We start from the raw sequence: 237899 nt of genomic DNA on the forward strand, positions 1-237899 counted from the left end.
ACGAAAAGCCCACAGCAAATATCATTCTCAATAGGGAAGCACTGGGAGCCTTTCCCCTAAGATCATGCACACGACAGGGATGTTTACTCTCACCACTGCTATTCACCATAGTACTAGAAATCCTAGCCTCAGCAATCAGACAACAAAAAGAAATAAAAGGCATTCAAATTGGCAAAGAAGAAGTCAAACTCTCCCTCTTCGCAGATGACATGATACTGTACATAGAAAACCCAAAGGACTCCACCCCAAGACTGCTAGAACTCATATAGCAATTTGGCAGTGTGGCAGGGTACAAAGTCAATGCCCAGAAATCAGTGGCATTTATACACTAACAATGAGACTGAAGAAAGAGAAATTAAAGAATCAATACCATTTACAATTGCACCCATAATCTTAAGATACCTAGGAATAAACCTAACCAAAGAGGTAAAGAATCTATACCCTAAAAACTACAGAACACTTCTGAAAGAAATTGAGGAAGACACAAAGAGATGGAAAAATATTCCATGCTCATGGGTTGGAAGAATTAATATTATGAAAATGTCTATACTGCAATTTACACGTTCAATGCAATCCCTATCAAAATACCATGAGCTTTCTCCAGAGAATTGGAACAAATAATCTTAAGATTTGTGTGGAATCAGAAAAGACCCCAAATAGCCAGGGGAATTTTGAAAAAGAAAACCAGAACCAGGGGCATCACAGTGCCAAATTTCAAGCTGTCCTACAAAGATGTAATCATCAAGACAGTGTGGTACTGGCCCAAAAACAGACACATAGATCAATGGAACAGAATAGAGAACCCAGAAATTGCCCTCAACTCTACAGTCAATTAATGTTCAACAAAGAAGGAAAGACTATCCACTGGAAAAAGGACAGTCTCTTCAATAAATGGTGCTGGGGAAACTGGACAGCCACAAGCAGAAGAATGAAATTAGACCATTCTCTTACATCATACACAAAGATAAACTTAAAATGGATGAAACATCTAAATGTGAGACAAGAATCCATCAAAATCCTGGAGGAGAACACAGGCAAGACCCTTTTTGAACTTGGCCACAGTAATTTCTTGCAAGATACATCTATGAAGGCAAAGGAAACAAAAGCAAAAATGAATTACTGGGACTTAATCAGGATAAAAAGCTTCTGCATAGCAAAGGAAACAATCAACAAAACTAAAGAGCAACTAAAGAATGGGAGAAGTTATTTTCAAATGACATAGCAGATAAAGGGCTAGTATCCAAGATTTATAAAGAACTTATTAAACTCAACACCCAAGGGAAAAAAATCCAATCATGAAATGGGCAAAAGGCATGAACAGAAATTTCACCAAAGAAGACATAGACACAGCCAACAAATACATGAGAAAATGCTCCATATCACTTGCCATCAGGCAAAAACAAATCAAACATAATGAGATATTCTCATTTCACCAGTGAGAATGGTGAAAATTAACAAGACAGGAAACAACAAATTTTGGAGAGGATGTGGAGAAGGGGGAACACTCTTGCACTGTCGGTGGGAATGTGAACTGGTGCAGCCACTCTGGAAAACTCTGTGGAAGTTCCTCAAAGAGTTAAAAATAGATCTGCCCTATGACCCAGGAATTGCACTGCTGGGGATTTACCCCAAAGATATAGATTCAGTGAAAGGCTGGAACACCCGCACCTCAATGTTTATAGCAGCAATGTCCACAATAGCCAAACTGTAGAGGGAGCCCCAATGTCCTTTGACAGATGAATAGATAAAGAAGATATAGTCTATATATACAATGGAATATTACTCAGCCATCAGAAAGGATGGACCCCCACCATTTACGTCTACCTAGATGGAACCAGAGGGTATCATGCTGAGTGAAGCAGGTCAATTGGAGGACAATCGTCATATGCTTTCACTCATACATGGAATATAAGAAATAGTGAAAGGGACTATCAGGGAAAGGAGGGAAAATGAGTGGGAAAAATTAGAGAGGAAGACAGAATATGAGAGTCCCCTAACTCTGGGAAATGAATAAAGGTAGTGGAAAAGGAGGTGGGCGGTGGGATGGGGTGACTAGCTGACATGCACTGAGGAGGGCACCTGATGGGATGAGCATGGAGTGTTATAGTATTGTTGGCAAATAGAAATTCAATAAAAATAAATAAATAAATAAGTAAAAAAAATTAATTTTAAACTAATCAATCAATCAATAAGAATAAAAGGGCTGTCTGGTATACAGGAAACATGTGAAGAGAAAGAGTACATCCTACGAGTTCTCATCAAAAGGAGAACAATTTTTCTTCTTTTTATTGTATCTGTATGAAATTACGGATGTTAGCTGAAACTATTGTAGTAAACATTTCACCATACATGTAAATCAAACCATCAGGCTGCATGTCTTAAATTTATACAGTGATGTGTCAATTATTTCTCAATAAATTTGAAGGGAAAAAATGAGTTAACAAATTTTGAACAAACATGGATGAACCTTAAATGGATATTGCTAAGTGAAAGGAGCCAATCTGAAAAGTATTCTAAATATATGATAAAACAACACTGCATATATAGTAAACATATCAATGGTTGCAGGGGTCTGAGATGAGGAAAGAGTGTGAAATAAGTAAAGCACAGAGGATTTTGAGGGTGGTAAGATCATTATGTATGATACTAGTGAATACAGTGAATGTATAACATTACACATTTGTCAAAACTCACAGAACATGTTTTTATGGTAACAGATGGTAGCTACTTGTGGTGAGCATGACATAAGATATAACAGACTTGTCAAACCACTCTGTTGTGCATCTAAAACTAATATAACATGGTGTGTCTGCTAAACTGCAATCTTAAAAAAAAAAAAACACAGAAGCGTGCCTCTATGGATCAGTTGATTAAACAGCTGCCTTCGGATCAGGTCATGATCTCGGGGTCCTGTGACGCACCTTGGCTCCCTGCTCAGCAAGGAGTCTGCTTCTCCCTCTCGCTCTGCACCCTCCCCAACCACTCCTACTCGCTCGCTCTCTCTCAAATAAGCAAAATCTTTAAAACAAAAAAATAAAAATAAAACATAGAACATCAAATTTTAAAAATCACTTAGGAAATTAATTGGGAGAGTCCCAAGATGAAATACAGAAATGACAAAACAATTAACTATATATAAAACAACCTCAGGGGACTGGTACAAGATACTGACCTATGTAACTTTGAAATGAGTGAAATCTGTAAGACTAAAGGCAAAAGAAACTCTATATAAGCCTTGGGATCCAGGTGATAGAGTTCCCCATGCGAGTGAGTACTGGTTAACAATCCTGACGCTGTTTACACACATATACCAGAAGTGAACAATTTAGTAAATGGTAAATTGTCGGAATGAGAAGTTATAGATATGCAAGGTCAAGAGGCTAGAGGCTAGTACCATGTGGTACTGACTCAGAGCTGCAGACATCAGTATGAACTCACGTTTACCTAAATATAAACACAGATGGCTACATACAGAAATAGTGATAGATATGTGTATATACACATTAATATATTATTTTCTTGGTCTGTCTGCTGAGAAAGAGAACCTAGAAATAATAGCATCAAACAGCAATGAGCACATATAGTATGCCAATCTCAATTGAGTTTTTTTTAAGATTTTATTTATTTATTCATGAGAGACACAGAGAGAGAGAAAGAGAGAGAGGCACAGACACAGGCAGAGGGAGAAGCAGGCTCCATGTAGGGAGCCCAATGTGGGACTCGATCCCAGGACTCCAGGATCACACCCTGGGCCAAAGGCAGGCGCCAAACCGCTGTGCCACCCACGGATCCCTTCTCAGTTGAGTTTTTAATATCATTCTCCATTAATACCATTGAAAGGAACCACTGTTCTTTGGAGAAATATATTATTCTAGGTTGGAAGCAGGAAAAATATAAAATGAGCCTTGATCATCCTGTAGTACCAGAAAGTAAAGAAGAACTTAAAAAAAAAAAAAAGTGGGACTAGAGGGTATCATGCTAAGTGAAGTAAGTCAGAGAAAGACAAATACCATATGGTATCACTCATAAGTGGAATTTAAGAAACAAAATAGAGCAAGGGAAAGAAAAATAAAATAAGATAAAAACAGAGAGGGAGGCAAATCATAAGATACTCTCTCTTAACCATAGGAAATAAACTGAGGGTTGCTGGAGGGGAACTGGGTGGGGGGATAGGGTGATTGGGTGATGGGCCTTAAGGAGGACATGTGATGTAATGAGCCCTGGGTATTATACACAACTAATGAATCACTAAATTCTACCCCTAAAACTAATAATTTTTAAAAAGGTATACAATGATGGAGGGACAGAAGATCAAAGGGACAGAAGAGCAAATGAAAGAGCTCCCAGTATCCAAAGCTGAAAAAAATTTGAGCAACAAAATGTAGTACTGGATTATAAACCAAAGTTTAAGATAAATATATTTAAGTCCATACTTAAATAAATAAATGATTAAATTGATAAATAGATGTGACAAGAGACAAATCTCCTGTTCAGTAAAATTCCAAATAATACATATAGATACCTCCTCACCCTCAAGAAAGAGGAAGCATAGACACCCATTCCTTACGTCAGGGTTACAGATAGCAATTTCATTCCAAAGAGTGCAGTATGGAAGGAGAAAGAGAATAACTTATAGTAATGAAACTTGGCACACACTACACACACTACCTCAGCCAGGTGGTCAAAGTCAACATGAACTGTGATAAGTATATTAATTGTAGGTACACTTGATAAGATATGATGAACATGGCAATTTACTTCTGTTGTCTTCCTTTCAAAATACATAACCCCAAACGAACCATGTGTAAAACATCAGAAAAATTCCAACTGTGGAATCAACTTCCACAAATCATCAAAATTATCAAAGTCATTAAAAACAACGTAAGTCTGAGAAACTGTTACAGGCAATAGTAGTTAAGGAGACATGACTTCTAAATGTACTGTGATATCCCTAATCGGATCCTGCAACAGAAAGAAGATATTAGGTAAAACTAATCTGAATGAAGTACAGACTTCAGTTAAAAATAACAGTCAGATTTGTTTTGTTAATTATGACTAATGTAAGATGTTAATAATAGCAGACACCAGATGCGTGGTAAAAGGGAACTTTTTGTACTATCTGCTATATTTCTATAAATACAAAACTGTTCTAAAACAGAACATTTATTTTTCAAAATACAATAAAATTTACAATAGCATCAAAACCATAAAATTCTTTGAAATAAGTTCAACAAAAGAGGTGCTAAGACTTCTACTCAAAAACCTAAAACTAATTTCTCACAAAAACTGACTCATAAAATCAATATAATACCAACAAAAATCTTAGAAGCCTTTCAACAAATGAAATTATCAAGTTGATTCTAAAATTTAAAGAACCTAGGATTCCAGAAAATTTTGAAAATGCAGAACAAAATTAGAGGACTTCTATTATCACATTTAAAGATAAATTATAAAGCTATAATAATTAGGAAAATAATGAGACTGGTGTACAGATAGACTGTACATCAGTGGGACCAAGTAGTAATCCAGAAAAAGACCCACATATATACAATACATTGCTCTTTTTTTGACACACGGGCCAAGGCAATTCAATATTTAAAGGACAGCCTTTTTATAAAGAGACAGGGAGCAATTAAACATTCATATAAAAATTGAATTTCACTCCCCACCTTGCACCATTCACAAAAACTAAATCAAAATGAATCATACACTTAACCTTAGAAACTAAAACCATAAAGCATCTACAAGAAAATAAAGGGAAAATATCCACAACCCTAGGGCAGTCCAAATACTTTATACAGGATACACAACATTAATAAAAGGACAAACAAGTCAATAAAATATGGATAGGTGACTTGAAGAGGATACAACAAGAAAGTGGACACACACATGGAGGAGGCACACATGAAATGATATTAAATATGGAAACAAGCAAACTACAATCACGATAATCTACAACCCCGCACCCACAGAAATTATTGCAATTAAGATGGTAGCAGTACTGGCGAAGTGAGAGCAACAACAACTTTTGTATGTTGCCAGTGGAAACATAAAATGAAATAATCACCTCAGGCAATTATTTCTCCAGTTCTTAGAAAGTTAAATACATACAAACCCGGTGACCCAGCAAATTTACTCCTAGATGTTTTACCTAAGAAGTATGAAAATATATATCCACAAGAAGACTTGTATGACAATATTGGTAGAAATTTTATTCATAATGGCTTCAAACTGGAAACAATGCAAATGTCTATCAACAGATGAACAGATTAACAAACTACAGCATATTCACACAATGTAATGCTACTTAGCAACAAAAAGGAACAAAGTACTAACTCACATACCCCAGGTGAATCACACAATGCCAATTCTGGAAAGACACAAAAGGATATATACTGTATGATTCCATTTACATGAAGTTTTAGTACTGGCAAGAGTACTCCTATATACACAACAGATCAGTGTTAGACCAATAAGATGAGTAACGAGTTGGCTGCAAAGGGATCTAAGAAAACTTTCAGAGTGATTAAAATGTTCTGTATCTTAACTGGAGTGGTGAGTTACATGGTTGCATATGCTTATCAAAACACATAGACTAAAGATACATACATTTGATTATATGTATGTAAATCAATCTAAAATGTTGACAACTGAGTGTCTAAAGATCCTTGTGGTGTGAGGAGAGGGACTGCAATGATCAACCAGCAGGCGGTGGGAAATGTGTAGAGACAGCAGCACGTAACCTCTTGCTATGTCCCATGTATTCTGCTGATGTCTGAGAATCCTGCGACAGGGAATCAAACACAGTTGCCACCTTCATCAACAGCACTGAGTAGTAAAGTAAGCAAACAAATACCATGAGAAAAACATTCTGATAGGACTTGTCTAGGTGTTCTGGGAACACTGGAGGGGATGACTGATTGGCAGGAAGAGGGTTTCTCGGGGGAGGCAACAAAATTTTAAGGGAAAACACTCAGATATGCTCAGGGAACGAGAAAGGTATGGTGGTGTTGAGAAAGAAAATTACTAGCAGAGGCAAAGGAGCAGAACACATAGCTTGCTTGGGGGCCAGAGGAGAGATCAAGAGAGACGAAGGAAGAGGGAGATAGAGAAGGAGAAAGTAGACGAGGACCATGTGGGGTCAGGCCCCATACGAGGGATTCCGATTTTACTCTGCAGATGACTAGGAGGCATTCACCTGGGAAGAATGTGGTCAGGTTTCGTGCATGCTAGCATGGATTAGGGAGGGATGAGGGAGAGGAACCATGGGCCAGAGGAGACTGGAACAGTAAGTGAGACAAGGGATAAGAATTGGAAACATGGTTGGCAAGGAGGAGGTGCATGAAAGAGAGGCAGAGTGCATCACCTGCTAAAATGCCCGAAGCGGGTCACAACTTCAAGTCCATTATGCCTCCAGGAGGAAATCTGTCCTAACATCTCACCTATGATAAGATCTTTCAGCTACTGGAACTAATTCAGTGCACCAAGTCATAGAGCCATAAGCAGAGACAGAGGCTCACCATGGCTGGAAAGGAAGGGATATGGCTCTGAGCATTGGCTCATTCAAATTCCCCTCTACTGCCAATATGCCTGGCAGGGGTTTCAAAGTGATCATTCCCATGTTCTTGGGAGTGATAGCCTTTCTACAACATACTGGATTATTTTTCACCATGCTGCTTGGTCTTGGTCGATTGCAATTCCTATGCACTTAATCTTGCCATTTACCTGTCTCCCACATCCCTGGGACCAGACCAGCCCTCTTACTGCTAATAAGATCTGACTGCAGAATGAGCCACTCTATTTCATGTCTGGTTGCAGTTTGGACAAGAGGCTATCCCCTCATGTCATGGCATGATTACTGACCCAGAGGAAAACAGGAACAACTCACTGTCTGAACATGAAGTGGGGATGGAAATGTTCCAAATCACTCTTCTACTGAGTGTTGGGAGAATGAAGACATAATCCAGAGTTATTTTTGAGGAGGAGTGTGGTAATGAAAAATCACTTCCAAAATTTAGTATTTATGCATTCAATAAATAATTATGAAGCCCTGCAATGTGCTAGGCCCTGGACTGTGTACTGGGGAGGTCAGCAGAAGGCAGTTGACATGCTCCCCTCACAGCTCTGTGATAGCATATGAATGCTCCCTAGCTTTCCTGGAATGTGATACCTGAAACTGTGGGGAGAAGCATGCCTTTTCCCTCACCTAGGCTTCTTCACCTGCAGGGGCACCCCTCTTTCTTCCTAGAAAGCTTTCTCTCTCTTCTCTGCTTCTTAATCCACGCACACTCAACTCATACGCTACCTCCTCCATAAAGCCTTTCCGAATGAGCTAAGGCAAAGTTGGGTGATTTGTCCTCTGTATTCACACAATTTCACTAAGTCATGGAGATGAGAGCACCATAGATGGGCAGGATTATGGGAAAATTATGTCTACAAAGTATAATACAGAGGCCAATCACAGTGTGACGTGTCGGAGGACTGAATGCAGTCACTCACTCACTCATCCATCCACTTGCTATCTATTAAGTGAACTCTGACTAGGTGCCAGGCTCAAAGCTCAGTCCTGAGAATTCAGTCAGAGGCCTGAGAGATGTGGCTGTGACCCACACAGATAGGCGGGCTAGTGAACAAGTACTGGTAGTTCTCCCATGAACAAACCTGCTTTCAGAAAACAATGATCTGCAGGGTTGACAACTGCTTCACCTGTGTCATCCTGACCTGCAGATTCAACGTCAGGAAAAGTTGAGATTTTGGAAATGAACAGAAAAAGGCATACTGCAGAGACAATCACAGTGTCTTCCCCCCTCCCCCACGATCTCTATTTTGATATACAAATATGATTTTTTTCTCTTCTGTTCTTACTCTAGACTAGAAAAGAATCTCCTTAGAAATTTTCTATCTATCTCTGGATTGAATAGCATGATGTATTTTTCTGAATTTTCTTCCATGTACTTATCCCATAGAAAGATATGTTTGTTTCTAAAAAAAAAAAAAAAAAAAGCATCTCCTGATAAGTTATGCATCCCCTAGAAATACTGATAAGCTGACCTACTCTGATAGAGTCTAACACTATGATATTTATCACAGTCAAAGAAAAGATTGTTTGGATGCAGTTTTTCTTCAAGAACTAGTTAGAAGACTCAGAAAAAGGATTTTCAGAGATTCACGTCATTTCTGAGGGCTGTGGAATCCCAATCCCAATGCATCTGACCTCGGTGGGATTTTCTTAAAGCTGTTTCCAGCCTCCTGCTCAATGAGTTTTCTGGCTTATTAATAATCTGCAATAACGTAGTTTTCTTTGGGAGGAAAGTATAGTGTTTTCTTGAATAATGGGGTGGCGGGGGTTCCCCTAGAAAGACAGAGAATGGTCAGAGGCTGTGGGTACATGAACCCCGAAGGGCCTTACCACGAACACTGTGGGAGGCAGGAGTAGGCCCGGAGGAGGGCGGGAGGTGAGAGCTCACCAGAGCCAGGCTCAGGTTGAAGGGGAACCACCAGGAGACTCTCACCCTTTACTCACCCAACAATACATTACAAGAGGTCCTGGAGGTCCCTGGCCCACTGGGAGCAACCAAGCAGCCCACCTCATGCAGGAGATCTCCCCCTGTCAGGCCCATGAGAGGAACATGCTCCAGGGATGGGAGAAAGGCCGTGAACGAGGGGAGGAAGGGATGAACTCTGAACCACCCTCAAAGAGCAAGTGGCGCGAGCAGGCAAGCAGGGCTCCGGACACTTGAGGCAGGGGAGGTAGCACCTGTAAAGCCACAGACATGAAGGGATGGTCCCTCCGCCTGCCAGAGTGCAGCAGCCTGAAGCCCTGTACTGACCAGAGGCCTGACGCTGCTGCTGCCTGTTAAACACAGTTTTAAAAATGAGTGGGAAATATCAGTAAGGGAGACAGCACATGAGAGACTCCTAACTCTGGGAAACGAGCAAGGGGTAGTGGGAAGGGAGGGGGGCAGGGGGTTGGGGTGACTGGGTGACGGGCAGTGAAGGGAGCACTTGACGGGATGAGCACTGGGTGTTATGCTATATGTTGGCAAGTCGAACTCCAATAAAAAAACATACAAAAAATAATCCTTTTCGTGGAGAAACCAGCAGTCCATTCTAGAGTCCTTCTCAGTGAGCTTGGGCAAGAGACTTCCCCTCCCTGAGCCTCGGCTCCCTCCTCTGTAAAGGGAGGGTAACAGTAGGACCTGCCTCACAGAGGTACATGGAGCCAGTCCTCATGGTTGTCCCTGTAGACTTTCCATCCTGGGAAGGAACTCGTTCAGCACCCTAGACCCAACCACTGGCACAGCGAAGTCCTTAAAATATGCTATCTGCCCTCTCTCTTTTTTCAAAAGAACCTTTTGTCACTATCGTTATTGTTACCCTCAGGCTTTTCTCAAGAGAGAATGTTCTTTCTACCAATCTGCATTTTCTGGGGGCTCAAAAAATAAATAATCCTGTGTAAAAGCCAATCCAATTTTTCTAGCTTTCCTAATTTGTGCTTCAATGTGAAGGTACTACCTTACATGCCTATTCAGTGATAATTAGAAAACACATTTATTTCCCTTTTAATTGGTAGACTAAAGACATCCCATGGGGAGAGACATGAACAATACAAAGAGTAAAACTATTTATACAAGGAAGTCAACCCCTATAAATTAACAAGGAAATTAAATGAACTAGAAGGAACTTCCTATGTTCCTCTGAGTTTTAAGGAAATAGTCTGTCCATCTGATGCTAACCAAAATCATAAATAAAATATTAGCAAATTGAATCCGCATTAAGTTTAAAGAATGAGAACGGATGTGAGTGCCAGAATGTTTCCATATTAGGAAATGCAGTAATATAATTAATGACATCAATATATGGAGAGGTAAGGGGAAATGACGGTTCTGGTAACGCAGGGGGCAGTCCCCCAAAGCAGTGGAGCCAAGAGTTGGGACTGAGCGGCTCCACCAGGGAGTCAGAAGAAGAAGAGAAGATAGTAACTGTAGGGAGTCTTTCCAGGATCCCTTTGAACGTGCACAGGGAAGAGGGATGGGATGATAACTAGAGACAAGGGCATTGTGGCACAAGCATTTTGTACCTAAAAGGTAGTGTGTGTGTGTGTGTGTGTGTGTGTGTGTGTGTGTGTGTGTGTGTCTTTTAGGGCAGCAAATATTAGAACACATTGATAGCGTGCAAGAAAGGAGCTGCTGTAGAGGGAATATGTATGTAAATATGATGAAAAGAAAAGGAAAAGAGGTGAACTCTATCAATGCAGAGCAGAGGTGATAAGTGGTTGGCTACATAAGTGGTTAAGAGTAGACTCTGAAGCCAGACTGATGGGTTTTGATCCTGTCTCCATCATTTATTATGTGTGACCTACAGCAGCCTGCCTAAACTTTCTACACCTTATATCCTCACCCATATAATGAAAACAATAGAGATGCCCACCTCCTTAAGGTGAAATGAATTAATATTTCTAAAATGCTTAGAATAGTTCTTGGTAGGGTGTTAAATAGGCCAAAGTCAGTGTCTTCAACCAAATACAGACCGCTTAGTAGGACCTCAGATAATACTTGATCCTACCAAGTACAGAACAGATATTACATATCTATATTATATTACACACTACACATTATTTCTTTCTGACTGGGTACACAGAAGCGTGGGATCAATTAACTGAGAGGCTGTCAGACAATGAAAAGAAGAACGGAGATGAGAGCTGCTGATGTCACTTACCATCACAAGCAAAGAGCGGGTTCCATAGAATTCTGAGGCTGTCAGACCAGCCAGAAATCCCAAAGTTCCATTTTGCCCCAGAATGACCCTGGCCAATGTAACAAGAAAGAAGGGAAGAAGAATGGAGGAAGGAGGCACAGCCCATTAGAGTTGGACCCAGATGAGGAGACAGTCCACGAGAACAAGGTTCAAAATAGACCTTCATGCTTTGTTCTATATATTTCGATATTATCTGAACCTATTATGATGAAAATGTATTAATAAAGTATTTAGTTTCTTAAAAATAATAATAAACCATAAAATGTTGCCCTCAGGGGGAAATGATTAAAGGGTATGTGGGATATCCCTGCATTATTTCTTATAACTGCATGTGAATCTACACATACCTCAAAAGAAATTTCAATTAAATAAAAAATAATAACAAAGAAGAGTGTGCATGAAAGAAGACCCTACATTGTCTTCCTCACTCTGATTCTAGCCACCACTGCAGAGATGACCAGATGACCATATATTTTAGGGAGAAATTAAAATCACAACAGAAGGCACATTTCTCTCTGTATGTACAATGATGCACAGGGGAAAAGGCTGGCAGACTGTCCCTCACGGGTCTGTCAGAATAGCCTTTCTTTGTTGTGGTCTCTTTGCCATGGTCCATGGTCTTTCTTCAGTTCAGCAGCTCAGAACCCTGGTGTTATAGAGGTCAGAGGTAAACACACAGGAGCCAAATTCACAACATTTGCCAAAGATCCCACAATGCCAGGACAGTCAGGTAGCCAAGAACACAGGTTTTGTTAAAAAGCAATGTTGGGTTCAAATCTCTCTGCTGTCACTTACTGTGTGCCTTTGGGCAATCTTCTTAACCTCTTCGGCCTCTGTTTCCTCATGTGGAATAATGAGATTCTCACAGCTCCACTGTATTTGGAAGATGAACTGTCATAGCCTCTTCAAGGTAAACATAAAGGATGGAATAAATACATCAAGGTCTGAAACATTACTAAACTTACTGAAATAATAGTTAAGGAATAAACAAAAATACAGTATGCAAGAACAAAGAGAACAGAGAGTAGACAAAAAAGGGAAGATAAATTCTAATATTTTAATATATAGAACCTTATAGAAGGAAATTTAACAAATCAGATTGAGCAGAAGGAAGTGGAAGCCTAAAAGCATCTAGCTGGCCTTCCTTGCAAAACCAAAGTATAAAAGAATGAGAAGGGATTTGAAGAATTCAAAGTTCTCTTTTAAAATGTGTAACTAAAACCTAAAGGAGGACAGCAACTTATCCAAAGAGACACAGCAATTACTGTCAGATTTGGGACTAGACTTGCTTCCTGACTTGAATCCTAGTGCTTTGACATCAGGCACTTCTCCCTTCCTTGACTTGATATCTAAGCGGCAATTCCCAGTATGCTCACCCAAGACAAGACTTTCCGTTTTCCTGAGTGTGTGGCTTTAGGGACCTGAAGGAGGAAATGAGGGCCACTGAGACGGGAAGGAAGGAGAGTTTGGGAACCAGGAGGGACACTGGGGTACCTTCGACAGCCAAACAGAATTCTGCATTCTATTGATTTACTATTTGATTTTTCCAGAAAGCATCTGCACAAGCAGAGAAACAGTACAAATTACAGCCACATGAAGGAGGTTGCTCTTGATGTTTTGAAACTAGTGGAGGCTCAGAATTAATTTGCTGCTTCTCTGGTCCCAGGTGACAGCGCTGCTGGAAGCCTGAATGAAGTTCAGCAAATTAATCTTGCATATTTTATGGGTCCTGAATGCTGTATACACAGTATTCCTGATGTTGATTACTGTCTCAGTCAGTGCAGGGGGATTTGTTTTATAATGATTTCAATTACAGATAACTGTTATACCCAGAATCACATATCAGCTGCTTGTACACTGGAACGTGATAGGAACACTGGCTGCCAAAAGCCAAGAGCTGCTCAGGACACACTTTTAACTTAAGGCTCACGATTAAATTACTGTGTTTCTAGAGAAAAAAGTTTTGTACCTTCCAGGTTTGTGTTCTTTCCCATTGGTCCTGTCCGTGCTTGGGATTTGGAATCATGCAGAAATGGCAGCACTGCTGCTTTATGCTCCTTTCTGCTTTTCTATTGGGAATAACCAGCATTTGAAAATTGCCATTTTGGGGATCCCTGGGTGGCGCAGCGGTTTGGCGCCTGCCTTTGGCTCAGGGTGCGATCCTGGAGACCCGGGATCGAATCCCACATCAGGCTCCTGGTGCATGGAGCCTGCTTCTCCCTCTGCCTGTGTCTCTGCCTCTCTCTCTCTCTCTGTGACTATCATAAATAAATAAATTTAAAAAAAATAAAAATAAATAAAAATAAAAAAAATGTTTGAAAATTGCCATTTTGGATGCAAAGTTGGGCTAAGGGAAATGACCCAGCAATCCTTACAGCCTCAAGATGAATTCCCAGCATTACATAATAGGTTCTTGGCTTCTTGCAAGTGAGCTGGATGCCTCAATATGACGCCCAGAAACACCAGGGGGCACTGCAGGGAGACAAGGGACCATCAGGCATCCAGGCTGCCCCAGTCACAGGCCTTTTCAGTTTGTCACACTCAGGCACTTGTAAGCCAGCCTTCCTCTACTTAAGCCATCATCAGATTGTGTTAGTCTAGGGCAGCACTCAAAGCCTCTCATTTTGAGAAAGACCAGGCATCCAGAAAGTGATAGCCCCATTGTAGAGGCTATCACAGCTGGAAAGGAATGGGCACTAGCTAAGATTCACATCTCATTCCACTGGAGGGAAACTGAGGTCCAGAGTGAGGCAAGGCACTCCTCCAAGTCACAGAGAATTGGAGTCTCTCCTCAAACTAGAATCACACAACAATGCTCTAAGTTCAGTGGTAAGTTTAGAAACCCATTATTTCTATTCTCTTACTGGCTTCTCACATCAGAGTCTCTGGAAAGGCAAGTTTGTGAACTTGTTTCTATAATGATTTTTAAATTTTTTTATTTATGATAGTCACAGAGAGAGAGAGAGAGAGAGAGAGGCAGAGACACAGGCAGAGGGAGAAGCAGGCTCCATGCACTGGGAGCCCGATGTGGGATTCGATCCTGGGTCTCCAGGATCACGCCCTGGGCCAAGGCAGGCACCAAACCGCTGCACCACCCAGGGATCCCTTGTTTCTATAATGACACCTCCTTCCAGCTCTTATATTTTCCACAAATGTTGCATTCTCTATTCTCTTTTTAAAACTCGGAGGCCAGCACTGTAACTATCCCACTCCACGAATCCTGGTTTGCAGGAAAGCAGTGAAGCAAAGAAGCAGGCAGCCAGCCCTACATCCTCCAGAATGAGTAATTTTACAGAAAAAATTTGTTTACCCTCATCTACACTCGCATAGGTGTGACCATGTGCCCATTTGTCCTAACCCCTTGGCCTCTGTCTTTCTGGTTCTGCCTACTCCCTGTGTTCTCCACTCTTGAGCCTTGGCATGAATCCCACATGCCTATATAAAATTAATTTTGAGTTTAAAAAGAGAAACAACATTTTGTTGACATTTGTGGGGATCCCCATAGAAAGGACCAAGTTTACATTACCACCAGTCTATGACTACAAAACAAAGTTACCATTTTTTTACACTCAAATTATTGTGGCATAAGCCCCACTTATATAAATTCCTCTGTCAAATCCCCAGCAACTTATCTAAGCACTTCCTCGGGAACCTGCTATTCTGACCAGACACAGATGCCTTCTCCTGCTCTCTGCTGGTGATCAACACAGCTTCTAAACTTCTGGGAAAGGGCCCTGGGCTTCCTAACTCCCCACAGTGTACTGTGACGGAAACAAGATAGCACAGGTTCAGATGAGCCTAACTTGTTTCTAAAAAAGTAACTACACAGACCTGGAACTGTGCTAAAGGCCCTTGGGCTCTACCCCACTCAGCAGCTGGCTCCAGTCTATCTCTTAGCCTGTACCAGATGGTGGGGCCCAACTCACTGCTTTCAGTAGTATGCTCCCAGCACCTTCATGCCTCTGACCTCCGCCACACCCCCTTCCCTCTTGGCTCCAAATTAAGGAAGAGGTCTTTCCACAACTCTATTCATGAACACTGTGCCCTTCTGACTCTAGGATTAACTTCTCAGATTGACCATGGAAACCCCAGTTGCTTCAGGAAAAACCCACAACCACACTCTGGAAAAGACAGTCATAATGGTCAGTCATAAGAAAATTTAGCAACACTGGCCTCTTCCTAGATGAAGTGACAGCATGAGATATACCAGGGGTCCCACCTGCATTCTCCAAGCCTAGTCCCAGCCCCCTTCATCATCTCACTTCACTGGGAAGAGATGAGTTGAGGCCTGTGCCCCACCCTCCCCCACCCTCTCTTGTCTTCCTTGAGCTACCTTGTACCATGAGCAGATGCTGGGGTGAGAAGACTCATGGGTCTTCTAAGAATAGGCATGGGCAGGCAAAATCCAGAGGCAGCAGCAAAACAAAAGAAAACAGGTCCATATCTCTGCAGGGACAAGACACACTGTCAGCCCTGCCAGCCACCTTTTCACATGAAAACACTGAAAATCTCAGCCTGCAGCATTTTCATTTTGTCCTTTGGTACACATGGGGGCTTTCCCAAGACATGAGGGGGTTGTTAATTGCTCCAGTCTATGACTAAAGGGCCCCTCCAGGAGATGGTCCTCCAAGAATTTGAGGAGGTTCCATTCCAAAGACAAATGGCAGCGTTCATCCAGAAATGTTGAAACTGTCTTCAACTCCACAAATGGCAGGATTTCTAGCTTCTAAAAAAAGTTTCATGTCTGTCAGACTTCCTGCTGCATTCAGATGACACTCTCAGTGCTGTCACACAGAGATCCCAACATGGATGGTTTCTAGGCTCTTTAATCCACAAGAGACTGCTGGAGATACAGCTATGTGTTAGGGAAAAAAATTAAACCCAAAACTTAAAAATGAGGTCACAAGATGGCAGAAACACAGCAGGACCAAGTATGAAAGTGCAGTTTTGGTAAATTGGAGCTTTTAAGAACCAGCAGTATAATAAACTTGATGGCCCAATTTGGCAAATAAGTTCCTTGAAAATGTGTCTTTTTTTTTTCCAAATAAAAAAGTAGATTTCCAAAGCTAAATTAGGAGGCAATAAGGACCAAGTATTCTACATTTATGTGGACAGCGAAAAAAGAGAGAGCAGGATTCACCGATGTTACAAATGTTAGGAAGACACAGTGGGCCCCACTTCCTCACCCAGACCCTGCTACCATTTCTCAGTGGATGCTGCCTTTGATGTGGTCCCTGGGGTACTCAAAATGGCACAGGGGTTATAAAGTCACCAAGGTTTCAGTTGCTCTCAGAGGGATCCAGAAATAATGGTCTTAGTCACCTCCTTTTAGAACCTTCTCCAGCCCCCCGCTCACCACAGGACTTAGTCATACATCAAACAGAGACCTAAGCCAAGAAACAAAGGAGAAAACCTTTTGGGCCTACCCTGTTTTACTGCACTTTACTTCACTACACTTCACAGATATTGTGTTTTTTTTAGAAATTGAAGGTTTGTGGCAACCCTGCATCAAGCAAGTCTATCAGTGCCACTTTTCCAATGAGCAAATGCTTTTCCAATAGCATCTGCTCACTTCATGGCTCTATTTCACCTTTTGGTAATTCTTGCAGTACTTCAAACTTCTTTATTATTATTATTGTATTTGTTATGGTGAGTTGTGATCAGTGATTTTTGATGTAACTACTATAATTGTCTGAGGGCACCAAGAACCACACTCACCACATTCACAACCCTGAATTTAACTGTTAAACATATGTGTTCTGACTGCTCCATCCACTGGTTCCTCCCCCATCTCTCTCCTTCTAGAGTCTTCCTATTCCCTGAGGTACAACAATATTAAAATTAGGCCAATTAATAACCCTACAATGGCCTTGAATTGTTCAAGGGAAAGGAAGAGTCGCACATTTCACTTTAAATCAGAAGCTAAACATGATTAAGCTTAGTGAGGAAGGGATGTCAAAAGTCAGGCAAGGCTGAAAGCTAAGCCTCCTGCACCAAACAGCAAGTTGTGAATGCAAAAGAAAAGTTTCTGAAGGAAATTAAAAGTGCTACTCTGGTGAACACACAAATGATAAGAAGAAAAACAGCCTTACTGCTGATGTGAAATAAGTTTTCATGGTCTGGATAGAAGAGCAAACCGGCCACAACATTCCCTTAAGCCAAAGTAGATTCCAGAGCAAGGCCCTCATTCTCTTCAATTCTAAAAAGGCTGGGAGGGGTGAGGAAGCTGCAGAAGAGAAGTTTCAAGCTAGCAGAGGTTGGTTCATGAGGTTTAAGGAAAGAATCCATCTCCATAACATAAAAGTACAAGTTGAAGCAGCAAGTGCTGATGGAGAAGCTTCAGCAAGTCATCCAAGGGTTAGCTAAGATCATTCATGAAGATGGTACACCAAACAACAGATTTTCAAAGTAGACAAAATAGCCTTCTGTTGGAAAAAAGATGCCATTTAATTTACAATTAAAGAGGACTAAGGACATGACATATGCTAGCTAAATGGGTTATTGTTTAAGGAAAAAGTTCAGAGCTGAATACCCAGGACAGCTAAAAGAGGGATTGCTGGCTCCTGAGATGTCCCTTCTGCCAGCAATGGAGATGGCCTTCCTCAGGATCCTTCAGAGATGGGGGCTGGGGGAAGAGATCACTCTTTCCTTCCTCTTTCCTCCGATTCTTTATGGGTCACCGCTTACACCAGTGGCTGGCTGCCCTAGGAAGAGATGAGTGAGAGACTCTATATAGACCTAACTCAGCATGATGAGCTCATAACAAGCTCAAACCCTAACTGGCCCATGTTCCAACATGTCCATTCATCCGGAGCTCTCTGGCATTTCTTAAGCCCCACTGGGACCACATCATATATACTCCCAGCCCCACGGAAATGAGAATACAAAGACTATCACAGACAAAACTTCACAAACACATATATATATATACACATCAGAAAGACAACTCCAAGGCAAGCAATATCCAATGCTGCCAGAATGTTTTCTTTCTAGGACTAGCCACTTACCTGGGCATGTAGTTCTAGGCCAACCTTCAACCAACTCCCTGGTGAATTTAACTTTGACCCTTTCATTTATGGATCTAAGTGCCATCAGCTTCTGTCTGGATTGACAAGGAAGTGACTTGTGGGGGGCAGTATTCCAATAAAAAGCTCATCAGGGAACATATGTTAGCTCTATAAATCAACAATCTCCAGCATGACCATTAAATGATTATTTCCTTTTCTTTTCCTCAAATAGTCAATGAGGAAGTTACAAACAGAGGTGACAGAGAGTGAGGGTGGAAATGAGATGCTGAGGCAAAGCAAACACTTGCTTCCTTTGCCTCTCTTGCCAATGTCACTAAATTTATTGATGGCATAATTGGAAAGGCTGGCTTTGAGCCAAGTATTGCCTTCTGAATGAGAGGCAGGGAGTGGAGGAGCCATAAAATGTTAACTGCTCCACGTGCAAGCTCAGGGCCACCTGCCCCATGCTTCTATGTACCATCAATCATTGCAGCCTCTAGTCCAAACAAGAGATGAGGCTTCTCTAGTAGATTCCTAGAAGACGAATAACACACACTCACCTCCCCTGGTGCCTACAGCTCTTGACTGTATAATCAATATTTACAATATGGACCTGAAGGTAGTTCCAAGGCTCCAGAAACTCCATTTCTCAGATTGAGACACTTGAGTACAGAATGAAGCAGTAGCCAGGACCACTAAGCCACTAGTTCTGAAAGGACAGAGACCCCATTTGTCATTCCTAGCTCCCTGCTCAGTCCCTGGCCCAGAGTAAAAACACTAAAAATTCCTGGTGTCTCCTCTCTGACTATTGTCTTCACTTCTCTCCCTCCTGCACCCACAGATACATGCAGGGAAACACGGATCCACAGAAAGTCTCAGACACTGCACAGTACATACACACAAATAGATGGGAGGCACATACTAGTGTGCACAGACACACATATAAGCATCTTTAACTTAGTAACAAGCTTTGGGGCTAAAATGACCATTACTTCTATCATGAGTTTGACACTACTTTGCTGGTGAAAATAGAGCAATTTATACCAATGGAGTCCTGTCTTATTTTATTAGCTTCTCAGTTGTAATGGAAGAGTCATGAGTTTTTCTAAGCCAATCTCATCTTAAAGGTGGAAAAACTAAGGCCCAGATGGGGAAGGGAACTGCTTTAAGTGAATCAGTAATGGTCAAGGATGAATCTAGCCCTTGTTTCCTAAGCTAAATGGTCCTTGGTTCCTTTAGGTGATGGTTTTCAGCCACGGCCCCCACCAGGGTTAACCTGATAATGAAAGGAGCTGCCAGTTATTGAGTGTCCCCTACGTGCCAGGCATGGAACCAGACCTTTGACACACATTACTTCTAATCTCAGTATCAGTTCTTCAGGGTACATATTATCATCTGCATCTGAGAGCTGAAGACATCAAAGTTCAGGGAGGCAAAATATTCAATTGAACCACAAGATTGATTATATTCAATCATTTCTGTCTAATAAAAATGGCAAATTAATAATTTTCCCCAGGCCTCAGAATGGGTGAGTGGTCAAGCCGGGTTGTGCCTCCAGGGCCCTTTCTCAACCTTTGTAGGCCGCTGTATGTTCGGCCCAGACCCAGGCTCATCTGACCCTCACACTGGCCCTGGGGCTGTGTCTGCTCCCTCTATCACCTCACCTTAGCTGATTCTGCTGGTCTCCTTTTATGCTTAGACTACTAACCTCAGAGTTGCTGCCCTCCACCTTCTGCAATGAATCTCCATCACAGCTAGCCTCTGTCTTTTCTGATCTCAGCTCTTCTTGTTTGGGAACTTTTGCCCACACTAAGCCTCTCTGGTCCACACTGGTCTGGACAGCTTCTCACCTCTCTTGCCTGTCCTCCTCATCTGGAGCCTCCTAAGCATTTATTCCTAATGTTTTCTCAGGCTAAGCATGGACACTGATTTAGCCTTAAAAATAGTCCACAAAAGTATTGGTGTTCCTGCTTTCGAAAGGTGAAGCTTACCTCCCCTCTTCCAGAGCTCAGCCTCAACTTAGTAGCTGGCTTCCAACAAAGAGAAAACCACAAAAGTGATGGTTTGCCATCATAGATAAGGTTATAAAAAGACTGCAGCTTTCAATCATATTCCATGCTCCCATCCCCTGCCTTGTCACTGTACTAGTGGAAGCCATGTCATACACAGCCCTATAGACAGGTCCAAGGGGCAAGTCCTCCAATAGCCACATGAATTAGCTTGGGAGAGGAACCTCCAGCCCCAATCAAGTCTCAAAGACTGCAGCCTTGGCCAAAAGCTTAACCTGAAAGATCCCAAGCCAGAACCACCCAGCTAGGTTGCTCCTGGGTTCCTGATACACAAAAGCTATGAGATATTTACTGTTTGTTGCTTTAAGCTGCTAAGTTTGGGATAACTGAATAACTAATACCAATACCTTTGGCTTTAAAGGGCAAAAGAAGGCCACCCCCATATCAACAATGACATAGCACAAATGGGCTTCTTTATTCATTTTCCCTAATTATTACCCACACTGCTTCCTCAACTGACAAGTGGACTAGACTTGCTCCCTTCCCAGTAACCTTCTCTGCCTTGGCACCCTTTGCTTCCAAGACCTAAGCAAATGGGTATTTTCAGACTAACCTTTGTTTTTAGTTCTTCTTGGCTAAAAAGAAAACTAATGAAGAGTAAAACAACAACTTAATCTCCAAAGAGATGATGTACTTGTCTGACATGAGTATATGCTACTGCAAAACGACTTACACAGATAGAGCAGCACTCAAAACCTTTCATTGCTTTGTTCCTGGTCCCTGACCTTTGAACTACAGGATGAGAATTTTCCATTAAACCATGTCAGAGTGGTGACCGAGACAAAAGACATAAATATCTGAAAATTGAGTCCAATTCTCAGGAGTGTGCACCTTGCCCTGTGTAGGCAAAATATTTGTAACATTTACACAGAGATAAAATCCCAACTATGAACACAAAAGGTCCCTCTGGGTTATTCGGTGGTCATGGGATTCTATTGAATAAAAGTTGACTTAATGTACATAAAATCAGAAGTCTTCATGGGAACTCAGAGGTTTTCACCACAGGAGTGCTACTGTGATAAGACAGTGTGTGCCTTCTTCAGGTCATGTACGCCTATGTATGCATTATCTTCTCTCTCATTCCCTTTATTCCTCTTGTGCCCATCTTTGTTTCACACTCTTTGCATTTGGTTGTTAAGCCACTCCAGTCTTTCCAAAAGAGTTAGGGATAGGCTTCATTACTTGTAAGAAGCCTATTACATGGAACCAAAGTTATGCTCTCCTTTCTTGCGGCATGCTTACCAGGTCTCTCAATTGATTTGGAACTGTATCATTTCTAACCTTTGGGTAACAGACAAGAAAACCTGAACTTTCTAGCTATTTCATGAATAGTCTATAGCAAATAGCTTTGGAGGTGGGTACCATCATTCCTCATTCCTGCTCCATTTCGTTCTCCAGCTCTGCCTGCCCCTAATGTACATCTTCAGGAGTACAAGACACTGGGTTGGAGCTGACATTAAAGATCTGCCCATCCTCAGAACCCCCAGGCCTAACCTCTTGTAATAGGGGTGCACTGAGAATACTGCCCAGCTCTCAAGTTAAGCCTCTCCAGTTTGACAGACACCAGGTCCTTGGCTACCAAAGTAGAAAGCTGTTCTATAAAAGAGGTGACATCACCTGAGGTAAGACATGGCTTAGAGGAGGTCATGTGAAGTGGATAAAAGCAAACCTTAGTAAAGACAAAAATAAGTCTGTTGGATTTGCTTTTGAAATTATAGATAAGGGAATTGCAAAATACAGCCTGTCAAGCCTTCCTCCCCTCACCAATTCCACTGACAGAACAGATTTCTGAAGCAGCCAACTAGAAATGTAATCAGTATTTCAAGAAAGCAAAATCAGCTATCATCACTCATATATGGCAATTTATTGTTTCCACACATGCTAAAGCATGAAAAAGAATAAAACAAAGATCAAAACCTGAAAACACAAACATAGCTGAAAAGAAAAGCAACTGAGCCTATATCAGGGATATCTATGGTTCCAAGTGTCAACTCTAGGATCTAGCTGTGGAACTTCAGTTTTGTTGTATAACCTCTCTGTGCTTCAGTCTCATTAAGTCTTACTGCTTGTAAAATGTAGATATTAATAGAATCTTCTTAATTAAGAAGATTCAATCAAATCATATACTAGAACAATTAAATTAATTAAATCAAATCATATTATTTGATTAAATAAAATCATCTACTAGAACAATTCTTGGCAGATAGGAATCACTCCATAAGATTAATTATTATTGTTGGTATTACTTTTCTTACCATCCCATTCTGTCTTTGTAAGCAGATACACATGGCAAAGTGACATCATAAGCACAGTGTTGCTTGGGAAGCAAGGGGTCCGCACATTAGGATGAATCTAATGTCTACTGGCATCATCCAAGAAATATGGCACTCCCGTCTCTATTATATACGGAAGGTTTTATCAGTGGAGTCAAAATTTTTGAAATCTGTTGCTTAAAGTTTCCTCTTTTCTGGTCAGATGAACACTGCTTAGGCACCATTTTATAGCTCTCCTCTGCCTTTCTCTTATTTGATAAGGTGAATGCTAGACAGTCTTTCTGAATGGAGGACCAGTTTCTCCTTTAGGTCTCTTAATGTAGGTCTGTTCTGACCAGTATGCATTAATTGTAACTTTTATTCTCAAAGGGTTATCCTATTTCCTTTCCCTCCCTTCCCACTTTGTGGTGGGCACTATTGCCCCCAGGAATTTAATATATTTTTTTTCTGACAAATCTTTTGTCCACAAAAAAAAAATTGTAAATCTGTAAAATTATCCAAAGAATTCAGTTCAGATACTCCATTAGCTCCCAAGAGTCTGATAAAATATTCTCTTTTCTGAGTTTGATGAAGGCAATTTGCCCTGACATTTAATATTGTTGTTTATTTCTATTTAAAATGCAAAGAGGAAGATATCAGCCACAAGTATAAGGTGACTTGAAATTACAATCATTATTATACATAATCTTGCTAGAGTTTGAATTTACCTAGGCTGGTCATGGGACATTACAGCGTAACTGTCCAAGGGTCTACATTTAAGACTAGCAAAAGCAAATGAATAACATTAGTAATAGTAGTTTTTATTATTTTTTCTACAGATGTTTTTCATTAACTTTTAAAACTGTCCTTATAAACAAATAGATGACCCTACTTAATTATATCAAAGGGATACTTCAAACAGATGAGATTTCCATATCAATTATAGGCAATGAATCCACTTTCTCTGAAATGTTATTTTAACATAAACATAATTGGTTAGGTCATAGTTTCCTGGCTAATACGGAAAGAAAGCTCTTTATGTACAAGAGCTGCTTTATATTCTGCACCATTAGATTTTCACAACAAACTTTTGAGGTTGGTATTATGCTGATGAGGCATAGATAGGTTATTAACTTACCAAAGGACCAGAACTGGTAAGAGCTAGAACTAGGATTTTTTTTTCCATAACTCAAAAGCAGAAGCCACTCTAGATACTTGAGATAAAGAGGAATTGAATACAGGGTAACCATCTACAGAAGAATTAATACTACTGTAACATTTTTACCAATAAAAGGCACAGATATCTTTATATCATATTATAGTTGATATATTTCAAGAATTTATCCCTACCTCAAAATCAGTGGCTATTAGATCCCTTACTAGATCCCATTATTTACAGCATTAATAAAGAAGCATATATATTATTTTATGTGTTTTCATAGCCAATATAATTGATTTTCTATAAAATCCTACATTTTTTATTTTAGTCACTTAAAATAATTATTTGAAAAGGGGTTCATGAACTTCACCAGATACTGAAAGGTCTGGGACCCAGAAACATGAATTTCCCTTGGCCTAGAAGGAAAGGGCTGATTCCTAGAATCCACATGCAAAATCTGGAATCTGAACTCTTTTCTATCAGACTCCATTATCTTTGCTTTAATCAGCACACTCTACTGGGCTTTGAGAGTGAGAGCAATCCTTTTAGCTGTTTTGAATGCCATCAAAAACCTGAGTGATCCCAGCTTGCTTGAAGTGAACACTGGAGGAATGTATGTTTGTTTGTTTTCATCCAAAAGATCAGTCCTTTTCAGGTGGAGGTGGGTATCATTTATTATGATCTTTGAAGAATTTCACTCTATGTCCCCATGTACTGCCTTCACATTTGCAAGGTACTTCCTCCAGTGACTTCACTAAGCCTTCTCAGAATGACATGGCTGATTCCTGTTTTCCTCAGGCAGAGTAATGACATGTGCAAAGACCAAATGTTGGGGTGCTCAGAGGAAGAATTGAAGGTGTTATCCTAAGACTTTTTCCATGAACCATTCAATTCAAAATGCATGTGTGTGTTATCTTCTTTTCTGACAGCTTCCATCTGTTAGTATGGCTAAAAATGTACATGACCTGCTTATCCTCACACAGCTAAGAATGATAGAATTAGAAGAGACATCATTTAACAGGTAAAGAGACCAAGAAGAATACTCTTTCATGGTTAAGAGCTCAGTCGTAGAGTCAAATGGATTTGGGTTTGAACCCCAACTTCTCATAGTACTTGAGTGACAGTGGCTATAAACTCTGGTTAGAGAGTTACCCAATGACAGGATCATCATCTATGAAGTGGGGGAAATTTACTTCTCAAGATATTTTCTTTTTTATAATAAGTGATATGAAACATATGAGATGACTAGCACACACAATGTATATTATTAGCACAAAAAAAGACAAGACTATTCAAGGTCATAATATGGGATGGACAGAGCCAGGTCGGAGACACAGGCTTCTGGCTCTTTCTGCAGTACTCTTTTCTGCATGAAGACTTTCTTGGTGGCCAGTTTTCTTTCCCTAAGACTTGGTTAGGCAGCTGGAGAACTGCCTGGCCACTTTCTATCTTGTGCCTAGAGAAGGAAACGTGTAAAAACATGTTTGTGTAACAGAGACTCCGTAAACAAGAATTGCTTCTTCCATTACCACAAAATGAAAGAATAACAGCCAAAGAGCTGCCAGGGAGCTTCTCATCTTATATCTGCTAGTAATCAGATTTCTGGCTCTAAGTTCCTTCTGACAAATTATCTGTTCTCTTTTCACATTTCTGTAATCCATTTGTAGCACATGTTCAGCCAAGGCTTCTGTTCAAGTCATAATCATCTTTGGCAAACTCATTTCCAGGTGATCCAACAGATTTCTGAGAGATGACATGTTCCAAAGTCATCCTGTCACACACAGGGGACTCCCTTTTCCACCCACTTGGCTAAGGAGACTCAAAGGAGAGTACCTCCAACATAGCCCAGTCCTCAGGGACTCACAGTATAGGAGAGAACACATAGGTCATGCATATAGGTCATGACCCCATAAAGGATTCTGGCAGGAGGTCTTATCTTCATGGAAGAGGTAGGGAGAGCTGCCTAGAGGAAGTCACTTAAGTTGAGGAGCAGCTGAGCAGGTGAAGAAAAAGATAAATGTCAGGCAAATAAAACAGCATATTCCAAGGCCCAGGGGGAGGAAGCAGACTGGACTGGAGACACTAAAAAGTATACACTCCATGAGATTCTGGGATTGGTGGGCATTCAATAAAATCTTGCATCTTGGATTAAGAAAATTTATTTTTCCCCAATACCTTGATACACAAAAGTTGTTTATGCTATAGTGGGATGGAGTCAGTTTTTTTTCAGAATGAGAAAAGATCATGCTTTCTCGAAACTGGGGAAGCAGTGATGAGCACCTAACAGCTGCTGGGGTTTGTGGGAAAGAGAGACCCACTAGGCTGGGCCTGGCAGCCAGGCCGGCATCACTGTACATTTACCACCCAATGAGAATGACTCATGCGGGAAAAAGACAGCACTTCCACTGAGACGGCCACCAAGAGACTCCATGCTGGATGGTCTGAGTAGAGGTGCAACTGAATTTCTACTGAACATTTACTTAGTCTCTCAAGTTAATTACAGCTAAAGGCACAGGAGCAAGTCACTATTAGCATTCAGTTTTTGTTGATTCAGCCTAGGGTGGTAGTTTGCCTGGGACTCAGGTCTTCTTGAACATCAGGCTTCCCATGCTAAATCCAGGAAAGTGCCAGAAGAACCAATACAAACCAATCACACTAGTTTGTCCCACTGCAAGTCCAGTGACTCTGTGCTGGGCTCCAGGCTAGGTGCTAAGGATATGGAGAGGGTAAGACACAGTGTCTCAAGAACTTCACAACACAGTTAATGGAAAAAACAAACATGTGACCAAAATAAGTCCTGGGACCCCCACATACCTCAGTCTTGATTAAATGATGAGTTCAATGAAATAAGTACCACAACTAAAAGTAATTAAAATGCACTTCTAAGTTCTATCTCTCAAAGGATATCAAAGGTGATCCAGTTTCATCACCCCCATTCTTCTGGTCTTCAATCCCCCCTTCTCCCATCTTATCTCCTAATCTCTCTGAAGGTCCACGTGCCTGAGCCTCTGAGGCCATCCTTGCATCTGGCTCCTTCTCAAGGCTTCCCTGGCGCCCTAATTACAAGGGCCCTTCCTTCTCTCTTCCCTCAACATGAAACAGTACTTCCCTGCTGGAAGTGGCTGCTATGACAAAGCCTCCTCCAGGCTGTCCCAGGAAAGCTGGGGACCCAGTGACTCCTATGGAGACTGGAGCCCCAGTCTTCTCTACTCAGAAAGGAGCAGAGCAGTTGTTTTCTCATGTAGTTGCTATTTTTGCAAGAAATTCTCTACCTCATTTCACTCACATAAGCATATCACTTCAAACTGCTGGGAAGGACTGTGATGAAGATAGTGTGTGTACAGGGAGCTGTGTAGCCACAGAGATGGGTGCTTAGCTCAAGAACAAAGCAGATACCTGGTTGATGGAACCAAAGCAGACTTTGTCCCACGGATTTGGGGTTCCCCATTATTCTAGACCTAGAGAAACTCTCATTATGGAGGAAGGGGAACCCTTTAAGTCTTTATCTATCCAACCCACAGGCAAATCAGCTTGAACACAAAGTGAAACGTATAAACCAAGCCCATGGTGTTCTATTTACTGAACTACTTAAGAAAAATAGCTTCTTTTTTAAAAAATTTTTGTTTTTAAGAGAGGGGGACAGGGGTAGAGGGAGAAGGAGAAACTCTTAAGCAGGTCTCACACTCAGAGTGGAGTCCAACACTGGGCTCCATCTCACCACCCTGAGATCATGACCTGAGCCAAAGTCAAGAGTTGGATGCTCAACCAATTGAGCCACCCAGGTGCCTCAAGAAAAATAGCTTCTTAAAGGGGAAACAGAATAGAGATAGCTAGGTCTTCAGGAAATCATCTATTTGGTCACTAGAAGTATGGATTCATTTTGTCCCTCAAGAATTGCAGAACCTCATTACGCTTAAGTGCTAGCAACATATTGGTTGGAGTGGGGGAATCCTCTGCATTCTAGTCCATATTTACACCTTCATGCCCCTTTGCCTTCATCCTCTGTGGAACATCATTATAATAATCAGGCTGTACAGACTGACACAGAGTCAGACTGCCTTGGTCAGAGTCCAGTGACTAGCTGTACAACCTTGAACAAGTTTTTTTCACCTCTCCATGCCTCAGTCTCTACCTCTGGAAAACAAAGAGAAGCAATTATCTACACCTCAGAAGTTTGCTAAGAATAATAAACAAAATGATATCTCCAAAGTATTTAGAATAGTGCCTGATACATAAAAAGAGTCACATGAGTATTTCTAAAATGCCTTTATCATTTTCAGTAGCATTTAATTTGCACTTAATTTGTGCCAAGCACTATTCTCACAATTCCAAAAGGCAGGCAGTTTTAAATTACCACTGGTATTTACCAGGGAAACTGAGGCTCCAGAAGCAACTCATCCACTCAGCATCAGGGAAATAGAAATCAAAACCACAATGAGACACCACCTTACACTGGTCAGAACAGCTAAAATTAACAAGTCAGGAAATAATAGATTATGGCAATGATACAGAGAAAGGGGAAATTTTCTTTATTGTTGGTGGGAATGGAAGCTGGTGCAGCCACTCTGGAAAACAGTGTGAAGGTTCCTCAGAAAATTAAAAATAGAGCTGCCCTATAACAGTCATTGCACTATGAGGTATTTATCCAAAAGACACAAACATAGGGATTTGAAAGAGCCCATGCACCCTAACGTTTGTAGCAGCAATGTCCACAATTGCCAAAAAATGGAAAAAGTCCAGATGTCCATTGACAGATGAATGGATAAAGAAGATGTGACATATATATTCAATGGAATATCACTCAGCCATTGAAAAGAATGAAATCTTGCCATTTGCAACAACATGGATAGAACTAAAGGATATTATGCTAAGTGAAATAAGTCAATCAGAGAAAGACAATTATCATATGATCTTGCTCATATGTGGAGTTTAAGAAACAAAACAAAGGAACATAGGGGAAGGGAAGGAAAAATAAAATAAAAGGAAACAGAGGGAGACAAATCATAAAAAACTCTTAACTATAGGAAACAAAGTTGCCGGAGGGGAGGTGGTAGGGGGATGGGGTAACTGCATGATGGGCATTAAGGAGGACAGTTGAGGGATCCCTGGGTGGCGCAGCGGTTTGGCACCTGCCTTTGACCCAGGGCGCGATCCTGGAGACCCAGGATCAAATCCCACGTTGGGCTCCTGGTGCATGGAGCCTGCTTCTCCCTCTGCCTGTGTCTCTGCCTCTCTCTCTCTCTCTCTCTCTCTGTGTGTGACTATCATAAATAAATAAAAATTTAAAAAAAAAAAGGAGGACAGTTGATGTAATGAGCACTAGGGGTTATATGCAACTAATGAATCACTGAATTCTACCTCCAAAACTAGTAATACAGCATATGTTAATTAAATTAAATCACATGGTTGATAAATAGCAAAATCAGAAGCTAAATCCAAGTGTGTCTGGAATCAAAACCCATGCTCTGGGCTCTTTTGTCATCTTGACTCCCCAAACCAAGTTTTGGAGAACCTTCCATCCAAAGTTTGTCAAAAACCTCCCTCCTCACCCAATTCCCTCAGAAATTCAGGACCAGTCTTGGGAGAACAAATGGGAGCTGCAGTTTTTCCAAGGAGAGCCACAGCCATGGCGCCAGCCAGCCTCCACTTCGTCTCCAGCAGATGGAGTCTCAGGCCCAACTTCATTGTGTGCGGATCAGCATAGGAGCCAACACTATCATTTCTACCTAAACAACCTGCTCCTTTCCAGCCTCTCTGTTAAGTTACACTCAGGAGAGAGCCTCCTTGGGACTGCACTCCCATCTTCATTGCCAAGGGACCCAAAGGAAACCTGGGTTTCCGGAGCCGGTTCCTCCTTCCCCGGGAGATGTGTGCCACTTTGAACTCTGAGGGAAACTTGGAGGAGACCCTCCGGCAGGACAAAAGCCAGGTGATTACCTCTCACCTAATGCCACAGCTGTGCCTGCAGATTCACAGTAAGAAAGTAAATATGACAATGACAACTGTGGAATTGGAGCTAATATGAACAGGAGTTGCTGTGCACAAGGACCTCTTCTGAGCCACTCACACGCATCCTCTCCTATTCACCCCATAACAACCTAAGGCAGTATTAACGACCCCATGTGCAAATGTAAGATGGGATCCAAAAATGTAAAGTTATTTGTCCTAATACCCCACAGATAGTGAGCGGCAGAGCAGGGGAGAGGGCGCAGGTCACCTGATTTCAGAGACTGCAAATCTCTTGCCCTGCTCAAGGAGACATGGGCTGAGGTCTCCACAAGGCCATTTCCCTCTTGGCTGTGAGGATCCATCTTCCAAGAAATAGGGTTGTCTCTCTGCTCCACCCATGCACCTGTCCCATGCCTTACTGGCCAAGCTGAAACCGTCCAAGAATTCTCCAAAGTGGATTTGACCAAACCAAATAATGTTTTGGAGATAATTTACATAAATAACTAAGTCTGTTCCAAGGTGAGAGACTATATCAAAGCTTTCCCTAGGGAACATTAGACTGGCTTTGCAAGCTCAGCAATCAAGTAGGATCCTGCTGTTCTGTACAATGCCTGCCTCTCTTGCTAAGTGATTTTGGCTATCACCCAAATGGGCCTCATCAGGGCATCTGTACCTTTCTGAGAACCTGGGCTGAGAGGCACATCCCTAGGATAGAGTGCAGCCTCTGCTCTCTCACACACTATGCTGTAGAATCCCCTACTCTTCTGTAAGCTTCTCTACACTGAGAGGTTTTTGTCCAGGGCTTTCCTGGAGGTACTGAGGCAGGGTACAGCATGAACATTTGTGACAACTGCCCGCCTCTGCCTGGTATGTTCAGAATTAGATGGTCCAGCTCAGTCCCAAAATCCATCTGCTTGGTGATGGCCATGAGCAGCTGCTATGATAGGCCAGATCACCCCTCCAAAACAAGGAGTCCACTTGGGCATGGGAACAACCCTTGACAAATAGCTTCTAAGCTGACAGACCCATGGTTGGGCTGAAGCTTAGCCTGTTCTTCTCCCCTGGAGCTGACAGCCCAACTCCTTGCCCGCCTGGAATGTCCCCCAATTGAGTGAAGTTTATGGTTAAGAGCAAGTTCTGATTCCAGCAAGGCTAGGTGCTGGTTGTATGACCTCAAGCAACTTCCTTAGCTTCTCTGAACTTTAGTTTCTTCACCTGTAACCCAAATGACAGTAACACCCATCTCACAGAGTTGCTATACTGGCTACATGATTTCATGCACACAAAGAAATGAGCACAAGGCAGAACAGAATTAGCATTCAAAAGCTGGTAACTGCCCATCCCATGTTGGCTGGTGACAGCTCAGGGTACCCATCTCCTCACTTCAGCTGAGGACATGGGAGTCTGTATTTCCATTGTTCACTGCCTCCTGGGCCTCTACATGTGGGGTGTACAGATACTTCTGTTTCAGTACAGTCACAAGAGAGCCTTCCTCTTCTCCCCAAATGAGCATTAACACCTAAGACCTTCACAACCTAGTCCACTCCCTTTCCTGACATACATTGCTTTAACTCTCACTCCACAGTTACACATTTCTGAAGAGAAAATGGTGTGTTTCATGCCTCTGTATCTTTGCATGGCTTTTTCCTTCGCCTAGGATTCCCTTGTCTGCTTCCTTCTAGCCTGCTTCTATTTCTTTCCATCCAAGCATCACCTTCTCTGAAAGCCTTCCCTGACATCCCCTCCCACCCAAGCTGGGTCAGGTGACCTCTTAGGAATTTTCATAGGACCTTGTCCTTCTCCTATCAATGCCAATATCACACAGAATCAGAATGGTTAGTGTTGCAGATAAGCATCTCAGCCCACAATCTGAATTGTGCATAACCCTTAAGGAACCTCCACACAGTTTTCCAGAGTGGTTGTACCAGTTCACATTCCCACCAACAGTGCAAGAGGGTTCCCTTTTCTCCACATCCTCTCCAACATTTGTTGTTTCCTGTGTTGTTAATTTTCACCATTCTCATTGGTGTGAGGGGGTATCTCATTGTGGTTTTGATATGTATTTCCCTGATGGCAAGTGATGCGGAGCATTTTCTCATGTGCTTGTTGCCCATGTCTATGTCTTCCTCTGTGAAATTTCTGTTCATGTCTTTTGCCCATTTCATGATTGGATTGTTTGTTTCTTTGCTGTTGAGTTTAATAAGTTCTTTATAAATCTTGGATACTAGCCCTTTATCTGATATGCCATTTGCAAATATCTTCTCCCATTCTGTAGGTTGTCTTTTAGTTTTGTTGACTGTTTCTTTTGTTGTGCAGAAGCTTTTTATCTTAAGTCCCAATAATTCAACACGGATGGAACTGGAGGGTATTATGCTGAGTGAAGTAAGTCAATCAGAGAAGGACAAATATTATATGGTCTCATTCATTTGGGGAATATAAAAAATAGTGAAAGGGAATAAAGGGGAAAGGAGAGAAAATGAGTGGGAAATATCAGTGAGGGTGACAAACATGAGAGACACCTAACTCTTGGAAACAAACAAGGGGTGGTGGAAAGATAGGTGGGCAGGGGGTTGGGGTGACTGGGTGATGGGCACTGGGCGTTATGCTATATGTTGGCAAACTGAACTCCATTAAAAAAAATATACCAAAAAAATTGTGCATAAAGAATACCTTTCCTTCATTGCTCAAAAACTGACCTTCATTTCCATTTGAGCTCCCAAATCATAATCTCAGTCACTTCCAGTAATATTAATGACCTTAAGATATTCTCAGCCAATTTGGCCATACCCTTAACAAGCCACATCTTTCCCAGTTTGCTCTGGGCTCTCAGGGTCTCATACAGTATTGAGATTTGGGCGGGGTGAGGAGAGAGATGGATGAGGCATTGTTCCTCGGATGTTGTCATTAACACATGTTGGCATCTGCTGAGATGCAGCCCATTCCCCTCAGATCCTCTGTTATCAACCTACAGAGGACTTAGTTAGCTCTGCTCCATGATCTGCCTCTCCAAGTCCAGCACTATGTGCTTACTTCTGCATCTTTCTGGGCATGTGCAAATCTTGTTCCTGTTCTTTATGCAATGCTGAGCTCTAAGAAGCCCTCCTGAGGCCACTGGCCCTACACACTACACATATTCCTCCTTACTGCCCTTAGGTGTCAGGATAAATGAAGAACAACTCAAGAATTCTTGCCATCCTTCCAGGCTCCCCCAAGAAAATTAAGTGTAGATATCCTCCCTCCAAGTTATCCCCAAAACTCCATGGATATATTGTCAATGGTCTCACCCAGCCTCCCCAGAACTCACCCCGAGAGTCATGGGACCCTTTTAAGGGAACAGCACCAATGTATATTTCTTTTTTTTTTTTCAATGTATAGTTCTGTTGCATTCCCTCCAATTCTCCTCCTTTAGCCTAGATAAGTTTTATCTTTTATGGAGTAATAGGGAAAAAATTTCAAACTCTGATTGATGAGTCTTATATTCTGTAGACCCTGAGTCTCTTCAAGGCAAAGGTTTTTGAAACCTCAGATCTCTAAGCTTTTAGAAGTTACAAGTCTTTCCTTTCAAACTATTATCTGTGCCCTGAGTTTTCAAACATATATTGAAACTCCATCCCAAGACTTAATTCCTTGAGACTCATACCTTTCTGTGTTTTGCTGTAAAAATTCTTTCAAAGGCAAAGAATGCCTTGAGGTATAGTTTAAATAAGGAATGTGACACAGGACTCTCCCCAAAATTCTAATAACCAAATACAGTACTAAATACATCAAAATAGTACCTTACTACCTCTTAGTTATCTGATTCTCCACCAGACTGAGCTCTCTGAAAGCAATTATTCAATTTCTTTGACTAATACCATGTGCTCAATAAATTTTAGTTGAATAAGTAACTAAAACATTGATTTCTGTTCATGGTATTTGAGATTTCAAGCAATAAACAATATAAGCAATAATATAATACACAATATAATAAACTATTAAACAGAGTGTAGATAAGCACTACAAAGAAAATAAAGTTCCCTGTATTTGAATGGTAGAGCCAACAGAATGGCTAATCTTGATTCTTCTGCTCAGCATTTACTAAGCTGTAACTATGAGTCAGACACTATTACATACATGATCTCCTTTAATTTCATCTTAGAAATGAGAACATGCAATCTTTTAGGGAATAAGACTCTGAGTGCTTGAAGCCCAGTTTTTTCACAGAAAATGGGAAGGCTCTCTTTCCCCCACAAAATAGCCACCGAGACTAGGTAGAGTGAGATGGAGAACATGGGAAGTTACAGAGAACAAGCATCTTTCTTAGCACTTGTGGCTCTGACCTCATTAGATCTGCAAGTGAAAAACCAGGGAAAATATTTATCATTTCACTTTATGTTTTGTATTATCAGTTCTTGCACAGAGATAAATTCATAGAAGTTAATATGGGAAAACTGGTAATAAGCTCAGGAAGGCGCTTGGAAACCTCATATTGCATTTGCCCTGAGGCTCATAATTTGACTTTCAATCAACACAGCTGAAATACGTGACATGAAAATTTTATCGTAAAAGGATATTGCGAGTGCCAGAAGGTAACCTCCTTTCTGAGTTAATTATTTACTTTTAATGGGAAAAATATTATAATAAAAATCACAGGTGCATTGTTCCTTGGACTCTGGCTAGAGAATGAAGACGACTATGCTCTCTAAAATCAGATGGAGTCACTGATTCAGGTTCATCCTAAAGTCACTGCTGTTCAGCTGTATTACTAAATTGGAAACCTGGAAGGAAACTTAGACAAAAGACTTGAACTCAAGCCTTCCTCACTTGTTAAGTCACCCTGACCCTGTTTTCTCATCTCTCTCCCAGGAAAAATAATATGGACATTATGGATAGTGCACGGTTGTTGTGAGGACCCAATCGGTTGCTACATGTGAAAGAGTTTTGCGCACTGTAAAACATCATGCCTTCTCAAAGGAGAGATGGCTACCCAGCTAACAGGCTGATGCTTCCTGTCCCTCTTGTAGGAATTCAACAATAACAGCTCACATTCCCAAGGTTCTCACTTCTTACAATGTTCAGTGATCACAAATATTAACTCATTCAATCCTCAAACAACCCAGTGTGGTAGGTTCTATTATTATTTCCATTTAGACATAAGGAAATGGAGTCAAGGAGAGGCTAAGTCACTTGCCATGTGGCTCCAGAATCCCTGCTCTTCATACCTTGGGTAAGGATGTCTTCCTGTCTCCTAGTGTCCCCTCAGTCATTTTTACCTTTGATCCTACTGTAGAGCCCTACTTCTTTGGGCCACAAAATAGCTAAAAGAATGTAAATACAACTCTCCAGAACAGAGTCTGCCTTGGGATCTGGTGTTCCTTCCCCCCTCAGTACTATTATTTATGTATCCTATAGAATTGCAACTACTGCTTGCTGATCCACCCTCTGCCCTCTGAGGTCAAGCAGAGCAATGAGCCATTTTTTAAAACTAAACATCTCAGCCTCTTCAACTCTTCATCCCATCAGACATTCCTAGGACTTTTCTAGATGCTCACTATCCACTTCAGTGTTCCTCTGATTTTGTCACCTAGAAATGGTCTGTCCATACTAGACATATAACCACAAGGGTGGTCTGTCCCGGACACAGGCCAGGACTACACAACAACACACTAAACACAACTAAAAATCATGCTCAATTGTCCCACATTGCCATATTCATCTGTGCTCAGTTTCCCTCCCAGCCTGGTGTCTAAAGTCCCTAAGGTATAGAGGCTCTTTCTGGTAGAGAATAATCTTCCTGACTGAGAAAGACTCAGCCAATTCTGTCACCCAGAAACTGATCATAACGTGGTTTTTTTTTCATAATGTGTTTAGATTATCCTGCCCCCCACCTCCCACAACGTCCTGGATTATTCTTCTCATTCTCCTTCCTTTAAGCCCCTTTTATCAGCTTCTCCAATCATTTATTATTTCATTGATTCAACAAATACATACAGAGACTCCACCAATTAATTGGTATCCAGAACCTGGCATCAGAAAATATTAGAACTGTTATGAAGAGACTGGAGATTTTACATAATTTTTGAAGTCTTTTGGGAATTTTCATAGATCTTTTTCAAACACTCTTGCTTATCCAGGTATGATTCTACCTTTACTTATAGTAGGTGTTCAATAAGTGCTTGCTGGATTTAATTACAAGTACCTATATGCATGATGTGCATACGTGTAATGATCTATGATGTGTCCAAATGCCTGTTGCAAAAAAGGGAACCAAGAGGTGTAGCCACCTTCCTCTGCGGGTTCTAACATCTTTACTTTCATCTTGCCACTGCATTAAAAGTAACAAATCAGGGAATTTTCAAAGAAAGGTCCAAATAAAGAAAATCATTTGCTGATCTTGTCAAGGGCATCCTTTATTCTGGCTCAGCTATTCACTTTGGGGAGATGTTGGGTATCAAATGGTATGTTTTAATAGTAATTTCCTTAGATGAAGAGTTTTCTTTGACTTCCTTTGTATTTATGACATTTCTCTGTATAGCATATTGTTTAACTCTCAGCCAAGAACAAAGAGCAGAGGTGTTGTTAAGTCCATCTATACTGATAGAATTAACAATTATGAACCATTTTTTTAGGCCTTGACTTTTAAGAGAATTTTCCTCTCCTTTATATACTGCTTCACTCACCTATTGCTGCATCCCAAACCACTCTAAGACTCAATGGCTTAAAATAACAGCCATTTTATTGCTCACAATGTGGGTTGGCCAGGCTCAGTGTGGATGGCTTTTGTTTGCTCCATAGGGGGTAAGCTGAGATGACTGACCTTGCAACAGAGATCCAAAAAAGCCTCATGCACATGTCTGGGAACTCGGTGCTGCCAGTGAGCTGGGGGCCTCAGTTCTCCTCTAAATGACCTTCCTCTCCAAGTGGCCTCCCTTGAGCAAGATGGCTTGGCTTTCTTTACATGGTGGTCAAATTCTGAGAGCAAAAGCAGAAGCTACAGAGACTCTTAACATCTGGGCTGCCAAATGCTAGAACATTACTTCTAACATCATACTGTCTTAGTCAAAGCAAGTCATGGGGTCAGTCCAGATTCAGAAGGAAGGAAGAAAGACTGTACATTTCTATTAGTTAAACAGCAAAGTCTACAGACACAAGAAGGCTACAGATACAAGAAGGCCCAATTCATTGGATGCTATTTTGAAGAGTCTACATGTAGACTCTCCAAATGGATGGAATGATGTTATTCAGAAGAGTAGAGTTTCTCCCTGCCAAATCTTGGTGAGAAGTGACCTGCAGTGTTTTATCACACCCAAGTATGCTCACCAGAATCAAAGCAGCCCACAAGGAGGACATATATAACTAAAGGAGGACCTCCTTGGGGTACACTTTGAGTCTAGTGGGCAAGAAGATTTAATGGAAATGGAGATTATCCAAATCCCACTCCATGGCTTGTAGCCCAAGAGACATGGGTTCAAATCTCAGTTTGCCACTTACCAGTCCTGGGAAAGTTCTCAACCTCTATGAGCCTTTTTTTCCAAGAAAAAAATGGGCATAACATTAGTAGAGGCCTCACAAAGGTGCCTTTGTAAAAATTAAATGAAGTGTTTCAAGTAAAGTGCTCAGCACGGGACATGATAAAGAGTGAATGTTTAGTAAATAATAGCTCCCATTTCACCTGGACCAGAAGCTTTTCCTCTACTGAACATGTTCCTCCTCTCTCCACAAGCATGGTGTTAGAAGGTAGCCTGGGCTTTCCATGGCTGGAAGCAAGAGTGAAATTCAAAATATTGAACAATCTGTGTTGCCTGGGACTAGTCAGTGAGATCTGAAGCTGAAACCATAACCCCATCTAGAATAAGAAGTACCAAGGTCCCTCTTCTGCAGGTGATCTAATTAGTGCAGCCAGACTGGAAGAGAAGAACCAAAATCTTGTTCCTCTTATCTGAAGGAGTCAGGTTGAAAAAGCAACTGATACTCAGCAATGATTCAAATGAGGGATCAAAAGTACAATCTTATAATTTTGTCAGAACCCTGCAGCATCCAATAGCCTGGCAGCCAGAAACAATAGATAAATAGCAGGGAAGATGAACATCAGGGGCAGCAGGTGAGTTAGTATCCAAAGGCCCTGATATGGACGAAACTAGTAAGGCAGGAACACCAAGTGTGTAATGATGAGTGCCTGGAAGTGAGGTAAGTCGATGAGGTCAAGATCTTTTATTTTTTTAATGTTGTATTTATTTATTTGTGAGAGAAAGGAAGAGAGAGAAGCGAGTATGAGAGGAAGGGGGGAGGAGGGAAGGCAGAGGGAGAGGAAAAACAGTCTCCTCACCATGGACCCCTGGACCCAGGGCTTGATCCCAGTATCCTGGGAGAGGGAGGAGAAGGGAGGAGAGCAGAGGAAGAGGAAGAAGCAGGCTCCCCATCCTGGACCCCTGGACCCAAGACTTGATCCCAGGATCCCAGGATCATGATCTGAGCCCAAGGCAGACACTTAACTCGCTGAACCACAAAGGCACCCAAGGTCAAGCTCTTTAAGCTGGAGTAATTTTAAACTGAGTAAATGGAAATTCTGAGGAAGGGGAGTTTCTTGGGAAATGTCCACACAGCTGCTGCTAAATCCAAAGGGCTGCAGTTAGTGCTGTGAGGGCCCAGTGAGACTGCCTTTGCCTTTGAGAGGCTCCTGTGCACAAAGACCAGAGAGCTCTCTGCTCCAGCCTTAAGGGGGAGTGTCCAGCCAGACCAGTGACTTCACTGAAGCAGGAAGTGGAGGGACAGGATGGAGCAGGCATGTGGCAAGTGTGTGAGAGAGCCTCCCCTGGCTGAGCCTTAGGCCTTGGCAAACGGCCTTTGCCAAAGATTCGCCTGTGACTGGGGTAAGTCTCCTAAGCCCACAGAATAAGATCCTATTTCCCAAGCCTATAGTCAAGACATTCCATAATTTCGTTTCAGCTTACTTTACCAGCACCATCCCCCCAAAGCAGAATTGTACGGAGTGGGGAAATGAATAGCACAGTCTTCATGGAGCAGTTATGAGGAGTAAGAAAACACCCGTGTGACACACAAGTTAAAATACATGAGGCAAACATAATGACTATTTCTCCCACCATGTCCAGTTCAGCAGCTGTGCACTGCACAAAGTTGTTGAGTCACTCCAAGCCACATTCCCATGAGGTATGTCTGCCCAAGGGGTACTACCTTCTCACTTCCCAGGCTAGTAGAATCCTGATTGCTTTGTATGATTTTATGAGAATTAACTTAGATTATGATTATTATGTGTTCAGCTGTGTATATGACAAGAATTACATGTTCAATAAATGTTCAGTGTCGTTGCTCTATTGTCATTGTTCAGGTTTGATCTCCAATCAAAAAGATTTTTTTTTCCTTCTGCCCAGTTTGCCCACAGCCTGCCAAATAGAGAGTGTGCATTGCCCTCCAAATTTCTTCTCCACCGGGGGAGTATACCCTCTGATGCCTAAAGCCTCTCCATGCCCCAAGTGCCTCTTCAGTTTCCGCATCCTCCGTAAATCATTCTTTGACAATTCCTGCCTTCCTCTTTTGCTCCCAGAGCATCAACTGTCGGCATAATTCACTTGGCAATTAATCATTCTGTGCCATGTCACAGCTCCCTATTGTAGTTAAACCAATTATGCTGAACTGTCTTTGTACCTTCCTTGATGCCTGTGTCCTCACCCCACCCTCTCAACTCCTGGATGTCCTTAAAGCACCCAGCTCAGTATCTGCACCTAGGAGGGGCTGGGTGTATTCACATATTCACGTGCAGAATCTCATGAGACATGGTAGTGACTTGAAGAGGTAAGAGCAAAGTACGTGTTAAAGGTTCTGAAATGATTATAAAGAAAGTCACAAAAAAGAAAATCAATCAGCACACCAATTGATCAAAATGTCCACTTTGGGGTGCCTGCATGGACAGAGTCTATGCAGGTGGGTTGGTTCACACCTATGTACCACCCATTTTCCAGGCTGCTCCCAAAGGAAACAGAGTCCCTATGAACTCCATGAATTAACAGTGAAGTTCTGACAAACTTTATTAGCCAGGGGAACATGGCAGCCTCAGGCATGACCTAATGAGCCTTTTGAAATTGGGAGGATATAAACTCTTGCTTCATACTTTGTACTCCTGTCCATCCCCTGGGACCCTACTCAGTGAATAAGCAGGTCGTGAGCATTTAGCAAAGTACAGAAAAGGACATAGGACCAAGATAATTTACTTGGACCCGCATCCCATCCTGATCCCTTTCACCAACAATCCCTTCTCACTCCAATCCTAACTCCTTTTGGAGCTTTTCCTGGATTCTGCAGCCACGGGAATCACTCTCCTGTTATATCCATCAAACCTGCAGCTCCAAACTATGTCACCAAACATTCCACCTCGCACTGTCCCACCAAGGTTTGCTTCTAGTTTCATAAGAGGCGGACACGACTGTGAGCCCAGGTGTACCACCATGATGTCCAGTTTCAAATATTTATGCCATCAGACCAGAGACATTGGCTGACTATAGAAATGAATAATAAAACACAACATCAACCTGTATCAATAAAAAGCCTTATCTGTTTTAAAATGTGTGAAATCTTTGAAAACAAGTCCCATGCTGCCAACAAAACAAAACAAGAGCTCAAAAAGACCGCTTCCCATAATGCATATGGTAATTAATCCTTAATATCCTAAAGAATCTCTGGCATTGTTATCTTATATTTGCAGTACTTAAAGACCGCGTATTAATTATTAATTGTAGTGAACTTTTTAAATGTCCTGTAAACTGGGTTGTTCTAGCAGGGGGCTAAAGCTGGGGGTTGCATCATTCTGACAGAGAAGTTCTGGCTCATCTTGTCTGTCTCCAATTTGAGGAACCAGACCTGTTCACTTTAGAGTGTGCAGAGAAGACAGGGAAGGTGCCGACATCATTTTCTTTTCTTTTCTTTGTTTTTTTTTTTTTTTTGATAATTTAAGCTCTTTTATTATTTTTTTAATTTCTTTTTTTATGAATTTATTTTTTATTGGTGTTCAATTTGCCAACATATAGAATAACACCCAGTGCTCATCCCATCAAGTGCCCCCCTCAGTGCCCATCACCCAGTCACCCCCACCCCCCTTCACCTCCCCTTCCACCACCCCTAGTTAGTTTTCGAAGCTTTTACAGAGAGAGTGCCATCTGCTGTGCTCCCTTAATCTATCCTAACAGTGATAACATCAGTAATCCCAAAGGGGTCACTGATGTTTCACCTCCCCTGGCTGAGTTAATTCTTCTTAATCAAACTGGTGTTCCAGACCTCCTCCTTCTCCTAAAGAGCCTACAGTCCGTTGCTGGGTTCCCAGAGTCACTGCAGACTGTTGGGGGTCGTGGGCCATCCAGGGTTCTTTCTGTAGCAGAGATCAAGCACTACAGGATGCTATGATCTCTAACAAAGTATGCTTTAAATCACTTTCCACCAGAAATATGCTAAATAGGAGTTAAAATACTAGAAGGCAATTCAGCATGACAATAAGCACATCCTAGAATTAGGCTGATTTCTACTCTTGGTTTCTCCACTCACTGGGGCTGCATGACCTTGGGAATGACTCTAACCTCTTTGAGCTTGGGTTCCCTTATTTTTAAAGAAAATAATATTAAGACCTGCCTCTTACACATTTTGAGGATTAAACAGAACAATACACATAAAATGCTCAGAGAGTGTCTGACACTCAACAACTGTTAGCTGTTCTTTTTAATGAGTAAAGCATATAAATTATTTGCTTTTATAAATTAAATTCACAAGGTATCACTTTCATTGACCCACATTCTGATATGATTTCTCGAATGACAGGGAAAGGCTGGAGTACGTGTAGTTAGGCTGTGGGAAATTGCTCACTGTCTCAGGAATACCAAATAGAGTGCCTTGTACACATAAAAACGTCATTTGTCATGTATTGAGGTAGGAGAGAGGTTCAGATATGCTCCTTGGGGCACAGCCAGAAGCCTTGCTTTAGAAGTGGAATTCTCAAGGTTCAGAGGTAATTTTCTTTCTTTTTAATGTGTAAGGACTCCGAGATCATGTCTAGTGCCCAAAGACATCAAGATGCTCAGCAGTAAAAAGACAGAGCTTTGGAGGGAACAGAGACACAAGTTGGACCATGGACAAGCTATTTAAATTCTATCAGTCTCATTTTTCCTTTTTGTAAAATGGAACAGGTATAACATATCTTTGTGAATTGTCATAAAGATTAAGTCAACATACATAAAACGCATAAGCTGGATTTTTTTTCCTGTGTGCCATTAAGCAAGATAACCTCCAAACATCAATCTCTTCACAGATATGAGGATAAAAATAATTTTTCAGGGTTGTTTGTTTTACACTATTATTGCATCATAACTGACATGATAAACTATATCTATTTCAAGTGTACAATCTCATCAATTTTGACATATGTGTACACCACCCACAAAGCCACTACCACAATCAAGATAATGAACATATATTCATCAGTGGCAAATGCTGCCTCATAAGCCTTTGCAATCCTTCTTTCCTGCCCTTTCCCATTATGTCCCAACCTATGAATTCAGACAAGCAACAGTTGCACATAGTATGTGCATGTGCTCTTTTCCTATGTAATATTTTTCATTCAGCATAATTATTTTTGAGTCTTAAGAGTATATCTGTGGACTGTTTTCTTATTTTGAGTTTTGTATATTCTGATACAAGCCCTTTTTCAGATACAGGTTTTACAAATACATGTTTTCAAATTCTGGGTTTTCCTTTCATTCTACAGAGCAGAAGTTTTCATTTTGATGAAGTCCAACTTATCAATTTTTTTCTTTTATGGATCATGCTTTTGGTGTCATATATGATATGTTGGCTTAATCCAAGTTTAAAAATGTTTCCTTCCATATTCTCTCCAAGAAGCTTTATAGATTTAGATTTTACATTTCAGTTCATGGTCCTTTTTGAATATATGTGAGGTAAGATCAAAGCCCTTTTGTTTGATTGGTATGTTTACTCTTGCATATGGATGTCCAATTGTTCCAGGATCATTTTTTTTTTAAAGACTACTATTTCTCCACTTGATAGTGATTTTGTCAAAGATCAGTTCTCCATGTACATCTGAGTCTACTTCTGGATACTTTATTACATTCCATTTTTCTATTTGTCTTTTTTTGCAGTGTTATCATATGATATTAATTGCAGTAGTTTTATAGTAAGTCTTAAAATTAGTAGTTCACCAATTTTGTTCTTTTTCAGAGTTTTCTTGTTATTTCATGTCCTTTGAATTTCCAATAGGATTTTAAATTCAGTTTGTCAATATCTTTACGAAGAAAAGAAAGCCTTCCAGGAATTTTATTGGGATTGAATCTATGAAGTAATTTGGGAGACCTTGATTTTGTGATTCATCAACAATATCTGATGACCAGTAGTATTATCTTAACAGTGTTGAGTTGTCTAACCCGTAAATAAAGTCTCTCCACTTTCTTAAGTCTTCTTTAATTTCTCTTGATGTACAGATCTTCTACTACTTTTGTCACACTAAGTATTTTACATTTTTCAGTACCATTATAAGTAGTATTTTTTTCAATTTCCAATTGTTTTCTGCCAATACGGAAATATAATTGATTTTTATACTGACCTTTTTTCATATTTTCCAATGCATGTTCTATAAAGACATTAATGCTATCTGTGAATAAAGACAGTTTTACATCTTTGCTTCCACATGGATGCCTTTTATTTCTTTTTCTTGCCTGTTTGCACTGGCTAGAATACCTACTACAAGATTGAAAAGAACTGATAACAGAGACATTCTTGTCTTGTTCCTATTATGAAGGAGAAAGTTTGCAGTCTGTTGCCATTAAGTATTTGTCTTTCACAGCATTTTGTATATATCTTTTCAGTTGAGGAGGTTGTATTCTGTTGCTGCTTTGATGAAAGTTATTATCAGGATGGGACTTTGGGGACACCTGAGTAGCTCAGTGGTTGAATGTCTGCCTTTGGGCAAGATCCCTGGGTCTGGGGATCGAGTCCCGCATCAGGCTCCCTGCATGGAGCCTGCTTCTCTCTCTATGTCTCTGCCTGTGTGTATGTGTCTCTTATGAATAAATAAAATCTTTAAAAAAAAAAAAAAGGATGGTTTTTAAATTGCAATTGTTTATTACTGGGGTTGATCTCCATTTATATGCTTATTGGTCACTTCAGTTTTTTCTTCTGTGACAGACTAGCTTATCTTTTGTCCATTTTTCTATTGAGTTTTTGAGAAGATATCTATATATTCTAAATATTAATTCTTGTTAAGTACAAGTGTTGTAAACATCATCTCTCATTTTGGGGGCATTTTTCACTTTATTCATGGCAGTTCCTGATGAACAAAAATTTTATCATTACTGTACTTAAATGTAATTATCTTTCCTTTGTAGTTTAGAATTTTTGCCACTATTTTAAAACATTTCCTACCTCTAAGTCATAATATATCCTCCAATATTGTTTCCTAAAGTTATATGATTTCAATTTCACTCCAATTTTTTGTTGTATTCTAGGAAGGAATCCAATTATATATTTAATATGTAAATGAACACAGTACCATTTATTATTGAAAGGCTCATCCCTTCCCCCACTAATTTGCAATTCCAATTTTGTCTGAAATCAAGTTTCCATGTATGTGAAGTCTATTTTTGGATTTTCTATATAGATTCATTGGCCTGTTTTTCTAACCATATACTAATTACTCACTGAATTACCTTTATAGCTTTAAAGTCAATCTTGATATCAGCTAGACCAATCTCCTCCATCACATCTTTCTCCTTTGTGTAGTTTTGGCTATCACTACCTTTTTGAAGTTCTCTATAAATTTTTGGATTAATTGAATTCCCAAAAACAAGTAAAACATCCAATGCACATACACACATACATACAAACCTTTTTTACATTTTTAAAAGTTTAGTAGGAGGGGCAAGATGGCGGAAGAGTAGGGTCCCCAAATCGCCTGTCCCCACCAAATTACCTAGATTACCTTCAAACCATCCTGAAAATCTACGAATTCGGCCTGAGATGTAAAGAGAGACCAGCTGGAATGCTACAGTGAGAAGAGTTCGCGCCTCTATCCAGGTAGGAAGACGGGGAAAAGAAAGAAAAGAAAAGAAAAGAAAAGAAAAGAAAAGAAAAGAAAAGAAAAGAAAAGAAAAGAAAAGAAAAGAAAAGAAAAGAAAAGAAAAGAAAAGAAAAGAAAAGAAAAGAAAAGAGAAAGAAAGAAAGAAAGAAAGAAAGAAAGAAAGAAAGAAAGAAAGAAAGAAAGAAAGAAAGAGAGAAAAGGCCTCCGAGGGGGAGGGGCCCCACGAGGAGCCGGGCTGAGGCCGGGGCGAGTGTCCCCAGGACAGGAGAGCCCGTCCCGGAGGAGCAGGAGCTGCACCAACCTTCCCGGGCGGGCGGAAAGGGGCTCGCAGGGAGTTAGAGCAGGACCCAGGAGGGCGGGGATGCCCTCGGGCTCCCGGGGACACTAACAGACACCTGCGCCCCGGGAGAGTGCAACGAGCTCCCTAAGGGCTGCAGCGCGCACAGAGGGACCGACCGGAGCAGCTCGGAGGGGCTCGGGAGCGGCTCCGCGGAGGGGGCTGCGGGGCGGGAGCGCGAATCCACCAGCGCAGGCCCCGGAGCACAGGGCGCCGGGACACAGCCCAGAATCCGGCCTCCCCCGGGACAGGCAGAGGCCGGGAGGGCCCAGGACAGCAAGGACGCTCCTGCCCCGAGCTGAGCAGATCAGCGGCCCCGCCCCGGAGCCTCCAGGCCCTGCAGACGGAGAGCCGAGACCCCCAGCCCCGTAGTTCCTGCGGAGGCTGAATCCAGGGCTCCAGAGCTGCCCTAGCCACTGGGGCTGTTCCACCTGGGGCCTCACGGGGGAAACAACCCCCGCTGAGCCCGGCAGCAGGCAGGGGCAGAGCAGCTCCCCGAAGTGCTAACACCTGAAAATCAGCACAACAGGCCCCTCCCCCAGAAGACCAGCTAGAGGGACCAGTTCCAGGGGAAGTCAAGGGACTTAAAGTCTACAGAATCAGAAGATACTCCCCTGTGGTTTTTGTTTTTTTCTTTTTTTTCTTTTTGATTTCTGATTGCTTCCCCCACCCCCACCCCTTTTTTTTTCTTCACCGTTCTTTCTTTTTCTTTCTCTTTTTCTTCTCTTTTTTTTTCTTCTTTTTCTTTTTCTCTTTTCTTTCCTTCTCTCTCTTTCTCTCCTTTTCCCAATACAACTTGTTTTTGGCCACTCTGCACTGAGCAAAATGCCTAGAAGGAACACCTCACCTCAAAAGAAAGAATCAGAAACAGCCCTCTCTCCCACAGAGTTACAAAATCTGGATTACAATTCAATGTCAGAAAGCCAATTCAGAAGCACTATTATACAGCTACTGCTGGCTCTAGAAAAAAGTATAAAGGACTCACGAGACTTCATGACTGCAGAATTTAGATCCAATCAGGCAGAAATTAAAAATCAATTGAATGAGATGCAATCCAAACTAGAAGTCCTAACGACGAGGGTTAACGAGGTGGAAGAACCAGTGAGTGACATAGAAGACAAGTTGATGGCAAAGAGGGAAACTGAGGAAAAAAGACACAGACAATTAAAAGACCATGAAGACAGATTAAGGGAAATAAATGACAGCCTAAGGAAGAAAAACCTACATTTAATTGGGGTTCCCGAGGGCGCCGAAAGGAACAGAGGGCCAGAATATGTATTTGAACAAATCCTAGCTGAAAACTTTCCCAATCTGGGAAGGGAAACAGGCATTCAGATCCAGGAAATAGAGAGATCCCCCCCTAAAATCAATAAAAACCGTTCAACACCTCGACATTTAATAGTGAAGCTTGCAAATTCCAAAGATAAAGAGAAGATCCTTAAAGCAGCAAGAGACAAGAAGTCCCTGACTTTTATGGGGAGGAGTATTAGGGTAACAGCAGATCTCTCCACAGAGACCTTTCAGGCCAGAAAGGGCTGGGAGGATATATTAAGGGTCCTAAATGAGAAGAACATGGAACCAAGAATATTCTATCCAACAAGGCTCTCATTCAGAATGGAAGGAGAGATAAAGAGCTTCCAAGACAGGCAGGAAGTGAAAGAATATGTGACCTCCAAACCAGCTCTGCAAGAAATTTTAAGGGGACTCTTAAAATTCCCCTTTAAGAAGAAGTTCAGTGGAACAATCCACAAAACAAGGACTGAATAGATATCATGATGACACTAAGCTCCTATCTGTCAATAGTAACTCTGAACGTGAACGGGCTTAATGACCCCATCAAAAGGCGCAGGGTGTCAGACTGGATAAAAAAGCAGGACCCATCTATTTGCTGTCTACAAGAGACTCGTTTTAGACAGAAGGACACCTACAACCTGAAAATAAAAGGTTGGAGAACCATTTACCATCCAAATGATTCTCAAAAGAAAGCAGGGGTAGCCATCCTTATATCAGATAAACTAAAATTTACACCGAAGACTGTAGTGAGAGACGAAGAGGGACACTATATCATACTTAAAGGATCTATCCAACAAGAGGACTTAACAATCCTCAATATATACGCCCCGAATGTGGGAGCTGCCAAATACTTAAACCAATTATTAACCAAAGTGAAGAAATACTTAGATAATAATACACTTATACTTGGTGACTTCAATCTAGCTCTTTCTACCCTCGATAGGTCTTCTAAGCACAACATCTCCAAAGAAACGAGAGCTTTAAATGATACACTGGACCAGATGGATTTCACAGATATCTACAGAACTTTACATCCAAACTCAACTGAATACACATTCTTCTCAAGTGCACATGGAAACTTCTCCAGAATAGACCACATACTGGGTCACAAATCGGGTCTGAACAAATACCAAAAGATTGGGATCGTCCCCTGCATATTCTCAGACCATAACACCTTGAAATTAGAACTAAATCACAACAAGAAGTTTGGAAGGACATCAAACACGTGGAGGTTAAGGACCATTCTGCTAAAAGATGAAAGGGAAAAGGGAACACTCTTACACTGTTGGTGGGAATGTGAACTGGTGCAGCCACTCTGGAAAACTGTGTGGAGGTTCCTCAAAGAATTAAAAATAGACCTGCCCTACGACCCAGCAATTGCACTGTTAGGGATTTACCCCAAAGATTCAGATGCAATGAAACGCCGGGACACCTGCACCCCGATGTTTATAGCAGCAATGTCCACAATAGCCAAACTGTGGAAGGAGCCTCAGTGTCCATCGAAAGATGAATGGATAAAAAAAAGATGTGGTTTATGTATACAATGGAATATTACTCAGCCATTAGAAACGACAAATACCCACCATTTACTTCAACGTGGATGGAACTGGAGGGTATTATGCTGAGTGAAGTAAGTCAATCGGAGAAGGACAAACAGTGTATGTTCTCATTCATTTGGGGAATATGAATAATAGTGAAAGGGAATATAAGAGAAGGGAGAAGAAATGTGTGGGAAATATCAGAAAGGGAGACAGAACATAAAGACTTCTAACTCTGGGAAATGAACTAGGGGTGGTGGAGGGGGAGGAGGGCGGGGGGTGGGGGTGAATGGGTGACGGGCACTGAGGGGGACACTTGACGGGATGAGCACTGGGTGTTATTCTGTATGTTGGTAAATTGAACACCAATAAAAATTAATTTATAAAAAAATAAATATTTGTGGCTAATTATATGTCAATTATACTTCAATAAGGAAAAAATTAGTAGGAGAAAAAAGTAAAGTACATTTTGGGTATGTATTGTTTGTGTTTTTCTAATGTGTTGCTTGCACCCTTCATTATACTTTTTCTTATGAACCTTTACTGCACATTCAATCCAATTCCTCTTGAATTGTTAGGTAAATCCCTAACAGTGCAATTGCTGGGTCGTAGGGCAGATCTATTTTTAACTCTCTGAGGAACCTCCGCACAGTTTTCCAGAGTGGCTGCACCAGTTCACATTCCCACCAACAGTGTAAGAGGGTTCCCTTTTCTCCACATCCTCTCCAACATTTGTTGTTTCCTGCCTTGTTAATTTTCGCCATTCTCACTGGTGTGAGGTGGTATCTCATTGTGGTTTTGATCTGTATTTCCCTGATGGCAAGTGATGCAGAGCATGTTCTCATGTGCATGTTGGCCATTTCTGTGTCTTCCTCTGTGAGATTTATCTTCATGTCTTTTGCCCATTTCATGATTGGATTGTTTGTTTCTTTGCTGTTGAGTTTAATAAGTTCTTTATAGATTTTGGAAACTAGCCCTTTATCTGATATGGTATTTGCAAGACAGTGTGGTACTGGCACAAAAACAGACACATAGATCAATGGAACAGGATAGAGAACCCAGAAGTGGACCCTGAACTTTATGGTCAACTAATATTCGATAAAGGAGGAAAGACGATCCACTGGAAGAAAGACAGTCTCTTCAATAAATGGTGCTGGGAAAATTGGACATCCACATGCAGAAGAATGAAACCACTCTCTTGCACCGTACACAAAGATAAACTCAAAATGGATGAAAGATCTAAATGTGAGACAAGATTCCATCAAAATCCTAGAGGAGAACTCAGGCAACACCCTTTTTGAACTTGGCCACAGTAACTTCTTGCAAGATACATCCACAAAAGCAAAAGAAACAAAAGCAAAAATGAACTATTGGGACTTCATCAAGATAAGAAGCTTTTACACAGCAAAGGATACAGTTAACAAAACTCAAAGACAACCTACAGAATGGGAGAAGCCACAAATATTTAAACTTAACTATTGGGATGCCTGAGAGGCTCAGCAGTTGAGCATCTGTCTTCGACTCAGGGCGCAATCCCAGGATCCGGGATCGAGTCCCACATCAGGCTCCTTGCAGGAAGCCTGCTTCTCCCTTTGCCTGTGTCTCTGCCTCTCTCTGTGTCTCTCATGAATAAATAAAAATAAATAAAGAATAAATAAACTGAACTATTATGACAACTCTGACATGGACATCCCCTTTTAACCATCTGTAAAACAAACATCATGAATATCTCAATCACTCCCAAAAGTTTCCTCCTTGCGCCTCTTTAACAGGCTCTGAAATGGCTGTCTGTGCATAGGTTTGGCCGGAGTGCTGTCAGGACCTCCACCAGTGCAGGAGCTGGGCTGGATGCAGTAGGACTGGAGGCAGAAAGGGCTGGGGTTGAATTGTGATGTAGAGATGACAGAGGCTCAGCCTGGCTGAACCCACATGGAGACAAATCATCCCAAGGGACAAGGGACTCCATCCTGGGTATCCCACTTCAACCAGTCACTAGATATGACTAGTGACTAGATATAACTCATGGCTTCATCATGAGGTGAAGCCTAACCTTGGAAGGTCCCTTTGGCCCAAGGCGACTCCTGGGGAGGGACTCAGCTGCCAGATTAGCGGACAACATTCCCAGCACGTGCAGGAATCCAGAACCCACATCCTGAAGTGGGATCTGTGTGAGGCAACATACACTTTCAGTGGGGCAGGTAAGGGATAAAAGGGTGGAAAGCTCTGGTCCCTACCCTCCTAGAGTGAGGAAATCAATGTTTTATTTTCTTTTTTTTTTTAAGATTTTATTTATTTATTTATTCATGAGAGACACTGAGAGAGGCAGAGACACAGGCAGAGGGAGAAGCAGGCTTCCCCCTGAGCAGGGAATCTGATGTGGGACTCAATCCCAGGACCCCAGGATCATGACCCAAGCCAAAGGCAGACACTCAACCACTGAGCCACCCAGGTGCCCCATTGTTTTCTATTTTATATGAAAGAATCTAGTTTAATGAAATCAAAGCTTCTGCCTGCATTGTGCCACACACAGCTCCAAGCTCTGCATTTTCATTACTGCATTACCACAACCACCCCACTCTGACCTGGTACAGTCCATGAGGCGACTGAAGCACAGAAAGGCCAAGTAATCACCCAGCATCAATCATATGATTAGTAAGCTCAGAGCTAACAGTCAAAACTCCAGGCTGTCTGGGCCAATTCTACATTTCTAACTACTACAATTGGCTGCCTCTCTGAAATTTTACTCAGATCTTTTCATTATATTTTATACTGCATATCTTATCTTGCAAAAGGTACTCCTGTTGCATGTTATCTTCAAAATGTGAAAATTGGCAGTTTGGCACACACCAATTGTGTAAATCATTCAATGACTGGATTAGAAGCTACCAAAGTCACATCTGCAAAGTTCTGCGATATTTTGTCACCACATTTGGAAAGGCTATCATTATAACTTGTAATCTTTGATGGAGTAAAAACTCTACCCTAGAATTAGTCTTATTCAAAAGAATTAGAAATGGGAAATACATACACGTGCATGTGTGCTCACGCTTGTGTTCGTTCTCTCTCTCTCTCTCTCTCTCTCTCTCTCTCTCTCTCTCTCTCTCTCTCTCCCTTCACAGGAGAGAACTTGAAGGCCCAGGCACAGAGCCTCCTTTCTTATTCCTGAGGAAACAGTCATTTTTTACTGAAATTATCCTACTAACTAAGATATATCAAGCTTGAGCGATGCAGTTCTCTGATGAAACTCATTATGTATTGTATCTGACAGGGCTCACTCAGAGAAACAAAATCACTATGACAAATCAGATATAACAAAAGATGAATCACTTGGAGTTGGCTTTACACAACCAGTGGAGCAGGCTAAGTAGTCCATGTGAAGCTATTCCACCTGCTTATGGTATTGGAGCCTGAATCTGCAGACAAGGGCATCAGGAAGAGCAGACAGATAGGCAGTGGAGGAAGCAAGGAGAAATTGGAAACTATCAGAATGCATAGAAAAAACTAGTACCCACTGCAGGCTCTTGCTGCCTCCAAGCTCCTACTGTGATGATGGTGGTATCCTGCAGGGGAAGCTGGCACCCTCCGTCACAGAGCGAAGCATAGGTGTGATCCCAGAATCAAAGAAGCCTGGAGGCAGAAATGCAACAGGAGCTGGAGGTAAGCCAGGAGATCATCTAAAACATGTGACAACATGCAGGGGGTACAGCAACACCCCGTGCCCTTTGCTGACCTCCTGGGCATAAAGAATATGGCTGTTGTTTCAATTCCACCTGCCATATCTCCTGCAAAATGCCTCTATGGTCCAACCTATTTGGAATTATTCGGGGAAAGGAATTCTGGGAAATGCAGTTTTAGCTAGGTTGACCAACATAACTTACCACACCCATTTTTGAGGCTAGATCTAATGCAAAAAGGAAGTACTCAGATGGGCATTAAGGAGAGCATGTGATGTGATGAGTATTGGGTATTATACACAACTAATAAATCACTGAACACATCTGAAATTAATCATGTACTGTAAGTTGGCTAACTGAATTTAAATTTAAAAAAAGGAAGTACTCAAATCCTCTACCTGAGAAAATATTACCTTAGATCTTCTCAAAGCAGCTCTTGACATTATGTAGGGCAAAACTTTGTGTTTGTTTTCCCCCACAAAGAAACAGTAATTAGTTACTAAATACTTGACACCATGAATTTACAGCCATTACCTTAACACTCATGGTTAGTACTGTATTTGTTACTCCTATTTTGCAAACAAATGCATTGAAGTATAAAGAAGTTAATAGGTTTTTTCAAAGCTATGCAGCAAACTGCAAATCTGGCACCCACATCTCTCTGATTCTGTAATTCCTGCCCATCACCAATTCACTCTGCTACTCCTGTGGTACTAGAGAAAATCTTTCCAGTCATCACCTTTTATGAAGATCTAAGAAGAGTCAGTACCAGAAGGGATGGAACAGATGGTCTATCCCTAGAAACAAAGAACAAAGAGGACTAGAAGTTCAGGAAAAAAGTGAGAGTGGGGAATCGTGGGTCTATAAGGAGAATACTCAGCAGAACTAAGGTGAGAAGAAGAAAGGTGTGCAACAGAGAACAGAAAGTACTCCTCTTTTCAAAAGAAAAAGAAGGATTTGTCTGGAGTCCTGAGCAGATTAAGATCAAGTCAGGAGTGAGGGCTGCAGAGGGACACCTAAGCTGCTCATCTGTAAACCTACAAATTCATGACCAAAATGGCTCAACCCCACCCTCCTCCAGTTTGACTAAATGTTAAACAGGTTTCCCTTTTCTCAGAGTATTTATTTTAGAAAACTGTCATTGTAAATCCTTTCTCTCAGCTTCTCTGAGATGTAAATCTGTTAAAAAGCTTCTTACCAGTTTTATAATCCTGTAAAGTCTTTCTTGAGGAGAAAGACATCCTTTGAAATGTAGATAGCACCCCATCTCCTTGTTTCCGTGGGAGGATAGGAGACTAATGTCCCATGGACACACTACTTCAAGTTATGACAACCATCTCCTGTCACAAAGAGACAGGAAGTTTACCTTTCCTTTGGGGAAGGCCAATTAGCAAACAACCTAGGATCCTCCCCACCTGCAGTCCCAATGTTCTGGCCCCATACATTGCTAGAGCAGAAGTCAGATCAGGTTCTAGCCTCTGCTCTTGCTGGAGTAGCCTTGAATAAAGTCTTTGTTACCTGTTGAATTTCATTAGGTTTGGCCATCAGAAGCCCAATTAGGAATGGGCAGAATTTAACTCTAGTCTACCTGTGGAGAAAACATGTATTATGCAGAGGAAGATAAAACTACTAACCAAAAAAAAAAAAAAAAAAAAAAATGAGGAACTCAAGCACCTGGGGAGCTAGGGAGCTAATCTGTGAGAAAGACAGAATAGAGGTTTAGAACACATGTGGAATTGGTCACTCAAGTCTGAGTGCTCTTACCTCCTACTGCTCTTACTAGTCTTGCAACACCAGCAACATTATTAATCTTTTTTTTCCTCTGGCCCAGCAAAAGAGTGATGGTAACAATAGTGCTGGCTGTACTATGAACTAAATCAATGTGCCTAATGCTTACCTGATTCCTAGAGTCTAACTAGTAATCAAGAAAATTAGCCTAATTATTTACCAAGAGGGAGGGGTTTTTTCCTCCAAATTTGCTATTTTGAGACATTCCAAACCTAAAGAAACATTAAAGAATGGTACAATAACCCCATTCCCTTTACCTAGATTCACCAATTTTTCACACTTTGCACCTCTCCCCCTCTCTCTCACTCTCTGCCATTTGAAAATAAGTTGCAGATCTCATGCCTAATACTTCATCACTAAATACTTCAGCATCCATTTCCAGAAAATAAAGACATTCTCTTACATAAGTAAAATGCATTAACCATACCCAAAAAGATTCAATAAAATGAGGTTATTCAGTTCATATTTACATTTGATGTCCCCAACCTTTTATTGTTTTTTGTTTTTCCCTTCCTGATCCAAGATCTATTCAAGGTTCATAAGCTTCTCTGTATTGTTTCTGCCCCTTTAGGTTTTTTTTTTAATCTAGACAACTTTATAACTCTGAATTCTTATGTTAGAAAATAAGAAACAGTCTTCAATCAGTGACCTAAGGTACAAGTCAAATCCAGAGTAAATTGAAAGGGAGGAATAAATAACGTAGATAGAAATTAATAAAACTGAACCAGACAAGAGAGAAAATTCCCTTAAAAATAATTAAATTAATAAGTGCCATGAATGATCAAGAAAAAAAAAGTGAAGGCACAAATTACCAATATTATGAATGAAAGACATGACATTGCTAAAAACAGAAAAACTACTCATCTTAGAAGGATAATGAGGGGATATTATAAAGAGTTTTACACCAACAAATTTGACCACTTTGATGAAATGGATAAATTCCTCAAAAAACAAAACTTACCAAAATGACCTAGATTTACATTAAATATTTTTAGCAAATATACCACCTAGATGACATTTTGTACTTCCTACTGCATTCCTTCAGGAGGCACATAATATTAGATTACCCCACTCTAAGATATCCCAGGTTTGATTACTTGGTTAAGGTGTAAAACATCAGATATGTCCACTATAAAAACACATTTTCCTTTTACCTCAACTAATCTCTGGGGTGATGATTTGAGACCATATAAATATCCTGTTCCCCAACAATCTTTCACTCAATAGCTTCAGTAGTCATTGATCATTCTAGTTGAAAAAATTGGTAATTAATAATTAATTGATACTTGGGGCACCTGGGTGGTTCAGTCAGTTAAGCAGCTGACTCTGCATTTCGGGTCAGGTCATGATCCCAGGATCCTGGGATGAAGCCCCACATCTAGCTCCCTGCTCAGCAGGGAGACTGAGGATTCTCTCTCTCTCTCTCTCTCTCTCTCTCTCTCTGTCTGCTCCTCCCTCAACCTGGAAACGCTTTCTCTTTCTTTCAAGTTAATAAATAACTCTTTTTAAAAAAATTGACACTTAATAACTGATTACATGAGGTAAAATGCAGATTTTCTAATTGTGTTACTATGTCTACATTTTTTGGCTACCATTCTTTTATAAAAAGAGCTTTTCTTCTCTCCCTTGATCTCTCTTGATGGCTCCCCCACCCCCAATCTCATCACTATGAACTCATGAATTCAGTTTTTATTCAGCATGTTATAATCAATTATCATCATTCTTTTTAATGTGTCACTTGTACCAAGCCAGTTTCTATGCTTTTCTTTTTAATGAACCCATTAGTCTTTTTGCACTTACTTGCTTTTTGACATGAGATTTTTCAGGCTTACCTTGTAAATTCCCTGCTCTGGGCCTAGAAATAGCCATTTCTCTAAGAAACATTTTAGTGGTGATCAATGTTTAGAAATCCAGATCTAGGCGTCAAGTGTAGTCAATGCTACTGAAGTAGATTCGCTTAAAGCTCTTTCAGGGAACAGAGGTAGGAAATGTGTATGTGTGCTCATGCTCTCTGTCAATATATATATATACATATACCATGAGCTCATATTGATGTCTCTCATTGAAATCCAACCCTGTATCCTTTGTACTCACCTGGAATGTAAAAACTCTACTTCCCAAAAACATCAACATATTTCCTCATATGCTGTATCCTATTATACACATGAAAGAGTTTAATAACTCTATCACCCACATCACCACCAAGAACAAAGTTGCTAAGCAATTGTTAATAGTCCTTTGCAGCTCTTTTCGACCTTGTAATATATTCCATTTAGGGTGTATCATCGAAGTCCTATGCTCTAAGTTACTTGAATTTTTTCTCTGATTATTATCAATTTGACATGCAGTTGGGTTATTTTTTTCTGTTTGTATTCAAACTTAATATTTGTCTTTTTGTTTTTGCTATATTTTTAACATTTAAGATATTTACATGGTTCAAAATCAAAACTATGTAAAAGTGGTCTACTTAAAAAAAAATTTCACATTCATCCCTATATACTCCACACTATCCCTACTTACATTGTAAGTATATATTTTCATTAATTTCTGATATATCTTGTTTCCTTTTGCAAAAATAAGCAATTTCCTCTTCTTTCTTACATGATACGTAGATATGCACACCATATCCTGGACTTACAGAGAGCTTCTTGATTCTTCCTCTTTGACTACATTGTACACCATTGTACAGAGCACTACATTTAAGCCAATCACTCTCCTTTGAGCCATCATTTAGAATGACTACAGTCTTTTGTTATTGTAACTTATTCCTGAATGAAAACCTTGCACACATGCTGTTTCATATTTGTGGAGGGATGTCTTAGGGCAAATTTCTAGAAGTGGAGTTTCCATTTCAAAAGGTAAATGCATACATAATTTTGTTAAATATAATAAAAACCCCTTCAGAGGGGTTATTATCATTTTGCATTTCAAGCAGAAGTATATAAAAATATGTTAATTTCCACAGCCTTGACAAAAGTGTTATCTAGATTTTAGACTTCCTACCAATCTGATAGATGAGAAATGGTCTCTCAAGTTCTCACTGACATTTTTTTATAAGTAAAGTTGAATATCTTTTCTTGTATTTAAAGGCCATTTTCATATTGTTTTTGTGAACTATGTAAGGGGTTTTGTTCACTATATATATTTTCTGATTTTTCTTAATTTTTAAGAATTATTTATTATAGAAATTAGGCCTTTGACCATCATATAAATCTCCTGATTTTTTACTGGTCCTTTGACTTTGCCTACAGTGTTCTTCCATATAAAAAATATTTTCTTTATTTTTATATGATTGATATTATCAATCTTTTGTTGTTTCTGGGTTTGGGGTTTAAAGCTTCTAAGTTTATTCACACTCTGGTCAAGACATAAATCAGCCATGTTCATTTTTTACATTTAGATCTCCGATTCACTTGGAATCTAATCTGGCAATTGGTATGACATATGAAACTAGTTTTGTTTTTCAAATGACTATCCAGTTGTCCCAAAACCATTTATTTTAAGACTGCCTATTTTCCAAAGCAGAGGGAATGTGAGGCACAGATTTTGTCTTGTGAATGATGGATAGCTGAGAAGTCAAACAAGCTCAGAGACTAGCAACCACAAGAAACCACCATCAGCCCTGGGATGAAGTATCAAATAGAGAAGGAGATGTTCCTGAAACCCAGGGTTTAGGGGCACCAAGCCAATGCAGCAATCATGGCCATTGGTCCAATAAGATCTGAAGCCCTCCGAGAATTGCACTTACTGCCTAAGTACAGAAATAGGTAAAGAAATGCTTCCTTTCTTCCCATCCTCCAATCTCCCACCAGTGGTTCCTATTGGCCAAATCCAGATGGAAATCAGTTAATGAGGAGCCTGGGACATGCATCCTACAGAGTGTAACTGTCTTGCAAAATAGAAGAGAGATGGAAGAGGGGCAAGAGATGCTCTGAAAATAGGGGCGCCTAGGTGGCTCAGTCATCTGAGCATCCAAATCTTGATTTCCACTCAGGTCATGTTCTAAGGGTTGTGAGATCAAGCCCTGTTTAAGACTCCATGCTAAGCCCAGTCTGCTTGTCCCTCTCCTTCTGTTCCTCCCCCTGTGCTCTCTCTCAAATATATAAATAAATAATTAAAAAAAAAAGAATTGCTCTGAGGACAAAGGGGCAGCACAATACTCTGGAAAAAATAAGAATTTTTTTTATCTTTTCATTACAACAAATTGTAATGTATTAACTAATTAACACTTAGTAACTTATAACTTATTAACACTCCAGGAGCCAAATTCCTCTAAGTAAATTTTTAAAGGTATATGTGGATTTAAGGACAGACTGTAATACAATCTTCTTATAGTTCAATCATCTCTCGGAAAATAATCTGGATCAGTGAACTATTTATTGTGTATACATTTGGCATGAAGCAGAATTGAGGAAATTAAGAATACAGGGATAGGACTAGAAAGATTTCAAAAATAGAATTAGCCCTGCAGAAATTAAAAACATCCAAGAGACTGAAATTGAGATCAAACATAACTGAAAACAACTGAACAAAATAAATATAAATTTTATTTTAAAATACTAAAACTGAATTTTTTAAAAAAGAAACTTATAAGCCATATACAATAAATGCAGGAGTTTATAGATACTTAGGAGAAGCAAAAATTTCTTTTTATCCTTTATAATTTCCCTAAGTGCTGCATTTTTTAAGAAAGTGATTTACTTTATTTTTAAAAGTTATTAAGCCTTATTAAATATCGATTTAAAAACACTTTTTATACGTCTTAGAATTTGGGATATACATGTACCTATCAATCATAACATAAAATCTAGACTGTATGACACACTCAAAACAACAAATAATGCTTTGCAATTCAAACGTTTGGATCAGAGGCATAAAATTTATATTCAATAATCTTTTCATCTCTAGGTGCTACATTTTAATGCAATGTTTTTAGAAATATGAGCTTTAATAAATATAACATTCCATTTTATACCTTAAGAAATCCATTAATTATTTATATATCCTAATTTAGCAAAATTCAAATATAACCCCAGTTTTGAAGGTTTGATAATTCCCATAAAACAAATATTTTTATTTTTGGGAGGAATGATTTATTTTCAGAATTAGTCTAATGAAACAAGATCACTTTCTCATAAGGAAACCAATAATGTATCTCTCTTCAATTTCCTAGAAAATCAAGGGCTCAAAATTAGACACCTTGCTGACCCATGCTTCAGGTACTCAAAAAAGAATTCTCTAGGCCCTTCCTTTTCACTTTTCCTTCTAGACTTCTCCTACTTGCCAGTGTCCTCTTCTGCACTTGATAACATCACCGTTTAGGGGGAAGGACCATAAGGAGAAATGAATCAACTCAAGCAAACATCCTGGTGCACAGGAGGATGAAATAAACAATAATAGTGTGTGGAGCACCATTAGTCATTGCGGTTCTGCATACTCCAACTCCAATTAAACCATCTTACCCAAACACCCTTGGATAATTGGTTCCAATGACTAATACATGCCTACTGATCCAGAGCCTGTGACTTGTGGATGCAAACAATAAACCTGCTTAGGATAATGTGATTGATTGTAATTCCATTTGAAATAAATGTAACAAATGGCAATGTGCCATCCAGTTAACCATGCAGCACAACTGTAATTGTTAAGGTTGTTCATTTCATTATACAGGGTCCTTTCTCAGAAAAAAATTCCTCTGCTCTTAGGATGAGGAACTTTTGTCCTTTCCCTGAACACATGCTTTCCAGTAGTTACTTGGCTTCTTTTTATTTCATTCTGGCTTCTAGAAAATCTGGAGCCTATCTATATCCTGTGGATAGAACTCAAAAGAAGTATCTACATATTAGCTTAAATATGACAGTTTATGTCCCTATCATCATTATCCTATTCTTTTTTTGCCTATCTCTAATTTGTTTTGCATTTTATATATTCCTGTAAGTCATCTTCTCCAGAAACAGATCAAACAAAGACAGAGTTTGAGCAGTGCAAGATACTCACAGATAATCAACACTTTTACAGGAGAGGAAGTAGGACTGGAGACAGAAAAAAAATGCAGACCTGATCAAACTCCCGCCAACCTGGCAGGGTGCTCTGAAGTGAGCATGGTCCTGTGGCAAGCCATACTGGTAGGTATAATCCCCTCCTCAATTAGTCACCAGACACAGGCTTCCCTAACAAGGATGTGAGATCAGGCAAGGTGGGTCTCTAGAAGTGAGGTAGCCTCTGAAGAAGTTGAAATATGTCTGCTGATGGGAATACCCTCAGTAACAACAAGTCCTTCCTTGACATGAAGCTGAGTGGCCCTTCCACCTCTTTTTCTACTTCAGTTTCCTTCTCCATCAAGAATGAAGAGAAGCAAAATTCGGAGGGGCAAGATGGCGGAAGAGCAGGGTCCCCAAGTCACCTGTCCCCACCAAATTACCTAGATAACCTTCAAACCATCCTGAAAATCTACGAATTCGGCCTGAGATGTAAAGAGAGACCAGCTGGAACGCTACAGTGAGAAGAGTCCGCGCTTCTATCAAGGTAGGAAGACGGGGAAAAAGAAATAAAGGAACAAAAGGCCTCCGAGGGGGAGGGGCCCTGCGAGGAGCCGGGCTGAGGCCGGGGCGAGTGTCCCCAGGACAGGAGAGCCCCGTCCCGGAGGAGCAGGAGCTGCACCAACCTTCCCGGGCGGGCGGAAAGGGGCTCGCAGGGAGTTGGAGCAGGACCCAGGAGGGCGGGGATGCCCTCGGGCTCCCGGGGACACTAACAGACACCTGCGCCCCGGGAGAGTGCGCCGAGCTCCCTAAGGGCTGCAGCGCGCACGGCGGGGACCGACCGGAGCAGCTCGGAGGGGCTCGGGCGGCGGCTCCGCGGAGGGGGCTGCGGGGCGGCAGCGCGAATCCCACAGCGCAGGCCCCGGAGCACAGGGCGCCGGGACACAGCCCAGGATCCGGCCTCCCCCGGGACAGGCAGAGGCCGGGAGGGCCCAGGACAGCGAGGACGCTCCTGCCCCGAGCTGAGCAGATCAGCGGCCCCGCCCCGGAGCCTCCAGGCCCTGCAGACGGAGAACCGAGAGCCCCGAGCCCCGTAGTCACTGCGGGGGCTGAATCCAGGCTTCCAGAGTTGCCATAGCAACTGCGGCTGATCCTCCTGGGGCCCCACGGGGTGAACAACCCCCGCTGAGCCCGGCAGCAGGCAGGGGCAGAGCAGCTCCCCCAAGTGCTAACACCTGAAAATCAGCACAGCAGGCCCCTCCCCCAGAAGACCAGCTAGAGGGACCAGTGATACTCCCCCGTGTTCCAATACAACTTGTTTTTGGCCACTCTGCACTGAGCAAAATGACTAGAAGGAAAACCTCACCTCAAAAGTAAGAATCAGAAACAGCCCTCGCTCCCACAGAGTTACAAAATCTGGATTACAATTCAATGTCAGAAAGCCAATTCAGAAGCACCATTATACAGCTACTGGTGGCTCTAGAAAAAAGCATTAAGGCCTCACGAGACTTCATGACTGCAGAATTTAGATCCAATCAGGCAGAAATTAAAAATCAATTGAATGAGATGCAATCCAAACTAGAAGTCCTAACGACGAGGGTTAACGAGGTGGAAGAACGAGTGAGTGACATAGAAGACAAGTTAATGGCAAAGAGGGAAACTGAGGAAAAAAGAGACAATCAATTAAGGGACCATGAAGACAGATTAAGGCAAATAAATGACACTCTAAGGAAGAAAAACCTACGTTTAATTGGGGTTCCCGAGGGCGCCGAAAGGGACAGAGGGCCAGAATATGTATTTGAACAAATCCTAGCTGAAAACTTTCCCAATCTGGGAAGGGAAACAGGCATTCAGATCCAGGAAATAGAGAGATCCCCCCCTAAAATCAATAAAAACCGTTCAACACCTCGACATTTAATAGTGAAGCTTGCAAATTCCAAAGATAAAGAGAAGATCCTTAAAGCAGCAAGAGACAAGAAGTCCCTGACTTTCATGGGGAGGAATATTAGGGTAACAGCAGACCTCTCCACAGAGACGTGGCAGGCCAGAAAGGGCTGGCAGGATATATTCAGGGTCCTAAATGAGAAGAACATGCAACCAAGAATACTTTATCCAGCAAGGCTCTCATTCAAAATGGAAGGAGAGATAAAGAGCTTCCGAGACAGGCAGGAACTGAAAGAATATGTGACCTCCAAACCAGCTCTGCAAGAAATTTTAAGGGGGACTCTTAAAACTCCCCTTTAAGAAGAAGTTCAAGTAACTCTGAACGCGAATGGGCTTAATGACCCCATCAAAAGGCGCAGGGTTTCAGACTGGATAAAAAAGCAGGACCCATCTATTTGCTGTCTACAAGAGACTCATTTTAGACAGAAGGACACCTACAACCTGAAAATAAAAGGTTGGAGAACCATTTACCATTCAAATGGTTCTCAAAATATACCCTAAAAACTACAGAACACTTCTGAAAGAAATTGAGGAAGACACAAAGAGATGGAAAAATATTCCATGCTCATGGATTGGCAGAATTAATATTGTGAAAATGTCAATGTTACCCAGGGCAATTTACACGTATAATGCAATCCCTATCAAAATACCATGGACTTTCTTCAGAGACTTAGAACAAATTATTTTAAGATTTGTGTGGAATCAGAAAAGACCCCAAACAGCCAGGGGAATTTTAAAAAAGAAAACCATAGCTGGGGGCATCACAATGCCAGATTTCAGGTTGTACTACAAAGCTGTGTTCATCAAGACAGTGTGGTACTGGCACAAAAACAGACACATAGATCAATGGAACAGAACAGAGAACCCAGAAGTGGACCCTGAACTTTATGGTCAACTAATATTCGATAAAGGAGGAAAGACTATCCATTGGAAGAAAGACAGTCTCTTCAATAAATGGTGCTGGGAAAATTGGACATCCACATGCAGAAGAATGAAACTGGACCACTCTCTTGCACCATACACAAAGATAAACTCAAAATAGATGAAAGATCTAAATGTGAGACAAGATCCCATCAAAATCCCAGAGGAGAACTCAGGCAACACCCTTTTTGAACTTGGCCACAGTAACCGGAGAAGGACAAACAGTGTATGTTCTCATTCATTTGGGGAATATGAATAATAGTGAAAGGGAATATAAGGGAAGGGAGAAGAAACGTGTGGGAGATATCAGAAAGGGACACAGAACATAAAGACTTCTAACTCTGGGAAATGAACTAGGGGTGGTGGAGGGGGAGGAGGGCGGGGGGTGGGGGTGAATGGGTGACGGGCACTGAGGGGTACACTTGACAGGATGAGCACTGGGTGTTATTCTGTATGTTGGTAAATTGAACACCAATAAAAATTAATTTATAAAAAAAAATTCTTCACTTACTGCTGATTACTTTGGAGTAATATGAATTTAGCAAAATAAATATTTCCTTCTGAACAATCAAAGTACTGATTTTTCATAATTTGAATAAAGATTCAGTTTTATCTATTAAAAAAAAAAAAAAAAAAGAATGAAGAGAAGCTCTTCCCAGTATCTGGTGTACCTCCTTCATAAAAGATGCTTGGAAGAGAGATGTTAGTAAGATAACTACAGTGCCTAACTAAAGCAGAGGTGGGTCTCAGAGTCCCAACTAATTATCTTCTTCTTCCATCATCCTTTTTAGATTCTGTTAACCATTAGCTACCACTACTCCTGGTCTGGCTACTTACTTGCTAGTGTTCAGATCCTTCAGCCCTAAGGATCTGAGCCTTGGGTTATCATGCCCTTTGGCTGGGGTCACTAGACTAGCCCACTTATAGTCACAATTGGACAAGGGAATATTAAGATAGGCTCAAGCAAATCAGTGGAGTTCTACTACATTCCTTCCTGCCTCCAATGTGTAATAGCAGCCCTATCTTCTCTAAATAATCAATTACCTTGCCGATAGAGTGACTCATCTTATTTTTGATCCCCAAACAAGGAGGTTAACAAGTAAAAAGTGACAACTAAAGCTTATAATTCAATGGGACTTTTCTGTGTTCACTTGAGAGTGTACCCCCCCACCTTGGGGAACAGGACCTATAACCCAACAGAACCCATAATTATGGGGAAAGGAAACAAATGATGTTCAGTGGGTCACTGAGAGTGATAGTAACTAGAGTCATTACTATCTCCACCCCTTGATCCCTGTGTCCACATATTCTTACTGAAGACACACCAGGTAAAAGTCATTAAGTCAATGCATATAGAATATTCTAGAAGATGGCATCCCATCTGTGTAGACCACTGTCTCTGAGCTTCCAACAATCTGTCAGGCCAGCAGTTTCTAAGTGGAGTAGAATGTGATACGGCCAGTGAATTTCATGGTCATACACTCACTCATGAACCTCTTTTGCTATAAAGTGGCATTTATGTGGCATTTATAGTATTTCCCTACTAATGAGACCATATGGACAAGAAAGGCAAATTCACCCAGAATATACATCCACTCCGTAAGACATATAAAAATAAACAACTAACCCTTCCAGGAGCAAATGAGCCCAATGTAGTCAACCTGCAATCTACAGGCTATTTGGTCTTCTTGAATAATGGTGTCATATTAATATTGTTCTCTGTTGCTGGCATATTCGATATTCGGAAAGACAAGCCTTCATAAACAGGAGTCCAGGCTCCTGGGGTCTTGCATATCCTTAATCTTTGCCAACATCTTTCATGTGCCCTCTGTGCCAGCACTGCAGCAGGTGATGGCAGAGACTGGCTGCTATCAGCTAGACAGGTAATTTTGTTTACTTGGTGCGACATTAAGTATCAGTTTCACAGCAGATACTACCTTGTGGACATTACCATGTCCAATGTACATGTACAATGATCTTCACAATTCATATCACTCCATATGTCCATCCACATGTCTCTAACCCAGACTTTATCAATAATATTCCATTCTTTCTTCTTCCAGGCTCTTAATCAGCTGGCCAAATCATTTATCATTGTCCATGAGTTTGTATATACTTAACCTCAGGTTAGTTTTCTTTCCATGCAAAAGGGATAACTTCTGTTTTAGGCTTCTGAGTATTGAGAGGATTTACTTTATCTTTCAAGGCCATCTTTAGTAAGACTGTAGTGTAGCTACCATCCATTTTTGACACATATACAAATACTGAGCTAACTCATCTATATACTGAATTCAAACTTTTTCTCCTCTTTACATTAAAATCTCCATATGACCATAGATATAAGCTGAGTAAAGGACACTGGTGCCAGTATGGTGAGTGCCATAGGGATCTAGCTACCTGTTAAAGCTCATGCAGTTTTCATGTGTCCGCTGACCCTGCCACCATTCATTCCTAGATATACCACTTCCATTTTTCTATGAATTGTTCCCGGACCCATCTGACCTTATGAATTTTGGATCTGATAGAAGCTAGCTCATGATGGACCACTCTAGACATATGGTCACTTAGTTTCTCATGGTTGAATGGTTCATCTCTGCCAAAACCCAGTAACATGACAGAAGTTGTTTTTCAAAAGGTATGTAATTCTCCACTGCACCTCATGCTCCAGAATGCTGAAAGTTCACATTATGATGCTTTCATTGTGACTTAACACAAACTATACATGACATATTTTCCCACCAGTGATAACCCCTAATATTATTTAGTCTGCCAGACTGTATGGCCCAAGAGCAGTGCCCCTTGCACTACAATGTGATCCTATTACAGATTCTTTTCCTGCTCAGTCTCCAGTCAAAGCTGGCAAATTTCCATGCTTCCTGCAATATAGGCTGAGCAGAATCCTTAGCTGTAGTATATGCTGATGCCAGATCCATAATACCTTCTGCTTTGTTATTGTTGTTTTTGGGGTTTTTTTGGGGTTTTCTTTTCCATTTAAAATGTTTTATTTTCCTTTTTAAACTAGATTATGAAGTGCCACTGAAATAGGCAATGTTGGCATAACAATGTCTGTTACAATAAAATACATTAGACATTATAATAAATAACCATAAAAACTATGTGGGGGAACATGAATGTAGTCGACTGAATCTGGAAAAATGTTTTCTGCACAAGTGAGAACAGTCATACCTCTTGTTAAGACTGATATAAACAGAACCATAGGAACCTTACAGGAAAAGTAGCCAGCCTAGGGCTCAGGGTGGAGGTGGAGGTGAATGGGGGCCAAGAGGGTGAGGGGAACGGCAAACTAAAAAATACTGACTGAGGTAGCAGTACTCTGCTCAGTGCAAAAAAAAAAAAAAAAAACAGACTTATGCCTAAAAATTAGACTATGATCTCAGATCAAATTCAGATCATCATGCAAAAGACACAATACATGCTGTTCAGTTTTAGAAAAAACTGCACACATTTTTGGGTAGGAGATTGTAAGACACAACTGGTCTTTTAACTTTGGAGGTGATGTATGAGTATGTTCCTAATTCCTGGATGCCCAAAAACTTTTTATAGATGTAGAAAAACCAAAAATCTTCACAGGTTTCATCTCCTATCTTCTAGAGTGCATTTGTCTTACCAAGATCTCCAATATGCTGACCACCTCTTACTCATCAGGTCCAGTCAATATAATATCATCATTATCAACTTAATAAATTAATATGGTGTTCTACAGCATGCTCAGGCAGTTCAGATCTCTTTATTCTATAATATGACAATGAGTAGGACAGTTAACATAAGTCCTCAAGCAAAATTGTCTGTTTCATGTGAATATCTGATCCTCATTGATAATTTGGGATAGAAAATAACATATTTTCCAAAATAATTACAACACACCTGAGGCCTATTAATCTATTCCAAAAAGACACTACATATAGTACAGTGGCTGTGACTGGGGCTACTATTTGCTTCAACTTGCAGCAGTCTACACTTACTACCCTGGGGACACTGGCTTCTGGAAGCATAGACTGACCAATTAAATAGAGATACCATGGTACTATCAACTCTGTACCCTTTAAATCTTAAAGGATACCACTAATCTTCACTGTTTTCCTTCTTTGGGATGTTTTTTACTTTACTATCTTGGCTTTGTAGGGAGTGTGGGGGATAGTTTCAAAAGCCTTCCACTTTGCTTAGCTTGCTGTGATAGTTCTTATCCCACATGACTAAGACCCAAAGTGGAGGCTATACCAATTGTCAAGTATGCCAAAGTCACTTAATATCCTGGGACCAAGGAAATGGCCATCAGGTAGGTTCATAGACCCAGTAGACCTCCTGTAAGCTCAATGTTGGCCAGCACTCCATTTATTACCTGGCCATCCTATACCACCACTCTAACAAGAGGACCATGATGAGGCACTGAGTCCTTGAATATTAATGTGAACTCAGACCCTGTGTCCAAGAAATGTCAAAATACCTGGCCATTCCCTTTTCTCTTTTCCTAGTGAAAAGCTATTCTAGTAAATGACTGTAGGACCCTTTGGAGAAGGGCTGGGGAAGCATTAACGTGTAAAGAAAATACGTATTCTTTTCCTAGGAATTTGCCCACCACTTCAATAATGGTTTCCAGAACTGAAAAATGGATCAGATCCAGAAACTGGACAAGGAACGTGACTTGTTTAATGAAGGCTATATTTTTAAAAGGAGTTTTAGATTCACAGAAAAACTGAGCAGAAGTACAGCCAGTTCCCATATATTCTCTGCCCGTACATATGCACAGCCCTCCCCATTATCACCATGCCCCACCAGAATGGCATATTTGTCACAAAAGATGAACCTACATTGACACATCATTATCACTCAAAGTCCACAGCTTATATTAGGGTTCACTCTTGGTGTAGTACACTCTATAGATTTATAGATTTTGACAAATGTAAAATAGCATATATCCACCATTATAATATAATTAAGAAGAGTTTCACTGCCCTAAAAATCTTCTGTGCTCTGTCTATTCATTTCCCTCTCTCTCTCTCTCTCTCTCTCTCTCTCTCTCTCTCTCTCTCTCTGCAAGCCCTTGGCAATCATTGATCTAAATGTCTTATAGATAGAATCATACAGTATACAGTCTTTTCACAAAGGCTTCTTCACTAAGTACCCCTTTCTTGATTTTTCTATAGCTACAAACTTAGTTACCTTAGTCAGTTACCCATCCTTTTTCTCCTTAGAGGTGCTATCTTCTAATAACCATTTCCATTACTCTGTAGGCTCTTGACTGCCCCTCCATTCTCACTGGTAATGACAGCAATGAAACAGTCTGGTTTAGGACGTTTAAGTGCCACTATCTGGCCTCCATTGTTTCAGGGTTCTATTATGCCCACTGCAGTCAGTGAACCAAGCCCTGTAAGAGATCGTGCTACTTGTCAGCCCTGGCCTACAAAGAAGAACTACATTGAAAACTGTGTAATACTGGTGCTCTTCCAATGAGTGCATTTCTTATGCCTTTGGTAAAAGATGTGTCCTCTAGGCTCCATGAATATAATTGGCTCATGCACCTTCCAGGCAAAGATACTCATTTCAATATCCTCACGTCTATAAGCTCTTTATTTTTAATGTTTTTATTTAAATTCAATTTAATTAATATATATTATTAGTTACAGAAGTAGAATTCAGTGATTTCCCAGTTGCATATAACATCTAGCACTCATTACTCAAGTGCTTTCCTTAATGTCCATCACCCCAGTTACCCCAGCTCCCAACCCACCTCCCCTCCAGAAACCCTCAATTTGTTTCCTAGAGTTCAATATCTCTGATGATTTGCCTCTGCTTTCATCTTATTTTATTTTTCCTTCCCTTCCCTATGTTCATGTTTTCTTTCTTAAATGCCACATGAGTGAAATCAAATGGTATTTGTCCTCCTCTGACTGGCTTATTTCATTTAGCATAATACCCTCTAGATCCATCCATATCATTGCAAATGGCAGTATTTCATTCTTTTTGAAGGCTGAGTAATATTCCTGTGTGTGTGTGCATGTGTGTGTGCGTGTGCATGTGCCATATCTTCTTTATCCATTCGTCAATGGGATCTTTCCATATTTTAACTATTATTGACTTTGCTGCTGCTTTGAACACTGGGGTGCATAGGCCCCTTCAAATCATTGTGTTTGTATCCTTTGGATAAATACCTAGTAGCACAATTACTGTGTCATAGAGTAACTCTATTTTTAACTTTCTAATGAACCACCATACTGTATTTCAGAGTGGCTGCACTAGTTTGCCTTCCCACCAACAGTGGAAGAGGATTCCCCTTTACTCTGCATCCTTGCCAACATCTGCTGTGTCCTGACTTGTTAATTTTAGGCATTCTGACAGGTGTGACATATCTCATTGTGGTTTTGATTTCTATTTCCCTGATGTCGAGTGATGTTGAGCATTTTTTTCATATGTCTGTTGACCATTTGAATGTCTTCTTTAGAGAAATGTCTGTTTGTGTCTTCTGCCCATTTTTTGACTGGATTTTTTGTTTTTTGAGTGTTGAGTTTGATAAGTTTTTTTATATGGAAGGGAATAGAGAACTTAGATTTGTGAAATCAATCAGAGTGCTAAGCTTTTTATTCCATTCCTTTTATCCTCTGCCATGGAAATTCTGTCATTTCAACTTTGTGTATATGAAAACTTGTTTTCTTTCCTGTTTTCAGGTGTCGTCCTAGCAGTAAGTTCACATTATTCCCTGGGATCCTTAACAAAATGTTAAATCCAGTAGTTCAAGAGAGCATTTCTAAGTCAATAAACTCTTCAATATGCAATTTTTATTTTAGGCCCCCTTAATCAAGCATCCTTAGAATCCAGGCCCACACTTACTACCCCGACTCCTTCTAGTACACAATGGCTGATTCTTGTAGCTCCTTCAGAACACTGTCCCTTTAATGCCTTAGCAGACTCAGAACATCCTCTGCTATATTATGAGTCTCTAAATATTAATGTTATTTCACAGCCTGTGTACAACCTAACTTAGTTATAGGCCTTATGAGCAACAGGGAAGGTGGTATGGGTCCTGGGACACACACACGACACTACATGGATGAGAGGTCTATATAAAGACTTCCAGTATGAGATGGGAGGTACTAACTCTTAATAGAGATGAATGGACCATGTCTGTAGGATCAGGTTCGGAGGTATAGAGGAGGTCAAAATCTTGAGAGACATCCATGTAGATGTCCTCATCCAATCCAAATCTTGGATTTTCCCGAAGTGTGTGGCATGATAGGCTTATTTTCGTTGGGCATTTAATCATTTCTGAATTCACTCCTCCCAAGATTAATGCTTAGACCTTGAACTTCTCTATCTTTCCCCTAGAGTTGATAGGAGAGCTTCTTTATATGCAACCAAGAGGTCCTCTGGCTTTTACACCTGGATTTCAATTGCCTATTACATAACCTCAGCTACTCATTATCTTTCTTTGGGATCAGTGGCATTTAACAATAGCAACCCAATACCATTGTGCTTAACATTATTATTTCTCCTTAAAGTTTCAAATGCATGAAATATCACACCTGCTAATGATTTCTCTTCCACCAGTACAAGCTCCCAATTCAGTATAGGTAAAAGTTCAGGAACTTGACCATAACCTTGTTCCAGGAGCTGTTTATGCTCCACATATGACCAGTGATGGGATCTGCATTGCCAGCAAGATGGCAATCCAGCTTCAAAACCCATCTTATTATCTATTTTCTCAAATCACACCTACTACCAATTAATGCAGGTTGGATTTCATGGAAGCAGAAACCAAGACAGAGTTTGAGGTGAAAGATGGTTATCAGGGATCAACATTTACGAAAGGAAGAAAAAAGGAAGTAGAATCAGGCAGAGGAAGAAATCAAATCTTGATAATTGGGCCAATATGGCAGTGAGCTCTGGAGTAAGTGTTCCTTATAAAGTGTACCCAAAATGGCTTATATACTTCATCTTACTCAGTCGCCAGATAAAGGCTGCCCAAGAAATGGTATGATTTCATGTAAGATGGCTCTCTGTTGCTGAGGCAGAATCTAAAGGATATGAAAGCTGTCATCTGTCAGCTGTCACTTCTGTGCAAGAACTTCCTTGAAAGGGGATCACCATGTATAAATAATTATTTATTTCATATTACTTTGTTCACTTTTTAAAGAAACTTTAAATTTAAAGTTTATATAAAGACAATTATAAGTGATATAAATCCTGTAAGAGCACAGCCACTGAAATTCACAAGTTTACAGTCCAAACTAGAAGATCAGTAATTTTCCATAAAATGCATTAAATAGGGTTAAATTAGCATTATTATTATCATCACTTTGAGACACAATGCCATTTCTAGTCACTCCCCACCTGTTCTGGAATTAAGACACAATATTTCATGACTTGAGAACAGTCTAGAGCACAAGGTTTTTATCAAATCTGTGCTTACTTGGGAGAAGTTTTGCTGTGATACTTCCATCAACCAGGATGAGAGAGATCTCCCATTCTTTTTTAATACAAGTTTAACATAGTGTCTTCTGGTAATTTCAACCAGATTTTTTTCCCTCTGGGACTGATTTATATCACTCTCTCTTTTTTTGCATCACTTCCTTAAATCAAAAGTGTAAGAAGTCTGATTACTGTACTCTGCTTCTATCTAAGAGAAAGAACCATATCTGTCCAGTAACCAAACAAAGTAGCATGAGGGAAAAGAGAGAAAGTGTCCCAAAGTATTCAGTCATTTGAATTAGACTTTCATACTCATGGCTGCAGTTTCTAAACTAAATTACTCCTCCAATAGACAAGAGCAGTGTTTCCTCACAGTGTGATTTATGAACTTCCTGCAGAAAAACGACCAAAAGTTCTTGAAGAAAAAGATGCAAATTCCCTAGAAAAGGAGCACCAGAAAATTGTATTTCTATATTTTCAACAGGCCGGCTAGGTGACAATAGAGCACACAAAGTCTGAAAACCACAGATCAATAGTATGTTCACTATTCAGTCACAGAGTAAGCTGTAAGCAATAATGAAAACTGATGTATACTGAGCTCTACGTACCTGGCATTGCCGTAAGCACTTTATGTGAGTTGTCTCATTTTCTCCTCACTATAGCTACACAAATGAGAGACTGTTGTTATTTTCATTTTACAGATGATAAAACTGAGGGACATGCTTGGAGAATGGAAGATTTGGAATTAAAATAAAAGAAGTTTGACTAGAATGCTGTGAATTCTACTATGAACCTAGGAGAAAGCAAAGCGCAAGACCTTACACAGGAACTTGAGACATCTATAGTCTTCTGAACTTTCACCATTGATAGAAAGGACCTAATTACTTCTGTATTTTACATACTGAAAATATTTTGACAGGTATGTAACATTTTTTTAGATGATAAGTGTTAACCCACTGAACAAAATGTTATATACAAGATCCTCTAGAAGTGATACAGCTCTCTAAAAATGTGGAACTGAAGGTTGGATCCTTCACAAATGTCATCTTAACCTATCACTTTTGAAAAGCTATCTGGCCTGATTGTGACCTGTCTTTAGTTAACATATCTATAAAATAATTAGCTCATTTCCTCTATATATATAACTGTTGTACTATCATTATCACACATTTTAAAATATGACTTGTTTTTTAATGAGCTCATCATGAGTAGAAACAAGTAGAAACAGTTCATGTCAGAATTTCATGAAAATATTCTTTTGGTTATTTATTAAAAACAGAATATAATAAGACTTCATCTCCAGCATTATCAAATAAAAGCCAAAACCCAGTATTCTTAAGAAAGTACCTTATCATTAGGAATGTCTTACTCTATACTGCTTCACTAATCTTGATGATGAGGATTCCAATCAAAAGAATATTTCCAGTGTCATAGCTAATCTTCTAATTTTGTGGCTGTGTAAGACATTTTTGTTGGTTTCCCATATTCCGCTCTATACTTCAATGTGGTATTAAATAGCTCTTAATTCATTAGCATTTTATTCAAATGAGTTCAATGTATGCACTCCTGACTCTTATTAAAGATAAAATTCCCTTGTCCTTCAAGACTTAAACTTTTAAAAGAAAAAGTCTTGGGCAGCCTGGGTGGCTCAGTGGTTTAGTGCCACCTTTGGCCCAGGTGTGATCCTGGAGACCTGGGATCAAGTCCCATGTCCGGCTCCCTGCATGGAGCCTACTTCTCCCTCTGCCTATATCTCTGCCTCTCTCTCTCTCTCTCTCTCCGTGTGTGTGTCTCTCATGAATAAATAAAATCTTTTTTAAAAAATAAGAAAAGAAAAAGTCTTAAGACAATTTCTTTCTAAAAAGATATTTTACTGACAAAGCACAATCATCGGAAAGCTTGTGTAGAGGCTTACAGGAATAAAATTAGTTTGTTGTCAAGCTTTTTAGAAAGTTGGAACTAGATAACTTCTCTGAGTAAGAAGTGAAAGAGAATACTCAGACTTATTATGCACCTCTTAAATGTGAACTCTTGTGACTAACTCTTCTGGTTGATTTTTATATGTTATTTCAATTAATTATCACCATGCATTTGGAAAAAGGCATACAGCCCCCATTATCACCCACCATTTACATATAAGGAGACAGAGGTTCAATAAGGTTAAGCATTATGCCCAAAGTCACACAGTAATAAGTGAATCAAAATTCCAGGGTCTTCCCCCACTCACTACGTTGCTTCCAGAGAAAATGCTAGTGGCATATGAATGAACTAATGCAATCTGATTTGCATATAAACATAGAATGGCATTGTACAAAATACATTATACGCCAATTCTTTAACCCTAAGTATTATGTTTACACACAGAAACATTCCTTACAGACTGTGAGTTGTTAATCCCTGAGTTGGTTTCAAAGAATTAGCATTCTGGTTTAATGTTCAGTCACAGAGGTACACCCTGGAAGTAATCCCAGTTTTTCACATACAGGTAATATTTCAGTTAAGGAAGTTTCTCTCCCATGAGGCCATCAAAATACTTTAGTGTGTAAGAATCATAGACTATTTGTAAACAAGGCAAATGGTGAGAATGGAGTCTATGGGGGAAATAGATTTCTACATTAGGAATTTCCTTTCAAAAAATGGAAAGTCACAAATGAAAGCTAATCCTTTCAAAGTCCCATCATTAACATCAGACTTGATCTATACCAGGGGCCACTTCCTGATCCTAGACAATGTTAAAAGGTCATGAAACAAAAGGGTAAAGTTAGCAGATGCATGACTCACAGAAGACACAGTGGGGTGTGACCTTAAAGCTTATTAAAACAAACAAACAAACTACTTCTGTCATTCTTCAGGTTCTCCTGGTTTTAGTTTTCTTTTCAGCTTCCCTCCCTGTGTAAACACCCATAAACACAACAGGTAGGAAACCAATTCATTCCTCATTTTTCATTTATTTAAACAGATGAATATTCTGCCTCAGGAACCAGAACCTGATGCCTTACATAATTGAGGTGTGTGTGTGTGCGCGCGTGTGTGTGTGTGTGTGCGTGTGTGTGTGTGTGTGTATGTGTGTGTTATGCACTGTTCTGGGATTTGAGAGGGGGCAGGTAGAAATCGTGAGGATCCACGGTAGGAAGGCAGAGTTGATACCTCCCTTTTAAAGCTACTGTCTGGGAGAAGGGGTGGGAACTATACCAACCCATCACCACACCACATGCCTGTCTCACATACGATTCTTTCCTCGTCATGTTCCCTGGGAAATTTCCCCCAGATTAGGAAAAGAACGGTAAGGCGACTCTGCCTCGCGGAAGGAGAGTTGTTACCATTGCAGCACAAAGGACAGCGAAGCGCGCTTTCACATCTTCGCAACTCCACTCACTGGACCAGCTCTACACTTCAGCACCACGGAGAGCGGCATCCCCTCCGCTACCACCCATGGGGAGCCACATTCCCGCGACCCAACACCGGATTCCGGTCATCTAGAGAGGAGGGACCAGCCTGCTTATTTCTCCCTCAATGTAAGCAACTATGATGATTCTTTCATATCAAATATTCCAACAGAGGTTGTTTTCTTGCTGAAATACGGCATTAAACTTTTATTTATTAGCCCTCTCTTTCCTGTGTAGCTTGGATTTTTAGATGTAAATCTGGATCTGAAATCTTTCTTATTGATTGGGTTGGTAGAGGAATTTTTTTTTTTTTTACTTTTCCTTGGAAGTCTAAGTTTAAAAATCCATTTAAAATAGACAATTCATAGTGGTAACCAGTCTTGTTGTGCTAAAGTGCAGTATTTTTTTTTTCTTCCTGGAAGAGAGTATCTGTGTTGTCCTCCTCTTACTTCAGTACTGACAGCTTTTTAATTTAACATTTTTTGTGACTGTATTTATCTTAACATAAATATGGGAATAGGAAAAGGAAGACGGCTATCTTCTAATAAGTAGCCACCATTAAAGAACTACAGGTGGGAATAAAGAAGCTGTTACTTTTTTTCCTTTTATTTGTGGAAAATATGTCCTTTAGATGTCCATTTCAACATAACAAATATGCTCTTAAAAGAGATGTAATCTGGGCAGGGCTTTAACACAAGCTTTGAAACTCTGTAACAGAGAATCTCCTTTACATGTGAAGTTGTAAATTCACTTAAGTGTGATTGAATAGACTTAACCAGGATGCTATTGTCATTAATTGTAATTTAAAGGCTTAATGAATTCAAGGGTAGATTTGTAAGAGGCAATAATGATTGACCCTGTCTACTGGCACTCAGTGAATTTTTGCCTCAGAATGCCACCTACTGGTGGGTCCTGTTTCTGAACCACTGGACACACATCAGATTTATGAATGAATACACATTAAATCCAGAATATTCATTATGAATATGATACAAACTCACTCTCTAAGATCTTTTAAACAGTGGCATTGGTTTAATTATTTAACAACTTACCAAGGTTCTATGCCACAATTATAATTTCATAAAAATTTATTTCCAAAACACTTGCTCCTAAGCTTAGGAGCATATAGATTAGCTAACTCCTTCAGGCAGTAATTAACCCAGAAAAAAATGAGAACTATGTGAAGCCTCACTGAGGCTAATTTCAGACACATGCGATATCCTGGATGAGAGCTGCCAGGATCTCTTGCTCAGGAAAGGCAATGAACATTTCCTAGATAAATATTCAGCGTGTTACCTTTTTCACCATTCTCATTTCATGATTTTAGGGCCTTTCTTACTTTCTTAGGAGTAGGTGATCATTTCAGGCTCTTCTGTCACAAAGGTTACTGTAACAGTTAAGAGGTTACACATATCTATTTTATACCAAGACAAATATTTGGAGGAAAAACATGTAACTCTAAGAACTTACTGTTTCAGTTCTATCTGGAGATATACACAGAGATACAGACATCCAGTTTCATAATTCCCCAGTTTCAAACAGACAAATAAGGATTTAAAAAGAAAGAAATAAAAGAAGCATACACAAAGCATTAGTTATATGTGAATGGCTAATAAATAAGATAGCCTGCAAATACAGAGAATAACCTCTAAATGATGATGATTCATTGAAAATTAAGTTGCTGATAAAATTGTTTATTAGCATTCGGGAATCTAGATAATATTTTTAATTCAAGATGCAATGGAAAAAATATAACACATTAGTAGAATTGTCTGGAAAGTATATCTCAATATAATGTGTTATAATGAGTAGCAGAAGGATTATTTTGCTATTCCTATAGGACCTGAATGGTATATCAACTCATGTATATTCATGGGGTAACTACGTGGATATCTTTCCTTTTATTTAAAATGCATGTGGATGCCTCTGAAAATACATATAATTTTTCAGAAGTATCTTGAACAAGTGGGAATGCCCCAGTCATTCAAGGACTTAATATACCCTCTGATATTAATGGTCTCGTCTAGCAACTTGTAGACCATTACTTATAGTGGAGCTAGAAACTAATTTGGCTTTGGAACTCATACCTTATTTTAAAAGTTGTTAGAACAAAGAGGAAATAATAATTACAGGATCATATGACTCCTATATCTGTAAGAAGGAAGACACAGTAAACATTAACACATCTATTTTATTGGTCTTCTTTAATGACCAACCCAAATTCAAGTATTTAAGAATTGATTACATTATTTGACCATGCACCATATGCCAGGCATCAGGGATACTGGGCACCAGGTACATATGCCATATAAACAAGTAATTCCCCTGCCCTCAAGGATCTTGCACTCTAATGAAAAAAATTACCATCTTAAGAAATTCAGAAAAATGGAGGAGGAAGAGGGATGGCAGTGGCATACCAGCCCAAAGCAGTGGCTTTGAAACCAAACAGATCAGAGTCCTAATAGTGGATCTATCACTCACAAGTTTATGTAGCCTTAACAAAAGTGGTTAATTTATCTGAGCCCCATTTCAACATCTGTTAAATGGGAATGACAATAGCACCTGTATCATGTAGTAGTTTATGAGAATTTAAAATGATAATACGTGTAAAGTACTCAGCATAGTGCCTGCAACGCAGTTAATGTGTAATAAATGTTAATCATTATGATTAGTCACTGAGGAAAAAAGCTTATCACACGATTTGTGTGAATTAAAATAATAATTCATATAAAGCACTTAACAGAATATCTGGCACATGGCTAATGTGTAATATATGTTAACTATCACCATTATACAGCCATTAAAAAAAAACAGCTAATCTGACTATACCACCATAGAGTAAAATGTAAGCCAATTTACAGTTATTTACTATAACTATATTTACGTAAGTGTACTGATAATGTAAGGTTGTGATCATTACTGTCATGGACATTTGTATAAGGCTTCACAGTATCCATTTGATACATATTATTGCATCTTCACTGTGGCTGAGGTGCATGGAGGATGGATTTTACTATTCCCTTACTTTGGTAAGAGAACTGAAATTTAGAAGAAGATTCCACATCACTTGAATATTTTATCATTGTTGCTATGGACTAAAATTCAGACTATGTACACTGGGAGAGAATGTGCAGACCACAGCTGGGTTGTCCTCAGTAACTGGTCTAACTCCTGGATTTTGTTTGGTTCTATGTTCAGTTGTGGAATGTTACAGACTGAATTAGTTTCAGGCTTGGGTGATTTCCACAGAGACCTATGGTGCATGTGGCAATTTTACAGAAAGACAACAAATATCTCCAAAAGACATTCTGATCAAGTGTCCTTTTCTTCATCAGTAACTAATCACAACCCCTGTCTCTAAAATGCTTAGTGGCCATGCTTATTTGCAGCTGGATTTAGGTTGCAGAATTTATACTTTTCATGGATCACTGACATCTGGCTGTCTTTAGACTGGCTGATGCATCTGTAAAAGCAGTTTGATAAAAATAGCAACCAAGGGATCAAGAGGGAGTTTAATAATCAGTTCTCCTCTCAAATATGGTTTTGTTTCCACTGAAACACTTCTTCTCAATGACATCAAATGTCAATGTATGCATTTATGAAAGATGAAAAACACAGTACCTTAATTGAGATGTTTGATCACTCATTATCTCAATAATACATGCAAATAAAAAGGCATTTGCATTCAAAGTTCATTTTGAAGAAAAATATTAGAGTAAGGGCAATCAAATGCTAATTGATTTTAAGGAGAATAATTTTGCTCATTATTGGTCCTGAAACTGTGACAGTATCCCCATACTCCAGCAAAGCAACACAGCTGATTCATGAGTGTGAGTTTTGGCCACCAGCTATTGTGAGCCAAATGACTTTATCTTTTTGACATATCATCTTTTGTGGATTCTTTCCAACCCATGTGAAATGTATGGCTAAAGCCTGACTATCGATAATGTCAAGATTAAATGGTAAGGCTAAATATACTCACAGGTATAAAACTGCTGAAATTGAGCAAACAGGAAAAGGCTGGTAAAAGAGTACAAACTTTCAGCTATAAGATGGAGTTCTAGTGTACAACATAGTGACTATAATGGTTGATAACACTGTGGTGCTCTAAGAAAGAACATAATGTTCTCACCAAATATATATATATATATGTGAGGTGATAATGTATTAATTAACTAAATGATGGCATTCCTTCCATGATACATACTTACATGAAATCACCACAATACATACTTTAAATATTTTACAATTTTGGCAATCAAACCTTAATAAAGCTGAAAAAATAAAATAAGTGTTTAAAAAGCATGATTAGAGGGCTATCAGGGTAAGAGATAGAGCTAACAAGCAGCCCCAAGTGAGGTAAAGAGGCCCCCATCAATATCTGAACAAATTCACGTGGCTCCAGGGTCTGCTGTAAAACCCCTTACACTGGAAGCAACTTCATAGCATAGGATGACCCAGTATATCCTTGTAATGCATGCATGACTCGAGGGCCCATAGGTATCATCAAGGCCAACTCTCTTAGGAAAATAGCAGAACTGACAGTTCTATGAGCATCTGAATGTATCTCAAAGCTGAGATTTTAAATGCTAGGAGAGAGGCTTGTTTATGTCTTAGTATATCTGTGTGTCTGCTTTCAAGGTCATTCAGAATAATTCATGTCAAATGGGGAGGACATTTAACATCTGATAAATACTAGGCACACACATATATTTTTTCCTTGATATAACATAATTATTAAAGAAATATCAAAATTTACATGACACTCTCTACTCTTGTGCAGAAATTATTCACCCTAACGTTTAGTCTTTCTGCTTCACTTAAAAAATGAGAATGCTAACACCTTGCTTTTATGTTTATTTGTCTAATGAGGGAAATTATAAATGTCTTAACACCCTTTAAGTTTTTAAGCTGCAGTGCCTATGATATTCATATGGACTCTGAATTTAGATTGGGTACTTACATGTTCCTTGTGAAATGTTTTTCTGCTCTGACTTGGTTCAGTAGTTATTATATTTCCTTTGAATTAATCTCTCCATGGCTTGTTGCTGTGTATTAGTGTACACCCTTGACCTTGGAATCTGACCTATTCTCCCTCTTGAGCAGACCTCTAATGGAAAAGTGACATGGAATCAAGCTCAAGCCCTGGCTCCTAGGACAGCTGCTGTCTCATCTGACACACCACTCAGATACTCCTGAGTGGAAAGTACCTTTTCTCAGGTTGAGATGCAATGGCTAAAACCAGAGAGGTGCTCCTGAGAGGAGTATAAGCCTCATCATATGACAAATTAAGTAACTCCATCAGAAAGACTATTAGTCTTCTATGGGCTCAATTCCCACCTTAGTGTGTGTACCCAGATGACAGACCTTGAAACTAACTTCATAACATTCTCTGAAACAAGGTTCTTTGATGATACAAATGAGGTGACTGCTTAGATTTCAACTCAATCTCTTCCTCTTCTGCTGAAAAACCTATAATGATAAATACCTGCACCCTATTTGTAAGTACCTCTCTCCTATAAAAGGTTTCTACTGGACTCCCAATCTGCAGTCAGCTTTGGCATCAATAAGCAGCCTCTCTCCCTGGAATGATGGCATTATTGAGAGAAATGGGCTCAGAGGAGCTCGTGAACTTGAATCCTGAGAACCTTTTCCCCAGCAATCTTTTATCAGAATGCTCTTTTAAAAAGTGGATGGCAGTTCAGATCTCTTTCTAAAGGAGCGCAGAGGAGCTATTAGGATTTATCACCCACAGTTCCCTTTTGACAGGGTTACCCATAATTATTCTTTTAAATTTCTGCAGATGAAGAAGCTATTCCATTGAATAGTTTAGCAGATTCTTCCAAAAACTGTGTTACTCAGACCTAGGCAAGATTAGAGCATAAGCTCTGACCTCCAAGTCTTTGCCTTATGCCAGATAGGGCCCCCTAATAGAGCTAAAACCAAAAGGGTTTGAGCAGGTCAAAAGGTAAAACAAGCAGAAAACCAAATGGAGCCCAAAATCTTAAAAATCACAAGATTGACTTTTTTTTTAAATCTCAAAACACTAGATTTAATTTAAAGGACTTCCTCTGTGATTACTTTTATTTTTTTTTATAAATGGCTTAAGTGAAATACTGATTATTCTTAATGCATGGATATGACCAGTAACAAAAAGACTATTGGAAACATGGAAAATAGTTCAAAATAAATCGCACTTACTCTTCAGAACACGTACTTTTTTTTTTTAAGATTTTATTTATCCATTTATGAGAGACACAGAGAGAGAGAGGCAGAGACACAGGCAGAGGGAGAAGCAGGCTCCATGCAGGGAGCCCAATGTGGGACTCAATCCCGGGACTCCAGGATCACACCCTGGGCCAAAGAGAGACGCTAAACCACTGAGCCACCCAGGTGTCCCGAACATGTACTGTCTTATTGAAATGTATGCTATTCTAATATTATTTGAATAATGTGAGGAGGGGCAAACTAGAGAAAAAAAAAGAAAAAAATTTGGGTAGGGCTAACTGGAGAATCAGATGTTCAAGTTTGTATGGTTCACGTGTGGTCCAGACTATGTTACAGATAAAGCATCCTGAACCAGGGATCCATTCAAAGTTTCACTACCAGCTGAAGATAGGGTGTCTGATTCAGACTCAAATGACACAAAAGCTTTTATTTTCTCTAGTCTTACCTTTTAAAAACCCTGGCAAACTAAAGTCTAGGTAACTTTCCCAAAGCTACCAGGTTGGCCAAAGGTGAAGGCAAGACTTATACTCTAAGTTCTCTGACTGCAAAGCCCATTTCTCAATCCTACTTGTGTCAGCATTATCACCTGGAATAGGATCAATACAAGATTTGCACAAGCAATATATGTGAAATTATTAATTTCTCAGTATAGTTCCTGGCATATAATAGGTACTTAATAAATGTTTAACCATTATTACCAGTAGCATCAGTATTAACCTCCACACTCTGCCACAATAGCAAAGAGCAAGTGAGAAATAAACCCAGCATCTAAAATGACCTGTTCTATGAGAGACTCCTAACTCTGGGAAACGAACAAGGGGTGGTGGAAAGGGAGGTGGGTGGGGGTGGGGGTGACTGGGTGACGGGCACTGAGGGGGGCACTTGATGGCATGAGCACTGGGTGTTATGCTATATGTTGGCAAATTGAACTCCAATAAATAAATAAATTAATTAATTAATCAATTTAATTAAATAACCTGTTCTTCCATCCATACAAAAATCCAGGTTTGAGCTAAGAAGCTACAACCAAATTTCCTCAGAGGAGCCACTTCAGTGACCATTAGTAAGAGGCAATGTGTCTAGGCCTGCTCCCTGCCACATCTTGCCCTTTTGTAGATGCTTAGGCTGTGCAGGCACCAGAAAGCAAGCACAGTCCCCACGAAGGAAAGTGCCAAGTACAGCACTGACTGTGGAAGCAGAGGCATGTGGCCATGCTTGCATGTTGCAGCAGTTTTGTCACAGTGAGGGATCTCAAGGAGGCAATGCACCCGAAACAAATGCAGCAGTATCTATGGTGGCCATGTCCATAGCAGAGCCCTGGGGGAACTGGGCATGCCAAGAGGTAGGAGAGTACGGAATAAAATCAACATTATTTTCTAGTATATGTCACCTCACTTAATCCTTCTATGGAACCTAAGGCACACAAAACATTATCCACATTGTATGGGTAAAATCACAAAGAAGCAACGTACTAAAGCCCAGAAAAGTTAAATGACATGCTGAACTTTGCACAAATTGAAAAACTCACAGTTCTCAGCCTGTTTCAATCACATCCTACCCCACACCCTCCCCCTCTATCTCCTGTTAACTCCACTCAAATCTACATTTCAGTTTGCCACCATTCCTCCACCCAAGGGGTACAGATGCTGGATAACTGAATCAGTATTCTTCTATATGAATACGAATAATTCAGGTCAGCCAACCTGTCTTCATCTCAGGGAGAGAAAAATTATTTCTAATAAGATTTCGTAGTTTCGCATTAAGATCCCAATCATGAGATTCTTTCTCATCTCAACAATTTGTGCTTGCTCTGCCGCTGGGCGCCTCACAGGCCCCTGGGAGAGTAACCGAGCATCTCTGCCTTGTACCCCCACAGGTTGGGGAGCAACACCTTCAAAAACATGCAGCGCCGGCACACCACCCTGAGGGAGAAGGGCCGCCGCCAGGCCATCCGTGGTCCTGCCTACATGTTCAATGAGAAGGGCACCAGCCTCACGCCGGAAGAGGAGCGCTTCCTGGACTCAGCTGAGTATGGCAACATCCCTGTGGTCAGGAAAATGTTGGAGGAGTCCAAGACCCTCAACTTCAACTGCGTGGACTATATGGGGCAGAACGCGCTGCAGCTGGCCGTGGGTAACGAGCACCTGGAGGTCACAGAGCTGCTGCTCAAGAAGGAGAACCTGGCGCGGGTGGGGGACGCGCTGCTGCTGGCCATCAGCAAGGGCTACGTGCGCATCGTGGAGGCCATTCTCAACCACCCGGCCTTCGCGCAGGGCCAGCGCCTGACGCTCAGCCCGCTGGAGCAGGAGCTGCGCGACGACGACTTCTACGCCTACGACGAGGACGGCACACGCTTCTCCCACGACATCACGCCCATCATCCTGGCGGCGCACTGCCAGGAGTACGAGATCGTGCACATCCTCCTGCTCAAGGGCGCACGCATTGAGCGGCCGCACGACTACTTCTGCAAGTGCAACGAGTGCACGGAGAAGCAGCGGAGGGACTCCTTCAGCCACTCGCGTTCCCGCATGAACGCCTACAAGGGACTGGCGAGCGCTGCCTACTTGTCTCTGTCCAGTGAAGACCCTGTCCTCACCGCGCTGGAGCTAAGCAACGAATTGGCCAGGCTAGCCAACATTGAGACTGAATTCAAGGTAACTCTCCCAATCACCACTCTGCAGACATTGCCCAGAGATCTCTTCCAGGTGTGTCCAGTAGTCAAACGGGTTGTCTTCCTGTCTAACCCAGGGTGAGGGCCTCGGGGTCTGACCATCCCACAGGGAGGAAGGGGATTTCCTCAACCTTGTCAGATGTAGGCCTGAAGGAGAAGCAGTCCATTAGGTGAAATATTTGAAATATTTGAAGAAGTGACTTATGCCCAAATCTGTACAGTAAAAGACAAGCAGCACAGAGTGGTTTGGGTGTAAATAGCTCACTGAGCTCTGCCCCAGAGGGCTGAGGACTATCTAGGAGACCTGTGGATGTTTCCTAGACCAGGTCTGGGATTTCCTGATTGTCTCAGTTAAACGACTTTGATTTGTCTCGTCCAGACCACCATCCCGGCCTGTACTGTGTCATCCTAGATTTGGTCTCACATCTGATGCTAGAAAGGCCTGCCTGAAGCCTTTCTCAATTTAGCAAGCTATTACTATTGTTCTGTGAAGGGGCTGAGGGAAAGGTACCTGAAAATGAAAATAAAACTCTTTCTGTGTGGTTGAGCTTCTTGCCTCAGTAGATGGGGTCAGAGCAAAACCCTATAATTCAGCCCCCTGCAAACACCTAGATGACCAGGCTAGCCCAGGGAATGGAGACCCATCTCTAAAGTCCACTATTAACAGTGGGAGTGATCCCATGCTTTGACTGTCAACTGACACTCCTCTTTAAAGAGAAGGCTGGAACCTCATTTTTTATAGTATTTAATAATAATTGAGAGAACATTTAGTGGGCACTTACTGTATGCCAAGCACTAACTGCCTTACATATATGATGTTGTTTAATCCCCTCAACAACCATTACTAAGAGTACCATTATTATCCTCATCTTAGATGAGGGCACAAAGGTAGAGACATATCACATAGTTAGTAAGGAGCAAAACCACTGTTCTAATCTAGGCACGCAGAGCCCAGAGCCAGCTTTTTAGTCATTCTGGGAAACTGTTCATGCACTGGGCTTCTCAGAGTTCATGTATCTTTATCTGAATGATGAAGGAAGGTGTGCCTGGAAGAGTAGAAACTACAACCAGGCTCATCATTTCTCATCCTGTTATTCAATCAGAGCCTATGATGCTTTGGAGCATACAAAAAGGTGTCACATGCAAGGCAGATAATGGAGCTGGGAAAAGGTGTTAACTGCCAGAGAAAAGTTCATTGTCCAAAAAGATGTCACTGCAAGAATTGCCCCTGCAAGAGACACAATTATGTGGCCAAGAATGGGTACCAATTCATAGCAATGGAGGTCCCCTGGACTATGGTGTTCCAGGAGATCTCAGGGAAGGAAACAGAATGGGGCTGGGCCTCACTGAGCAGGAGGAACTGGATTGGTGGGGAGAGGTGTGTATTTGGAGAAGGCAAGTGAAGGTGAGGTCCACAATGGCCCAGAGCAGGCAGGGGACTGCTGAGATGCTGCATGTGACTAGAATAAAGGGTTCCCGTAGGGGCATGCAGGAGCAATGCTGCAGAGATGAGTCGGGGACAGTCCTCAGAGTGCTGAGCCCTGTGTCTGTCAGGCTGAGCACTTTGGCTGCTCTCCTATAGGACATGAAGAGCCAATGAAATTTGTGATTGGGGGTGCGGGACACCTGGGTGTCTCAGTGGTTGAGCACTTGCCTTCAGCTCAGGTTGTGATCCTGGGGTCTGGGATCAAGTCCCACATCGGGCTCCCCATGGGGAGCCTGCTTCTCCCTCTGCTTATGTGTCTGCCTCCCAGTGTCTCTCATGAATAAATAAATAAAATTTAAAAAAAAAAAGAAAAGAAAGAAAGAAAACTGTGATTAGGAGACCACAAAGCTAGAGTTTGGGAAATTTACTTCATTGGCAGATTAGCTGAATCTGAGGATTTGGTGTGAGGCACTGGGACTAAAAAGGAGGATAATTTAGGTCTGCATGCATGAGGCCACCGAAGCCTCTCTGAAGGAATGAATGGCCCACAGCCACAGACAGAAGAGCCAGGCTCACAAAAGGCTGCAAGGCACTGCAAACTGTGACTAGATGAAGAATCCTGTAATTAACTAATTTTACTCCATCTGTTCCCCCTATCTCGGACCCATCTACTGAAGTGGAACAACCTCCCTAATCCTGCATTGTTCATAGCCTCATCTAACAAAAAGTTAGTGGATGCAGATGAGGAGATGACCTAAAGAGGCTCCCAAGGAACGTAGCTATTGCCCATTTTTTTTCCTTGTTTTGTACAGTAAACCCCATCTACCAGCAACAAGGTCAATGACATTCCAAGGAAGATTGGTGGAATTTTGCTTCTTCCCTCAGCTTCACAATGAATCTTCACAGGCCATGTAAAAGAAATGGCTAATCCAATTAATTTTAGATCTTTCTGGCCAAGAAAAAAAAATGATTCCAGAAAGAAAAAGTTGAGGATTAGGTTTTCTGGATAATTGCACAATTCTCTACTTATCTGGAATCTGGGAGCAGGCCAGTCTTACTAAATAAAACGATGCTAGACTAACATTTGGAATTATATCTGAGCCATTTGTTTCCTTCACTAAAACCAAAAGTCTGGCAGGTTTAGTATGTATAAAACTGGAAGTCTGTGGAAACCATGATATTTTGATTTAAAAAGTAAATTATGAAAATTAGAGACAATTAAGAACACTACTAACATGATGACAGACGGGTTCTATAATGCAACGACTTACTCAGAATAAGATCTAGCATAAATACATTTGCTGGCTATTAACATCCCTCGAGTTACCTTTGTTTGAAATAATGTCTTTCACATTGTCGACAAATGGCGCGTTATAAATTAACACAAGTGTTCCTTTCGAACTTTATTACTTATTCAACTATCCTTGTATGTGCATTCCTGACATAAATCTTCTAAGAGAGCAGCTTAGCAAAAGACAAGTCAATTTGTAATAAAAGAATAAAGAGCAAGTGTGTATTCTAAAATGCACTGTTTAGGAGTTTGTCCTGCTTTAAAGAGACTATGCACAGCTGACTGTAGCCACGTGTATGTGGATGACCCAACAATGTCAGCTATATAAAAAAGATATCTGGTCCTGATGGGAGGTTTCATATCTCATCCTCCAGATCTTCTAAGACACTCACTCTGGGAACGGCTGCTCTCGACTAGAAAAGCTCACGCAGGGAAACTTATATTCAGTGGCCCAGTCTACTGTTCTTGGGTCATTGTAATTTATCACTAGAATAGAGTTTAGTCATTAGCAAGATGTACAGCCAATGTCCAAATCTCCAGTAAATCATGGCTGAAGTCAGATGCCTGCTAGCAAGCCAGTATTTTGGGTTTGGAAATTATGCATCTCTACAAAGATTTTCTTATGCCTCTCTCATCTTTTTGGGTCTAAAAAGATGAAAACTCAGTGTGGTCAGTGAGACCTTCCTAATGCTTTGACTGGTGCTCAGTAATCTAGATTACTTCCTAGGAAGCATCCCATAAATCCTTGATGAAGGGAATGAAGAAAATCCTGAAAGTATAGTCATTTCAACTGATGAAGCAAGTGTTTACTTTTATGTATGATTTAAACTCTTCCTACATGTATGAATCTGACAGAGCTCTTTGACAGACACGGTGAGATGGGAAAGCTCTACGGAAAGTTACAAGGTAACTACCTGGATCAAACCAACACACAGTAAATAACAGAAGACCAATCATATGCTGCACTGTATGGTGCCAGTGGCCACTAAACTCCTGGAGGGCACCACCCCAGGTGACATTTTAGTTAACTGAGTATTCTAGAGGAGGAAACAGGGAAAGGGGAGATCAGCATAGGATGGGCTATCCAGAGGTGTTTCATCCTGATGGAGGTTCTCTCTATATATAGAGGCACCTAAAATAGCATGAAAAAGTAATTTAAAAAATACACAATAAGGCCTCTACATTTCTCTTGAATTAGTCTGCTTTTCTTCACTGATCATCTTTCTGAAAAAAGTGCTGAGGATCCCTTTTATTTTGCTGGTAGCTTCCTAAACTCCAGGGCATCTTGTCTATGAGTGTTGCTTATCTGCAGAGCTCTTATTTCAAAAGGATTACAGGTGTTAATCTTTCTTCCAACTTGAAGTTCTGCCTGCAGCAATGCCTGGTGGGAGCAGGAAGGGGTGGGGAAGCAAAGGACAACAACAGAAAACTGTGGAGTGAGGTTTAGGGATTTGGAAGAAAAGAGAAAACAGGGCAGGGACTGGAGGTATCCCTCTTGTGCTCTCACCTTTTGCTTAAATTTAAAGACTCCATGTTCCCAAATCAGGGGACTGTGGAAGCCCAACAAACACTTTACCTTAGTTACTTAAGAATTGGTCATTCAGAATAATAACAAAGCTACAACTAAGAAGGCTTTTCGCATTGACATAACACCAGCATGGAGGCTGCTGATTATGTAATTTATTCTAATAAACCAGAGAGGATAAGAGTAGGGGGTAAGAAAGCTAAAGCTGTAGCTCCATCCTGCTTAAAGTGTTGATGACTCTACTGTTTGTCAATGGGTTAACCACAGGTATCATGAAAAAAATAGATAATGAATTATGTATCAATGTTTGTGTTGCCATTTTAAGATCCATAAAAAAAAAACTCTCTGGGCCTAAAATACCACAAATTAAAAATGCAAATAATGATAAATCAGACCAATTTGCCACCTGCTATGATCTCTAGTGAGATCCCATTGTGGAAGGTAAAGATGTTGAGATGACAGTTTGTAATCTGCTTGCAAACTTATCAAAATGGAAGAGGAAAGAGGAGGGAGAAGGAGGAAGAGTATCTCTGTATTGTGGTAGGGAGAGCTCGAAGTACATAGGAACTCAGGCCATATGGGGCCAGGGAGCTAGGAAAGCCTGAGTAAAGGCCCACCTTGGGCCTGAAGCAGTATTAGAAGGCTGAATAAGCATGTTGTCCCCAACATCCAGTGGAATCTGTGTTTTGCACCTGTTCCTCATGCTTTGAATATTTTTAGGATTTTTAAACTTTATAGATCAATACCCTGCGAAAATACATTTCCTTGAAGTTTGAGCCTAGCTGGTAGTATAAACACATGCCTATTTAACACACAGGAAATGACTTGAAAATTGTTTCCCTCTCCATCAGGAAAATATTTTTTAAGCTGTGAAGGCTGCAAGTCTTAAAAGCAAGTTGTTGGGGTTTTTTAAGAGAACCTGGGAGAAAACTCCTCAGAGCACTCATCTATATATCAATCCCCAGTACCTTCAGAGATCCGACTGTGTGACCCAAGCCCTCTACTTGAGCATCTGATGATATAGAATGTAAGCAGAAAAGAGAGAGATCACAGAGGTCAGGTGATGAGCTATCTTGGGAGGCCCCTCACCTGAGCATGTGCAGGTATGGTGTGGTCAGAGCACAAATGCCAGTCAACAGGTCCACACCAGGGCCTGAATCATTGACTTCCATGCTTGAGAGCAAGATCCAGGGACTGGCTTATCTCAGGAGAAGGGACAGATGTGACTTCTGCACATGCTAGCTCTTTTTCTATTTTCTTACCTAAGCAGCTGGAGAAGCACTTTCACCAGGGCATTCATTAATGACTTATCATAGGAAGTGAGCGAATTAATGTATCCTTTAATGACAATTTTTCATTGGGTCATAACTAATGCCTAAAATTATGTGATTATCTTCTTCTAGGGTTTATGCCAAGAGTATGAGCTTCTAAAATATAGGGAGGCAGTGTATGTTGGGTAACAGGAAGTCAGGTGGGCCAAAGGAGGCCATTTACTGGACCAAGACAAGGGCAGAGGGCAGGATCTGGTGAGCACCCAGTGCAACCATGCTTCATTTCCTCAAGGTTGTGGAATGGAGAGCCAAAGGCTTGGCTCTGCAATCACACTGACCTAGCTTCCAATCCCAGTGCCATATCCTGACAACCGTATAATCTTGGCCATCTACTGGAAGTTAGTTTTCTTATTTGGAAAACCAAGGTATTAGAATTGTAACATGTCCAAAATAGAATGCCTGTTTTCTCCACCCAAACACTGGCTCTTCCCCTAATCTCTGTAAATGACAATACAATTGACCCACTTGTTAAGATGCCTCATCCCACTGAACCTCTGGGAAGTCCTGGCGTGTATCAGGCCCTCAGTAAATATTAGCTCAGTGAAGAAATAAATGAGTTGGTGAGTGAATTAAGGACAATGTCCTCCCAGGATGCTGGTGACAATTATAATCTGCATCTAATTTTATATTCTTCATCTAATTTAATCCTCACCAGCACCCTGATTAGATGAAGAATATAAAACTCTTTGCAGAGAACTCGACCTGGAATAAGTACATAATTTTCCCCCAGAGAGCTCAATGGGGATGAGCCCACTGGATTTTCAACACAACTTTCCCTCCAATGAATGCAACTTAAATTTCAGCACCTCCTCTACTCAGAGGGTCTTCCTGATTGCTGCTAAGCTTCCCTACCCCTTACCCCCACCTCCATAGATCTTTCTAGAACTAGAAAAACTATAGGCTGTATGTGTGAGCTCCACGGTTAAAAACAGGCCAAAGGAATAGTTCCAGTGGGACAAACGCAGACCACCAAGAGTGCCTAAGTCTGGAGTGCTAATAAAATATTCCTGTTAAAAGAAATGGCATGGGCAGCAAAGACAGAGGAGCAGAGAAGGAGAAAGGAACTGGGCAGGCAGAGCTCCTGACAAATTCAGACAGAGATTATTTTTTGAAAAATATCTCCATGGAAAAGATTCATCACTATTCACAAAAAAATGGGGGAAAAATCATTTCCTCTACAAGTGCAACTATCAGCGTGAAGTATCAGATATGAAGAAATTGGAGGCAGTTCTAGAGAATATTAGTAGATGAGTAGCAGCACAAATTACCTCAAATGGAAATGATGGAAATGAAGGCATTTTCTCTGAAAAAGTTACAATGCTACATAAATTAATCATCATAGGATATCATTAATCAAGTATGCTGCACACCTGTCAACATGCAGGCACGTATTTTACTAGCAGCAAATTCATAGATTAAATGTGGAAAATATATGTCAGGAGGGCGGGATGGTCTGTAGACACAGAGAATATCACAAATGGGTAGACCCTAGTTACAGAGCTATCTGAAAATCTGGCATCCCTGCAGCAAATATTCATTAAGCCTCTAGCATGAGCAGGGCCCTAGACTGGATGCTGGGATGAAATGATGAACAAGATAAACAAGGTTCCTAACCCCAGGACCTGACAGTCCAGGGGAAGGGACATTATTCATATAATCGCACAAATAAATACGGCTTTACAAATCGTGCTGAGTGCTAAACAGTAAAAGGGCAGTTTTAAAAGCTGACTTACTGGGACAGCTGACCCTGTGAGTGTATGTGTATGTGTATGTGTATGCATGTGTGTTAAAGATTTCTCTCAGAAGAGGTGCCTGGGTGGCTCAGTTGGTTAAGCTTCCACCTTCAGCTCAGGTCATGATCAGGGTCCCGGGATGGAAACCTGGATCCTGTTCGGGGATCAGGTTCTCTGATCTGATCTGCACCAGGATCTCTGTTCGGGGGAAGTCTGCTTCTCCCTCTCCATCTGCCCTTCCCCCGCCCATGCTTGCGCTCATGTGCTCGCTCTCTCTCTCTCCCTCTCTCTCTCTCTCTAATAAATAAAATCTTTAGGAAAAAAAAAAGATTTCTCTAAGAAGATAATGTTTAAATGAAACCTGAGAGTATGGGAGAGATAAACAGCTAGCAGGGAATGGGAAAGACTGTGCTAGGCATAAAAACTGCACATGAAATATCCAGCACAGATAAGGGAGAGAGAGACCTGTGAGAGAACTGTAAGCAGCTCCACATGAGATGGAGTAACAGGGAGAGGTAGCAGATGATGAAGGCACTGAAGCACCACCTCAGCCTTGGCCTTACCAAGTGAGAAGTTGGACTTCATATTCAGGTAAATGAAGAGCCATAGGAAGGTCTCAGCAGATGAGTGAGGGACTGGTGTGAGCAGTTTGGAAATATCCCCTGCACCTGAGGCAGAAAGTGGCCTGCAGGATACGAGACTTGAAGGAGCTGGACAACAGCTGTAGGAAGACGGAGGCCTCCTAGGAAGGGGGTGAGTGGCATCTGAGTGCAGATGCAGCAGCACATCTAAGCCTACAGGTGGCTCAGCACAGTTGGAGAATAGCACAGTCAGGAAAGGTGACAGGCTCCTGGCTGTTTCCAGTACAGTCTGCTGGTCTGTGAGCTGCAGAGACCCTGCTTCTTCTGCCCCCCTGGGCCCTCTCAGGGCTTCCCTCAGAGGAGGAGGAAGGAAAGGGCCCACTCCTTATCTTCTCCTTCACGGTGGAAGCTCTGTGGAGCAGCAGCACAGCAGGAGAGTCCAGAGGACTCCAATTCTCCACACTGGCATCTAGAGGGAGAGAAAGGTGGGGCCCAGCGCAGAGGGGGGTGGCGGGGGGAGGAACTCTCCCGTGCATCTTCCAGATTCTGAGTTCTGAGGCTATCATTCACTGTGGGCTGCAGCTACCAAGTAAACAAACATGTTATTACAGGAAAAGGACTACATCTTATCTCATATATTTTTTTTCAACTGGAGCTAGTTTTAGCATAAATAAAGGCATAAAGTAGACCTCTCCCTCTTCTTCCTCCAAGGTTTGGGATGTTGAGAATATCAGAGGAGGATGATACAAGGGGCAGGCAAAGCTTTTCTGGGCACTGAAAATCCTCCCTGGTGAGCACCCGGGTAAGTATGGGGGATATATTAGCCTTGGCACTGCCGTAACAAAGTACCACAAATGTGATGACTTAAAACACAGAACTCATGGTCTCACAGTGCTGGAGGCCAGAAATCCAAAATCAAGATGTTAGCAGGGCTCTGCTTTCTCTGAAGGCTCTAGGGTAAGATCCTTCCTGACCTCTTTGAGGTTTCCTTGGAGATCCTTGGCTTGTTGACCCATCACTCGAATCTCTGTCTCTGTTATCATATAATGATCTTCTGGGTGTTTTTGTCCCTTACCCTATTCTTATGAGGACATTCTTCTAAGCACCAGTCATTTTGGCTTAAGGTTCCATTTTACTCCAACATGGCCTCATCTTAACTAATCACACCTGCAACACCCTATTTCCAAATAAGGTGCCATTCTGAAGTCCCAGGAAGGATGCTGATTTGGAGAAGACACCATTCATCTCAATATGGTGAGGTAGAGGACCAGGTTGAGATGAACTGGGGAAGACTAAGACCAGGAATCTAGATAAACCCTCAGAGCAGGACCGGACAGAAGGCCAGAGGTCAGTTATTATAGGAAGCCAAGCACAGCCCTAAAACTAGGGGGTGAGTCTGGAAGGAACAGAAGAGATTGTACTTACCAAAGCATAAGCTGAGACAGTGACACTGCAATTCTGGAAGTGTGTGTGTGTATGGGGTTTGTGGGGAGTGGGAGGTTGCTAACAGAAGCAATGGGGAAAACTCAGTATTGAGGCACTACCCCTTTCAAAGACATTTTTAAAGCTTGCGTTTGGGAATAACGAAAATAAAACACACCAATTATAGAATCTTTTGAAAATACAGAAAAGTAGTGGGAACAAAAAGGTCAGCCTTAATTCCTACCATCTAAGAGCAATTCATATTTTGGTATGTTTTCTCCAAGTGCTCCTCCTATAGCCAGGTTAAAAAATGTGAATAAAACTATGACTCAGATGGTCAAACATTATCATAATATTTTTGTTTCCCCTCATACTTTGTCCTCATTCCCATGCTCCCTTACTCCACAAAAAGCCTCCACTTCAGCATATTTAATGTATTTATATATAATGTATTTCATATATTTATATTTATTATGAATATAGAGAGGTATATATGTTGTATTCGTTCAAGAACTACTTCCTTGGGGATCCCTGGGTGGCGCAGCGGTTTGGCGCCTGTCTTTGGCCCGGGGCGCGATCCTGGAGACCCGGGATCGAATCCCACATCGGGCTCCCGGTGCATGGAGCCTGCTTCTCCCTCTGCCTGTGTCTCTGCCTCTCTCTCTCTCTCTGTGACTATCATAAGTAAATAAAAAAAAAAAAATTAAAAAAAAAAAAGAACTACTTCCTTTGCAACTACCATGTGCAAAGTTCTAGAGGTTGGGGACACTTCGACACTATCAAAACCCTATCATCTCTGCCCTCTTGGAGCTTACATTCCAATGGGGACTATGGAAAAATATACTACTGAGCCTAAGTTACATAAAAAAGGCTGTGGTACAAGATTATGACCTTTCATTCAGTGAAAGACTGGACACCACGTTTTTTTATGCTCTCTCCATGTCACTCCATGGAAGCCTCACTCATTGCTTCTGTGTGCTACTCACTACTCCATTCTGTGCCTCTTGCAGCCTTTTTCTCTCTCACTCCAACAGAGCGGGGGCACCTACACGGTTCTTTTTGTCACCACAAAGGCTGCCACAAAACATGTCCCTGTACCTGTTTGCAGCCCCTCTTGAGCACTGGTATTACAGGCCTGGGAAGATATGCCCACAGTTAAGTTCATGCAGCCCAGCTGCCTGCCCCCTAGAAGGCTTGCCCCCGGGAGCTGTGCTGTGCCACACACTGCCACCGCCAGATATCATCCTGCTTTCTCACGTCTGCCAGTAGGAGAAAGAGAGTTACTTTAGTTAGCGTTTCTCTAATTACTAATGATAAGCTCAGCCTCTCTTCCTATGTTGTGCAACCACGTGGGTTTCTCTCTTCCCTGAACTACCTCTTCCTGTTACTCCTTCACTCACTTTTTAACAGGATTTCTGTTTGGAGTATTTTTAAATTTTCTTTCAGGAGCTCCTTGTCTGTTCTAAATACTAACCACTTGTCAATATCAGACACTGCAGAAATCTTTTCCAGGCTGTCACCCATCTGTTACATTTGTCTATGGCACCCTGTTTTGAAGAGAAACACTTATTTTTGATGATTTGTGGATGTAGTCTTATTAAAACTCCCTTCCCCGCCCAAGGTCACAAGGACATTCTTGGACATTACATCTCTTTTTTCTTCTATTACCTTCATGGATCCACCATTCACATTTAGGTCTTGAGTACAACTGGAGTTTGCTTTTACGTGTAGAGGGAGTTTCCATCACATTTTTGCCTTTCTCCACATGGTGAGCTAGTTTCCCATCATGATCTACTCTGGAATCCGACTTACCTTCCCCCTCCACCCCGCCGCCCCCATGATGCCACCTCAATCACACGCCAATTCCCAAACACACGTGTTTCTGTTTCTGGACCTCTGTCCCATCCCAGCATCCTATCTACCCATTCCTCTACCAATTCCTCCAGTTTCATACCTGAGACTTTGTTTTGTGACTCATTACCTGATATGAGAGCCACTCATATGATGTTTTTCTCTGCATAGCTTTGTTTTGTGCAATGCGGACAAGAGTGTAAAAATAATTTGAAATCCTGGTTTTCTTACTGAATACTGTAACTTTGGCATTGCCCCATGTAATGTCAACACTTTATAAATAACTTTTCCTGGAAATTTTTAGTGTCCTGTGTTAGGAATAAAATTTTTCTTCTACTGTCTTAGGTTATACTGGTTGGGGCCTATGAATTAACTAACAAAAGACAGACTACTAGGAGAAAATTTATTCATACGCATATAAAAGTGCAGGAAAGAAGTGGCTCCCTGAACAGTTAAGATAGGGATTTATATACCAATTTATTAAGGAAAAGGAGGGGAGAAAAGAGTTTCTAAGGAAAAAGAGAACTTTTAGGAAACACATGAGCTTTCGGAGAAAAATAGAAAGCATGAGAGTTTGTGGTGTTTGTTCTCAACTGGGTGCAAGCAGACAGTCTCCTTTCTAGTAGCTACCCTCCCCCTTTGCCCAGTGGCCACATGATTTATGGCAGCTATATTTTGGGAACATGCTGCTAAAACATTTTAAAAGAAGTAAAATAAGTTTAACTGCTGTTTGTTCAGATTTCTTTCACTTAAAATAATCTTCATGACATTCTGATTGATAAAACTCAATCTCTGTCAGCTCATTGAGTCCCTACCACAGAACAAATCCTGTGACCCAGTACAAGGTGAGGCTGTGCCCCAGGGACTGAGGAAGGTGCTCCAGCCCTGGCCAAGGAGACAGACAGGCCTTTGTAGGGGAGGAAGAATAATTTTCCCCCCACTCTTCTGACTTCATAGCTGAGAAGCTTGTAATAAAAGACAGATTAACTAGGGGAAAACAAAAGTTTAGAAGCATGTAAATCTCATGTATACAAGGGAAACACCCAGGGAAAAATAAGTAACTCTCAGAGGAAGCTTAGAATTCAGAATTAAACATCATCCTGACAGGAAAAGGGTAGGAGGAAGTACACCTCTCAGAGGAGAGTAAATGATTTTTCGGAAAGATGAATGTGTTCTTAGAAGAGACAGGAGGTATGATAGTTTGTGACAGAGTTTGTCTGGGTGTGGGGGCCTCTTCTCCTGTGATGAGTCCATCTTTCCAGCAGATGAGGCTCCCACGGAGAGGATCTAAGGCAATCAAGTTCCTTTTGGAGGATCTATTGTCAGGCATAGAGGGGCATACAGAGAAACCTTCTCCCTTCATCTGCTGTTTTTCAAGTACCTAAAGCTCAAAATAATATATCAAAAGGGCATATTTTGGGGTAGCATGTTCTGAAGTCCTGTAGTCATTTTGGGGTGGTATATTCTGCTATTCTTCACTGGCTTCTTGGTAATGTCTGTGCCCAGACTTGATTTACACAGTGTCACCTTCAGTCACTCTCTTCAAAAGAGAACCCACTGTTCCCAGGGGCTGGTGACAATCCATTTACAAGGGAGAAGGGGGAATTCTTATTTTTTGAGAGACTCGTTCTTATGAACACCCATAAGTTGGCAGCCCCGAGCAGAATCAGAAGACAAATCACTGAAATCCTTGATACTCTGCAGATGGTCCTGTAGGATTGGCTTGGTGAGGAGGTTTGTGAGCTCACATCCATCCGCCAACCAGCCCAGCCTAGACAGTGGGTGAACCAGGCAGTGAGGACCCAGACAGCTTCATAGCCAGCTGCCAGTGGAGCTTTCACCATTTTTTGTTGAAGCTATTCGAAAAAGACATTTAGCGGGCCCCTGGAAGTTGCACATTCGGGTTAAAGGACTAACTGGTGGAGCAGAGGTGGGGGGAGCCTCCAGAATGTGAGTGAATAGCCTGCAGGGCTATCAGGAAAGGAAGGTGAGGCCCGGTTTCTGTCATTTGCTAAGGATCACAAGAAGGAGCTTATGTTAAAAATCAATGATAAGAGGACAAAGATCTCAGATTTATTTTCCAAATGGCTTCAGCAACATGCCCTAGGTAGGTTTAATCTATTTCCACTGAATTAAGCCACAATGAGGATCAGAACCAAACCATGGTTACACCATCCTGCCTCGCTGCTGTATCCCAAACTGGTTGAAAAGTTCCTAGTCAGAAGGCACGTGCTATGATGAGCACTGGGGATTCTCTGTAAATGATGAATCACTAAATTCTACTCCTGAAACCAATATTATACTATATGTTAACTACCTAAAATTTAAATTAAAATTTGAAACAAAAAAAAAGAAGAAGAAGTTCCTTGTCAGATGTACTAGCTTGGCCTGGAACAGTCAAAAGAGTTTGGTTTCTCTTTGAGATTCCCTTTAGAGTGAGTGGCATGCAGGACTAAGAGAAAAATAAAGAAATCACCCATTTTCTTCTCAAATTTTTATCAAAGGGATGTATGATATAAAAAATAATTCAGAGGCACTTGAGTGGCTCAACCAATTGAGTTTTCCACTCTTGGTTTAGGCTCAGGTCATGATCATAGGGTCCTGGGATTGAATACCATATCAGGCACCCTGCTCAGTGGGGAGGCTGCTTGGGACTCTCTCCCCTGCTTTTGTCCCTCCCCCTGCTCACATGCATGCTCTCTCTCTCTAAAATAAATAAGTACATCTTTAAATTTTTTTTCAGATAGCACCCAACCGTATACAATAGGAAGTAAGTCTCCCTTTCCTTAACTCTCTCCCTTGCCCCAATCTCGACTCCCAGACTCAGCCTTATAAAAATTTCTTCTACAACTGGGTATAAATCTTCTGTACATACATAGGCATATGTTTATATGTATATGTAAATACAGACGTATTCATTTGCTTTTTGCCTTAAATGTATTAAGCCCAACTCCACATTCAGTCCCCAACTTGCTTTTTTCACTTAATAATAAAATCCGCAGAGAAGTCTCCATATCAGCAACTCCAAGTCCACCCCTTTTTCCCCAAGAGCTACAGAAGTGCTCCACAGAATAGATGCACAGTAATATGTGTAACATTCTCTTATGTGTGGACCTTTAGGTTACTTCCAGCTTTTAATAAACAATGCTACACTGAACATCCTTACAGCTTTGTGCACTCCTGTATGGATACCTGCAAGCAGCACTTCTTAAAATGGAATTGCTGGGGGGCGCCTGGGTGGCTCAGTCGATTGTGTGCCTTCAGCTCTGATCCTGATCTCAGGGTCCTGGGATGGAACCCTTGCATCAGGCTCTCTGCTCAGTGGGGAGTCTGCTTCCCCCTCTCCCTGCTTGTGCTCACTCTCTCTCTCTGTCAAGTCAATAAATAAAATAATCTTTTAAAAAAGGAATTGCTAGGTCCAAGAACACACAGACATTTAAAATTGTGCTACAAGGGATACCTGGGTGGCTCAGTGGTTGAGCATCTACCTTTGGCTCAGGGCATGATCCCAGAGTTCTGGGATCAAGCCTCACATCAGGCTCCCTGCATGGAGCCTGCTTCTCCCTCTTTCTGTGTCTCTGCCTCTCTCTATGTCTCTCATGAATAAATAAAATATTTTTAAAAAAGGTTTTTTAAATTGTGCTACAGACTGACAAATACCCTCCCAGAGAGCAGTCCAAAATTATAAATGTCACCAACAGGCTATGAGGGTGTCTTTTCCACATTCCCTCGCCCAGAGGGAGTATTTTCACACTTCTTAATTGTGGGATTTACAGGTGAGAAATGGTCCCTAAGTACTCTTTTACTTTGAATTTTTTGAGTAAAATTAAACAACAACAAACAAACTTTGTTTCTTGTTCATTTGTGTTTCTTTTACCATGAATTATTTGTTCCTGTCATTGTCTTTTCTTGGTTCATTCCTCATTTAATTTTTAGTTTGTAAAAATTATTTTTATGAGGAAGAAATCAGCAGTCTTTTCTCCAGGTTGTGTGTTGCAAATGTTTTTCAGCTGACTGTCTCTTTACATCTCTGAGGGTATTCTTTTCTGAATCGCAATGTTGTTCAAATTTTACATGCTCTGATTTATCAGTCTTTTGGTTGGGGGTTTCTCAGTCTCCTGTCAAGCTCAGAAAGGTCTCCCTACTCAGATTATTAAAAAATGCATCCATGTTTTCTCCGAATATTGCTACATTTTCCCTTTTGTGTATTTTATCCATCTGGAATTCCTTTTGGAATAAGAAGAAATTCTCTTACCTTCCTGACAGCAATATTCCTCTGCTCCTTCGTCAGTCACCAAGATTCGATTCCACTTGCATAGTCCAAAACCTCTATCTGAAAATATCAACCAAGAGAACTTAACATAATTAAGCAGAAAGAAGATGGCTGCCAGTGCACATGACTATCCATTTGCTCATCAAACCCCAGACATACATATTTAAGCCATAAATTGTAAAAAGAAACAGCCAAAAGTCACATTCAGGTTGTTTTTAATTTTTTAAAGACTTTTTTTTCAGCATTTGGGTTATTTGAGTGTTTTGTAACCAATATAATGTTAAGAAATCATGGTTCTTTTCTTTTTCCATTAAACTGCCTCTACGGAGGGTAGAGGGCTGCCCAGCTGGAAGCCCTGAAAATGACACTGACAAAAGTCAGATTGACAAGAGAAAAACAAACACAAGTTTTACTAACATAGGCATCCCACAAACAAATGAGAGAAATCAGAGATGAGTAATTCAAAGGGTTGGGTAGGAGCTGCACTTCGACAGGATCTTAACAAAAGAAGACATTTTTAGACAAATGGCAAGGCAAAGGAAAAGGACTTTGAGCTTCTAGGGGCATTAAATCACGGGAAGGTAAATACATGGATGGGGGGCATGAATGGCAGATGAGACTAGTTTCAGCAAAGTTTGTTACGTAAATTCCTCTGGTACTATCTGTGGACTGATGAGGGTCTAGAGCTGACTCCTGTAATGAATTATTCCTGCCCTTCTTAGTACAAAGAAGCGAGGGAAAACCCTTTACAAATTTATGTCCTACTTCTGGTCAAATAGAGGGAGGACAGAGGGTTTTCTGCTATCTGCTTTTTGTCTTCAGCTCAAAATAATCTTTATGCCAAAGTTGCACATTTTGAGGTGGCACATTCTACTGCCCTTCAAGCCCATGATTACAAGAAGTAGGCAAATGCCACTGCAGCTCCCGAATTCACGTAAGAGTTCCATTTAATACCAATCAAGAAAATTAAGAGAACTGCATTTGATTGCAAAGTGGAAAAAAAAAAATCTCTATCATTCAGAAATCTCACTGGCATTGATAACTACGTACGTGTCTCTCCTTCTTTCTCATTTATGAACTATGTGATCAGTAGCCACTATGTTATGTACTCAAACACAGTGTAGGGATAGGAAACTCTGCAATCCTTGCACAGGCTTTCCTTCAAAACAGGTACCACCTGAGCAAATGGAGGAACTGCACTTTTCCATCAGCTGTCAGTAAAACAGACCAAGTGGTATTCTAGCACCTGCACTCTTCTGCTGTCCCCAACAGGTCTGGAGGAGTTGGGGAATACAAGCTCTGGTCACAGTAGGAGCAAAATGCCATTGGACTCAGGAAATCTAAGAAAGCTAAAGTTGTATACCTAGTCCTAAAATTACAGGGATTTAAGAATGACTGAGGCTAAAATGTTCTAAATACTATCAACTCTCAAACAGAAAAGGATTTCCAAATGCTTGGCAGCAGAATTATCTTTCTTATAATTATGATCACTTTGTCCTTCATACTTGCAGTATGAAATTAATAATGATGGCCTGGTTCTCTGGGCTCCAGAGCAGGCTTGTTATTATTGACAGGTAAACACCCTGAAAATTAAGAAGGGCCAGAGTGAAATGCCAAACACTGCTCTCTCTCTCTCTCTCTCTCTCTCTCTCTCTCTCTCTCTCTCTCTCTCTCAATCTCTCTTTCACACACACACACACACACACACACACACCCTAGAAATACAACATACTCCACATTTACTAATAATACAAGTGCTTGAAACAGGAGTTCAGAGCCTCTGTTTGCATTCTTGAGAACAGTAGCATGAAGCTGCTGGCTTTTTTTTTTCATGAGGAAGACCAGGGCTTTGTCTGCTGAATTAATAGGTCTCTGCAGCTTCTCCTCCACCGTCTTTGAAAACGGTGGCTCAAGAATCTATCTGATGACAATGTCTCTTCTCTGGTGATTATTAATTTTGCTAAAAGTTCATACTCCAAAGAATTCACCCAAAATTCTTCCACAACACATCAGAAACTTGATGTTTCATATGCTTAAAATGGATATTTTATTTTTTTAAATAAATTAATTTTTTATTGGTGTTCAATTTACCAACATACAGAATAACACCCAGTGCTCATCCCGTCAAGTGTCCCCCTCAGTGCCCGTCACCCATTCACCCCCACCCCCTGCCCTCCTCCCCTTCCACCACCCCTAGTTCGTTTCCCAGAGTTAGGAGTCTTTATGTTCTGTCTCCCTTTCTGATATTTCTCACACATTTCTTCTCCCTTCCCTTATATTCCCTTTCACTATTATTCATATTCCCCAAATGAATGAGAACATACACTGTTTGTCCTTCTCCAATTGACTTACTTCACTCAGCATAATACCCTCCAGTTCCATCCACGTCGAAAAAAATGGTGGGTATTTGTCGTTTCTAATGGCTGAGTAATATTCCATTGTATACATAAACCACATCTTTTTTTATCCATTCATCTTTCGATGGACACTGAGGCTCCTTCCACAGTTTGGCTATTGTGGACATTGCTGCTAGAAACATCAGGGTGCAGGTGTCCCGGCATTTCATTGCATCTGAATCTTTGGGGTAAATCCCTAACAGTGCAATTGCTGGGTCGTAGGGCAGGTCTATTTTTAACTCTTTGAGGAACCTCCACACAGTTTTCCAGAGTGGCATAAACATGGAAATAAGCTCCAGGAAGTGTGCAGGAAAAGGAAAAATGTTGTAATTTGGCTGACAAAATACGGAGCAAGAGTTTATATCCCTATGTGATAACTCCTCTAAAATTACAAATTCAGAAACCAGATTTTAAACACAGACAGGGGACTTTTCTTCACCTAAAGCAAATTTGAAGTGTATTCTCATGACAGATTTTTGGGCATTAATCAAGTGAGCCAAATAGCTTGGGAGACCTGTGGTCACATTCTCCCCAGGACATGGTATATAAACAGGTAATATGACACCCTAAAAGAAGATACTTAGGGGCGATGCTAGGATGGGGCCTTGACAGGTAAGACTCCAGAGCAGAAAGTTGGAAAGGAAAGGCATTGAATGAAGAGACCCAGCACTCTAACACAAACTGCTGTGTGACTCTGGCTTAGTCATTTCACTGCTCTGCTGCTCATCTTCCTCATTTACAAAGCTAAGTGCCTATAACCCCTTAATGAAGCCCTTTCTGCTTCCCTTTTCTACAGAACATTTTCTTTAGTTTTTTTATTTAAATTTTTGGTAGTGAACATGCAGTGCAATATTGGTTTCTGAAACAGAAATCAGTGATTCATCACTTACATATAACACCAGTGTTCATCACAAGTGCCCTTCTTAATCCCCATCCCCCAGTCACCTCCTTCCAGCAACCCTCATTTTGTTCTCTATCTTTGAGTCTTTTATGGCTTGTTTCCCTGTCTCCTTTATTCTTTTCCCCCTTTTCATATGTTCATCTGCTTTCTTTCTTAAATTCCACATAAGAGAGGCACCTGGGTGGCGCAGTGGTTGAGCATCTGCCTTTGGCTCAGGGCGTGATCCTGGGGTCCTGGGATTGAGTCCCGCACAGGCTCCCCATGGAGAGCCTGCTTCTCCCTCTGCCTATGTCTCTGCCTCTCTCTGTGTCTCTCATGCATAAATAAATAAAATATTTTTAAAAAGCCTCCACACATGAGATCCTATGGTATCTGTCTTTCCCTGACTGACTTATTTCACTTAGCATTACACACTCTAGCTCCATCCAGGTCATTGAAAATAGCAAGATTTCATTTTTTTTGATGGCTGAGTAATATTATATTTTATATATATATATACATATATATATGTATATATATATATATATATATATATATATATATACACATACCATTCTTCTTTATCCATTCATCACTTGATGGACATTTGGGCTCTCTCCACAGTTTAGCTATTGTCAATAATGCTGCTATATAAGCATCAAGATGCATGTATCACTTCATATCTGTATTTTTCTACAGAGCATTTTCATAAATAACATCTAAATTGAGATTTAACAAGAAATAATTATTCCCATTTTACAGATGAGTAAACAACTGAAAATGGTTAAGTGATTTATCAACAAAAGGTATTCTTCCTTTTGTGTGCCAGACACTATAATAGATTCTAGGACTATAGGTGTGGATGAGACCCAGACTCTGTCCTCAATGCCAAAGGACAGACTGGAGCAGTTAAGGGATAATTACAGTATAGTAGAATAGGAGCGGAATGTTGTGAGAACACACAGAGAGAGTGCAAAAAATGGCCTAGTAATGTGAGATAAGTCTTCCCAGAAGAGACAGTATTTTGAAGTGGTTCTTGGAGGATGAGGAGTTTGGCACATGGAGATGAGAAAGAAAAGCATAAAGGCAGAGGAATGAGTATGTGCAAAGGCATGGAAGGCCTAGTGTACTACTTGGTAGATAGGTGTAGCTAGAGGAGAGCAGGCTTATAGAATGGGGCTAATGTTAGTGAAGTATGTTGAGGTATAATAATCAAAATGCTGGTATTTTATTATGTAGGTTTTAGCCAAGAGGATGATGGGCTGGCATTTGGGTAGAAGAAGGAAGTACCATAAACAGATGAATCAGGAAGCTAGTTCAAAAGTCCAGACACTAAATTACAAGGACTTAAATGATGATCATGATGATAAATATGGGGATATGAATATGGGGTTCCGATATAAAGATACTTTGGATCATAATCCATAGATCTTGGTAACTAATTGGCAAAGACAAAGATGAACCCAGGGTTTCTAGCTTAGGAAGCTGAGTGGATGGGGATTCTACTTCCTGAAACAAAAAGCACAACATCAATTTTGCTGGTTACATGGAAGACCCATATGTTCAGTTTGGGGCATACAGAGTTTGAAGTGTCTGTGAAACTTACCAGAGTAGATGACACCTGGCAGTTGAATATTTAAATCAGCTCCTTCAAATATAGGTTGGGGCTGGAGGTAAAAACCTGGGAATCATCAGAGGTGACAGCAGCATCTGTGGAGATAAATGGAATCACATCAAAGCCTCAGTCGGTCTCTTTCTTTCATATTTACAAAATAGATATAGGTCCTACTTCCGAGTGTTGTTCAGTCATTCACTAGATAAATCAGTTTAAAGCAAAAAAAACTGGAATCTGATTTTCCTGATTAGATTTTAACTTATTTAAATGCAATCACTTACTCATCTTTTTCCCATGTCTTCTGGGACTTTTAGAAAGTCACTGCAGATGTCTGTGCACAAGATAATGAGCCTGTAATAGCTTTGGCTCCAAGACCATCTCAAGAGCCAAGTATCCCCCTACCTCTCACTGCTCCTAGATCAATTCCCTGGTAGCTACACACCAGCCCTTTCTTGCTCCTCAAATTCCCATAAATAAAATTTTCAAATTGTACTACAAGTAGTAAACCATTTTACATAGCACTTATTAATTTCTATAATGTGACATGCCCTGAGCTGGAATATACAAATGACCAAAGTTGATTTGTTAAGTATGAAAATGTCAAAAATACAGAAAGCACTTTGTCAGGGCTATTGAACCCCAAGAAGAAAATACAGTGGGGGTGTGAGCATGAGACCGTGGATGTCCCCAGGGATATCAGGAAAGTCACTCTGGAATTACCTTAGAGCTGGTCTTGAGAGAAGGGTAGGGAATCTTAGAGGAAGTGAAGAGGAGTATTGTCCAGGTTTGGGAACAAAAGGGATAGAGGCACCAAAGTGAAAAGAATGAAGTATGATCCTCCACATGGAGAAGTCATTAGTACTTATTTGCCTAACTTAATTTTTAGTTTTTGTGTTATAATTAGCAGGGCTCTGCAGTTGTTTTAATTGCTACTTTGCCATCTAGTTATTAGGCCCTCTTAATCAATAGCATTTTCAGCAATCACAAGCAAATTTTTTAAAGTTACTTCTATACCACAGTGCTATAATTACTCTTCAAAACAAGTCTCATGAACATTTACTATTCTGAATCCATAAACAGGTGAGTCATGACATAATCCTCTGGAAGGGTATGTCATCTAGTGATGCCAATTCGAAATTCGTGGTTCTCTGAAATTTTTCCACAATATATAGTTAGTACAAATAAGATGCATAGGTCATATTTGCTTTGAACTTCTTTTTGGATCTTCTTTTAATTTGTTATTAAGTAAAAAAACAAAGCCATTAGCCATCAAAGACTACTGCAACCCTGGCCAAAATAGCACCAAGCCTGGATACCCTATACCTCTCTCCAACACGTGGAGGTTTAGGAGCTCAGGAAACTTGGTCCAAAGGAAATCATACAGGTTTAAACACCATGACACACTCAAAATTATTTTTTTTAAGATTTTATTTGTTTATTTCCAAGAAAGAGAGAGATAGAGACAGAGAACACACATAAGCTGGGGGAGGAATAGGAGAGGGAGAATCCCAAGCAAACTCCATGCTGAGCGCAGAGCTCAACTCAACCCTGAGATCATGACCCAAGCCAAAACTAAGAGTCAGATGCTTAACCAAGTGAGCCACCCAGGCACCCCTCCAAATTTTTTCTGATTATACTGGTAATAGCAATTAACACAGAAAATAAATTTGTGCATAAAAAGAAGAGAATCATCTATAATCCCACCAGATATTAACATGTTAGACAATTTCCTTCCAGTGTTTGATGCCCCAAGCATGCCACATATGGAAGCTTCATTTTCTCTCTGTCTCTAAAGTCCCATTGGTATTAAAACTTAAATGTTGAGGGATCCCTGGGTGGCGCAGCGGTTTAGTGCCTGCCTTTGGCCCAGGGCGCGATCCTGGAGGCCCAGGATCAAATCCCACGTCGGGCTCCCGGTGCATGGAGCCTGCTTCTCCCTCTGCCTATGTCTCTGCCTCTCTCTCTCTCTCTCTCTCTCTCTCTGTGACTATCATAAACAAATAAAATTTTTTTTAAAAAAAGATAATGTTTAAAAAAAAAACTTAAATGTTGGGGATCCCTGGGTGGCTCAGTGGTTTGGCGCCTGCCTTTGGCCCAGGGCATGATCCTAGAGTCCCGGGATCGAGTCCCACGTCGGGCTCCTGGCATGGAGCCTGCTTCTCCCTCTGCCTGTGTCTCTGCCTCTCTCTCTCTCTCTCTCTCTCTCTATGTCTATCATGAATGAATAAATAAATCTTTAAAAAAAATAAAATAAAACTTAAATGTTTCCCAAATCCACTTCCATCCCTACATCCTATCTTTACGACTTGCACTTGACTAGCTCCAACTGTGATCCTATCTCCAGGCCATAATACTCCCCAACACTGAGGCTGTCCTTCACATGGGGCCAGGAGGATCCCACCGAGGTACAAACCAGACCATGCCATTCTCCCCCTTAAAAAAGCATCCATGGCTTCCCACTGCCTATGGAAGAGAGTCCAAGCTCCTTATCAGGGAATACAAAATCCTCCATGCCCCAGCTCCTGTCTACTTCTCCAGATTCATCATCTTCTGCCACTGTCTACCTCTATTTAAATAGCTCCCTGTATGCTTGTAGAGCAGGGTTTTGTGTCTCCTTGCCTTTATTTCCTAACAAGGAATGCCATTGCTCCACATGTTGAACTGAGTAACTCTGATTTATCCTTCAAGATTCAGCTATGACTGACCTCCTGTGGGCAACCTCCTTGAATACCCAGACAGAGATCACAGCCAGTCTTTGATTCTGATGTCCCAAAGCAGTGAGCCTGCGCCTGTCCCTTTATCAGCCTGTTACTGCTCAAGACTATTGTGCAACAAACCACCCCAAATCCCAATGCTCTACATGTCCATGTTTACGGTCATGTTCACAAGTCTGAGGGTAAGGGGATGAAGCTGCTCCATATATCTCATTCTGGGGCCCAGGGTAGATAGGTAGTGATACATTCTTCTCTTGGCAGAAGTCACACTTCCCATAGGGCCAAGGAAAAATATGTGATGCCTCCTAAGATCTAGGTTTGAACGTCATACATTGTCAGGCCATGGGCTAAACCAAGTCCCATGACCAAGCAGACATCCACGCAGGAGGAAGTATACTAGTCTCATGGAGGTGGAGGGAGGAGGCAGAAATATCTGTTAAACAACGAGCTTATCTAATGCATTACTCATCTCAAAGATGGTGACTGTCTTTCTAGTTGCACAGGCCAAACACCTCCATCACCCTATCTCTACTCTGTTTTTCTTTCTTCATATGCAACTCCTCAATAAATCCTACTGACTCTATCTTTCAAAAATATCCAGAATTCTATCTACATTTCTCACCTGCTTGACCATTTTTTACCTTTCTGGGCCAGGCCACCTTGATCTCTTCCCTGGGTAACTGTAACAGCCTTTTAATTTTTTTTTAATTTTTATTTATTTATGATAGAGAGAGAGAGAGAGAGAGAGAGACGCAGAGACATAGACAGAGGGAGAAGCAGGCTCCATGCACCGGGAGCCCGATGTGGGATTCGATCCTGGGTCTCCAGGATCGCACCCTGGGCCAAAGGCAGGCACCAAACCGCTGCGCCACCCAGGGATCCCTGTAACAGCCTTTTAATAGGTCTTCATGCTTCTGCTCTTGCCCCTTAAAATGTATCCCATGCCAGCAGCTGAAATGATCCTCTTCAATCATTCATCAGATCATGTAAACTGCTTACTGACACCCTCCAATGAGTCCCTACCTCAGCAGAGTAAAAGCCACAGTCCCTGACAAATGCTAGTAGGCCTCTGGCCCTATGTTCCCTGCTATTCCTCTGACCTCATCTCTTCCTGTTGTCCTACTCACCCACTTTGCCCCAGGAACTGGCATCAATTGGTTATTCCTCAAATATACCAGATGACCCCCTCTTCCAACTTTGCACTCTTTTTCTTCTTTGCACTGGTGACTCCCTATCGAGAACACTTTCCTTGTGTATCTACATAGCTCCTTCCTTCACCATCTTCAACTATCTATCCAAAAATCACCTCCTCAGGATTCTCTGAGGAAGCCATTTTGGATACACCACCTGTATAAAATAGCAATCTACAGCCCCCATACCCCCAGTAAAACATAAGCTCCTCAAGGGCAAGGCCTCTGCTTTGCTTATAGCTGTATCTCAATGATCTAGACCAGTGCCTGGCACAGAGAAGGTACTCAGTGAACAGTTGTGGACTGAATGACTAGCACTGCAGCCTAATACTGAAAACTACTGGGTTATGTGTTGTCTCTCCCATGGGTGGATAGCCTCTGCATCTCCCTCCTTCTTGCATCTCCAGGGCCGGGCCCAGCTTCTAGAACAGAGAAGGCTCAGTAAGCCCATGTTGAACTAGGTGGAACATCTCTATAAGGATGAATCCCTAGAAAGCACTCAAGTTTACAAGCTAACAGACTCATACTGTTTCTACTGCTTACCAGCTGGGTTTATTGGTAAGGAAATATTTTCCCAAGAATTACTGTAAGATCAGAGTACTGTACAGACACTCGGGTCTAGTTTGCACAAAAAGGGAAGTTCCTCATCACACTTCACTGCCAGACTTTCAGTGTCTCCCTTTTCCTCTGATCTCTCAGCTCCATGAAGGCAGCAACCATGCCTGCTCGCTCTCCATTGTATTTCCAAGGCCCTAGTACAGTGGTCAACACGTAGGAGATCTCTATTCATTTTTGTGGAGTAAATGAAAAAATGAATGACCATGCGAGTTCTTCCAGGAGCCAATCCAAAGACAACAGTGACTCACGGGTGTTTTTAGATGAAAGCTTTGCAAGGACCCAGGAGCAGGGAGTTGTTGATTCAGTACCACTCCACAGCTATACTGTAAGCATCGGCTCCAACAAGGCAAACAGATCACAAAACTATGCTTGCTAAGAGCCAGCACACCTTGAACCACAGTCACGGTGCTGCTCCCTTTGGAATTCCCCTAGCCCCCCACAATGCTGCCTTATCCCACCGCTCTGTTTCTCTGCATATCTGAGGAATGAACAATGATGTCCCCAGCCACTGCAGGGGGAAGCTCTGCAAACCCTCTGCTTCCCACCCATTCCCAGACCTTCTTACCATGTAGACAGTAGTTCTGAATGGGACAAGGGACCAGGGGTGAGGGTGGGGGGACACAAACAGGGTAGATGACATCCTGCTGAGAGTCCTAACACCAGAAAGATCACAGGGGTGTAGATAGACTGGCACTCTGATAAGAGGCTGAGGGCCTGGGGAGCAATAGGAATCAGTGAGGACTTCCACCCTGACTTTCTGATTGCCAACACACCTTCTGGTAACTTAGACTGCAGGTCAAACTCAGTTCCCTGACCTTCCCCAGAGGTGCACATGTAGGGTAATGCCTTACTCCATTTCAGCACCTCTTCTTCTTATCCAGCAGATCCTCATCTCTCTCTTTCTCTGAACCCACCCCGTCAGGGTGATGCTCAGGGTTTTAGAACACGTGCCAGGGAAGTTAGTATTTTTATCAGCTTGAGTGTCTACTTCCTAGGTTTGTCAGGAGAATTCATGAGCTAAATACATAAAGCATTCGCCCTGTGACCTGGTACACAGTAAGCACCCAATAAATGATAACTAATAGTAATAACTGTAACTGTCATTATGTTTTAATATTGTCTCCCATCCTACTACATACAAAGTGCAACCAATCATGCCTCAGCCAACCCCATGTGGGCAGGACAGGAAGGCAGGGGAAATGGAGCTGCTTCCGTATAAACGAACCATCAGGGTCCCTGTTCCTTTTTCAACTCACACATCCTGACTACTGTCCTGATTCATAGCTTGGAGCAACCAACCTACCAGGAAGCACTGATTGGATGGTTAGTAGAGTGTTGGGGGGTGGGGAGGGGGAGTGAAAGAGAGAGAGAGGGAGAGGGACAGGGAGGGAGGAGGAAAGAAGGGGGTGGAGAGGAAGGAGGCCAGGGGGCTGTGAGGTGTGAGGATGGAGCAAGGCTCCTCACATGGAGATGTGACTTCCAGTCTCAGGTCTCTGTAGTTCTGGAATAAAAACCAGAAAGCTGAAAAGAGGCTCTTCTGGTAGTTCACCAAGAGAACCAAGTAGCATTTTTAATCTGAATAAGGATGTGCAGAGGGTGTACATGAGTTCGTCTTTGGAAATCTAAGCATGTATATGTTTAATTAATTATGAAAAGTTCTAGAAAATAGTAGATAATGCACATAACCTATGTATGGCCATGTGATGGTTAGAGTAGCTAACACCCATCACAGTCCACACGTCCATGAACATTCTCTCCCCTCTGCACCCGTGCATTTGGCAGTCACTCTTCCCAGAGTGTTCATTCCCTATTACCTCTCCTCCCCACATCCGCCTTGCTATTCCTGGCCTCACTCATCCTCAGGTCTCAGGTGATGCTCTGCCTCTTCATAAAAGTCTTCCATGTCTGTAGCAAGGGTCTCACGTCACCTTGTGATCCCATACCTGCTTACGTGTCATTCCTCAAGGGCAAGGACTATGTTTTACTTAGGTCTGTATTCCCAGTACCTGCCACATAGTGGGTGCTCAAATATACTTGCTGAAATACTGAATAAAATACTAGAGTTGCTCATCAGCCACTACTCTTCTTAGGCAAGGCTCTGACTCCATCAGAGGCAACTTGTTATAAAATCAACAAGTGGAGCTATCCATTACTTCTGGGACTTTACAATGTCATGGTGATGGCTTAGGGAGTCCCTTACAAATGTCAGTACCTGCCAATTAAGCAAACCAAAAATCAGGTTGGACACCAAAGTACCAGCCTGTCAACAATGCCTAAGAAAGGTGGTGTAGTCACAGGAGGATTCAGGCTCAGACCCACTGTGAATTATCAAGGATGCTGTTCCAACCCGGTGCTCCAAGCTTCTGTCCCACTACCTGCACATTCTACCTTAGGACTGACACAGGGTGAAGCTGGGGGACTGAATCCAATGACAGGCGTCTCAGCTTTACTAGAAAAGGCACTGGAAGGGCAACACCCCAAAGGAGACAAATGTTCTGTGTTCTCTCCTAACCTACAGGCACACACTGTGGCAAGCAATGTATATAAATGACCATATTTAACTTACACCTTGCAGCAACCCTACCAAGTAAATAGCATCACCATCTCTATTATACCAAATGCACTACAGAGAGTGCACTATAGAGAGATTGAGAATATACTCAAAATCATGCAGTAGGGCCCAGCAGAAAGAAGATCAGAACCCAGACTCTCTGATTCAGGAACACAAGCACTAACCACCCAATCTTCTCATGCCAAGACTGATCAGGCCTGTGCTGAAAAATTCTGAGATCACCAATGGCTCACATACAACCATCTTTCCCAAAGGCTGCAATTTAGGGCACGGAGACCCCACTGGGAAACGCAGGAAGTCTGGGATAGATAAAGAATGGCCTCCTGCAGAGGCACAGTGAGAATGGGGCCTTTGATGAGGTCACTGGAGCTGGAAGGCAGCCCCACCCTACCCTCAGGGAACAACCATGGAATTGAAGATCTGGGGGGTGTGCAAATGCCCCTGGGACAGTCAAGGCAAGAAATGTTGGCTATCTGATTCATGTACTAGACTTAAACCAACTTCCTTGGATCTGCATTCCTAAATGGAGATTAAATGCTCAAGAATATGTGTCTTTTATGATCCTTTGGAGCATGGGCTTATAGATATGGTGAAGGTTAATGAAACAATTAAGTGTATGCATGAAAGCTAAAACATGGATTGAAGCTTTTCAATTTTCTTCTGCGATAATGAGCACCAGGCTCAGGTTCTTACCCCGCATTCCACATCCATTATTTCAGTGATTCCAGCTACAATTAATAAGGATTCAGCCATGTGTGTTAAATCTTAACGTTCAGTTTTCTCATCCATCAGCTGAGTGGGGGGATGTGCAGAATGGAGTGCCAGAGGCAGGAGGTGGCTTTGAAGTCCTTCTTAGCTAAAAGGTGTGTGACCTGTGTGCCTGGCACTGTGCCGAGCGCATGAGCTTACCTCACTGAATCCTCAGTTTAAGTGTTAAAATCCTTCCTTATGTTACCACTGTCCTCAGGTCACCTCTTCTGAGAGGTGAATGTACTCCATTCTCCACAAGGCTCCCTTCCATCCCATCCTCAGACCCCTCATAACCTTCATCTCCAGACAGCCCCTACTTCACTCTCTGGAAATAACAGCTTCTCCACAACAAAACCCCATGTCACTGCCCTCCCATGCAATCAGAGATGCATCGTCATCTCACCTTAGAAGACAGGCTCTCTAAGGACACACTTCCCCTGCAACCCTCACAAGCTTTTGCTCCCATGGCCCTCATAGCCCTGGGCCTGGAAAAGGGGGGTGGGCATATCTCTCTTGCTACTCCTTACCACTTCCAGACCTTCCTCCTTCTCTCCTCCCTACAAACATTCACCTTTGAATCATACTTCATCAGATCAGGTCACCCGTTATCCCTCACCACAGCTGCCTGCAACAATGGATCACTCTGTCATTTCTCCATGCTTTTACTGTCTGGACTTAAATTCCTGGTACTTTGATATATACGTAGATGATCCTTTCCACATCCTGGCTCAGTTGCATGAACTCCAGCAGTCTTACGGTAGTCACCATGAGCCCACCTGAGCCTACACTTGTCATGACCATAAATGCAAATTCTCCATAGTCTCAGCATCATACTCTGACTACTCAAACTTTTCCATCTGCCTCCAATATCTCAACTCTTATCAATCTTTTGCTGTCCCTGTGACCTCTAACTCAGTAATCTAGCCTTCTTCTTTTTTTTCATAACTTTATATTTATAGCAGTTTTAGGTTCCCAGCAATATTTAGCAGACAGTATAGAGTCACCATACATCCCCACCCTCCCACATGAATAGTGTCTCCCATTACCAACATCCTCACTGAGACATTTGTTACAAATGATGAACCTACAATGACATATCATTATCACTCCAAGTCCATATCTTATATTAGGGATCATTCTTGTTGTATGTCCTAAGAGTTTGGGCCAATGTATAATGACATGTTTCTACCATTACAGTATCATACAAAGTAAAGAAGCTTCACTGCCTTAAAAACCCTCTGTGCTAGTCATCCCTCCCCACCATCCCGACCCCAAGCCCTGACAACCACTGATCTTTTTGCTGTCTCCATAGTTTTGCCTTTTCCAAGACATCATATAGTTAATATGTGTACCTTCTTCAAATTGGCTTTTTTCACTTAGCAACAAGCAATCAAGTTTCCTCCATGTCTTTTTATGGCCTTATATCTCATTTCTTTTAAGTGTTCAATAATATTCCATTGTCTGAATGTAACACTGTTTATTTATCTACTTACCCACTGAAGGGCAGCATGGCTACTTCTAAATTTTGACAATTATGAATAAAGCCTCTATAAACATCCATGTGTAGTTTTTTGTGTAGACATAGTTTTCAACTCCCTTGGGTAAATACCAAGGAGCACAACTAGTGAATTATACAGGAAGATTATGTTTAGCTTCATAAGACACTGGCAACTTCATATTTAAGGTCTCTTGTAGATGACATGTAGCTCTGTCTCATTTTCCTAACCTTTCCACTTTTCTTCTCCCCTGAAAGCCCTGTCGGTCTTCATACCAGTCTCAGATCCATGAACAATCATTATAATCACTCTCACATACATGCCTCCATTCCTTTGCCCCTCTTCTGATCTGCTGTATTCTTTGGCAAAAAGACAATCCTTGTAAAATCTAATTCTCTACCTACTCCATGCCAGCACCCAGGGAGGTGGATGTGGTTAGAAAAAAATCAACCACATCAGCTGGCCTCATTTTAAATCTCTGACTATGAACCTCAAATGGACTCTTATTATCCTCCAGCAATTATATCCTGTCTCTTGAATCCATTCACTCTGAAATTTTGCTCAAAAACATTTCAACCGGGGGATCCCTGGGTGGCGCAGCGGTTTGGCGCCTGCCTTTGGCCCAGGGCGCCATCCTGGAGACTCGGGATCGAATCCCACGTCGGGCTCCCAGCGCATGGAGCCTGCTTCTCCCTCTGCCTGTGTCTCTGCCTCTCTCTCTCTCTCTCTCTCTGTGTGACTATCATAAATAAATAAAAATTAAAAAAATATCAAAAAAAAAAACATTTCAACCAATCAATCAATAATAAATAAATAACTATTTCAGACCTCCTCTCCTCAAACTTCCATCACCTTTCCCCTTCATTCTTACTCTCAGCTGATAATATTTTCTTCCTATTTCACCGGGCATGGGGGTGAAATAACAGAAAGAAAATGTCTATAGATTCTCACCACCAGTGTGTGTACCTACTAGCATCCTCCTCCACATACTTGACCTTCCCTCCTACTTCAGATAAACCATATGTGATTCTATCTAAACCTATTCCTTCACTTATATATGAATATCTAATCTTCTGTCATATATGCTATTGAACTATGGGATTAATACACTATCTAGTGATATCAAATACAATGATCCATATAATTATCTACTGAAAAATTCCCAACAATATACAAAATAATATGGTTTGTCCTTTCAGGAAAAGGAAGGAAGAGGGGGAGGGAGGATGGGAGGGAAGCAGGAAGGGGCAAAAAGAAAGCTTCTCTGGATTCTACTTCTCACATGTGTTACTCTGCCATTTCTTTGCCCTCCTTTGCAATGAAACTCCTCAAAAGACCTATCTATATTACTGGCCCAAATTCTCTCTCTTCTCACTCTTTAATCTTCACCAGTCACACCCTCTACTCTCCCCAAATTGCTCCCATCAAGGTGACCAGTGACCTCTAAGTTGTTATATCCAATGCTCAATTTTCAGTCCTCCTCTTATTTGGGAATAATATTACCACCAACTTTATAGGGTCTTACAGGCTAATGAAATACTAGAATGTTTAGAACCCTTTTATTATAAACTGCTACTTTAATCATTTCTTAAACAAACTTTGCCTAAATATAAAAGGCAGAAAGTCTCCCAGCACACACATGAATGTTGATTTATCTCCAACTATGTTTCAGTTGGACCTTTCAATGAACATTCTTGCCCTATAACTGCATTCCTGAAGGGAGGAGAAGGGCAAGTAGATTTGATGCTCACACCCTTTTTAAATCTAATTTCTAAGGTCTCCGTTGAGGAATGAGTGTTAATTATCCTGTACTGTGTGGGCGTCTCCACAACATCAGTCTGAGAAATTCATTTAACTTTTGACCGATCAGAGTAATGAGCTTCTGTCTCTCGTCATTTAAGTTTGTCAGTAGCTTTGAAAAGTTTTAGAACTGAGCTTTTTAACCAAAGTCAAGCAAAGTAGTAATCTGTGTTGTTATGTAGTGGAAATTGTGGTGTTGTCAAAATAGTAACTTCAGCGCTAAAAATTCAAGGTATGAACATACCATATTAAATGGTTTTGGTTTGTATTCTGTGTTAGAGACTGAGATTCATCTCAATAATAAGTGAGTCTGTAAAAATTGTGGACCAAAAGAAAGGGAAGAAATTCTGGACCAGCTGAAAATAAAAAAATCTGTATTAATATCTGCACTGAAGAGAATGCAAGACATAAATGATGGATGACTATTGTAAAAACTGTTAAATACATTAAACAAGTAATCCGGGGTTGAAAGCCAACTAAACTTTCTTATCAACATTTTGTTCTAAGATGTAATACTTTATAAATCTTTAAACCAATATAAAAGCATGTAACTGAGCATTTTACTGGTCATATTAACAAATGGATCTAAGGTAAGTGTTCATTCAAGAGTAAACAATCCAAATTTATAAATATATGTGAACATGTTTGTTTATATAGAAAATTACAGAGAAATCTACAAAGCACAAGTAAGTTTAGCCAGGGCATAGGATATAAGGTCAACACAGAAAAATCTATCATATTTTTATACAAATAATGAACAATTAGAAATTAAACATTTAAAAAACATTTCCAATAGCTAAAAAAAGAGATATAAAAGTCTTAAAAAACAAATGTAGAATAAATATGTTGAAAGCTATAAAACACTAAGGAAAGAAGGAATTCCTAAAGGAGAGACAGAACATGTTCATAGTTCAAAGGACTCAATATAGTTGTCAGTTTTCTCAAAATTGATCTATACACTTTACACAATTCCAGTGAAACTTCAGCAGAACTTCTGATAGACATGAAGAAGTGTATTCAAACACGTTTATGAAAGGAAAGGAAGGAGATAAAGCCAAAACAATGTGAAAAAGAATGACAAACCTGAAGAACACAACATACCTCATTTTCAGACAATATAAAGTCACAAAAATAGAAATACTAAATACTAGTAAAATAATAGATATAAATTCAAAAAAACAGAATAGAGAGCACAGAAATAAACCCTTACAAATATGATCAATGATTTTTGACAGCTATACAAAAGCAACTCAATGGAGAAAGAATATTTCAACAAATGAAGCTGGAATGGGTAAATGAATACCTATGTGCAGTAAAAGGAATCTTGACCTAAACCTTACACTTTCTATTAAAGTTAACACAGAATGGTTCATGGACCTAAATACAAAACCTAAACTATAAAGCCACTAGAGCAAGACAGAGAAGAACACATTTGTGACCTTGTGTTAAGGTTGCATAGGGCAGCCCGGGTGGCTCAGCAGTTTAGCACCGCCTTTAGCCCAGGGCCTGATCCTGGAGACCAGGGATCGAGGCCCATGTCAGGCTCCCTGCATGGAGCCTGCTTCTCCCTCCGCCTGTTCTGTCTGTCTGTCTGTCTGACTCTCTCTCTCTCATATGAATACATAAATAAATAAATAAAAAGAAAAAAAAAAAGAAATGATTGCTTAGTTGGAGCACCTGGCTAGCTTAGTTGGTTAACCGTCTACTTTCTGCCTGGGTCAGGATCCTAGGATCTAGTAGGTAGCACTGGGCTTCCTGCTCAGTGGGAAGTCAGCTTTTCCCTCTCACTCTGCCCTCCCGCTCAACTTGTCTTCTCTATCAAATAAAAAAATAAAATCTATTAGAGAGAGAGAGAGAGGGAGGGAGAGAAACTACTTAGCTATAACACCAGAAGCATAATCATAAAAGAAAAAAAATGATAAATTTAAAGCTTCTGCACTTTGAAAGATGATAGTAAGAGAATGAAAACTGTAAGTCACAGATTGTGAGAAAATATTTACAAACTCTCTTATAAAAGAATTGTATCCAGAATATATATAAGAATTCTCAAAACTCAATGAGAAAATTTAAAAAATGGATAAGGGATTTGAACAGACACTTCACCAAAAAGATACAAAGATGGCAAATAAGTGCATAAAAAGATGCTCAACATCATTAGCCATTAGGGAATACAAATTAAAATTGCAATGAGATATCACTACATGGAAAATGAATTGACCATACCAAGTTCTGATAAGAATATGGATGAGCCGGAACTCTGATAATTTGTTGGTGGTAATGGTAAATAGTCCTTTACTAAGTGAATGTATAAACAGAGTGGCATGCACAGGCAGCCAATGTGAAATAAAAAGAAATGAATTACTGATACACGCAACAACATGGATGGATGAATCTCAAAGGAATTATACTGAGTAAAAGAAGCCAGTCTCAAAAGGTTACATAATACATGATTCCCTTATTATGACATTTGGAAGATGCCCAACTCTAGGATCTTTTGGTTCCATGGCCAACGCAGTCACAGTTCACGGTCCCCAAGAGCATGATGACACAATGCAGCTTCAAAGCACTGAATGTGGACAAACTGACTGGGAGGCTTACCCTCTGTCCATTCATCTGTGCCCACAAGCCAAGAATGGCTCCCTCTTATCACTTTCTTTAAGAACAGACTTGAGCATGCCCTAATAGAAAGTAAAGAAGATTTGCATATAGCAGGCCACGGAGATGGATGGCAAGGTCCACATTGATACAAACCACACTGCTGGTTTAATGGAAGTCATCAGCACTGACAAGACTGGAGACAAGTTCTATCTCACTATGACACCAAGAATCACATTACTGTTCATCAGATTATGCCTGAAGAGACCAAATGCAAGTTGTGCAAAATGAGAAAGATCTACACAGGCATACAAGAAATCTGTCTGGGGATGCCTGATGCTGACACTATCCACTACTCTGATCTCATTAAGAGGAACAAATTCATTCAGATTGATTTGGGGACTGGAAAGATTACAGACTTAATCAAGTTCAACAATAGTAACCTATGTATGGTGCCTGAGGGTGCTAACTGGGACAGGACTGGTGTGATGACCAGAGATAAAGAAAAGTGAATTCAGATTCAGAATATATTTTTGATATATGAATTAGGTCTTGAAGGAGAGAGAAAGAAGAAGAATCAAGGGTTTCTCCAGTATTTTATGTTTTCTTTCCCATGAGCCAGTCTTGTTCTCACTCTAGGAATTAAAAGACACAAAGAGAAAGAGGTCAAGAGTTCGAAATCAATGTTCAAAATAAAGTGCTAACAATAATAAAAAATTGCCTAACCACAGACATGTTGAATCACTATGCCATACACTTGAAACTAATATAACATTGCATGTCAGTTATAAAAAGCTTTAAATTGCCATTAATAGGCTTTAATATAAATTTTTACATATTTAGATTTTTATTTATTTTCTGTATTATTTATTGTTAGTTATACTATTTTACATTGCTTTGGTACTGATTCTCCCAATGATTACATGCCCTGTGTATTATTATAGATTAAAAACTGAGATGCAGAAGAGGTGAATGGTTTGTTCCATTTCCCACAACTAACAAGTAATAAAATAGGAGTTCAAATTCCAGGTCCTCCTGACTCTATTTTTCTTTTTAATTTTTACTTAAATTCAATTTACTTAACACATAGTATATTATTAGTTTCTGAGGTAGAGTTCAGTGATTCATCAGTTGCATATAATACCCAGTGCTCATTAAATCAAGTGTCCTCCTTAATACCCATCACCGAGTTACTCCATCCCCCAAACCCCCCCCCCTCTAACAACCCTGTTTCCTAGAGTTAAGAGTTTCTTAGGGTTTGCCTCCCTCTCTGTTTTTATCTTATTTTTCCTTCCTTTCCCCTATATGTACCTGTTTTGTTTCTTAAATTTGACATATGAGTGAAATCATATGGTATGTCTTTGTCTTACTTATTTGGCTAAGAATACCCTCTAGGTCTTACTGACTTTAAAACCTGTACACTCACTTACTATAGTAGAGAATTTGCTAGGTGTTCAAATTTCTGTATCCCAGCCCACCCTTTATTTCCCCAAGTTAGCTGAGAGTCAGCCCCAATTAAGCCTCTAGTTTTTATAGTGTGCTAAGGAGAAGGACATATATCCTGCTCACCAAGAGGTAACACAGTGAAAGAAAAGACAAAGGGATTTGGGTCAGACCTACCTGTTTTGAATCTTGGCTCAACCACTTAGTAGCTACGTTATCTTAGACAAGTAAACTGCTCTGATTGAGTCAACATTTATGGAAGGTCTATCATGTTCCAAAACATACTCTAGACTCTATTTGTGAATAAAACCGACAACATTTCCTAACCTCAAGAAGCTTACATTCCAGGAGAGGACATGGAAAGTAAATACAATAAACAGATAAAATACATAGTATGTCATATGGTCATAAGAGTACCATGAAGGAAAAGCAGCAGGATAGGGTGATGGCAAACAGAGAAGGCTTACAAATTTTTTTAAAGATACTCAAAGAAGGCTTCTGAGAAAGTGACACGTGAGCAAAGACTTGAATGAGTTGTGAAAGTTACTCATTTAGAGACCTAGGGGAAGAGCATTCCAAGTAAAGAAAATAGCCAATACCCAGTGTTCATTAAATCAAGATCTGGTCCGTGCCAGATGTGTTGGGAGAACAGCAAGGAAGTCAGCGGGAGTAGATTGAGGAAAGGAGAGAAGCACAGGTAATAAAATCAGGAGGAGAATGGAGGGACCACCATTGCATGTCCTTATAGGATGATATAATGACTCCACTTTTACTTTGAGCAGATGGGATGCTGTTGGAGGGTTTCGACAGGGCAGTGCCATGATCTGACTAGTTTTTTTTAAGTATTCCTCCATCTGATATATGGAGAATACACTATAGCAGACCAGGACAGATTTTTTTTTTTTTGTCCTGAACAAGTGAAAGGGTGGGAGAAACTAAATAAGGTGGAGAAGACTAGATTCAGAGTTAATTTTGTTAAGTTTGAAGTGACTATTTTCCAAGTGGAAATATCAACTTGGCAACTGGATATATGAGTCAAGTTCAGGAGAAGGATGTGCTAAAGATATAACTTTTGGAGTCATCAGCATATGGATGGTATCTAATGTTCTTATATAAGATCACTAAGGCAATGAGTATAAATAGATAAAAGGAGAAATCAAAGGACAGGGCATATCTTTGGGGCATTCCAAAATTAAGACATCAGAGAGATGAGAATAAATCCAGAAAGAATATAAAAAGAAGTCATTCAGGAAGAAAAAACACAGAAGAGCATGTTAAGCTAGAAGCCAAATGAAAAATGTGTATCAGAGAGGAGGAAATAATCATCTATGTCAAAGCTCTTGATAAGTCACATAATATGAAGACTGAGAACCAACTACTGGGTTTGGCAACATAAAAGTCACCTGTGACCTGTGATCTCACTGGAGAAAGTGGACGTGGGTGTGAAATACTTATTGAATGGAATAAGAAAGAATGCCTGGAGGGCAACTGGAAACAATGAGTGTAGACAACTCTATTGAGGAGTTTTGCTATAAAATGGATCAGGAAATTGTGCTGGTAATTGGAGAGGAAAGTGTGGTCAAGACAAAATCCTTTTTAAGACAAAGAAAATAGCAGCATGTTTGCATACTGAGCCAGGAGGGAAAGGGAGAAATTGACAATGCAGGAGAAAGAAAGGAAGACAGCAGGAGCCCTGTCCCTGAGTAGGTGCCAAGGACTGATATCCAGCACCAAAGTGAAGGACATGACCTTAGATAGGAGCAAGAGCACTTCATCCACAGCAAGAAGAGGGAACAGTCCATGAGTGCAGATGTATGAAGGTAGATTATGTGATCTTGTCAGCATGTGGTGCTTTGCTTCTGATGACTCCTATTTTCCAAGCAAATTGGGAACCAAGGTCCTTGTTTGAGAGTCAGGAGGAAGAGGAAGTGTCAGAAGATGGAGGAGAGGAGAAGATATGCAACACTTGTTAGGAAAGATGGAGGGTAAACTGCCCAGGGGCACTCAGGACTACTTGAGGTTGGAAGTAGTTGATAGTAAGCCTGATGAGCACAGTTGTGTGTTTTGCACCCACCTTTACTATGCAGAGGCAGGAACAGGGCAGCAGAGTCAGACTCAACTAAGGTCAGGCTTTTTTCTGTTCAACAAGAAATATGAGATAAGGGATTCCTGGGTGGCTTAGCGGTTGAGCACTGATCTGGGGATGAGTCCCATGTCGGGCTCCCTGTGGGGAGCCTGCTTCTCTCTCTGCCTGTGTCTCTGCCTCTCTCTCTGTGTCTCTCATGAATAAATAAATAAAATCTTTAAATAAATACAAATTATTAGTTTAAAATGAAAAGAAAGATGAAATAAGAGGAGGGCCAGAGAGTTGATGACATGTACAGGGATGATTATAACAACTGCCCATAAAATACAAGCACTATAAGAAGGGAGACAGGCATCTAAATGGAACGAAAACTAAGGGAAGTGTAACCAATGCCTTGTAGATCTATCTGGTAGAAGCAAAGGATTGAGGTCCTAGAGGGAACGAGCTCAACGTATAGGAGGTGGTAGTCAGAGCGGGAAGAGTTGAAGATGGGGGTCACAAAGGAGCTATGGTGGGGCGGGGCGGGGGGATATGTAAGAGAATGAATGGCTGAGTTAAGAGTGGAGGAGAAGGTCACTGGAAAAACACCATTAAGGAAATGAGAGGGCAGAGTAATGGAAGGGTCATCTTCCTGAATACTGAAACCCCCACAAATAAGAACAGCAAAGTTGGGAGAGTGGCAGTGAGACAGGAGCTAAAATCTTCAAGGAAAGTAAGAGTGATCTAGAGATGAATAAGTTCCTAATAGAAGGAAAAGCAGACTCAGCTTATTAGTTTCTCTCTGTGGGTCTCAGTTTCCCCATTTTTAAGTTGGAAATGCAGCCAGTCCTTTCATCATGAGATTTTTATAAGGATTAAGTGAGATATTGCAGGCAGAACATCTGTCACCCATTGGGACTGGCATACTTTAATGTGCAGAAAATTAAATTATTTTTAAAAGGGCAACTGTGAACTCCAGGGTATGTGCCTCATCCACCTACCACTAAAGTTGGGAGAGTGTGACCTAGAAGACTTACTGAACTCAGAGTTGACCCAATAAATCACACTCATCCTAACTGCCCAAAGACGTTCCCCTGTGGCCCTGTCTGGGAAGCCTGGGCCTGGCCATGACCACCCCCTACCACCTGCAGCTGGCCTCATCCATACCAACTCTGTCTTCCCAGCAGGCCCGCTGTCCTCGCTGACTCAGCTAACCATCTGCAGACACCAGGTTTGTTGCCTTCCAGCTTCAGTGTCAAATGCAGAAAGCAAAAGCCAACTACATGCTTTGGCTGCTCTGTCTGGTGTGCCTCCCTTTTTTATGGCCAAGCTGGCTGAAAGAGCCCAGGGAAGTTAAAATCTCAAATAAAATGGTACCTTGTGTTCTGAACCGTGCTGAGCCCAGAAATGTGCAAAGGCTCTAGGACAGTACAATCTGACGTTCCTAGCATGGGGAGCTTGGGCCATGGGCTGAGTCCAGCCCTTTCCACTTCTTTTCTGTATCTATCCCTAGATTCAGCTCTAGGTGGGAGTTTCTACCAAGAGAAGAGGTCATGTCTAACAGGAAAGTGTCTGTCTTACCAGGAATAGGCAACAGTATTCAGAGACTCCTCCTTCTCAAGACAGAGACAAGAAAGGTGACAGAGTAGGGGCCAGAGGCTTAGGACACCTGAGTTGTGGTGCCAGGATTGCCTGAATTGAGAGGTCCCTTTTGCTGAGTCCCCCAATCTGCTGAGTTTCCCATCTATGGTTCATCAGGGCTGTCAGAGTATCTTAGCTGGAGCAAGCTCTGAGCAAGTTTTACCTGGCATTACTGTGATACAATCCAGAGAGTGGATCCCTAGCCTCTTCTCCCCCACACTACTCAGAGACCATATCTGCCTCATTCACTGCCAATTTTCCATTGCCTAGTACATAGCAGTCCCTGAATAATGAGGGAGAGAAGGAACAGAGGGAGGGAGGGAGGAAGGGAGGTATGTTTAGGATGGAGGAGCATAGAACACAGCTCTTCCTATCGCCACCCAGCTCTGTGCCAGGTACCAAAACCTAGAATACTCCAAGTATCTTCCCTGAATTTTTCTCCATCACAGCCTGCCTGAGTTGAGTAGTGGTTTTCCTACCCAGAATTTCTCTTCTCCTTAAATTATATATAAAAATGAAGGGTGGCCACTCTTGTCAGAAAACATGTTCTTGATCCTCTTCCTAGCAAGCAAACCCTTATTGCCCTCTTTCTCTAATGCACAGTGACATTTTGATACAACAGTACTGGATAGAGACAAGAATCATTAATTCAGAAAAATGGTTACACTTGTACAGTTTGCTAGGCTCCTATTTACACAGGAATCCAAATTCTGGAAAAGCAAACCTCCATTCCTATTTACCAACTACTATTTACCAGTCTGAAAGCTCTTGACATTGATTTATATTAAAAGTGACATCTGGCTCTTGTGTCTTTTCTGAATAGACTTGTTTCAACTAAAAAACAAACAAGGAAACCTCTAGAGGAAAATATTTTTGGGGAGTAGTGGTATGAGGGTGACATGAAACATTTTTTTGTCCAACATTTTGGTTCATAATGTGGAACTGAAGCAATCTGTTTAGGGGGAGAGATAAGCTGGCACGTCACTCAGAAAGGAACTGCAGCCTCTCAAAGATAATTCTGAAAGGTATGCCTAGGGAAGGAAATGAGAACTCCAGAGGCAACTCATTAACAAAACAAAACAAAACAACACAACACAGAGGTCAAGACCTAAAAGTGTTTATTCAACACTAAGTAATATAAGGAGCCATGATTTGCCATACAAAAGGATTTGTGGTAAGAACGGATCCCATTAGATTTAAATTACATTTGATTTTTAAATGTATAATTTACAAGCAGATTTTCCAGCACCTAAAAAGAAAGCATTTTCTTCCCCAATTTTAGCCCATCAGCCAGATCTTTCCAGTAAACTTCCTGTGTAGAACAGTTACCACTCTATGTTGGTGGTAAATGAGTGAAGGGTTATTTCCAGCCTTCGAAGTTCACTTCTTTATCACCCCTTTCTCAGAACTGGGAACAAAGAAGTGTTGCTTTGAGAGAGCCAGGATGGGCATCAGCAGCTGGCAGAAATCACTTAGAGAACAAGGTAAAAAGGCAGATCCTGGGCTGCCTCTGCAGGAATTCTGACTCAGTCAGCGTGTGACAGGCCCCAGGAATCTACAGTTGTAGCACGCACCCACAGTGACTCAGATGCAGGTAGCCAGTCCACTCTGAGGAATCCCAGCTTAGAGAAGAGGCCCTCTAGGTTGCTGTGCCTTCTGGGCACAGCGCAGCCCTGCTTCCAGTGCTCTCTGGGAGCTCACGCTTGGTGGACAGTTATTGATCCACACTGCTGTGCTGGGCAAGCCGATCTGTGGTGCTCAGTGTGACACACCCCTGATTTCTCTTTATTCTGTTAGAACGATTACAGGAAATTATCTATGCAATGCAAGGATTTTGTGGTGGGCGTGCTGGACCTATGCCGAGACACAGAAGAGGTGGAAGCGATTTTAAATGGTGATGTGAACTTGCAAGTCTGGTCCGACCACCACCGTCCAAGTCTGAGCCGGATCAAACTCGCCATTAAATACGAAGTCAAGAAGGTAAGCTTCCCCACCTCTCCAGGCCTTCCTGTCTTGCAGGGTGGCTTGCCTAGCTTTGTGCTCATGCATATTTTACCTTCCCTCAAGGTGACCACGGAAACACCAATCACCTGACTTCTCTCTAGAAAAAGAATGGCCAGTCTTGCAGGGACTGCTCAGAGCTCCTCTTAGCAACCCCTTCCTTTCATTCCCCACCCCACCAAGAGAAAGGTAGCACGACTTAATTCTATGAACAGGCTTTCAGCCTGGAAAACAAAAGAGATTTTCAGCCTCCAGACAACTGGCAGGGACAACGTGACATGACATCAGCTAGTAGGCCAATTCCCCAGTTTTATAAGAAACATATTACTCTGGTCTACCAATAGCATTGATTGAGCTCTGTGTGCCTGGGAACTTGCTGTGTAGAAAATGTTCTAGTGTGGAGGTTTTGTGGGATCCACGGTTATGGGAGTCTTAGAAAAACTTCACTCCAAAGGCTTATGAAAGTATTTAGTAGGAGGCTCAAGGAGACTCACAGGAGTAAGTTCATCCGCATTTCCTCAGTTAACCTCAAAGTGTCTTTAATCCCACAGGCACCTAGTAGCCCTCAGACCCAAAGTAAGTGGTCAGATTGAAGTTCTCAGCAGCAAAAGTCAATTATGTTTCCACTTTGGACATACTCTGTATTCTTTAAAATCTGCTCTTACATTAGATGATGTCATCCATCCTGATGAAAACTGCAGAGCTCCAAAGATCCATGTGTTGTATTATCATTGTTTTGCACATAAGCAAAATATGTGATCAGGATTTTTTTTTTCCAGCTATTCCACAGGATCAGTACTGGGGGTATTTTCAGTGCTCCCAAACTGACCTCTGGGCACTTCTCCTCTTGCTTGCTTATCTTAATTTGTGTGGAGGGAATCATCCTTCAACAAACCACATTTATCTGTGGGATTTATCTAGTGAGAGCTTCCAAATTAAAAAAATCTTCCTGCCCTCTTACTTTTAATAGTAATAAAAACTAAGAAAAATAGCTTTTTTTCAAAGACTCTGAGTCCCAAAGGCAAAGTGGACAATCACGGGAAATTTGGCCTTCAATTACCATTCAAAAGCATACGGCTATGAAAACAGAGGGAGAAGGCTATAGGTTCAAGTACAACCCTATTTTTTTAGCTCAGGAAAACTCATTTTTTTACCAGCCTGAAGAGCTCAATGAGTCTTTTCATGAAAGCACAACAATCCAATCCAGAAGCTGCTAAGATATCCATGGCCTTGGAGTTCACAGACACCCTGCTATGGAGATTGTTTAGCAGTGGTAAAGATGAGCTTAAGTTTCCAAAACCATAAGCATTTCCTTCCTTGCCTAAGCCAGAGTATCCTCCTGCCTCCCAGCACAGGGAAGGAGCCACAGGGTGGAGGTGAAGATGTCTTTGAAAACCCAAAGAACAGAGATGCTTGGCATCTGCAGATTTATATTCACAGTTTTGGCTATTCCTGGGCAATTCCAATGGCCCATAAAATGCAAGCATTTACCATTTTTCTGAAATGTAAATCCAAATCTCTTAGCAAAACTGTCACTGAGGGTAGATCAGTCAGCTAGTCTGAAAGTCGGGCCACCACCTCAAAGCTACCTGTCCCCTCTCATTGTCAATTACTAAGTGCAAAACAACTCCAGTGATGAGTGAGGAGAAAAAGTGAAGTACTCCATGAACATGACAGTTTGGGGCACAAAAAAAGGTTTTATGAGGGAAATTATTTAGAGATATTAGCCAATTAGGAGAGTCATAAAGGTCTCAGGAAATATCCATCATGTATGTCAAGTGTCTGTAGCAATCCATAGTAGGGAAGATGATAAACAACCTGCATAAAGAGTCAGCCTTGCTCATTTTAAGTACCTGCAATGGGTAAATTGTCTCCAACCATGTATACCATTATGCAACATCAGACAGATTCAGAGTTCTCCTTGACATTTATTCTATCATGAGCTATGGTGAAAATACCTAATATTAAAAAGGTATATTAATATTATAATGAGATTTCTTTTTTAATTTATGAACTTTAGCATGCTTCCATGGGCACAATCTAACCCTGGATCTTTGAGTTATGAAATGACTAGCTAGCATCACAGCTTATTTGTAGATACACTGCCTTTACACCTGATATATACAACACTTTTAAAGCTGGAATACAGAACCATAAAAATTTCCTAAGTCTCTGCCTGTATGATATCAAGTTAAACCATTAATTTGGTAATTAAAACAAACTAGTTATTCTTGGCAATTTCATGGGATGCTACCAAATATGGCCTTAAAAAAAAAAAAAAGGTTTCTTATTCAAATAAATTTGAAGATCCTGAGTTAAGTCGAGTCAAACAGATTTCTTTGCTTTAAGACATTACAGAGCTTTTAATATGTATTACTATATTTATTAAAAGAAGAAGGTACTATATGCATTACTTGACCACAGAACTCTATTTCTCATAGAACATCTGGTGAAACTAGTTTTCTATGTAATAGTCTTTGGGATACTCTAATGCAGAATCGGCTTAAATTATCCATGTAACACACCGTTCTAAATGAAGTGGGTGCCGCCCTGTGGCTGGTAATGAGCCCTGGATCATGTCCTTCACTTAAACGTCTACCTCTCTTCAAGCACCACACTAACAATGTCTGGTCCTCTGGCTGGCTCAACCATGTCAGCCTCATTAGATAAAGACAATTATCCCACCACTGCACAAAGGACCACCTGGTAAAGAGAAAAGAATCATGAAGAAGGTGTCAGGAGACCAGATTTTTAGCACAATTCTTTCACTTACTAGTTACATGGTCTTCGGCAAGTCTTCGATGCTCTCTGAGTCACATTCCGTATCTGTAAACTGGGCATATAAGCTTTTGCTTCAGAGTTTTCTGTGAACTTTTAAATGAATGGATATGAAACTGTAACATTCTCTGTAGTTCCACAGGAAAGCACCATTGCTGTCATTCAATAATGTCCTCCTTCCTTGGAACTAGAGGGGTCTTTCTGTTTTCACAGATATTCCCAAACTTGTCCCTTGCCTTCTCCCTAGAAAAATGCTAGAAACTGCCCCTTGGGTAAGAACATTATCATTATAGCCTAAAATTCCTCCAGAAAAGACAAAAGGTCTTATGAGGATATTGTTGTTCTCCATGATTTTTGCTTTAAGATAAAACTCAGCCTTCCCAAAACCCTGGCAGATACGTTATCTGAAATGCTAATCACTGTGTTTGGAAGACAATGTTGGGGAAGTGGCTCAGAAGGTGCCCTCTGAGATTAATCCTGACCCCAGAGTCTACCACACCACCAACTGTATGCTGGGCTCTGGGGAGACTGAGAAGACCAAGACCCGGGCCTCACCTTTAGGGGGTTCATCTAGCAAAGGAGAGAGAAGAGTGAATCAGTTACCACCCTGAGCAGGACAAACAGAAATTGGAAGGGGCAGCATGGAAGCCAGAGGAAGCAGTGACCAGCTCAGTCTGGACCCCAGGAAAAGTTTCCCAGAAGCGGAAATGCTTGAGACAGGGCTAAAAGGATGGGAGGTGCAAGAGGGGATGTCAATCTAGCAGAGAAGCAAGGGAGGACAATTTAGGCAGAGGGAGGTGAAAGTTGAAAAGCTTCAGGTACCTGAGGGAGAGTAGCATATGTGGGGCTATGTTTAGAGGGGGACAAGTGCTTCTCTATGGCTAATCACTGTGGGAAAGGAGCAGACCAGAAAGCTTGTCAGAACTAAATCCTTGAGGGTGTTTCATTACACAGCCACTTGGACATTATCTTGGCAGTTCTGTCCCAGGGAATTTTCTGTGATGATGCAAATGTTCTATTTTCTGCTGTCTACCATAGTAGGTGCTAACTTCTTATGCATGGCCAGCCAGCACTGGAAATGTGGCTAATGTAATTATGAAACTGAATTCTTATTATTTTTAATTAATTAATTTAAATATTAAAGCTACATGGGAGCAGTGGGTATGACACGAGACAGTGTGACTGTAAATCCTCACCCATGCCTTCAATAAGCTTTCAGTGAGTGCCTACAAACTATGCTGTGCTAATCACTGGGGATATGTGGTGAATAAAAAGGACATGATGTCAGCCATCATGGGAAAGACAGATATTAATCAACACATCACACCAATAAATTGTCATGCTGGATTAGAAGTGTTATAAAAGATAAGACCATGATATTACAACTTCTAAAGTTAGATGTCACCTAATAAGGGAGATCAGTGATGGCTTCTCTGAGGAAGTCATACTTGCTCTGAGAGCTAAAGAATAAAAAGTTAACCAGACATAGGGAGGACATTGCTAAAGGACAGAACATGTTCAAAGCATATTCAAAGGTCCTGTGGTAAGAGAAAACATAGCATATAAGAGAAATTGAAAGAAGGTGACTGTGGCTGAAATAGAAGCCCTAGGGAAGGTGTGGGATGAGTGTAAAGAAGCAGGCAGGGACCAGACCAGGCAGGGGCTCACAGGCCATGCTAAAGAATTTTGTTCTTATTCTTTTTTAAAGAATAATAGGAATCCATTGGAAACTTCAAGCAGTGGTTGTAAAGATGGGGAAAGAAGCAGACAGCTTTTCCTCTGAGAAAGGCTGGAAGGCAATCGGGTAGGTAGGGGTACAACATTGTTGTTGGGCAAAAGGGACATGATATTAATAGAGATAGGTGTCGTTAAGCTGTGTTGACAAGCAAAGCCAAAGTTATAGTGGCTTTTAACAAAAGAAGGCTTATTAACTGCTCATCCTATTTCTGTCCTAGAAGAGAACACTCTCAGGAACCCAGGCTGATAGGACAGCTACCCTCTCCAATGGTCCCACCCTGCCAAAGGGAACTCCCATGATGGAGAGTCCCACACCAGCAAGAAAATGCTTCCACCTAGCAGTGGCATGCATTGTTTCCACTTACAAACTCATTGTCAATGATCAGTCACATCACCCACCACACTATGAGAGAAGCCAGGAAGTATAACCCTGCCATATGTTGAAAGGAAAGAAAAATGAAGCTGTTTGGCAAATGGCACTAATGACTACCAAAAGGATAAAAGTCAGAGGAATCCATATTAATAGCCTCAACTTCTCTATAAATAGGAAGCAGAATCACCCTCTGAGGTAGAAGGCAGCCTGAAAAAAAGTGAAAAAAAAAGAGAAAGTTGGGGGGAAAATTCCTTGGGAGATGGAAGACAGCTGAGCAGTAGAGCCAACAGCCCAGCCAAGACTGGAAACTATAAATTCATTGCCAGTAGCCTGTGTTCTTAATAAAAATAGAAAATCTCTACAAAAAAAAAAAAAAAATGGTAAGACGCCAAGTCAGTGTCCTCCGTGAACCTTAATTCCATGCTGTCAATTTCATTTCAAGATTTTTTCACAGACATTGGTCCCAGAAGTGCACAAAATGTGGCCAGAGGTTCCCCTCCAAGAATAATGCCAAAGAGGGAGGGGCAAGTTTGGGGGGGGGAGGGTAATTCCATCCACATCACCACTCTGTCAGAGCTGGGCCAGGGCCTCTAACCCCAGCAGAAGTCCCTTCACTTTTCTTCCAAAAATCACCACCTTGTACACATTTTGCAGCCATGTTGGGAACAGGCCCACTTTTCTACCTGGAAAAAACCCCAGGAAAAGAAAACAGAACATGGTAAGTCCTCCATTCACTAGGTATGTGGCTTTAGTTAGGTTACTTAGCCTGCTGGCCTGCAGCAAACTCCCAGAGAAGGTGCACCCTGATGCTCAAGAGCCTGCTGACCAAAATCTGTGTTAAAACTGACAATGAGGCCCAGCTATAGATACACAGTTGGCTGAAACCCCTCACCCAAATGCAGTGGCTGTGGAGAGGGACAGGAGGGAGCGGGAAGATGACTTTTGCTGAGGTTCTTTTTCATTTCCTCTGTCTGCAGAGAGCACAGGGACAGTAAGAAAAGGGGACCTGGGGACACCAGGGCTTTCTAGAGGACGTCTAAGAGGCCACTGAGACACTCACATGCTCTAAGCAGACATTCTCCCACTGTGTTTTCCTGCTGAGGCATCGTTTTACCAGATGCTCAGAGTTAGGAAGATCAGAGTTGTCACAAACACAGTCTGGCTGGTCAGGCACTACCCCAAACTGTGCTGCAGGATGCCCACTAGCTGCCAAATACTGTCGGAATCCACTTGTATCAAAAGCATCAATCAGCATCCTCTTTGTGGATTCCTCTCAGCATTTCTGTAGCCCTCACCTGACCACACAGCAGAAAAATGATCACTGTCCACCAATCATTCGTCTCAGAGGGGCTATCTTTTGCATAGGAAAGAAGTTTTGTTCTTCTCAAGCAGCAAATCCCCAAGAAGGACTAACCCATGTATGCACATATCCCTTTTCTGCCTGGAAAAACTCTGAGAGGAAAAATAGAACCTGATGGGCACCAATACAGTGTTGTGTCTAGAAGCCTAATTGTGCATATTCAAGTCCTAAGTCGCTTCCCTACTAAATATGTTGCTTCAGGCAAGTTCTTTCATCCCTGTTTCCTTATCTCTATAAGGAGAGCAAATAATACGTAATAATCAGTATTCCTTAACATCCATAGTGCAGCTAGAACATGGTAAATGCATAATAAATGTGAGCTAATGGAAGCTGTTTGCCATGTTGTTCATACAAGAACTATTCTTCAGACTAAACCAGAATTGAGAGTGGAGTAAGATTGCAGCATAGCAGAGGGGCCCTGAGCTTACCTCATCCATCAAACACAGGTAGATCAATATGAATCATTTTGAACAAGTAGGAAATCGATCTGAGGATTAAGAAAATAATCTACACAATTGGAGGAAAGAACATGGCAGATGTAAGGTTCAGAGCCATGAATTGGGGAAGAGAAAAGCCTCAGAGCCACAGAGGGAAGGGAACCGAACCCTTTTCTCTGAGTGAAGTCAGGGAGAGAGGGAGAGAGTAGGAGAGAGAGCAGCATGTAGGTGCATGCAAGATGCCATGGTGTGGGGATCTCCTGGGTCGCACCGGGAGAGATCACTCCCCTTCCTGGAGTACATTGGAAGAGGGTATTTTGCCTCTTCAAGGATGAAAGACCAGCCAAGAGCCATTGAGCAGCCATTGGGCAACAGGAGACAGAGGAATGCTCAGAGGGCAGATAACCTAGTCACAGATTTTCTCTGTGCATCACAACAGACTATAGCCACCGTACCCACACCATGCCATGTGACTGCTTTCCTGGAACAGAATGGTGCCCAGTGCAGTGCTGCCAGGCTCTTCCCTGGGGTAGGGGAGTGGGTTTGCACCTTGCCAGGCCCTTTAAGATTTGAAGTTTTGAATCTCAGTTACCAGCCAGAGATAAAAAAGAGAACTGGGGTGCCAGGCACAGACAGGTTGAAGGCAAGGATTTGATGAAAGCCTGGGACACAGGAGAGGAGATTGTTTGCTCTTCTGTAAGGGCCTCCTGAAAAGGTGTAGTGATGCCATCTTCCAATCCCGCCCACCAGCACAGTCCAACTTCCGAGAGAAGCATAGTGCCTCCAGGGGACGCTGGACTCATTTACACCAAACCCCACCCACCTGCCTGGCAGGGGCATCTTTACAAGGACAAGTCTGACTGTGAGCCAGCGCAGCGGGCCTCTCCCCCAGAACACTAACCCAGTCCCTCCACATGTACCAGATCTGCTGATAATAGAGTGCTCCAAAGCATCAGCTTCAGTCAGGTGGGATAGGATGAGGAGTTTTTTTCCTTTTTTTTTTCTTTGGTATCAGGCTTATACATTTTGTTCATTTGTTGGTTTGTTTGCTTGTTTCCTTTTGTTTTTTGGATCAAACTTTTTAACTTTTTTTCTTTTTCTTTTCTCATTCTTTCTTTTTTAGTCTCTGAAATCAGGCTTATAATTTTTTTGTTTGTTGGCTTTTTTGTTCCTTTTCTGTTTTCTGTTTTCTTGGATTAGGCCCTTTAAAAATTTTTTTTCTATCAGGCTTATCTTAACAAACAAATCAAAGCTCATCTAGTTAAAGATCCAAACACTCCATACTACAAGCAAGGAAGGACTCTGCAGAGGATTGACCTATGGGGAAAAGCAGCCAAAACACAACAGCAGAGTGCACAGGGCATACACCAGAAACACTTCCTGAAGTGCTAGGCCCTGGACAGTGGAGGACCCTTTCTTAATATAGCATTACTCTCAGGACCAGGAAACATAACAAGCTTTCTGAATTTCTGAATGCACAAAAGATGGAAACCTAGACATAATGACAAGATGAAGGAATTCTCCCCAAAGGAAAGATCAAGAAGAATTCTCAGTCAAGGATTTGCTCAAAATAGATATGAGGAATACATCTGAACAAGAATTTAGAGCAATAGTCATTAAGAATACTAGCTGGGCTTAAAAGAAGCATAGGAGACAGCAAAGAAACCCTGGCTGCAGAGATCAAAGCCCTAAAAACTAGTCAGGGCAAAATAAAAAATGCTTTCATTGACATGCAAAACTGACTGGATATAATCACTATCAGGATGGAAGAAGCAGATGAACAAATAGGTGATACAGAAGATAAGATTATGGAAAATAATGAAGTTGAAAAAGATGAAGGAAAGAAAACTATTATATCACAAATGTAGACTTAGGAAACTCAGGAATTCCACAATGTATAATAATATCCATAACCTAGGAGTCCCAGAAGAAGAAGAGCAGGGGAAAAGAAGCAGAAAGTTTATCTGAACAAATTATAGCTGAGAACTTCCCTAATCTAGGAAAGGAAAGAGTTTCAAGTCTAAGAGGTAAAGAGAAATCCCTTCAAATTCAACAAAAATAGATCAACATCAAGACATATCACAGTGACACCTGCACAATACAAAGATAAAAGGAGAATTCTGAAAGCAGCTAGAGACAAAAGTTTCTTAACCTACAAAGGTAGACATATAAGGTTAGCAGCAGATCTGTCCACAGAAACATGGCAGGTCAGAAAGGACTGGCATGATATATTCAACATGCTAAATGGGAAAAATATGCAGCCAAGAATACTTTATCCAGCAGGTTGTCATTCAGAATAGAATGAGAGAAAAAGAGTTTCAAAAGACAAACAAAAACTAAAGGAGTTCACGAACACTGAACGAGCTCTTCAATAAATATTAAAGGGGACCTTTGAGTGGGAAAGAGAGACCAAAAGTAACAAAGACTGAAAATGAACAGAAACAATCATAGGACAGCAACTTTACAGGTAACACATAGCACTAAATTCGTATCTATCAATAATTACTCCGAATGTAAATGGATTCAGTGCTCCAATTAAAAGACAGGGAGTATCAAAATGGATTTTTAAAAAAACAAAAAAACAAAAAAAAAAAAAAAACAGGGCAGCCCCGGTGGTGCAGCGGTTTAGCGCCGCCTGCAGCCCAGGGTGTGATCCTGGAGATCGAGTCCCACATGGGGCTCCTTGCATGGAGCCTGCTTCTGCCTCTGCCTGTGTCTCTGCCTCTCTGTGTGTGTGTGTCTCTCATGAATAAATAAATAAAATCTTTTAAAAATAAATAAATAAATAAATAAATAAATAAATAAATAAATAAATAAATAAATAAGCCATCAATATGCTGCTTACAAGAAACTCATTTTAGAGCCAAGACACTCCCAGATTGAAAGTGAGGGGGTGGAGAACTATCTACCATGCTAATGGACATCAAAAAAAAAAGCTGATAATTCTATCAGACAAACTAGATTTTAAACCAAAGATTAGTAAGATATGAATAAGGGCACTATATCATAATAAAGGGAAAGGGAGGTCTATCCAACAAGATCTAACATTGTAAATATTTATGCCCCCAACTTTGAAGCAAATATATAAATCAATTAATAACAAACTTAAAGAAACTCATTGATAATAATACAATAATAGGAGGGGACTTTAATACCTCAATCACAGCAATGGAAGATGGCTGCTTCTAAGCATAAGATCAACAAGGAAACAATGGCTTTGAATGACACATGGACCAGATGGACTTAACTGATATACTCAGAGCATTTCATCCTAATGTAACAGAATATATGTTCTTTTCAAGTATACATAGAACATTCTCCAGAACAGATCATATACTAGGTCACTAATCAAGCCTCAACTAGTACAAAAAGATGGAGATCATAACCATGCATATTTTCAAATCACAATACTATGAAACTTGAAGTCAATCACAAGAAAAAATTTGGAAAGACCACAAATACATGGAGGTTAAAGAATATTCTACTAAATAATGATTGGGTTAACCAAGAAATTAAAGAAGGAATTTAAAAAATACATGGAAGCAAATGAAAATGAAAACCCGACAGTCCAAATCCTTTGGGATGTAGCAAAGGGAGTCATAATAGGGAAGTATAGAGCAATACAAGCCTTCCTCAAGAAGCAAGAAAAGTCTCAAATGCACAACCAAACCTTACATCTAAAGGAGATGGAAAAAGAACAGTGAATAAAGTCTACAGCCAGCAAAAGTAGGGAAATCATTAAGATTAGAGCAGAAATAAATGACATAGAAATAAAATAAAAACAGTAGATCAATGAAAGTAGGAGCTGGTTCTCTGAGAGAATTAACAAAACTGATATACCCCCTAGCCAGACTTATCAAAAAGAGAAAGGACCCAAATAAATAAAATCACAAATGAAAGAGGAGAGATCATCAACAGTACAGAAATATAATTATAAGAGAATGTTATGAGCAATTATATGCCAACAAATTGGGCAATTTGGAAGAAATGGATAAATTCCTAGAAACATATAAACTAAAAACTGAAACAGGAGGAAATAGAAAATTTGAACAGACCCACAACTAGCAAAGAAATTGAATCAGTAATCAAAAATTTCCCAACAAACAAGAGTCCAGGACTAGAGAGCTTCCCAACAGAATTCTACCAAACATTTAAAACAAAATTAATACTTATTCTTCTGAAGCTGTTCCAAAAAATAAAAATGGAAGGAAAACTTTCAAACTTATTCTATGAGGACAGCATTACCTTGATTCCAAAACCAAAGACCCCGCTAAAAAGGAGAATTACAGACTAATATGAACATGGATGCAAAACGAATATGGATGCAAAAATTCCCAGCAAGATACTAGCTAATCAAATCCAGCAGTACATTAAAAGGATTATTTGCCATGATCAAGTGGAATTTACTCCTGGGCTGCCAGGGTGGTTTAGTATCTGCAAATCAATCAATATGATATATCATATTAAAAAAAGAAAGGATAAGAACCATATGAACCTCTCAATAGATGTAGAAAAAGCACCTGACAAAATATAGCATTCTTTCTTGACAAATAATCTTCAAGAAAGTAGGGATAGAAGGAACATACCTCAACAATAAAGGCCAAAAGCAAAAGACCCACAGCTAATATCATTCTCAATGGGGAAACTGAGAGCTTTTCCCATAAGGTCAGGAACATGACAAGGACATCCACTCTCACCTCTCTTGTTCAACACAGCACTGGAAGTCCTAGCCTCAGCAATCAGACAACAGAAAGAAATAAAAGGCATCCAAACTGACAAGGAAGAAGTCAAACTTTCACTCTTTGCAGATGACATGATACTCTATGCAGAAAACCTGAAAGACTCCATCAAAGTTGCTAGAACTGATTCATGAATTTAGCAAAGTTATAGGATATAAAATTAACATACAGAAATCTGTTGCATTTCTATACACCAGACACCCAGATGGCTAACAGACACATGAGAAGATGCTCAACATCACTCATCATCAGGGAAATATAAATCAAAACCACAATGATACCACCTCACACCAGTCAGAATGGCTAAAATTAACAAGTCAGGAAACAACAGATGTTGATAAGGATGTGAAGAAAGGGGGAACTCTCTTCCACTGTGGTGGGAACTCAAACTGGTGCGGCCACTCTGGAAAATAGTATGGAGGCTTCTCAAAAAGTGAAAAATAGAGCTACCCTATGACCCAGGATTGCACTGCTAGGTATTTATCCAAAGGATACAAAAATGCTGATTTTAAGGGGTACATGCACCCTGATGTTTATAGCAGCAATGTCCACAATAGCCAAATTATGGAAAGACCCCAAATGTCCATCAACTGACGAATGGATAAGGAAGATGCAGTATACACAAACACACACAATGGAATTATTCCATAACAATCAAAAAAGAATGAAATCTTGCCATTTGCAATGATGTGATGGAACTAGAGGGATTTATGCTAAGTAAAGTAAGTCAGAGAAAGATAAATTTCATATGATTTCACTCATATGTGGAATTTAAGAAACAAAACAGGTGAACATAGAGGAAGGGAAGAAAAAAATGAGACAAAACAGAAAGGAAGGCAAACCATAGGAGACTCTAAAATATAGAAAACAAACTGAAGGTTGCTGGAGGGGAGGTGGGTGAGGGGATAGGCTAAATGGATGATGGGTGTTAAGGAGGGCGCTTGTTGGAATGAGCACTGGGGATATACGTAAGTGATGAATCACTAAATTCTACTCCTGAAACCAATACTACACTCTATGGTAACTAATGTGAATTTAAATTAAAAACAAAAAGACTAAAGCAGGATTTCTCAACCTCAGTACTACTGACATTCTCAGCCAATTTTTCACTGGGGACACCATCTTGTGCGTAATAGGAATCGTTAGCACTGTCCCTGGCCTCTACCCACTAAATGCCAGTAGCATTCTCCCCCCATACTATATCAACCAGAAATGTCTCCATATAGTCTCTAAAGTCCCTGGGGGAATGGTGGGAACAAAATCATCCCCTGTTGAGAATCTCTGGATAGTTTTCAGAATCTAGGCCATAACCCCCCTTAACGATAAACCCTGAGAGCAGGGATTATAGTCCTCCAAGGATATACTGCATCTCTCTAGAGCAAATCCAAAGTTGGATCAAACTCAAACGCACTGTATTCCTCTAGAACTAAATTCTCAAACGTAACTGCACAAAGAAACCACCTGAGAGCTTTATTAGAAAACACCAATGTCAGTGCCCCACGCTCCGTCTCGAATCTAATTCTTCTGGGTGGGAGCCCAGGGAATGTATTTATTAAAGCTCTCATAATTCTAACTTGCAGAAAAACTGAGCTCCTGGAAGGTGGGACCTCTCCTCACCTATCTTGGTCTCTGAAGCCAGAAAACAGTACTCAGCCTGCACATAATGTGCTGGCTCCCTGCTGAGTAAATGAAGAGATGGATGTAAAGTGCAAAGTCATAGGCTTTAATCCTTCTCCAACTAACTGTAATTCCCCTTGTGATTAAAAGTCCTCATAGCAGAATTCAGATGATGTTCCACACTGGCCTCAAAGTATGAGGCCGCCACCCCCATTTTTCCACTGACTTGTGTCCCTCTGGGGTTGAAACTCTGCAAAAAAGAACTCTTACTCTTTTTAAAAAACAAACAAACAAACAAACCCTAACAATGGTCTGGCCCTGGCAGTCTTAGGGATGGAGCAGAGAGAAGGGTGGCTGCCGGGGTGCCTCTGCATAATCAGGGAGAGACCATGAGGCCTTTGTCCACCAAAAGGTAGCTCAGATCACTGACTGTTCAACAGTGGATCTCAGGATTGTACCCTCCATGCATTAGCTTGAGTTGCTGGCCTGTCCCCACACCCTGCCTGGCTCAGGTTTAAGAGCGAAAAGCAAGCAGAACACCTGATGCCTCCTCTTTGCCTTTCCTCAAGCCTGCTATGAATCATCTAACACAACTTCCTCTAAAGAGCAGATGTCACTATGCTTTTGCAAAAGAGATTTCAGATCCTCAAAGTATGGGCTGTCAAAACAGGGCAGAAAACTACTGTGACTTTTGGTTATTTTGCTGCCTTTTGTTCAGCTCTTTCACTATATAAATATTTACATGAAAGAATAATCCTTTAAAGCATTTTTCTTCTTCTTGGTTATCATGTTTCCTAGGCTACATGGCCTTGCTTTTGTAACTATGCTGATACTCACCAAGTGCTGCATTTATTAAAATAGAGTCTGATTATTATTACATCCTGATTTGGAGGTTAACAAGAAGAGAAGAATTTAAGGAGCATTCAAGGAAGAAACATAAATCCTCAATGCCTCCAAGAAATAAATGTAAATCAGATACATTTACTAGCCCAAAGTGGAAAGAACAGCAAGAGCCATTTTCAAATTGTTACTTTTATCCCAGGGTCAAACAGATCTTAGAAATTATAGTACCCCCAAGGACCTCTGAATAACTCCAGTAATTAAGCTAAAGACCAATACTCATTATTTCTGTAGTAATGCTCATATATGGATTCAGAGTCTTAATGAGCATTTGATCTTTTATATATTCCTCCCATTATGTGCCATAATGCATTATTCTTTTATTAACATTCATCTGCCTAAGGTCACTTGCAAATTCCTTGATGGAAGGGGAGTTTTGTAAGTCTAATTGTGGATGAAAATCTTTGCTTAAAAGAAATCCTTTCACTTATATAATCCAAGCCATAGTCCTATTGTACCTAAAAGACTGGAATAGCCTCCAACTGTCGTTACCTCTGTCCTCTACCTCTCCTCCTACACACACACACACACACACACACACACACACACACACACACAAAAGAGTTACAAAATTTTTTTAAGTAATCAGATACTGTCATGCCCTTTCACATCTTCCATCTAAAAGTGAACAAGACAGGTGCAGCCCCTGCCCTCAGGGAGCTCACAGTCTAATAATCATCACTGGGAAAAGCAGAGCCTGAGACAAGGGTCCTTGTGCAAGTGAGTGATCTCAGGATAATACTGCAAGGAAGGGGCAGAAGCTGGAGATGCAGCTAAGAAGTGGTTTCAGTGAAGCCTAGCTTCAGCCTTATCTAGTGGGGGAGCTCTGTAGTGTGAGAAGTGCTGCATTCATGCCCCATATTAAAGCAGGGGGCATCTGTATCAGTCATTACAGTGCAGGCTGCCCCCGAGGGGAAGGCATAACCTCCCAGGCATTTCTGGGCAAAGCAGCATCCACTGGGAGAGGTACATTTCTGGAGAAGGGTGTACCAGTGAACCCTGAGCAGCCAACACCCCCAGAAGCTAAGGATGCATATGCCTAACTGGTAAAAGGGATCTAGGCAGACCACCACTACCATCTTCTCACCCTTCACGTGCTTAAAATCCAAACTACTCACTGTGGCCTGACCTTCTCTCCAAATTCACCTTGCACCAGGCTCACTCCTGCTCACTGATCTCCAACACTGCCTGGTTCAATATTCCTTCAACACTCCACATGAGTGCCCAATCCAGAGAAATTAGTGATCGCTTTCCCTCAGATCTCCACTGGCTAGATCTTCCTCACTGTTCAAAACTCAGATGTAATTATAACAATTATCTCCTCCTCAGAGAGACTCTCTTGATCACCCTATCTGAGAGTGGTCACCATGTTGCTCCCTCCCTCACTGGCCACTCTCCATCCTAGTACTCTCTTTTATAGTTAATATCTGTTTGTTTACTGTTGATTTCCTCCAACACGCTAGACTCTGTGCCAGCAGCCTCACCCCTGAATCCTTAACCTACAGCAGACTCAACCAAGCAAGAGATTCTCAAAATTATTTACTGAAGTCACCAAATAATGAATGCAATATACCGGAGTTTTCTTCCAGCTTTTACTTTCTCTGAAATACAATAAAATCTCATGTTCTTGATGAGATGCATTCCTAAAAACTATTGAGGAAACTCTCAGGGTTCTCTTAAGGATCAAAATGAGATAAAGAGAAAAGTAGCCTATGAGGGGCTACTGGATATTAGTTATTATTTGTCCCATTCTTTTTTTTTTTTTTTAGATTTTATTTATTTATTCATGAGAGACACAGAGAGGCAGAAACAGGGAGCCCGGTGTGGGACTCAATTCCGGATCCTGGGATCATGGCCTGAGCCAAAGGCAGACGCTCAACCACTGAGCAACCCAGGCATCTCTATTTGTCTCATTCTTGAACCTCTCTAACTACTGACACATAGCCTGTGGAAATTCAGATCATTACTGACAGCTTTATTTTATTGAGAAAAAAAAAAGTCTCATTTAAATACAAAATGCCACTGTTTGATCAACAAAGTTAGTAATATTTTGGTCACCAAAACTGAATCCTAAAGAAATTATCAATTTTTGTACTTATTATCCCATAATAAACCCATCTAATGTATCATCATTTTACAGCTTTGCTTGTTTCCCTCCTAATGAGTATTAGCTCTTTCTGAATAGGCAGACCTAGAAACTTGAAGAGATAATCACGTGACATCTATTATCACCTAAATCTGTGGGCATTAAAAAGTAAGATCCAGTCCCTGCCATCAGGAGCTTACATTCTAAAGGGCTACAGAGACCTGATTCCAGCTCTTTATTCAACTAAGAAAGGAATGATTAGCTCAGGCAAAAATGATGTGAGAAGCCTTTGAGGAAGAAGAGGTAGCTTCAGTCAGACAGTAAAAGATGGGTCAGAGCTCAAAAGAACAGGGGAATGAAGATGTTCCAGACAAGGAAATGAGGGGAAAGCACAAAGGTGTGATAATGTTTGGAGAACTGCAGATGGCTGGGGCAGGGGTGGGGGGACATATGGGAAGAGAGGAGGCTGAGGAGGAAGGGACAAAATGGGGGTTGGGAATTGGGATCAGCAGCCTGGGGTTGTAGGAAATGTGACTTGCTGGGGATGTGGGGTCAGATGTGTTCAGTTGCGAAGATGCGCTACAATGTATGGCCTTCATTCCATAATGGAAATGGAATCCATGACATTGTATTTATAGTTTGTCTCTATAACCTTATTTATTACACAAACAGCATAACAATAGGACAAATCTTAAAAAGGAATAGTCTATAATCCTATGTCCATATGTCTGTTGTTTACATTTGTTTACATTTGTCCGATTATTCTCATATGGAGACATGTATTTACATACTTAACAGCTATAGGGTAAATAATTCTGTTATGTGATTCACTTAGCATTAAAGTAAACATTTTTCCATTTTTTCTATAATTATTAATTTTATGTCAGGACAAGACTCGTGTATCATTTATATCTTGTCTCCTGATGAACAAATACTTTTCTCATAAATTGATATTTTACTACTATCCCCACTCATATCACTTTCTTTCCTTCTTTTTTGTTATTTCCTAAAATTGAGTTTCTGAGAATGAGGCTTCTGGGTCAAAGGATACAAATATTTGTGAAACACACTATAAAATTATTTTTCCCAAGGGCTACACTACTTTTCAATATCAACAGGTTTACACAACTAAATTGGTTTCATCAGTACTTTGCCAGCATTAGATATTATTAGGATTTTTTTCCTCTAATTTAGTAGATGCAAAATATTGTCTTATGCATATTTTAAAATGCATTCCTCTGGTCACTAGGCAGATAAGCATTTTCTTTGTGAAATCTCCCTACCCACAGCCATTCACTATACAATACCACCAGTATCCTTTAGTATGTACATATTGGAGCCTGACCTGTTCCATGATGATATAAATGGCTCTTGTGCAATACAGAACTTTTTACATATTTGGGGCCAAGTCAGTGCTATGCCATGACTGTAGGCAGGCATGCTTCCTGAGACAGTTCTAATAGTAGGGTTTGATAGTATATACGAGAATGGGAACTAGCTAAGATGCTACTGAAGGAATCCAGTGGAAGGTGATGAGGGTCTAAAGAAGGGTAGTGGATGGATCTGGAGGGTATTATGCTGAGTGAAATAAGTCAATCGGAGAAGGACAAACATTATATGGTCTCATTCATTTGGGGAATATAAATAATAGTGAAAGGGAATAGAAGGGAAGGGAGAACAAATGGGTAGGAAATATCAGAAAGGGAGACAGAACATGAAGACTCCTAACTCTGGGAAACAAACTAGGGGTGGTGGAAGGGGAGGAGGGCGGGGGGTGGGGGTGAATGGGTGGCGGGCACTGAGGTAGGCACTTGACGGGATGAGCACTGAGTGTTATTCTATATGTTGGCAAATTGAACACCAATAAAAAATAAATTTATTATTCAAAAAAAATAAAGAAGGGTGGTAGCTGTGTTCATAAAAAGGGGGAAGAAATCCGTACAACTGGCTTTTTGAAGGTAGAAAATAGGATGTTGTAGTCCAGGACACAAATACAACCTAGAAGATTCTGTGAGAGTCTAGCCTACCAACCACAGGACAAACTGTGGAATCCCAAAATTGCCCTAAGGGAGAGTTCATTTTGGTGACAGAGGATACAGGAGGCCATTGTGGAGCCTGGAGGACTTTGTGGTAGGATGGAGCCATGACCAGGCCCACGTGGATGAGGGAAGGACCAGGCACGGGACAAGGAGAAAAGGATCAGGACTCAAGAGAGATGCTCAGAAAGAATACACACAGAACAATTCTCTCTCATGAGTGCCAGCCCTGTCCTCCTCTTCATGTGCATACCGCACCTCAAAGCCTCTATATTACTGATGAAGGAACTAAGGCCCAGGGAGGGAGAGCAAGTCTCCAAAAGTTAGGCAACTGATAAGAAGTAGAAGAGGAACTCCAACTTACATCCCTGGTCTCAAAGCCTCTGTTCTTAACTACCACTCTGTGCTGGGACCAGAGGGGTTAAGACCAGTACCCCCTGCCTAGCACGTTTCCAGAAGAATTCCAAAAGAGAACAGGTGTGGGGGACAAGTGAAACCACAGAGCTGAGTGGTCCTGCTCAATCCACAAGCCCTGTGCACAAAGGCAGAACAATGCCAGAAAGTGGAGGAGGGGGGTGGCTACAGAAACTAATGCAGCCAGGGTGCCTGGTTGGCTCAGTTGGTTAAGTATCTGCCTTTGACTCTGGTCATGATCCCAGAGTCTGGGATCAACTCCCACATTCGGCTTCCTGCTCAGCAGGGAGCCTGCTTCTCCCTTGGCCACTGCCTGCTGCTCCCCCTGCTTATGCTTTCTGTCAAGTAAATAAATAAAATCTTTTAAAAAAAGAAGAAACAAACAAACTAATGCAGCCAAGATCCTCAAAGATACTCAACCTCTCACCAGATCCTCAATGACCCCCTTCTCATCCAGTTTCCCCAGTTTATTTTCAGTGGACGCAAAACAGTACTTGATTTTCTAATAAGGACCACCTTCATTCAATGAGAAAAATGGAGATGTTAAAATGTTCACTAACTTGGAAGCTGCTTTCAGTAACATCAAGCTGACCTTTAGTGACATTAAAGCAAGCCCACAACAAGGATTTAGAACAACAAACTTCCAATAACCAAATCTAGTAGCACCAGTTATAGACCCTTAGCTGATCATTGATCACTTCTCCGAGAAAATGGTGTACTATGAGGGTGGGGGACACACAAGTATATATGTTCTCTTATAATTGTAAATGGCTATTCTATTTATAAACATTGCACGTATATGCACAACCATATAACATGTTGTTAAAAACTTCTTCCCAAAATAAAGGACTCCCTCCCAGAAAATCAAAGAATGCATGTTTTGGCTGAAAACCAGATCTTTCTTTTTTTCTTTTTTTTTTAATAATAAATTTATTTTTTAATTGGTGTTCAATTTGCCAACATACAGAATAACACCCAGTGCTCATCCCGTCAAGTGCCACCCTCAGTGCCTGCCACCCAGTCACCCCCAACCCTGCCCTCCTCCCCTTCCACCACCCCTAGTTTGTTAGAGTTAGGAGTCTTCATGTTCTGTCTCCCTTTCTGATATTTCCTACCCATTTGTTCTCCCTTCCCCTCTATTCCCTTTCACTATTATTTATATTCCCCAAATGAATGAGACCATATAGTGTTTGTCCTTCTCCGATTGACTTATTTCACTCAGCATAATACCCTCCAGTTCCACCCACATCGAATCAAATGGTGGGTATTTGTCGTTTCTAATGGCTGAGTAATATTCCAGTGTATACATAAACCACATCTTCTTTATCCATTCATCTTTCGATGGACACTGAGGCTCCTTCCACAGTTTTGAAAACCAGATCTTTCAACATGATGTGAATCATGCTGAATCTTTTTCTGTATGGAGTAGTGGTTAGAGTCATGAGCTCTGGAGCGAGACAGCCTGGACTGGCTTGAGGCAAATCACTTAACCTTGCTTTTCCTTCATCTTTAAAGTAGGGGCAATAATACTTGTCTTACAAAGTCCCAGAACATAGTAAGTACTGGATAAATGTGGGCTACTAGCACATTACAAATGCTACCTTTCAGGAATTATTCTGATCCGTAGCAGGTACTGGTTAGGGGACTGGCTGTGTATTACCTGGGTGGCAAGTGGCAAGCAAAGCACAGCCCACTCCAAGGTAATATGCTCTATTTTTAGAAAAATAATTCTCTATTTCTAACCTTAATCTATTCTGTTGGAAATGTAAGTTTATTACACTATTAAAACTTTACATATATATGTATAAATGTATACAATGAATTTATATACATATACTAAATATATGTATATATAAAATACTAAATATATTAAACATGTAATTAGTGAAAAAACAGGTATAACCAGTATGAATTTGCTTTATGCCTCTTGGTGTAAGAAGTCTCATCTATGGAGTGAGAGTATCTGGGTGGCTGATGTCTTGGTTGTGTGACTTTAGCCTCTCTGTGCCTCAACTGTTTAAGAAAAAACATAACTGTGTCTATGTCTTGGGATTATTATGAGAATTAAATTAATACATGAAAATAACTTAGAATCTGGTGCATCATAAATGTCCAATAAATGTTGGCTCCTAACATTACTTTCTCTAAACCATGTGAAATCTGACCCAGTATCACCTATCCAGGTAGCCAGGAAATCCTGTCTCAATCACTCTGGGCATCCTCCGCTGTCATACCACAGCCCTAAAAACTCATCTGTGTACCCAAAGGAGGGCTCTTGGCCTGTCCATTCTCCTTGTAGACACTTGCTGCCCCTAGCATTCACTGATCACCATCTGCCCAAGCTAGAGCTCCATCTAATTCATTCAACAGTTTGGTTTTGAACCATATTGGTTTGGTTTTTTTTGAGTAACTTCTCTGTCCCAAATAGGGAATTGGGTGTTGGGAATACAATAAAACAAAACAGACAAGGATCCTTTCCCTTCATGGAGCTTCCAATGAAGCAAATGAAGCAGGATCTGTGGGCCAGACTAATGCTAGGGTCCTCCTCTTCCACAAAGAAGCCCCTTGGCACTGGTCAATTACCCCAGTACTCTGAAATGACCCCTATCTGGGGATCCTTCTACCTCTGGGGCAGAGTTCAAATGCAATCTGTCTACATCTCACAGAAAACTCATAAAGCCCACTTCCTTCTTCTAGTCTCAGGAAGCATCTCTCCAATAACAGGTACCCTCCTCCAGCCCCTCTCCTTCACTAGGCCTTGATCCCCTAAAAATACCAGCATATGGCCTCTGGAACCATCACTGAAACCTCAAGAAACTATATAATTCCTCCTGAGCCAGGACTACCTTGCTCAGAGAACCCTCCTGGCCACCTCCTCAGGAGGCAGATGGCAAAACACCACTCATTCTCCCCAAATGACACATCAGCTGAGAAAACATGATGGGTTCATCTTCCAGGCAGGATATTCAGATACCCAGCAATACAGAGGGGGTGAAGGCAGGGGCATCTAAAGCTCAGTGGATAGAAGATGGCAACTGGGCTACAGAGCTGTCTGAGGGTAGGAAGATGCAGAATGGACTTTTGGGTCTGATGAGCAAAGGATTTTAACATGATTTCAAGACAGCAATTGCAGCAGAGTTCAGGGGCCAGATTTCAGATAGATCAAAGGCTTAGGAAAGGTCAAGAATGCCAGTTGTGATTGACACTTCTTCCTCTGGGAGGGAGAGGAAGAGAGGATGAGCATCTCGGTAGAGAAGAGGTGAAAGCTGTGAGGGTAGCTCTTGCCCAACTGCCCTATGGAAAATGAGACAAGACAGAGTGCTGAGGGTGTAAAGTGAATACAGGCATTCAATTTATCTTCTGGTGCATGAAACTTAGTGGCACAAAAACACAACAAATCATTGTATCTGGTTACAATTCTGTGAGTTAGGAAATCTGACATGGCCCAAGGGAGAAATTCTTATGGCCAGAGGGCATTAGCTGGAGTCAGTTGCTCAGCTGTATTGAATTGGTGGTTATGCTGAAATGGAAGATTCAGGAAGGCTTTGCTTACATATCTGGCACATTGAATGGCCTTTCATATGGTCTCTCTCTCTCTTTTCTCCTCCTCCCTCCCCCCCCCTCCTCCTCCTCCTCCTCCTCCTCCTTCTTCTTCTCTCCTCTCTCTCTTTCTCTCTTCCTCTCTCCTTCTCTTTCTCTCTCTCTCCACCTCTGCCTGGCTATGTTGCACTTCCTAACAGCACAGTGACTTCAGGGAGGTGGTCTATTACAAGGCAGTTGCCTTTAAAGAGGGAGCATCCCCAGGAGTGAGGGGAGATGCTAAAGACCTCTAAGGTCCAGTCTTGGAAAGTTCTATGGCATCACTTCTGCCACATTCTATTGATATCCAAACAGATTGCTAAGAACTAGCCCAACCGCAGTGGCATCAGAGACCCCACTTCTGTCACACTGCAGAGCATGTGAGATGGTAGACACTGCTACCACCCTCTTTAGAAGTGATATATATCCCAGGTGGAAAAAAGAAAGTTCCTATTTGTGGGGAAATATAGAGTTAAGGAGATGAGCTGGAAGATTCATTCATTCACTCATTCAACAAATATTTATTGAGAGCCTACTATGTCCTAGACACTGTTCTGAATACTATAGATACAATGCAATATAAAAAATTATTTGCCCTTATGAAGCTCACATTCTAGGGCTGTGACAGACAATAAATGTGTGACATAAATTCTGGTGGTTGTTAAGTAATAAAAAGCTAAATAAAGCAGTGTAAGTAAGAGACAGAGCAAGGGACTGACTGGTAGAAAGAGGGAAGACCTCTATTTTGGTCAGAGTGGTCAAATGAGGCCTTAGTATGTTTCAGTAAGAGTGAGGAGGATAGTGGAGCTTCACACACTGAGAAAAAAGGAGACTGTCCTGATGTGAAGTAGGCAAGAACTAGATTATCAAAAAAATCTCAGAGACATAGTAAGAAATGCCTTTTTCTCTACCCTTGGTGGGAAGTCACTGGTCTGGCCTCTTGCCCAGATGAAGGTGGCTTATTTCTTAGTAGAAACTCATCCTCACTGGCCCTTTCTGGGTTCTCAGGGAGTTGAGGAAAAAGGAGATACAGAATCCACCACCATCTTCCTGCCCTCTGACTCATGCTCAGGTCATTAAGCTTCCCTTCTGGATTCTCAGAGCTTAGGGTAGTGTCTTTGCTATATGTTTGACATTATGGAAACTAGAAGCTATCCAAACTTGGTCTGGAAAAAAATATAAAAAGAATTCTGCAAAGCTCCAGATGGCTTTGTAAATTAAATTAAACTCACAACTGGCCCAGAAACTTTCCCCATCATAATAACATTATTGATCATTAACATTTAAAGAAGTTGCAAACAGAATCCTGGATACTGCAATAAATTACCATTGTCTACTGGGCAGGTTCCATGAATCAGGTGCCTCTGGAGCCTTTTGAGACTGTCTGATGCTGTAATTTAAATGATGTTGTTCTGCTCTTTGCTAAGGGGGAAGAAGTGGGGACCAAGTGTGTGTGCACATACAATCTACATTATGGGTATCTGGCCCATATATCTAAAAATAAGACTGTCACAACTCCTCCTAGGTCCTTCAGGACCCTGTTTCTCTGAAACATGCTTAGTTTCCATCATAAAGTGATGCCAGACTCCTTAGTGGCTCCCATCTCCCATTGCTCCACAAAGGACATCCACTCTGAGCTACATGCATTACTCCTGAAACACCAGGCTCTGAGGCATCACTGATAATAACAAAAATCTATTAAGTGCTTCATCTGTGCCTTTTGCCATATCAGGTACTTTGAATGCACTCATTCAGTACACCTTCAATATTGTCATCTCCACTTTCCAATGAAATTGATCTGGCTGAGAGGCAGAGTCAATATTTAAAACAAGATCTAACTGACCACAGAGTCCAGAATCTTTGCAGCTCCATCACTTCAGCGTGCTCTCTTGTTTGATGTCCTTCTAATAGACTACATAGCTCACCTCAAGAAACCCTCCTTCTCTAAGAACCCTTCCCTCACCGTCCCTCCACATCCCCTCTCTCTCCAGATGGGTGCTTATTCTCTGTTCTTTCATGGCATCCTTATCCAACCCCTGCTATAGAATTGACTGAGTCACAATAAATTTGCCCATTGGCCTGTCTCCCTGACCAAACTCTATGGGCCATGAAAACCAGAACATTATTTTTAACTTTTGCATTCCTGGTATCTGGCTCAGTAGGTATTTTCTGGATGGACAAACAGATGATGAATGGATAGGATGGATGGACAGACAGATATAAACTGGTGTATACAAAATGTAACTTTAAACATGTCACAATAACTTATATGACTCAGTTTCTACTTCTGAAGAAAATGAATCTTCTGAGAGAAAAAAAATGTGAACTGCCCTGGGCTAATAAAAAACCAGCACTCAAATTAAGATCATGATTAACTCAACCCATCAAGAACACACGTATCTTAGGAGTTGACCCCTGAAAGACAAAGAGGACTACTACTGCTGCTTCAACACTAAACAGAAATGTCAAAGGGACCCTTGCATTGGGTTGCTTACATTTGACATGTAAGAATGACAGCCAGCAGTCACCTGCATGACAAAAACATGCGTTCACCAGAAATAAATACTGCATGTTTCCCAGCGTTTGGGGTGTAGTAAATTTCCACATTTCCCAGAAAAATTAAATTAAAGGAGCACCTGAGGATGTCCAGGTTGAAAGCTTGGGTGATAAAGCAGGCATTGATACCACTAAGAGGAAAAAAAAGCAACCTTTACTAAGTAGGTGGCTAAGGTATGTGCCAGGCTCTCTGTCAAGTAACAATGTCCCTTAAAGTATCAGATGATTGAAATGGGAAGTGTTACATTGAGAATAATTCTAGAAAATTATGGTAGTTGTTGGGGAGGAGGTATTCATCATAGATACACCCTATCATTCACCAGAGAGCCCAGAACTACATGAGAAGGAACTGAACACTGTCTATGCTAGGTTTAACTTTGTTGGTCAGGTTGGTACTAAGAAGAAGAGGAGCAGGAAATAAGATTAATGCAATGGAAAGAAGGAGAGACAAACTCCCAGAAATGAGGACAAGTGTGGCCAAAACCTGAGTGTAGGGGTGAGCAGGAGTTCTGAGTTCCTCGGTCCTCAGATAAATGAGGTAGTCCTCAGATCTTCCCCAACCTCCCCACAAGCCAAGATGAGCTAGGTGTTTGTAGGGAGCTAGGAGTACTGGCTCAGGATCTCACATCTCTGTCCATCCAGTTTTTGGGAAGCTAACTCATGTAGTCAAATGCAGGTAGAATGAATAAGATGAGTAATCTTCCACTTGGGACCATCAAAACAGAATTATGCAGGCCTGAACCCTGAGAGGGAGAAACTATGGAACAATGGGAGGCATTAATTCACCTTGGCCATCAGTCCCAGCAACTCTACTGGGGGAGTGCCCGCCAAAAAAGATGGGCATGAGAAGATACAGGCATTTCTGGGGTAGACAGATAGAGATGCAGAGATAGGCATGATGGTGAGCAAGTGGCCATGTGTGCCGAGAGAGTGAACAGCCCACACACCAAAGAGGCATTCAAGGTCCTGAAGAATTCAGCACCCACTACCACATGGGAGCCCACGAGGCCAGCAGCTGAACTGCAAGAGAAAATCCCTAAAAGCAGAGCAGAGAACAGAGGGCCAGACAGAGGCATGGACCAGCCCAGAAGGCTTCAATGCAAGCAGAACAACAGAATAGAGAGACTATCTGTCTGGTGGATAGATGGATGGATGCATGTCTACCCACAGGGCTGGTTTGTACTCCTCAGCTGACAAGGCCTGTAACATTTGGGTCACTTACCTGCTATTATTTCAACATTCATGTCTCATAATATCAAGACCCTGATAACAGTCACATTCCATAAATGTTGAAAATTCAGAAGTTTAAATTTTTAAAAGTTTGTATTTTAAAAGAGTATGAGTACGTTTTAAATGTAAAACTGTAGGGCATCTTGGTGGCTCAGGTGATGATCTTGGAGTCCTGGGATCAAACCTCGCATGGGGCTCCCTGCTCAGGGGGGAGTCTGCTTATCCCTCTCCTGTTCTCTATCAAATAAATAAATAAATTTTTTAAAATAAATAAATAAATATAAACTGTACATACAAATAAAAGTATCAAGTAAAAATAAAATACGGGCAAAATATACCTTACACATACGTGAGCATTATAATATAAATTCAAAAGAGATGAGATTAACTTTAAAGTGTGATTTTTAAATAATTACATTAAGGGGGGTGGTACCTGGTGACTCAAGCGATTAGGCATCCAACTCATGATTTCAGCTCAGGTCATGATCTGAGGGTTGTGAGATTGAGCCCTGCATTGGGCTCCACAACTAGCATTGAGCCTGCTTAAGATTCTCTCCCTCTGTAGCCGCTGCCCCGCCCCATCATGCACACATGCCCGATAGTAATAATAATTACGTAAAGGTAAAATATAAATTATGATTTTTAAAAATAAAGCATATGAAATACATCATTGCTGAGTAATATGCATGCACAGCTCTCTGCAACACAGACTTGAAAAACTTGGTATCATAAAGTCAAGTCAACTCCAAATAGCTCCCTCTGATTTATTCATCTGTAACTGACCTAATATTTTAGTAGATAATTAGATAAAAAAGCTTTTTGAAAAAATGTATGACCACCTCACCCTACCACCAACCACTAGGTCCATCAACCTAGTACTAGAATTTCTGTTTTGGTTAAAAGCTATATTTTCTATTTCAAGAAAGTATGTCCAGTCTCTGTCTTCCTTTATTTAATACAGATGCAGATTTCCTCTATCAGTACTTTAAAATATATGTTCTCCTTGTTTATAAAGTCTTTGAACTCGAGTAAGAATTATTCTTGCAAGAAAAACTTAAATAAAACTTCCTCTTCTTAAAAACTATGAAAACTGTAGACAAATATTCTGTAAGTGAGCATACCTTTAATTGATTTAAAAAATCAATGCTTGATATAATTCTTTGGACAGGGATTAACATATAAATGATTTATATTTCTGAATTTTATTATACCAGTAAAAAATCTTTAAAAACAGTAATTTTGGCACTTAAAAATTGAGTTATAAACCAAAAATTGAACTGCATTTTCTGAACCCTTGAAAACTCCTTTGAAAAAATAAAATAAAATAAAATAAAATAAAATAAACAAAACTCCTTTGAGTTAGGCATGATTATGGGTCATTTTATAGATGGAGAAACTGAGACCTGAGAAGTTAAGACACTCTGCCCTTCACTAGTCAGTGGTAGAGCCAAGACTGGCACCAGGTAGGCTGACCTGAAAGCATGTGCATGCTCTATGATCCCATGAATCTTTGCACCCAAGGTACAGCAAAGCCACCAGGAAAGGTCTGCAGAGTTACAGATTCCATATAGGAACATTATTCAGTCAGAACTCAGGCACAGAAAATTATCTGAAACTACAGTTCTTCCAGTAAGATGTCAGTGTCAGGTGGGATTTGGCAAGAGACCCAAGACACTAATTAGGTCCTCAGCAAAGCAGTTTTTTGCTTGGAGTCGTACTTTTCAAGGCTGTAAATCTGGACTTAGGTGGACTCCACATTAATCTGGTTCCTGGCAAAGTGGTACCCAGACATTGAGCCACTGCTTGAATCTGCTGCTGCTGTTCTTGCCTGTATGCAGAAGAGAGCACCCAGGATTTTATCTTCAGTGTGATGATGACTTATTCCTTTTAGGAAGATACAGTTGTCGAGGGAACTGGTTTCGAGTCCTTCCCCTTGTGTATTCCTGATTTTCATCTCCACTGGGACTTGGCAGGCCAACTGACAGAAGCACAGGATGATGAGAGCTCCAACAGCATTTTAAATCACGAGAACCCCTGGCCTCTGTGGGCTTGGAGAAATCACTGTGGTCCTTTGTGCTCTGGCATGTCTACCTGTTCAAAAAAATCTACCTTGTGGAAATACAGGAAAACAGCTCAAAACATGGTCTTTGAGGTCAGAATGGCCTGGCTTCAAGTCCAGTCCATATCATAATCACCTTTGTGATTATAGCCAAGTTACTTTATTTCTGTGCCTCATATTTCCACATTTATAATAAGAACATTAACATCAGGGAGTCATGTGGGGGATAAATAATACAGTGACTGTTAAGGACAAAGCCTGACACAGAATAGATGCTCAATAAACATCAGCAATTCTTTATTAAAATAATTATTATTTTGTGAATATTTCTCAGTTGATGTAGCTTATAGTGGTAATGGCAGACATAGATATTAAAGAATCCTCAGCAGATCCCAAAGATAAGCCTCAAACCCTACTTTAGTCTCATGTTTCAATCCTCTCCTGCACAAAAAAACAAAACCCTTAGTTTTTATCACCTCTCCCTGTTTGCTTCTAGTAAAGATATAAAGACAGCTAAATGTTCATCAGACCCTGAGTAATATAGAATCTGTTATATTTAGAAATTATCCTGAAATGTTGAGTCAGAGAGAAAATCATAGAACAAATCTTAGCAGCTCCAGAAGAGCATGCAATTTATCACTCAACAGATGTTACTGTTATGAGCACCTATTATGTGTAAAACATAAGGCTGCACACCCTTGGGGATACAAAGACAGTTGGTTCCTTCAAAGAGCTTAAAAACAGCACAAAAGATGTAAACACAATAGTACAACTCTTCACTACTTGACCCTTAAGCCATGACTGCTAAGTGAGTGCCACAGAACAAGACCCAGAGGAGTCTAAGACATCTCAGGGGACTAAGCAACTTGGTAGGACTTGAAAGAGGAGAGAAAGTTGGGTCCCAAAGGCTGATTAGGAAGTGAATCATAGAGAAGCAAGATGAACAAAGGCAGGTAGGCTACACAGACCTAGGAACAGTATGTAGAGCAACTTGGCTGGAAAGCTCAAGAAGATAATCTAAGAAGGTGTGCTAGACACTGCTTCCATTTTGCCTATGGTTTCATGCTAGGGCATAACCCTAAGTGGGGAGGACAGAGTCATTGCCCAGGTATGGAGAGTGGCCTCTGTGAAAGAGCAGAAGCAGTCATCTGGAGCCAGCTAGAGGTTCACTGTGAGCCCACAGCGGGACTCTGGCTGTGTGAGTGAAGTCAGATTGGAAACCCAGTTACCTCGTCAGCACCCTCTGGGCTCAGTGCTGTGAGAGGAATCCTGGTGAGCACTGACATATATTTAGCATTCACCTCCAGGACGGCTGGCTAAGGCCCTTTGCCATTGCACCTGCACTCAGGAAAAGGCTCACCCACAGCTCTGGGAGAAGTCCAGCACCATTTGTTTAGGTCTCTGCATTCCAGAGACTAAAGCACAGGCTGTTCATGAATAATTGTCTCCATCAGAAAATCATTCTGTGTCTGGTAAGAGACAAGCTGCTAAGTCACAGGTGCAGTGCTCAGAGTAACTCACCAATTTGTGGCATTTGTGTAATTCCAGTTGATCTATAAAATTGCAGGACTGTTTGAGGTGGGAAAGTGTTTGTGTTCTGCTGTCCCTAGAAAACAGGAACAGAGAGCAATGGAGCAAGCCATTCAACTGAACAGATAATATCAAATCTTCATAGGAGTGAAGAGCTGTCAGAAGTACACACCTCCTCCCACTGCACAGCAGACTTTCAGGATGGCTCAGTGAGTAGGGACCTGCCTGGCAGGACACTCAGTTGTACAAATAACTAAGACACGTGCCAGGGCTGGCTAAGCTGGTGGGTACACAAGTGGAAGATGAGGCAGGGGAGCCTGGAATCGAATGAGAGACATCTGTACAGGCTTCCAAATAGATTCTCCCAGAAATGAGGGGGATGTCCAAAAGACATTCGAGTAGTCCGCAAATGGAGACTTTTGCAGGTGATACTGCAAAAAGATGAGGAGAGGGAGGCAGCATGCTGAAGCAATGCATATGTAACAAAGAAGCAAAAATTCCCTTGGCCTGAGCTCCCATACTTGTCTCCCTCATACTTCCTGGGTACCCCCTCCAGATGATGGTAGGAATTTTTTTCCTGATAAGATCTTTAAACTCCTAGCTTGACTGCCTTTGGTAATGAAGCAAGTTGTCGTTGTCATTGTTTTCCTGTCCCCTGGCACTTCCACAGTGAAAACAAATTCAACCAAGACATGAATTCAGGCATTTATCTGTTCATTATGCCTCCTGGAGAGCAAGAAAACTTTCAGCCATTCGCACCCACGTGCCTCTTCCAGATATGGTAGTGTAGCCAAAAGTGCTGGGAATCTGCCAGACATAGGGATAATAAATAAGGAAGGTCACTCTGGTACTGTAAATGGTTCCAGGTTTGCAGTCTGAACACAACTGCTAGTTATGTCATTCCCTCATTCAAATGGTACTGCTGGCATACCCACTCACTAACCACCACGCTGAAGGTCCACAGACACTATCCAGTTTTCTCTCTGGTAGAGGATCATCCAGGCACAAAACTGATAAAAGGAGAGACTAAGAATTGGAGAAGAGAAAAGAAAGACAGATTCTCCCCTGAGTGGGCACCATGAGCTTTCAGGAGAGAGAGAGAGAGACAGAGAGAGAGAGAGAGCGCTGAACAACACCTGGACAGTGGTGAGGAGAGGGAAAGCATGCTGGGGAGCAGAGACACTGGGAGCAGAGGCTCAGTGACAGTCAAGCTTGGGGCAGGCTCTGAGAAGAGTGCAGCCAGAGTTTGGCCAGAGCCTAAGGATGGGAGGCAAAAGAATAGCAGTCAAGTTGGAACAGCAGCTAAAAGTCAGACTCTCAACTCTCTGACTCTCCTTTCCTTTGCTCTCCTCTTCTCTGCTTCCTTTTTCTTCTTTTCATTCCCTTTCACTTGCTTCCTTTCTCCCCAGTTAAAATCTCCTCCATCTATGCCCTCATGGCTCCCCAACAGCATGAATAGAGTGGATACAGGACTAGCACAGAACTGCCACTGCTCTGGAGAAGTGAGTCAGAGAGCAACTGTCCCCGCACCCCCAGGAGGACATAGCCCACTTCCACAGAACTCGGGCTGGAAAACCACAGGCACATCTCTGTGGCACATCTGGAATCTGGAGGCTCAGAAATGCCCTTCCACTTGGCAGACAGAATGAGACAGGGGAACTACTTTCTGGCTGTGGGACTATGGGCAATGTCAGGTGACACAGCCTCAGCTCCCTCACCTGCAAGAGGGGGAGGATAGCACATCTTCATCTGTACGTGACAATGTACAGACATCCATTTTTTGGAGGGTTACTGTGAAGACAACAGCCAACAGAACTAAAATCCCTTCAGGTAGTAGGTCCTCAATAATGAATAACAAAAACACTCAAGCTATTATTTCAAAACGTTTTACTTTATCTAGTGCCCATGCTTAAGGCTCCTTGAAAGAGGTATGATTTATAGATTCCCCATCCAGAGCTCCAAGCCCCACACCTTTCTTTCCTCTCTCCCACCACCTTCCACGCAGAACTATTATGGCTTATCCTCTTGTGGTGGCCACTTGGGAGTGGCACAAATAGGTTCAATGAGCATAGCACCAATGTTGGTTCCATACAGAATGTTCCACTGATTTAAAACTTCATGAAACAATGGCAATTTCTGCTTTTTTAGTGTAATTGAGCATACTAAATTCTTCAGGAATTTTTAACTCTAAAAACACCATGGCAACTCAGTCCTCTGCTGATGGCATAAACTCAGCAAGGTGAAAGGCCAAGAGACCTATGTAGACATCACTGGGTGGGGTAGGAGGGGAGCAGAAGTGATAGTGAGAATGGCAGCAGCAGTTAATACAATTGCCCACCATTAATATTAATGTTCGGAGCACCCAATACACATTTTCCTCAATCACAAAACTAGCAGCCGTGAAGTGGCTTGCCCAGGGTCACAGAGCTAGGAAATGACAGATCTGGGATTTGAACTTGCATAGGCCAGCCTCAGAGACTGTGAGTGCAACCACTCTGTGAACTACTGGTACAGAGAAGAATAATTTGAAGGTAATCAATGGAGACAAAGCAACCAGCTGCACCAAGGATGTGGAGCTCTCAGTATCAGGTCTCTCAAGGGAGAAAGCACACCAAGTGCACCCACTGGTGGGACGATCATTCAGTGTTACCAGTTCACCCACTGGGAGGACCTACTCCAGAACTGGCAGGAGGTGTTACCCCAAGGTCCCATTCCACTTCACAGTCACAGGCCCAAGAGCTCCAGGTGGACAAGAACTGCAAGCTCTTTCTGTATTTCCAGTGCTGGGCGCAGTGCCTGGTAAGAGGGAGTACTGAGGAAAATTCTATGAAGTGAATGAACGAACAAATGAATGACCCACCAACAAACTAAACTAGTAAGTGACTAATACTTCCATTTCTTTTCCTTCCTCCTCAACCTCCAAGACTTGAGAGCTTTCCCAAGACAGGATGGGAAGCAAAAACATTAGCACCACTGAACCCAATTCCACGAGATGCTCCAAAAATGAAATGGCACCACAGAATTATTCTAATTCCAAATGATGGTCCACACTAAGAAAAGCCACTTGATGACCATAGTTTGAGACAGAGTCTGTCTCCCTTTGCCTATGCAGACAGTTTCCAGGGAAAATACATTTCTATAAGCAAATCCTGGTGATGAGCTAAGTGGAAAACCTTGACCACAGTCCTATCAGACACCGCTGGGCCCTTCAGTGGTTTATCTGTATAAAAGAAAGTCATTTTATCTATAAGCACTGGATTTTACAAATTTTGCTCCAGCTAAGTCATTCTTCAGCTGATCAAATCTTGCATTGCCACATCTCATCATTCTATAAATGAGACTCAGTGTGCGAGAGAAAAACTTGTACTTAAAGGCCTGGAAATCACAGTCGTGAAGCCACTGAGCTCAAATGAGTCCTCTTCTCCTCCCTGTGAAAAATGCAAAATGCAGGACTGAGGGGAGGGACACTGAGGAGGAGAAGTGCTTTCGGCAGGTTCAAGACCATGCACTGCTCCTCAACGGTGGAGTGCCCCACCAGCTGTAGGGGGTATCAGGGTGCAGAAGACCCTTGATAGGGACTCCTCCCACCCAACAGAAGCCAGCCCGCTGTGAGCTAACGGCATGGATAAATCAAGCTGTGCCTTCAGTGGAAGGTGGAGCAGAAGGGACTGCATAGAGAGAGTGACCTAACCCATGTGGTTAGATTACATGGTTGAGACACCAACACTTTAAGAATCTGTCTGCCCCAACAAGGTGGACACAAGAATAAAGACAGCAGGGTAAGGTAGAGCTGCAGAGAAAAGAGGGAGGAAGAGAGAAACAGAGGGAGAGAGACAGAGAAAGGGGGAAAGAAAGCAGCGTTATGGGCTTATTTCTGTTTATTACATACTAATATAGTGCTTCTGATTAGCCAGGTACTATTCTAAGCACTTTACAAATACTAATCCTCATGATTAGTTTCATCTATAGAAGAGGAAAGCTCAGCACAGAGTCAGTGACATGAGAGCATATGGCCAGTAAGTGGCAGGGCCAGGACATGAACCCAAGAAGCCACAAACCAGCCCATGCCCTTATTCACCGCACACCAGGAAAGTCTCAGGCCTCGTTGTGATGAGAGTGTCTAGCCTGAGAGCTTTAGCATCTCGTGAGATAGCCTTAAAAACAGTAAGTTAAGAAATGTTTGTATCTCTTCAACAACTATGTATTCTTAAAACATCAGTTGTTTCCTTGTGAATGAATATAAAGTGGGCAAACAGTGAAGGGGATGGTTCTCCTTTGGGCTATAAAAGGAAAACAGCAGCCCACATATCAAATAAGAGTAGAGTAACAGCCAAGATTGAGCTAATATGTCCAAGAGTTCCCATATGGCAGCATTGTATTCTTACTATGTCAGCAGGGGCTAGGAGAAACAAGATGCTTCGATATTAACAGAAAAGTAGCTCTGGGTATAGCTGTTGTTATATTAACCAGAAAGGCTGGTCAAACGAGCCATGATGATTAACTGGCGTGAGATGGTCTCAAAAACCAGCAGCCACATGATTCCTGGTCCCTCTGGACTCTCAGGTCCTGTTTTTCAGCCAGTCTCCTTGCCCACTGTAGGGGATGCTGGCTCAGAGCTCCCACTTATCTCTGCAATTTTACTTCTCTCAGCTTCCCCCTCCTGCCCCGGTTCTCTGCACAGTCCATCATGTGGCTGGATTTCTTCTCTCTGCACATGTCCAATCATGGATATAGCTGGATGTCTTTTCTCTGAAAAGACTGCTCAGCTCCATTTAAGCCCACCTTAATGGATTCTCAGCTCCAGACCATCAGGAACTCCCTGCTATGAAAAGTGGAATGGGAAAACTGAGGTGTTCTTGTCAGTTCCTCTGAAGAACTTCCATAAAAGTGAACCACACACTCAGTCCAGAATGGTCTGGGGTGAGAATGGCCTGGGCAAAACCCTTGGGGTCACCCATCCTTTTGTGAGCTAAATGCCAAAGCAAGCAAACCCAAGACAACACTGATTTTCTGCGTTCCCATTCCATTCTAGCTGCAGACTATTCCTTGTACCCATTCATTTCTCACCCTACTTCTGAAAATCCTTCCCCCATAGACCTCCCCACCCCCACCTCCCTGCAAGAATTCTTCCTGTCCTTGTTCCCTAGCTGAGTGTCCTTTTGGTTGGACTATTGTGAACTGATGGCATGCCTCATGTTACTCTTCTCTTCCTGGGATCACAGATGATCTTTCTCTGTGCTTCAAAGGCACAGTGGAAAAATTCCTTTGCTACACACTGAATTTCAAAAGCCTACCACAAGTACAGAAAAGCATCCATAGAAAGGTAAACAATCTGGGCTTCAGTTATCAGCTGCTGTCAGCTTTCTGGGAGGAATATACTATAAAGTCTATCCACAAATAAATATTATGATTGGAGCAAGTTTGCTTTATTATAGGGGAAGAAATGCAGCTATAAAACTTATCACGTGTCTCATCAGAAGAAGTCTCAAGACAGCCCCCTTGTTTTAGTTGTGATCACCGTTTTCTCTGAGGCAGGCAAGGACGAGTGGGAATGGTCCCCACTGTGTTTGATCTCAGCATTTCTTCCCCTCCAGCTCTGCTTCTCAATCTTTTGTGCTGACTTGGCTGCAGGAGGCAGTAGAAAAAGCATGTATACAGAGAGATCAATGGAGGGGTCAGCACCAGAGTCCTTTCAGAGCAGCTGCAGTGCAGGGAGCGACAGGGTGAGCTAAGGTCTTCTGCTATTTCATAAGCTTATGTCCCACCTTCTAATCTGACTGTGGGTTTCTCCAGAGCAGATCCATTTCAGCACCCAGAGAAGGCTGGCTGTTGAAAACAAAACAGGCACTGAGGGGGGAACTTGATGGGATGAGCACTGGGTGTTATGCTATATGTTGGCAAATTGAACTCTAATAAAAAAAAAAAAATACCAAAAAAACAAAAAAAAAACACGGACTGCCACCATGCCCACCTACTATCCCTCTGTGGGATCTCACTCTCAGAAAGCTGATAATTACTAAAATACCTATGTGATTTTCTACTGCTTGCTCCACTTTGCTGTGAGCCAGACAGGGCATAGGAAAGCCTATCACCTGCTGGCCTGGGGATTCCTACCCTAGGATGAGGAGAATCCACAGCTCTTATCCTTATAGGGAAAGACCACAATGGTTTGGATCCAATAATGCTACCAAACAAGTTACATTTTCACCAACATTTGGATCATAGTATTATCGGGGGCTGCTGCATGGTCAAATAAACCTTAGGTAGTGTCTTCACACATCACTTGGCTGCTGCCTTGAGTTCCCAGAAATTGGAAACAAGAACATGCTGCCATTTGCATTGAGAATGTTTAAAAAGAGTTGTATTTATATTACTCTTATAATGAAAAGGAAATGTTTTTACATTTCCTCATAATCACTGCACATGTCTCCTTAATACCCAATGAGGCAAATAAGATGAAAATTGGCATATTATGCTCGAGAGTAATCAGATGAAAAGTCAGACCCTTTGAAGAATGCCCAGTGTGTCTGTTCCAGTCCATGGATGTGTAGCTATCCTGAGTAGGGCCAAAGTGCAGGGCAACCAAAAGCATTCAGCAGCTTCCTCTTGTCACAGGGGGGAAATAAACTAATAAGCAAAATTTTCTTACTTATAAACTTCCTTCCCATAAATTTTACTTAAATATTGCCTATTAACCATTTCCACTGACCAGGACTCAAAATCAACAATCAAAACAAATAGCCAAATGGCAACAAATATTTGCAGAAAAAGGCTGTTTGGTTGCAGCAGTTCAATTCAACTTATTGGATGGAGTAGAACGAGGAGACTCTCTATGTGAATAAAAGGATGTCTCCTGTACCATGTAGACCCCAAGAGGGGGTATATATTATCTGAGCCTCTTACTACACATCTTCATTCTTCTTTCTTTTGAACTGGTTCATTTTAACTCTGTAGAAGATGGTTGCCCACATCTCCAGATTACTTGTTAACTCCTGGTAAATAAAAAACTGCCTCTCTCCATCAGTCTCAAATACTCAGGTGAGAAAACCTGGTAGGCCAGTAAGTCAGGGTTCCACACCTAGTCTAATAAGTTATATCCAGAGTGGTGAGGTCACACAATACCAAATGGCATAAGAAGTCTGTCTTGTAACCTGGGCATTAGGGCAGGGCCATTCCAAGAGAGGGAGGTGGCAGTGAGAAGCTACTGCCTGAGGGACACCATGTGTCAGTGCTCTGGCAGGCCACAAAAAGTTCTATGCATCCAAGCAAACACCACTAAAACCCAGTGGGGAAATATTCAGTTTGAACATGTCCTCTAGAAACACTATAAGCACTTTTCTTAGCCAGTAAAGGAAAAGAGGTGGGAGCACTTCTACAATTTATTTAATCCTACAGAACAATAGGCTGTTTTGCAAATGAGATACTAAAGCTCACAGTAGTTAGGTAAACTGCCCTAGGTCACCTGGTCAGAAAACAGAGGAGCAAATTCCAAACCCAGGTGGGACTCCAAAACCCCATTTATTCTCCGTTCATTATTCACACTGCCTCCCAAATGAATTCCACCCAAGATAAGTGCCGAGCACCAATGAAGCTGAGCACCAATGAAGCCAGTCCTGTGAGGTCTCTGGCCGCAGTGGCACAACAGCCAGCAGCCTCACGCTGGAAGGGCCTAGCAGGGAGCTGCCCATTGCTCTGTCCTAACACCCCAGGCACATCCCAAGTAGACCCCAGCTACTTGTAGGTGGTATACTGTTTCAAGTGCTACCGATGCCATTTTCCTGTTTGCGTTTTGTTTTTGTTTTTGTTTTGTTTTTACAGTTCGTTGCTCATCCTAACTGTCAGCAGCAATTGCTTACCATGTGGTATGAAAATCTCTCAGGCTTACGTCAACAGTCTATCGCTGTGAAATTCCTGGCTGTGTTTGGAGTCTCCCTAGGCCTCCCTTTTCTCGCCATAGCCTATTGGATTGCTCCGTGCAGCAAGGTACAGACCTGCTTAAGGCGCATGTCGTTTGCAGTGGATTTCTTCTCTCCTTCGCATGACCTAAAGGCCATTCACTCAAAACAACAGCTGAGCATTTCCCCCGTGTTGAAAGAAGAGAGCCTTGAGATATCTAGCAAAAGTAGAAAACCACACAGACCTGCTTTTTTTTCCCATCACTTTTCTAAAGAGAAAGGAGTGATAATATGGGAAATGTCAAATATATGAGGCATAATCTGATCAATATCAGAAGAGAGGAGAGACAGGCACTGTCATGCCTCTAATTATGCCATGTCCTCTACATTCACAGTAATAATTATAGCAATGGTCCTAGGAATAGGCAATATTTACTGAGTACTTTCTTTTGGCTATGCCCTTTTCATGGAAGATCTTATTTCACTCCCTCAATTACATTGGGATGCATATTCTTTACGAAGTAGGTTCAGAAAAGAGAGATAATAGGCTGCGAGTAAAAATGCAGCTCCTGCTGGGCACTGCAGATCCATCTTCATGATATCCCAGTTTTCCAGGCTTCCTTGATTAGGCTCTGGCTCACACAGGCAGCTAATTGGGTCACAAGAAGGAAAAAACAAAGGAAACAGGAGAGCTGAAAAGGTACAGAGCTGGGTTCTCTTCTCACAGGGAAGCAAGGGACTGGAACTTCCCCCACTTCCCTCCCCACCATCCCTACAGCCCAGCCATTTGATCCAGAGCCACAGAAAGCCACAGCACTCAGTCCAGCTTCAGGCAAGTTAGCAACCAGAGGACTAAATCATGGAGAAATGATTCCACAGGGAATCAGACCAGCTAATGTGATTAACAAAAAATGGAACCTTTTGTCAATTCTAATCAGAGGGAACTCAGGCCAGGATGATGGGCTCAAGACTTCAGCGCTGCTGCTGAGGCCACCTCATCAGGCAGGCAATGCACTCACTGCCTTAGAGTATGATGGGTAACAGAGTGAGGTTAGGATTCAGACTCCTTCTTCTGTAAAATGGTACTACAAAGTCCTCAAATTGAACATTTGTGGCATTCAACCTTACATTCACTGAGAATTTTCTTTGTCTACCATGCCACAGATTTCTAAATCAGAATTCCCCAAAGTTACATACAAAAATAAAGGCAAGATTTCCCGTCTTTCATTATGAGCTAAAAAAAAAAGGACAGTGAGCAAAAAACACCTAGCCAGATTTAAAGCTGGGTTAGAGTAGGTCACTGGTTCCAGGCACACGTTTTCACATGGAATTATCTAGTCTGTCCTACAGGTTAGATCCTTGCCTTTATCCAGAGCCTAGATGGACAAGGTTGCTCACCTCCATATTCTTGGAGCCCCAAACTAATTTCAGGACATTAAGTCATTAAAATAATAGCCACTTGGATTGGAAGAGAAAGCACTGATAATCGTCACTTTTGCTAAGTGTGACATATGTGACAGCTACTAGAAAACTGGGACGATACTAGCAAACTGGTTTGCCTCTGCCTGCCTGGTGGCCTGGAGAAATACTGAGAAAGAAATGATACTCCAGTTGCTGACTCAATTTTTTAGATTTTCAGTAGGTCTGAGAAGGATCATCTTGGCCAGTATCAATCAGGCAGATGTGATCCAAAAAAAAAAAGTACACATGGGAGAAATTTCTGGACTTTCCTGGGGTCCAGTAAATCCAGGAGACTGATGCCATCATGAAACAGAGGATTCATGCCAATAGCAGTCTTCTAGAACATTCTGGAAGAAAATATGGTAGGAAAATTTAGCTCAACAGTAAGGCTTCCTCTCCTCTGCTCAGATACCTGTCTTGATTGACATTTTGTCAATCATGGAGCTTCCAGTAAGACTAAGAAAAATATCAAAGATAAATATGAGCGGGCCATTACACTGTGCCTTCTGGGCACTTTCTGGGCTGCAAGTCTGAGTTCAACACACTGGAGGGTGTGTCCATGTCGGAGTGACAAGTCTTAGTCTGTGGCATGACATCACTCTTTGTGGCACTGCTTATTCTAAGGTTCCCTCATGAAAGAGGGAAATTAGTTGACAAAGTTGCTCTAAGGCAGCCAAAGGGCAGATAAAACAGTCAAGATATCTTTAGTCTTTCCTTTCACCACGACAAAAGAAATCTTTTCAAGTTTGGCAAAGATACTATATTACTGGAGATTACAGTGGTATTACTTATTCCATGTGAAGAAACCAGGCCTCTCCAAAGGATCCTGATGTCCAAAATATAATGTCCTCCCAAGGAAAGTGGCAAAGTGGAGAAATATGTTAATGTGCTAGTATCCCTCCTCCCGAAGGGTCACTTCCTTCATACCTAATAAATCTATGAAAAAGCCAGTGTCATCCCAGCAACTTCATATTCTAACCACATTAGGACACCTGCCTCAAAAAATTAGAACTTGATATTCTTTCATAAATGTATTCATAAAAATGTCACTGCTAAATCCCATCAACCAGCTAATGTCTAACAAACCGTTGAAGTTTCTGTTTCCAACTTAATGGTCCATTTACTTAATAGTTGCTGTCTTAATTTAGGGACCACTAGGGACACCAAAATTACTTGATTGGCCTGCCAAAATGATCTCATCATTTCTTTCCCTTTGAATCCTCATGGCTATCAATTCTACTTTTAAGTTTCTGAGGGTCCCTAAGAAAGACAGCTAAATAAGAAGATTATAAGGTCAAGGGTGTCAACACAAGTTCAGCTTACTAATATAGTGGCTGGAGAGGGTAATCAAGTCACAGATGTGTACATAAGGTGATAACAGCAGGTGTGGATCATGTGACAGGACTGCCAAGGTCAATAAAGAGAACAGTGATATTTTTCTGTGATTTCTCATCTTAATCACCAACATGGCAGAAGTCATGCAGCCCACTGGGAGGCTGGTGAGTTCTCACCTCATGCCTGCTCTCAGGTAGGTCTTTGCCTACAGAGCACTTCATCCTCTCAAGGAGTTCTTATGCCAAATGCCCCTTATGGCTCAATAGCCTGTTTTTGCATCCTTTGTTATTTCATTCTGATTCATAATTTAGGTTGCTTGCCTGTTAAAATCTGAAAGCTGAAAAAGTTAAGAGACATTCTCAAGGGCCTCCACAGGGTCTCTATGGCAGGTGGATTGAAGAGTAAGTCAGCAATCTGGAAGTGTTAAGGAACAACACAAGTTCTAATTGTAAAGGTATGAGAGATGAAAATGATTTCCTCCATGCCTGTTAACCTTGATGGTTCAATTATCCTTATAACTCAGTCCCAGGACTCAGGCAGTAAGAGCTGTAAAAGACTTCAGCCTCCTACTTATTGTCTTTGCAAGGTACAAGCCATCCATTCATACACTGCCACATAACTCTCCACTGAAGAACACCAAAGTGTTAGCTGTCATGCCCCAACCCCTCAGCCGGGTGCCAAAAAAAAAAAAAAAAAAAAAAAAACACCTAGTGAGGAAGTGGAATAACTCTGCAGCTTTGGAAGATCCCTGCTTTCTCTTGTCAAAGGTGAAGCAATTTGAAACAAGGGTCTTCACACCACGTGGTCCAGAGCCAACCAACCAGGAGAGGATGATGCCTCCAAAGGCCTCTGTGTCCCCCTACCTGCCTCTACCCGAGAGCACTAGATTAAAGAAAATCATGCTGTAATTTTTGAAGCATTGCCATGGAGGGAAAAATCTGTGCCCAGAAATAGAGCATATTTTGTTCTTACATTACATAAGTGTCTACTCTTGTGCTCGCTTCAGCAGCACATATACAAAAGTATCCGCCCTCAAATCCAAAAGAAGAATCCATTGCCTGTCCCCCTGCTAGGACAGGAGTTCAGAGTACCAGAAGGCTGATGACTTCCATACTTAGGCCTGTCCGAGCCTGGCAACATTCTCTCCCCAGCTCTCTATTCGATTTCCTAGCACAGGGTATATAGCCCTGCATCTCTCTCCACTAACAAATCAGCTAGTGATCTGAAAGGAAGGACCAACTCTTCCAGTTTATTTATTCTATCCAGTGCCCAAGATTATGATGCACATAGACGGTACCCCCAAAAGATTCATGGCATAAATGCTTTAGGACTCTGTGTAGCTCCCACTTCATTAAGTGAAGCTTTATAAGCTTTATAAGAGCCAGTTGAATTAAGTTTGCCCTTAGGAGAATCGCCTGAGGCTCTCCAGTGCCACACATTAAGTGCTTCCTATGTGCCAGGAGCTGCTCTGCTTTGTACATATTATTCATTTCTTTTATCAACCCTACATGATAAGTTATATATTTTATCCCTACTTTACAGAGGAAGAAACTAAGACACAGAAGGATTAAGTAAATGCCGAAAACTACGGAGTTGTAATTTAAACCTAAGATCTCTGGCTTAAAACAACTGACCTTAACCATTGCACACCCACATACACATACACACATGCACACACACACACACACACACAACCTGCCCTCTACCCTTTCCAGTACATCAGCCACATTACAACCTTCAGTGCTGAAGGTAAACATCTCAACTGCTGACTACTTCACTTTGCAATGGACTAGATTCATAAAGTCAGAGGTAGGAGGACATTTATAGAAGAGAGGAGTCAAAACCATGATATGACAAACTATATTCTTTCCTTTTCCTTCCTGAGAAACCCCTACCTTCAAGAGTCCACTATCACTCAGCACCTCTTCAGCCCATAGGACAAAGGGTGGATTCACATGGTCATGTAAGAATGCCCAGATTAGAAACACCCAATGAACATCCTCCTGTCCCATCCCACTCCCAAAAAGGAAGTTTTCTGAGCCCTAGGTTAGACATTTTGAATAAGAATTTTACAGGTAGCATACAGAGAAATTGTCCCCTAAGTTAACCAGGATCTCTAACCACTCTGGCCTTGAAGATGTGTGTGTTTCTTTTTGGAGCACTTGATCCAAAGTTTGCATCCATTCAGCTTTCCAACTTATACACACCAACCCCTTACTTGAGGTCACTGGCACCTGGCAGCGAGTGAAGGTGGCATTTAGTGACACAATACTGGGTAGAGATGGTAGAAACATTCTCCAGGTGGAGACCTACTTTGCAGGCATGTGGCTACCAGGTCCCCATTGAGATGCTTATACTTGTGGTTAGGGCTAAGAGCCCAGTGGCATGGGACACAGAGCTGTACTAACTAGTAAAAGTCCACCTCTGATCGCTCACCAATACCATTTGTTTGCAGCTAATTTAAGAGCATTACTCAGTTGTTCTCATACTCATATATTTCCCAGAGATGAAGAAGAGTACCCAGGAGATCTGGGGTGAGCCAGGCATTGAGATACAATAAGCATGCATTTCCTGCTATCAGTTTTCTGCTCATAAGGTCCAAGTAAAGACAGAACTGCTTTGGCCCACTCCTCAGACTCACCAATTTTGCCCTGGTGAGCAAACAGCAGAGCAAGCCAAGGCCTATATCTCCCAAAGCTCTACAGTCTTTTTCCATACCCAGCACTATTCCTTGATCCAGCTTTCATGATTCCCCAGAAAAGAGGTGCTGGCATACATTGGCTGACTTTTCTCCTTTCTTTTAGTTCACCAGGTGACCTTAAGAAAGGAGGAAGTTTTCCCCAGGTGTAATTTGTTTCAAAAATTATCTTTGTGAGACAAATAGGAAATGTCACTCACAAAAGAGAAAAAGAACAAAAGCTACTGAAATGATCTGATCTCATCTGACCTTAATCAAAGTTTGACCAATTAAAAAGAAGTCTACAAGCCCAGAAGAAAAAGAGGAAAGGAACATTAATACCTAACCTCACTTTCCTCTCTATGGCCCAGATCAAGTGGGAAATGAACCCAGGGTAATCTTCCAAAGGCCCACAGGGCCTTAATAGGGTTTTTTCTTATGTTTGCAGCAGATAACAGCAATTTTTATAGACTCATCTTCTGTTAGACAATAACAACTTGAAGGCGGCAACAGAAAGAACATTAAATGCCTCAAACCATGTCTTCTGGGGAATCCCAAGGCCACCTCAGGTTCAGCTATGTACAGCTTCCTGCATCAGGTGCCCTTCATTGTATCCTCATCCAGGTCATCACCACAAGATGCTACATAGAGCCCACTGATAAAGGATAGGAAACCTGGCCATCAATCCCTTAAGATTTGGGTCTATCTCCATGGTCCCCAGCTTTTTCTGACACTTCTGGGACCGTGCTGTGATACACAAGATCTGACATCTCTTTACCTCTGCTCGGCTTTCCCCACTCCTCACCCCATGGTCAGCTTCCATCTTCCCTCCCCTCTCACCACTACCCCAACTAGGACACAGTGACAAGAAACAAAGCAGTGACTATTTAAGTCTCCTGGGTACACCAGCATCCTGGTTGGGAAATGGAGCTTCAAGATTTGAACAGAGTCAACTAAAACGCTGAAAAATTCAAACTAGCTATTCGATATATAAATCAACACAAGTCACAGTTTAATTCACTTTTCTTAATGAATTTACATGAGATGCTTTATTTGTCCTTACATTTAACCTGTGCATTCTGAATTTAATGAATCTACCTACAGCCAAAATTAATCTATTGTCTGATTTTGTTAATAATGAAATTAAACATTACAAAGAAGCACCATTTATAAAATGTCTGTAGGCTCCATGGTTTTCAGGTAACTAGAATTTCAGGTTTTCAAGCACTAGATAGATTAGTGCCATATGACATCTGAAATGCAAATGAACCAAGTTTTTTCCAGCATAGTAGGGATTCCCAATGTCTAGGCTTGAGATCCTGGGTTTAAAAAAAAAAAAAAAAATTAAACAACCATTTTTAAAATTTCAATAGATAGGTTCTATGGCACTAGAATCATAATAAATCATGTTACACTAATAACCACAACAATTAGAGTGGATGATTACCATGCTGAAGCATATTAAAAGAACATTACCAAGCCATCCGACTTATAAATGTTACACTGAACATAGTCATAATTAGGGAATTCTTACCTGCAAAAATCCCTGTAACTGGTCTTCTACTGAACCAAGAGTCCATCTCGTGGGTGATATTTCACTCTAGGACTACTGAATGAGGCAGAATGTGAATGTCAAATAACCAGACAATGGCTACAGGTAGACATCTACACTAGAGAAGGAATTGGTCTTCAGAAAAGGTTTCCCTCTTTGCTCTTATCTGATTAGCATATGAGGGTGAGGGGTAAGATTTGGTGCTTAAGTGCAAGTGATGGCAGTGACCTAGAAGGGACCTATGTGAGTTCACTAACAGGGGTTAGCAGACTAACTGGGCAGCCCAGAGTTTAGTCCTCAAAAACCAAAGTATCCTCTGGATGGCACACACCAGGGCCAGAGAAGATGTGCCCAACATTAGCTCCTTAACAGGGCATCTTCTAGATCATTTCAGGCCCACATGGAACGGCTCCACAACTCAACTGTGCACTAGAGCTACAAGTGAAACCTCAATAAGTTTTAGAGTAGTATCAAAGACGCTATGATCTATACACAATGTACAATAAAAATAGAATTTTTTAAAGAATGAGAAAAGAGTCCTCTATGTCTAGAAATTAACCTGTGGTTTAAAAATGAAATCTAAAGGGAAGTTGTAAAAGACTGATAACTGAATATCATGAAAATACTATCTGTCAAATTTCTTGGAATATGGCTAAAGCAGTACCTATTCCAAAATGCAGAGCTTTAAGTAAAAACTTACCAACATATAAGAAATACTGAAAACAAATCATAAAAAACAAAACTCAGGAAAATGGACCAAAGAGCAACACGGCATATCCAACATGTATTTTCTTTAAATTCTGAACTCTACTAAGATAGAGAGGGGTTTTCTCCCCAGATTTGAATGGCATAAGATGCATATCCACATGGTTGGGAGAAGTCGTGCATATTACAGCACAATGATACATCAGTGTGTTCTACTCCTGTTTTATACCATTCCCACTAAATCTTCTAAATAGGGGGGGAAATGAATTCAATAGAAAATGCTATTTGGTTAAGCAGCATCTCACATAAAAGTTCAAGAGAAAATGTCTGGGTTCAGTCAGTAGCATCTGTCCATGATGAAGGATTCTCTGGTTAAAACTTTGGCAAAGCATTTTAAAGAGAGACCTGCACCCACCTATAGCTGCCAGTTTAATGTATCTTGTACATATTTTGTTTCCAGCTAGGAAGAACCCTGAGGAGCCCTTTCATGAAATTTGTAGCCCATGCAGTTTCTTTTACAATCTTTTTGGGATTGTTAGTTGTGAATGCATCAGACCGCTTTGAAGGCGTTAAAAACCTGCCTAACGAAACCTTCACAGACTACCCGAAGCAGATCTTCAGAGTGAAAACCACACAATTCTCCTGGACAGAAATGCTCATCATGAAGTGGGTTTTAGGTAAGCAGTCACTCGGTCCTTTATTCTCTCCTCCCCTATTAATAATAGGACATTATTAAACTCTGACTTCTCAAACTCCTTTCCTCTTGAGTGTACTCTGGCAGTCAAAATGGTGAGCAGGTGACCAACAAAGAAGCCAGAGTCAACTTCTATATATGCTGGTGTGTAAGACACACAGTCCTTTAATATGAACCCTAACTGTGGAAGGAGATGTTTGGATGAAATTTGCTACATGCTTTTCCTTATACATGTATAGAAAGTGATGGTAAAGTAGCCTTGCATGGGAAAATATATTTTCATCATTTAACTAGAGTCTACCAGAAGCTTTAGGAAATCAAGGTCTGCTTCTAGAAAAGAGTATAAAATTGCATAGCTTAAATGATATTTTTGTCACTGAATACTAATGTATAGTAGAATGGAGATGATAAATATAAATCTAAAAAGTTAGGGGAGTAACACTTTCTCATGCTTTGTGTTAATGAACATTGTGAAGTTCCGACATTCCTTTCTGAGGTGATACTTTGTTCTGCCAAGGTCTACCACTAGAAGTGCCAAGGAAATTTTCCCAATTGCCCCACTGACTAGCCAAGAAAGACCATCTCTCTTTTGCCCACTTCTTAAAAACTATTATTAAGAGGAACAAACAAGATAAACTAAAATGGTAAAAGCTAAAACTGTATAGGCAAAATCTGATATAGATTTTTTCCTACACTGAAAAATGTAAAACTATATGATAAAAAAAATCAGACATGGTGAGAAAAATGAAAAACTATAAAAGTTATCATCAGTGACACTGTACATAACTAAAACCTGATCAATAAATTATAATATATGCATCAAAAAGACAGGAATTTGATGAGAATGTTTTGAGCAAAACAAAACTGAAAACAGAACTGAAAAATTTTAATTCTGCACTATCAAGATGTACCCAACTAATTAAACTGCCCTAATAGTATGCACCCCGGATTTTGCTTTCTTCACAAAAATTCAATAATGGTATAATTTTCACTATGTTTATGTTAACAAAACATTGAGTCAAAATGTACACAGGGTCAAAGTGTCTGTGCCATCAATCAACAAAATCACAAAAGAACAAGTACTTGAAAACTGCCCAGCATATGGCCTGCTTAAGTGAGAGAACCTAAGGGAGCCACAGCAGTTGAACTATGTGAGAACATCCTATAATGTCCTCGGCCCAAGCAGAGAATGATGGGAGCTAAGGTCTCTGAGCTGGGTCTCTAAATATGAAGAGAGAGATAAGAAGAATGGTTTGATCCAAAGGAAAGAGGCAAGAGAGCACACCACAGGCTTTTCATCAACCAGCCAATCTATGACCAAGGGCTCACTTGGTGGAGTCACCGGCATTAAAGTTGTAAAGAGACATTAAAGCCTGTGGCAGAGTGAATCCTGTGACCTTTCACAGTGCAGGATCTACCACAATTCTCCATAGTATGCCCTCTGTGGATAAACTAAACACTTTAATACTGCAGTGGACAGAATGTTTGTAAGACTCCAAATCCATATGGGAAAACCCTAACCCCAGTGTGACAGTGGTTAGGAGGTGGGGCCTCTGGGAAGGGATTAGGTTATGAGGACAGAATGCTCATGAATGGGATTAGCGCCCTTATAAAAGAGCCTCAGGGAGCTCTCTCACTCTCTCCTTGCCCTGTGAGGGCAGAACAAGCAGTCTGTAACCCAGAAGAGGGCTCTTGCCAGAACCTGCATACACTGGCATCTGATTTCAGACTTCCAACCTCCAGAACTGTAAGAAATAAATTTCTCTTGTTTACCAGCCACTCAGCCTGTGGTATTTTGTTATAGCAGACCAAACTAAGACACAGATTTAAAAACAAAACAAAAACAAAAACACCATAACTCACATGTTGAGTTCATGGATAAAAACTTAAGGGGATTTATGGTCCCACTCACTCACCCACCACATTTTCCCACCTGGTTCCCAGGGAGAAGACTGTGGTGAGTGCAACCACCCTTGCGCTTAAGTGGTAGAGCCACTATATGTTCATGGCTCCTACTGAAGCATGACTTTCTTCTGAGTTCTCGTATTTCTCTTCCTGGATGTCAGGGCACTGTCCCAGGAGGAGGCATTTATCTGCAGCTACAGGGGATCCAACTCCCAATTCTTGCCCATCAAAGCAAAGCTGAGTTTTTAAGACTGTTACATGAAAAGTACTGGGGAGGGGAGGACTTATTTCTATTGACCTATTTCCTGTTATATTTCAGGTGGAAGACAGATTCTAACTACTTTCTCTTATTTAGATAATTTTTTCAAACCTTTTATTATGAATAATTTTAAGAATATGCTAAAATCAAGACAAGAGTATAATAAACCCCATGGACCAACCTCTTATGTTCAACAATCAGCAAGTTGTGGCTAATCTTTGTTTCATCTATACCTTCTCTAGTTCTCTTTCCCAACAGTATAGTATCCTGAAGCAAATTTCAGAGCTTATATTTCATCTATAAATGTTTTTGTGTGTATCACTAAAAGATAAGTTTTTTTCTTTTTTTCAATCATTTTTCTCTCTGTGCTCGAAATTCACTGATAATTTTTCTGCATTGTCTGTGATTTTAATCCCCTATCAGTGAATTTCTCCTTTCAGATATTGTATTTTTCAATTCTTGAAATTCCATTTGGCTCTCCTTTTACTCTTTCATTTCCTTCTTCATGATGTTCACATTTTCCTTTAAATCCTTGAACATATCATCCATACTTACGGTATCCTTAACACCAAATTCCATCACTTCTGTCAGTTCTGGGTTACCTTCTATTACCTAATCCTTTCCTGACAGGGATCAGAAAATGACATTTAATCAGAAATTGAATGATGGACACTTTATGTTATGTTGTTGAGCATCTAGATTTTGTTATCTTCCTTGAAAGAATGTTTGCCTTTATTCTGACAGGCTGTTAAATTACCTGCAGATGAGTTTAGGGTTTTTCAAGCTTTCTTAGAATGAATCTGGAAAAATGTAACCATAAAGACTGTTTATCCTTATACTATAAAGACAGACATCTGGGATCTCTATCAAATGCCCTGGATAATCAACAAGGAACCTCAACTCTGGATGGTCTGAGCTCAAACATCGTTCCACTCTCAGTGAGCTCTGGAACCATTCAGCTTGCAGTTCTCTGGCTGTTGTTTGTGGAGCTTTACTCTGGGCATTTACAACTTAGTGTTTGGGAAATGTTCAAAAGGACCCGCAAGTAGTTTTCTGGACTTCATTTGTGGTTTTGTTTTCTGGTTTGCATAGTATACTTCTCTCTGGAACTATACCACACAACAACTAATCACCTCTGCCTTCCTACACTCTAGTCTTTGTCACTTAAACTCTGGGACTGTCTTTCATTCTTCTGGGACCCCTCTCCATGCACTGCAAACTAGAATGTTCCTCCAAAAAGAAAGACATGATGTTCAAGTGAAGTGGCTTACCATGCTGGTTTCCTTTTAATGAAGGAATATTTGTTTTGAATGTCTGAGGAGAGTTTTTTTCTTTATCTCTTTTTTTCTTTTTCAGTTTATTACTCCATAATGGATGGTAATAGAAACCAGAACTCCTTTTCTAAAATAGAAGCACAAACATAAAAGAAAATTAATAATAATTTTTCATATCTTCAAATATCTAGTCAGCACTCAAATTTCTCTGATTGAGGAGACAAGTTGAATAATGACCTGCATAGCTTGCTTTCTCTCTTCCTTCAGGTCTCTGTTAAAATTTTACCTTCTCAGAGTAGTTGAGCAGTAAAAGTATGCCCTCCCATTCCCTTACTATGACACAGTGAAATCTGAACAGAAATCTAAAGCAAAAGAGGAAGTAAGCTTTGTAGACATCTGGGTGAAAAGCATTCCAGACAGAAGGACCAGTATGTGTTACAGGCTTGGATTTGGGGGAACAGCAAGGAAACCAGTTTGGCTGAAGCATAGTGAATAAGGAGAGAACAGAGATGAATTCAGAGGGATAAGCAGAAGTGGATCATGCAAGGCCTTGTGGGCCATGGTACAGGTTTTGATTTTATTCTGACAAGAAACCACTGGAAAGTTCTGAGCACAGAAGTGACATCATATGACTTAATTTTCTTATGGTTCACTGGTTGCTAAGTACAGGACAGAGAATTCTGGAACAAGAGCAGAAGAAAGGAGATAAGTCAGGGGGCCACTACAGTAATTCAGGCAGAAAATGGTTTGTTTTGAGGAGGTGGTAGATGGTGATTACATTCTGAAGGCAAAATCAGTAATATTTACTATTGGACTTTGTGTGGGGTGTGAGAAAAAGAGAGCTGTCAAGGAAAATTCCATGTGTTTCAGCTCAAGTAATGGTATAATAGAGTCAATCACTGTGACAGGAAAGACCAGGGGAAGAACAGTTTGGAGAGGAAGTAGAGACGGAAATCAGGAGTTCAGTTTGAGATGCGTATTAGACATCCAGGTGGAAATGTCAAGGAGCACTTGGATATCCATGTCTGAAGTCGATAAGTACATAAGGAGAGGGTGGGACTGAAAACATAAATATGAGCATGTCAGTGTATTTAAAGTAAATTGTGTGCAATCACCCCAACTGCAAATATGGTCAGACAAACTGAGGATCAAGCCCTGAGGCACAAGGATATTTAAAGGATGGATAGATGAGAAGTCTCCAGTAAAGGAGAACAGTTAAGAGGAGAGCCTAGAGAGTGGTGTTGAAGCCAAAAAACCAGTGGAATGCTGACAAATCAAGTAACATGAAGCCTGAGACCTCACCACTGAATGTGGAAGCAAAGTTCCTGAGTAGCCAAAGGGGATGGGATCCAATATGCAAGTAGAGGACCCGGCTATAGCAGCACTGTGGACTCCTCCTATTTTCTTAAACAGGTGTTCCAGTGTTAAAAATGAGTGGAGATGTAAATGCCTAGTATGGTAGGAAAATACACTTATAGGGATGTAGAAAAGAGCTTGGGACTGGGTGTCAGGAAACCCAGTCTTGTGTCCCTTTCTCCTTGGTGGCCCTGCCTGTCTGAATTTTAGTTTTCACATGTATAAAATGTGAGGCTCAAGCTCTCCCTCATCCCACCCACCACCCAGGGTTACAAAATCTTCCAGGACAGTGCTAAGTCTTAGCTCCAAAATCACACAGTAAGGTCTGGCCAAGAATGAAATTATAAACATGGGCTGGGTTCCTTACCTAATTCATTCTTTAAAACAAAAAAAAAAGATTTTATTTATTTGACAGAGAAAGAGAGAGGGGGGCCACAAGCACAGGTATTGGCAGGCAGAGGGAGAGGGAAAAGCAGACTCCTCATGGAGCAGGGACCCTGATGTGGGACTCGATCCCAAGACCCTGGGATCATGCCTGAAGACAGATGCTTAACGTACTGAGCCACCCAGGTGCCCTAATTCATTCTTTTGATATTTTCCTCATTTATTCAGGTAAAATTTCCAAGCAGACTGGTCTAGTCAACTTTCCAAAGTTTCTCCCAACAAGGTAGATCAGTTGTCTGCTCTGCTTATCACACTTAGAGATGGTCTGGCTACTCAGGGTGAAGCCTAGGCTCTCCCTCATGGCCTGAAGGTAGGCTATGATGGTCTACTGGGGCTTCACTAGCCTCCCCCACTACCAGTCTCCAGCCCTACTCCCTCACTTTTGAGCCATACTCAGCCTCAAATACCCCAGAAAGAGCCTGTTCTTTGGCACTTCCACATCCACCATCTGGAACATTTTGCCAGCCCCTCCTCCTTCAACTGGCTACTCCAGGTTCCTCACACCAAATATCACCTCCTCCATGAATTCACTCCACTCAGTGAACAAATAGAAGTTGTTCCAGGAACTGTGCTGGGTCTCATGATTACAACACTGACTGTTCTTATCATTCTACTCCACAAACAATACCTGGACATTTTCATTACAGTATCTGTCATCCTAGAACATTCATTATTGCTTGTGATGCATTTGTCTTGAGCACTAGACTGAGATTGCTAGGGAAAGGCTTTCATCTCGGTTACAGTATCCCCAGAATGGTGGCTGGCACTGAATCAGCACTCAACAATGTCTATCAAGTGGGTGGATGAGTTCCTACCCAATGAGAGTAAGTTTGTGCCTAGTACAGGGCATGGTAGGTGCAGCCTAGTGGAGAGCAAGAGTCCTGTCTGCTTTTGTACAACTTTCTTACCATCCTCGTACGTTAAGTTTTTTCATCTGTAAGGTGAAGATAATTACAGTTTAACTAGCTAGAAGGCTACTAGGAAGGGTTACTGTTGCTCAAGTGTTTAGCACAGGGCCTGGCACCTAGCAGTACACAGTATTTGTTAGCTACTAAAATTAAAGAAAGAGGAAGAGTTTTGTTAGAAAGTTTTAAATCTATTAATATCATCTTCCCGGCTGGAAAACAACTGAATTCCAAATGTGCCTGAGACCCAGATTTGTAGCAAAGGACCCACCACTGAGATAGTATTTGGATGTCAGGGCCTCAGGGCATATTGGCCGTTCTGAGAGTTCAGAGCACACCTACATTTTAGCCCAGTGAGAAGCTGACCTGAAAGGATCCATAGGCCTCCTCAGAGGGGGTGGGGTAAGTATGCTTTGCTGAGGACCCTGGGACAGAGTAGAGGATGCCCTGAGGTCAGGACCATTTAAAGAATGTGCATATTTAAGTCTCACAGGATTCTGAAAGAGGGATCCCTTCTGAATAGCATCTGAAGCAGGGGTGGGAGTGAAGGCCCTTTGAACTGACCATCTCACCAGCCTGCATGCCATTATTCAAAACCTGCCCAAATGAGCTACTCCTTTCCCCCAAGGCTTCCCAGCACTTCCTAGACTGTTCCACTATCAGCCATCCTTATGATCAGTGACCTTGTTCTCTGGGCTCCAGGCATCCCCGAGTGAAGGGGATTTTGCCTGAAGGAGGCACCAGTGCCCAGCATCCTTACCCCTGAGCTCCTGGGCTCTAAACACTCCTATGATTGACAAGCTGGAGGCAAGAACTTGGATAGAAAATGCTGAACTACCCTCAGCCCCCTGGAAGCAAGGGGCCTAATTTCACTCACTAAAGTACTCAATTTCACACATTTCTTTTTTCATTAAGCATTCCTGCTGCTCAAACCCCTGCTTTTACTCATGGCCTTGGAATATTTAAATTAGCCTGTGTGAGTTAATATTTGATCTAGTAAAACTGACGAGTGTATTTGACTATGGGGGAAATGATTTGCAATACCCATGGGAGGAGCTACTATATTGGTCAAAAAAGCCAGTTTTCTATAAACAATTTATTTGCATTTCAGATTCATAGAGCTTTTAGTGTTTGAAATTACCCCAAAACTCCAAAAGTATCAAGGAACTTTTCTAAGGTCAAATATGAAGGAAGCGGCCAAAGCTAGAACCTGAACCCAGGGCTTCCTTGGATTCTAATCCTTCATTGGATTAAGGCCAATGACAGCCCTAAGTGATAGCCTGCAACTGTCCTAGTGCCAAACTAAAAGCACTTCCACTAAGACATTAGGAATTTTAATTTGAGGGTAGACAAAATCAATAAACATTACTTCCTTCAGCCTGTAATGGTTTTTCTAAAAACATTTCTAAAATATCTATTTAAACTGGCTGAAAGTAATTTCAGCGTTAAGAAAATTATTACTTCGCTGAATTACCATACAAATTCTGAAAGGGTAAGCTTGAGAACTGTGGTCTGCAAAGAAAAAATAAGGCAAGGTGGGGGGTGGGAGTATCTTGTTAACAGTCCTACAATGTTTTGGGATATTTCCTATTGTGTGGCCTCTGATTGGACACAGACATGTAAATCTTAGAATCTACTTCATCAAAGCCATGACTCCTCTAAACAGACTCTCTCAAATTACTTTTCTCCTTAGAGAAATATTTAGTTTCAATTCCTCTTATATAATGAACCACTTTAACCAAAAAAGGGACAACTCTGCTTAAAACAGAGGAGAAATGATCTAGTGTGGCAGATGTGGGCCTGTAACCAAGTCAGCCATGCTTCTGTGTCCATGACCGTTTGTCTGCTCCTAGTATCATCCCTGACTCCAGGCTTTGTAGGCAGCTAAGTCCCCAAAGGCCACCGAATTATAATGTGGTCATCTGCCAGTGTGCTTGAGTTTGAGGTCCAGAGGAGACAGAAAAGGGAACACAAGCAAACAGCTGGAGTGGAACTGTTGAGGGACTTGGGAAGACCTGCTTTGCTGAAATCCAGGATGTATGGACAGAGATCACAGAAAGGTCTGACAGCCCAGCTCTGCAGTCTGAACTTTATCTTAGGGTTGAGAGGGGGAAGTGACCATGATCTGACCTGTTTTTGAGGAGGTAAGAAGGAAGTGAAAAGTGAGAGGGCAGGATGGATCTGGGAGTCCACCAGCAGCAATCTGCAGAACTGTAGTGATCCATGATGACACCTGAGGAGTCGGGGCTGTAAGAGAGGGGGTACTGGATAATGGTGGGACTAAGAGGCATGGAAGGACAAGGAGGCCAACTTAGAATATGTGATATTTCTGGTCCTGGCAGGGCATTCACTTAGAGCAGTCTCTCTGCACAGTGAAAATTTAGTTTTTAAGCTTTTCAGAAAAATCAGAAATTATTTACCTGTGGGATATCTGCAAGGAATTGAAAGACAAAGCTGCAAGGGTGGATCCCCTTACTCAAGATCAGGGGGAAAAATGAAAATGGCTGAAATCTTGGAAAGCAACTGCCTTTAAGGGATAGGGGGAGGGGATGAGGAGCAACAAAGAAGGCTGAGCAGGGGCAGTGAGAGAGGCAGGAGCCTATGGGAAAGCAAGCCCTCCTTCTGATGCACAGGAGCCAGGAGAGTGCCAAAAGAGGCAAGCAGTGTTAACATTTTGGGAGGGAGTACTTGGTGAGTGAAACTGTTTCACTCACTGACCACTTAGCAATTGTCTTACTACATTAACCTCCTAAGTATGCAGGCTAAGTTAGCGCACAGAATGGGCTGGTTCTGCGTCAAATCTTACCCAGGTGTCAGTAGTTACAGAGACGACTTAATGTCATTTACAAAACATTCTTTTCTGCACATTACTGGCTCTGAATCCAACTTTATGTCTTGAAGAAGCAGAATAGCATAGTGGTCAAGAGCAAAGGCTTCATGGGCAGACATTCTATTTTCAAATTCCAGATCTCCTGCCTCCTAGCTGGGCACAGTACAACTCTCTGTACTTAATGAAATATTAACTCCAAAAATGATTAACAGGATGTACTTCATGGGGTTGTTGCAAAGATTTAACGGAGTTAATATACACATAAACACAAAACAGTGTCCAGCACATAGTAAATGCTCAAAAATATTATCGAATCATTCTTTTTAGGATTTTATTTACTTATTCATGAGAGATACAGAGAGAGAGAGAGAGAGAGAGACAGGCAGAGGGAGAGGGAGAAGCAGGCTCCATGCAGGGAGCCCAATGTGGGACTCCATCCCGGGTCTCAGGATCACACCCTGGGCTGCAGGTGGCACTAAACCGCTGCACCACCAGGGCTGCCCAAATCATTAAGTTTTAATAACCTAAATCAATTTAGCTGAATAATCAATTGAGACAGATAATAGCAGTATTCAATACAAAAATATTCCAAGTCATACAGAAGCCACATATTTAAATTTTCTAGTAGCCTCATAATCAAAATGGTGAAATTAGTATTTTATTTAACCCAAATTATCTAAAATACTGTCACTTCAACACGGGACTGATTTTTTAAAAACTGAGATATTTCACTTTTTTATGGAGTCTTTGATATCTGGTATGGTCTAATACCGCACCTCTCATTCAACCAGCCACATTTCAAGAGCTCAGTATCCACATGTGATTCACAGCCACCATACTGGCAGCGCAGGGACAAAGGGATACACACCAAACCAAACCATTACTCTAGGTCACTTCACAAAGCTGGCTGAGAGACGAGGTGGGGAACTAGCAACATTTTGTTGACATATCCTCTACATTACTTAATACGTAGCAATGAAGACAAATGTTTTTAAAATCCAACAAGTCATTAACAAAATTAAGAAGAAACTAACAACCCCAAATTAATGCTCCCTGAAATAACCAACAGAAATGTAGAAAGTTAGGACCATTGGGTTCTGAGTTACCTGTGGGACCTGCAGAAAGCCCTTTCCCGATCCTGAACCTGAATTTCCTGACATTTCATTTAGGTTTTTTTGTTTTTGTTTTTTTTTAATTGGAGTTCCATTTGCCAACATACAGCATAACACCCAGTGCTCATCCCGTCAAGTGCCCCCCTCGGTGCCCGTCACCCAGACATCCCCACCCCCCGCCCATCTCCCTTTCCACTACCCCTTGTTCATTTCCCAGAGTTAGGAGTCTCTCATGTTCTGTCTCCCTTTCTGATATTTCCCACTCATTTTTTCTCCTTTCCCCTTTATTCCCTGTCACTATTTTTTATATTCCCCAAATGAATGAGACCATATAATGTTTGTCCTTCTCTGATTGACTTACTTCACTCGACATAATACCCTCCAGTTCCATCCACGTCGAAAAAAATGGTGGGTATTTGTCGTTTCTAATGGCTGAGGAATATTCCATTGTATACATAGACCACATCTTCTTTATCCATTCATCTTTCGATGGGCACCGAGGCTCCTTCCACAGTTTGGCTGTTGTGGACATGGCTGCTAGAAACATCGGGGTGCAGGTGTCCCGGCGTTTCATTGCATCTGTATCTTTGGGGTAAATCCCCAACAGTGCAATTGCTGGGTCGTAGGGCAGGTCTATTTTTAACTCTCTGAGGAACCTCCACACAGTTTTCCAGAGTGGCTGCACCAGTTCACATTCCCACCAACAGTGCAAGAGGGTTCCCTTTTCTCCGCATCCTCTCCAACATTTGTGGTTTCCTGCTTTGTTAATTTTCGCCATTCTCACTGGTGTGAGGTGGTATCTCATCGTGGCTTTGATTTGTATTTCCCTGACGGCAAGTGATGTGGAATCATCCGGTTCTAAGTGAAATGTCGTGTCATCATGACATTTCGGTTCGTAGAACGCACAAACGCTGGACGCTGTATTTCTCCTACCGGCCTCCAGGAATCCATGGGAGGATGAGAAGGCCCTCCTCACTTCTGGAGATGGTCTATCTGTAGAGGGGCAGCTGGCGGGCCTTCTCGTGGTCTGAGGACTTCCTGTTTCCTAACCTGCCTTTGCAGTCAGTTTCTGTTTGCCGCTGGCTATGAAGGTCCCCAGCTCTCAAGAACTCACATTTACTTTCAGGCCCTGGTTCCCGCGGTGCCTGCGGTGGTCACAAATGCCAAGGGAACTGGAGAAGGAGTCTTAACTTCTCACTCTCCCGCAGGAATGATCTGGTCCGAATGCAAGGAAATCTGGGAGGAGGGGCCGCGGGAGTACGTGCTGCACCTGTGGAACCTGCTGGATTTCGGGATGCTGTCCATCTTCGTGGCCTCCTTCACCGCCAGGTTCATGGCCTTCCTGAAGGCCAGCGAGGCCCAGCTGTACGTGGACCAGCACGTGCAGGACGCCACGCTGCACAACGTCTCGCTTCCGCCGGAAGTGGCCTACTTCACCTATGGTGAGCCGGGGGCGGGGCTCCGTCGCGTCCCGCCCCTCGCCCTGGGCGTGGCCACGGCCCCTGGAGCGACCCCACGTGCGGGTCCCCCTCCCCCTGCCCTCCCCCTGCCCTCCCCCTGCCCTCCCCCTCCCCCTCCCCCTCCCCCTCCGAAACTGTCCTGTCCAGCCGCGCCACTCGCGGATTAGAACGTGGAATTAGTGCCGACAAGAAATAAATTTTTTTATGTGTTAAGAAGGATAGATTTGTCGTGGTAAAGCTCTTAGAACATTTCTGAGAGGTTGCTGCTTTTTTTTCCCTTTTTTTTTTTTTTTTTTTAAAGAAAGATCTTGTTTCTAATGTGGATCCAGAAGCCTAAGGGTGAATGTAGAGATGGAAGAAATGTTTTGTACTGGATCCCTACGTTTTGTGCAAAGATAGGCCCTTGAATGCCCAATTCAAAAGTTTTTTCCTTATGGCCAGTTTTTTGGAGATGCCTTAATTCTTTCAAACCACCAATGTGAGGTAGTAGATTGAAATTTTAGGAACAGTGGAAGTAGCATCCATGTATTACAGACGTCCTAGGTCTGTATAGACATATTATACGGTAAACTCCAATCCTTGCAAAAAGCCTACAAAGAGTCTTTTCTGTTTTTTGTTTGATTTTTTTTTTTTTTTTTTTTTTTTTTTTTTTTACAGATGATGAAATGGGTGTCCTTAGCCGGGCTCACAGTGTTCTCAGAAATACAGCAATGCCTTAGATAGCAAGGGATCCTTGGCCCATGAATTGAAAACCATGCAAAATGGCCCAGGGCTTATTATATTCCCAGGCTTTGGAGTTACACCTGAATTCAAAACCTACTTCTATAGCTTACTCTGAGATTTTGTTTACCTAACTTTTCTGAGCCTTTATTTTCCTATGTGTAACACCAGGATAATACCCATGTCAGAAAGTTCATTTTACAGATTAAGTAAGTGCATATGATGAATTTTGCATTGTCCTCTGAAAATAGTAAATGTTCACTAAATGGTAATTCTTGTGATCAACATTGCCTAGTGGGTTATTTTCCTGCTCTAACACTGTACTTTCTGTCCTAAAAGAGAAAGATAAGTGGGGAGAAGAAACAGATTTCTTTTATTGTTACCAGTAACAATAAATTATTGTTATTGGTTACTGGTATTGTTACTGGTATAATAATTAGCTGGACACTGAATAGGCATTCATTAATGGCAGCTGCTACATCATGAAGGGTTTGAGTGTCAAAAGTTAGATGAAGTCACATGGCTCCTGTGACCAAAGAATGTTTATGGTCGGGTAACGCAATGAGCTGCAGAGGGCTGGCCATTTAACACAGAAGTTGAGTTGCTACCCATACTGGATATAAATTATATTACGCAAATTATGCTACATGTAAACATGGTAAGGAAACACCTCCTGAGAAATGGGGAGTCTCCTAGTATTACCAACCGTTCACTCTTTGTTGGTTGGTTTAGCAAATTCAGATGTGTTAAAGGCCACATGGGCTTGTATATTTTCCCCTCTGTGCCATTCAGCGTTCATCAATGAAAGATGAGAGAATCTCGATAACGAAATTGGATAATTTTCTTAATGCCCTGATTCAGGGTGCAGTATTGTCCACCTGTGACTTCTGTTCTTATTAAAGATTGTGTTAAGGTCTCACCCAACTGCTAAATATTGTACATTGTTGCCCTTGCTTTGAGGTTCACCCTTTGCCCTTGGAAATCTTTTGGCTCAGGGTGCTCCCTTGTGCTACAGTTGCGGGGCAAGAGAGCCCCCTTGTGGGTGAGCCAGGCGGTGGTGCCTTCCAACCTCCACAGCTCCAAAAAGGCAGATTCCAGTTTTTCAAGCTGTGATTGGACAATTTTTCTGATGGAAAGAGCTCCAAAAAGAAGAAAACCCCTTTGAATCATCACACTGCCCTTTGCTCTTACTCCCATCATAACTCTTACAGGCCAATCCAAGTAGAACACTTTTTCACTAGAAGTCCTGACCTGATCACCAGGGTCTGACAACAACTCAATCCATCCTACTAGATAATAGAAGTGTCTTATTCTTACAGCTGAGGTTTAATATGGCAAATTATAGGAGAGGGGGGAAAGAAATTCCTTTTTGGTGTCTTTTTGTAGAAGCCAAATCTTATTTCATGCTACCCAAATGTGTTATCTATCCTTGGAGGCTGACAGGTATGTTGGAAAAACATAATTTGTTCTCCTTACTTCTCTTTCCTGGACTTCTAAGTTATGACCTTGATGAGAACATAGAGTCTATAATTTTATTGTATTTCCAAATGCAATTTAGAATACACAACATGAAACTTTATAGCAAACAGAAGCCTGGCTTCCCTTACGAAAGATTTCTTACTGCTCTTTATTATCGTGATTGTTTAACACAGTCCAGCCTTGAAAATAAAGACTAAAATTCCTCCTCTTCCATGTCCCCTGGGGTGCCAAGAATTGCTATGTAATCTCCTTGCTATCTGCATTTACCTGCCTATGAAAAGGACCCCATACCCCTAATCCAATCTTTAAAATGGCAATAATAATATCTACTCTACAGGGCTGTCACTAAAATTACAGCTAATGTATGCGTAAGGGCTAATTTCAGTTTCTGATGTTTCTCAATTTAAGTTTCACTTAGCATTTCTCAACGGGGAGACTCTTGGCTTTTTCAGCAGAGCAATTTTCGTGGTACGGGTCTGTCTGGAGTATTGCAGGGTATTAGCATTTCAGTAATATTCCTGCCCTGGCATCGTGACAACTGCAGACACCCACGTACAGTTATGGGTTGCCTAGGATGAAGATGTTGCCCTTATCAGAGAACCACAGTGTGTCCTGACACATAGCAGGGAGCCTTATGAGCGATGAATGCCATCCCTTGTGGCATAGGAACACTTCACAGGTTTGTTTTGCTGCAGGAATACACTCAGGGCAGTTCAGACCCTCACCAGAGACCACAAGCAGAAACTCTACAGCCCAGAACAGATCCCAGGACTCTCGCCACCTGGAACAGGGCTGTCATGGCAAACCTGGATGACCAGTCGCCACTTTGGAGACCTTAGATCAAACACAGAGCTTCCAAACATATACTGTCTGAGAAACAAAACTCAAGAGCATTTTTTCAGGCAAGATCCTTTAGATTCCCAGCCCTCAAGTGGGCTAGTTTGTTCTGATTTATGGCCAGCCCAAACTTGTGGTATTTCTTTCAGTCATTTAACAAACATTTAGCAATACCTGCTGTATGCCAGACCCTATGCACTTTGCATATCTGGTTGCATTGCATCCTCACTAAATCTCTGTGAAGTTGATGATAGTATCCCCAATTTAGAATTGGAGAAAATTGGGTTCCAAAAGGTTAATTGACTCACTCACAATCATACAGCCTCTGAGTAGAAAGGCCACTGTCAACCTCAGGTCTGTCTGTCTCCAAGGCCCACACTCTTCCCCACCACCTCCCTGTGATGCTTTCCCAGTGAATGGGATAGCCCCTGCTTGTGGAGTCCAAACACTGATAAGAAGGACAGAATAGGGGACAGCTGGGTGGCTCAGTGGTTGAGCATCTGCCTTTGGCTCAGGGCATCATCTTGGGGGTCCTAGGATCAAGTCCTACATTGGGTTCCCTGGAGGAAGCCTGCTTTTCCCTCCGCATATGTCTCTGCCTCTCTCTCTTTCATGAATAAATAAATAAATAATATTTTTTTAAGGACAGAATAGTAAGCAGCATGGTCAGTTCCATGACAGAGGGTGTACAGGATACTACAGTAGCAAAAAGAGGAATGGGGAGCCTGTCCCAGTTTGTAGGAGTCAAGGCTTCCTGAGAGAGATGACACCTGACCAGAATTTGAAGGGATGAGTGTGAATGAAGCACCCTTGAAGGGAGGGTAGGGTGTTCCCAGCAGATGGGCCCTTCTGTGTATTGGGAGGAACTTTAAGGGCAGGAATGGCAATGATGAGGTCTGACACCTCTAAAGATGAATAACTGGTTTCTCCGCCAGAGAACAGTCAGCACAGCAGACCCTGTCCACTCCTCACCTCAGTAAGTAACCTAGATTGTTTTCTTACAGCCAGGGACAAGTGGTGGCCTTCAGACCCTCAGATCATATCAGAAGGACTGTATGCGATTGCTGTTGTGTTGAGCTTCTCTCGAATTGCGTACATCCTGCCGGCCAACGAAAGTTTTGGGCCTCTGCAGATCTCACTGGGGAGAACCGTGAAAGATATCTTCAAGTTCATGGTCATTTTTATCATGGTATTTGTGGCCTTCATGATTGGGATGTTCAATCTCTACTCCTACTACCGAGGTGCGAAGTACAACCCAGCGTTTACAACGTGAGTACCCCAGGGCTCTCCTCGGAGGGTCTCTCTAGGCTCCCCTGGAATCCTTAGGAGTCTCTAGCAGGCAGCTCCTTGCAGAGACTCATGTTTCCTTGGTATCCACAAGTTGTGGCTCAGAGTTCATGTTCTGGAGTTGAAAGAACCCAATGTTTAAGCTGTATTAAATCTTCATTTTTGCCATTTACATGCTGTGCAGCCATGAGCATGTTCCTTAACTTTTCTGAGCTTTAGTCTCCTTATCTTTAGAATGAGGATAAAAATCATACCTGCTCGATAGGGATAGTATGAAGATTCAGTGAGATGATGCAGCAGCCCCACGGCATATTCTCGATACGTGAAAGGAGTACTATTACTATTATCATTGCATGCACTGTGCTGCCTAGAAACCAGAGCCCTGGGCAGATCTTGCATGCCCGTGCTTCGCTGGAGAAAGGCAGTTGCGATCCAAATGCAAGAGGACTGAAGGAAAAAGGAAAGTGAAGTCGGGGGGGAGGGGGAGGCAGAGCAGATCCAGGTGCTGACCTGGTCACCATCTAGCAGAACGAACAACCCGGTCGCGACACTCTCTCTCAGGAGATTATACGGAGACGCCGCATCTCCTCATAGCCCATCAGAATGAGACACAGTTTACCAGCTGGAGCCTTCCCACCTGACGTCTCCCATTAATCAAATTCACCGCAGAGGATGTGGACTGGCCTACACCTCGGGGACACCGGGGGAAGCCACAGCCACCCAGCGCGAGAGGCCGGTGTGCAAGCAGGTGCAGGCCAGCAGCTGCGCACACCTGCCGGCCCAGCCGGTACCGGTACGTGCAGGGACAGGGAGCCGGTCCGCAGCATCGCGCGCCTCGGCGGCAGCAGGAAAACCCAGACAAGGAGACAGGAGCGCGTGCGCGGGGCTCTGGCAGGCCACTGCCATCAATGGCCAGAAGTAGCTGCTGCTCGCAGAGCACGATGCCACCACAGCCTCCACATGGGGCTGGGGATGGAGCTCACAGAACCTGTGTCCTCGCACCCAGGGCTCACCCCTGTGGAGGGTGCTGGCGGTCTCCTGGAGGCCTGGGAGAAGGTCAGGTGACCCGAGTTCCCCCTGGCTCCTGACCTTAAGCCAAGTCACTTGACATATCCGTGCCTCTGTGTCCTCACCTGTAAAATGGAAATGACTTCCTGCCTTGTTCATAAACACCCTTAGGAATAAATGGGTGGTTATAGTTCTAGTCGAGGTCCTTCCCCCAGTGCACCCAGGCTCAGAACATCTTCCTGCCTTCTTTAAGCTCCCACCAGAATCTTGAGGAAGGACAGACAGGTGTCCAGGCACAAGCACAGCAGCTGGGACCCACAGGGCTAGCACTCCTGACATGGGGGCCCAAGGAACCCTGAGTGGCCTGGAATCTGTTACCCTGCCGGTGAAAATGGCTGAGCCCGGCCACACAGTTTTCCTGAGCGACTCCCAGCTTACAGCATGACCTTACTCTACCCTTCTTCTGGAGAAATCACCCATCAGGGGAAGGTGCTTACCTCTGAGAACCCAAACCAAGGGCAATGAGTGCCATATGCCCTCAGCTCAGAACTATGTGCTATGCTGCCCTGCCCACAGGAGCTATCTAGAAGAGTGGGACCCTGGTGCTGCCACACCACAGACACTGTTACTCTGTGGGGCAGAGAAGTGATTTGTTTTTACAGAGAGCAGGTGCCTGGACCAGAGCAGAGAAGTGAACCTGAGAAGGGCCTGGCTCTGCCCTCAGCCCACAGCAGCCCATGGCTCAGACAGACTAAGTTCAGGTCTGACCTCTCCTCTCACTGGGTGTGTGGCCTTGGATAAGCACTCCAATCCCCTGGGCCTCAATGCCCCCAGCTCTGAGGTAAGAATATTAAGATGGCCAACCTCACAGGATTCTTCTAAGGATCCCGTAAGAAGAAACAGTACTGAACACAGTGCTTGGCATACAATAAAGCTTCAGGGAGTAGCAGTGATGATCATGGAGATGGTGAATGAGGAATAGGGGAGAGAGGATAAGGTGCAAGCACAGACACCTACGTACTGATCTGGCTCTAAGGGACCCTTTCTGAGCAGTGGCCTCACTTATGAACTTTGTCCAGATCAGGCCAAGTATTTCACTGAATCAGTCAGACTACTTTCTATTACTCCAATACTCAGTGATTAGCTGTGGCAGGAAGGAGGTAAGTATGAATCGCCCAGAAGCAAATTTGCTCTGGATCTGCTAGATGAAGCCATTCAGCATAGGATGCATTGTTGCTGAAAGACAGTCAAGCTGTCAGTCAACAAAGGCCTTGATGTCCCTCCTGTACTTCCAGTCTCCCACAATGCCTTGTGCACACTGTACAGCTCACTAAATTCCTCATGAACGAGAATGACAGGATGAACAGGGGAGACAAAGCCGGACTCCGGGCAGCAGGGTAAACATTGGACTGGAAATCTGACCATGTGAACCTGTGCTCCATTTCCTCCATCCTGGGTGTTCTGTGCAATCCCTCATCCTACTCCTCACTGGGGACCCGGTGCACAGGTGCTCAGAAGGTCAGTGCCAGGACACAGAAGAAAATGAAAGAGGGAATCTCTGGGATCAGGAAAGCCATTGGAAAAGACAAAAGCAGAAGAAAGGAGCAAAGCAGTTGGCTTGTCCCAAGTCCTGGGAACCCAATAAAAACCTTCTAGGCACCAGGGACCCAACCAAAGAGGACTCAGGCCCCCAGGATGGGGAAAGGAAGAAAAACTGTGGCGGCAGTGAGCATGATGGAGAAAGTACAGGATATTTATGGCTTTGGCAGTTCCTAAAATGGGACATGCAGCTGCATGATGGTGTGATTGAACAGGGAAACAGTCGATAGAGCAGTGAAGTGCACAGGAAAGAATGGATTTTTATAAATGTCATCTTTTACCTTCTGACTGCTCCCCAGAGCATGTTCCCGTAAGAGATCTTTGATCAGCAAAAAGCCACGGTAGGATGAATGAGATGTGTGCTTTAGGGGACTCAGGACTATTCTGTATGCCAGCTACGCAGGTGATAAAGTCAGATGACCCCTCTCAGGTGAATGTTTGCTTCAGAACAGCCCATCCCTAGGCCACCCTGCCTAGCTCTAGCTCAGCATCTTCCCTCCAGCCGTCCCCCAGGGGTGGGGGGGGCTTCTCTCCTGTGGAATTTTTAGCTTATAGGGTAAGATGGGTCCCTTATCTGCTTCTACAGAGTCAGGAGGCTCAGTCCTACAGAAGGGAAATTTGGGCTGGTGCACCCGCAGATATCTTCCCGCCAGCCCCATACCTGCCATGTTCAAGGACAACCAGGTTCAGGAGTCCCCTTTGAAAGTCAACTTCGAGGAACCAAGAGACTGTGGCCCCCAGGAGAGCCCTATTTGCTGTAGGGGTGCAGTCCCAGTTCAGGTCACAAAAGCCATTCCACCTGAATCCCACCAAATTACAGTGCTGTCCCAAATGAAGGGGGGCGAGGACATTCTGGGACAAAAGAGGCAAAAAGTCTCTCTACCACTGCAGACCCTCAGCCCTCAGCCAATCCCTATTCTAACCCCTCATCTGTCCCAATTCTTCCCTCCCCACCCCAAATTCCCTTTCCCTCCATCCAGCAGACCTCCGTGAAGGGGTTAAAAGGAAATAGACTGAACTAATTCTACCCCAGTATAAATAAACACAGAGTATGAAGAGTCTTTTTTATTATTATTCATGAGAGGCAGACAGAGAGAGAGAGAGAGAGGCAGAGACACAGGCAGAGGAAGAAGCAGGCTCCATGCAGGGAGCCTGACGTGGGACTCCATCCTGGGTCTCCAGGATCATGCCCTGGGCTGAGGGCGGCACTAAACCGCTGAGCCACCTGGGCTGCCCCAGAGTATGAAGAGTCTTAACGGAGATCAGTGGTTCCCAAACCACACCAGAATCACCTGGGGAAATGGCTACTCTGGGGACTTCCTAGGCCCCACCCCCGAGAGAGTCTAATTGCAAGTTAGGGTAGGGCCCAGACATCTGCATTAACAAGTCACTGGGGGGACTCTGTGAAGGTGGTCTTAGGGCTACATGCTGACACACGCTGATACTACCCAAACCTCATCATTATTCACATGGAGAGACGGAGGCCACTCTCTGCCACGTGCATTTCAAAAACAAAGGGCTTGTTAACCCGAGTGTCTTATTGGTAGACTCTCAGGCTCCGCAGAATAGGAAGGCAGACCAGCAAGGAGTGAGCTCTGGGATTAGATTCTATGAACAGTTCTCAACTTGTCAGCAGGCTCCATCCACTTCAGAACTAAGGGTGCTCTCAGAGGTCTGGGTTATTTTTCTCAGACGCTTCTGTGTCAGGGGGGCTAGCTAAAGGGGAAAAGGAATGTGAGTGTATGGGTCATTGGCTGGTGAGCTGGGCCTGTCTGGGCATGACAGACAGTGCACCTGCCAGCAGCTCATTATCTCCAAGTTGCTTCTATTAGAAACTGTGAATGACCAAACAGGAGGAAGAGACATCACTCAGATAAGTTTTATGCTCTCAGAGTACAAAATCCAAGTATCCCAAGATGAGGGTCAGGAAGCAGAGAGAAAACTAAGCAACCTGCCCAAGAGTGTTCTTTCTTGAAGAACTCTTTAAGAAAAGTTTTTGATTCTGTTAGGAATTTTGTTCTTATTAGGAACATATCTTTGACTTTACCATGGAAGTCAGTAGACAAAGAGGATTTGCCTTTTGAGGGGGTTGTTTTGAGATTTTCAGCTTAGAAACTGTATGAAACTGTGGGGTTCCAGAACTCTAGTTACAGTGTTAGAAAAAGAGAGACAGGGGCACATGGGTGGCTCAGTCCATTGAATATCCGACTCTTGATCTCAGCTCAGGTCTTGATCTTGTGAGGTCAGACCGCACTGTTGGGCTCTGTGCTGGGCATGGAGCTTACGAGAGAGAGAGAGAGAACTTGGCTCATGGATGAAATACAGCCAGGCAAGAATGCATCCAAAAGGGGTAGTCTTCTCTATACTCTGATTGTGACCATGGCAGGACAGATACACAGAGAAAAGTGGGAGGGACTGAGGGCAAGGAGGTGACCCAGAGCAGGGAAGTGATGGGCTCTCTGACACCACATGGGTCTCATGACCCACGTTGGGCTCCTGGTCTCCCCTTAAGGTAAACGTGGCCTCCTCTACTTAATTCTGATTGGGCATTAAATGTGGGGCCTGTCCCATCAAAAATGAGCCAGCCAGTCTTTTCTACCAGGCTGTCCTGGAGTCAGCTTCATAGCACAGCTGGGTTGAGACTTTTCTAATCAAGAATAATACTTCTCCTAAGGTTATTCTGTCTCCCCAGGAATCATTTTAATGGAGGAAGTTTCAGCAGTGCTAAGCAAAATTAGAAGCTTCCGTTTTCCATGACAGTTATGGAAAATTTGCACGTTCTATAAAGGGAGAGATTCATATGGCCACCAGAGGCAGGAGGCGCTGATTCAGCTCACTCTCCTCTCCAGGGCCACAGAAAAGCCAGCTCCTCCTTCCTATGAATCTGGAGGGGCCCTGGGGCAAGGAGAGAGGCTCCTGGAGACCCTGCCCACACATGCCCCCCCTGGCCCCACCAATGCTACATCACCCTGTTGTTGAACAACTCATAATAAACACATAATCTGCTCTCTCACTTAATCCTCCAAACAGTGGGATGACACAGACACTACCAGAAAACTAAGGTTCAGAGAGACTCTAGACTTGCCCAAGATCCCAGAGCCAAGAAGAGGATTTGAACCTGGATCTGCATGACTCCTTCCCTCCACTTTTTGACCTGAGATTCCCAAGAGCAGGATCTCCACTCCTACAGCAGAGCCTCTGCTCTAAAGTGGAGGGGGAATCTCTTTAACAGTTGAGTCACTTTCTTGTGGCACTAAATTCTTTTTTTTTTCCTGTGGCACTAAATTCTAAAAAAGAACATACTGAATTCAAATGTGGTTATCACTGAGAACCTGATGGCTCTGCATACCTCATCTCTAAATACACAGCCTATGTTTGCCCCCTGGATAAAGTAGGTTTTCATTCCAAAGTACACTCATTTGTTTGACAACCGTTATGGAGCAACTACTCCAGACCAAGTTCTGTGTTTGTCCTGCGGTCACAGAGATTAATAAAACAATCCTCCTCTCTCTGTGGAATGCATAGACAAGGGGGCATTTAGAAGAAATGGCATCAATTATTGTACCACCTGATCATCATCAAAGGGTACTTGGGCAGCACAGCCAGGAGGAAGTGCTGAACTCTGCCTGCCAGGGTCAGGGATGGCTTCCTGGAAGGCCATGGAGGGTCTTGGAGGATGACGAGGGGGGTGTTCTAGCCTGTGCAAGATGTAAAGGAGCAGAGGAGTTTTGAAGAACTGCCAGTCAACAAGAATTTGGGAAAACAAAAGAAGATCACATAAGATAACCCAGGAGGATCCAGATTCTGGAAATATGAGTCCTAATAGGGTGTTAGTCTCTGCTAGGACCTTTGTAACAGAAAGAAGATGTGATTAGATCTGCCTTCGGGAAGTGTGCTGGGGCAACTGTGTGAAGGATGGGTTGGAAAGGGTGGGAGGAGAGTAAGCCCAAGCTCAGGATTTTATCATGAGTAAAAACAGTCACAGCTCCTCCCCTCGTGGAACTTCCAGACTGGTTGGGAAGACAGATGTTAATCAAAAAACCACATGAATGAGGGCATGTTTACAAATTGAGATGTTCTAAAAGAAGGGAACTTGAAAGAAAGGTGGCTCCCAAGAGAGCTGAACGAGGTCTGTTAGGTGGCTGGGACAAGGAGCTACACGCAGGACAGGACTCTGACCTGAGGAGTGGCAGAGGGGATAGAGAAGGGAAACTGGGGAGGCTGGAGTGGAAATGTGATGACTGAATGACTGAATGTGGGGGTTGGGGGGGAAGGATGTTTTTGGGTTATGACATTGGGAAGGCTCTAGAAGGATCTGGGGAAGACAATCTGGAGGAGCATATAATGGGAAGAAAGGCAGAGTCCCTGGATGATTCAGGGGGACATGGGGGCTTCGACCTTCCTCAGGATCCATACCCAGCAGAGTTGAAGGCAAACACTCAGAAACAGGTGAATGCTCAGTGTTGTGGGTGAAGTCCATGCTCTAAGGGATGGAGGAACCAGGGGACCTTGAGAAGGAAGGCCCCATGCTCAGCGCTAGGGGTCAACCACTCACTTGATAAAGGAGCAAAATAAGCTCTTCAGCTAAAAAAGCCATGTGCCTTGCAAGTAGAAGACTCTGAAATTTCCCTGGCCCACAGAAGAAAAAAAAGGGAGACAGATGAGCCATACAAGCCCCAAGATATCTGTAAGTGAGCCAGAGGGGCCTCCTGACAGCCAAGGGCCATGCCACCAAGAAGGATCTGGCTGCAGAGGAGGTCTTGCTACCAAGGGCTGGGTAAGAGAAACCAAGGAAATGGTCCCAGTGTGGCATCGCAGGACCATGGCCAACTACTGTGTTCTTGGGGCAAAGCACAAAGCTGAATATGTCTGCAGGTGGGAACTGGGCATGGAATCAGCCTACTGGGATTTAGAGGGACAGATTCTCCCAGGATTCTGGGCAGTGTTGAAATCTGGGCATCTCTGATAGAGAAATGTCATGGCATACTTTACTGTATTTTGAAAGTTACAATCTCGCCTTTCATCTTTTAAATTCAAGCTAGGTATAAGGATTTGCGGGGAACAAGAGAGCTTATTACAGCTACCATCACATGGAGACAGTAGTTGGAAGGTCCTCAGACTTGAGGGAGCAAGCAGCAGTGGCTGTTGAAGGGGGTCCAAGTCAGGCTCAAAGAGGTCAAGCATCTGAAAAGGAGCATTATGTGTCAAAAAAAAATAGTTTGAGTCTAATAGAAGTTTTCATCTTTGTATAATTCTCCAGGAAGTGATAAAAATATAGATCTTTTCTGGGACCAGTTCAGAAGAATCATTATGCCTGTTACAGCAGGCATTCTACTATCATATAATATTTATTTATGCCTTCTCCTCATGTTTATTCATGACATGAAAATTTAAAAGCCTGGTACCTTTAAGCTTCTGGAACAGGCTGAGAGCCCACAGATTCATGAGGGAAAGGCATAATGGTACACAGAAAATGTTCTCTCTTCGATGATGTCTTCACACACATTTTCAGGCCCTGCCCCACATCCTCCATCTTATTCTCGTTCATGGGACAGCCCTCCCTTTTTATCACTAACATTCAATTCTAGGATGAAAACAGGGTCAAACTGTCCTTCCTCCAAGTGTCAGTGACAGGAAACCGGACTGTCCAGGGTTAGCTCTAGAGATACTATCAGAATGTAGTTCTTGGGTAGGTCTGAAGCCAACCAGCTAAGGTCAAGTCATCTCATGCCTCAGTTTCCCACTATTCAGTCATCCATTGACCAAAAATGTTTACTGAATTCCTACTATGAGCCGGGCATCGTCTGGCACCGATGACAGAGCAGTGTGAAAGTCAGCAGGCCCTCCCCTCATGGAGGTCACACTCCTCCGTGAACATGAAAAGAGAGACAAAAGGCAAAAAATAAATTACAAAACTAAACAAAGAGACCAAGAAAGTCATTAGAGATTAAGTGCTGAGAGCTAGGAAAGAAATAAAAACACTGAGAGAAAGAATAACTCAGGAGGCCTCCTTCAGTCAGGGTGTCAGACAGGTCCACCCTGAGCTGGTGACAATCAAGTTTACAGCTGGTGCATGAGGAGGAGGAGGCCCAGACAAGGGAGGAAGGCCTTCCAGGGTGAGGGAATAGGGCACAGCAGAGATGTTGGCAGCCACAAAGGCTCTGTGAGCTTAGGGAGGAGTCCAACAGGGAGGGGCTTTGAGGCCTCCCAGGTGACAAGGATGGATTGTCAGCCCTGGGAAAGCCACTAACAGAGAGGGTGAGGATCTGATTGCTATCTTCATAGGGTTATGCTGAGAGGTGACTGTAGGCTACAAGAGACTTTCAGCCTGACACTGGAGCCCACTGCAGTTAAGAAAGAAAGAAAAAAATGAATACCAAAAATAATAATACATATTATGTGCCAGGCAGTATTTTGCACACTTCCCAAGCATTCGATTAATTCCCTTAATCCCCACAACAAGCCTGCAGAGGAGAAATTGTAGTTTCCCCGTTGTACAGCTAGAAAGACAGAGGCCCAGAGAGGCTGGAATGTGGCCAGAAGCCCACATGCAAAGCCAGGTTTGCCTGACTTGGAAACTGCTTTCCGAGGGTCTCACTCGGCCGATGGGGCCGAGAGCTCCCAACTGGGAGTGGGATCGGGACTCACTCATTCATTCAACAGACAATTTATGGGGCACTTTCAGGGTGCCAGGTTCTGTGCCAGGGTCTGGCGTTTTGAGGATGAAGAAGACACAGCTGTGCCCCTGGAGGAGACAGGAGGCTTCCCCGTGTCCCAGAAGGAATAAATCTGGGCCATGCAGGCCTTGTACACCCCCTCCCTCAGCACTGATTCTGGGCCGGCCTCCTCTACTTCTGGACGCTCTAGCTCAAGCGCCTCATGTAGGACCCGGGGTAAACTGAGAGGTCATTCAGGGGACACAAGCTGGGGGGCATGTCCTTCAAGCACGGCCCAGCTGCTCCGGGTCTCCAGGTCCAGGCATTAGAGCCCCCCAGGGCTCTGGCGGGTCCCTGTGTATCTCGAGTACCATCTTCCATCATCCCAGCCCGGAGGGCAGGTAAGCATTTCTACCTCAGCAGGTCTGTAGCATGGCACCCACTTTTGTCCTCCGAACGTGAGAAACATTCTTTCAGGAGCTAGCCTCCTGCTTAATTTTAGCTTGCTATGTGCTATGTGCAGCCTGGGGTAGGCATCTGAACTGCATGGTTTTGGGGGGAAGCAGGAAGGCAGCGTTCCAGCACCAGGGGGAGGGCATCGTGGCATTCCAAAGCAGCAGCAATTCTCCTAACAATTGCCCCAAACCCTCCCCTTGTTGATCAGTTTGTTCCCTGAGACCCATACACAACCGCCTCTTCAGGCAACGTGTTATTAAAGCCCCATTATCCAGGCGAGACGAGCCTAGGAGAGAGCTGATGAGATGCCCCTGCCTTCCTTCCGCCTGACAGATCAGCCCCAACCTTCCCCCACATACACCCCCGCGCAGCAGGAGCAGCTTGAATCATGGCCTATTCAGCATCACTCAGGGGAGCCTTTCCTCTTTTCCCCACGTTAGCAGCACTTCTTAGGCTGTGGGGGCCTATTGACTATACTTTGCAGTCCCTTGCACTACAAGCTGAGATTCACAGGTCACAAGGCAGCCTGGGCCGGAGAAGCCAGAAGAAGGATTTGCATGAAATCAAGGGTTCATGATGATCTTTGCAGGGAGGAAGGAAGATAGGTTTGTTCAGCAAGGTCTCTGTTTGGCCCTGTGTGGCAGCCCGGGGTGGGCAGGGTGCCGATGGGGCCGAGTGTGACCCTGGGGAAGGCCAGGCTAGCAGAGCACGCGTGCCTACTATAGCCCTGCAGCGTTCTGTCCCCGCTGGGGATGCCTGAGACCGGGACCTCTCCAAGGGCAGGAGCAAGGTCTGGACACCAGCGCATGGGTACCTGGTACTCTGCCTGGGGCACAGAGTTATTTTGTTATTGGTAAATAGCAAATAAATGAATGAACATAATAGCTACCACTTACAGGACTTGCATTATATACTATAGCTAGGTTGCTCATTTAATCTTGATAGCAACTTCCTAGTGAAGCACTTCTGTCCCAGTTCATAGATGAGTGGACTGAGAGTCCAGGAGGTGTGGTAACACACCCAGACTCACACAGCCAACGGGTGGTGGTGCTGGGATTTGAACCCAGGCATACGCCTTTGCTCTTCTTACTCTTCCCACTATGTCTGTGAAGCTTCCTGTGATTGACACAGTCGAAGGAATCTGTGACAAATTCTTCAGGTAGCAGAGCAATTAGGAGGAGGATGTGAAGCTGGTGACCATTATCCCTATGAGTAGAGAACCTCACATTTAGCCTTGAGACCAACTGGTTGACAGTAGGGGCTTTCTGTGAGACAAGAGGTTTCATTGTGATGATCAGCTAAGCCAGTTCCTGAATACTTTCTTCCTGAAAGACAGTCCCCAACCTCCATAGTGACTGGTCTTCTGCCCCATAGTCCTAAACATGGTGGGTGATGACTCAGAGAGCATCATAATCTCACAAAACATCGAGGCCAGCTCTAGTGCCAAAGCTCTTTGCATTAGTAATGTACTATTTGTCTCCTTTCCAAGGCTAGCCTTCTCTCTGAGAATATATTATGGTAGGTTTCCAAGGTCAAAGTAACACAGCCTTTTCCCACTTGGAACAATGAAGACAGCTTTCCTTTATTTTCTGCCACATATTAAACCAGAGAATGTCACTAGCATGGCACTTCAAGTTAAACTGTGGAGCTCTAGTCACCATAAAAAGCACCAAGATTTCATAGAAATTTCTTTCTCCCCTTTTTCTTTCTGCTAGGATGTCATTTTCATATTGATTTGTAAGATCTCTTTATATAAGAAAGACACCCAGAGTCTGTTACCTGTATTGCAGATACAAATTCTTTTCTCACTTAGCCTTTTGCCTTACATTGTCAGTTATTATGTCTTTGTTGTATACAAGTAAAGTTTTATGTGGTCAAATCCCTCCATCATTCCCTTTCTAGCTTCTGAAACCTCTCCCAGACCAATATTATATAAAATAGTGCTATTTTATTCTAGTTTTTTTAATGTGTAATTTTTAAACTTTGAACTCAATTCCATTCAGAATTAGTTATATAGGTGGAGCTATGGGTAAAATACTGCACTGCTTACCATTTATGCCAGGTAATTGTGCATAACTCAGCCCATGATGTCTCCTCTGGGAGAAACAATGACAACAAAATTAGTCTATTTGGTTAGTCCAGATCATGTCAAGAGGGATAAGTGCACGTGAAAGACCCAAAAGACACCAATGGTGGATCGAGCTATAGTGGATGATTCAAGCTAATGGACCCAGCTTTACCTTAAAGGAGGTCTTTGCTACGACAACCCATTTTGCCCCATAATAAGAGGACACAGGGCTATAGACAGTCCCCAAAGAGCTTACAAGAGATTGTTAAAAATGCATACTTTGGCTAAGACCCTTTCCTGCCCAGTCAGGTGCCTGTGTTATTGCTCTGGAGGGAGGGTCACTTTCACTCTGGAAATCCCAGTGAGTGAGTCTGGGCCTCTCGTAATTAGATGCTCTTGTAGGTCACAGCCAAATTCAGGTCCAGAAGCTAATTCCTGAACTATAGAAGAAATGAAACAGGTATAAAGATTGTCTGGGAACCAGATAACAAACCTAAAGGATCAGTGTTCCAAGTGGGAGTGGGGGAGGGGACTGATGGTGGAGGGGCTAAGCCATGAATTTAGGGATCTGTAACTCTTCTCTTACTACAACACACGCTGTGTAATGGGCTAGCTCTGCCTCCTTTCGATTATTCTATTACATAGAATGCCTAAGAGAAGGCACCAAGGATAAACAAGAGCTTAGTGGCAAAATTCATAACAAGGAGCAAATGAGAAAAAAAATACACTCTGAATCTAGGCCATTTTCCTAATCAAAATTCAGAAGACTTTCCTTGAATATTCTGTAATTGCTTGCTTCATTTGTGTCAGCCAAAGGTCTGTGGGGTTTTACAAGGTAAGCAAACGAAGATGAATTCCTGTAAAGCATCTCTCAGTTGCATATATTATCCATTTCTTAGGATGTTCGTGGTAAGTGCCTAATCCTGGACCAGTGCCAGCCTGCCCAGTCCCTGGCTCAAAGAGCGGGCCCTTTGGTTTCCTGACCTGGCTAGAAAGGGAACAACTGTCATCACATCCTGCTGTCTCCTTCCAGTTTGGGAAGTGGGGCTCATCCAGTGGTTCTGGAGTCTCTCTGCCACTGTTCCCTTCCACTAAGGTGATGACCACAGGATAACTTCTTAATGGCAGGCAATATCTGCAGAGAATCCTGGCCATGCATTGAATGGCATCTTTTTCACACAAAATGGATCTCACACAAGGAAGCAGTGTGTTCCCCTCTTTCTCAGAATAGCGTTAGGGGCTGGGGCTCTAAAATAATGCTGGATACCTGGTCATCACCTCCAAACCCCCAACTAAATTCCTTCTTATTAAAAATAAAATGAATTAAATATTCTAAACTCACAGTTTTCAAAGAAACCAGAAACAAATAATGACAACAAAAACCCACTTCAATTTTCAGTTTTCAGACTCTGGGATGCATAGAGAATGAGTCAAACCGCTGGCTAGACACACACATACACATACACCCACACATACTCGCACACAGGAGAGCCGAAAATTCATGTAAGTCAGAGTTGGATTTTTAGCCAAAGTGACAAGTACTAGTATTTTTGTACATCTTGTCAAATAAATACCAATCCTTAAGAAATGCCAATTTTTTTTGAGATCTAGCTAATCCTGGCCACTTGTGGGTGAATGCTGAAAATCTGAAATGTTAAAGAGAAAAAAGAAAGTACTTTCTCATAATGTACCCCAAATCTGACTGCAAACCAAAAGAACTGCATATAGCCATTCAGAAGTTATCAGATGCACGGAGGTGTTCTAAACCACCCAACTAAAACCCAGCTTTCTGATTGGATTCTATGTTGTAAACCTGATGTGGGTTCCTAGCCACAAAGTAGACAGTGAAACATGCCTGGATCCTAGTCTTAAAACTAGGATATTCTGGTAACTTCGCAGTCTCTCAAGAGTCAAAGAGCAGTGTTCTAAAAGCCAGATTTTCCCGGCACTGCCTTCAAAGCACATGCAATCTCTACTTTGAGTGAGCTGCAGGCTGAGGTGTAGACAGCTGTCTGCTGAATTTGAATAACACGGACATACCAAACTTTCTCTTTTCATAGCACAACTCCATTTGAGAGGACATGAGGTGTGAGGCTGGCCTCACTACCTAGAGCCAGGGGCTGGAAAAGCATAGTAGGTAGATGTACATGCTTTTGGAAACCTCAAATGTGCCTGGATCTGTACCTCACTCTCCAGTCAGATGCCCCTAGAAAGGAGAAGGGTCTGAGTGTCCATGCCTCCATCTGTAAATGCAGGTAATAAGCGAGCCCAACACAGAGATGGTCATGAGGCTTAAGGAGCTGCCCTGTGACAAGCACCAGGCACCAGTCATGCTCCCTTCATCGATGGACACCATCCTCTCCCCCTGCACATGGGGCTGGGTGGTCTGAGACATTCAAGAGACTATTTTAGGAAGAGCGCTTTCTGAGGCTGATAATGTACAAGAAACAAACATCTGTCTTAACTTTAAATGCTTAATTAATTACAAGATAAAAATGACACCACACCCTGGAATCCCCCAAAAATGGACTGAGTGGAAAATAAAGAACCTGCCCTTTATATTTTTGACATCTCCTTAGAGATCTGAATATGCCATTATTTCAGAAGACAAGCACCACCAGTCAGCCCAGCCCCACTCCAGGGTAACCACCAAAGTCTGGGTAATGGGAACTTTGATGTGAACAGTGTTAGCAGATACAAAGTGGCTGAAGGGATTGTTTTTCCTTATAGGGTTGAAGAAAGCTTTAAAACCTTATTTTGGTCCATCTTTGGCTTGTCTGAAGTGATCTCGGTGGTGCTGAAATATGATCACAAATTCATCGAGAACATCGGCTACGTTCTCTATGGCGTTTATAACGTCACCATGGTGGTAGTGCTGCTCAATATGCTAATAGCCATGATCAACAACTCGTATCAGGAAATTGAGGTAAGACCGAGTTCATTGAAATTGTTCCCTCTCCCTTGCTTTAATTTACACGGCTGTTTGAAGCAATGAGAGTAATGACATTAGAAATTCCTGCGTTATTAAATGTGAAGCCAGGGGATGCCTGGGTGGCTCAGTCAGATGGTTAAGCATCTGACTCTTGGCTCAGGTCATGATCTCAGGGTTGTGAGATGGAGCCCCATGTTGAGCTCTGCACCGGGCATGGAGTCGGCTTAAGATTCTCTCTCTCTCTCCTTCTCCCTCTCCCTCTGCCCTTCCACCTCTCAACTCTCTCTTCTCTCAAAAAAAAAAAAAAAAAGTGAAACCAGAACAGCAAACAACCAGCACTTTCAGTCAACCTGCCATAAGGTAGAGTGGGCACCACACATGAAGGGGCCTGACGAGGCCTGAAAGAACCAGGGTCATGAATCTTTCCTCTTTCATGTCTCCCTTCAGGACAGCATGCAGGTGGCCCATGGCAAATCAGAATGACTATATCTTTCAGCCAACATTCCCTTTGTCTCTCACATGTTATTTATGAAATACCAATGGTATGCAATGCCCATGCTGGGCACTGGTAACACAGAGGTGACCAAGCCAGTCCCTGCCCTCTAAGAACTCAGTCCCTTGAAAAAAAACAGAAACATCACGGAACAAACTTCATTGTCCTAGGCCCAGCACACCCAGAAAAGTCCTATCAGGCACACAAGGTACAAAGCAGAGAAGCTTCCAGAGGTGATGCTGGAATGGAAGGCCATTCAAAGACTAATACAATTTTGCCAAATAGCTAAAGGAGTCCAGAGAATGTACCAGGGGACAGTTTATCAAAATCTGAAATGCACAAACCACAAGCTATTGATTGCAGCTATTGATTGTTTGGAAGAGCAAGAAATTAAAAAGAAAATAAATGAGCATTAATAGGAATCTGGTGAAATAGATGACGTTGTAGCTGAACAGCAGGATGTTGTGTGGCTTTAGAAAGAACAAAGACATTCTCTTTACTGATGACTACAGACCTGCAAATTGTAATGCTAAGTGCAAAAAATCAAGTTGCAGCACAGTGTTTATAGAGTGCTCTCCCTTGTGCAGCAAAGAAAGGAAGGGGCATACATGCTCACTTTTAATTAGATAAGACGTTGAAAAGGAAGAAATCTCTGAAAGGGTCCACAAGGAACACACAACAGGGCTCCCTGTCAAGAGGCAACTGGGCATACTGGGAGCGGAATGCCTTTCTCTCTATACCTTTTCATGATCTATAAATCTTATTACTGTTTTACTTACTATAACGTAAAATAAATAAGCCAAGGATTAATAAAAGGCACTAACCTATTTTGAATTAACTCAACAATCCCAATTGTAGGGATAGATCCATGCAGCAGTATGGTTTTACATCGGTGCTAATTAAAGGAAAAACATGCAAATAGCCCATGGACATCAGAGGGTTACAATAAACTCTGATGGAGCCTTTGGAACACTGCCTATGTGATGAGAAAAACTTATGCTCATATCACAAAATCTCTATGGTACTGTGGGGAAAAAATGCAGGTTGTAGGAAAATACATATAGGAAAGTCTTATTTACATAAGCTGTAGATGTATATGCACATTTGTATAACAATACGTGTAACAATATGAATGTACATTTACAGAAAGAAAAAGCAGAGAAAGGTAGAGAAAAGTTACCACGCCCTTGACCTAGGGCATCCTCTGGGGACGGGAGTACAGCAGAGAGCTTTGGACGGGGACGGTCACTTGTGCCTGTGTTACCTTTGTACTCTGATCTTTTATGAGAAACAAGCATTAATGTATTTCTCACCGAGAGGAAATTAGAGACCTCCAGGTATTAGTCTGTGGGGCTGTCATAACAAAGCACCCCAGATGAGGTGGCTGCAACACAGAAAGGATTTCCCTGCATTTCTGGAGGCTGGACATCCCACATCAGGGTGTTGGCAGAGCTGGTTTCTTCTCAGGCATTTCTCTCCTCGGCTGGTGGATGGCTGCCTTCTCGAGGCATCCTCACATGGCCTTTGCTCCCTGTGCATGCATCCCCGGCATCTCTTCCACCCCTCAGGAGGGTACTTGCCAGGTCAGATTAGGGCCCACCCTAGCCCTGGTGTTTAACCTTACTTACCTCTTTAAAGATGTATTTTCAAATACAGTCACGTTTCAAGGCACTAGGGGTTAGGACTTCAACATACGCATTTTAGGGGACATATTTGGTTCATAACACACACCTCCCCAAAAATAGAGTATTCTAAACTGTAGGAACAACATGTGCCAGGGCAGGAGGGGTGAGATAATGCAGTATTTGGGGCCTGCGAGATGGTAGACTGTGCCAGGAAAAGAAGCAAGAGATGAAAGGAGGTGGTGAGCTAGCATGAAGCCTTAGCCTGTTTCCTGCTCTCCCCCTGCCAGCCACAGCAAAACGCAGCTCTCTGTCCATGGACAAGTGTAGTTTTTGACAGTGTACATATTTGGTCACTTAGGCAGATGAGTTGTTGCTAACCAGCCATCCCTGTGCTTCTGCGACAGGGTCTCTTACATCTGGGTTTCCCCAAATGTAAGAGAAACCAGACGGTGCCTGGATAATATGCAGGTCTCTGTGCCACTCACCTTGGGCGCAGTGCCCCATCCTAACCTGCAGATCATGTTCTGGTCCAAATTAATGTGGCATGGAAACCATGTGATTAGTGTGCAGAGATCCCCACTAGTTTTGATGTCATGATGTCACGTGGGCTTGTGATGTCAAGTTACCCCAGCACAGTTTTGTGCCACCAGGTGGAGGGAGCACACTGCAGCCCTCACCTCCCTTCGGGGTTCTGGGCTTCTCCTCAGGTGAGAGCACATGTCCCCTCCCGTCTCACTAGCCATGTGTGTGCAAGCACCCTGAGATGTGGAATTGGGCCACTAGACAGTGCCCCGTCTCCTGGGTCACACGGAACTTTGATGAAATACAGAGAATACTTATGATTCACCCAACAGATCTTGAGCACCTGCTGTCCAAATCCACGGACCCCCTTGCTTCTATACCTTCCATGGCCCCACCTGCCCTCACTCCTGCGGGGGGTGGGAGAGGTCTTCTCCATCTGGGCTGCCCTGCCCACGTGCCCTGGCTCTCTGCTCTCTCGCCTCCTCAGGAGCTGCCATTGCACATCATCCCTGCTCCACCCATATCTTCACCCTTCCTGTCAGCATTTAAATGAGACTCTGGATCTTAAAAAATAAAATAAAATAACTAAAAAAAATCTTCCTTTGATCCCACTTTCCAGCTCTTTCTCTCTTGCTTTTTCCTGCCAATTTTCTCAGAAAAGCTGTTTACACTTCTTACTGCCTCTTCTACTCATTAACTCCCACTCTTCTCCACTCTCACCCCACCCACACTCGACCTGGCAGAGAACTACCCACCCCATGGAGCTCAGCTTAAACACCAGCCATCAGAGGCAGCCCCCTCAGCCCCGCACGCCAGGTCAGGAGCTCTATACCCAGAGAATCCCATCCCCCGCCACAACTCTAAGTGAAAGACCAGCTGATGCATAGCAGACTGTATTCATGTCATGGGGCAGACTGTGTGCTCCATGAGGGCATGGACTGTCAACCCCACTGCCCACCTAGCCCATGCCATTCACATAGCAGGTACTCAATGCATGTTTGCTGAAATCACTAAAAGGTTGAATGCTAGGCACTGTGTTAAGCTACGGACATTAAAATAATACTTACAGAGGGACTACTGATGTCTGACACTAAGTGCACTCATTTAATTTCTCATAATGACCTATGAGGTAAGCATTCTTATTGCCATTTTACAGATGAGGAAACTGAGGCCCAGAGCAGCTAAGCCACCTGCCATGGCTACACAGCTAGGGAAGAAGAGAGTCTGGAACCTAGGCAGGCTCCAGAGCCCATGCTGTCACCAGTAGACCACCCTTCCTTTCAGGTCAGGTGTCCCTGTCACCTCTCTCTGTTATGCAGCAAAGGCCAGGAGCAAGCCCTGCCCTTACCAAACTTCCACTAAAGACCCCAACATGAGGTCCCATACACCAGGCCAGGTGCTGATCGGCTCTCAACAAAAGCAAACAAAATGGACAAGCCTGCAGGTGATAACTTTGTATCAAGTGGCACCTGCCAGTAGCCTCATGTGGGTCCTTGCTAGGTTTACAGTCCCTGGAAGTGTAGCTAGAGTCTGTGGGGATTGGAGCACTCTGGAGCACAGAGTGCCAGTCTTGAGGCTTCATGAGGGAGGCAGCATTATCTCCATCTCCCGATGACCAAGCCTGAAGGCCTTGCTGAAGTCACGCAGCTAGGCGGGGTGGTGAGCCCCGGGCTGTCTGACTCCAAGTCCCATGCCTCCTTCCTGCTCTCAAACCACCCCACCGGGACAGAAGCCTGAAGAGCCTGCCTGTAAAACACACACACCTGCTACTTCTTAGGGGGCCCACTTAGCATTCTGGCATTGACACCAAGTCAAACAAGATAGATGAGGGGTTTAAATCGACCACCGCCCCCAGGGAGGAGAGTGTGGCTGGACCACACGCTAACTACAGCCGGCTTCGCTTCTTTGGAATTACATATGCACAATCCCTTGACACCCTCTGTGGTGGCTCTCCGACCAATAAGAACATGCTTTCTAATAAGAAATACACAGTGACACAATACAGTGTGGCAGCTGCTCACCACATGTACCTGTTAAATATGTGAAATGTGACTGGTCCAAATTGAAATGTGCTGTAACTATAAAATACACACTGTTTTCAAAGACTCAACATGAAAAAAAATGTGAGTTATCTCATTAAGAATTTTGATGATGATTACATGCTGGAATAACTATTTTGAATCTACTGGATTAAATAAAATACATCACTGAGATTAATTTCACTTGTTCTGTGGAGGCACCCAGCTGGCTCGGTCAGGAGGGTTTGGGTCTCAGGGTTGTGAGTCTGAGCCCCACACTGGGAGGAGACATTACATACATACATACATAAATAATTTAAACTTTGATGAAAAATAAAATAATTTAAACTTTGATGAATTACTAAATTCTACACCTGAAACCAGTTTTTACCAGATAAGTTAACAAACTAGAATTTAAATAAAAACTTGAGAAGAAAAAAGGAATTCGCCTGTCCCATTTTACTTTTTATAATGTGGCCACTAGAAAATCTAAAGTAAGTTCTGTGGTTTGCCTTTGTGGCTCACTTTATATTTCTACTGGGCAGCGAAGCTCTAAAACCTGAGAGCCTTGAGGCCGCGGTGGCTCTTCAATCAGCAGAGCTGTCGATGTTCATGAACAACGGGATGAAGTGGCAAGTGGAGAATGTTTGTGAAAATACCTGGCGGAGTGTCAGGGAGGGTGACAGGCTGAGGTTTTCGGTGATGAATCCTGAGAAGTTGTGTGGAGACCTTAGCAATGGCTAATCCCGTACGGCTTTAGCAAGAGCAAACCCTCCACCCTGTGCCCATGTGCAGAGACAACGTTCACAGATGATCAGAGTCGGATCTGGAAGCCCGCTGTGAGGTGTAGACCGCGGCCCCCCTCCTCACGCTGAACCCCGATGTTACATTGTGGCTGTTGATGGTGTGTTGTTTCCCTTGCTCCACAGGAGGATGCAGATGTGGAGTGGAAATTTGCCCGGGCGAAGCTCTGGCTGTCCTATTTTGATGAAGGAAGAACCCTTCCTGCTCCTTTCAATCTAGTGCCCAGCCCCAAATCATTTTATTATCTCATAATGAGAATCAAGATGTGCCTCATAAAACTCTGTAAATCTAAGGCCAAAAGCTGTGAAAATGACCTTGAAATGGGCATGCTGAATTCCAAGTTCAGGGTAGGTAGCATGGGGTCTGTGGAGCAAGAAAAGGCAGCAGGAGGGAAGGAGGGGGGAAGTGTCCTTGCCTAAGATGATACAAGGGAAGTCAGTGAGGGGTCCCTGCTTTTCAGAATCTGGGGGCACGTCAGCAAAGCTGCAGTCCCCCCAGCAGAGGCTGCCTGTGGGAGCTGCCCTTCTCCCCACAGTTCCTGGTTGGGGCCAGAGCAGGCCACCAGGCTGAGCCATGCCTCCACAGAGGCATTCCTTGAGTCCCAAAGAGAAATCGGTGTTCCCAGAAAGTATCTGGAGGATGATCACTGGGAGAAAATTTCCCTGCCCATTATCTCCCCTTCCTAGAGATTCTCAAGGTTTACTAGCATATTAAAATCTCTGAGGAGTCCTGGGAGAAAGACACCCCCTGTAATTTTAACTCAGTGCTTCCCAAAGTTAACCAAATTATATTCTGTAACTCGTTGTCATCCTATAGATCTAAGGTCCCAAGAACAGTGTTCTATGAACCCTAGCAGCAGTGGGTACATCAGCTTTGTGAGGGTCCTCTTTTTAAAGACCGTCCTATATGGGTACCATTCATATACGGGGGTCATATATGTTACTTGAACATATACCCATGTGTGTACATACACACGTAGTGTTTATTATGTATTTGGGGGTTTTTTGTTTCCCCAGAAGACTCGCTACCAGGCTGGCATGAGGAATTCTGAAAACCTGACAGCAAATAACAGTTTCAGCAAGCCCACTCGATACCAGGTAACCACACCTTTCCCAGGTATGGGCTGAAGTGGACTCATCCAGATGTGGATTTGGTGACATGGCACATGAACACAGAACACACACTTCATTTCTTCCTGCATTCAATAAATACTTAACAAGTAACAACTAGGCACTGCACCACTCACTAGGGATGCAGACGATTCCTATCTATTAGGGCACCTCCAGGCCAGTGAGAGAGACAGACAAGGAGCAAGTAAACACACAAATACACAACCTCAAATTGATAAAAGTAGAAAGAGGAAAACAATAGACTGCAAAAATGGAGGAAGAGAGGGAGCGTCTATTTAGGTGTGATCATCAGAGGAGGCATCTTCAAGCACAGGACAGTTAACTGAGATGTCAAAGAAGGAGTGGCCACGTGGGGCCTCCCAGGCACAGGAAAGGCATCCATAAATGCCAGAGGGGAGAAGGTTGGCAGGTCTGGAGCAGTGGGAACTCAACAGGCAAGGGACGGTCATCTAGGAGCAAAAGAGCAAGACTTGGACTGGGGGGAGAGTAGGATGATGGAGAAAAGCAGACAGAGTCAATATACATTCTAGACATAAAGGCAACGGCACATGATGTCTGTCTGCAGGGATGGGGTACCCGGCATCACCTCCAGGCATCTGTCTTAAGCAACCAGGTGGACATGAGTGTCTTCACTAAACACCTGACCTGAGATCACCAGCCTTGTACATAAACCTTGGGAGACTTTATGCTTAAAGCCCTTTGCTTTTGGAAATTAATGCCGCATCTCTGTATCCCTTTGAGTCAGCCCATGAGCCAGTGATAAATGGTAACTACAGGTTATTGATTATAAAAGTACAGGACACTCGTTTCCTGCCTTCCCCTTCTTGACGATCAGCAATTCTAGCCATGCTGATCAGTTCTTATCAGGTGTAAATTTGCAGCTGTCCTGAGCATGCATGGGGCAGATGTGCTGTGTCCCTGGTGCCACCACCTCAGAGGGAGCAATTAGACTTAGCATCTTCCTGACACAGGTCCCTAAATGTATCTCCACTCATATTTCAGAAGCCAGCTATGCAGGCAGGAGGATTTAAGTGCACAATTAAGACATGGTTCATCCCTCAAAATACTTAGTTTTATGAGATGACACAGGCTAAAAACTGGAAATGGACAAATCTTGTATCTAATCGTGTGCAAAATTGGGTCTGACCAGTTTGATCTGCTTTGAGTTATTTTATAGCACAAAGCCTTTGGTCAGTGGAAGGATTTTTATTTCTCAGCTTTTCAGAGAAATGTATAGATTATCTGTGTCAACAAAAGAGAAAACCCTAATGGCGTAGGGTCAAATCTCTGATGGGTTGCAGGGAGAATCAGCTGCTGAGATAAAGGAAGAATGATTATGTGGTGAATGTCTTATACCCAGAATGAATCCTTTATGAGCAAGACAGTTTTCAAAAGCAGCCTCGGGGTGATCCCATTTCTGTCTTCGCTCATCACTGGCTGAGTCCCTGCCGCCATCAACATCCCCAAGAGCTTCCCTCTGTGATTAGAGATTGAGGTAGTAGTCGGCTTCAGGCTACTGATGACCTTGGGCAGCTTGCTCACCCTGTATTTTGTGAATCCACCAAGAAAAGCCTCTGGCTATTTATTCAAACAGTTGTCACAGGAAAGAAGAGATAGGTTTCAGAGGGAAAGGGTGGAGAGGTGAGCAAAAAACAGAGAGCCCTTTGCATTTGCACCTGTGCCCTGTGCTCAGCCCTGCAAGGTGAAGTCTGGGCATCTTCCTGAGCCATCATCGGCTCAGACAGGAGTGAAGCAAGAGATGGCATGGACAGCGGGTTGCCAGCTAGACACTAGCTCAGGTGTAATCTCACCATATGCAGGTGAGAGAAGCAGTAGCTTTAATATACCCCATTAAACAGAGGAGAAAACTGAGGCTCAGTGGTGAAGGTCCACAGATGGTTGAACGACCTGACTCACAAGGGTACCCCTCTTTTATGACATCACACTTCCTAGGCACCCAAGCCTCACCAAGAACCTGTCCTACCAGCCAGAAAACCCTCTGAGCCTGCAGAGCATGAGGGGAGTGGACAAGGTACAGGAGGAGCTTTTAGAATGAAGGGTGGGGTAAGGGTCTGACAAAGCCTCTTCCATTTTCTTGGGCCCACTGGTGGCCTTCCAGATTGCACTGATTTCTTTCCAAAGCAACTTCCAAATGTGCAGAGATCAGAAGGAGCCTGACACACGCACTTCCTCCTTCTTACCATCCTGGCTGCACCCAGAGCCATCACCTCCCTGAGGACACGTACAGAACCATAGTCCCCAACACTGTCACACTTGGGAGAAATTCTGTAGCATTCCCACTTGGACCAAAGCCCCATGGTTGCTGCCTTCATGGCTCTTCAGTAGATCCACGTGATTTTTCAAACTTAGTGCTTGAGGTGTTTATTTTAGGCTTGTCAATCCTTCGACTTCTGGGGATTCTCTGTCTTAAGAGAAGGCAGTTCCCTCAGACCAGAGGGTCTCTGTGCTTTGCTTTAACTTAGGCGTTTCCAAGGGATCTGAATCTGTGGGTCACAAAACTGGTCCCTTGCTTTTGTAACTTTTTATTTTTCAATCTGGGCTCATATTAAACTAAACAATGAAACAAAACCAAGATGCTGGGGAGGGGGTCAAAGCACACCTCCCATCAAAACTATTCTGTGACCTGTTCCAAAATCCAGAATGCCTGTGTGCTGGGGCGTGTGCAGACTCATCTACTCCCACTGTGAGAGCTACATTTCCTTCTCTGGCAGAGCAAACAAGCTGCATCCCAAATGCACCACAGAATCCAGGCACGGACCATAACTCATGCAGGCCCTGTCTGTGGTGCACTCTCTTCCCCAAACCCGGTGGGGAGTCCTTCTATTCATACTCTAGGTGGTCTTTTCTGTAGAGATCACAGCAAATAGGATAGACAACTCACCAATGCTAATTCCTTCTATTTTTGGTGTCTGGTGAACCCTCATTTAACAAATGGTGTGTCCCTGGGATCCATTTATGCCCTCTCTTTCATGTATCCACTGATTTCTGTTTTCCTGGGGGGGGGGGGCAACACTGTTTCCCTCTAGGCTCTGTTTTGTTGACCATCTTCAATGCACCATATATGCCCTCTTTGTTTACACCTTTAGCTGCCCTGGCCGCACAGAGAGACACAGGTCTTCCACAGAAAGGCTTTCTATCTTCCCCCAGCACCAGCAGCAGCCCTTAGCATGTGGGCAGGGAGAACCGTGTGGTTCCTTCCTTGGATCTCAGTGTCACAATCATTCTGATCCCTTGTGCATGTCATCCTCGTCCCCTCAAGTATTAGTTCTTTGGCCTGAGTTATGTCACTACATGCACTCATCTCTAGTATCTGCTAAGGGCAGGAGGCCAAGGTAGGTGGAATCGGCACTGACCAGAATATGTTAAATTGGGGAAAGTTTAGTATCTTCTGGAAGTGAAAGAACTCCATGGAAGATAGCAAGGAGACATCTCACACCCATCACAAAGGAACATTCTTTTACTCTGCACACAGTGAATGAGGGGAGACTTTTCGTGCCCATTTTTTTTTTTTTTAAAAGACATCTCCTATAGCATCTGAGCTAAAGAGAACTTGGGGCAGTTTCTAACCACTTCAGTATTTCTGGGGTCAAGACTGGCATCTTCCTCCTACATACCCCAGGCTACCTAACTGTACACACTAGCAGGGAAACCAGGTGCCATCAGGACACGAAGTCTCTAAGCGGGTGCCAGGTGGCCACACTATTCTCCTTTAAGGCATCTGTCGCTCCTGAGAGTGAAGTAGGGGTGGGAGAAAGGGGAAAGGGTCACTGCTTGTCTGCAGTGCTCATGAGATTCCGCTTCGATATTAAGCCTCTATAATCCTAATGTGTGGTGAGGGGCTTAATAACAAACATTTGCTTCTCTCCCTCTGGAGCCTCAGATGTGCAAACCTTAGCTCAGGTTAGGCTTGCCAGCACTCAAGAATGGGCCGTGAGCACTCATGACAATGACATGCCAGTGACTGTCTTTCCCAAGGGTAACCATTTTTTAATTGAAATATCCTAAGGGGGTAACAACTGAACAAAGCCATCCATCCTCCAAAATCGAGCTGAGACTTCCTCCTGCATAGAAAACTGTCTTTTAAAGGACAAGTAGATACCTACAAGCAGCCCAAACCCCCTCTGACCAAAGGGAACCAGCTTCCTGCATCTTATCCCCTAAAGCATCGTGCACATAACCTTTTCCTGAAGGTTGGAAGAAGCCCCAGCTTTGGTTCCCATTTTGGTTACATTTCAGATCTGTGTGACCTTGGAGAAATCACCTCACTCCGTGAGCCTCGGTTTCCTCAACTATGAATGCAGATGACCTCCCCAAGCTCACCAGGTTTCTGGGAGAATTTAACGAGGTCATTTTGTTAAGGAGGTTAACATGACTCCTGGTCTGCAGGAAATATTCAATACATTTGTTTCTGTGTTTCTTTTTCACCCTTTCTTCCCAGCTCTCAGAGGGCCACTCCACACTGAAGGGGGCTTGTGAGTGGGGTCTCACCTACTCAAGACAAATGGAGTTTGAAGGGCATTAATAATTACGTGTATTAATAATGTGGAATCTTTTAAAATAACAGGTTGAGTTGTGTTGTGCTAAAACACAAGATGCACCCTAAGCCAGGAAGACGGTGATCGCTGCCATACCTGTAGAGGGTCTCCACTGAGCACCATCATAGGAAACTCTCCACTTCCAATCACCAGCTTATACTTTGACCCCATACGTACATTTTTCAACTGATGAATCAAGAAACTAAAGAACCCTTAATTCTTGAACTTTTCCTTAAAAGAGCAACAAACTTTAACTAGATCCCCTTGACTTGTCTCAGCCTGAAAATTTGCAGGATACTTCTGAATTCTATATTCAAGAAGAATTTTAGGGGCACCTGGGTGGCTTGGTCAGTTAGGCATCTGCCTCCAGCTCAGGTCATGATCCTGGGGTCCTGGGATCGAGTCCTTGCATCAGGTTTCTTGTTCAGTGGGGAGCCTACTTCTTTCTCTGCCTCTGTCTGCAGCTTCCTTTGCTTGTGCTCTCTCTGTCAAATAAATAAAATCTTTTTATTTTTTAAAAAGGGAGAATTTTAGATAGCTAGGTATCTGGGTTTTTTAGGTTTTGTGCTTTTTCCCCGTGAGAACTAGCTCAGGACAAAGTTGATTTTGTTTGGGTTTTACAGTTCAAGGTGAAAGGAGCATTACTGAGTCCCAGGAAAGGCTTTATATACATTCTTATAACTCGGGTAACCTGCCTTAGGGGCCAGAAGGATGTTAAGGAGAAATCTAGTAGATATGCAAACCTTAGCTCAGGTTAGGCTTCACTAAATCTAGCAGATATGCATTTGAACTGCTAATATGGCAAGATCCAGGCCTCTCTGACAGAGAGCAGCATGAAGGCAACTTGCTCACTAACTGTTCAGCCGAAATAAGATCATGATTCAAAGCACAGAGCCAAGGAGACTAGCTGCCCAAGGGCCAAGGAGGGGGGCAGGGGGCAGCAGTGGCCTACAGGTGACATAGGGCTCACCGCAGAGAGCCTTTGCTAGGTTCAGTTAGAGCCCTGGACTCACGAAGCCTGGAGACACGGGAGAGGTGTGCTGGGGTCGTTCTTGGCCATTAAAGGCACTGACAGAGCCTGCAGCTGGTGCAAGAATGTGCTAAATCCTTCCGTGCCCCAGCCACCCACTTCCCTTGGCTTACCAAAAGCTTTTTTTGAGCCCATGTAGTCAGAGAGAACTTAGCAACCTGCCTGACCACACACAGCACCACCAAGGACAGAATTCAGGTCCCTTCCATCTAGAAAGTGCTGCCTCTGTCCCCCGAGTCCCCGGGTGTGAGCAGGTCACAGGAAGGGATGAGCACGGAGCAGGGAATCCCTCCCTCTCTGCCAGATTCAGAAATCGCAGCTCTCCGAGTATTTCTACATCCTGTGATTGTCCAGCAGCCCTCCAGCAATTAGCCAGCAAAATCCCAAGTTCACCTCCTGCGGTCTTTCTCATGCTTGGCTCTGCTCTTGGTATCTCTTGTTTATTCCTACATGCTCATTTGCTTAAAGAACCTCTATCTGCACAATACATGGGAGCCACAGGAAGTCCTTCCCCTCCGCCGTGACTGGTGGCACAGTCAGGCTTTCAGGGAAGTGGTATGTTGGCAAAACCTCCTGAGGCCCGCCTGTATCTCTTATTGCCTCTGGTAGAAAATTTCCAGGTAAAGTGGACTTACCCAGCCTGGTCCGGACTCTGTTCTAAACCCCAAGGAGAGGACAGAACTGGCTAAGGTCACAAAAAAGGTCAGGGTAGGTCAGGCATAGGACCCTCAAGCAGCACCTGTGGATCTTAGGATCTTAGATGATTCTCTCTCTCTCTCTCTCTCTCTCTCTCTCAACCCCTGCCTTGGCTTCCCACTGAGTGTCCTGTTCTTGCATCCCCAGGGCAGGATCATCCTAGCGCAGAGGTTAAACAGGGACAAGCCCAGGTCCGCCCACCAGGCGAGGCACTCTCAGAAGAGAGGCACCAGGCATGGGAGCACTCCCAGCTGCTGACTGGGTGCTCCGCAGGAGCTGGGCACCAGACATCCCCATGTGAGATGCTTCTGTCCTTGGCCAGGCTTGTCTGATCCCTTCCTTGTGTTCCTATTTCAGAAAATCATGAAGCGGCTCATAAAAAGATATGTCCTGAAGGCCCAGGTGGATAGAGAAAGTGATGAAGTCAATGAAGGTGAGCGATGGGTCCTTTTCCTACAGGTAGACAGTGAGGTGCAGTCTTGCTCAGCTAAAATCGAGGTGGCGTTGGCAGGACTGTGCTCCTGTCTGGAGGCCCCAAGGGTTGGGGGGTGCTCGTGTTCCTTGCTGGTTTGGGTGTGGGCTCAAGTAGTCCCACGAGGCTGCTGTGGGATGGAGTTTTCTGTCCCCACAATGGCTGTTGGCTGTGGCCACCACCCCCTCCATCAGCTGCCGACAGCCCCCTCATCTCAGAGCCAGCACTCAGTCCCCAATCCCTTCTCTAGCTGCCACATTCCTTCCTCTTCTGTCTTCATGTCTCTCTGACCCTCTCATGCCTTCCTCTTTCACTTGTAAAGACTCATGATTAGACTGTATAATCCAAAAATAATCTCCCTATTTAAAGTTGGCTGATGAGCAACCTTAATTCCAACCTTAATTCCACTGGTAACCCTGGTTCCCTTTGCCATGTAAAGTGACTGTACTCAGACTGGATACCAGGGATTAGGACCTGGTCATTATCGGGGGTGGGGGTGGGGGTGGTAAAAATCCTACCTACTGCAGCAATGGTGGCCTTGAGTCCACCTCCATGACCCATGGGTACAGGACATCCCAGAAGTCCTCATTCCCTGGGTGCACACACAGAGAGCTGTAAGCAGACAGGACCCCTTCAGATCCTGCCACCACCCTGTCTCACTTCCAGGCTCTCAGAACCTGACAGCCAGCAGTGCCTCTCTAAGCATTTCCCCCACCTCAGAATCCCTTGTTAAAAATGCACATCCCAAGCCACACCTAGGGGTGGCACCTGGGGGCTATGCATTTTGATTAAAGCGCCAGGTCATCCAGATGCATACCGAGGTTTGCAGGCTACATTGCCTTCACTGCTTGGGTGATTTTCCAGTCCATTTTGAGCAGTTACTCTTAAGTAAAAAGCAAATTGCCTTATACCAGGTCATTAATCTTCATGAGACACACAGGACAAATATTTGCTACCTCAAAACAGCCTCCTCCCTCCATGAATGAAGTCACCAAGTGTCCCCCTGGCTCAGGCCCCAGGGGCCTCCTGGAAGAGCCTGGTCACTCAGTGACCCTCTGCCTTCTCCCAGAGCATCCAGCATGCAGCCTGAAGATGAGCAGTCGCTGGACTCACTCCTGGGCTGACATGTTCCAGGGGCCAAGCAGCAGCCATCCAGCCACCCCTATGGTTGGGTCTCGAATTTAACAATGCCAGTGGCTTGCCAGCCACCTCGAGCAGTGTGTCACCGTGATTACAGACGGCTGGGTTGCCAGGCTTCATGCCACTAGAATTATGCCATGCAACTGGAGCTCACTAAAGCACTGATGAAAAGGAAACAGGGTTGATGCACGTGTCAAAACTGGCTAAAGTGTACCTTTAAGATCTCTGCATTTTCTGTACATGGCACATAAGGAAAAAATATATAGGAATAGCATGTTCCCAGGCACCAGGCTCCCATTTGAGGCATGTCCAATATCTATAATATCAGAAAAGAACATTTCTGAGTCCTCTTTATAGTTAATTTAGGGATTTCCACAGCCCAAGCCCAGGTGGATTTGTACCCCGTGGCTCACTGTGGAAACAAGTGCAAGTTCCCACCTGGTGGCCCCTTGCTGTGGAAGGAGAGTGGCCTCGGTGAGGCAGCCGCCCACAGGGTCTGGGCGGACCCTAGCTCTGTCAGGCCGCCTGGCTCGTGGCCACATGCACTGTGCTGAGCCGGGCCCTGCACACTTGGAGCTTCTCCTCTGCAGAGAGCAGTGACGGAGCAAAGCACGGAGCATCGCGACGATTATGTTCCAGTTACTGAGGGCGTTCCTGGGAGTCCTGAAATCTGCCTTTAGTGGCTCCAAAGCCAGCATGCTGTCATGGTAGGAGAGAGGTGCCAGGACTTCACAATCCTGACCCTGACTCCTCCATCTGCCTGAGAGCCTTCACGGAGAGCTCCACCAGGATGGAAGGAGGAGGGTTTTAGATGGATGGACATGTCCTTCAGTGGTAGGAGCCAGGGGGACCTAGGTCACAACGCTTTCCCCTCCTTGGGCTGGAGCAGCATCCTGACTGTGCTGGAAAGATGCCCGCCCCCAACGTACAGGGAGCGAGCCCTCTGTGCCTGCTCACACTCACCCAGAGCTCCTCTGTCCTTGCAGGTGAACTGAAGGAAATTAAGCAAGACATCTCCAGCCTGCGCTACGAGCTTCTGGAAGAGAAATCTCAAGCTACCGGTGAGCTCGCAGACCTGATCCAACAGCTCAGTGAGAAATTTGGCAAGAATTTAAACAAAGACCACCTGAGGGTAAACAAGGGCAAAGACATCTAGCAGCCCGCGTGGGCACCTGTGACTTCTACCAGCATTCCCAGGCCAGGACGGACTCCTAGCCGCCAGCCCTGGCAGGAGAGGGTCCTGGGCCCACGCCTCGAGGATACCAAGAGGACCCTCTGGCTCCGTCCGTCCGGAGCGGACATGCTGACGGGGGAGGGAGGGGGCAGCGTCGTGGCCTGCCTTGACCCGGAACTGCTGTGAATCTGGGCTGTTGAGGAAGAAAGGCCAGCAAAGGGGTGGTGGGAAGGAATGCCCCGCGGATACGTGTGAGACCTTTGGTCCAGTAGCCGTGATGCACGTCCCTGTGGCCAGTGCAAGAAGAGGCCTTCTTGGGTGCACAGTCGTGCCCCCCCCACTCCCACCCCCACCCCCGCTGCACAAGGACCGCATCTCTGCATACGAGGAAGACAAACCACCTCACCCCATGCCCTGCCCCCTCCTCACTCCGCGACCACCACCATACCCCCCCACACCCCCACAGCCCACACACATCCAAACAGAACCGGGAGGTGACCTGTGATCTATTCTTAAGTGCCAGACGAGAACACAGATAGCCTAATAGCAAAATAATTTTATTTGTTTATAAAAAAAAATTTAAAAATCATAAATCAAAAATTGTACTGTAGGTAGCACTGTTTAGAGAAAAACAACAAAATCCAAATGATGTATTTTTACCTTTATTAAGATTATCTTGTATTTACTATTTTTACCTAAAATGGAAAGAAAATAAAATTACCTCATAATATAGCCTGGGGATTGTATGTCAGTGTGCCGCCCTCCTGCCGTCTGGTGGCCCGTCTGGTGGCCAGTCTGGAGGTGGCCTCAGAAGCCCAAGGGCCAGCACTTCTCTGGGAGGGGAATGAGACAAGTGTGAGGGGGTCCCAACCCCCAAGATCATGAAGCCGGGACCTCTCCCCTCCTGCCCTCCTCCTATCCTCAGATCTACTGAGCCCAACCCCATCAAAGTTATGAAGGAGGCCCAGAAAAGGGTGAGGGAAGCAAAAATCTCCTCCGGCCCACTTCCCGCCCTCTCGCCCTACGTGGGAGGGGAAGGGGTGCAGGCAAAGCACCCCCCCACGCCCACCTCTTTCTCAAGGAGCGACCTTGTGTGTGTGAGCCCAGAGAGCGGCCGCCAGAGGGAGCCCCGGTCCCAAACAACACCGGTTCCAGAGCAGGTTGGAGGCACTGCTGTGGGATTCAGGGAGAGGCCCCGGCCCCAAGAAGACACTTACTAGTCACCCTAGCCACACACGTGGAATGAGTACTTGCTGGGCACCAGGTCCGGTGCTGAAAGCTCTGCCCGCATCTGCCCACTGAAGCCTCACACTGCAACCCTGTGAAGAGAAAGCAGCTCGGAGTCACAAATCCAGGTGCTCTGCAGACGCCCAGAGAGGGCAAAACATGCATGTGTGTGTGTGTCTTACACACACACATGCATGAGGGGGCTTGTGTTTCACAATACCCAGTGTATCTCCGGAAAGCAAACTTTTTTTTTTTTTTTTTTTTTTTTTTTTGCTTAACCCCGTTCTAAGAAGAGCAGATCAGATGGGAAAATAAACCAAAGTGAAGTCGGTTGGCACCACTGAGGCAGGGGGAGAGCCATGACAGAGGGGGCAGCTGAGCCCTACCCGAAGTGCCACAGACACTTGGCCCGGCCAACTGTTGCTGTAAAGAATACAGGATCAGCTTTGCTAGATCTTCCCAATTTCTGGCGGGGGGGCGGGGGGGTAGTCAGAGGAAAGCCCACATTTATTGGGCCCCCAGCAGCCAGGGAAGGGAAGGCTAGGGAAGATGCCCTGAAGTGTGGCTTCATTCCCGGGTGGTCTGGCACCACCACCCAGTGCTCCAACAAGAGAAAAAAGAGGAATGCCCCACAGGTGCCAGGGGCATACTGTATGCTCACAGTCTAGGAGCTTTTCACCTGGAATCCTTAGATGAACTTCAAAAAAAACCTGCAAATCCTCAAGTGCCCATCAGGTTGTGTACCTGTCTTTGTGATGGGACACTGTTCTGACTTTTCCCAAATACTCATCCATGGCCCCCAAGACTACGGATGACGACAGGATTCATTCAGCAGATATTTACCGAATCCCTTGTGAAACACTGGGGATGAGACACATAAGTATCCAGAGGTGGGGGTGAGGGGACTTCCTTTTTAAGCTTGGACTCTGAATAAGAAAGCTGACGTGCTTTGTAAGAAGAGCAATTGATTTATCCAGGGGACAAATTACCAGCACTTCTGGAAGATTTCCTTTCAGATCCCTCACTTATCTCCATCAGAATGCTAATAAACACTTCGAAGATGCATTATTCAATTTCCCGATCTGCCTTCAACCAGAGGCAGGTGGCAACCCCGTTTTCAGATCCTGGGGTGCCCTATTCCTCTCAAACCTAAGCCTCACATTTTCCCTTTACGGGGATAAAGGAAAACAAGTCCCAATAAGTCATTAAAAACTGAAAAGGAAAGCTAGAACCATCCGTCAGGCTTCGGAGGCCGTGTCTGGGAGGTAAAGGTGGTCCAGGAGTGGGCTCACAGCTTCCAGAGAGAGGTGGTGCCGAGAGGGGCCTCGCTTTCATGGAAAGCTGTTGGAGAGGCGTGGAACCGAGGGCTGGCAGGGCTATCAGCTGGAGCTGAGGCAAGAGCTAGTGATTTTCCAGGCACTGACAGCCTCCCTCCCTCACCCCATCTCCCTGGCTCCTGTTGCACTAACCAGGTGAGAGAAGCAGCTCTTGGAGAAACAAAGCAGGTGAGTGAAGAGTGGAGCAGGAGAGGAGCTCACAACAGAGGAGGAGAAAGAGCCCAAGCCCTCCCTGAAGAGTCCAGGGACCTCTGTCCTCAGGCTTGCTCATCCCCATGGCACCCCCTCATCCCCCAGCACAGGCTGCACAGCTGTCCTTGTGTAAGACTCTAACTTTCACATATTTGTGTAGCATCTCCCTGCCCTTCCTGCCAGCAGGAAGACCGTGGGGGCGGCTGAGCCTGTTTTGTTCCCACTGTTGGCTAGCACAGAACCAGACAGTAGCCCCCCAGGAAATCCTGGCCGAGCCCCAGTTTTCTACAATTCCTTCAGATGGCACCACTGGGCTCTGAAAATCTAGTGAGTTTGCAGGAAACACAAGCCTTCCCCTGCCACAGCTCTGTGCATGCCAGCAGAACCCTGCGGCCCCTCCCCTCCTGGCCACAGCACGGAAGGACCCCAGTTCCAGCACCTTCTATGCTCTGGAGCTGCTTCCCACCAGGCCTGGAGCACACAGCCACCAGGGGAACCACTGCTGAAGCAGTCAGTTCTCCAGCGACTTGTCACCTTCTGATGGCTCCTAAGAGGACTCGACAAATCCTAGTGACACTTCTTGGACAAAACCCTCCCCCCAAGTTAGGCCCCAGCACAATTCCTAAAGGACACGGCGTGTCACACACTGGAGGAAGCCCTGCCCGCCTCCCCTGCTGTCCGCCGGTCACAGTGTCTCTCTCCCTCCCACAGACACGGGAAGACAAAACACTGACCGACCCACAAACCCCGGGTGAGGGGACATTCCGGAGCGCGAGGGCAACTGTGCAGAAGCTCCTCCAAGTGGGGAAGGTAGCTCCGGGCGGCCTACCCCCAGGAGGCCGAGACACCTTGCCCTGCTAGAGCGCAGAGTCTGGCTAAAAATAAGCAGCCCGGGGCCGCCACTCCTCAAAGGGCTCATTACGCCTTATGTCAAGTGTGAGTGTGTGAGTGTGAGGCTCGCAGAGGCTGACAGGAATTAGGAGTTTGATCCTCTGAGGCAGGGAGGCGACGCCCCCGTTCTATGTTTATCCGCGTCTTCCCCTCATCCCTTGGAGAGTGAGTATGCCGGAGGGAAGGGCCTGCAGGAGACCAGGGCTGTAAATCAGCTCGGGCAGCAAAATCCCTGCTGCCTCTGGTCTAGGACAGGCAGGGGCGCAGGCTGACCCCCCTCACCCCGGGCCTTGGAAGCAGAGGCCACCTGAGCCGGCGCTGCCTGGAGGAGTCTCTGCCGACGCCTTGCGGGGGGGGGGGGTCTCCCCTCTGCTTCCCCACCGCAGTCAAGCAGCTGGGAAGCCCCCTCCTTTCAGGGAAGCAATGACACAGACACAGGAAAAGAATAACAGTGTCCGGGGCTTGGGTTTCCTGAGGCCGGAGTCTTTCAGGAAGGGAGAAGGCTGAGGGAAGAATCACAGATTTGGGAAGAAGTGGTGTTTGAGGAGCACAGGGCTCTCTCCTGCCCAGAAAGGCCTCCCTGCAACGGGGGAAGAACAGGAAAGGAGGCCGGGTCCTGAGACCTGACGGTCAAGGCAGTCTGGCCCCGCCTGTGGAGGAAAAGCATTCCACGCCCAGAGACATGAGGACCGCAACTGGGAGGCCTCCTCCTCGTCCAGCCCAGCCCGGGCTGCACCCCCATCCACATCCAGGGAGGCAGGAGGAGGAAGAAGGACCGCCACCCCCCCAGGCCCCCAACCCTGGCAAGGGCAAAGTGCACTCTCCTTAGGGTGCTGTTAAAAAGTGTGGATTCCATGTCCTCAGACTAAGAGCCCGCTGTGTCTAGACAGGGACACAGTGGCAGCCCTGCTGACTGACCAAAGAGGCTCGTGGGTCCCGTGGAGGCCAATGCCCCCCCTGCCCCGGCAGTACACTGATAAGGACAAGGCAGAAACAAGTCTATCCTGACACTTTCTGGTGTCCGAACACAGGTACAGGCCCCCGCAGAGTAGACGACATTTCCAACGTTGCCCCTTCAACCCCAACCCCAGCTGCACATGTGCACAGATCAAGCCGAGGGAAGGCAGGGCAGAGGGAGGGCAGAGGGGGAGCAGAGGGGGGTCAGCGGGCAGGTCCTGGGACGCATAGGCTTTGTGCTGCTCATGAACCCCATCTACAGGCACAGGCCAGCACCCGACCCCCACTTAGCCATCCCAGAAAGGAACACGGCCCTATGCAGGGTCTTAACGCTCCTGCCCTGAAACGTATATACATGTGGATGGTGGGAAAGAGCAGCCCTTCTTTCCTGCCGGGGGCCGCTGAACAGGGGAACAGGAATCTGAGACACCAGCAGACCCCCTTCTTACCTCTTAGATAGAGCCTGTCTGGGAAGGAAGCCAGACAGAGGTGAGGCGGCAGGAGTGGGGGGAAGCAAAGGAGGGAGGGAGGGGAGAGGAGGAGGGAGACAGAAAGGAGTGAGGAGAGATCGGAGAAGGGAAGAGGCTGCACAGTCTCACCCGTGCCCACCCCTTTTTTAAGAATTTATTCATGAGAGACACACAGAGAGAGAGGCAGAGACACAGGCAGAGGGAGAAGCAGGCTCCATGCAGGGAGCCCGACGTGGGACTCGATCCTGGGACCCCAGGGTCACTCCCTGAGCCGAAGGCAGTCGCTCAGCCGCTGAGCCCCCAGGTGCACACCCCCACACCCACCCCCTTGCCCGTTTTCTCGCAGCTCTTCCTTAGAGCGGGGGTACTGTTCCAGAGGCCTTCTCAGCTCCACAGGCCCATAAACCCCCGCTGTCGATGAAGCCAGTGTGCAGGGGGTTTCTTGACGTCCTTCACAGTCCTGGAGCCCTGAGGGATGCAGGAATGACGTCAGGGCTTCCTTGCCCCACCCTCTCCCCTGGGGCTGTTCCCTGTTTCTGTGGTTAGAGGAGCAGAGCCAAAAAATGGAGGTTTGTCTTTCTGGAGAGTCAGTGAGGTTCTGACTAAAGGTGATGGCTTCGGGCCAGCGAAATTGACGAAGAGCAAATCTGCAAGACCCTGGACCGAGGGCCACTCGCGGGCTCAGGGGACACGTGCCCCTCGGCATTGGAAGAAGAGCGTGCTCCTGGCTCTGAAGGATCCCCGACCCGCACCCTGGGCATCCCCGGGATGGACTGTGGCCCTGAAGGCCCCTCTCAGCAGCTGTGCCGGCAGCAAGGGGGGGGGGGTGCGGGGGGGGGGAGTCACAGGGCCGGGACGCGGCAGCCGGTTGGGAACTAGACGTACCATTCTTTTTTCTTTTTCAGCCGTACCATTCTTGTGGGGAGCAGGGGTCACCCCTCAGAGATTCTAGAAATGATCAGGAGACACTTTGAGGAGGACCAGATTCTGCGACAAGGCTCCTGCTACAAACAGAAAATACAGAGCCTTATCTTGTAGGTGCAGGCGACGAAGCGGACGGTTCGAGTCACATAAACACAATTCAGTATTAGATGGGGGGGCTTCTTCCGCCTTCCAGGAGCACCGATGGCGGGAGCAGCGTGAATCCCAGCAGCTATCCCCCTGAGTCTAGGGGCTTTCAGGCCGGCGGTGCCGGGGGAGCAGCCCCGAGCTGGGGCAGTCCCAGACGGAGAGGCGAAGTAAGTCTTTGGATCATTTCAGTGACAGAACGGAACGGAGCCCCGGGGGTTTCCTGCTCGGCTCCAATCAATCGCAGGACAGACAACCCAGCCAAAGGAGCCTCTGGTGCTTTCCCGATCCACAGAACTAAATCAGGGCCCCTCACAGCCTGTTGAGCCCTCCTGAAGGTGAACATTTCTCAGAGCCGAGCTGTTGTTTGTTTTTTTTTTTTTTAGACACATCTTTACATAAAGACGCTGCGAGCATCATCACTGTCTGTCACCAACGGCGTGAACAGAATGTGTACTGTGCGTGTCCGCAAAGGCCGTGGGGGCTGGGGCCGGGCTGCTTCCCGTAACATTTCCCCTCAGCCGTGCCTGCTGAGTCCTGGGACTCCTGAACTTCCGCGTCCCCAAGCACCAGCCCGCTGAGGCTGCACAGACAGGACCGTATAGATCAGTATTCTGGGCACTGTAGACAGATCTTCAGTTCTTCTCCCAAAGGACAGAAATACCATTTTCCTGATGCTTAAAAGCCTCCCAGACTGCTCCTGTCTCTGCAGACACACGACATGAAAGATTCAGCCTGACGTGAAACATAAGAGACTTCTTCTGGAAAACAGTTTGTGGTCCGAGGCAAGAGCACAAATGTGAGAGGAACCCACGAAGCCTGTCAGTCCACACACAGCCCAGGTGTGCATCACCCACAGGGTCACAGGGCAGGGGCCCGTAGAACCGTGAAGAGACCCAAGGCGTCCCAAGCCCGAGGGTGCCATCCGTCGCCCCTGGTGCCCGCCACACACAGTCAGAGAGGAGGAGAGGGCCATGAAGGTGAGAAGGAACCCAGGCCCATGCCCCCAGCAAGAGGCGACAGGAGGCAGAGGCAGGCACGTGGCCACATGGGCCACCTGGCAGCAGCCCAGGCAGATGAGGAGGGCCAGCAGGTCTGCAGCTCCATGGACATGGAGCCCCTGGGAGCCCCGGGCAGGCCCTCCCCCAGAAAGAAGAGGCCAGAACCCATGTGAAAGAGGCAGCTTCTGTGTGAAGACGTGTGACTTCACAGTAAAACGAAGAGAGAACTGCTTACCTGCCAGGCCTCAGAGTCTCCTCCAGCACCCAGGGGCCAAAACCACCATCAGCACGGAGTGGAGGAGCATGGGTCTGGGTGAGCTCCCCGAGTCACACCGCGGGCCTCCCAGCCCAGGATCTGGCCAGGCCGCAGGACAGGTGCCAGCAGCAGAGAGGGCAAGGGGGCACAGAGATGGGGGCAGGCCGCTGTCCTGCTCCACAAGGTGTTTGGTGACCTCCTAAGAAACAAAGGAAAATGAGGTTTCCATGGATAAAAACAGTGACCCCAACGTAACCTGCCCAAGGGTCCTCCACCCCTTGCTCACTCCCCGCCCATGCCCACCCGGCTTGGTCACGCGACCCATGTAAACCAATGGGACGTGCACACGCACTCTGCTCCGGAGGCCTGATACGCACTTGCCCCCTGGGCCTTCTAGAAAGCCAAGGCTGTGTCCTTTAGAAGCCAGGCTACTGAATGCTGAGAGGCCACGTGGAGAGGAACCCTGGAGCATGAGAAGCTTCTGGACTATTCCAGCCTAGCCAAGCTCCAGCTGAGTGCAGCCACGGAACACACTCGCTGGGTGAGGAAGAGCTGCCCAGCTGAGGACTGTCAACCACAGAATCATGGGAAGTCATGTTTGCAGGTGCATATTACCTGAGCTGTAGAGTAACAAAGGGACCGTAGGTGGTCCGGGAACTTTTCACACCATGTGCAGCCCAACCCCAGGAAAGGAGCCCATGTAGTCACCCCCGGAGGGCGACCCAGGAGGGTGACTGAACCCCAAGTGCCTCGATGCACAATGCCTTAGGAATGCACCTCTGCTAGTGTTAATCAAGCCACAGGCCGGGTTCCCAATGACCTGGGCCAGCTTGGTTTCACCCAGAAAGAGAACCCTGTGTCTGGGCACCAACAGAAACCTCCACAACAGGGGCGCCAGGGTAGCCCAGTCAGTGAACATCTGCTGTCAGTTCAGGTCATGACCCAGAGGTCCTGGGATTGAAACCCACGTCAGGCTCCCTGCTCAGCAGTCTTCTTTTCCCTCCCCCTCTGCCCCTCCCCTCACTCAAGCTATGTCTCTCTCCCTCGCTCAAGTATAAAAGAGAGAAAGAAAAAGAAAGAAAGAAAGAAAGAAAGAAAGAAAGAAAGAAAGAAAGAAAGAAAGAAAGAAAAAAGAAGGAAGGAAGGAAGGAAGGAAGGAAGGAAGGAAGGAAGGAAGGAAGGGAGGGAGGAAGGAAGGAAGGAAGGAAGGAAAGAAGGGAAAAGAAGAGAGCCATCCAGCCTCAAAACCGCTCTGGCCTCTTTGGGGGAGGATGCTGCCAGTGGGTGCAGCCATCCTCTCTGCTCACACGAGACGTGTGAAGCCCCGTGGCCTCCGGGGAGCTGGGAGACAGCAGGCTCGCTGGAGACAAAGGCCACAAGCCTGGCAACAGTGAAGTGGATCCGTGAGATTTTAATAAGAGCAGTGGCCAACACGGAGGTGATGTCACAAAGCCGCCTGTGAATCACTGCCCAGCAGACAATGGGTTTCCAACCTTACAGGTGTCACAGCGCCTTCACGTCCTGACCTTTTTTAATTAAAATAACAACCTAGCAAAGCAAGCTGAACAGAACTCATTATTGCTTTTGCAAAGAAAGAATTTAAGTAGTGTAGGAGTCCCAGTGAACTGGAAATTCAACCCCTGGGCCCCTGAGCACCATGACCCTGGCTGGCTGCTGGGTGGGTCCCTGTGAACACAGCTGAATGGGCGTTCAACCCTCGGGTGGGACACCAAGTGTGGGAGTGTGTGTGCCCTCCTGGAGAGCAGCCTGAAGGAGGAGGCATGCTCCTTGCAGAGTATTTCTCCCTGTGGTCCTAGAACCTCCTGCCTCAGGAGGACAGCTGTCCTCCTGCCCTGGGACACTAATTAGTAATGTGGACCTACAGACTGGGAGCAAGGCCTAGGAATCTGTATCTGAGATGCTCCCAGGTGACTCCAGGGGTCAGCCCCAATTCTAATGCTCTACACAGAGGTCCCTTCGTTACATGGGCATGGTCTTCAGGTTTCTGGACTGGCAGGAGTGGAAATGGGCTGCAGCCTCAGGGTCCAGTGCTCTAGCGGACTCTGAGGTCTTCACCCAGACGGGGCCACCGATCGAGTTTTGGAAGGCTCTCTAGGATTCGGGCAGGAAGTACTGGGGAGACACCAAGAGAAAAAATGGTCAGGGTAAGAAGTTCAATCCTCTTCTACCCTATGCTGCCAACCTATTATTAAACACCGTCATTATGAAGCAAACTCTTAGGAAAAGGACAGGAAACATTAACAAGGGTTTAGGGTAATAACCTGCTGGGGGCATCATGTCTCCTGCTTCCCGGAGGTGAGGTCATGTCGTCCTTGCACTGGGTCTTGGGCACAGTCCCTGCCCACTCCCTCCTGGAGTCTCAGGACTCACCAGAGTTCAGGGAGCAGAGCCTTCCAGTAGACAACCTGCCAGGCTGGGACAACACACTTCCTGGGTGCCCGGGCATCACACTTCCTCTGGGGGCTGCTCCTCCCCCAGGTTCCGCTGACGGAGACAGAGATGCGTGGGAAAAGCGCCCAGCAGGCTGCGCATGGGATGGGCATGGAGGTGTCCTCTTCCTCTGCCATAACAATTAAGGTCCACATCCTTGAGACCCATCTTTTATTTCTTTTTTTTAAAAAGATTTTATTTATTTATTTGAGAAAGAGAGAGAGCACAGGAGCAGGGGGAGGTGCAGAGGGAGAAGCAGGCTCCCCACTGAGCAGGGAGCCCGACGCAGGGCTGGACCCCAGGACCCTGAAATCACCACCTGAGCCGAAGGCAGACACCTAACCGACTGAGCCACCGGGCACCCCTCACCATTTATTTCTGGCATCTTTCCCTCTTTTTGTGATGGAACCGCAGTCACCTCCAGTCTGAATCGGGAGGAGGCGTGCTGCTTCGGGGCACTCACAATTGGAGCTCGTAATCTGCTCCTTAATGATCAGCGTGGGTCCAGCTCCGCTCACCAAGCCCCCTCCTGCCTTGGTTCCGTTTTCATCCTGGCCTCCCCAGTGGGGGGGGGACTCCTGAAAGGAGCCCAGCTGCTCTGCCATCTTTTCTCTTTCTTTCCAAATGGCCCCAACAGACCCCAAGGGTGGGCCTTGTCCTCGTGATTCCAAGTGGGGATCAAGGGCTTGGATGGCCAGAGACGCAGATTGCCAGAAAGGACGCTATTTGGGGAGCTTGGCCAGTGGAAAGGCGTAGCCTACTTGCTCTCCGGCTCAGCAGAGCCCAGCCAGGACCCTCCCGCCTGTGGAGGAGGAGAGACCTTCTCCCTGAAGCCAAAAACGGCGAGTGTTTCTGTTGCCCTGGCTGTGCTCTCAAGTGGGTGCAGACAAGATGCAAAACTGTCGCTGATGACATCATTGTCGTGCCATTGTGAATCAGAGCTTCTGGTTCCAGGACTCCCGGCTGGGCCTACTCCCTCTCTCCAGCCGGTGCCTGCAGGGTCTGGGAGAAGGGGGCTCCCCAGGGGCTCAGGGAAGCTGCCAGAGGAGGAGCCCAGAGAGGGGAGCCCCCAGAGGGCAGAGAGATAAAAAAGCAAATTACTTTCGCTGTTTCACTTTGTACTGTATTTTTAAAAAATTATTATTCTCATCACAAAAGTAAATGGTAGTCACCGGAGAAATTTTCAAAAACCTCCACACTCAGAAGCAATTAAAATTGTCTTTAATCTCACTGTGCAGAGATGGTTTACAGAGCCGGCAGTGGGGGGGGGGGGTATTTGTGGGTTTTTTTGCATATTTATATCCCTGTCCATCGGCAAGCTCACTCGGACAAGGGCTCTAATATGACTTTTCCCGTAGCCAGTCTCCGGGAGGAGCCCCCGACCATTCTCCCAAGGGGGCAGAAATCCCAGCTCCGAGGCCCACACCCACCTTCCCCCGAGGCATGGTGCTCAACTCTGTGGGCTGCCGATGGGTGTTCGGTCTTCCCCCCACAGGCCTCTTTGCACTGGCATCCACCAGGCACCTGCCATCCTGTCTGCTTTCTAAAGGTCAGTCCTGGAGGGTGAGGTCACCTGGATCCTAACTCCCATCCCAGAGACCCCCTCAGACAACTCCACTCCGCTTGCATGCCCTCCATGGAGCACTGGCTCAGAACCCCTTCTTGCGTCTTCCAACGGCTTAGCCAGCTGTGCCCTGGGCGCTCCCAGGCACACAGGGTGGGCTTGTAAGAGTTTCTCTGCCTTGTCACACCTGGTGCCACTGGGGGAACCATCCAACCTCTGAAGGCTTCTGCCTCCCAGGGCTCGACCCCAGAAAGGCCTTAATTATCTCCTATACCCTGACCTGCAGAACTCTCCATGTCTCTGGTGTCCCTCTCAAGGCAGGGAGGTCTCCTTCTCTCCCAACCAGCCTCCCACAGCTCCCTGCCCTGAGAGCAGGAAGGTCTCCTGTAATGTCAGAGGTGGGAAAACATGCCCTTGCACAGGGCAACAACCCTATAAGATTGTGTATGCACCACACAAAGGTGCCTTGCTGAGTGGGGAGGGTCCAACAGATATCTGCCCTGACAAGGACAAAGGCACCTTGCTATGATTCACCCAAAGGTGCTTATATGTTCCAGGCACAGCCCTGTCCTTACTCACAATGTCTTGTTCCAAATCTCATGCTCGGACTTTTGAAATTTGAAAGCCAGTCATTTGACTCTTGTGAATTGAGTCTTGCACTGGTGTCCCTTCTCTGAGGCAGTTCATGTGGGCTGTCTGCCTGCTGCCAGTCTGCAAGGAAGCCTCACAGGTGCCAGGAGACGCCCAACGATATCACACACACCAACACACATGCACACCCACACGCATATTCCCAGCTCCAAGGCTGGATTTGAATCTTTGGGTTTGGGGCCAGAACCTAAATTTAAAAGTCTCCCCCAGGTAGGCCTGAGAGGGTTGGGGAGAAGAAGTACCATGAGGAGAAATGAGACCCAGTCCCTGGAACACCCTGCCTCACAGCCCTCAGCTCCCATTGGGGGTGGAAGCAGGGGAGGGGTTGGTGCTGGCCATTGCCTTTCTTGCCTAGATGGTGGAATTCAGGGCCCTGCTGGGCTGGCTGGTGGATGGTCCTGTCTCAGAATGCCCTTGATACCCCCAAGCATCTACTTTTTTCCCCTATTTGGTTCCAGCTGAGAGGCTGAGAAAATCCACGCAACACCATTCCTGGGGGAGCGGCATCTTCTAGGCTTCCGTAAAGAAGGGCCAGATGATCCAAGTCATTCAGCTTACTTCTTTTGCCCCACAGAATTAGCCCATGGGCAATCTCCTCGGGGGGGGGGGGGGGGAGGGGGGTGGCAGGAGCAGCTCCCTCCCCAGCAGTGTCGGGCCACGGAGCCCACGCGTACCACCCTGGGGTACACCTTCCAGGATGGAGACCTCCAAAATCCTGGCTCAAAAACCCGACGCAGCAGAAGGACAGGTCGGATTTCTGTGGCCGCAGCACAAAATGGCAATGCTAATGTGGTTTCCAATTTAGGTTTTAAAATGCCACTTAAAGGACAGCTTCAGTTCTCTCACTTAAAACTTTTTTTAAATAATCACATTTCCTCATGAATCAGGCTGTGGGCATATCTGTCCTTCCTTCCCTGTCAGGAACTGACAGAGCAAAAGAGATATTTTCTCAGATTTGTTCATAACCAGTTGCTGCTTCTTGGACTGGGAGGACTTTCCTGCTCCTATCCCACATCCGTGGTCCCTTCTGTCCAGGGCCTCCTGACCCGTCAGGAGCCAGCCGTTCCCCTGTGGGAGTGGATGGCATCCCCAGGTGCAAAGGTGCCAGGAAAGAAAAAGGGCTGTTCCCCAGACACCGGCCAGGGGCAGGTTAGGAGCAGGGGTGACTGGCTGTCGGGAGGAGCTTACTCCAAATTAAAATCATCGGGATCCCTAACTTTTATGGGAAAGAAACAAAGTTGTTTAAAGCCACCAACCAACCTTAGGAAAAAAGAAAACATAATTTCAAACCCTGAAGGAATATGATCCTAAATTTTGTAAATTTGGATTCCCCCCCCCCCCCTCTTTCTGGTCAAGGATGGAAAACTTCCCTACATTTTAAGTATAGGTGGAAGGAGGGGCATGAAAATCAAATGTCTCTCCTATCCCACCTTCCCATTAACTTGAAAAGTGACTTGAGGGTTTGTACCCATGAAGGCAGGGTCCGCAGAAGGCCCAGACCAGCTACCAGGGGCTCAGAGCAGCTGTCAGGGACTCCAGCTGTCAGGGACTCCAGCAATCCTTGTCTGGAGGACGGGATTTTCAGGCTTGGCCCGGTCTTTGGGGAAGGAAGCCAGTAGGGAAGGGGTATCTGTCCTTGCAGGGCCAAGACTAATGCCCTAAGATGCAAGTCAGGCCTCTCACTGTCCACCCAGAAGTCAGCTCAGCTGTAGGGTCTGGAGGCAGAGCTCAAGCCTGTCCCTGCTGCCGCTCCCCGACCTGGCCCAGCCTCCCAAAGCCTACCCAGGGTGCTTGCCATAGAGGCAGCTAGGAGAAGGATGTAGTGGTGACAGGAGCTGGGAACACCCCTTCCTGCAGGTAGGCCCCCAATCCCAGAGCTTCTTGCTGACTCAAACCAGGTGCATCTAGCTGGTGCGGCGCCCAGCCATGGGTGGCGGTACAGGCCACACGGGCCACTCCCTGTACCTCCCAGGTATAGGTCCAGCCATATCTGAACCCTCAGGAGGTTGAACCCTTCCCAGTCCTTCCTCTGGCCCAGACCCCCTGCCTCTCCCATTTCCCACACCCTAGACATCAGGCATCCCTGACACAGTTGAAAGCAGAACCTGTCCTTGGTTCGTCTGTTCTTGGGAATGCTCAGGCTCCCCAGTCGAGGTCTGCAAGCAGGGCAGCACCCCTTCTCACCACTCAAACACGCTGCAGCTAGCACCTCGCTCTCAAATCCTCAAATGCACTGCATCTACTGGCCAGGCCTTCATCCAAGCTCTCGAGGGCTCCAGGAAGAAAAAATAATGGAAGCTGATAATCAGGAATGTTCTAGAACAAAAAACGGACCAAAGGGAGGAACATAATGTGAGCCCATGTGCTGAGACATTCCAACCTCTCCACCATCAGTGTCATGTCTAATTCTTAGCAGGGGATGGGAGAAGAGTAGAGTTCTAAAGTGCTACTGCTTGCCCCTAGGATGACTTTTATTTCCTTCTTTACCCTTGTCTATATTTTCCAGATAATGGCTAAATACTGCTTTTATAAGCAGCATAAAAATAAGAGGAAATGACTTTTACTTTAAAAAGGTTATTGGGAGCCATTGTAAGTCACTGATTCAGGCAGTGACCTGAGGATGATCCAGGCCCCTGCTGGCAGGGGAGCGGACCTGGGAAAGACGGAGGTGGGTTTACCGTGAGGTCAACGAAGCTTGAGCCTGGGAGCCCCAGCTCATGTTCACCCACCTGGTCAGGCATTTTTGTAAAATTTGCAAAGGTAAGGCATCTTACCAGGTCAGACTAGTGTCTTCCCCTGCCATCCCCCTCTACGAGTCTGGTCGTTCGTAGGAGCACGCCCACCACCCGCTCTCTGGGCTCCCTGGTGCCGGGACGGGAAGGTGCAGGGTCAGGGGTGGGGGACCCTGCACTGAGGTGTTCCTAAACACGGGGTAGCAGGGGATGTGGCGATTGAAGGGAAGTGAGGAAGCATAGGGCACCCGAAGCCAGTCTGGATTGTTTTCCCACGTTTTGGATCTTTGTCAGCTTTCTAAAATGTGTCATTTATTTTGATTCTGTTTCTTTTCTTTTTTTTTTTTTTAATTCTGTTTCTCTTTCTACCTAAATATCACTTGAAAACCTAACTCTGTGGCGGTATTCTCAGAGAGGGCCCCAACTGCACACAGGAGCCACAGCAAACCCCGCTCCCCACACCGCCCTCCCCGAGGACGAGGACGAGGACAAGGATAGGCCGTAGAGGGACAGACAGGGAGGGCGGGAGGCTCTGCAGCGTCAGAGTCAGCGGAGCTCTGCCCCCGGGGCAGGGGCGGCCCAGATGGACATGCCAATGGTGAGGAGAGGGTGAGAACAGCCACAGCCGGGGTGCTCATGGATGGCACATTGCTGGCCACAAACCCCAGGCCCTGGCTGTGGCGGGGCAGACGCTGGGCTCCGATCGTGGCCCAGACTCCTGGGCCAAAACCCCAGGACGTGACTCTTAGCCTTGGCGGACCCTGAATCTGAGGTCTATGGTCTCAAGCAGCTGTAAACAGCTGGAGACTGACCAGTCACAGCCACGGGGGGAGGGGAAAGGGGAGCAGGGGCCAGGGCTAGGAGGGGAGGCTTCTAAGGAGAGGTGAGTCTTACAGGGACTGTGCACCTGCCCTGCCTCCAGGCCTGCCACAGCCCTCTGCAAAGGGCCACCAGCCAACCGACCGAGGCAGGGGAAAGGGACTCTACTCTCGACCACCCACAGAGTCCAAGCTGCCCCCAGCTGCATGCCTCCTGCCCACCAGGCAACCATTGGCCTGGCTGCGGCCGTTTTACCTGGAGGCTCCCCCGCCACCCTCCCCCAGTCCTTCCTTCCCCCTCAGTTCTCAGGAGCCCCAGGCTGCACTGTGATCACAAAGTCTTCCTGTCTGCTCCGGCTCCTGCACCTTTTCTCCACCGCGGGCATTTCTGCCAGTTCATCTCCGGCATGTGCTTTCCGGCAGACCCGCATTGACCCAGGGCCCAACTAGGTTTTTCTTCTTGTCATCACCAGGATAATTAGAGGAGATTAGAAGCCAATGATTCTTGCATCTTGTGATTCAGTGGTGTTTAATATTTTACCAATGGGCTATCTAAAATAATACGGCATCTCACCTGATGGATGTACACTCAATCTTAGGAAATACAATCCTAGAAAAGAACCACCTCTTCCTGAATGAGTTCTTCTGCCCTGGCGTCACCCCCAAGTTCCAGACCTTTCCATGAAGTAGTTCTCCCTCAACACCACAGGTGGGATGGGTTGGGGGGCCTCCTAATTAACTGAACAGACCTTCTCCCTCACCTTGGTGCCTGTCTCTACTTCTGGGCCTGAGACACCGCCTCTGGTGCCCAATCTCTCTCCAAGTGTGACCTCATGAACTAGGTACCCCTTCCCTGGAAAAACAGGGGCAGGACCAGAGGACTCAGCCAGACTCCCAGGTGTCCCTGAAGCTGGCTGGCTACCGATTCCAAACACTAGCCCTGTTCCAAGCCCGCCTGCTCCTTTTGGTACATGCTAGCTCTATCCGAACTTTGGCCTACTTCCCGTTCTTGGCCAGGATGGTGACCTGCTCCTTAACATGCAGCGACCTCACTCACCCCTCCACACCACCCACGCTGGTTGGGTCTAGGCAGCAGGGGCAGTACAGCATCACTGTCATGCAAACCCCTGTCCTTTCTTTTTTTCTTGAAGATTTTATTTAGTTATTCATGAGAGACACAGAGAGAGAGGGGCAGAGACATAGGCAGAGGCAGAAGCAGGCTCCTTGCAGGGAATCCAACACGGGACTCGGTCCCAGGACCCCGGGATCACTCCCTGAGCCAAAGGCAGACGCTAAACCACTGAGCCACCCAGATGCTCCACTTCTGTCCTTTCCAGAAAAGTCTAGGTGATTCAGCTCAAGGGATGGCAACTGGTCACCATCAGTCTCAGCAGCCTTAGAAGCTTTGTGTCTCTGTGGCCACTTAGCTAGAGACCACACAGCTAAAGGGACCTAGAGAGGCAGGAAAGGTCACATGTGGTAATCAAGGTACTAACCAGGGAGACTTTGTCCAAAAACTGGTAACACCCAGCATCATCCCATCACCAGAGTCAGAGCCACCCACCACCAGCAGACCAAGTTTGCACCTGCTTCCAGCTATCTCAGGCCACAGCCCCAGCCAGCCCTGTGCATCGTGTCACTGACTCTCTCCATCACATCGCACCGTCTGATCCAGCAAGAGAAGCCGCAGGCCCAGGTGTCAGAGGACAAGGGCAGAGATACCCTTTCTGGGAGAAGAGCGTCCGTGAGCACTCTCCTTGCACTTGGTCTCACGCTCACACCCCATCCTTTCCCCAGGTACGCAGGCAAAACACCAGATCGCAGCCTCTCGCCCAGTCCAGCCTGACCATTCCCCAAGCCCACTACTGCCTATTTCCCCCTTGGAAAGGCCCTGCATTTCTAAGCCTGGCTTGGCCTATTTTCTATTTAGTTCTAAAATGGTCATTCTAAAATATGACCTTAAGTCACCAGCCACTGTGGTTGTCGAAGCCATCTGTAAAAAAAAAATAAAAATATAAAAACCAAAAACCCTCTAAAGCACTGCCGGGCAACACGGTTAAAATGAAAAGGTCTGCAAGCAAGGGCATCATCAGCATTCACGGAGGAGCACGCCACGGCAATCACAGCACATGACATGCACAGAAAGCCACTCCAGTGGCGGCAAACCCCGGGCAGCAACATTTCTCCCTTGACCTGCACCCCAGCCTCTCGGTGACGCGGAGCTGTGTAATAATAATTCCCCTCGCATGCAGGAGAAACAGAAATAGCTTCACAGGGCCCCACAGGCCCCGCGGCACAGTTTATGGAATCCTGGGGCTCTAATGCTCCTAGTCTCCCCGGTTTCCATTAAGCAGCTGCCAAATGGCCCCATCGTGGCAGGAAAGGCACCCTTGCCTCATCATCCCATCCCTCCAGAGACAGGCCAGAGGAGGGGCAGCATGTGTCACTCAGCAACCACATAATGGGGATAGAGGTCACGCCTGGCCCTGTGACCTCTGCCTGTCAACGCCAACTCAGAGCCCCTTTATAATCTTTTCCAAGACTTAAATGTATGAGTACACAAAGCTCCCTTAATGGAAGGTCGCTCTGGCTTGTGTAACAAGCTGTGTAAACTTCATCTCTGCACTCACTCAGCACCGGCCTTGTTTACCTTCCTGCCCAGACGCTTAGGGAATGGGGAACGTGACCGCCCTCCCAGGCTCCAAACATCTTTCAGAAAAGAAACAGTGCCCTCCCCGCTTGGAGACCAAAAAACCCCCAAAAAAGGGCAAGATACCTTCTCCAACTTTACCAAAATGCCAGGCAGTTTGACCACATGCTCTTTGTTGAGTTTCTCATTAGAAGAAGCAGCTTGAGGGATCCCTGGGTGGCGCAGCGGTTTAGCGCCTGCCTTTGGCCCAGGGCGTGACCTGGAGACCCGGGATCGAGTCCCACGTCGGGCTCCCGGTGCATGGAGCCTGCTTCTCCCTCTGCCTGTGTCTCTGCTTCTCTCTCTCTCTCTCTCTGTGACTATCATAAATAAATAAAAATTTAAAAAAAAAAAAAAAAGAAGAAGCAGCTTGAGGCTGAGCGGAAGAGGAGAGGCTACGGAATCCCAGCTGCCTCGCATCCTGACCCCAGCTGGGCAGCCTTGGCCTTGGCGAGGGCACCACTTCTGGAGGCTGCCTTCCTCCTTGGGGAAGGGAGGACACAGCAGTGCCTCCCTCCCAGGTCCCCATGAGCAGAAAGATCACGCCTAAGCGCAGGCTGGAGCCCAGCCTGAGAGAAGAGGTCCCTGAGCAGCAGCCACCAGCACTGCTCTGCCCTTGGAAGAGGTCATGGTAGCAGTAAAGCGCCTGGCCTCTGGAGCCCGGCTGCCTGGGTTCCAGCCTCAGCTCCGCCAGTCACCACTCACAGGCTGCAAGCCCTCGCATGCATCACTCCTGCAGAATGCGACCTGATGGTGAAGAGCAGGAGCCGCAGGGACAGAATGAGAGCACCAGGGACCCCAGGTCCTGAGACCTCCCTTCCCCTATTCAAGAGCAAGGGCTGCAGGTCCCTTTGCAGACCCCCCTGCTCCACACCTACTTCCTGGATGCTTACTGCATGCTTCCTAGCAAGACCAGAAATCTCTTACCACAATCCCTCATTTTATAGCCCAAAGCCCAGACTCCCCCACTTAGGGCCTCCCAACTGAGCTGCTTCTGCTTCCTGCCACCACCTAGTGTCTTACCTAATCTCGTGGCTTAGGGCAGAGACGGAGTAGAGAGAGCAGGGCCACGTTCCCCCACACACAGAGGCAAAGAGGAAAGTCGAGGCAAAATCCCGAACCCATCTACTCAAGCCCTACCATTCAAGCCTCACCAAGACCCTGGGAATTGCTAGGGCAGGGGCTTCACCTGGCTCAAATCTCTTCCATCCAGCCTGCGTGCTGCCCCTTCCCCTCTGAAAGCCAGGAAGCCTGTGGTGAGAGCACATAATTCCCCTGGGATCCTGCTGGCTGAGAACAATGCTGTCCAAAATAGGTCAGGCCTTCCGGGGAAGGGACTACCTCCCCTCATTTGAGTGGCCCACTTCCCTGGCTTCTCCATAGCTCTTTGGTGGCGGCTGTCCGTGTGCATATGGACAAGCCTTGCTGCTCTCAGAGCCAGCTTTCCCACCTGGAAAACGAGGGTTTGGCCAGGCATCGAGGCTCAGCATCCTACAGGCCCTAGGAGCATGCTGGGCAGCTCCCCAGAACCAAGGTGGGGAGATGAGGTGGTGCTCAGCATCCTGCCAGGCCCTGCCCTCCACTCCATCCACACACATCCATCTCCCCCGGGGGAGGCCCCCCTCAGCCCATCTGTGTGCCTGAGAGGAAAGCCCTGCCGACAGCCCGCAGAGCGGAGGCCTCCCTCAACAAGGAGAAAAACATTCTGGAGAGTCAGGCCTTGGACCACGACTTCAATGTTAGAGAGGTTGCAAAGGTGTTTCTCCCCGGCTGGGGTGGGATCTGTGGGAATGAGCTCTGGCCAGGGCGGGCCTTGCACATCCTGAGGCCGCGCGTGTTGTGCTGGAGGCCAGGCTGTGAGGCATGCGGAGGGCAAGAGGGATGACTAACTTATCTTCCCCGGTTCACTCAGCCAGTGCTCACCAAGCTCTCCCCACACACTGCACCCGGGACGGGATGGGAGGAGGGACGCAGCTAGAACTTGCCTCACCCTGCAGGTATCTGACAAGTGAGGAGGGAACAGCGGAGGCTAAGGTGAGGGCCGCCGTATGCCGAGTACAGAGGAAGGAGGCGCCCTCAGCCCTGACTCTGCACTTGCAGGACGGCGAAGGCCAGTCGGCGCCTCCATAGTCTCCAGTCCTGGGCCTCTCGCAGGTCCCCCCCCCACCCACCTCGGGCAGGGTCACCCGGTGACCCGCTGGGGCAGTCAGTCCTTCCGGAGCGGTGCCGCTAGGGCAACAGTTCCCAGTTTCTCAAAGGAGGGGAGGAGTTTGGACCAGGAGAGCCCCTCAGTCTCACGGACCGCTCGCCTCTGCTCTGGCCGCCTCCCCGTGGCCAGGCCTGGCGAGGTCAGCTGAGGTCAGCTGAGGTATCACCACCCGCACCCCACTCCTTGTTCCCCCTGCCCCGGAGGAGACCGGGCCAGGGGAGCTGGGCAGCACCTGCGCCCTCAGGGCCCAGCTAGACAGGGGCCTGGGCCCGCCCAACCCGTCCCGGCGTGCAGGGGGGCCTCTGCCCCTGCCCCAGGTGCCCCTGGAGGCCGGTCACGCCGGGAGGGAGTATATCGGGGGAAGAATGGAAGCAGGTGCCTCGGAGCCCGTCTGCCGTGCACGGCGTCTCTGTTCATAGGACTCTGAGCATTTCTGGGTCCGTCAGTGCCTCTGTGACCCTGTTTTACCTCCCTCCGTCTCCGCGCGGGTCCCTCCGGCCTCAGGCGATGCGAGGCCGGGCCGGGCCGGGCCGTCGCAGCGCGTCCCCCGCCGCCCCATTGGTCGGCAGCCTCCGGGGGCAGCGCCGTCAGGCCCGCGCCCCGCCCCGCGCCCGGGACCTGAGCGCGCCGGAGCCTCGGAGCGCAGTCGCCGCTGCCGGCGGGAGCGCACAGCCCGAGGGGCGCCGACAGGCTCGCCGCGCGCCGTCCGGTCCGAACGGGGCTCGCCGCCGCGGGACC

The 237899-nt window shown here is 43.5% G+C and overlaps 1 protein-coding gene across 1 annotated transcript; it reads left to right on the forward strand.

The window, feature by feature from the left end:
• Nucleotides 1-74611: 74611 nt before the first annotated feature.
• On the forward strand, nt 74612-216630 carry TRPC7 (transient receptor potential cation channel subfamily C member 7). Its single transcript, XM_055302466.1, has 12 exons — nt 74612-74672; nt 82648-83425; nt 124448-124630; nt 161901-162065; nt 170168-170384; nt 181695-181928; nt 185987-186251; nt 200787-200982; nt 206576-206797; nt 207467-207547; nt 214220-214295; nt 216461-216630. Coding segments are annotated over exons 1-12 (2589 nt in total). The 5' UTR covers nt 74612-74670.
• The last annotated feature ends 21269 nt before the right edge of the window (nt 216631-237899 follow it).

Source organism: Nyctereutes procyonoides, unplaced genomic scaffold, assembly GCF_905146905.1.
Source record: "Nyctereutes procyonoides isolate TBG_1078 unplaced genomic scaffold, NYPRO_anot_genome, whole genome shotgun sequence".
Classification (NCBI taxonomy): Eukaryota; Metazoa; Chordata; class Mammalia; order Carnivora; family Canidae; genus Nyctereutes; species Nyctereutes procyonoides.

Coding starts and splice junctions, on each gene's coding strand:
- TRPC7 (XM_055302466.1), top strand. Junction 181,929..185,986: donor AGTGGCCTACTTCACCTATG/GTGAGCCGGGGG, acceptor GTTTTCTTACAG/CCAGGGACAAGTGGTGGCCT. Junction 206,798..207,466: donor TGCTGAATTCCAAGTTCAGG/GTAGGTAGCATG, acceptor TTGTTTCCCCAG/AAGACTCGCTACCAGGCTGG.